We start from the raw sequence: 288358 nt of genomic DNA on the forward strand, positions 1-288358 counted from the left end.
ATTGGAAAAGGCATTTTTAAATTTTTACGTATTAGTTACTTAATGAACTAATTTCCGTTATGAAGTTAACTAAAGAATAGTTTTAATGAAGTTTCTGACTTATGGATAAATGTGCAAAACTACTTTTTTTTAACCGTCCTACATTGCTAATGAAAGAAATTGCATTAAGGTGCTCGGAAAATTAGTATCACATCCGCTTAAGCATAAGAAAACTAATATACAGCGTGCGACTAATTATTGAAATTGAAATTATGTCTCAGAAGATTAATTTTCTCTCTTGAAATGACATTTTTGCCAAAAATTGCTGTCCTATAATTATCTTTTAATTTTTGTTTGGCTCTTCCGAGTTGAAGAATTTCTTCCTAGTTAATGGAAGTGATGTAGGGAAAAAGCGCAAATTTCATTTCAGGAAAGAGAATTTTTTTTCGCATCTTCTGCGACTTGCTTTTTCCAGAAAAAAAAATGCCTGAGTACCTTTTTGTGAATTTTTATGATATTTTCATCCATTTATTGCTCTCTCTTCACCCGTTTTTTTTTTCATACATTTCATTTTGCTATCTAAAAATGTAGCAACATTTATAAAAGTCCTGAACTAGTAATAGTCCTAAACGAAAATAATCCTGAAAGTTGTAAATAAACTTCATTACGGAGCTTTTTGATAAAGCGTATATATATATATATATATATATACAGTGGTGGACAAATTTATAGACTCAAATGTTTTCTATTTTGCTTCAATTACAACATGACTCAGTTTAAATTATTTTCATTGAAGTAAAGATGAATAGTTGAAGAAATAGTTCTAAAATTAGTACATCTTATCAGTTAATTTAAAAAATTCATAAAATTAGAAAATTTGAAAATTTAATATTTTATCATTACGTGAAACCTGGACAAAAGTATAAACTCATAGGTAAAAAATCCAGGATTTCGAGAAAGTTTCGTTCGAAAATGTTAATTTAACGCCATAGAATTAATAAATGTTGCCATCAGTGATTACTAAAAGTTTTGTTTTTGGAAATTTATGAGAAACATATAAATGCACCGCTGGACAAAATTATAAACTCATTTTTTTTCTTTTTTTTCAATCATAATTTAACTCAGTTAAAAAAAATTTTGTTCGAGTAAAGATAAATAACCCTCTCAGCGTGGTAAAGCAGGGTTGGCATTTCTTAATGGAAGATAGAACGCTGAAGATTACCAATTAATACTGGAAGATCATCTCTTACCTTTTGCTCATCTGATTCCTAGGGGTAACTGGTTATTTCAGCCAGATAACGTGAGTGTACACACAGCGAAAAGTACAAAAGAATGGGTCAAGCACTGGGGTATCAAAGTTATCAAATGGCCAGCTCGTAGTCCGGATCTTAATCCGATTGAAAATCTTTGGGGGACCACGGTTCGCAAAGTTTATCATGATCGGCACCAATACCAAACCACAGAGGAATTAAAAAGGGCAACACTTTCAGCATCACTGTAAAAAAATTCCGAAACCTTCCGGAGTGTTTCCGTGTAACGTTTCGGGATTTCAATGGCTTTTATCCACTTCCTGGAAATATCAAGTATCATTGTCAAAAAGTTTCCTGAATTGCTACAAGTTGTCCAAATGCAGACTCCTCTCTGTTGTAAAAAAAATTTTTAGCTCCCAGCTTAAAGATTAACTAAGAGTACTTATAAGGTGTATCGGTTTCCGGTCGGTTACGGCTCGTCCATGCTGATTCAACTCCTAAAGGGGGCAAATAAGTATGGACTACGTAGCTTTGCAAGAATTGCAATCAAGCCAGATGCTTAATACTTGCAATTCATGCTTAGCTGTGGCCACTTTTGCAACTGTCTTGATTCGTCAAGAAGGTGCCAAGCTGTTATTTTATCACTACCTAAGATTACTCTGAAGTTCCGGAGACTGGCTTTAAATGGGAAGATTTCTGGATTTTTCAGGAAGGTTACTGAATTTTATCGGAAAAAGGTCCTGGTTTTTGCGAGATATGTTACTGGCAGAAATTGGGCACCTCAGCTGCCTATTATTTTTCAGGAACGTTTCTGAATTGTTTTACAGTGATGGAACCATATGTCACTGTAGCTGTTGGAAACTCTTGTGAAATCTACATGCCCAGCCGCATATTCGAGGTAATTCAGAAAACTGGGGGCCCAACTCGTTTTTAAAAGTTTGTAGTTTACACGAATGGCTAGATTTAACGCAGTGTTAATTTTTAAAACATTTCAAATATTGATTTTTTTTCAATTTATCCATGTTAATAGCAAAATTACATTTTCCCAAATCTATGCGTTTGTTTTACTGAAGTAATTGCAAATGTAACTTAATTAAACTCAAAAAAAATTTAAATTTTGTCAGCTTAAAATTGTGTTTATGCAGTATTGTAAGTTTGTAATTTTGTTATTCAGCATTGGTTCATTTTTGGTTATGAAATGATTACGTATTTCAATAAAATTCTACCAAACTTCAGAGTTTCTTAATTTTGAGTTGATACTTTTGTCCCGGCTTCATGTATTATAAAGATATTAAAGCTGAGATTTTTTTAATTAAATTATTTATTTTATAAAGTTTATGAGTTATACTGAATTTATGAGTATTTATTCAGTTATTTATCTTTATTGGAACAAAACGATTTTTAACTGAGTTAAATTATGATTGAAAAAATGAAAAAAAAAATGAGTTTATAATTTTGTCCAGCGATGCAGTTATAAGTTTCTCATTCATTTCCAAAAACAAAACTTTTAGCAATCACTGATGGCAACATTTATTCATTCTATGGCGTTAAATTAACATTTTGGAACGAAACTTTCTCGTAATCCTGGATTTTTTACCTCTGAGTTTTTACTTTTGTCCAGGTTTCACGTAATGATAAAATATTAAATTTGCAAATTTTCTAATTTTATGAATTTTTTAATTTAATTGATAAGGTGTACTAATTTTAGAACTTATTTCTTCAACTATTCATCATTACTTCAATGAAAATAATTTAAACTGAGTCATGTTGTAATTGAAACAAAAGAAAAAAAAATTGAGTCTATAATTTTGTCCACCACTGTATATATATATATATATATATATATATATATATATATATATAGTTCACTTATTAGCATTCCTTCCATCTGTACCGGTGGAAACTGAGAAAAGTACAAACCTTTACCTATATATTTATGGCAAAATAGAAAAACTTCTAACTGCACGGGGGTAAACAAAATGCATTTCATCATTCCTATTCTTTTTGTTTTCGTTCCCGGAATAGTGGCTCGCATTAGCTCAACTCCATTAGATAGGCTTTCAAACGGAGCTTTCGGCTGTCAGACTCTATTCATACGATAACATCCGTTAGGACTCCTCTCCATGCAAAGCAATTTTAGCTCCGAAAATGAATTTTTCTTTTGTCAGCGCTTCCCATATCTTTACGCACTCCATTTTCTGGAGATATACAAAGTATTCTTTTGTTTCAGGATCATATTATATTGTATTTATATTTGCGTGCGGTTTCCACCCGGCTTGAATGTGCCCTGAAAATATTTCATAAGAATTTATGTATATAATTTTTATGCCACATAAGTATAGACCAAGAGTAATTATCTGGTAACATTGCAATTTATTTATAATTAATTTTTAATTTACTAGTTTTAATGTATGCACAAAATTTAACTAAATTTACTGACTCAATGTTTTTTTTTTTTGTTTCATATCTAAATCACTCCAAATGACTCATGGCTCGACTTTTCCTAAGTTACAAAAACAATTTAGTTATTGAACTTGTGAAACCATCAACAGCTTTTAAAAATTGAAATTTGTGCATTTTGAGTAGAGAAGGTGAACAAAATATATATTCGCCAAGTAGGATGAGGATGTAAGCATTAAAATGAAAATCTACGCGAGGTTGGAGACCAAGAGGCAAACAGTAGTACAGTGAAATTCCGTTACAACGAATACCAATATAAAGAAATTTCCGTTTCAACGAAATACATTTTCAGTCCTGATTTAACTGACATTACATTATTTGAATTCCATTACAACGAAATTCTCGTTACAACGAACAGAATTTGCGGTCCCTTGAAGTTCGTTGTAACGGAATTTCACTGTAGTTATTTAACGTGGTTTAATACAAAAATGTGTTTGTTGATACAGGTGGTTGTTCTATGAAAAATACGTATTGTTCAAAATGGTGATGCAAGAATGGAGCCAATTTCGGAAAACAACCATGCATCAGTGACATGAACTTCGAGGCAAATGGAAATAAACTTCCAAAATGACGCTAAAAAAAGTCTTAGAACTACTCTTTCGAGAAATTGTTAAATCAAACTGTCCTACTTCTATCTTACTGCGCGGATAAGGCTATCGATGTTTCGTGGAGAGCAATATGTCCTCTAAAGAATTCATTGCATTCTTAATCGGATTCATAACATGGAAACGTGCTGTACAGGCTATATACGATGGATATATTCGACGTCAAATGAATCGTGTGTAGTCTGTGTGGAATTACAAGTCACATTAACAGCCATAAAACTAAACATGTCCATAGCAGCACTTTGGAATAGTCTGAAACTTAGAGGAAAGATGTCATTAATGTACCGCCGGCTGGTTATGCACCCTTAATCAAGCACACAGAGGTCCGTTATGCCTTTAACCATAATGACTCCCCGAACCATTATAGTGCAAGTTTCAAACTGATCTATTTTCTGATTTTTTTTCTGAAAATAAACATGGCTAACTCCGATATGTGTCAGGGTACGCCTAATATCAGATGATGAACTGGATTTATTTTATTGTGAGAAAAACATGATAGACAAGTTTACATTGGTGATGCAAGTAGCAAAGATGCATCTCGCAAATGGGATCCATTCAACCAGACTTTAGGCATATATTCAATTTAATCAGAACTTTTATACACATTTTGCCAGTTTCCAATGTGTGTTTTTTTTTTTTTTTTTTTAAATTTTTAAGTTATCATGAAGTTGATTAGCTGTGCGTCATGTTTTTTTGATTTCATTAAAATGCCAAATAACTCGAAGTTTCATTTCGCAAGAAAGAGTTTTTTGTGTCACTTCGCTTCTTATGTAAGGTTTGACATCATTTTCGAACCTGGAAATGATACTGTGTGTTATGCAGAGTTTGCACGTAAATCTGATTTCATGTTTTCTAGATTAAATCTAACTGGATGTTCTTAGTGAAATAATCTAAATGGTTCCTCAAAAACATACCACACTTTTCTGGCCCCGTCCTGACTCTCATCTTTTGTCTTTTACGTATATCAGATAATCTAATTCAGAGATTATATAAAGTTATGTATCCTTGTCAGAGATATTAACAAAAATGCAGGCTTTTTAAAAGTTACCGCTCTAGAGCCGGAGCTAAAACGTTATTGTAAACGAATATTAAAAACCGCGATACAGCTTCAGTGGATTGCAGATTTCGGCTGACGAAAACTCCAGACTGCAGGCTTTGGATGCTATGACGTATTTGCTTGTAAGTTTCCAATATTTTACAGCAGATGGTTTACATACAATCAAGCAAATTCGTGCACACTGCTGCTGCCCTTCAATTTTGTCCACGTGTATACGTATGTTTAAATACGTACACGCACACACACTGCAAACAATCTCCGAAACGTTACTGATTATTTTCGTGGAACATTGCGGGATTTCACGGGTTTTCTCCTAGTTCCCAGAAAAATCAAGTATATTTTCAAAAAGGTTTCCTCTATTGCTTCAAGTCGCACGAATGCAGACTCCTCACTGATGTGAAACATATTTTTAGCTACCAGTTTAAAGATTAATTGAGTGTATTTATTTGGTGTATTATCTTTAGATCGATTACTGCCCGTCCAGGTTGACTAAACTCCCAATAAGAGCGAATATTTCTCTGGACAGCTGCTGTTTTGCAATGCAAGAATGAGAAATGCTTGATTTTGACTTGTAATTCTGCCTTGGTGCTTTGGCCATGGTTGCATCGAAGCTTCAGGGTCTTTCTTAGTAACTCTGGAAGGATCTAATACATTGTATTAAACCTACCGAATGTCCCTCGAAGACATTAGACTGGCTTTAACCGGAGATATTTCCATATTCTACAGAAATATTCAAGGATAATTTCAGGAAGGTTACTCATATTTAGCATAAAACGTTCCTGGTTTTGCAAGGTATGTTACTAGCAGAAATTGGGCACATCTGCTGCCCGTTATTTTATATGAATGTTCCTGAATTGTCTGTGCAGTGCACAACGCAAGTGATACTATTAAACTACACGGCATAACTTTTATAAATAATATATTTTTTTTCTAATCTGTGGAAATTCACATTTCAAATTAAATGGTTTGTATTTTCTGTTACAGATTCAGTTTCAAAGTTTTTCGAACCCACATAATGGGATACAATTAATCGAACGCCAAAAGTAATTACGTTGCAGCTATTACCAAAAACGTTCTTTTTCGTGGTAGTACTTATTTATTTCACCAGGTTGCTTTTCTTACAAAACAAGGCTTTGTTTCCCATGAAAGTGAGAGTAACCACTTTGTGAAAGCGAAAGTTAATCATTTTGTTACCCAAACATTCTTTCGCTGCGTTGTTTGGTGCTTCGGGCCATTGCTCCACACTATCCCTGTTTTAGTTCTGTGTTTATTTTGACGACCGTGTCGAATGCTGATGAGCTCTTGAAGTATTTTCTTTCTTTCAACCACACGGGTTTTCCTGGTGACACAGCATTACATTACAGACTAAATAACTCTAAACGGAAGCATTCGTCCATTTCTTAGTCTTGAACGCATTTATTCTTATCGCTTGCAAGCATCTGAAATGGGGTTGTTTCCTTCAGTACAAAATACTACTTTTACTCACTGAAATTGATAGAATAAGCAAAAAATACAAATAAAATGAAGCGAGAAAAAAACTTTCATTTTCCCGACGTCATTTCATTCCATTTCAATTTTTTTTTTTAAATGTCCGGTTTTTAAAATAAGACGTGGTCTTTACGACGTCACAAATGATGAACTTTGGCGCATCTATCTATCGCGTTTCCACGTTATGATAATCAGGAAGCGAATTAAATATTGTGCTCTACGCTTGCCATCAACCATATCGTTGCCAACACATGTGAGTACAGAAAAAAATACTTTAAAATTTCGGAAACAACCAAATTGCTCCATAGAACGGTTTCTGAAGTTGATTTTGATTAGTTAGCTTATTTTCTTGCTTCTCTTTGCTTTTTAAAAATATCTAACTTATTTATATCATTGCGTATTCACTGTATTTTTTAAAACCTACAGTACCATTATAACATAATTATCTAAAACACCCGAGATTCTGTAAAAGTTTCTAGCAAACAATACAGCTTATATAATATTATAAGGTATGCAGCAACAAATAATAACAAAGAAGGAAGTATTTATAGATTTTCAGATAAATGACCGCATTGAAAATTCTAGAGAATATTTATAAAAAGAAGATTACTTAGAAATTTTATCCGAAAAAACCCTGAAAACATGTTTTCCTTTTTTTTTTTTGCTTTTGAAAACGTGCCAAATATTGTGCTTTAAATATACCATGAAAAAAGTCCCTATGCATAACCATAAGAAAAAGTTGTATCGGTTACTAGAAAATTTTATGGAATAACATTTTCCCAGAGATTTCCTAGATGTACTGTATTTTTCTGTCTTTCTTTACTGCTGTTGACAAAAAATAAACAATCCAATCCAAATGCTAAAATTTTTCTGCGGCTTGCGCATAGCGAGCCGCAGAAAAAGCTAATGATGCGCATTATGTTTTTAATGAATTTAAAAACATAATTCAATCGATAAAAAAACAGTTTTTTCTTCGATACTTCTGTATTTTTGTTACAATGTAAAGGTCATATCAATTTATTTTCATTAAACACCGAATACTAAGAACTTTTATGAATTACAGGGGAATTTACTGCTGTCAGTGAAAATAGGAATTGGGGTGATGGAAAAATTCTAGGAAATGGGATGAACTTAAATACCGATTAGAAGTGGTTAGAGTAAGATTGGCAAGCTCACACATTGAAATCTTCATGTGACGTTTGTTTTTCTTATTGGGAAAATTCAGCGATTATAAAAACATTTTTTTTATATTTTTACTTCATTTTACATAGTAAAGGAACTATTGTAACAGCGAAAAAAATTTCCCTACATTTTCGGCCTAAATATATATTTTACTCATCATCGAATGAATGTTGAGTGGTTTTTTCGACATCACCGCACGTGCGTATATGCCTAAGAAGGTATAGACGCTCGAAATATCCATTTTGACCCTCCCCAAGTGAGTTACCTTACGAGTTTTCTTGTGACGACTGCATGTGCGTATGTACGTATGTAGTTACGTATGTATGTACGTATCTCGCATAACTCAAAAACTGTTTGTCGTAGAAAGTTGAAAATTGGTATGTAGACTCCTAGTGGGGTCTAGTTGTGCACCTTTGGTTGCATTCAGATGTTCTAGAAGGATTCTTTTGCATCTTTTTTTTTGGGGGGGGGGAGTGTTAATTTCAATGCAAACTCAAGTAACGTTACAATTTGGCGAATGCTTGGCGGTATATCGCCAAGCTTTTGATCTCCTAGTTTTGTCGCCAACTTTGGACATATATCGACAAGCTAGCGACGAATTTCACAACAAAAAAAAAAAAGAATTCAGTTTCAATTTAGCGCTATTGGTGACATTGAAAGAGTTATCCATGGACTCAGTTTAAAATTGTCGATATTGGAAAACGTAATCTCTGTAAAGCACTTTTTTGCATCGGTTCAAGACAAATTAGTTAATATTTGCGATATTATTAGATTCCTTAATTTAAGAGACTCTTTCGAATCAGATATCGTTATGGTGTTGTTGTTTTTCAGAGACTGTTCATTGGAAATCTTTATTTGGCGTAAAACGAAGTCATGTGGTGCACACATCAGCTCGCTTCGCCCTTTTATATGATACCATAAGAAATTATTAAGCCTGTGATGTATTTTGGCGCAAACCGCATATTCATACGACAATCGTTGCTTTTCTATGGTTTTTAAAATGTGTCAAAGACTTTTCGGACACCCTGTATTGCTAAAAGTTTGCTCCTAAAAGTCATAAAACAATTGAAAGAAGATACATTAAACTCATACAAAATAAAATATTTTTGACGGGAATGATTACAAAGTATTTTATTCAAAAACAGGAATTCCTTTGATGATGTAGCCTTTGACTGAATAAGTAAAAAGCTAAAATTTTCTCTCGCAAAACTTTTATTACTTTTCAGATATTATTATAATTGTCGTTATAAACTTTAATTCTAAATAAGATCCACTGGTTGGAGCTCCGTTATTTTGTATTTAAGAGACAGTCAATAAGTTTTATGGCTTCAAAACTAATAATTAACTTCAAATGACGCACTCGTGACCAATAAAAGTTGGTGTTTGCTCCTGCATCAGGATTAAGAAATATTAAAATTTCTCACGTATGACGTAAAATATTAGTAATGCATCACTCGTGTGTCTGTTTTGCATTTAATATAGAATTAAAAGACGATCAGAAATTTTCCGGGCGTGCTACGTTTTTTAATTTTTTAAATCATCATCGCGGGAGTATCATGTCTTTTTTCACGTCTTTTATAGCAATATATATGTGAAGAATGAAGAACTAAATCCACAAAGTAAAATTATGTCTTATTCTTATTTTATTTTCTAATAAAGTATTACACTAGTTTTTACTTCCTTTTACAAAAAAGGAAGTATTGTATTCGCGAAAAAAATTTCACTAAAAAATCGACCTTAATTTCCATTTTTCTCACCCCCGAATGAATGTTGAGTTTTTTTTTTTTTTTTTTGACCCGACCACACGTGGATATATGCCTAGGAACGTACAGACACCAGAAATATCCATTTTGACGACCCCCGAGTTAATTACAACGAATTTTCTCGTGACGTCCGTATGTACGTATGTATGTGCGTATGTGCGTATGTGTGTAAGTGTGTATGTGTGTATGTATCTCGTATAACTCAAAAACGGATGTTCTAGAAAGTTGAAATTTGGTACGTGGACTCCTAGTGGGGTCTAGTTGTGCACCTTCAATTTTGGTTGCATTCGGACGTTCCTAAGGGGGTCTTTTGCCCTTTTTTGGGGGGAAATCATTGTTAATTTTGATGTAAACTCAAGTTGTGTTATAATTTGTCGGACACTTGCCGATATATCACCAGTCTTTTGGTCGCCATGTTTTGTCGGCAACTTGGCAACAAATTTGGAGATTTAAAAAAAAAAAAAAAAAAATTTTAATTTGGTTTCAGTTAGGCCACTTTTGGTGATATTTAGAGAGTAAACAATTGAATCACATTAAAATTGCCAATAATGGGGAAATGACATTAAATTGGAGTAAAAGGAAGTCATGTGAGGCACACATCAGCTCGTTTGGAAATGCTTTGACTTTTTAAGTCTTTTTTTTTTTTAACTCCTGGATACACTCATAAAAATTGATCATATAGTTGCAATTTTTAGTCTAGGAAAAAAAAAAGATTTTTTTTTTATAATTTGACACCAAAAAGGGTTTTTTATTAAAGTATTTGAATATGATATTATTCATTGCTCATTTATAATGAATGAAATATATAATATTTCGAACATTGTTATCTTCATAGATGGGTCCCAATGTAACGAACAGACGCAGTCCAATCATTTAGGGCTCACATTAAAATTCTGGATTTTTTTTTTTTTTTTTGAGAAGTTTTTTAGTCATTTAATAAGTTAAAAAATAAATATAAATAATAGCATAAGTGCAGCTAGCGAATGTATTGTGAGGATTATACTTGTATTGCCAAAAACGAATATGTAACGATGATACTAGAAAACTAAAAATACGATTTAGTTTTCCGTAAGAAATTATCTGGTGAAAGTATAACTGAAGATGAATAAAAAACTTTTTTTGTTTTTACGTTTCTTTCTGTTATTTTGACTTGTTGCTATCTTTATCATACAATTTAAATAAATAAATTCTAAAAATACAAATTTAGAAAATCTAACAGGTAATACTTACATTTAGTTCATTTATAGAAAACAACTGCTAAAGTTTGTGCGTAAGTTATTATTAGTTAGAATTTCTTGATTAATAGACAATATATAGCTTACGTTAATTATTTCTGGATTTTTTTTATATAAAACAAAAACGAAAATTACAAACACTTTAACATTGGGTTTAGTTGACAAATAATGATTTTCTACGTAGTTTTCACAAACTTTATTGATTGTTCTCTTACTATTCAACTAAGCTATTTATATATTTACTTAATGAAGATCTTCAACGGATATTTCATTTTTTCTTATATAGTACTGATGTTTAATTTGCTAAAAGTTATTTTTTAAAGGCCATTTAGTAGTCATTTTTTGTTAGCAATTAGTAATGTGTTATAGTTTATTCTTTTGGTTTGCGTTAGAGGCTTTACCTATTGAAGACCTGGTGCGATCCCTCAAAATATTGTCCATTATTTCACGTAGCATCGCTATTGCAATTAACAAGATAATTTTGAAGCCCAGCTTTCGCACCAAGTTTTGGAACCTGGGCTTTCTTTGATGCGAACTGCATTAGAAATTTAAGTTGCCAACAGTATTGGTATGTCAAACCAGTACTCGTGAGATCTTTTCAGGTGCGCATATCATTCGATATGGACTCTCAGTTTTCTGCACTCACTTTGAAAATACAATGACTAGAGTTAGGTTCAATTCTGAGTCTTTGGGAGCACGAGGCTAGCTCCTAACCACAAGACTAATCTGTCAGCAGACATTATTTTTGACATAAAATTTATAAATGTTCTAACAATATCAGAGCAGAAATAGTCTAAGCTGTAAATATTCTCTAATCAAATACTAATTCATGTGTTAAACTACTATAACATTAATAACATTTAATTTTATTGAAATTCAAGATTTACAACGCTTAATTTTATAGACAATTTGGAAATGTAAAATTTTTTCACAATTTTTCAAAATGTATTTCAGTGTAATTATTTTTCCCACACATTTCTTTTCCAAACAAAAATATGAGTTTGTTTAAAAAATATTTAAAAGACAAGATAGTTTTCTAATAATTAGTAATATTAAGGATATATTTATAAAGCTATATATAAAATAAATTGAAATTTGCATTAGCTATTTCCCATATTCACCGCATCTTCCACAGAAAAAAAAACTTCACTTGAGGCATAGTCTGGCATCACAATGAAAATCCACACTTCATACATTTTCAAAAATTTCAAAAGCGAACTTCAAGGGAAATTTTCTCCGAGTAAAAGAAACCGGAAAAAGGGTTCTGCCTTTCAACGCGAGTGCTTCCTGTTTAATACAGAGGTGGGGAAAAATAGAACTAGAGCCAAAGGAATCTTTCGCGAAAGAGGAATTGAAGCCGAAATGAAAAATGCAAGAATTTTAAGCCTGTTCCGTCCACAGCTTTCCAATTGTTGAATTTGTTTTCCCTTCTACCTTATTTTCCAACTCTCCCCTTGCGTCGAAAAGACCGAACCAAATTTCTTTTGCGACCGGAATATAAATGAACCAGAATGTTTTATTTATTCATTTATTTACGTTTGCTTACGGAGGGTAGTTTCTTTAAGTGGATCTGACTTACTGGCTAAAGCAGCAGAGAGTTTGCCGACTGTTGTTTAATTTGTATCTCTTTACTTGCCAATTTGGAGACTGACTTACGTAGGAAAGTGATTGATTTTTAAAACTTGTACGGAAAAAAATCCATGACTTTCTCACAATTTAACAAAGAAAAATGACATTTTACTGTTAAAAGCTTTTTTTCTTTTCCATAAATTAGCTGGAGGTGATAGGGCTAAAAGAACCAAAATTGGAAAACATATTTAACCCACGAATAATGCGTAAAATTAATATTAAATATAAAGCAATAAAGGGTAATTGATGATCAATGCGTTTCTGGGTAAATAATGATCACCTACTTTTAATTTGAAATGTTTTAATAGTATTTGAGGCAATGGACATAAACCTTTGAACATTTTACTGAACCACATTTAGAATTAAGACGAAATCTTTGAAAAGATTTCAAGTTTGAAATTGTAGGTTATTCCAAACCCTTTTGAAGTTTAATCTGCTAATATTAATAGTTGGTGGCATATGAATAGCAAGTTCTCAATTTTTCAACTTAATTCAAAAATAATGAAAGGAATGGTTTTCTGAATTGCATTATCTCTTATTCGTCATAACTTGTTTGCATCTTGATTCTCTGTTTGTGCATTTTTCTAGAGATAATTTTTAACTGTAATAAAATGTCTCATAAGTTATCGAATTCCCATCAAAAAAATAAAAGTAATTATTAAATTAAAAAAAAAAATCAAGCAGATATTAGCATTTTTTTACTCTAAATTAAACTTAAGTAAGCGTATTTTAATATCACAATTAAAATGACTTTAATGTGATCCATAAAATAACTTGAAACTAAAAGCAAAAAAAAAAAAAAAAAGTCTGCCTCCGCTGTTAATTAACCGCCATTTTAATCGAATTAAATATTACTGAACTATTGCTTAAATACATGCAACTGAAAATCATTCTTCCCTTTTAGCTGTTTCTCTTTAGCAGAAATAATTCTATTATGCTATTACGAATGGAATACATCACGAATGTACAATTGTTTCATTGTGTTTTACAAAATCAATCTACAAAGAGTAACTATGCTCAATATATTCTCATGCTTTAACTTTACAAACTGCAACTGAACACTGCGCTTGCACAATTGGCAATAGAAATTCAAAACAGACGAAGAAAGTTAAAATACAGAGTTATACATTGAGTTTTAAAAAAATTATTAAATTAAAATTTCAAAAAAAAAAAAAAAAAAAAACATCTTACAGAGAGTATGACTACATGCCTTTCCAACAAGTTTGATGCTTAAAATTAGTCTTTTATTAACTGCATTTACTTATTTATTTATTTATTTATTTATTTTTTGCATTTTTTGATCTTTTAAATATCCTTCCCGTGTACTTGAAATTTGTCATACCCATTGGTACTCAAATTAAGCATCCATTATCGAACTGTCTGGAGCCAGCAGTGCCTTGGACTATTTATCTTATCCAGAGTGACTTAAAACAATTTTCCACCTTGGCAAATGTTCTCAGAAGACAGATAGATATGGGCGTGTAACATATAACAGATGAAGAATAATGACAACTTTCCTTCAGCTAGACAAAGTGATTACGTGCAGATTAATTGGAGCTTTCAAAGAAAAACTAATAATTGCCCAACTTGTCTTCTGGTTTCGTCTCCTGCTCACAGATGGTAAGACATAAGTAGTGATTCATATTCCGCGAGAAAATAAATCTGTTCTCCGTGGGGAGCGTAGAGTTAACGATCATATTTTGGCAGTTTGATGGAAAATTGGGTGAAACTGGTTTTTATGTCTTCTGGAGTCCGTGTTTAAATGTCAACGTAAGTTCAAATATTGAGTGCGCATTTGATTTTTTTTTTATTGGAAAAAATAGGAACAGTTGAGGCTGTGAGAAGTAAATTAATACAAATGAAAAAATTAAATTATTTGCAAGTAACCAGCAAATCATTTGGGGCAAGAGATGGCACCAGTAGCTCTGGTAAATGCTGCTATACAGCGTGGCTTAAAAAAATGTCAATGAAAGCCTACCTAAGATCTGAACGCGTTCAGAACTTTAAAAAAGTCCACTTGCATCCTTTTGCTTCTCGCTGCCTCATTTTTCGTTAAATATTTTAATTGCAACACATTTTGAAGTATACTTCTTATGGAATGTTGTGCTGCTGGAGAGAACTAGAATAAAAACGACAAAAAAAAAAAGCATTTGCTTTGGTACCTGCGACATGCTTGCGCAGGATTTGTTAAAGTAACATAGCTTAACAGCAACCTCCGTGGCGCCAATTGGCCATCTCGTTTGGCCTCTAACCGAAAGGTTGGTAGTTTAGGCTCACCGGGAGAGTGATCTGTTTTTTAACCATATACGAGAAAAATAAAGCAGTCTTAGGACTAGCAGATAGAAGCTAAATTTTATCAAGAGTTAGTAAAAGGTATGTGGTATGAGTGTGTGGGATATAATAAACAATTTTAATAAATACTACTCCATTAAATAAAATTTAATTCAATTCGTTGTTTCAACTTACTTTCAAGAATACAAGCTTATGTTATTCAATAACCCTTAGCAAAAGGACAGTTTCAGTGCTTCAGTCTCTCAGTCGCGCGACTGACTTTTTTTTTCTTTTTTTTTGGGGGGGGGGGATGATTAATTACTTTGAGAATGCGGATAAACTTAAATTTTTTAGTCTTTGTTCCCCTCATTTATACTGTATTTTGAGAGGAAATTTAAAATGTATATAGTGCTATTCCGCTTGGATGTAGTTATTTAAATACTAAAGTTTTAGTTTGCTCAAATAAGACACATTGTTGCGTAAGCAATATGCGTTAGTGTGTATGCATGCATGCATTGTGCCATGCCTATGCAAGAAAGCAGTAGCGAATAATGAATTTATTCTGGAGGTAGGTGATAGGTCGTAAAAATTATTTTCAGGCATGGACTTAAATTAAATTGTAAATATGATATTTATACTGCTAATTAAACCCTTGTTTTGCTCATTTTCCACTCTCAGATTTGCCTGAGACAAAAATTCACCTTCAAGCAAAAACGCTGCCTGTGGTATGGGGATAAAGATGAAGTCACCACGGACACCTTCCAAAAGTAATTTAAAATCAGTTTCCTACGCGTAACCTAGGAAGCATAATTTTAAGAAAAAATAAGTACTGCAACAATTAGTTTTCCCGTTGAGGGAATAAACGCTATTTATAAAAATTTCACAGAATTGTTTTCTAAATAAAAAAAATATAAATACTGTAGTTAAGTAACAATAGTTAAGCTAACAATTAATTTCAATAAATCTTAAGTTTGAAAAGATGACTATAATTCTGTTCAAAACTTGTTAAGTTTTTTAAATAAACAAGTATATGTTATTCATACAAAACTGCTTATACTTCAAATTTTTATAACATCATAACTTTGAGTATTAACGATTTTGTATAACATTCATAAACTTATATGTCTAGTTTTGAGGCGGAAAATCGTCATTTGTGGGAACTTTGGCTTATTTTTTGTTTGAAAATCAACAGGAATTGAAAATCATTTTTTTTCTTAAAGTTAAGATTTGGGTTAGGGTCATTGCTTTTAAACGTAAGATTTTGTTCTTTTTTTTAGTTTTAAAGAGCAGATTTTAATGATAAAAATTGAAACCTACTGGGTCTGCAAGGTTCCATAACAGTATAACAAAATCTTTTCTCTCTCATTCAATGCAAACAATTGATATAGTAGTACATTTATGGCTTGCAAATCAGCAAAATTGCCTGCAGAATAGTTTAAAGAAAATATTTTAGAACACAATTATGAAAATATCTTTTTGGTCTAAATGCAATCCACAAAAAAATATACTTTGGACTGATGTTACTGAACTTAAAATGTAATGTTCTTACAGACTGGATTAACGCGCAAACTTCATATTGCTAGGAATTAAAATCGACCGAATCTGCGGCAAAGATTGAAAAGCTAGGCCATATCTTCAATGCATGCTTTCTCGGAAAATGAATCGTTCTGAAGATGCATAATTAATCATTCTGAACTTTTCGGTTAATTTCATTTGAAATCGGCTACATTTTATACTTTGAACGACAGCGGATACCGGTACTTTGTACAATAATTCCTCTCCCTCTGCTGCACCTTTTGCAATTAGTAACAAGTTCCCTCATGAGCATTATATTAATTTCCATCTGAACCATCTCTCTGTCTGAAGTTTTAAAGTAGTAGAAGGGATTTTGATTTATGTTCTTTCGAAGTCATTACGCCTTATCAGCGAAGTAACGACTATGGTACAAGAGATTTTCCTCAAACTCTCGCGTTTCTCAGAATAATTAATCAGCAATTGAGGCTAATCCACGGCCATCCGAAGAGTTGCCGCTCTCTACTCCTATCCCCCCTCCCTCCATCTTCCGACCAACACGCGTGGCACATTCTTCTCCATCCCCCCCCAATCTCCCTCTTCGACCATTAGCAATCTGATTCTTTAGATGTCGTTTAAGAGGCATTAGACACGTGAAGACATTAGCACAATGGGTAGGAATGCCATTTCAAACGACTGATAATTTAGTTCCGCTATGACGTCCGTTAAAGGCGACAGCCCATTTTACGCAACAAAGAATTCGATTTAAGATCCTATCAAGTCCGGTAAGGGGAGAGTGGCAAGTGTCCATCTTCTTTAGCCACTCTCCCACTTGTGTGTTCGTTGGAGTACGTTGCGCCGCACTGATGCTATTATTTTATTCTTATTTAAAAACTTACAAGTAACTAAAATTAAGAATTTTAAAATTAAAAAACAACCCGACTGGTTTGCAAATGTAGAATTAAGAGGGGTAAATATGAAGATTCTTTTAAAAGCCTTTTCTATTAAAAATCAATTACAAGTATTTTATTTGTTAACAAATAGAAATTGGCAACAGATAAACGCTTTAAATCATTGCGTTTTCTTTCGTCGTCTGCCAACAATGAATTCGGTTACCAATCGCGTGAATAAAGGCTTAACCGTATTTAAAATCTGCTTTAAAAAACGTTATAATCTTTATACATAAAGGACTAATCTCTGTCCGGATGTCCGGGGTAAACTTCAAAACTACTGGACGGATTTTAACCATTTTTTCACCATTGATAGCTACATTATCGGGGAACAACTTAGGCTATAATTTATTGCTAAAAACCTTAGTTTAAAAACGGCGTGATCGACAACTGAATGTCATGTAATTTCCACATCAAATGATTAAAGATTAAACCCATTGTTTCGAAAATTCGTTGCCTAACAACAGCAACATTAAAAGTAATCATAATATAAATTTTGAATCAAGGCTTCTCCGGAGCAAACATGAGTCTAAAGTCATTTAAACATTTGGAAACTCACTTTTTGCACACTTTGGTTAACATAGTAGAGAGCATTTTTTTTTTTTTTTTTTTTTTTTTTTTGTGTGTGTACTATTTAAGTAAATATAGCGCACAGTTTTTTTTTTTAGTGATCTTTGTTTTTGTTAGATATATTTTGGAAATTCTTAAAATTTTTATATGCTTCACTTTGCGCTTTCGTTTCTAAATGAATACTCTTTCGTTCTTTATACTTATTGCTGTTTTACTTTTATGGGTAAGGACGAAGTTTAAATTTTTAATGACGTCAAAGCGGTGTGTTTTGAGTTCTTTCAGTTAAAACAGAAAACAAAAGAAAGTAGCGATTGTTTCTCACAATTATTACTGACCCAGGCAAGGCCGGGTATTTTTGCTAGTTCGACATAATTCAATATGGAAGCTCTAAACATGTACTATCAGACGCAGAAAAAATTACTTTTTATTTTGTTTTTTTTTTTTTTTTTTTAATTTTTAAAAATGCTTTCAGTGCAAAAATTGAGCGAAACGTTTTAAAATTTTTTATATAATATATTCATTAATTGATATCATCCGAAGATGCAATGAACCTAGCTAAGAACACTCTCGATCAACTCTCTTTTCGAACTTTTTTTTTAATTGGTCCATCCGTTTAGGCGCTAGAGTGCCACACTCAGATACACAAATACACAGACACGTCAAACTTATAACCCTCTTTTTTTGTGTGTCGGCAGTTGAAAACTATACATAATGGAAAAAAATTTTCTTCATATTTGGAAGATAATATTTTGATAGCAATAGATATAAACTAAATCGTTTTTGTTTCTGCTTTTAAGAAACTTTAATGTTACACGAAAGAGGACTGTTTTTAAAAAAATCATGTTTAATGTATGAACGGAAATCGAGCGAAATCTCAGTGTTTGCTCATGAAGCAAAAACAGCACATTTATTGCTCTAAAATACTTCAAAATGAAACTCAATTGAGGTTATTTAAAAGAAAATGAAATGGTAGCACTGCTGACATGTATGTGATCCTTTCATTTTTGCCTCTATTCATAATTTTAATTTAATAAATAAAGTTTTAAAAAAAGCAATTACCAGATTGAAAACAGGCCACTTTGGTGGCATGAAAATAAATGCAGACAGTACCAGTACTTATTTAAAATGTAGAAATTTCCTGATGAACAACCTTCTCCAGGTGATATTTTCAATCGCCCAGCAATACTGGCACTTCTCCAGAACATCGAAACATACCTGTTCTAGATAGAAGGTATAGTGCAACTTTCTAAAGCATTCCCCAAAGCCCACAGACCCATTAGTCGAGGCACGTTATTTATGTTTCATTTTTAGTTCGCAAAACGTAACATTGGCATGTACGTGAATTTTGAATCCTGTGAAATCATGACCAAACAATGAACATGCTTCCAATAAACTGTGTTGCAAACAACGTTTGATTGACTAAATACAAAAAAATCTAATGTTTTGTTAAACTCTTTGGTATTTTTTTTCCTTTATTTTTTTTAAACATTAACGCCTATGGAAAAAATTCAGTATCCTTCATATAAAATAATGAAATAAAAAAAACATAACAGAAAAATATTATTTTTCTATTAAAAAGAGTTAAATAATTATAATAATAATAATAATAATATAACAAAAAACAGAGATTCTGACGTAACAATAGCGAAAGTAATCGAATAGGGTTAAATATTTCCCTTTGTTTTCAATTTTTTCAGTGTTACTATTTTTGTACTGTTCGGAAACCATTAAAAAAAACCCTTTTTTATGGAATAAATCAACTGAAATCTGATTGATTAAAGTACGAGGGCAAATCAAAAAGTATTTGCGCCTATTTTTTAAGCTATTTTTATTAAAACAAGACTGAGAATACGAAACGAACATGTACATTCCCAGCAGTGACAGTTCCTTTAACCGTACCAGCCGTATCTGCTTTTTGCTCGGAAGAGCGAAGCTGCTATCAGTCATTTAAGATGACGGTCGTTCTTCAGACGTCCACAGCTTATGAGAAGCGAAGTGTTATTCGTTTTGTATGGAGCAAGGGACAAACGCAAATAGTAATTCGCAGGGAAATGCTCCTCACACACGGGGAAAAGTGTCTCTCTTGGAGACTCACTTGAAGAGACACAAGGGGCGTTTGTCTCTTTTGCTCGATAGAAAACGAATAACACTTCGCTGCTCATAAGCTGTGGACGTCTGAAGACGGATCGTCATCTTAAATGACTGATAGCAACTCCGCTCTTCCGAGCAAAAAGCAGATACGGCTGGTACGGTTAAAGGAACTGTCACTGCTGGGAATGTTCATATTCGTTTTGTATTCCCAGCCAAATTTTGGCTTAAAAAATAGGCGCAAAGACTTTTTGATTTGCCCTCGTATATGCAACTACGTTCATCGGCTGTTTCATCCGGATCTCTGTTGATTTAAATGCGAACTTAATTCTTCCAGCTCATATAAATATCTATATAAAAAACAATTCATATAATTTTAACTAATGTAAACTATTGGAAATTATGGATTTAAAAATAAAACTACTATTTATATATTTTTTTTAATTTTCAATGCACGAAACCACTTTTTCTCCTTCCTTTTGAAACATAATTGCAAATTTCAAAATAATCCAATTTTCTTAACGAAAGCAATTTAGTCAATGTACTAATTTTTCTTTGTTCCAGAAGAAATCATTATGTAATTTATATTGACCAAACCTTACTATAATAAATTTACCAATGCAGGTTCCTTCTAAATAAAGTATGCGTCATATTTCAAAACAGGCACTCGTTAAACGTTAAACAATGTCTCGTAACTTGAAGACCGGGGAATTAATTCAATTGGTACGCAAATTGCTTACTATAGTAAAACCAATGAATTACAATATTCTTCGTAAAATGATCGTCTTATTACTTAGTAGAGTTTTAAGTTAACATTGTAAGTGCTCCAATAACAGCATAAATTCGTTTTGTGCTGAATTTAAAATAATTACGCAAGTTTTAACGAAATTGAATATTTATGAGAAATATTCTTCTATGTGAGGAAATGTTGAAAATTGGTTCATTTATTTATAATATTACTTTGCGATAACGAGTAAATGTAACATATGTATGCATTCGGAAAATAATTTATTTACTCCTTTTACTATTAAACGATTAGAAAATCTGTGACGATCGGTTTAACGTTGCCTCCTGGAATTTAAATAGATTTACTCTAGAGTAATTCCGTTTTTATTGTATTTCAATCTCTCATTCCCATTACTTATTGTTACAAATTCTGCTTCTGGATAAAAGTAATAGTAGACCCTACTAAGTAAGCTTATTTTGCATATTTCGTGGAAATTAACAAAATCTTGCACATTACCTGCGTAAAGTTTTATGTTCGTTTATAAATGGTTCAATTCTTTTTACAAAACCTTCATTAATATGAACAGCTATTTATGTATGTGTAATTGAATAATCAATTGTATTTAATACAACATCATTCCGTTCTGAGGCATTAGAAAAAAAGATAGCCGTTGTCTGTTAATTTTTTGGATTAACTCAAAAAATGTAATTGCAATAAAATATTTTAGTTTGAATTTTTCAATCGACAACGAAAACGATGTTTTCATACTAGAAAAAAATTTAAAATTTATTTTATAAAACTAAAATTATTTTGCTAGAATTTATTCTGACTAAATTCAAAGCTACTAAGTTTTTTGTATCGTGAAATGAAGAAAGGGAGCACACATGTAAATGATTTTGTTTACTTTTTTTTCTCTCTCTCTCTTTCTTTCTTTCTTTTTTTTATCTTTTTTTTATAAACATTATCACTTTCGCAGCGCAAATATATCCCCATGCTTGTCGTCTTTTCCTCGTGTCATGGAATTTTTAAAGATTTTTTAAAAAATGATTTATGTACTTTATGGTATTTAAAAGAGAAATGTCTTGCGAGTACATGGAAACAAGTCGGGGGATTAACAGGATTAATAAAAGATGGACAAACATCGTATTTCAAAAAAAAAAAAAATCATTAATACGAAACATATAGGGGAGGATGGCCCAAATCGGGTATTTCGCTTAAAGTGGATAGGTCTTCGTATGGCCCCCTATGGTGTGTAAGCGCGATGCATACGTATGTCGTGTTTACATGAACACCCCAGAGTTTTAATAAGTTCCAACGAAGCAGCAGTGAAGCGGAATGGCGCAACCAGGTTTAAAATTAAAAAGGAATGATCCATTTCTTAAAAAAAAAATGCAGTCTTGTAACTTGTGATTAGTCGAAGACCAGGTTATTTTTTTGATTGTCAATAATATTACGTTATTCTGACACCATCCACCTACAAACTACGATAGTAATTTCGTTTGTTTGTTTTTTAAATTTAGGGTTATAATTATTAAAATAAGAAACGTGCCTTCGGGCACAAAGCGGGTCAGAAAAAGCGGATATAGGATTTAATCATAAATTCATTTATAGTTTCTTGACTCGTGTGCTGATTTAGATTTTCTATTTCAATAGGATAAGTATTCTTTTAAAAAGTTATTTTTTAAGATGGCAATTAATAATTCTATTAATTTAATCTGTTATTTCTTTATGTTTTATAAACAAATGTGCTAATTTTAAATTCGATAAGTAAAACTATTTTACACACACACACATACATACATATATATATATATATATATATATATATATATATATATATATATATATATATATATATATATATATATATATATATATATATATATATATATATATCCAGACCAGAAGAAACAGGCGGCAGACAGCGAAGAAATAACTAGACACACGACACAGGCGACTGGACGACCGGTATCACGTTTTACCGTGGCCAGAAGACTGCACGGTGGTGGTCTGTTTGCACGACGCCCTATACGGTGTGTACCTCTAAAGCTTGCCCATCGGAGAAGGCGTTCTCTGTGGTGATGGGAGCACCGGAATTGGAGAGACAATGAATGGGTACGAGTACTCTTTACAGATGAGAGCAGATTCAGTCTGAGTAGCGATTCTCATCGCATACTCATCTGGAGAGAGCGGGGAAGCCGCAATCAATCCTCGAACATCATTGAAAGGGTCAGGTATGGAGGTCGCGGTGTTCTCGTTTGGGGAAGCATCATGCTTGGTAGTCGTACAGATCTTCACATCTTCGACGCAGGTTCAGTCAACGGGTCCCGTTATTGTAACGAGATTCTTCTTCCATATGTGCGTCTTTTTAGAGGCGCTATGGGTCCGCAGTTCCTTTTCATGGACGACAATGCGCCATGTCATCGCACAGTAGCTGCCGAACAGCTCTTAGAGAGTGAGGATATTGAACGTATGGATTGGCCGGCACGATCTCCGGATCTCAATCCCGTCGAGCATGTATGGGATTTTCTAGGCAGACGCTTGGCAGCTCGTACCTTATCACCAGTAACGATTCGGGCGCTTTGATTGGCGCTGCAAGACGAATGGGCAGCAATACCTCAACAACTCATTGACACCCTCATTCTCAGCATGGGCAGACGCTGTGAAACCTGCCTAGCAGTCGGGGGAGATCATATCCCCTACTAAAGATCGGATGTTTCTTGCTGGACACACATCACAGGGATGTTTCGGCCTTCAGTCGCATTGCGCTCCATGCTACTTTTTCAATAAAGCTTCTTTTTATCCCTCTGATTTCTCTTTTAGTAAGTGTTGCTTACATTACAAATGTCCTTACGTATTGGGGATCTTACGGTATTAAATGTGTTGATTTGGAAAGCTTTTGTACAAAGTTATATTGAAAAAACCGTCTCGTCCTTAATTTTTACACACCAGTGTATATTATGGCCCTTCTCACTGTCATTAAGTAGCCTATTCTGATCACTAGATAGACACGAGAAAAAATAATAAGACTGAATAGTACAATAATGTTAAGATTCCCTTTTTAATGATGAAATTGTGATTAATATTATAAAATAGCACTTTAAATAATTAACAACAGCTTTCAAAATTTTTTTTGCTTTGAGTTATATTTTGAAATTCTGAAATATTTCCGTAATCTTTTGAGACAGCCTTAAATCTGTCAAGACTCTTTTAGAATATATTCTGATTTAGAATATTTTTACGATATATAATAATGTTTGTTTTGAATTAGTGCAAAAACATTCAACATTATTATTTATGAGAAAAATGTAATCTTCAAGATTCATTACAAAAGAAGCATAGAATATTTATAACTTAAAATTTAAGTAAAAGATACACTGCTTTTGACTATGTCATGAAGTTTTTGTTCGATAATTTTTTAAAAATGTTCGTAAGTAATACGTTTTTTTCTTAGCGTTTTAGGAGAAATACCATATAAAAATTGAAATAGCTTCAATAAATTAATACGAATGTGTTATGCATGGTTCTTTAGTGCATATTATTTACAAAAATATTTTTGTCGATATTTAAAAATAAAAAGTCCACCCCCCCCCCCCCCCCACTGACACTGAATGATACTGCATGATGTTAGTGAACTTCAAGATCTGGCTCACATAACTTATAATACTATGTATACTAAAAATTATTATTTTTTTTTTCTATTTATTTTACCGATTTGTTCCTTGCAACGTTTTGCGTACAAGATTTCAAAAAAGGCAAGTACTCTATCAGTTAAATTTTAACTTGAGTGCCTTTTCATTGCGTTTGTTACATTTGTTAACTTGCTAACGTTTTCTTAACAAGCAATACTACTTTTTTAAGGTAGAGTACTTTTTAAATTTATTCTAATTGGGATTTAAATTAATTGTTACAAAAATCTTTTATTAGGTTAGTATGATCAAAATGTTTTTTCTTAACAGTTTTGCGTAAAAGTTTTCTTACACATAGATGATCTTAAAAGAAGAAGACGGTTACTCTATGTTGTATTTCGTCCTAATTAATGAATTTAATCAGCATCTTTTTTATTTTTCTTTAAAAAAAACACAAAAACAAAACTATTAAGTGCAAACATTTTAATCATCGTATTGGAGCTCTTGTGAGGGACAAGACATTTAAATACATATCACAAATATTCAGCACTATGTATGGCCTTTTTGCTCGCTTATTAACATATGCCAGATATTATTTACATCCGACAAAATATTCCCGCGTATTTGTTATCGAGCATCAATTCTAAATCCTAGACGAGGAGAACCTATTAATTACTTCCATTTTCTTATTATGTGCAGCACTCGATTAATTGAATCATATCAATGTACGGGGCCTCGGAAGAGAAATAAAAGAAGTTAGTAATAAAGTAGAGGAGGAAATTCCGATCAAGCCAATTTCTAAACATTAGCCTGTTTCAATAAACACCGGAGCACCCTTAATCGAGTCACCTAGAATAATTGAATTCGGCTAATTCTCCCAACGTAATTAAATAGCGCGCAGAATGGTCTCAAATTAGCAATCACAGACTTCTTTTCTCATTATATCAGCTGATAAGAGATATTCTTTCAATTTTGAGATGATAGATTTGGTAGTCAACTGAAAGGCATTTACGACTTAGGTATTCGAAAATTTAAAAAGGGGGTTTTGTTCGAGTCGATAATAATGCGGTGATTTGAGCTGAACACTGTTAAAAGATATAGTTCTTTTGAACTGATGCTTTTTAAAACAGTGGACCTGTACTTGTGAGATGAAGGGGTTTGTAGACAACAACGATACATTTGCATTTAACAATTTAAAACAAGTTTTTGTTGAAGTGGATAATAATGCGGCGATTTCAGTTGAACACTTTCTAGTTTTTTGTGAACTGAAACTCAACAAAACATATTGAACATGGTCTTTTGAGATGACGGTATTTGTAGAAAACAAAAAGGAATGAACGACTTATTTAGATATACACGAAAATTAAAAAAATGCAGTTTTGTTCGAGTCGATAATAATGCTGTGATTGTAATTGAACACTGTTAAAAGATATAGCTTCTTTTGGATTGAGGCTGTTTGAAACTGTGAACCTGGACTTGTGAGAGGACGGGGCTTGTAGACAGCAGAAAGAAATTTAGGATGGAAAATTTAAATCAAGATTTTTTTGGAGTTGATAATAATGCAGCGATTTGAATTAAACACTTTCTAGTTTAACTCAACAAAACATACTGAACCTGGACATTTACGATGATGTTATTTGTATGAAACAAAAAGGAATGAACGACTTTTTTAAAAAAAATTTGAGGCCAATTGTAATGCGGCGATTTGAATCGAACGGTTTTATTGAAAAATTTTATAGTTTTTCGTGCAGTAATGCTAAACAAATCTTAACTTATAGGAGTACTTGATAAATATAAGGGGTTTCTTTTTCTTTTTTCAATGTTTTGTCTAAGAATTCTGTTTCTCTTTCTACATTAAAACTTGTTTTGGATATATATTCTCAGAAGAATATAGTAGAATTTGTAAACTAAGGTCACTAAACGTTTAAACTAACGTCACTGCTCAGTCAAATGATTAATGCTTAAATATTGGTTTTCACCGCGTAAATATTAATGTTATAAGTACTGACTAAAACATGGTAATTATGTATGTCTAAATGTTTCGAAGCATAGACATCTACTTATTTTTCTAACAAATGTAAGTTATGGCCAAATAACCTAAGTAGGATTTATGTTGTGAACCAGTTATTAATGATGCCTCCTCGAAGCTGGACATCTAATTAATTTACGGTCTACTCTTAGCAACAATGAATCACATTTTGTACCATTAATTACCCAAACAAGAAAGTGATTTTCAATCGACTCCGTTTATGCAATAGTCCCTGAAAATAATGCGATACATTAATGATAGATTTTTGTTTCTCAATACCAAGAAGGTTTGCGTAATAATCAAGAAAACAGACATTCAGTTAGTTTTTTGGTGTGAATTTACAGTAAATGTAAATATTTTGTTTCTGTGGTTTTCCTTTAAAGAGCAGAGCCTCTTCATCAAATTTTCACTCATCAGAGTAAATGACCGCAATTTTCATTAACCTCCTCGACATGTGTTATAAGTTGCCCAGTAAGATTGACTGTGCTCATTTATGTTCAAAATGATCAAAATTTATCTATGAAGTTATTTTGTTAGTGATTTATGCTTACATGACTTGAAACATATTTTACGCAAAGTACTTTATGTTGTTGCAAATTATTAATTACATTTATTCTATTTCCAGTAAGCATTTAATTTTAAATAAAAAAATAAATATTTTTTCTTAAAGTTGCAATTGGTTTATTACTTTTTACCTTATATTAAATATTAAGGAAATAAGGGGGGGGGGAGTTACAAGTGAACATGGCGCGTTTTGTTAGGAAGCAAAAAACACATCTGGACACCAACAGTTCCCATATCTTCTCCTTAATATTATTATTAGTATAGGATATTATAAAAGTGTTAAAAAATGTATGAAAATTTATAATTTTCATTTTTTAAATCAGTTTGTGAATTGAATTTTAATAATAATTATTATTATATTATTATTATTATTATTATTATTATTATTATTATTATTATTAAACTTTAATGTATAATCCGTAGGTACTAATACATAGCCAAATCATTTTTTATAATAATAATAATAATAATAATAATAATTATTATTATTATTAATTAATATAAAAAAATTAAATATTTTTATAATAATAATAATAATAATAATAATTATTATTATTATTATTATAAATATTTACCTATTTTTTATATTATTACTATTATAAATATTTACTTATTTTTCATATTATTACTCTTATAAATATTTACTTATTTTTTATATTATTACTATTATAACAATTTACTTATTTTTAATATTATTACTATTATAAATATTTATTTATTATTTATATTATTACTACAATAAATATTTTTTTATTATTTATATTATTAGGATTATAAATATTTATATATTTATTATTATTGTTATTATTATTAGCAATATTATTATTATTATTGTGGAACTGAATAGTTGGTCAAAAATTTAGTGTTTTATAATACTTGCAGGAAATGAAAATACATAAAATATTTTCGTTTAGTTACAAACTGAAGTTTTAAATCATTTAAAAATCCGTTATCATAATCTGCATGAACTTGAAATGAATATAATAAGAATAATCTTTATACAATAACACACCCTTTGTACTATGTAGTCTTATAAGTATTTTCTCGTATTTCGAGTGATGAGCACATGCTAGAATACTTTGAAATTTGACACTGAGCAGATACTTTTTCCGAATGACAAAATTATTGTAGAATTTTAACTGACACAATATTACTTGTAGTTGCTATATGGGTCATTCTTCAAAAAGTGTAAATTTTCTGTCACACGCTTTTTACTGTAAAAACTTTAAGGAAAAATTCATTTAACAATGAATTTTAATGAATTTTTTTAATTTCATCAAAAATATAACTATTTAAAATTGTGTTTTAGTTGATTTTAGTAGGATAAGGAATCATGTCACACAATAAATTCTCACCTCCATTACCTAAGCCAAATAGCCATTAACACGTGGCAGTAATAACATAAGATAACATAGGATTATGAATTGCCAGTATGTCCTCAAATTTACTAAATACTGTTTCTTAACATACATTTAAAACTACTAATTAGGCCGTACTTTAATTAAAAGAGCTTAATATTAGATTTCCACTAATCACTGAAATAGCTCATTGTTTGCACAATTACCAAAACTACTACTCGAGTATTAAAATGGCCTCGATTCTAAAACATTGAAAGTTTTTCATTCTTTTATTTTTATTTCCGTGAACAATTTATTATTTTATTACTTTTTTGCATTTTTGAATGAAATAATTGGAACTTATTAAGGTTGTAGTGTAGGTAACGCTTTCATGTAAGAATTAAAAAAAAAGAAAACAAAAGGTTTCGAAATTAAAAAGCTTTTGCGTTCAAAAGTTACATTTTCTGGAGACTGACCCATATTAAAGAAGTTTTCAATGAAATCTGGTGCTTGTATTGCAGTTAATAATCGTTTCCATGTGTGCTCCGGGTTTTTTTTTGACATTAAGGGAGCACATGTGAACAATGGAAGACATTTTTTAAGTACTGTACTGTAAAAAAAATATATATATTTAAAAAAAAAATCTGATGAAAATTCCATGACACAAAGAACAGATAATTCAATCATTGGGACATTTCTGAGCTGAAACAGACAAATATTTTTTTTCAAAAATAATGGTATGAACAAATTGTTCTCATATTGAATTGAAACGATGTGATTTGGCTGTGTATTAGTACCTACGGATTATATATTAATGTTTAATGCTAAATACGCATTGAAATAATTAATTATCGAATAATTATGTAATTAACTTAAAAACATAAGCGTACTAAAGACTTTTTTTCCTTTTATTTACGATAACTGCCTTTTTAGATATTCAAGTATACTGAATAAATTTTACGCTATAAAATACATTTTTAGAATTCACAGATATTTGTAGTGTTCACGGTTTGGAAAAAATTTGGATATCAAGTTTTGTGATTTACTTCATTCATAATAATAGGTTAAATTAATTATATTTCTTTGGCAAAAAAAAATGAATCAATGATTTAGTATACATTTTCAAAGTCAATAGCATTTCCTGAGGTGGTATAAATAGAAAAAAAATATAACTAGCCATGGTTTGAAAAAAAAAACATTCAGCATCATTATACATTTCCTGTTTAAGAATGACACCTTCATAAAAAATCCATACAATTGTTGAAAATATTTTTGTTTAATTGCTTTTAAAATTTTTAACTGTAACTAAAATTTATTTATAAACCTATTGGGACTTGATATACACTTTAAAAATTTATGCTTAGATTCGATAAAACTATCATTCGTACCTGTCCATTCGTATCAATCGAAACTGTTCGAAGTAAAGGTGGTAAATTTTATTCAATCATATTTCGAAACATTCTGATATTTTGTAAATATTAATAGAGCACATTATGTTTTAGGTGAACCCTTTTCAAAGCTTGTGTACGTACTTATTCATCAGAAAACATGTTTTCTGGGCTCAATAACATTGGTTTCTGAGATATTCACATTATAATATATTTATTATATAACATTGATACATATATTTATCAATGTACACGTTGTTTAACTGTATTTGTTCTCTCTCCATTTATAATCGTCTTTACTCGTATATTTAAAAATTTATTTGTAAGTTCAATGAAACTCAATTCTTAAAAAGGAAAACTTGGAACAATGATACCAAATCTAACATCACATATGAGTCGCCTAACTTCTGGCCGTGATACAATCAATACAATTTAGAGATACGTCTCCAATTTCAACGCACGTACCAAATGTTCCTCTTATAAACTAAGATATTTTACTGATTAGTTTCGCCATTCAAATCCTCGTTAAGTGTCCGATGGGATAGACGAAATTGCTGCCTGTTCACAAGCAACATGAGACCCAGATTTGACCTATTCATTAAGGGCCCACTGCGGTTAATAAAGATGGCGACTGAACTTATCGTCTTGTCGTCCTGTGTATAATTATACGAGAGCATCGTTCGTCGTTAGATTGTAAATGCTAATTGAGCCTCCTCAACTTGAAAGGTTAGTGTTATGTTAATTGTGTTTAAATGCCAGACGCAGCTAATTAGTAGTTTATAGGATTAAACTGTTTTGCAGTTATCGCTGCAATATGATTCAGCATAAGTGTATTTTACTTTGATAATTATTTTTAAACAAATTATTATAATATTCAGAATACGTAAGTATAGGATTTGCAATTACAGATAAGTATGGACTACGAATGCTACAAATGAAATTGTTTGACTAATGGTAGTCTACACGTTCGCTGTATATGTTTGCATTTAAGTTTATTTTCATATTTTTGCTATTATTATTGGACAATGAATAGCCTGACCTTTCTTTAGCTTAAATTTAAAACTTTTGAGTCATTTTTTGCTTGGACAAAAAATAAATAAATAAATAAATAAATAAATCGCTATCCGTCTAAATTCTCACTATAATGCCTTTTTTTATTTGTTTTAAATTATATGAGTTAAGGCAACATTTCATCCCCGTACCCAATGTCATTGCATCCGCGCCCCTAAGTTTCTGTGCTCTGGCGCTAAGCGTCGTCACAAGTAATATATTTTGCTGACTGTGGTCAAGAGCACTAGCTAGTTTTGGAAGTTTCACGAGTCTAGTCGATTGTGTTGCCGTTTGGGAGAACATTTTAAAAAAAATTTTGAAAATGTTATTTATCCAAATACTATTTGTAAATGTTATTTTCCTTTATTGGAAATTGTTTAGGGTAAGCTATAAACTCTATGACCCGATAATTTTGTCGTGCTTCGTTTTCCTCACTTTGAGCAGAATTCCACCAAATTGGCACATATAATATGTTCCTATTTTTGTCCCCTATTAAGATTCTGGTGAAAATGAGGACAATAAGATGACATTGGTTATCCAATATGCATAAACGGTTTTTTGAAGACAGACACGGAGAAAGAAAGGTGCATTGCACTTAGTGTGCTTTGTTGCAAAACAAAATGTTCTCCGGGATGAAGGACAAAAAAATCATTTTTGATTCTTGATTGGAAGGTTAAAAAATCAGTCTTAAATACGTTAATAAATATTTTGTACTACAGTTTGCACTTTGTACCATCTTAAAGTAAGTTTTCATTATCACGGCGGTACTAAAATTATATAATGCTGAATTTAATAATATTTATGACCATCGTAATAATTGATATAAATTTAATAACCATCTTGTTGCAGTGATACGATTCGTCAAGCTTTCACCTTTAGCTTAGCATTTGTTTCCAGTTGCCTCCGCTTCATTATGTCCGTTCCCCCCGAAATAATGAACGAAGTTTTTGAATCAACTAAGGAGGGTTGATCATCCTCACATTCCTTGAAATAAATGGTATTGCTTATCAGCAAACCTATATTTCAGTTTTTTATTTTCAATTTTTTAACAGACGCACACGCGAAAATTCACGTATGTTAAATAAAACGTTGACAGCGTAGTTTAATTAAAATGTGTTTAAGCACTTTAGCGATAAAGTCTAATGTAGGTGTCAAATATTCGACATATATGAAGGAGGACACGAAAAAAACCGGATTTTTTTTCAAAAATATTTTTTCATCAGTTTATTTAAGAAATTTCTTCAGTTTCCTTCAAAGTATTCTCCATTAGAGGCAAACATTTTTCCCACTGTTTAAAGCTCCTCTGGAATTCCTTGAAATTTGATCATGTTTAGTGCCCTTTGCGAAACAGTTTTGACAGCCTCTATATCGTCAAAACGCTTCCATTTTAGACTAATTTTTAATTCTCGGGAACAGAAAAAAATCACGGAGGGGAGGATTAGGTCTGGCAAATACAGGGGTGAGGAACAACTGGCCACCTCTGAGAGACCAGTAGCGGTTAATAGTGAAAGCTAAGTGAACGAGAGTGCTTTCATGGTGAGGGAACCAATTTTCCGATCGCCCGCACGAGCTCCAACTCACTTCTGTTTCTTCTGAAATTTCATCAATCGTAAAATGACGATTTTTGTTGATATTTTGGCAGATTTTTTCAATGTTTTCATCATTTTGAGACGTTGAAGGGTGCCCAGAGCAATCATGATCTTCAACACTCATCTCATCACGCTTAAAGCGCCAAAAACATTCGAAAACCTTGTGTATGGCTCATAGCACGGTTCTTGAAAGCTTATTGAAATACATGGTAAGCTATTCTGTAGCCGACTTTCAAGCAGGAAGCAAATTTTCTAGATTAATCTTTGTTCTTCCATAATGAGTTCGCAAGCAGAGAGCAACAACACTTGAGAAAACTAGAAAACTAACACTTCGATCAGACGCTATCGACTACACCGACGTCACTTGCACAACTCTTTTGTGAAGGTCTCTACTTGAGCCATCTATCTGGAGAACACTTTACTATATCTAGGAACGGCAGCGCACCATTAGTTCGGTTTCTTTTGGGTCCTCCCTCACATACTGTGCACTGCCTCAAGGACTTAAAAAGTGCTTTTGTCAAAGCACACTTTGGGATTTTAAGCTAAACTAAAAGTAGAACTTTTCCCCCATCATTCATCTACGAAATCTACTAGTATCTATTTCATAAGATATTCTTCTCTACACAGAAGTTTAAAAATAACCATAGGTAATTAAACGAATAATGCCCAAACACGATTCGTACAACTAAGTATCAGTTACCACAAAAGCTTGTAGCAAAACCTAGTAACAAACAACATGAACAATTGTCTTTACTGATCGAAGTAGGAAGATTACGCACGTCACAGCAACATGTTTGCTAAGAGATAAATTCAACCAACAAAGTAAGGAAGGGGGGATTTACTGACGAACTATCTCTTCTACTGATTAGCCACAACATTCAAACTATCGTTAAAAGTCTGAATCGATTAGAAATCGGCTGAACGCGGGCTTGTAACAATGTGATAATGGATTGGTGCTTCCGTGGGACTGGCCTCAATTTCACCGTATGTCTCCTGCAGATGTGGACTTTAAATTATTAGGGGGTGGGAAAAGAGGCTCTGTGATTCGAACCGCGTTTCAGATGGGAAGCGGTGTGAGGAAAATTCGAATTAACCACTCGAGTAGGTAATGAGATTCTATTCAAAGTGGTTTGGAAACCTGCTGCTTGGTTTGGGATTGAAGTTTCTTAGATAGCCTTGCATGATGTATCATTATAATCGACTTTTATCATATCCCCCGGCAGGGTTTTCAATTTCATTGATCAATGACTTTAAATTGTGTTTTATGTGTCAAAACATTTTAGGTATTTATTTCATCGTGATATTAAGCTATTTATAAAAAAGCAACGTTTCCAGCTAAACTCAATACGTACTGATTGATTAGATGCAGTCAAGTTCACTTACTGGAAATATAGATTTAAGGAATATCTCGCTTTATGTAATAAATTATCAAAGTACCAAACCGTTGCAGCTTGATATTTTGATGCCGGATAACGGAATATTTTTTCGTGGCAATTTAACTATTCCGTTACGCATGCTCGACATAGTAATTAATAGCGAAGTGGTCATTTTCCATCAATGGGAGTGCACCTTTTTCGTTTGTCCAAAAACCATCATCAAGAAAACTTTATTTATTTATTTACCAGTATATTACAGATGCTATTAACATCAAAATTATTAGCTAAGTATTAATAGATTTGGCATTAAAACTAGTCTTGTTTTCCTTACCGTCCTCTGACCCTCTGACAGTGTTTCGAACGTAGACAAATGAAAAACTTTAAGTGCAATAAAGAATATTAAGTTTTTATATTTTATTGAATTGACAACCATTCAGTTCTTCACACTTATTTGTGTGCGTCTGTTTTCCGTAGTTAAACTAGGGGAGAGGATTTTCTTCCTCCCTTTGTTTTTTTCAGTTTGTACAATTAGTGAGGTAAGTATGCTAAAATGTCTTAGAAAGCAAATTTTGGATAAATGTGAAAAAATACAAACTATGTAACAACGATGCAATTTTATATTATAGTTGTACTTCCAAATCGTCTTATAACTGTTTTAACTACTTTTTCGTATCATTTCACAGACAATGCTTTTACCCCCCCCCCACACACACATATATATACATATATATATATATATATATATATATATATATATATATATATATATATATATATATATATATATATATATATATATATATATATATATATATCCATCTGCATTGAAGCTTTCAGAAACGAATGCATAAGAAAAAAGTATGTGTTAGCCTTTTTATCTATACCATGACATAAATTTGAATGTCAAACACTAGAAGCAGCTGTTTCCAGCCGAAAAAGAGGATCAAATCAAAAACGAAGCGGCATGCATAGCAATAGAACCTTTTTTATTTCAAGAATGGTGTACCGCCGAATACAAGTGAATAAAACACACATGAAATTTTCATTTTAGTTTGATATAGAGATCCATTTACTATTTCAAATGTGTCACAAACAGTGTACTTAAATGTGAAAATATGTTTGAAATATATGATAATATCATGAAAACGAAAATATACCCTCCTAGTCTGAAATGCTAAAGTGAATGCTCTTCACATGCTGAAGAATGTTGGGTTTATACGTTTATTTGAAAAGCAATTCTGGTTCTGAAACTTTTATCCCACGAGGAAGTCTGAAGTGTTTTTCTGAAATATTTTAAAGCTTTGCTGAAGCCTACATAAATAGGTTATTTTACTACGCAATTTGAATATCTTTAGTTCTGAGATTTTTATCACTAAAAGTTATTTAATAATTGTATTTTTTGTGTGTGTCTTTAAAATGTACTCTGGCGTACATATAAATATGTATATGTATTTATATGTATGCTTACATATTATTAACGTACTTCTGACGTAACATGAATCGAAAATCAGAATATTAAAACTAACAAATATTTTTTGTAGAAAGATTTATGAAAGTAAGTAACATAACTGCCAAATTTAGTTAAAATTTAAACAATGGGGTCGTTTCCAAAATTTTAAAAGTATTTTTTTCTGAAAGAGCATGCTTAAAAACATAGAATCTGACCATTTTAAAAATAATTTCTTTTTTTTTTTGATATTTTAAAAAAATTACTTAAATCGGTGATCTTTCATTGTTTAACGCTTCTGCTGATGACATCACAAATGATGAAATGCCATTCGGTGTTGCCATTCACGGTCCAAAGTATTTAATTCGCATCTTTAATCACGTGTGTTGGCAACGATATGGTTGATAGCAAACGTAGAGGCAATTTTTAATTCGCTGCTTGATTATCATAACGTGGAAACGCAATGAAAAATGCGCTATATTGCATCATTTGTGACGTCATAAAGACCACGTCTTGTTTTCAAAATCGGACATTTTAAAAAATTAATTAAAAAATAACTGTTGGGAAAATAAAAGTATTTTCTGGGTCCATTTTATTTTTTTTACTCATTCTATCAATTTCAGTGACTAAAAATTGTACTTTTGACTGAAGGAAACAACCCCGTTTTTTTTAAAACTTAATAAATTGCTGCGGCAAGGTTTCGTCTAAATGATATATAAGTAAAATTTCTTGTCTAACGGGGGGAGAAACAGTAAAAAAATACGATTTTTTTAACATGGAAAAAATAAACACGTACACACAAATGTTAGAAAAGAAAAAAGGCTCACTGAAAAAAAAATGCGTATATATGTTTTTATTAAATTTAATGGCATAAATGAGTGCAAAGGAACTTTCGAATCTCTTTTAAGACACTTTCTTACTCAGCGTAGTAGCTACATTTCAAGAAGTAGGGAAACACTTGAAACGAAAATTGGTGTACATTGAGACGACCATGCGTATACGGGCAGATGAGATGTTAAAACAAATTGCTAGAATGGAGTTGAAAGATTGAACGTTTTTTCTTAGTAAGTGCGACTGCTACATATCAGAGAGTTAAAAGTCAAAAGGCCACATTTTTAAATCTCGTTCTAGTCCTTAAGTCATTTTTGAGGAATTTTCAAGAACTAGAATGTTTCGAATCTTTTACGCACATTTTTTTTTTAAAACAAGTTAGAATAAGAAATAAAAATATGCAGATAGTTTTAAAAATCACGCTTTTGTTGCAAAAGGCAAAAAGTATTTTTTTTTTTTAAATATAGTATAGAGAGTGTTCACACACACACAACACCGATACGAAAACACTGATCTCCAATAAGATACAACTTATTTTTTTGATTAAGCTTGAAGTAACAGTAACGATTAACTTAAATGTATGGGAAATCGACTTCCGGTGATAACACTCCGCTATCTTAAAATAATCATAACTAGCGATTTGTTAACGGAGAGACATTGTCAAAAGGTCAATAGAAAGCACCGAATGTATATGAAATACACCGCCAGCTCAGTCAATTAAAGCCAATTACTGCAATTTCGAGCTTATTATCAGCCTGGCATAGGACTGACTGAGCTGGAGGTGGAAAACCTCTTAAGGAAGCCAAGAGTGCCAAACAAACTGGTAGCTAATACAGAATTAGCACTGACCAGACGAGTGACAGAAGCAATGGTTCGGTTCAACTCGAAGATTGAAGGCAAGACAGGTATATTTAGTAAGTTACCACCTTACACGTTAGGGCGGTATGTGGGGCGGAAACTTACATGTAGGGTGGTGACTTACTGAATATACCCGCTTTGCCTTCAATATTCAAGTTGAACCGAACCATTGTTTCCGTCACTTGTCTGGTCAGTGCTAATTCTGTATTAGCTACCAGTTTGTTTGGCACTCTTGGCTTCTTTGAGGTTTTCCACCTCCAGCTCAGTCACTCCTATGTCGGGCTGATCAGTGCTAATAAGCACGAAACTGCAGTCCTCGGCTGGAATTGACTGAGCTGACGGTGTATTTCATGTATTTCTGTCTTAGTCCCCTGGCGGTAACTTACTGAACACACCGAATGTATGTTTAAAAGTATTTTCCTTGATTTTATCCTCTTGATACAGCAAAAGTCTTTTGATATATAATTGTTATATATATATTATAACGAAGTCCTATAGCGATCAGACAGTTTTATTTCAATATTAAGCAATATATATATATATATATATATATATATATATATATATATATATATGTATATATATATATATATATATATATATATATATATATATATATATATATATATATATATATATATATATATATATATATATATATATATATATATATATATATATATATATATGTATATATATATATATATATATATATATATATATATATATATATATATATATATACAGAACTTAAGACACATTTAGATATTTAACAATATACATGTATACTAATCAAAAAATCTGTTTTTCTGTACAAGAAAAAGCTTAATAAAAATTTCTGAATTAGTTAGATCATTAGTTGTAAATAGTTTTTCTCGAATTTTCTTTTATTGTTTAGTTTATTTTGTTATTTTATCTTTTCTTCTTTTTCTAAGGAGTTTCTAAACTTTAATCATTATTTCGTAGTTAGCAGTTTTAAATTCAACAAAGAAAAAACGCAATGATACAATTAAAAAAAAAAGTTTTCTGCAATTTAACTTTTGAGTAATTAAAAGGGATTTTCTTCTGTTACGTATGAACGTCTTAGCTTCGGAGATCAGAATTCAAACTAAGCTTAATTTTAATTACAAATCATTGGACAGCTTGACGTGCTTAATTTGCATATAGGTATATTTAAGTTTCGTTTACTAAAAAAAAAGTGTTTCTAAAGCGAATAAAATAAAGATCCTTCATTTTATATAATATTTAAAATTGCTATAAACATTTATTATTTGTATTACTTACAGAAAACAAAATTCTTTCATACTATTTTTTTGTGTAACGCATAAGTGAATTTAATTGCAATTGAGCGAATTTCGCTTATCTTGAAGGAGGCATATAAAGACGAGAATTATGTTTAGAAATAAATTTTACTCTAAAAACAAGACGAAAAAAATATATGTTTCTAATTATGCAGTTTTAAAAATGCTTGAATATGCAACTAGTTAACATTTTTCATATTTCTTATTCCCAAAATGTTGTTTTCTAAGGCATAGCTTTATAAAATACAAATCGTAATTAACTGCATGTTTTTTTGCTATTTAGAGAACTATTAATGTTGCTCAGCTATTATACCAGATCAGTGACACATTGTGTTGTCATAAGGAGAAGCGAGGGGTGTGTCATAAAGTGTCCGTGGTACAATGTACATACATATATGTAGCAGAAATAAATTAGAGTAACACGAGAAAAATCTAATTATTTTAAGGGTGTCACGAATTGCTTAAGGTTTGGGAACCTTTGTACTAAAAGAAAATAAAGTTTTAAGGGCTACTTCCTGTGAGTAAAGTAGGAGTAAAGAGGAAGAAAAGGATACGTCCTGTTAAGGAATTATTTCCTTCACATTGCTTCCAAAATTAAAAATATATATGTATATCTATTAATTTGAATTTTTGGCATCTTGAATTCAAATTATGTTTTTCGCCATCACGAACGTGTGTGTGTATGAATGCGCGTGTGTGTTTGTGTAGGCGAATGTGTGTGGGTGCGTGTGTGTTTGTGTAGGCGAATGTGTGTGGGTGCGTGTGTGTGTATGTATGAATGTGTGTGCGTGTTGGGTATGCAGTGCTGTGTGTGTAGGCGTGTGTTTGTATGCGTGTGTGTGTGTTGGATATGGACGCAACCTGGAGACGGTTTTCGCAAGAGTAGCAGCATCGTGAGGCCGGTCGACCCGACGGTGGTGCTGGCAGAGGGAGCTGGTGGGAAAATAAAATCATAGGAATTCAAAAAAAGTCAAATGAGAACAATAAGCAATCGTGATTGCTCAAAAAAAAAAACTTCTTTACAGCCTGAAAAAATAAAAGTGAAACTAGATATAAGTTGCAACAAAATATATTTTCTCATGTAGATCTATTTCCATTAACTAAATTCAAAAAATGTACCATATAAAGTCGTATGCAGCCTTAATTTCATTTATATTATTCTTAAATTTTCCCCAGAACTACATGGGGAAAAAAAGTGTGACGATTTTTTTTTCTTCTTTAATGCAAACCTTTTAATACGTTAAGCACATCAAAGCTACCTCATGACGTCTTTATCCGCTAACATGATACAGCCACTTCAAAATTTGAAGCATATCACTCCCTTTTTTAGATCATGATTCGCTGCATGTAGCACATTATTTATTTAAAAAGCATTAAGTGAAAGGCACGCAACCCAAAATGCCTATGAGTTCGTTAGAAAAATACCGTGAGAACGCAACTTGTGCCATTGTCACGGCTTTAGTACATTTTTCGGCTATATCAAAATCTTCTTAACGATGGAAGTGTCGCGAACAGGCAGTGATTATATTCAGTGTATTTTTTAAGTACTTTTCGCAAAATATAAGAAGCGCGCTGTTTCTCAGCTGGGTTATGTCTTCTAGTGAAAACAAGGTAAAGAACTTAATTTATGGATTACAATTATTTAGATGTGTAACTAATATTAGTTTAAAAACAAGGATTGTTTTTTTTTTATTCATCGGTACAGAAAGAATCAGTTCGTTAATTTAGTTGCTATATATATATATATATATATATATATATATATATAAACAAACCTCTTTGACGTGATTAAAAATCGAGCTTCTTCCTTACTCATTAAACTAAAATAGCAATAAGTATAAAGAACAAAATAGTATTCAATTAGAAACGAAAGCACGACATTTAAGCATATACAAATTTGAAGAATTTCCGAAATATGAAGTTAAACTTTACATGTTTAAAAAGATTTATCTGTCAGTACTTTTTTTTTAAATCTAAAACCTTCTCTGTATGGCTATTGATGTACGAATTGTTTTAAAAAATGTAGCCTCCCGTGTTCCCCTTACACTTGCTTTAGGGGCATTCCAAGGTATTTTTGACATTTATGTAGAGTCCGTAACGTGACCTTTTTTTGCCATAACTTTTTAATTTACTGTTTGATTAGCATATTATTTTATTTTGATCTTTTCCTACCAACACACTAGCTCAAAATAAAATAATTTGCAAATCAAACAGTAAATTAAAAAGTTATGGCAAAAAAAGGTCACGTTACGAACTCTACATAATGTCAAAAATACCGTGGAATGCCCCTTTAGTTATTTTGGGAAATTTCAATTTTTGTGAGCACTTGATGTGGTTTAAAATCTTACCAAATTTGCGAGAATCATTTTGGGACACATTCGATAATACTCCCCCTCCTTACTAATTTTTATTATAGAAATATTGTTGCCAGATGCTGAGATACTTTTGGTCAAAAAAAAAATGGCCCTAAACGGTTTTATCCGAAATGTTTCAAAAATAAGAAGTAAAATTTGGCGATTGTTTGAAATCGTGCAAAAAGAAAAAATAATGGAAGTTTTTGTGCGGTTTATGGATTTGCCTAATTTAGTTGTTGAATTATTTTACACAGATTTTTTTTTTTTTTTTTAAGTATCTTTGATTGGCGATATTTTGTTTATATGGTGAAAGCTGAGAAACATTATTACGTAGTCTTTGGGCTCAAAAAACTGCGACAGTGGAAAAAACTGCCAAATGCATCAGCTACTGAAATCTTTCTGAAAAAATTCTGGCGATATTTCTGCTAATTGTTTGGATATAGTGAGCAAGTGTCGAATCAGCATAAATAATAATAATAAACCATTAACTACATTAGTTCCGTTTAAAAGTAAAATGATCAGCCAAATCCATTTATTTTTAGCCAATTAAGTGGAAAAACGTTACTTTAAGATTTGACTTGAGAAAAGCCTCAAAAAGTCAGACGAAACGCAAAAATATTCAACAATACAACAATGCTTGGGAGTTGAGATGACACACTAAATAATGACTTGGGTTGATGAAAGCCTTTGAACAGGGAACAAAAAAGCTCATAACTCGTTTTTTATACAACTTAGAAACTTCAAACAGATGCTATCTTCAGCAGAAAAATTGGCGCTTTCGATGGACATATGATGTTAATATGTGCACGTTTTTTTCCACACCCATATTGTGGCATTTATGCGAAAATTGGGACTAAAATTGGAATAAAAAGAGAACTATCAATCGGATTTTTTTCGAACTGGTCTATAAACCTTCCCAGTACCAAATTGAACAAACGGTGAAAGTTTCAGTCAAATCTGCCGGGTAGTTTCTGAGATCTTAGGGAACAAATTTACCAAACTCCATTTATATATATATACTAGCAAAAATACCCGGCGTTGCCTGGGTCAGTAATAATTATGAGAAACAATCGTTACTTGCCCTTGTTTTCTGTTTTAAGCGAAAGAATTTAAAACAAACCTTTTTTGACGTGATTAAAAATCGAGCTTCTTCCTTATTCATTAAACTAAAATAGCAATAAGTATAAAGAACGGAATAGTATTCAATTAGAAACGAAAGCACGACATTTAAGCATATACAAATTTGAAGAATTACCGAAATATGAAATTAAACTTTACATGTTTAAAAAGATTTATCTGTTAGTATTTTTTTTTAAATCTAAAACCTTCTCTGTATGGCTATTGATGTACGAACTGTTTTAAAAACTGTAGCCGCCCGTGTTCCCCTTACACTTGCTTTGTTATTTTGGGAAATTTCAATTTTTGTGGGCACTTGGTGCGGTTTAAAATCTTACCAAATTTGCGAGAATCATTTTGGGACACTTTCGATAATACTCTCCCTCCTTACTAATTTTTATTATAGAAATATTGTCGCAAGATGCTGAGATACTTTTGGTCAAAAAAAAAATAAATAAATAAATAAATAAATAAAATAAAATTAAAAAAAATGGCGCTAAACGGTTTCATCCGAAATGTTTCCAAAAATAAGTAGAAAAATTTGGCGATTGTTTGAAATCGTGCAAAAAGAAAATTTAATGGAAGTTTTTGTGCGGTTTATGGATTTGCCTAATTTAGTTGTTGAATTATTTTTACACAGTATTTGTTTTTTTTTTTTTTTTTTTTTTAAGTATCTTTGATTGGCGATATTTTGTTTACATGGTGAAAGCTGAGAAACATTATTACATAGTCTTTGGGCTCAAAAACAGCGACAGTGGAAAAAACTGCCAAATGCATCAGCAACAGAAATCTTTCTGAAAAAAATTCTGGCAATATTTCTGCTGGTTGGTTGGATATAGTGAGGAAGTGTCCAATCAGCATAAATAATAATAATAAACCATTAATTACATAAGTTCCGTTTAAAAGTAAAATGATCAGCAAAATCCATTCATTTTTAGCCAATCTTGTGGAAAAACGTTACTTTAAGATTTGACTTGAGAAAAGCCTCAAAAAGTCAGACGAAACTCAAAAATATTCAACAATACAACAATTCTTGGGAGTTGAGATGACACACTAAATAATGACTTGGGTTGATGAAAGCCTTCGAACAGGGAACAAAAAAGCTCATAACTCGTTTTTTATGCAACTTAGAAACTTCGAACAGATGCTATCTTCAGCAGAAAAATTGGCGCTTTCGATGGACATGTAATGTTAATATGTGCACGTTTTTTTCCACCCCCATATTGGGGCATTTACGCGAAAATTGGGCCTAAAATTGGAATAAAAAGGGAACTATCAATCGGATTTTTTTCGGTCTATAAACCTTCCCAGTACCAAACTGAACAAACGGTGAAAGTTTCAGTCAAATCTGCCGGGTAGTTTCTGAGATCTTAGGGAACAAATTTACCAAACTCCATTTATATATATATATATATATATATATATATATATATATATATATATATATATATATATATATATATATATATATATATATATATATATATATATATATATATATATATATATATATATATATATATATATATATATATATATATATATATATATATATATATATATACTTTTTAATGTTTTTAAGTTTTAAGGAAAAAACAAAACAGTAGCACAACAAAATAAAATTATTTTTAATTTTTGCAATTTATGAATAAAATATAAATTTATTATTTTTAAATATACATCATTTCCTATTATAGAACGAAATACAATTAAACGAAAACGGAAGTTAGAGCAATTTTTACATGCATTAAACAAATCTGATTTTAAAACTTTTGTGGAGTTTTAGTAAATATCACATTTATAACACTTTAAAATAACGTATAAAACTAGTTATAATTAAATTGATGCTAAGGGAATAAAAACACGCAAAAACACTATTAAAGAAATATTTGATTTTACTTATTTCAATAATATATCATTCATTTTTTAAAGCTTAAAACATTTTTTGTAGGATGAAAAATTTTATCCACGTAAATCTGTGCACTTTGCTTTTAGTCTTAACCGCTTTAAAATGAAGGAACAGTAGTGTAATCTCACTGAAACAATCCTTTAGACTGTCGAGTTCTTTTGATCTATCATTGTTCAAAGTTCCCTTTCCGCTTGCCATTTTCAAAATGTACATTCCTCAGTGTAATGATGACTTTGGGCTTATAAGCGGGTATTTGAACAAATGCCATTAATAACCTATGCTTTGTGAAGAGTACTGATGCAAGTCAAACATATGCTACGTATGTCAATGTAAAAAGCATTTTACATTGTGTAACCTAAGGATACGATTTTTTTTTTTTTTTTTTTGTTCAGGAATAATTATAAAACTTCAAAATCGAAATTTTGTTTTCGAAATGATCTACAACGAAGCCTTCAAAATTCACTTCACAAATTTTATGATTTCTGTAGAATGCATTTGTAATTTTAAGTACATGTAAATGAGTTATTCTCCTTTCAAAAACGATTACTTCCTTTTCCTTGTTTGCAACGTCTTTTAAGGGGTCTAAGGACCCTTAACCATCAAAATTTTAAATTTTCTGGAAAAAATACATGTTATGCATAATTTAATTCTGAACAATTTGATACCTTATTTATTACCATACGCAAAGAACTTTTCAAGTTATTGTAAAAATGCGTAAACTTTCCCCATAGAGATTTATGTTAATAGCAGCTGTTTAAGCCTCTTTTTCTCAGGTACCGGTTTCTTCGGTTTTCTCGTTTTGCGCGCATGATATCTCAGAAAGTTTCTTATATATTTCCGTAAAACTTTTTATACATGTTTGTCTGGTATATATTTATGATTTGAACCTAAATTTTAACTAAAAATGAAAGGTAATATTAAATAATATATATTTTTTTGCCCAAAATTTTGGAAATTTTTGATTATGACTTGTAAAATTTCAAAAAATAAATAAATAATTTTAAAAAAATTAAACAAATTTAGGTTCAGGTCATAAATATAAACCAGACAAACAAGTAGGAAAAGTTTTACGGAAATATATAAGAAACTTTCTGAGATATTATGCGCGCAAAACGAGAAAGCCGAAGAAACCGGCACCTGAGAAAAAGAGGCTTAAACAGCTACTGTTAACATAAATCTCTATGGGGAAAGTTTACGCATTTTTACAATAACTTGAAAAGTTTTTGGCGTATGGTAATAAATAAGGTATCAAATTGTTCAGAATTAAAATATGCATAACATATATTTTTTCCAGAAAGTCGAAAATTTTGAAGGTTAAGGATCCTTAGACCCCTTAAGCGTTTTTTATAGCACAGACTAATATTATTTGCGAAATATTATAGGTATTTATCGGTAAGTTTTACTTCTCAACTAGAAAATGACTGTGATTATGACGAAATTACTTAAAACTAGTTCTTCCGCCTGTGACACATAATATGCTTTTGAAAATAACATTGGCATGGGCCATAAGTCTGGCATGGGCTGCTGCGTAATATTTCGAACTGAGCCTCCATTGCAGACTGCAATCGTAGTAGAATCATACATTTCCGAAACTTAAATTGTATCTCTTATTTAGGGCTAGAAAGTGGGATATAAAAAAGATCGACTCCAACCGCGACTCAAATTTCTGTAATTTCAAACCATCAGCTGTGATTTGTTAACCCCTTAAATATGTCCAACACTTCAGCGTTGGTGGAGCTGCAGATTCCGAAGGAAAATTATCGACTCCGATTCCAACTCCTGAAGTTTAAAAGAATCAGACTCTGCAGCCTTGGAAGAGCTGAAGACTTAGAGGGAAAATGACCAACATCGACTCCTGGAATTCTAAAGCATATGGCTCCGGTTCCTGTACACCAGAATCATTCCGACTTTTTCGCTTCATAAGCAGTCCGACTCCGCTTCCGTAGCCTTGCATTTATCTTACATTTTTAATGCTTGCGGAAAGAATATATTAAAGTTTCTTGACATGTGCAGCAGTTTTATTTTAAATTTCTAACAAAGAAGTTAATTTAGAAATGCTTAAAAGCCTCCAATTTAACTATTTTACACAAAAATCTGGAAACACGTTTTTCTTTTTTACACTAAAGTTTAAAGTTCGGACTTGTCTTTGATACAAACTTCCTTACACCAAAATTAGTTCGAATTCGAGTCCAACACCTACTTCGCAGCCCTGCCTTTATTAAACATTTTGTGCATTATATTTTGTGCATGTGCAAAGAATATTTTTAAGTTTCTTGGAGTGTGTTGCAGTTTCATTTTAAGTTTGCAACAAAGAAGCAAATTTAGAAATGCTTGAAAGCCTCTGACTTAACTCTTGTAAATATACACCAGTCGACTTCCATTCCGACATACTTACACCAATGAAAGCCCGAATTCTACTTTAACTCAGGCAAAGCAGCCCTCATTTTATCGAGCACATTTTGTACTTGTGCAAATAATATTTTAGCGATTTTTCAAGTGTGTTGCAGTTTCATTTCAAATTCTCCCAGCAACGAAGTAAATTATGAAATGCTTGCCTCAACATGTTGATTATAACTATCTCGACGTTAAAATTTATCACCATTCCTACACCATAAATCAGGAGATATGTCAGAAGTATCCTAAAGTCAGGCTAAGCTATTAAAATATATTCACAAACGGCAATATTGATGCACGATGATAAAGCTTAATGAATACCCCTATTCTTGATCGCTCTCAATTACTAACTCGATTAATTTCTGCTAAAACTCCGAGTGTCGGAGCAACGATATGTGAAATAACCCTGTGAGATTTATTTCGAAGGATTAGCTAAGGGTAACTGCATCCAGATGAGAATAACGACGGCGCAACCAAACGCAACAATAAATATTTCCGGGGTAACCGCTAGCTGATATGGTAGAGCCAGGTTACGAGTTTACGGATCATAAAGTTAAATGTGCGGTTAAATGTGGTTTCAAGCTTTTCTTTGATGGAAAAATGATAAATCCCACGCATATTTTAGAAAAGGGTTTTATGAGGTTCTGCTTCCTGTGTTGATATGTCAGTATAAATTTCAGAAAGATTATGTCTGGGTTTGTTTACGGTGCAAAGGGAAGAGGGAATTTTAAGAAAAAAAAATAGTAACGATAATTATATAAATAATTAAAAACATGCTCTGTTCCTCCCCAATAAGGTACTACATTTGATTACTTTTGTAATGATTCCCGATACTGATAATTTTATGATTTTCAGGATGTTGTGTTATGAATTTTTAATGTTACTTTCCAAGCATTTCTTCCCACTTCAAACCAGTACCAAGTTTTAAAAATACCGGGTTCGCCGAATCCTAAATCTTGCCCCATTTCTTAAGGACTTAACCACCACTATACCATCATGATCTGTTTGCTTTCTGACTTGTTAACCATTCTTTTTTTTTTTGACGATAGTTTTATGCAGTTACCGGTAGAGGAGTGCTTAAAAAATGGGGCATGGCTTAAAATTGTGCAAACTCTGAATCTTTAAAATTCATTTAAAACTGGTTTAAGGAAGAAAGACGTGAGTAATTTGTTAGTAAACTGTGCTGGTTGATTTTTTTTTTTTAATGCTGTTTCAGCAGAACGTAAAGAGAATTGTAACCTATTAATTTATTTTTATTCTTCTAATTTTAAAAGTATCGAAAAAAATTATTACATGGTCATTTAATATATCTGAAAAACTTAAAGCATCGAATAATTGAGTTTTATCGAATTAACTTGAAGTTTTAGTCTACTTACAATTGAAAATGAGTACCCGTTCAAGAAAGAAAGCCAGAAAAAAGCTTAGTTTTTGCTAATGTGTAACCTTTTAAGCAATTTCTTTGCAAGCATATCGAAAACTCTGGTGTACCCTTACGCTGAAATTAGTGAGACGCAATGCTATGGTTACATTACCAGGCTGTTACCTTCCACAAGCAATGTGTAACTTGACACCTGTCGTATAAGTTAAATTACTCCAGAGCAGCGGAGGCAGCTAAGCTGTGGTCGAATTTATGGAGTAAGGATTTACAATTCTTTTACAGTGTACGTGACCACTTCAATGTCATTAGCTTAGGTTCTGCTGTGATGACCATTCTTACTGTCTAGCCACGGATTGCATGGAATTTTCAAACGTTCAGATAAGACGAATCTATGTGAATAAGGGGGAAAAGTAAAAATTTGATGCGCGTATTCCGCTCATTTGAATGAGACTCGGCTTCTGCAAAAGCTGACATCGGTAAAAAATAAGATTTGTCCTTTCCGACGGTAAAACGGATGTTTGTCTTTCCATACAATCCGAGGTCAGACAGTATCACTTAATCTCAAGGGCACAATTTTCTTCACTACCACCACCATTTTTTTTAGTAAACTGCTGCATCCTGTAGCGAAGTTATGAAGGTAAAATTTCTGCGTTGTTGCATAAAATTGTGAAATAGATGATATATCACTGATAAGATTTGAGTGATTCTGGAAAATCAATCTCGCTTTACCATATCTTTGTCGGTAGTTAAGTTCTTACGCTGACGTTCCTTCTTTCAAGTTTCACAAGACGAAATTCTTTGTCTATTGCTACCTGCATTACAGAAGTTAGTTGCTAAATGTCAGCATTAACAGATGTTAAAAGTCAAACAGCTGATATATCTTTTAAGATGATCTAAATGTAAAGTGATTTCGAATTAGGTGACTCAAGCGGAAATTTGTGTCAACAATTACGTTTAATGCAATTTTATAAAATTTTAGTAGTTTTATGTACCACGAGTGTACAAAAATTTTTAGGCACTATATTACATATTTGTTTTTTACATAAATTAAATGATGAATTTAATGCACATGGAAATAATCAAACTACGATGTAAATTATTGAAAACTCTAACCCATAATAAGTACCTGTTCAAGAATTATTTTCCTAATACGTTGAAATGATTTACAATAGCATGCGAAAAAACTATGCTATGTATTTTGACGCAATTATTATCTAGGCGCTCAAAAAAAAAAGGAAAAAAAAAGAAAAAAAAACACTTTTCATAATGCACGAAATTAGAAAAAATCTGTATACTAGACGAAAATTGAGAAATATCCTCTCACGATAAGCCCAGCTTCAATATTAAGCAATTTAAACTTGTACGCTAAAATAATGAGGGAATCAATGAAGTCATCAGGATAGGGACAAAAATCGATCCCAAAAAGCGCAGCACTAAAAATAAATTCGTAATTCTTGAAACCCTTTATTTTTATGATAAATAGCTTTTCCACGCACTGCGAAGCTCCGTCATCGTATCCAACCTAATTAATGTCTTTCCCGGATTGCTAATGACTTGTGATTGGCTGTTATCTCAAAAGTAACGAGTTCAGTGCTACGTCCCTTGTTCATTTTACTGGCAATTGTACAAAGACGCTATGGCGGTTTGCGAACCGTTTTCAATTGCCTCAAATGCAACAAAATCGGGATATTTATTTGCGTTGCATTTTTTCTTTCCTTATCTTGGTTTGCTAGAATGTTCTTTAAATTGCTTGAATGTGGCCAAAAATAGTGATTTTGTGTTTAATTGCGGATTTATTGCCAATCACATCGGAAATTTAAAATTTTATTTCAGTTAGAATTAAGCTTGTGTGCAGTTCTAATTCAGTTTTAAATTACGTAACAATGTAAGAATACATTTGAAATCTAGTAGCATAAGTATTTAGTGTTTGATTAGCTTGCGTGTGTACCTGGGGTTAATTTTTTTCTTTTTAATTGTTACAGAAAGAGAAAAGTTTCTAAATATAGCAATGGCTGAAATATGCTTGAAAAAATAGTTTGTTTTCTCCTTAATTGTTCATCTAAATTATATTAAATGCCGCGCAATCGCGATTAAAAAAGATCTTAATTTTTTTAAACAGTCTATAAAATTTACAACGGTATGCGCTTACATCAAAGGTATCCAAAACTATGTAAATTAGTTGCAATGAAATATGCAAAAACCAGTAATACTTTAAAAAATAAACCCCAAACAACATGAATTGAAGTAAAAAAAACATCCAAACTTGGTAAATTTACTGATAACAAACGCTAAAAGCTATGTAAATTGACCAGAAAATAATACGCAAGATTCTGCAAACTCATAAAATGAAACACAAAATCCTTCTTAAACAAACTGAATAAATCCCCAGTTCGATTGAAGAAAAGATGCATGCAGAATTTTGCAAGGAAGTGAAAAATATGGCCTTCTGTTTAAATCTACAACTTGCACACTTCATTATAAGTCATCATGAAATTTCAAATTGTTTAGCAGAATTGTGTTCAATCTCAAATAGAAGTTTATTCAAAATGGTAACAGAACATTCTAATTGACAGAAGAAAATCCAAAACTGCAATGTTTGAGACATACACTTTATTGACGACACATAGCACACATGAATACTAAAAAAACAACAAGTAATTTCCAATTTCAGTGTGTCAGTAAGGGCTTTTATGAACTACGGTAGCGCCGCTTACAGTTAAGTTTCAACTCATTGTAAGATATCGACGATAATTTTAATCTTTGCAAACATAGCATGAAAACATTTTTTTTAAAATTTATAGATCTTCGTTTCTACTTATTCTCTTTTATGTGTGCTTCTAAAGAAGCCTGAAACACGCCAAACAATTCATTAATTAGTGACATCCAGATTCCATTTCGTAAACCCCAGGAGAATATATTTCAATTAAAATGCGCATTGCAAGGACGAAAACTAAACATATTGTTAGGGTTTACCTTTCCGCTGAGATAATAACTCTAGTTTTTTATGAGACACATTTCAAACTTAATCAACGTTTATATGTCGTATTAATTTATGAAATATTGCTCTTGTTATTTTTGCTCAATATCTATCGTTAAAAAATCTATTAACGAGCTGATGTGTGCGTCACATGACTTCCTTTTACTCCAATTTAATGTCATTTTCTCATTACTGGCAGTTTTAATGTGATTCAGTAGTTTACTCTCTAAATATCACCAACAGTGGCTAAATTAAAACCAGATTTTAAAAAAAAAGTCGCCAAATTTGTCGCTAAGTTGGCGACAAAACTTGGCGACCAAAAGACTGGCGATATATCGCCAAGTGTCCGCCAAATTATAACACCACTTGAGTTTACATCGTAGTTAACAATGATTTCCCCCAAAAAAGGGGCAAAAGATCCCCTTTGGAGCATCCGAAAGCAACCAAAAAAGCAGGTGCACAACTAGACCCCACTAGGAGTCTAAGTACCAAATTTCAACATTCTAGGGCATTCCGTTCTTGAGTTATGCGACATACATACACACATACTCACATAGACACATACGCACATACGCACATACATACGTACATACAGACGTCACGAGAAAACTCGTTGTAATTAACTCGGCGATCGTCAAAATGGATATTTCGGGTGTCTGTACGTTCCTAGGCATATATCCACGTGTGGTCGGGTTGAAAAATAAACACAAGTTTCATTCGGGGGTGAGCAAAATGGAAATCAAGGTCGATTTTTGAGAGAAAATTGTTTCGCGAATACAATACTTCCTTTTTTGTAAAAGGAAGTAAAAATAGCAGGTTGTTGCATACTTGTAGCAAGCAATACCTTCTCGTCATTTTCAATCGAGGAATAAAAGTTAAAAATGTGTTTTTTTTTTTTTTTTAATTTGAAAACAAGAATCATATTCTATCAATACTTAATAAAATTACTCCTAACTGTATTTATTGTTTATGTGATTAAAGCAGAATTTCTTCTAAAAACTTGATGAGAGCAGCAATGCTTTCTATTTTAATTAGTTTTTCTTTTGCATCCTTTGGGGTGATGGGAATGGAAATGGAAGAATTAAGCTTTTTAAACATTTCTATAACTCACAAGAAGTTTCTAATAATACGTCAATAGCACTATCCGTTTTTAGGAATATTTAATATACTGGCTCATATAAAATATTTTTTGAAAAATGTCTCATAAGGTATTCCATCACATTCCAAAATTCTTAGAAAGCAGAAAAAAAACAGCAAAAAGCAACCTCACATCTGCGTCTTTTCCTTACTCTGCTTAAAGTGACTAAAAAGAGAATGCACTGCGGTGGGTTTTTTGGTGGCAAATTTTTTCATAACTCCAAAAACGAAAAGAATGATAGAAGATGCACGTTCTGACGAAAACCTGTGCTTCTTTCATAGAAATAAAATCGTTGAAAAATTTCCTACTTTTTATTCTTTGGGGTTCCTTTTTTTCCGCTTCCACATATTTTTCATACTCTTTCAGTAAAGGACGATAAATTATGTCGGCTGAAAAGTTTTCGCCAAAACTATGTCAGAGATGTTTATAAAAAATTTATATAGTTTTACATAAATGTTAAGTAAAGTCTTATTTCACAAGAGTTTCCTTACATTTATCATTTGATGATTTTTGATATAGTATGGATAATATCTTTATCTTTACTAATAATAAAGCTGAAAGTCTGTCAGGATCTCTGTCTGTCAGGATCTCTGTCTGTCCGGATCTCTGTCTGTCAGGATCTCTGTAACGCGCATAGCGCTTAGACCGTTCGGCCGATTTTCATGAAATTTGGCACAAAGTTAGTTTGTAGCATGGGGGTGTGCACCTCGAAGCGATTTTTCGAAAATTCGATGTGGTTCTTTTTCTATTCCAATTTTAAAAAACAAAATTCTCATAAGATGGCCGAGTAAATTACGAAATTATCTTCACGTGAAACCGTAACCAAGTCAATTGGCGAGAAAATTCACCATACATTATATGTAAATATACAGGCAAACCAAAACACCTTTTAATTTTCTATTACGGGCAAAGCCGTATGGGTACCACTAGTTAATAATAAAGCTCAAAGTCTCTCTGTCAGGATTTCTAGATGTCTGGATGTCTGAATCTCTGTGACGCGCATACGCCTAGACCGTTCGGCCGATTTTCATGAAATTTGGCAAGTTTGTAGCATGTGGATGTTTACCTCAAAGCGATTTTTCAAAAATTCGATTTTGTTCTTTTTCTATTCCAATTTTAAGAACATTTTCCTGAGCAAAATTATCAAAACATTGACGAGTAAATTACCAAGTTATCATAACGTGGAACCGTAACGTGGGCAAACCTAATGGCGAGAAATTCACCATACATTATTTGTAAACATACAGGCGAACCAAAAGACCTTTTAATTTTCTACTACGTCTCATTCGTTTTTCAAATCATCAAAAAAAAAAGTAATTATGTTGTTAAATGGTTCATGTAAGTCAATTTCTAAAAGAAGACAGACAACAGAAAGACTATGTATGATAAATAAATATATATACAGTCGAACTCGCTTATAAAGAATCCTGATTTAACGAAAACCCTAATTTACCGAGGAAATCAGAGATATTTGGTTATTACAATGTTGAACCTATGGGAGCATAACTCACTTTCTACGACTAAACCTCGCTTAAAGCGAGCAATACTTATGTGATTCATTAAATTTTTTTTTGACTTTCAGCTAAATTTAACCTTTTTTGAGAACATTTTCTTCAATATTTCTTAGTCATCAGAAAGTTAGTGATAAATCGTAAATCCTGAGAACAAGCAGAGACAGCACTTTTTTAATTTGTTCAGGAAGGAAACACTTAAAAATTATATGTGTGTATATACATTCCTTAAAAACAATGACACAAGAAACATACATACAGACAGTTCAAAGAAAATTAACCAACTTCTTTGGTCATGCACAAAGATTAAAAATAAGAAAAAAAGCGACTGTGATGAATTTTTATTATTTTTTAACGAACTCGTTTTTACGAGCATTTGGTTATAACGAGCAAGTATCGTAAAGCAAATTCGACTTTATATTCAAACTTAGGCTTCAAACTTATACCATTATTAACATGTGTGTGTACATTTTTTTTTCAATGTTTTTTTAATCATAACCACTGAATAAAACATTTTATGTTCTTCATACGGCTTTATCAGTACTTCAATTGTTTGTTAAGATCACCCCGTGATTTTAGTAAGAATATGGTATTTAAAAAATCAATAAAAAATATATTTTACTGCAATTGACACAAACAATAAAACATTTCTTGTCCGAGTGTTTTTTTCCTTTCACTAACTTAAGAATGTAACACTAAAAATTAAAGTTATTTATTTACTCATCTTTTTGCTAAAAACCGGCGAAACAGATTTGTCAACACCTAAAAAACGTATAAATAATGACAACACTAATATTAAGGTAATAGAATCTATACCAGTTTTTAAACTCAAAAAAAAAAAAAAAAAAAAAAAAAACAATTTTTATTTTTATTTTTTTGAAAATATTATACAAGAATTAAAAAGTACTTCATGATTTTCAAATATTATAAATGACCTAAAATGTTAGGAATACTTTAAACAGCGATCTACATTTTAGCAGTGCAAGAGACCAAGTGCACTCCGAATACTTTATTCCATATTTGAGCATTCTAAACATCTTCTGTGTTTTTAGCAAAAAGAAAGGTGTGAACACGCTAAAAAAAAAGACCCAGGAGAATAGCCTAAAAAGATTAGAGAAATTGAGTTTTGAAGTCTTTTTTGTCTTTTTAACTTGAGAATTGTTTTTTTTTTTTTTTTTTTTTTTTTTCGTTCTTAAGGGACCCGTTTAAGATTCAGAATTTTCAGCGTCTAACAATCTCGTTTCCATTCTGCTTCATGTTTTTATGCAGGCCCTCTGCTTAGTTCTTTTGAAAGTATTATTTAGCTAACCCGACTTTTAATATTATGTGCGATTTAATACACATTTTTAGAGGTGTTTATCATACAGACATGTCATTCTGGTTAATAGTTTTTAATGAATATAACGCAAAGATGTGCATGTCTAAATAATAATTTTATAACTTATGTTACATTAAAACACTCTGTTTATAAATTAATTCATTTATTTTTCAGTCAACCGATTCCACAAACATTCAAAGCACATAATTTAAAGAATTTAAATTTGTTTTTCAAGCCGTAACTTTAGCTGTTTAGATCATTAAATACCATTTTTTTTCAATACATTTTATTACAAGTTAAATGCTAATTGTATTATAGTTATTAACAGTAAATTTACAAGGAATTATGCATTTATTTAACATCACTTGGCAAATTGTTTAGAAACCTCGAATGTTTTAACATTGCTCAACGACAAAAGAGCAGAAAAAAATAGGCAAAAATGCGTAAATTATTATCTATGTATCTACCTGAATAACATCTTTTTTTTTCCTTTTACCCAAGCATTTTTTGCTTTAACTACTATTTACATTATCAAACCTCTCGAAGTGTTTAGTTCTGTAGTTACTGCTGAATTTGGTGCTCGTACATGAGTACTGATACCGCTATTTTGACGGGAAAATCTGAGCTTTTTATTTATTTATTTATTTATTTCAACATTAGTAATTTTAAAATTTTGCAGTTAAACCCACAGTAACCATGATTTTTTCATTCAGTTATTTCTTACAAAGGTAATAGCGAATTTGGAAATATCTATACCTCACACACATTGTTTCTTTAAAGGGTATAGATATAAGATAAGAAATGAAGATAATAATAAATATGAAGATAAGAAAAATCTGTCCAAATTTTCTTAAATTCAATTTCTACCCGTATTATACGTGCATTTTGCAAACGTTGGAAAATGTACTGATCTGAAATCATTAGATCAAACTTATATTGTTTTAAATAGCCAAAACTTTTGACAACATATGTCGTAACATGTTTAAAAATATCGACAGTATTTAACAACTATTAATCAAACATTGCTTTTAACTTTAGGTATAAAACATTTGTTCAAAATTTAGTTACATGTGAGGTCTAAAAATAAAATACTGAAATAAAACGTTTTAAGTAAGTTCTATAGTTACTACAACACCTCTTCTAAATGTATTACATTTTCCGTGACTAAATAAAATATCAAATTTCCGTATAATATATGTATCTTATTATTTATTGTCATAGTAAAAGACGACACAATGTAGAGCTTTTTAATAATTGCTAAAGCTAGTTAACAAATGTATCTCCATACGGTATTTTCTGCAATTTTCTGTTTTCTGCTAATCTAACCATGGAGCTAATTAACTGTAGTTTTCACTTCAGTACACAAGAAAATGAACAATTGGATTCATTTTTTTCTTCTTTTTCGAAAAAAAATATGTTTCTTCCTATTTCATTAACAGAAATCCCCCCCCCCTTTTTTTTTGTAAGAAGTAAAAATTAAAATATTTCCGAGTGTGTTTTCGTTTTCTAGCATTTAATTTTTATCTTCTTGCTTCGAACTACGGATTTAGATAGTTATGCAATTTGAACGGGCAGCAAAAGTTGAAAAATGATGTTCGCTATAATGAAAAAAAATGAATAGTATGATTTTTTTATTCTTCCTAACAAAGCATCATCCGATGCGTAAATGAAAGTTGCTTATGCAATAGAAGTGTAAAACATGGGAATTTTGAAACGAAAGTAATAAACAGAATATTTCTTTATTTTGAGTTATAGTTGCTACCTCAAATTCATTGCATAGTTCTAAGATTTCTTTGAAAATATGTTCCTCTTTTAAAAATAAGTTCATTAGTTCATCTTCTGTGTCTAATTGTTCAAATTAAAGTTCGAACTGTTGTTCGTCAATAATAATACAACTATGCTGTTAGTAAAAAATGATCGGTAATTATTTCTCACAAGGAGCAAAAATAGCACATTTCAAAAATCTGAAAAAGCGTAGTAATATAGTGGTTTAAAATAGGAGTTTACTAATCATTTTTGAAACATTAATAGAATAAAGCTAGTTTACATAACTGGTAGCTGATGGGATATAAACTATCAAACCAATAAGGGGTATTCATCATAATTTCATAAATTAAATGTACGTTTTGCAAACTTTAAGCACGAAACATTGAATTAGACACCGAAACCCAACTGTTAAAAATAACACCAAAAATCTTTCACCTGCATTATTGTATTTGAGAATAAATTTCTTACAAGAAGTATTGTGTAAAACCTTGTATTTGCCACGTTGTACTGTGTCATTAACAACAACAACAACAATTACAATACTAATAATAATAATAAATAATAGCATTTTTTTAAAAAAATAATAAATAATAATAATAATAATGATAATAAGAATAATTAATAATATCAACAGAGATGATAATAATTAATGATAATATATAGTAAAATCCACAGTAATAATGATATTTAATAATAATATATAATAATATCAGCAATAATAATAATAATAATATAAAGAAATAATAAATACTAATTAATAATACTAAATACGTAACAACAACAACAGCAATTATATTAAATATTATTAATGATAATAATTAGTAATTTTTATTATTTTTATTGTTATTATTATTATTATTATTTTGAAAGAACCTTTTTTGTCGCTAGTGAGCTCGTGCTTTCTTATATATAAAATTATGAAAAGGAAATTATGAATTTTATATATAAAATTATGAAATGTCTATTAAATCATGTTTGCTGGGAACTGTAATGATTAAATTAAAATGCAAACAATAGTTGTAACAAGAACAAGGAACTAGTTTTCAAAAGCGTTACACCCCTGAAAATGGCTTACGTAATCCATGTTTTAAACTCATGCCAACCCCAATGTCTTTAGGATAAATAAACATCAAGGCTTGTTTGCAAAACTGTTAAAACTGCCTACCTGTCTGCTGCTAAGAAGATGAAATTAATGGTGTGTCACAGCTTGCTTATAGGATCAATAGGGCTCCACATCCCAATCTCATAAATGTCTTTTAAGATAGAAATACTACCAATGAATCCTGATTTCGAAGTTGCACTAGAGAAAAATAGATGAGGAATTAAAAGAGATACATTGAACTGAAAGTGTCTTCGGCCGTAATGTTTGATTAGGTTTCTGGTAGTTGGATGTGAGGTATCTTAATATTTGTTCTTGATGGGAAGTGTACACTTCAATGGTATATCTTGTTAAGTAAGTCTTAAATACTTCTTTCACTAAATGGAAAGGTGTTTAAGTAAAAGAAAAGGGTAAACTATGTTGTGTAGATAGTTTTATTACGTTTTAACAAAATGTCTTACTTTGGTTGATTTCTTTAATACGTTGATGACTTTAATCTTGTGTATATTCGTCGTTCTCCGAATAAAAAGAATGCAGATTCGAAACCCTCTGCTTGTCTTTTGTTCATTTCATTCGCACAGCGCTCTAGCTAGTTTTACTGAAAATTTGACTGCAGCCTGGAATTCCGTCGTAAGGAGTGCTGGCAATATAGACACAAGTACTTTTTATAGTAGAAGTTCAGGAAAATATTTAGGGTAATTATTCAAAAACTAACTCATATTTTTTAATCTAACCAATTATATCTGAAAACAGTACTTACAATACTATACAATTAAAAACAAAGGTTAGACCCTTTATGCCTCCTTACAGATAAATGTCTACGTGTGCTCACAAACTTCATATGCGTGTTTACTTTCACAAAAAGGAAAAGTACAACAAACATCAAACAATCATTAACAATCATCATATGATGTCTCTGTCAATAGAAAAGCGCTAAGTATATGCGGTACAACAGTTAGCGAGTTTGTTTTTGGTACAGAAGACTCAACAAACAGTTTATAACAATGAAACATTGAAATTTTTGCCTTTGCGTGAAACTTAAAAAAAGGTTTTTTTTTCCGGAGTTAGGGAGAATTGACCGACTCCCCACACCTGGAATTTTAGAGCATTCGCCTCTGATTCCTTTACCTCAAAATCAGTCCGACTCCGACTCTGACTACGATTCTATGCTGATTTGTGGGTTCAGAGGGAAAGTGATCATCTCAATCCTTCGGATTTCAAAACCTTTAACTCCCAACTCCGAATTCTTTACTTCAAAAGCAGTCCAACACAAACTCCACATCCTAGGTTTTAACTACAGTTCGGCAAGTTACATTCAAGATAGACGTAGCGTTGTTTCTGTTTTATTATTAAAAAAAATCAAAGAATTACAGAGCAAAACTGTCAAAATCTACAATACTTTTTAAAACATTTGCTTTAAAAAACACACTTCATTAATCAATAAAACTTGACAATAACTTATCTTTACAACTTTCTATTACATTTCAACGTCATACGGCGCAATAAAGCAGCCAATAACTACTTCAGTGATTTAGATTCTCCATAAAAGCAGCCGCATACCCAGGAACTTGAAAGCAAAGAGATAAAAGAACTCACAGAAATACGCGAAAGCGTGATAAAATAAGAAAACTTGTTTTCGGCAAAAATGCTCGGTTTCATTTCATTCGCCACTTAACTACAAACCAAAACTAGCGGATATTTAGAGCTGCGAAAAGTTTGCTTGCGTGATCTACGGTTTGCATCACGCAATCGTCCATCATAAGGTTTAGATAGTGCTTGACGCACCCTTTGCTGAAAGAGCCCATAATCCAAACTACCACACATCAGACATTTTGGTTCCAAAAATTACAGTCATCAGTATTTATGTGTGAGGGATATTATTGAGTTTTTTGTTGCAGTTATTTATTAAAACTTGGAACCACAATTTCTCTATTTTCAACTTCTCTATTCATGCTTTAATAGTTTTTTTTTAAACGGAAAAATCCCTTTTAAATACAGTTAAACTCCTCTAATGCGGACGCAAACGGGACACATGTTATCGTCCACAAGACAGGAGATTAATAATGTTATTTGCCTTGTAATCGAGGAATTAAAACTTGTCCGCATAAGAGGGGGATCCGTTTGGAGGGGTTTTACTGTAATTGTGTAGTTATCCCAAAGTCAAGAAATAAAAACTATTAGCTCAATTTAGAATGATTTATTAGCCTGGCTTAAAGCTAACCCGTTGTTTAGGGTCACTTTGACCATACTTGGTCAGGTGGTTGCATCATTCGGCCTTTTTTTTTCTCCAAATCAGGTGTACTAAAAAAAACCTAAAGAGTGAAGGCTCAAATTTACCGAAAATGACTGTATTTCATAAAGAATAATCATATTGTAACATTGTTAGGTCCTAAGTTTCTAATCATACACAATTGTTGAGAAGCGCTTTTTTTGGTGGGAACCAAAATGGTAGGTTACTGTGAGAGTCAGGAATTTTCAGTTAGCACTGTGAAAGTAGTAAGAGAGTCAGCATTTCCCGCGATATCTGTACCACTTTTGTAAAAGTGGATATCACGAGATGGCACACAGTTGGCATTGCGTGTTTCCAGACCATATGAGAAAAAGTGAAGAAAGCGTATGTTAAAACACACACACAAAAAAAAAAAACGAATTGGAATGCTGTGTCTGGTAAAACACGTGTGAAAAATCAAATTAGATACGAGAATCAGCTCATTTTTTATACTCAATATAATTCTTACGGGGAAAAATAGCTCCTGAGTTTTTCTAGGACACGGAAAGAAACTGAGCGCATCAAGCACGTTTACTTACACTATTACACTCAATAACACATGAGTCTTCTCTTAATTTTTCCACTTTACTATACTTTTCTTTTATATGAAAAAAACAAGATGAAATAGTGGGATTTGGGAAAAATTTGTATTACAATTTCTGCAGAGTCATACGTTATGAAATCTTTTGACTGTTTTAAACACTTAAATATATATATATATATATATATATATATATATATATATATATATATATATATATATATATATATATATATATATATATATATATATATATATATATATATATATACATATATATTAGGGTGGTCCTTATTTTTGAAGTTGTAGATATTTTACACGACGCCCCCTCAATTTGTTTCATTATAAAAATAAATGATCCATGAAAAATTTTATGTCAATCCATGAATATTAACACGTGCCCCTAGGGCCCCCTTTTTTGAGTTTTAAAGAAAAAATTGCGGATTTTCTCATTTTTATGTAAAAATATTCCTAGGTTTCATATTTAAAGTAATTTTGAACCTCAATAGATGTTGCTACTTCCAGACCAACCATTCTCTCACTTTCATTCTGTAAAATTTTACATATTGCATAGGGTACATGTACACCAATGGCCTTGGGACAGGCATACCGCTATTCGCGCTCGTTTCAAACCAAGCGGCAGGGGAACATTTCATTCCACCAAGATGGACACAAGGGATTCTAAAGGTCATTAATGAAGAATCATTAATGACCTTTCATTAATGGCCAACTATTCATTAATGGCCTAGGCCATTAATGAATGATTTTCGACAACAACAAATTGCCTCCTCCAGGCTTTGGGGGTGTTGATTTAGAAATTTTTCTGTGTATGTAATAGGTGTATCAAATAGGGTCACTAGGTTTCCATGCTATAAATATAAGTAATGACAATTATATTTTAATTCGCTGTTCTTTAGTTATATACTTAAATGTTTATGCATTCTTATCATTTAAATTTTGAAAAATACTCGATTACCCTACCATAAAAATAAAATCTATTTTCCATATCTAAAATATAAATTTAAAAAATTCCAGATCGGAATAATGTAAAAAATCTATGCTTTAAACTGTCTTCTATTTCAGTACATAGTCCTTTATTATCATCAAATTCCTCTTGCAATTCACAAGATTTAGAAACCGAAATGGGTATCTAGACTAACCCGTTGAACTTTTTTTCTATATCTGGTCTACCACAACGCTAAAAAGCTTGACAACTATTGAGATCTGCTCGCATTTCATCAATGTTAGACAAATGCCATATTAGGGACAAAGATGCTGCTCATTTATTAACAGCCTATGTAGATGCAGTAAATTTAAATCGAAATAGCCTTATGCTCAATCGTACATCCCTTAAGAGAGCAAGAGAAAATCTTCGAGAGGTAAAATCAGATTTCATGAATTTAAATTTAGATTTTTTAGTTATTCCCTGGGATACAAAGCTACATTCAGATGTAACTGGAAAAAAACGCCGATAGGCTTACCATGATACCTTCAGGTTCCAATGTTGAACAGCTAATCAGAATTTCTGAGATATTTCTTCAGTTGTATATGATATCTTAGATGATTGCTCTTTATTGCTAACTGCTCAAGTTGTAGTGTTTATACAGCGGCTTACAACGCCGGCCGTATAAATTGTGCATGTAATTTTTTAGAGCAAAAGCTGAACGGTGATATATTGCATTTGTATTGTTATCATCATGCACTTGAAATCCTACTGCAGAGTGTCTTTAAAGAAGTTCTTGCCTTTCTTAGTTCTAGATTCGATATTCCATTATTTAAGCGCTTCAAAATTCAAAAATTACACATACCACTTAAATTCTAAAAGAAGAATTTGATGACCTATTATTGTTCATAGAAAGCGGAATTAAGAAATATTAGAGAGAATTCTCATAACGTGTAATAATATTTCTTGGTGAAGTCCTCCCTCCTACAGGGATATGTTTTCGGCAACTGGAGTTTATCCCTGACCCAGAGGGATGGCAAAAGGAATTTCTTGTTTAAAAATTTATATATTTAGGAAGCAATTTAAACTGACACTACATGAAGAGATTGCTCGTAAATGCTGTTTTACAGTTAAATGTTGTATGAAGATACAGTTTTTCGCAGTAACCCATTCTAGGCCTTTTAAATTAATATGTCTAGTGTCTAAAAAATCTGCAGCGTACAAAATGATGACAAACATGCAGCAGAAGCAGTGATTGAAAAATTCATAAATCACTTATGGTACTTAGGGGATGAACTAGTAGCTTTGTCCATATTGGATGAAGGAATTAACTTTGAAGATAGGAAAAGACTTCATCAAAAAAATGGTTGCTGAATAGGAAGACGTATCTGATGACTGTATAAAAAATTTCAAATAACAGTAGATGATTTGGAACACTTTCTTAGTAAAGAACTTCCTCTTTATAGAATCAAATACAAGTCAATAAAATTGTTTGATAAGTTACAAACCTATTTGATCCTGATTATGGCAAAATGAAGGAAGCTATTTAAAGGGAAGAGATATCGTTAAAATGCTGAAAGTTGTGAATGATACACGATTGAGATACATTGAGAAAAGCGTACGATTAGGGTAAAGTTTCTAAAGCAATACTTCATTCTTATTCAATGTAAAATCTTTAGACGATATGAAGTAATTAAAAAGATTAATTTTAGTGCTACCCTCGCTGTAAAAATATTTTGCAAACTTAGGAAAAACGATGTACGGAGTCTGAAGTAAAAACTCGAAGATTTGTGGGAAAATTATCAAAAGTTTTAAAGTTCAACGCCCTAGGGGCACGTGTTATTATTGACCGATCGAGTTCAAATTTTGCACCGATTACTTTTTATTATAGTGTCACAAAACTAGGGGGCGTCACTTGTTGAATTCCGAAAAAAAAAATTTCCCATATAAATAAGGACCACCCTAATATATATATATATATATATATATATATATATATATATATATATATATATATATATATATATATATATATATATATATATATATATATATATATATATATATATATATATATATATATATATATATATATATATATTGTTTTCTCCATAGAAAATGGTTCCATTGATTTTTACATTTAGTTGAGCGTGACAGCTTTATAGGAAACAGTAAAACAGAGGGAAAAATTGAAATTATTTTTTGAAAAAATGGTAGCGACTAGGACTTAACCAAAACTATTACTCAAACTGAATATTTTTAAATAAACTAGGTGCAACTAGTGCCACTTATTCACATTTTTTTCTCTCGTTATAATTTTCCACTATACTAAAAAAATTGAAATTTAAGAGAGAAATTGCAGTCGAGTCCCGACTTACGCGAGGGATGCGTTCCAAGACCCTTCGCTTAAGTTGAAATTTCGCTTTGTGGAAAAGGGTAAGTATAAATCTTTTATGAACATACCCATACGATTAAAGACACTTGTAAGCACCACCTCAAACTGTTAAAAACCATTTCTAAACTATACATCACTATTTCTTAAATAAAGATTTGATTTTTTATTTATTGTATTTAAAAAAAGCGTTTTATTTAACATAAAAAACTGCTACGATGCACAAAATCAATGATCAATGGGAAAGGAATACGTAAATTAACCCACTACGCTACATTGTGTAGTAAGACAAACAAATGCACTATTATTGTTGAAACTTTCTCTTTTTCTTTCTATCTTCACAAACTTTAAATGAAACAGCGCTCTTAGGTGTCATTATATTTCATCAACTTTCCCATATAGAATGAAAAAAATTAACGGGAAATGAGGAGTAGTTATTTGTATAAGCGATATTCAGACTAGTACGGTGTGGGAACTTCCCCTCTCAGTGATGCCAAAGGGATGAAAGTCCATTCATGAAAAAAAAGTGATTCCCTTCGGGAAATTTTCATGTTGTTGGTGAAGAATTCGCGTTAGGAATAAAATTCTTTACCGGGAAAAAAACCGCGTTATAGCCATTTCGCGTAAGTCGGATCGCGTTGTAGCGGGAGTCGACTGTAAAAGATTATTTGGTGAAAAATTTGCTCATTGCAGTGTCGGCAGCTATCCATGCTTAAGGGAGTAGGGGTTGTTTTGAAAACGATTGAAAAAATTCTCCAGGGGAAGTGGTGCTATTGACACTTTTTTTTTTTTCGTTAACAGGAATTACTTTATCTAAAACAGTATAGCAAGATCGAGCCCTTGTTCTGCTTGCAAGGGTCAAGGAGAGAAATTGCCCTCTTTGTGACTGAGAAATTCAGGTATTTACATATTTGTGGGAATAGTTTTTGCATTTTTCACATAAAAGGAAGTGAGTTTATTACCTTTGCTCTCCGTCCCAGAAAAAAAAATTAAAAGAGTGGCCTCGTCAAGGAGTTAAAGTTGAGGGGTTAAGCTTGAGTTTAAAGCGGTAGTCACACCAGGATCCAAAGAGAATTAGTGCTAAATAGTTGTTGGCTTCAATCGCTCTAAAGGGGTAAATGCACCAAAGGAATGAATGCAGCATAAATATGTTATTATTATTATTATTATTTCAACCATGTTTTTAACGTGCATTGACTACATAAATGTAGAGTAGATGAGATTCAACATTTTTCTGTTGTAGACTGTTTTACAGTGCTGAATGCGTTAACATTTTGCTTTAGTAGGCATAATGTTTTAGAAAACGTTGTAAAAATCTTCTCTGCATTTAATATGAAATAAAAAATTACTTACTTTAATAGATGTATTTTCCTAAAATGTGTTTCAAATTTACAATATTTTTTATCGTGGACATGCTCCCATTGTCGAAATTTTTTTGATTATTTCCTTTAATCGACTGCCGTCAACATAGAGCCAGCACAAGTCTTCCTATGAACCAATTTTTGTCTCAATCCTTGGGTTTCTTCGTGAGATATTTTAGTCATACTTAACAAGGAACGAATTTAGTTGTTTCTTCCCCCCCCCCGAAGTGATTGACGCCAAAACATTATCAGCGTCATTTCAGGTAGCGTATATGTGTGTATCATTCCCCCCTTCTTCTACATTTTGAGTTAGATTTGTCACATAGCGCGGTTTATGTTCTCTTCTATATATCAAACACAAATGAAAGTTTAAAAAGTTAAATCATTTTTCCTTTAAAATATTTGTAATATTATATACATAAAAATATATTATGTATGCATGCTTTAATAGTACTTTTATTGTGCTAGATAAAAGCAGGCTGTTAAAAATCCACTTTATGTACATTTTTTTTTAATAATATTAGTACACAAACAAAACTTATTTAATATTTGTTTTTATTTTAATAACAAACATGACATTTTTTTACATGTTTGATACCTTACAAAAGAAATACCAACGTGAGCATAACAAAAAGAACACTTACTGTCTCATAATTGCTAACGCTTAAGGCTTAACAAGCTGCACCTGTCTTTTATATGCTGCCGTTATCTTTTTATGATTTTTAAAACTTCTGTTTTTATGAGTTAGAAGCTCAAAATCATGATGGTTAAGTTACCCGTCATAATAAAAAATAGTTTTGTGGAGCATCTGGATGATTACAATAATAATGATATAGAACTTTGCGAGACGCTCTTTCAAGTACATGACAAAGCTCTTAAAAATGTTCCAGAAGTCTTTCGCCGCTATTTGATAAACAAAAAACTATTTCAAAAATACCACTTCATCTTTTTTTCAGACAATTTCACGACAAAAAAAGAGAGTTCCCTTTTTTAATCGCTACGTTTTGTCTTTTTCTACCAACTTTTAGAACGACAGAAGAAAACCTCTGACTTGTCCAATGTCCAATGCAAGTGGCTTTACCACTACTTCTTATAAAACAGATAAAAGCTCTAGAGGGAAAAAAAGAAACTAAATTTTTTTTCTCTCGCCTTATCGCTGAAAAAAAGAAGAAAGGAAGAAAAAGAAAGAAATCACAATTTCGGGCAAGCAGGAAGTTTGGATTCTTTGTTTAAAGCAATCTCTTTTTATTTTGCTTTTTATATCTAACTTGGTGACAATGTTTCCACTAATAATGTCTCGTTTCGAAAAAGCGACTCCAGCTGACTTTTATATTAAACAAACGTATCTCTAAATCTGAAGGCATTTGGAGATGTCGTTTTCCGATAAGGGTAATGAAAGCATGCTATAAAAGCGGTCCATTAAATCAAAATGTTTCACACTAAATTTAAAATGATGTTAATGGGCTCTAATGAGCTTAGAGATAATAACATTGGTTTCACACTAGGTTTCGTATTTCAGCTGTTCGCATTATCTACTTTGCATAAGATTTTTCTTTGTTTTTAGATCTATTTTTATATGTTACTAGCTGTACCCGACGCGCGTTGCTACGCCAACAAAAAAATACATCATTATACTGATTTTCATGACAATAGGTTGAACGGGGCAGAAGTTGCTACTCTGCAGTGCCACCTGGTGGCGAGTGGCTTCAATGAGCATATTATGCACCTTCTCCGTGGAAAAATACATATATATAGCAATTTTTATAATAATCGGTTCAGGTATCAAGTGAAGCCGTGACTATACTCAAATTTTGTACTCACGCAGTTTGCAAGATCAATCAATCGCTAAAAATATCAAATAGAAAAAGTTTTAAATCCCCCCGTTGCATGAAAAGCCATAAAACAATAAAGAAAGAATTTATTTGTTCAAACTCAAGAAAAATGGCAACAGCTAACTTCTTATCAATGAGATCTTTCACGCGAATTAATTTCTGCAGCCGATAATTTTATTCGTATTTATCCAATGGATTGTGACTTAAATTGGAATAAAAAAGGAACTATCGATCGGAATTTTTTTCGAACTGGTCTATAAACATTCCCAGTACCAAAAATAACAAACGGTGAAAGTTTCAGCCAAATCTGCAGGGTAGTTTTCGAGTTCATGGATAACATACAGACAAACATTCTATTTTATATATTTAGGTTAAATGTTTACTAAACTACAAAGAAAGGATAACTAACATCAGTGATCAAATCAGGATGTAAGAAGCTGCGACATCAAAACGCACTGGCTTGAATTTGTCTTTCCCCGAAGTTTGACTTTGATGTAAAATTCGTTTGGTGTAAGCAAAGCAAAAGAAAAAAATGTGCGTCACGGGACGCTCGGCAGAAGTGAAAACTTTCATACGATTAAAGTTGTTGGTATGTTGCTGATGTTGATGCACATCTGCAACGACTTCCATTTGAACAGCCTTAAAATAATGATTTGTAGATAAATATTGAACGTTTGAATACGTAAGAGAGAGAGAAAGGTGTTTGCTAGTTAGATTTTATTTTAAACTAGTGGTACCCGCACGGCTTTGCCAGTAGTTGAAAATTAAAAGGTCATTCGGTTCGCCTGTATATTTACAAATAATGGACGAATTTTTTGCCAATTGGCTATGTTCATTCGCTCTCCCATTCCACGTCATGATAACTTCGTAATTTACTCGTCCACCTTATGATAATTTTGCCCCGGAAAATGTTCTTAAAATTGAAAGAGAAAAAGAATAAAATTCAATTTTCGAAAAATCGCTTCTCGATGCACACCCCCATGCTAAACACTAACTTTGTGCCAAATTTCATGAAAATCAGCCGAACGGTCTAGGCGCTATGCGCGTCACAGACATCCTACAGACATCCAGACAGGGAGTCTTTCCGCTTTATTATTAGTAAAGAAAATTTTGAAGAAAAAAAATAGAACCGACTTCAAAATTGCTCTAAACGAAAAATAATTTTATTCTTTGATCACCATTCAGACTACTTTTAAACATAAATTTTGATGTCGGCGCAAAAAAAGATTAAATGACGCGTCGTTTCTAAATATTTCGTTTATCAGAAAAAACACTCAAACTTACGAAATATTTTAGATTTTACTCTGTGATGAACAAATTAAATGTTGATTCATTTTTTTTTCTCGGCCGTCCCCAACCCCCGCGTTGTGGAGTCTGCGGGGATGTAGTTCGTTTAAAATTTGTACACATTATCACAGTTAACTCTAAATGAAGCGAGATATCTTTAGTATAACTAATCGCAAAAATGTTTTTGTTTTGAAAATAAATTTAAAGATGCAATGATGTTTTTAATATATATATATATATATATATATATATATATATATATATATATATATATATATATATATATATATATATATATTACAATGTTATTGGTATTATATTGTATTATTAAACTCAACTTTTGTTAGAAGATTGCGTTATGATGCGACGATCATCCATCTTCTGTTAGTTTCATTATTTTTTCTACTATCACTTAACGCTTAAAGCTGACCCAAAGAGAACAACGAACAAAAAGAAACAAAATAACCTCGATGATGTGCGCTTCTGACGTATGCGCGAACGAAATGAATGCCAGACGAGAAATGCGCCGTTATGCGCGTTATGTCACAAATCGTTTTACCCTCCCATAAGAATTTACCACTTCAAAAAAGCGATCAATCGAATTCTTGTTGTACTGCCAACGAGTAATCATGTCGGCTTACGGACTCGTCCCTTAGGGAGGCCTTACTCAGAATTTGAGTAGTACATGTTTTATGGGGAGAGAGGGATTGGCGACCAATTTAACGCAACCTTGCCTTGTTGTAACTCTTGTCATTTACTTTTTAGAAATCCTCTAAAATCCCGGCATCAATTTTACATAGAAAAAATGTAATAACACACAGTATTATTCTTGCAAATTTAGTTCAAAAATCATTATAAAAAATTAATGATGGCATACTTAACATTTTTGATAACATGTAACAAAAAAGCCAGCAAGATCAATCTCGTGTACCGAATGTAAATGTTGAAAACACTCACCCTGAACTTCAATATTCTCTGCAGAGAGCTGTCTTTATTTTTGGGGGGTAGGAGGAGGTTTTTGACGGCCTACGGCTGCCTTTGATAAATCTCATCCCGACATTTGGACAAAATTTAAATATTTTAACATAAATTGACATAATTAAATGTAGTAGCTACTTAACCTAACAGTAAACTTTAACATCAGATTCATGTGTCCTAGTGATATTAAATTTACGTTTATGTTGAGTTGGAAGTCATCGACTAAAACCCTTCATCCATATTAGAAGTTTACAATTGTGTTTACTATTACGTACAGGTATAACGTTGTATAGAAAATTCTTTCATTCTGCTTTAAAGTACAGGTATAACAATATTTAGTAAACGTTGTCATTACTGCTTCAAAATACAGGTATAACAATATTTCGTAAAAGTCGCCAATACTGCCTTAAATTACAGGCATAACAATATTTAGTGAAATTCGTTATTAATGCTTCAACGAACAGGCATAAAAATATTTAGTAAAAGTCGTTATTATTGCTTCAATGTACAGGCATAACAGTATTTAATAAATTCGTTACTACTCCTTCAAAAAAACAGGTATAACAATATTTAGTAAAAGACGATATTATTGCTTAAAAGTACTTGCATAACAATATTTAGTAAAACTCGTTCTAGTTCAAAGTACAGGTACAACAATATTTAGTGATCGTGCTTCTTACTGTTTCAAAGAAGAACACCGACTTTTATGAGGCTTGTGACGTTTTTATTCAGATGTGTTTTATTGCTTGTTATTTCATGTGCGAACTACTGTAATGATATTAAAAATATTAGCAGATTGTATAAGAAATACGCAGGTGATTAAACCATATAACTATTTGGGAGGGAAAAAATGATTTTTAGCCATGTAATATTTCGGTTTCGGTTATCCGTTAATCGACTACTTGAATTTTTTTTTTTTTTTCAAAATGGAATTTTTCAGTATTGAAATTTGAAATTTTCTCCTACATTTGAACGAAGCAACTGCCTATTTGGTGATATTTTCTCTGCATGTCAAACATTATCAAGAATATTATCAAGTTATCATGATGTGGGGCGAGTTTAATTGTTGATGACGTCAAGAGCGTTACTCGATGAGTAATTCGCTATTATATGAAAATGAGGACATTTGCAAAAATATAATGCAAGGAAAATTTCATTAAAACTTTGCGATTGGAGCTTTTTCTGCGCTCCTGTCTTTTCTGTACGATTGCCCAATCCATAAAGTGCTAAGCACTACATTTTTTTTTTGCTCAAATAAATCTTGAAACGGTAATCTAAGAATTTAAAAATCCATTATATCTATTCGTCTGGTTTTTTTTAATATAGTATACAAGTAGTACCTGCACGACTTTGCCTGTAATTGAAAATTAAAAGGTCATTCGGTACGCCTGTATATTTTCAAATAATGGATGACGAATTTCTCGCCAATTGGCTATGTTCATTTGCTCTCCCATTCCACTTCATGATGATTTCGTAATTTACTCCTCCATCTTATGATAACTTTGCTCCGGAAAATGTTCTTAAAACTGAAATAGAAAAAGAATATAATCGAATTTTCGAAAAATCACTTCGAGATGCACACCCCCATGCAACAAACTAACTTTGTGCCAAATTTCATGAAAATCGGCCGAACGGTCTAGACGCTATGCGCGTCATAGACATCCTACTGACATCCAGACATCCAGACATCCAGACAGAGAGACTTTCCGCTTTATTATTAGTAAAGATAATTTTATTTCTCAAATACATTGAGCGCAAATATTTCTATTCATATGCATCACGAAAGTTTCTACGCTACCAAAATATAATCATTTATGGGAAGGTATGTAACAACTACCTTTTGAAAAGATATTGAACGGATTTAAATGTTTAATATCATATATCCTTTTATTTATTGAGTTCGTTAACATTTTTTTTCTTATCCTAGTTGAGAAAAGTAAGTAATTACATTAAATGTTGTGCAAAGCATCCAATCGTCTAAGTGCAGTGTACGCTTAGGAGGAAAAACTTTCCTTCATATCGTTATAATCTCTAAAATATTTAGAAAATATGCAAAGTATGAAACTAAAACAATTACCAGAAGAATAGAAGTTGAAACTGTAATTTAAAAGAAGCTCTTAATGAGATAAAAATTATGGTAGAACTTTCATTAGGGAGAAAATTTTAAGGAGAAAAAAAAATGTTATTTTATTTCCTTGATTTTTTTTTTTCTCTCTACTTATCTTAAACATCGGAGTATAAAATGAAACTAAGAATGTTTTCTTCAAACTTTTGCTATTTTTCTTGTTAAAGTGGAATCATTAAACAACGCTTTTAGTTATGCGAACATTTAATTTAAATTTCAAATTCTGTTTTGTATGTCTAAACTTTTCAGCTACAAGAAAGTTAAATAGATAATTTGAAACAAACATTGTGTAAAATTTTTAAGATATGCATCTACTTAAGTTTATGCATGAGTTTTCTCCTTTTTTGTATTATGTACAGGAACATATGTTACTTAACTAAGAAACGGAGTACAATTTACAGCTGTTAACCAGTAAAGTTTTGTTTTCTGTGCACTTCTAGTGCACTGTGTGTTCATGGGGGAGGGGGGGGGATTGAATGATTTGCTTGTCCCTGGTCAGTGATTTTTCTAATGTGGTAATAAATGTAATCAAAATGCTAGGACGAGAGCTATAAATGAGACAATACAATTAGAAAAATAAATAAATTTAAATTAATATTGCGTTTTATGCCTAGAAAAGATGTTTGCGTCCATATATCGTCGTTTTAGAGGAAAAACTCACTAAGTATACTTTGATTAATTTCTGGAAATGCGGAAAAAAGGCGATTTTTGTTGCAATATTTTTTTAATGGACGCAACCGTAATCCAAACAAATTTAGAAAATTATAACTTTGAAAAAAAATCAATTATACGATAAAATAAGAATTTGGGTTTTAAAAGCTTCTTTTTTTTATTTAATCTTTTTTTAAAAGCTTATTAATCATATTCTGAAGCGTATTTTTAATCAAGGTTTTCATCTTCGGGTGAGAAAGATATTTAAATATTGTTTCAATTATAATGAACTCTTAACCAAAACTATATTTTCTACAATAGGGGGAGAAAGATTTTCATTTTGCTCTATCCGTAATGCGTATTTTAATCTAATTCTTCGTAACATACCATATAAACTTTCGCAAACCAAATTAGATTTCAATTTGGCCGGTTAGACGCTGGACCACTGAAGGGTTTCGCGTACGATGTCAGCCGGTCGCAGATCCTCCGTATTCGCTAATGGTGACTGGCGTGTGTTAAATATGTCATGGTCACGCTCCAAGTTACCAATCCAATACTATATCTTTTGGGGTACTGAACCAGAAGGTTTTTATCTTCTGGTTTGGATAAAAATTACTGAAATGTTGGTAGATGGCGCTTACATCTATTGTGCGCAGTCTGAGCTAAATCAGACTTCAAACTTAGTGGTGCTCTGTAAACGGAATTTGTGAATATCTGTCTTAAAACAGGTGGCATTGCCAACGGATACCTGAGTGGTATAAGTTTTCCTCTCTGAAGCCCTAAAAAATAACTATTGATGTGTATAATGTGAATACGTAATACAGGTTTTAATAAGAACGTTTCCAACAGTGAAACTATGGAAAATACAGTGTGAAAAATCAGTAAGTTCAGTGGACACAACCATGTTCGTTTCTCAACTTATGTCATTGTTAAATTTAAGTTTGTTTATTCTATTATTGTTTGTAGTGTTTACTCATTGTTTTCTTTAAACCTAATTTGGATTTTTTCTTCTTTTACAGCCACAATCTTATACACTGCCGTAGTGAGAGGCAAAGTAGCTCTTCCATGCGATATATCCCCGCCTTCAGCTGATGACTCCGTTGTGCTGATTCTTTGGTACAAAGGGGAGGACCCTGCTCCCATCTACACCCTTGATGCACGCAGGGGGACTGTGGAACAAGCGCGACAGTCAGCAAGTACGCACTTGGAAAATAGAGCATATTTTAATATGATCAATAGACCAGCGTTTTTACAATTAGATCCAGTTCAGGAGGAAGATGCGGGTGAATATAGATGTCGGGTGGATTTTCGAAAAGCGAGGACAGTTAATACAGTTATTACTTTAAAAGTTATTGGTAAGTACCGTTTTCAGCTTAACGTTTTTTAACACTATAAGGACTGAAAATTGCCATATACCATAGAAATGCAGACGGTACCAGTGTGACAATTTCTTGATTTTTGTGTAAATTTCTCCAAATAAATTCTACTTGAGTAAGTCCACATAATCTCCTGTATCCTCTCTAATGGGGCTTAAATCAAGATGTTTTGTGTATTGCCTATAAAAGCTTTGTTGAACCTGTTATTGAATATGGAAATGAAGTTTTGATAACTGCCTTTGATACATGAAATACACCGCCATCTCAGTCAAGTTTAGCCGAGGACAGCAGTTTCGTGCTTATTAGCACTCATCAGCCCGGCATAGGAAAGTGACTGAGCTGGAGGTGGAAAACCTCTTAAGGAAGTCAAGATTGCCAAGCAAACTGGTGGCTAATACAGAATTAGCACTTACAAGACGAGTGACGGAAGCAATGGTTCGGTTCAACTCGAATATTGTGCAAGGCAGGTATATGCCTTAGCCCTGGCTATAAGGCGGTAACTTACTGAATAGAACAGCCTTTGATTCTGTTTGAGGCAAGATCGATCTTTTTCAAAACAACGTGTTACGATTAATTACTGGAGGTGCAAAATCAACCCCTATAATTGCTATGGAGGTCCAGACAGAGTTAGAACTTCTGAGTCAAAGGTGCAAGACAAACGCCATAAACCTTGTTAAAAAACTCTTGCGCAGAAAAAATAACTTTCTAACTTGTTATATACCAACAAGTGAGAGATTAAAAACACATAATTATTTCCACTCGACTGTCCATAATCTTTGCGACATATTTGTTATACCTACATCTATTCGACAGGTCTTCTCACGAGAATTGAATCATGTTATAGATCAAGCCATGTTGGAGGGCCACCTAGGCCTTATTTGGAATGAAAATAAACAAATTTGTACACAAAATGAGTTAAAAGTGCAGCTTTGGTTACTATACATAATAGATACATTCCTGAAAATTGGTTTCATGAGTATACAGATGGTTCGACTGAAGATGCAGTAACAAATTCTGGTGCTGGAGCATAAGTACTTTCAGTAATAACTGTCCGTTTGGGAAGCACTGTGACAATTTTGATAACGAGATACTGTAAGACCATCGATTTTATGGAAAGGTTAATATCCGGTTTATAGGCGAAAAGGGACTCATCTATTAGTTTGCAGGAGTGGTAGTTTGTTCGTTACAGATGTGCACTTATACCTATTTAAACGAAGTTTTGTACAAGTGACAATACGTTCACGGCAATGATTTTTTAAATCTAAACTCTATTCGATCCATCTTACTACAAAAAATAATTGATATATTTTTATAACATAATTCTGAGCTTGCCGTTTTGATTTTACATTTCCTGGTGAAATGAAAACATTTTATTTCCTTTTTGTTGTTTCCATAGGAACACTTTGTTTCCACTCATTTTCAACTTAGAGAATGCAATAAATTCATTAGGTACTAGTGACATTATAAAACGCTTATCCCATCGCTTTTTTCCCTTCTCCCCTGCATTCAGATGGAATCGTCTTAACTTGGCCAGTTGTCAAATTACATACAGTCCGTCGTCAAACAGTAGTGGCTATATCATTTGCTATTGATAATTGAAAAAACAGTCCCGAACACAATATTGTGTTTCTTATTGATTTACAAGCAGCTATTTTGTTACTGACAAATACAAATTATTAGAAATATACTCATGTTCATTCCTGTGGAATGAAACTGTTTGATCTTAAGAAAACTAGGGAAAGGCTTAGGTACTTCCTAAATTATGGTTAAATAACCATTAATGCACCGAAATATCATACAGTTTTGAGCAAATATCATAACAGGTTTGAGCAAACATTGATATTGCTTATAATTCTCAAAAAACATAAAACTCTATGAGCCGAAGCAGCTGTTGTGCCAGAACGATCTGCACATGTATCACCTAGATTAATCGGATGTTTAATTTTGCCTCCGATTGTAGCTAAGCATTCAAGAGGTTTCTAAAATATTTTATTTTCTGATCAAATTTTTCAGGATCTTTTTGAAACATCATCATCGCTTAGTAAATCAAATCTAGAGCAATATCTAGAGTGATATTCGAGTAATATCGATATGATTAAGATCCAGATGCTCTCGTGAACCTTCATAACTTGGTTTAAAATTCTAGAAGAAAGGACAAATCATTTTCCTATAAGTACAGGCGCAAAAATTTAAGTTTTAGGAGCAGCTTCAAATCTGCGCAGATCTCCATGTACCTATAAGCTAATCGACGATTAAGAGCAGCATATGAGTAGATGGATCGAGAGTTAGTTCCTCCCGTACCCCTACCCACCCAGCCAACCATTGAGATGGTTTGAAAATATTGGAAAAGCATGATCTTGTTGTTGCCTTGTGACAGCTAGGCTGGTAATTTTGGGTGCGCTGCTTCACTTTTTCAACTATATCGTAATTTGGTGTTAAGCACGACTTCCAAAGCACACATATGCTTAAGGACTTGTTTATAGGGTACACACCATTCACACCACAACAACACATTCACACAAAGAAAGAACAAGAACAGGAGAGTGGAGGTTCCTCCATGCTCAAGCTGGGATTCGAACTCAGGATTTTCTGATCCGCAGCCTTATCTGACAGCAATTTCTTTATATTATTTTTGCTTTTAAGACTCAGAAGCAAACGGTGTTATCTGATCGAATTTCCTTTTTACATTTTTCTTGGTAATATAAAGACTAAAATGATCCACACCTATGCTTTCCCTGCTTTTTAAGCTTGATGTTTTTCGCACCACTTTAATAAACTGATTGATGTCGAAAGAACAAACGCAGTGAAACTATCATTGCAAAACCCTAAAAAAAAGAAAAACTAACTATTGATTTTTTTTTCGAGTTTATAATATGTGTACAATTTAACGGAGAAAAAAAGAAAAGAATTTTTTTTTAAATGGTTACAGATAAAAGAAAGAAAGGGGAAAATAGAAAAAGTAATAAAATTGCAATAATTTCCTTAAAGCAACAACAGTCAAACCAATACACTACATTTCATAACTATCATCTTCCTATTTTAAACTTAATTTTTCTGTTTTCTTTTGAATGATGTCTGAAAAGAGGTAGCACAGTAACTTAACGAGCTTTACGTGAAGCTAATATTTTCTCGGATATTATACTAAGATCATTTTAATTTGAATTTTGAAAGAAAAATATACACGTCGACCGATAATCCATCGTATACCCTTCATAATGCAAATACGATGAACAAAAAAAAAACACATTAGTCAAACAAGAAATGTCTGACAAAAGCTAGTTGGAATAAATCAGTGGCTGAAATATTTCACTGGATTCTATAAGTTCAACGGAATTTCTTTAAAGAAAAAAAAAATTCTAGAAAGGCAACCATAATTTTTCTGCTTTTTTCCTTATTCATTTTTTCTTAGAGTTTTTTTTGCATGAATAATATGCAATTAGGTTAATTCATTGGAAAGAAAGCCTGAAGTAGATTGATGTTCCAGAATACCATTTTTCGTTCCTTTTATTTTTAAACAACTCCGTCCTTTACCCTCCTAGGAATGACAATTAATATATATATATATATATATATATATATATATATATATATATATATATATATATATATATATATATATATATATATATATATATATATATATATATATATATATATATATATATATATATATATATGTTTGTGTGTGTTTATACCAAACATTAAACAATCACTAAAAGTCAAAATACTTAAAATTACTAAATTAAATGTTTATTTACGAAATGCAACTATCAGGGTTCACAATTTGGTAAGAATATGTTGACAACATAGTGGGATTAAATCAGTTTTATCGCGTGAACTGGATAACTGGATATGTTATGCGTACTACATACAGTATACTACATACATACAGATATTAACACCTTCTGTTATTCAAAATAAGAAGTTTTATACGAGAAATTTTTTCCTCCTTTTACATAGTAAAGGAAGTAGTGTGTTCGCGAAAAAAAATTTACTAAACTATCGGCTTTAATTTCCATTTTGCTCGCCCCCGAATGAATATTGAGGTTTTTTTTTTTCCCAGCCCGGCCACAAGTGGATATATGCCTAAGAACGCATAGACACCTGAAATATCCATTTTGACGATCCCCCGAGCTCATTACGACGAATTTTCTCGTGACATCCATATGTACGTATGTATGTATGTGCGGATATGCGTAAGTGCGCAGGTGCGCCTCGCATAACCCAAGAACAGTATGTCCTAGAAAGTTGAAATTTGGTACGTAGGCTCCTTGTGGGTTCTAGTTGTGCACCTCTCCATTTGGTTGCATTTTGATGTTCCAAAAGGCGTCTTTGCACCTTTTTGGGGGATAGTTATTGTCAATTTCAATGCAAACTTAAGCTGTGTAATAGTTTAAGAAACACTTTGCAATATATCGCCAAAACTTTGGTCGCTAAGTTAAGTCACCAACTTGGTGACAAATTCGGCTGTTTTTTTTTTTTTTTTTTTGAATCTGATTTTAATTTGACCACTATTGGCGATATTTAGAGAGTTTACATTGAATCAATGTAAACTCTTCGCAACGAACTTGGGGTTAAAATATTTTAAGTGTTTCTTTGCTTACTCCAAGTCCAAGACACTATTATCATTAAACTAGCGTAAAGAAAAAGGTGTGTGACATCACCAAGTTTTTTTTTTTCAAATGAGTAAAATTTCTTTCATCGATTATCTCATTTTAAGCAGTATTCATTTTAAGCATAGTCAATTAATTTTTCATTTATTTCAATCATTATTTTTATTTTTTAATTCTTCTATTTTTCTTATTTATTTATTTTTTTCATTTTTTATTTTTTTTATTTACTTTTTTTTTTTTTGCTTGTGATTGGCAGTGTGCATTACTTATTTACAAGTAAAGAATAAAAATGCAAGGTATTTAATACTAGGACATGCTTAAGCAACAAGTTTATAATTTTATGTTGCATATAACTGTGTTTTACTTTTAACATTCTAGCACACCTTTATTTCCTTCCAACCGAAATTCCTTCTGCACGCGGTCCTCTCATTCTGTTATCGGCCCATTGAAATACATTTCTACTGTTTCACGATCTTCCAAGTGCAGTGTAATTGATCTGTTCTTTCACATTCAGTCGTTCTACTGTGTCTGAGGGCTGTTTGATGAGAGAAACTCCCCTCTTCGCACCTATTAAGTATCAGTCATTTATAGCAGTTTTCGTCATCCCGAGTAGGTTTTCCTTTTTAGTAGCTTCAGTTTCTGTTTCAACGCTTTTGGTTTTCATTATTTTTCCCTTTGCGGGAAAGTTACATTGAATAATACTTGTATTAAATATGAAGTTAACAAATATCCAAGGTTTATCATTAAAATAAGCGAAACGAGCTGATGTGGTGCATCACATGACTTCCTTTCACTCCAATAATGTCATTTCCCCATCATTGGCAATTTTAATGTGATTCAATTGTTTACTCTCTAAATATCACCAACAGTGGCCAAATTAAAATCAAATTTAAAATTAAAAAAAAATCGCCAAATTTGTCGCCAAGTGTCCGACAAATTATAACACCACTTGAGTTTACATCGAAATTATTAGTGATTCCCCCCAAAAAGGGACAAAAGACCCCCCTAGAAACATACGAATGCAATCACAATTCAAGGTGCACAAATAGGTTTTACTAGGAGTGTACGTAAAAAATTTCAACTTTCTAGGACATACCGTTTTCGAGGTATGCGAGATACATACACACATACGCACATACATACGTACATACGGACGTCACGAGAAAATTCTTTGTAATTAACTCGGGGTTCTTCAAAATGGATATTTCGGGTGTCTGTACACTGTTAAAAATTCAGGAAGATTTTCTGGTAATTGTTACTGTAAAATGGCGGACTTAACGCATCGCTGATTTTTACGGTAATTTATACCGGAGAAATAAGCAATTGGTTGCTGTGGCCTACCGAGGAAACCGTAAAATTTTACAGTAACATTCGATTTTTACGGTAATAGTTACTGGCAACATGGATGCCAGTAACAATTACCGTAAATTTTCCGGAAATTTTTTAACAGTGTAGGTTTCTAGGCATATATCCACGTGTGGTAGGGTCGAAAAAAAAACTCAACATTTATTCGGGGGTGAGAAAAATGGAAATTACGGTCGATTTTTGATTGAAAGTTTTTTCGCTAATACAATACTTCCTTTTTTGTAAAAGGAAGTAAAAAAGCGACCTTGAAATTAGCGAAAAACACTATTAATTTATATAATACAAAAGCGTTAATGTGGGTAGGACGGGAAGAAAATATTAAATATATCTTAACTAACTATCAAAGGTTATCAAAAGTGAAAATTTTCGAGCATATCCATTAGTAGTCTAATTCATTAACTTTGATCATTAGAATTCAGAACTGAACGGTGAAAACGACCATTAGCATTAAAACCATCCATCAAGTAGCTTAAATATGAGTTCCTTTGGTTTAAGATGTTCTTTGTAAAGGAAAAGTTAGCAAGGGTGAAATATTCTTCATTTATAGAACATATATATATATATATATATATATATATATATATATATATATATATATATATATATATATATATATATATATATATATATATATATATATATATATATATATATATATAACTACACTATATAAACCAAAAGCATTTGAACACTTTCTAGAATTTGCAATTTTAAGAATTTTTGGCAAAATAAGAGGCCATTTGTTATCTAACCTTTGTCGCATAAAATAAATGCTTTAGCTGAAATTTTCAATAAAAAATAATTCACCATACAGTTAGGGGATCCAAAAAAAAAAAACATAAAGAAGAAACATTAAATACTGTATAATAAGTTTTCAGCATTAGTAGCTGGGAATAAGCAGTAAATTTCAGAAGTTAGTTTACTTACTGTGTCCAATAAATTTAAAGATTTTCACGGAAATACGTATATTATGTAGAATCCATGTTAATGGAACAAGGCCTGTAACATGATGATCGCGGGGTTTTTTTTTTTTTTTTTTGAATTTAACATATGTTAAAATTCATAAAAAAATTAAAAAATACGTCCCCCCCCCCAAAAAAAAAAAAAAACTGGGCCGAGATACAGGCCGCCAAAGATGGCGGTCCGGTTATGATTTCTCACTTGGGATTTTCGTCAAAATCTTTAAAGTATATTATCTCAAGAACGGTAGAACATATTTTGTTGCGGTTTGTTTCATTTGAAAGGATATTTTTCTTGTTTCAAAACTTATGCAACATTTTGAAATATGTGCTTTAGTCTTTTTTTTTCAGTTTTTTTTTAAATAAAGTTTAAAATAATGTTTTTGATTTCTCTAAAATATGTCATTTCAAAATTTTTCATCATTTTTTAATAGTTAATTAGTACCACTGAGCACTACGTTCCCTGAAAAGGGGAGCTTCCATTTTTTTGTTTAACAGATTTTAGAGGAATTTGAAAAAATAAGGGTCTTTAAGGAAAGGCAGACCTGTAAATTAAAAAAAAGAAATCGCAACAAGTGGCCAGAAAACACTTTTAATTAAGGTATATACAGAAATTTTCATTTTGAGTCTCTACTTTATCCAGGAGGTTTATTTTTTATGAAAACTAGAACGCAGTCTCCAGCCGCTGTATTTCCCGCTGTATATTTTTGAGGAAAATCAAAAACATTATTTTTAACTTAAAAAAAAATAGTTAACAAAAATATAAAGCACATATTTCAAAATGTTGCATATGTTTTTAAACAAAAAAAAATCCTTTTTAATAAAACAAATCACAAGAAAATATCTTCTACCGTTCTTGACATAATGTACTTTAAAGATTTTGACGAAAATCCCAAGTGAGAAATCATGACAGGATCGCCATCTTTGGCGGCCTGTATCTTGGCCCAGAAATTGATCTGGGAAAAACAAAACAAAAAATGTATTTCTTAGTTTCTTATGAATTTTAACATATGTTAAATTCAAAAAAAATCCGAGACCATCATGTTACAGCAAAAATCGCATTAGAGCTTATTTGGTTATGGATATATTTTTAAGCTGTTACGACATTCAACTGGATATTTTATATAATTTGTCAAATCTACTTGGTTACGAAATTTTGAAAATCTGAAATTGTTATCTTTCACGCAGGTGCAGTGATAAATTAACTGCCTAATGCTCTTATTACATGTACATTTAAGCACTTAAATTTTAAATTTTGGCATAAAGATTACTCTGAACACTTTGAAGATTTCTGGAAGTTTGGTTAGGTTTGACAGAAAACTCGTGTAAGATCCCAAAATATGCTGACAAAGTTTATATTTTTAAAAGAAAAGCTTTTATTTCCGTAAATATAAGTGATACTTTTACGAAAATAAAAAATAAAAACCGCGCATAGTAAGTAAACTAGCTTCTCAAATTTACAGCTTATTCCCAGCTATGTACAATGAAGAATGATTAAGAATCTTTTTTGGATTTTTTTTTCAATCCATAATTGGACCTCTAAATGCATGGGTGATTTAATTTTTGTTAAAAGATATCAGTTGAAGCATATCTTTTTAATGCAAAAAAAATTTCAGAACGAATAAGTTGCTAATTCTTGATAAGTTCTTCAAAATTTTAATTTTGGAAATTGTCCCATTGATTTTGATTACATGGTGCAGTTTCCTTAAATTTGACATACGAGTATCAAAAGCACTAATAGTTCTTAAGCAGAGTCAGAATTCCTTTCCTACTAACACACAACATATTTTGTATTTCAAACTATTTTTTAACAATTTTTTTAGAGTTTTAACGTTAACTCTGAAAACACTAGGAAAACGTTTTATATTAATTAAGGGTGTTTATGTTTTTGTAATTTGTTGCTATTCTAAGAAACGATATTTAATTTTAAAATTGATAAAGTAAAAGGTAACTGAATGCTAAAACTGATCAGTTAGTAGTTTTTTGAGAATTAAAAAGTTTGTTAGCGTTTAGATGTTTTGAAAACATGGTAGTAAATAGACAAAAATGACTTAAGGACAAAAAGAGAGAAATTTCGGCTGGGGCTAGCTATTTTAAGGAAGATTTCTTTATTTTTTTACGGGAGGTGGGGAGGGATCTCCTCTGTATTTTTGGTTGCTGATCAAAAATAAAAAATAAAAGACTTAAGCGGAAACATTACGTCATGAAAATAGTAGCGCAGCCAGAAAAGCCTTTTGGGGGAATGTTTCAAACAAAAACATCTTCTTGGTCGAAAATACCTTTTTAAGGGAGTTTCGTGATTAAAACAGTCCTTTTATTTGTTTCAACTACTGCATTAGAATACGCATTTTTGATAAAACTAATGTCTCTGGGGGTGTCCCTCCCCCATTCGCTGCGCTACTCCCCGAAACCTAAACATTTCATGCCAAATCCAATCTACCTCACTATCACACAAACTATTTTTTAAATGTCTTCCAAGATTAATAATGAATTTTACTACCATTAAACTGGAAACTTTCCGTGATATAGTTTTTCCAACGAAATCCGTTGTTTATGAAATCCAGCAGGGTGTTACCACATCATAAGCAGACGCACTAGCAAACTAACAATTGCAATTTAACGAACGCACTCAACTCAAATGGTTTGCACGCTACTTACGCTCAGCTACTACCTTAAATGCTACTGGAAGAAGAGAAAATTGCTTTTATGTGGATGCTTCCGCACAAAAGCGAAAGCGTTGAACAAGAAAATGAAAACACCTTCTCGAAAAATTTTCCAAGGATGAATAAACTAAAATATGAAAAAGATACTACATGAAAAATTGTTGCTACTTTTCCAAAGGTTGCTCGCGGCAAAGAGAGAAATAAAAACAGCAGTCATTCGAAACTACTTAACGGATGGTGTGTTGAGAACTTAAAATGGATTTTTAAAGTTTTCGGTTCTTTTGCGGAGAGAGGGGTGGTGGAAGGGATGTTCTATCATCAGCATTAGCAAGTGGGCTTTGTGTAAAAGAGGATATTTTGAATTACAGTGCTGGCCAAATTATTAGACTAAGACTGTGTTAAAAGCAAATTATTTATTGATTACATAACTATAGACACATTAACGAACAGTGAAATAATTATACAATGTTTAGTATGAATTTCCTTGTTCTTGATGAGCATTTTTAGTCTTTTTGGCATACTTTTAATAAGTTTAAACCATTTCTTAACTTTTTAAAAAAGGAGGTAAAAAATTGTTTATACTTACTATTATATATAATCACATACACATACTCACTAATTACCTAAAACTAACTTTAAATATAACAGAACACACTAATAAAAAGAACTAGTGAACTGTTTAAGCTGATTGAGGTTATGTCCCTGGTAGTTAGATAAACAAAGAACATAAACAAAGCAGACAGTGCTGCCACCTGCAAACATTAAATTATGCTTAAATAACGTAATAATCAGTGCACAGTATTTACTGTACTTTAACAGTAAAATAAACAGTATTTCAGTACAAATAGTGTAAAAAAAAACAAAAAACAAAAAAAAACACCTCTTTATTCTAATAATTTGTCCAGTACTGTACTTTCCCGCATAACGGTATTATATTTGCAAAAAAATCCAAGTATACTATTGTTTAAATATTCACTAATGCCTTTTGAATGTAACTAAGTAAATTAAAAAACTTAGTGCAACTGTTAGTCTACTTATTGTGGGAAATTTCTGATTCCTAAAGAATTGCAAAATGTTGATGTATAAAATCCCGAATTATTTTGTTCAATCTAATGGTCATATTTGTTGTGACGTCTTATATGATGTTTTGAATAGTTTTGTTGAGCATTTATAATCCAAAAGTTTTAATCGAAAAATCTAAGTCTAATGTTTTTAACCTTCAAGTCAATCTTGAAAGAAAAATCCTGCAGGTCAATAAAATGTTGTATTTGTTCACAAAGCATGATGATGAAGGAAACGTCATTTTATTTAAACCCTATTAGGCACAATAGTCACAAAAAAGGGACACCTGTTAAAAACTGCTAGGAAAAAAAATCTCTTCATAAGCACAAAAGTTGCTCCAGAGGTAGTATTTTGTTTTCTCTAACACTCATGGATGGAAACATTAAAAAAAATGGATTTTTCTGATGCTTCAATTTTTTGTTATAATTTCCCCAACTTTTAAACAAAAGAAAATGGGAATTTTCGCAAAATTTAAATTTTATATTTTGCTCAAGATTTTTTTCTGCTCTTGGTTGGCGGTGTTGGCAATTGGAGACGTAACCCACAACAAAAATTAATAAATACATAATTAAAAAATTATAAAATCCATGTCTATATAATCAATCACACCCACGCATAGTTTTTTTCCCTATATTTCAGACAATTTTAGGACTCGTGTTGTAAACTTATATAGTAATATTTCGATTTTTCCATTTTAAATTATTTTATTTAAATAACTAGCCGCCTGCGGCGACCAGCTGGTTCGCCTTCTTTCGCAATTCGCCTTTCTGTGCAAGCAGCCACCTCGGCGGCTGCTTGGTGAACTTGTCAATCAGCAGTATCAATCAATCCATCTCTTTTTTTTTTTTGTGCCATTCACATTTTTACGCCAAGATTGCCGCCTTCGGCGGCTATTTACCTTTACGATCTATCTCTAAATTTTGTTATCCATCTCTATTTATTTTAACGTCCCCGCCCATTTCCTAATAAAAACAAAGATCTTTCAAAAAACAGCTTTATTTTATTTAAGTAAAGCAAAAGAAAAAAAAAATCTCAAATTCCCCGTAGTAGTGCAAAAAGTAGTGTTTGACAAACATAAAAAAATCTCGCTGTTTTTATTGAATTAAATTCGTACAACCATGAAATGTAACGTAATATAGATACAGCAAAAGGTCCAGTTTGGGGGAGGGGGAATGCAAAAAAAAAAAAAAATGCAATCCCTAAACAAAACAAAAAAAAAAAAGGAAAAAAAGCAAGCGCTGCCGGAAAAACACGTAGTCATCACGTCATAAAATGTAGAAGAAAGCTATATAGTAAAAAAAAAAGATTAACATTGCATGCGATTAAGATTCCATCGTAAATATCGAATCGAAATCCAAGTTGACGTCACAAGCATAAGAGATTGAAGAACGCTTTTTTTCGACCGATGCGTGAGGAGACATGATGTGTTCAGCATTAAAAAAATTGTAAAAAAAAACTATTGCGTATTTTTAAGAACTTTTTTCTTTTGAAGAGGGCGAAATGTTTTTACTATTACCAACTTAAATTTTAGAAATGAGGCTTTGATATTTCTCGCAGGATGATATTAGAAAAAATAAAACTCAGGAAAAACTGCAAATTAAAGGTTTTTTCAAAAATTCTTAAAAAATACAAAAATTGCTCTGTCTTCAAATTTTTTTCATTAATCATATTTAAAATTAAATTTCCTACCCTACAATACAAAAAATATTTGTGTGGTGCGATTGGTTTGGGGTCTGTGAGGTAAAAAGTACTAAAAAGTGCTAAAAATCACATAAAACATTAAATAACTTTTTTTCTAATCAAAATATCAAAAATCGAAGCCTGAGGTGCACATCTTCAGCAAACACTGCACCTGTATACTAAATTTCATCTTTCTAGGCCTTACCGTTTTCCCGGGATGCGCGCCACACACACACACACAAACATCTTATTTTATTATATGTATAGATTATTTTTCTAACGATCGCTTAAGATATTTCTGCCTTTTTCCTTTCAATGTATTTCTTTAGAATTTATATATTGTTTTGAATTTTATACCTATTACATAAACAGAAATGCTTAAAAGACATATGATCTTCTTTTGCTAAAAATAAAAGAATAATCGGTTAACTTATGAGTGCAAGGTCTTTGATACTTTATGTTTTGTCAACTTGTTACTGTTAGCATTAACTCCATAGATTTAAGCTGTTCAGTAAACTTTCGTGAGCTGAATAGAGGATTTATGTTTGAAGACATAAGAGCTGAATTTCTTATATACCTAATAAAAGTAGTCTTGAACATTCAGGCAATCTCTAATAATGTTTGGTGACGTCTATCTTAATTTTGTACGTTAATGAAAATACTTTGAAAACTCATTTATTAAAGACACAGATTATTATAAACTTAATTCTAAACAATGATTGTGGATGAAAAATTAAATCGTTTTTTTTCAGGCGTAGAACTTTTTAAAATAGGATCAATGTGTGAATAAAGTGATTAAAATTGTTATCTTTTTAAATAATATGCTGTTTTTTTTTTTTTTTTTTTTTGTCTTTTCTCTATATTATTGTCATCACAAGTTGAAATCTTTACTGGCATCGCACCAGTTAAACAACTAAAACATTCTAATCCTAAAATAAGACAACATGAAACTCAACATTTTATGTGATAATTGTTTTAACCGTTTTATAAGTTGCAGTTTCCAGGATCACATTTCAAAAATGAGTCATTGAGAAGCAAAGGGATGTAGTAAGTGGACATTTTCAAGTTTTGAATAAAAAGGCTTTAAAGATAACGTCCTAGGTAGGGCAACATTGATTTTTTTTCTAAATCATGTTATACAGCGGCACCTACTGGGCTACCAGTACTATATCTTGCCCCAAGACAGAAGTGAAGTTCCCCAACCATTTGTACTGATGATCTCCATTTTTTTTAAATTTTGTCACTTACATCCCTTTGCTTCTCACTGCCTCATATGTCAAGTTTCTTACACCCAGTGTTTAAACTTCTTAATTGAAAATACGTGTAGAGAAAATGGTATGTTTTTCAAAAGTTTATTGCTAATTAATTGTAATGTTCATCAATTAGAAGTGCGCTTCCTAAAACCATAACAAATAACAATTTATGGTTTATTTTCATATTTAAAACTTAACTTTGAAGCCTTCTATATAGTTTTACTGCCTGGAACAAATCTCTAAGTCTTAAAAGCAATCGAAGCAGCACTTTCTTGAAAATCCTTTACTAATGTCGAATCCTTGCAGCTAAAGTGCACCTTTCAAAACCAGCATTAGTCAATAAAAGAAGAAATCTTAATTACATTTCGCTCCAGTTCTCTGTAGTCCCATTGCAATTTCTTTCGTTAAGTGCTCAACATTTATAGGGACGAAACCTTTGTTCAATGCTCACATTTAACACTTCAAACTGCTAAGAGTAATCACACTTTAGTAATTAAGGTAAACTTTGTGCTCAGCTTTTGAATTAATTAAGAGAGTCTGCTTATCTAAATCGCGCGACTTGAACATTCTTAAGAACCAGCACGCCAGAAATTGCGCCAATTTCCGCTCCGCTCTGGTACTTGAGGCACTGCTTGAGCTATCGAATGCTTATTAAATATCTGCTTCTTTGGTTTTAGTTTTTGAAATTCAATTGAATTTACTCCTTAATTATTTTCTAATACTTTCTCAGTAATGCTTCACATGTTTCTAGAAGACTATTGTTTAGAAAAAAAGGTAATGTAATGCAAAATTTCATGATGTTATTGTGCTATGTCTGTATACTGTATCTGGTTTTTACCAAAATAAATGTATTCACTAATGCTTTAAATTTTTAAGAAAAAGTTCTTGATTGCTAAACCATGAGCACCTATTACTTAAAGTGAAACGATAAGAAGTATTACACAGCTATTTATATTATTTAAGTCAGCTTTCAGCAAATATTTTGGGTATTTTAACAGAATTCCAACATAATAATTATTTAAAGAAGAATTTCGTTCTGTCATAAGAAAGTTTAATTTCTTTTAAATCAGTATCTACTTTGCACGTTCTTCTTTTATTTGGTCGCTGAATTAAAACTATTATATTAATGGTGCGAAAATACAGCCTGTCGTTATGATAATAAATACTAATAATAATAATGATGATGATGACGATAATAATGATGATGATGATAATAATAATAATTATTATTATTATAATAATAATAAGAATAATAATAATAACAACAATAATATAGCTTATCATAAAGAAAAATGCACAAATTAATGAATGCATAAAAATACAATAAACAGAAGACCGATCTATGATATTATTCTGGACTGTAAAAAGAAATAAGCTAATAACAGAAAATTTATTCTGAAAAAAATATTTCGTAGTGTTAACGCAAAATATCACTAATACATCAATTACCATTTTTTGATGTGTGCATGGGAAGTCGTAACTATTATACGTAGATGTATTTAATTTCCTTGATTTACTAGGTGAAAGAATTAAAAGTTAAACAAAAAAATTAAATTTGATGGATTATATTTTAAAGTAAATTTTTATTCAATTAATTTAGTAAAAATAAACTAATTCAACACCTGTAAAACCAGGAGCCAGAAAGCATTAGATTGGGATGGCGAAAGATAATTTCATATTTTTATTTATTGATTTTTGCTTTTTTATGTGTTCGTTTTATCAATTATTAACATTGTTTGATTTAACTGCATGAAACTTAACTAACAGTTATCCAAACACAATTGAGAAAACAAAATATTTTCACTGAGTTCTGGTAAGGAGAGTTCAAGCAAAAAGATTCCGTCTGATGCAGCGTATACCTGTGAAAGTTACAAAAGATTAAGAAAAACCAATTCCGGTAGCTTATTATTACACACACACACGATTATAGTATATTAACCTGCCTATTTTAAATTAAGTTACTAATATTTTTTTGTTTATTGTTTGAAATTATTTTGAAAGATAGTTTCAGAAATGTATTTAAATCTCTAGTTCTTTACTGACGATAAGATCAATAATAGCATAGGAAAATCTTCTTATTATATCAAGTAGTAAAGAAATATTTTGTATTGTAAGATTTAAATGCAAATACTGACTTTAATAGCATGAACATCAATAGAAGTTCATGCTAACCATTTTACTTTTAGAAGCAAGTACAGTCGAGCCCGCTTATCAGAATATTGGTTAAAATCATATCCTGCTTAATATAATACATTTTCAATGTGACAAACCAATGTAATGTGTTATTTTTATCCCGGTTAATGGAATATCCGGCTATTTATAATATTTTTTGGGGGCAAAATGGCTATTCCATTAAGCGGGTTCGACTGTTTATTTTTAGCAACATTCGTCTCAAAAATGGAGCGTTATAATTAGTAGAACAGTAATAGTCCTGGCCCCACAATGTAGTCCCGTAAAAATTTTTAGGTCCAGAGAATTTCTCTTTAGAATCTTAATCTGTAGGTGTTCTAATATAAGAATATCTTGGGTAGACATGTTGAATCCTGCGCGAAATTATTTTACAGGCCCTCAAAGAAAGCGGCCATTTTGGCTCACTTGCTCATTACGTTTTTCGCAACGGGCATAGTTACTGACTTACTTTTAGTTTGAACTGCAGTTTTTGGAGTCTAGGAAGTCAATTAATGTATTACTTATGTCATAAAAGCCGCTTTGGCTGTTTACACAATTTTACGTGGAGATATCTCTGACATTTGTTGTTGAATATTCTGGTTAAAAAAGTGCACAAAAATCAATAAATAATCCAGAACGCTCATTTCAAACTCGTGTTTATCACAAACATGTTTCTTCAACAATATAATAAACGAAAAATACAAGATTAGTTACTTTTGAAAAAGGTTACGATCTGTTTTTGCATTGCATGTTATTGCACTACGACGTCTGTATCATTTGATGCCACAACCACTCTTTTTGAACCATTTTTATCCGCTCTGTCTTTGTGTGGAACAATTCGTAGATCCGCTTCTTCTAATGAGTTATTCTAATTAAGTTCTTCAATGATCCGTCTCAAATCTCCTATGAAAAGTATTGCAGAGCGCTTCTTCATTAACTGGTAAACCGCTAGCAACCGCTGAAAATGTAGCATTTTTTGAAATTTCTTCTATTTCCTTGCGTGCCAGTTACTGTAAATTTTCCTTATTTGAAACTGAGGACAAGAACTTTACTACCTGCATAGGTACTAGTGTTTATCTATCCATTGCAGCAAGGTTTACTGTGCCCTTAGTTGATTCTCTTCTGAACCTTTCAGATTATTTCACAGAATGCTGCAAACAACTATCAAACACAACATGAAGTTTTGCTGAATAGAAAATGTTTTGGCAACAGATATTTCTGCAATTGTGCAACGATAATATCTAGTTTGGTAGGTGAATCACTATCACATAATGTGTTCGTAGGTAACAAGTCATGAGCTAAAATATTTTTAATGCATTCTCCCCTCTCTTTCACTTTTTTCCTGTCTCTATACCCTTGTTAAAGTTGATCTTTTCCCCATTAGCTAAGAAGTGATATTTTGTGAAGAACTGTGTGCATTAAAGCATGGTAGGTTGACTTTCAAAAGTAAATCAGAAAATTTCTTAGGTTTTTGAAACAAATGTCTCCTGTCTAAACTGGAGATACTGTTCTGATTAGTGATTTATTATACTGAGAAGGCGAATCTTGACACTACCATTCACAAGTTGTTTAGTGAGAAAACTGTCAAGTTGCACTGTTTCAGAAATCTCATAGGAATTTATATGTTGATACATAAAATCAACTAGACTTTTGACATTTTCATCAAAATACTGGCTACGATTGCCTATAAAGATAATGATGCGAGACACTCTCACAGTGATCCATTAAATGAGAATTGGTAAGAAAACGAAACACATTGCACATCATTAAAATTTCATGATACACTAAATGTCACTCGAACAAAACACTTTTTCCTGTCTGCCCTGCAACTCCTCTGGCAGTTTTCTGTGACCGTTGAATCTGTTTGTTCTAACTTCATGTCTGGCTCCACAACATTGAACTTACCATTCTATTTTATTAACAAATTTACTTTGCATTAATTTTTCCTACAGGAAGGGACAATCATTTTCTAGCGCCCTTATCCTCTCTATGTACCATGTTACATATAGAGATAATGGATGCAGTCAAATTCACGAAAGTCAGAAAACAGTAACTCAACAGTTTGAACGTGTAATTTCCAATTTCCTACGTGATCAGCAATAACCAAATGTTTTACAAGTGATACCAGTGAACGAAAAACTTCTCAATACCTTCACAGTTCCGATTTCTCACTACATCCCCTAACAAAAACTTCAAACTCTGTTTTCAAGCTTTTAATATTTGTGCGTAGAGATTGAATCATTATTTGACTATTATTGAGCATCCTGAACCAATTTTACTCGCGTCGCAGAACTTCTCTTGTAGTCAAAAATCATCATCGTGTAATGATTTTCTCAAGATGTATTCTGCAGTCTTCACAACTTCTTGTGAGCGAATAGCAGCAACAAGTACTTTTGGAGATAAATGACTAGAGAAAACTAACAAAGGTCTTTCGGACGCACAGAAAAAAAATAATTTTGTTATAAGTTCTAACGAGAAGTAGTTTTATTTCATTAATAAAAATCAATGCATTTTAATCTAAATTGAGCATCATTTTTTTTATTTCTGAAAGAATAAATCTATGCCCAGCATTTAAAAGAGACTTTATTACCTCATTTGCCTTTTTAAGCAGTTAAAACTTTGAGGAAAGATGTTGCGCAAATTGTGTATTGGTTTCACGCTCATACTTTCGAACCTAAGAACTTATGCAGCTTGGATGCGCATATAAATTCGCAGCAGAAACATTCGTATCGCTGTTAAGATCTGCTACTCTGTCAAAAACTTCGTCTTGAAAAAAACTTGGAGCCACTACAAACATTGTTGCTCGATCAGAAGTACAGATTCCATATTTCACTCTGTCATTGCTGCAGGGCTGATGAGAGGCAATGCCAGCCTAGTTGGAAACTAGGGGCCCGGAACTTTGGGGGCCTGGTTAGGAACCGGAGTAGTAATAAATTTATAAGTTTTATCCGGTGGTGGGGGGCCCACCGACCAACCTGACCAGGAGCCTGCCTTGGCTCTCAGCGCCCTTGTATTGCCACATTTTAATCTCGATGTAATGCAGCTACATATTACACAGTTGGTATTTTGTGCAGTATATTGACTTCTTACGAAGGACGAGGTGTTGATCTTGATCTGCGATTTGGACCTCCTACAGTACTTTCTGATTTTTCTAAAACTTTATTTTCAATTTCAAAGTAACTCGTGGGTGTATTTTTTTCTACCATTTTTGTTAGTGTTTTTCCTCGCGTATATTTTTTGTAGCGCTGGCTGCTGCAATGACACACTATATTTTCTTGCAACGTTTTTCAATACCGCATCTTTGCTTATTTCAGCAGCTCCACGAACTTTTTTTTGTCCAGTTTCTATTCGTTAAACATAATTTTTCTCTTGATTTCTTTTGACGCATAATACATTTTCGTTAATAAAAGCTGTCTTTAGATGTATTTAATTGCACACCAAAACTTTCTGAACTCAGTTTAGAAATATCAGCCATTGATTAAATAGTTATTGTCACAGAAAAAACATGAAACAAAAAGTTTTTGTAACACTAGAATATTTTTACTCGAAAACAATTACTTTGATAGCAGACGATAAATGACCTTGAACAGTGGCACAGCGAAGGAGGCGGGGGGGGGGACATCACTCAGAGCCATTGGTTTTAATATGAATGCAAATTCTAATACAATAGCTAATGCATATGAAAGGGCTGTTTTGATCAAAAAAAAAAATCTTCTTAAGGTATTTTTGACCTAAAAGACCACTTCAGAGGGGATTTTTTATCAAAAAAATCCCCTGTAGAAGGCATTGCTGGCTGCGCCAGTGACCTGGAAAAATATTGATTTACACAAAAGGTTTTACATTTTTAAATCATTTAGTTTCATTAAGAGTTATTAATTTTCGTACACTTTTTAGTAAGTAGAATGTTAAACAAAGAACGTCAGAGATATCTCACGTAAAAATTGTGGAAATCGCCAGAGCGGCTTTTATGACGTAACTGTTACATTGATTGACTTTCTAAGCCCCAAAAATCTCAGTTCAAAACAAAAATTAAATTTATAGGTACGCACGTTGTGAAAAACGTAATGAGCAAGTGAACCAAAATGGCCGCTATCTTTGATGGCCTGTAAAATTATTTTGCGCAGGATTCAACATGTCTACCCAAGATATTCTCACATTAGAACACCTACAGATTAAGATTCTAAAGAGAAAATCTCTGGACCTAAAAATTTTTACGGGCATACATTGTGGGGCCTGGAATATAACAGCCACTGCGATTCAGATATTGAAATATATTTATTTAAATAGTATACTTTGTATAGAGCGAAAGACAAATAAAGTATCTTATTTCCTATTTTGTGTCGAAGGAGACATCATTTCCGAAATGTGCATATATATTCCGATAGAAAATACTTTATAAATTATAGCTATTTATTTGAAAAATTAAAAATTGAAACTTATTTTATTCGTACGAGTAAGAAATAATTTTCCATCAAAGTCTGAATAGCTAAAGGAAATGATACTTCTTGATAGAAAAATATCGAAGATAAATATTCTACAAGTATGCATTTTAAGAAGAAAATCATTGAGAAGTGTTTCTACTTAAGATCTGAGATAAGGTAAGAGAAATAGGAAACAGACGTAGTAAATTATTTATGATCCATAATAAAAAGAGGGAATTTTCATGCTCAGATATTATAGTTGTAAAATTAAGAACAAAGAGGAAAATATCCACCACCCCCTCATTTTTTTTTTTTTTTTTGTAAAAGAAAGAAAAAAGAAGGAAAAGAAGGAAAAAAGTGTAGTTGGGAAAAGTTTGTTTTGTTTTACAGCTGTTTTGTACAGCTTACAAGGGTTGCCGTAAAATCAAGCGCGTTATTACGGCTTGGCGTCAAATATGTCAAATAGCAGTAACGTCGCAGACAGAGGATTTATACTAAAACTGTCCCAAAGAAGGATAATATAGATAATACAGATAATATCTATATTATCCTTAAGATAGATATCTATATCATCCTACATGCACAGTAATACGAAAATTGATTGAAATAATTTTATATCTCGGAAAAGTTTACTTAAGTAGCGGCTGAAGCGGCAATCTTGGGATAGAATAGTGAATTGTATAAAAACCGAACTACACAAAAAGAAAAAGGTATTAAAATGAATACAAGTTTTTATCAAACAGTACAAACATAAGTTTTAGCAAATAATATGTTTAAGAAAAGTAACTATGTATTGAAGAAGAGAAAGGTACGCATAAAAGAGCTTACCTGCAGCCCTTTTATGTTAATAAAAGAAAATTTGCTAGAAATTCAGAAGAAGAAACACTTAATCAACGAGCTGATGTGTGCTTCACATGACTTCCTTTTACTCCAATTTAATGTCATTTTTCCATTATTGGCAATTTTAATGTGATTCAATTGTTTACTCTCTAAATATCACCAACAATGGCCAAACTGAAACCAAATTAAAAAAAAAAAAATCTCCACATTTGTCGCCAAGTTGGCGACAAAACTTGGCGATCAAAAGACTAGTGATATATCACCAAGTGTCCGACAAATTTTAAGACAATTTGAGTTTACATCGAAATTAACAATGATTTCCCCATAAAAAGGGGCAAAAGACACCCTTAGGAACATCCGAATGCAACCAAAACTGAAGGTGCACAACTAGACTTCACTAGGAGTCCACGTACCAAATTTCAACTTTCTAGGACATCCCATTTTTTAAGTTATGCGAGATACATACACACATACGCACATACGCACATACTCACATACATACGTATATACGGATGTCACGAGAAAATTCGTTGTAATTAACTCGGGGGTTGTCAAAATGGATATTTCTGGTGTCTGTTCGTTCCTAGGCATATATCCACGTGTGGTCGGGTCGAAAAAAAAACTCGACATTCATTCGGGGATGAGAAAAATGGAAATTAAGGCCAATTTTTGAGTGAACATTTTTTTTTTTTTGCGAATACAATACTTCCTTTTTTGTAAAAGGAAGTAAAAAAGAAAATTAATCTGTTTATACTAACTACATAAATAAAGTTTTTAAATGTACTGCATACTTGGTATCTGAGATAAATACCATAAGCACATATGTACTTCTACAAAAAACCAAAGAACATTTTGGATAAGAAGTGAAGTTCGTGTCAACGATCCAGCAGCAATAAAAAGTCATACTTTGTACAAAAAGGATCCGACAAAAATAAAAAGATGTACGAAAAGAAGAGGGAGAGGAACTTTAAAAGAAAGAGGAAAAAACTTCGAAAATTCTTGCAATTCTTTCATTGCCTCTGATGGTAAGAAAGTCGGGTTATTGATTGACTTGCTACGTAAGAAAAGAATCCCTTTTGCTCATTTCTTGATTTTTTTCATTCTCTCCATTTATTGTAGAAAAAGAGCGAGTTCGAACATTGGGAAATTTTCTTTTGTTTCATTTCACTTTCTCTTTTTCATTGGCTCCTTAACTTCACAGAATATGGAAGTGTTTTTTGAAGCATAAAGAATTGGTAATCAAAATGTCCAAAATTTAAATGGGACTAGAGTTAATTGAGCTGTGCCCTTTTTCTTTAGTACGAATAATAATGATTTTTAAAAGAAGTTTCAAAATCAACTCAAATACTTGCACCATTATGAAGTATAAAATGCAACATAATACCTTTTTACTTTCATGGAATATTTTTGTTTGATGCATTCAGATAAATACAAACACTTTTAGTTTTTCGTATTCCTCTTTTTATTTAATTTCTTCTATGTTTCTACTTGTTTTTTTTTTTTTTTTTTTTTTTTTTTTTTGAGGAATCACGATTGCTTATTGTTCTCATTTGAATGTTTTTGGCGTCCTATCATTTTAATTTCCCGTCAGCACCCTCTGCACCATTACCGTTGACCGGCTCCTCACGATGCTGCTCCTATAGCGAATGCCCTCACCAGGTTGCATCCATGTCCTACACACACGCGCATACATACACAACTACACACACACAAACACACACACACACAAACACACACACACAAACACACACACACAAACACACACACACACAAACACACACACACAAACACATACACACACATACACCTACGCACATACACAAATACATACACACACGCATACATACAGACACCTACACATACACACACAAAAACATACACACAACTACCCACACATTCATGCCTGCACACAGACACAAACACTTATGCCTACACACACAAACACATACCCCACCCCACACACACATTCATACACACAACTACCCACACACTTATGCCAGCACACAGACACAAACACACATGCCTACACACACATACACCTACCCCCCCTCACACACACATTCATACCCCCACACACAAACACACACGCCTACATACACACACTCGGGATTGCGAAAAGCATAATTTGAATTCAAGATGTCAAAATTTAAATTAATTGTTCTTTTTTTTTCATTTTGTGTATATTAGTAATAACTCAAGTCTAACAGTGATACGGTTACGCAATAGAGTGATACTATTAGGTACAAATTAGAGTAGGGTAACAAACAAGGGTCAAGTAACAGACAGTCGTAAGTTTGGATTTAAAAACCAAGAATTTTAGGCGGGTTAAACTGACGTTGCTGCAACCCATGAATGCGGTGCAACCATCTAATGTTACTAGAGTTAACTTTATGAAGCAATTGGTATTTACAAGGCAGTGGTGAAAGGTTATGAAGAGCAACCACGAAGTCAGCTGGTGTTTCATGTTCATTTGAATTTAATAAGGCTTTAGTTCTAAAAATAAAGAACTGTTGCACATTTTGATGATAAAAAGATAATTTTGTCTATTGATCAGCCTTTCCTCATCCTCTCTGTTGCTGGGTCGTATCATCAGATTTTTCGGTATGTGTTAGTTGGGGTCGGACCTTTTTTCGAAACTGAGCGAAAAAAAAGAAAAAGAATTAACTCATTCAGAGGGTCCAGAAGCAGCCAAACGTTAGATGAGAAGTATTTGCATCAGAGAGAAATGGTTTTAAAAGTCTAAATACATTAAAAGGCTCAGAAAGTTGACTTAGCCTGAGAACAATGTCTTATGCATGTCTGTTACTGATACAGTTACCCTATGTACCTGCATTCTAAAAGTCATGACATTTTTAGTCTAAATGTTTCTACTTAATTTTAAAACATTTGTCTATCTGAGAAATGTCGTCAAAAACGTATTTAAATAAGTCAATTTACCGGTTAATATACCTTTATTCTACTTGTCCATAAAGACAAGTAACAATATTTTGATTCTTTGTCTTTCTGAATATAAATATTTTGAAAGTGTTTTACAAAACAGCACTTTCAAAATGGGTGTTAATCGAAACCAAGTATTTTTAAAAGCATAAGGTTTTTTGTTTATTTTTTTTAAATAAATTTCGAAAACATTTCTTTATTATAAGTTATCATCAAAAATGTGCTTAAATAAATTAAATTTAACGTTAACACATCTTTACCCTACTTGTCGAAAAAAACAAATCACAACATTTTAGCATTTTTTGTCTTTCTAAATCTCTTTGGAAAAATATTTACAAAACAGCACTTTCGCATGAACATAATAAAAAGATTTAGCATAATTTCCATTACAAAGCATGTTAGTCCAAGCTTTACTGAAGAGGATAATAAGCGAAAATAACAAAAAAGCACTAATCCTTAAAACGCATTTTTCACGCCCAAGATGCGTAGTTCATTTGTTTTCCTTCGTTCAACTATAAAGAGATAAGGGCCTTCATAAAATAAATCGCTTTATTTTTACAAGTCTAAGATAATGAAATCTCTGAAACAAATGCTTAATACCAGCTCGGTTATGCTTAAGTAAATGCCAAAGTGACAAGTGAAATCAGATTGGGAAAATATTTATGACTTCTCTTTATGCTCGCTTCTGAAAGTGATGTATGTTGGGTGATAAAATGTTGGAAATATTCATAAAACGATGTAGTTGTTTGTTTTAGTTTCTTTTTAAACAATCCTGATTTATAGGCTATAAATTTTGGCTCCCATAGTTCACCTATGTTCGAAATTTGAACCCTCTACCCCCCAAATTATCATTTTATCTGTAAAAAAATCATATGCACAGAATATTAAATAACATTGTATTCAACACATATGAAATGAATTTTGTTTTAAAATTTTGTTTTAAAATTTTATTTATTCATTTATTTTTATTTTTTATTTTACTATTGTTTTTTTTTTTTTTTAATTTTTTACACATACTTTATGAGCAATCACGATTGCTTATTGTTCTCATTTGACTGTTTTGAATTCCTATCATTTCATGTTCCCGCCAGCATCCTCTGCCAGCACCACCGTTCGTCGACGGGCCTCACGATGCTGCTCCTCTTGCAAAACCGTCTCCAGGTTGCGTCCATATCCTACACACACACGCATACACACACATACACATACTCATGCCTGCGCACAGACGCAAACACACACACTCCTACACACACACACACATACAAATACACACACTCATGCCTGCACACGAACGCCTACACACACGCGCGCGTATACACACAGCACTGCATACACAACACGCATACACATGCATACATACACACACGCACTCACACACATGCGCCTGCACAAACACACACGCGCATTCATACACACACACGCTCGTGATTGCGAAAAACAAAATTTGAATTCAAGATGCCAAAAATTCAATTTAATATAATTTTTTTAGATTTTTATTTATTTATTTAAATTTAAAAAATAGGTTTGTAAATTTGTAACTAAAGTATTAATTTGTCTCGGTTCCAGCAAGCAAAATGTAAAACAGCAATATTGCACCTCTCAAAGCACATTTGTGGTCACAGTAATAATACTCCTATACAGACATGCATCTGTACTTCAGAGCCAGACTGACGTAAGTCACATTATTGCTACTTTGCAGGAGAGCGAAGAAACTTTCCTTTGGTGCAAACAAAGGAAAAGGCTCGCGCTCTTTTATGCTGGTAAATAGTAATAAAGACATTTCGTTCATAGAATGGGGTTTTTTCCAAAATTTTAAAAGTACTTTTTTCTGAAAGAGCATGCTTAAAAATATAGGATCTGACTATTTTTTAAATTATTTGTATAAGTTTATTATTTTTAAAAAAATACTTTATTCGGTGCACTTTCATTGTTTACGCTTCTGCCGATGACATTATAAATGATGAAATGCCATTCAGTGTTGCCATTCACAGAGCAAAATATTTAATTCGCGTCTTTACTCACGTGTACTGGCAACGATATGGTTGATGGCTAACGTGGAGTGCAATATTTAATTCGATTCTTAAATATTATAACGTGGAAACGCGATAGAAAGATGCGCCAAAGTTCATCATTTGTGACGTCATAAAGACCACGCCTTGTTTGAAAAATCAGACGTTAAAAAAAAATAAGATGACACTCTAAGCCGTTTTACTAATCTAGAACCATCTAAATTATCTGATCGCAGTCACAAACAAATTCGCGGACGATGTCACTATTGTGGGGGAAGACGACACAGCAACGGCAATCGATCATACCAAAACCAGACAGCAACAATTATTCATATTTTTCCAAGTAAATTTAGATTATTTCAAAGTTTACTTATTTTTAGTTAGATTAGTTTAGTTATTTAGTTAGATTATTTCTAAACCTCCCCACTTTCTGGGGGAATAGTAAGAGAAAATTGCATTTTGTGTTTTATTATTATTATTTTTCCGTTTGTGTGAATTAGTAGTTTTTTGTAGATCCACTTTTATAATACCCATTACAATGACAAATACTGTGCCATTTGAAAGATGTTGATATCTGTGGTTCTTAATAATAAAAAAATGTAATAGAATTTTCGTGTCTCACTGTGTCCACTCTTCCCCCACATTTCAACGGTTTCATAAACACAACTCGAAAATGGCAATTTTTAATCTACATGTTTTTTAACACATCATTTAAAGGCAGCTTATATTGACTGAACAATACATTTAAAAAGAAAACGAACAAGAGATTTCAATATAAATGAAGTAACAAGTAAAAGAACAACATTTTAATATATGCAATATAAATAAATTATTCCACCGAACACAACATTTCCAGAGCAATTTTTTAGTGATTAGATAAACCGTTAATTCTATACGGCATAAGGAAATTTTTTTCGACCAATAACATGTAGTTGCTATGAATTAATATATAATTCAAGCATCTTTGGTGTGTTTAGCTGTAATTGCATGCATTATGCAGATTGCTTGAACCCTGGTTGTGTTTTTAGGCATCAAATGAATGAATTATTTCTAATAATTCATTCAGTGGGCTTTGATTTTGCTTCTGACAGAATTGCCATCCATAAATTTAAATTATTCACAAATCCTGGCAACTATAAAATCAGTGAGTATTTCCTCCTCTTCAGGCTTGTGAGGATGTAAGATAAAATGATTAATGTTAAAGTTTATGGTTGTTGCTGTTTGCGATGGAATGGGGAAAGCAATATGTAAATTTTGCAGCTTTGGAAGTGAAAGAATCGATATTTCGTTTTTCTTTTACATTTTATTGCGAGCATATCTTGTTCCTTTTTAAATGAGAAAAATATGATATAGGTCTTTGAAGTTTAACCAAAATGTATTTCGCACATCCATTTCAATACCGCCGTAAGTGCAATTTTTAATTTTATTCCGATACAAGATACTAACATGCTGAAATCTGAAATGAAATATTGCCACAATTTATTTAGTTTGATATACAGGTGTATCAGTTTAAACTGCAATGCCTCTATTTTTGAAACAGTTAGTCCTAGATACATACTTAAAATTACAAAATGATCAAAATAAGGCACAGATTTAAGATATTAAAAGGTTGAAGCATTTTCGCTTTAGTGAAAAAATACAAAATCTAATATTTTATACCGTCTGTATATCCTCCCAGTCATATTAAGGGAAATTACAAGCATAAAAAATAAATTCGGACACAACAAAAGTGGCATTAATACGACCAATAATCACCGTGATATGAAACGCAAAGTTTTACGACTTATACAATACTTGACACTAGCGGTTTCTGGGATCATACAAAGGTTTAACTTTTTTTTTTCTCTCAAATGATAGGAGATTTTGCAGTATGGTTTTGCGTATCACGGCGTAACATTCAAAAAACACTGTTTTATTTTCTTTGGTATGATACGTTTAATAAGACATTAGAAAAGCATAATTAAAAAGAGATTGTATCGCATCTTTATGCGGTTATATAAAAAATTAAATAATAAACATTTAGAAAGACGTTATAAGATGTTGGATAAAGAAATAAATGCACGTAAATGTTTTTTTTTCTTTAAATATTGAAATTTTCTCTCCTGAACTTCAGCAACTTTCAGAAACGTTACATTTTGCTTCTACGACTATACACACATGACATAACGAAAATTTAGCCCGGAATGAAAAAATTTATAAATTATGTTTCCACATTAATCTTTCCCTTGACAAATATTTCAATGCCTTTGGATTAAAACAAAAAACAAAATAATAAATTATTGCAAAAAATAATAATAAAATTTCTTGAAACGCATCTTCGTAATTATTAACAGCGTGATTAATTTAGGACCCATATTAATCACTTTAAGTAAAACGGTTTACTTCTTTAGCCATTTTTTGTCGGGTACAAATAAAATAAAACACATTTACGTCACATAAAAAAAAGTCGTCTGTTAATTTCAAATTTTTGTCGCGGTAGGAACATGTTTCTGCAGTTAATTAAAAGAACTAATTAAAAGATCGCGCTAAAAGATAATTTGATTTAAGACTCTGCCCATGTTTCCGATCACTTTGCTTAAATAATGTGGTTTTGCTGTTTTTGCTACTGAAATCAGGGGTTATTTCTTTATTATGTTTTGCTCACTAAGAACTTTTACTTATGAAGAAAAAGGAAACAAAAAAGAAGAAATGCTCTTTTTTTTCTAGTTTTCTTTGGGTATTTTTATTTTACTTTAGTCGAAAGAATACGAAATCAAGACATTGATATAGAATATTATGCACAGTATATTTTGCACCCAAACTACTGATTTTTCTCCATTTATATTTACTTTCATGTATATGATTTCATTGCTTGTTTTATATATTTATGGTTACTGTACGAGCTTTATACACAAAGAAAAAATCTTTTGTATCTCATTTAGAGCAAGCCACTCTCAGCAGCTAAATGCTTTCAGATTCCTTTTTCATCTCTACTAATAAAAATGCAGAAAGTTTACCTGTCAGGATATAGGTCTGTTACGCGTGTAGGCCCAAGACTGTACGGTCGGTTTTCATGAAACGTAGCACAAAATTTATTTGCAGCATGAAGAGTAAACACCAACCCCCTCCCCCTCCTTTTTTTTCAAAAATTCGAAATTCTTCTTTTTCTATTCCAGTTTTAAGCTCATTTTTCAAACAAAAATGATAGTATGAGGAATAAATATTTCATGCACATTTCAAAATTTTAGATCGTTTGAATGCTTGGAATTTTCTGCATAACATGAAAATTGTTCGAAATTTATACAAGCAATAAATAGCTACGAAAATTGCTTTTAGAAAACCGGAATCAGAGCCTTACCTTAAGCAAGCCAATTGATTCTAAATGGTTGAGCTCGAGAACAGAAAGAAAAATCATACATAAATAAAATTCACTTTCGCAACTAAAATTTAAAATTTTTGTTTGTCACTATGGTTTTGTCTTTTTGCTGCTTCGTTTTATTATTGTTTTTAGTATTATTATTATTATTATTACTATTATTATTGTTATTATTATTATTATTATTATTATTATTATTATTTAAAAGTATTTTATTCCACGGTGACATAAGCCGTTATGTATTTTTAAAATGAAAAATTTGAAATATTTTCATTACAAAGTAAATGTCTTTTGTTTTCATTTCTCAATTTTAACAGTTTATTTAGTTTAGTAAAGCTTAAAAATAAAATATGCCTATTAAACACATTTTCAGTTTTTTTTTCCAAACATTTTGGAAAAGTTTATCATTTTTGCTTTCTAAGCTAAAAAAAAAAATTAAAATGATCGCAAGGCTTCTATTTAGTTCTGTAAGCAGCAAAAGTTGTACTTTTTTCTTTATCTTACTTTTATACATTTAATGAAATATAGTCGAATTAAACCTACCTTTACTTAGAAATTCTTTAATAAAGTAACTTACTAAAGCAATAGCGAATTCCTTACTTATTGCTTTATTTAAATCATTGTGCAGTATTACGTTACATTACGTTTTAATTGAGAAGAAACAGTAAATTATTGGAAGGAAAATGTTAAATACATTCAATATTAACTGCTGTAGAATTCGTTAGTTTACTTGCTTCAATATTATCAGTCAATGTTGGTAAAATAACTTTGAGCGACAAGGTATAATATTACTTATGCAGAGATTAGTTTGAATGGGATTTAGATAACTTTGGTATTTTTTCAACGTATTTTATACATTAAACGGAATTTTAGACTTATTATGCTTAAATATACGCTTTGAAAACAAGAAGGCTTTTTTTTTTTTTTTTATAGATATTAAGCCCTTTCCTTTAATAAACTTCATATCATAACTTATTCAAGTAGCCACTGAAATCTTTGTTGGACAGCATTGCAAAATTTTAATACGACACTTAATACGGCTTCTGCATAATAATAGAATATTTCTCTCAATAAGACATTGTAATTCAAATTATTAATATAATATTACACAATGCTCTCAAATTCATGAACAATGGTCTGATGAAAATAATTTGAAATTTTGACGCATAAATGAATTTTACTCAAGATTCATTGCATTGAGATACTGAATAGACTCTAAACAGTCTGTCTTTGCAAAAGAGCTTCCTTTATTGTTATGCATAATTGAAATCAACACTGGACTTATTCGCACTTAACCGATCACTCTCTATGAGGACAATAACGCATATATTCCGAACTGATTCCTATTCATAATCACGGCTACGTAAGAGTGCAAGCAAGCTTTCCAACTCCACCGAATGGTGAGCTCAAATAATAGCCATTACGCTATTCCTATCTGCTCCATTGTGCCAATGACGCAAGGCAGAGCGCTGACCAAATGTACAATTAACCCCCTTTCCCCAAACTAATCTAGACAATTAGGTGGATAGCGTGTATCGCTGATGACTATCACCGTGAAACAGAAATTTCGAATCTTTGTGAAACCTTGTTTGGTTTCCGGGATTGGATTAGGATGTATTTTCCCAAAGCTATTCTGCCTTGTTAAAATCTGCTTTCGTTGTGTCTTCGTGTGTTGCTTAGAAAAACTGTTTTGTGAAATTATTCTTTTTGGCTTATAAAAGGAATGAAGGTATATAGTATCATATTTATTTCAAGTAGTAATGATTATCTGAAGATTTCAACCATTTTAAAACTTTTTTTTTTTACATTGAAATCCCTCTGTTTTAAAAGGTTTGAAAAACTTAACATTTTAGGCAAAAAAATATTTTTTCATATGCACACACACATACACTTGTTTTGAGGTGTTGGGGCCTGTTGTTGGGGTGAACACACACGCCTGTTTGTTCACTCCCTGTTATATAAATACATATATATGCTAGGTGTTTATTCAATCTCGGCGCCAATCGAATCAAGGGCGGTTCAACATTGACATTTAATGGATTTAAAGCAGTTGTTTACAACCAATTGCTCACATTTTCATCGATCCTCTCTATTTTTCAAACTTTCAACTTATCAAAATATACTTGCTCTGAATGAAGTAATAACGTCATCAATTTCAACAAAACGTATGTTGTTTGAATTAGCATTGGATTATGCACCAAACAAAGCCGAAAAATTAACACTGTGTGACAGTTGAAACAAAAATAGCTTTGCTTGAAGCTAGTTGCAGCCAAATGAACTTGACTCCTTCCAAAAATCAGTGTTGCATTGCTGTTATGACATAAATACAGGTATTGTTTTGATTGAAAGTGACAAAAATGGAAGGGTTGCGTGAACCAGGTTCACAAGAGGGTCCTGTAAAAAAAGTGGGTGCCATACGCTGGTGAATATTGATGTATCTTTTGTACTGCAAAATCATTAATTAAGCGAGAAACTCTTACTCTCTCTTTAACAAGAGGTCATCGCTACTATCATTGCAAGACACAATCTGCAACAAGCTCGTAGTGGTCAAGTAATCAATCAAGATAAATTTTGTGGAATTTAATGTGCTTTATTTTCTTGGTTATTTTTCTAAATTCTTCTTGGTTATCTACTTCATTGGTTAATTTTCTTTATTTATTTATTCTCAGTATCAGAACAGTTTATAGATCCTAATTGTTACGCACATTTACACCATTGTTTTATTGTACTTCAAATGATTAAAGCCATAGTTTTTGTACTGTCATATAATAAAAAACTGAAATATCATATAACATATAATAAATGTTAAAGCACTTATCGATAAGTTTTAAAGCTCTTGAATCATTAAAAAGTTATCTTTAAAAAGTAGCAAATATAAACATTTTTAGTTCTTCCATGCTTCTTCCGCATTTGATTGATACTCGAGTTTTTGGCTGGAATCAACAACTGATGCTTCCTATCACAGAGTTTAAAACTAATTGTAACTTCGTTATGCAATTATAACAATTTGAGAAGTATGTCAAATAAACATAAATTAATGCTGTAAGATTTTGAATTTTTATCAGTTGAAGAGTATTAAATTCTCATTTCAAAATACATATTGCAAAGAAATATTAATATAATGCTTTTGCATCGCGGAAATGCTCTTATACTTAATCTCCATGAGATTTCAAAGTTTTGCGTTATAATGAATAACGTACATCCACTTTTGTTTGTGCAACGCTAATGATTATTCTGTTCCGTATAAATTGGTTAATTAAGCAACAAAGCGGTAACCGTAATTCAAATATCTGAATAATACTGAACAAAGACTTAATCGTCAAAATCATCGGTTGTATTTTATAAGTTCTCATAAGTTCTTTAAAGGAAACATCAACTTCTACGTCCTTCACTTTTTTATCTCACAGTCAAATTATTATAGTAATTGTCCAAACTCGTCATTCTTTTCAAAAATAAACGATTATAATTTCGATGTGTTCGAAAGAAAATTTGAGGTTTTACTCATTAAACAATCTAAAATTATCTTCAAAGAATTCTGCTCCGCTCAATAAACTTTAAGAAGAGCTCTACTTAAAGAAGTTTAAGACAATTTTCCTTTTTTTCAGGCACTCATAACAGAAATCATAATTATCGTGTACATAATGAGCTACATTAAAGAATCCCGGGGACTAAATTAAGATAACCTTCTTTTTGATCACTAAGGAAAATATTTTCTGTGAATTCTTTGATATTTAAATCTTTTTCTCTATTTGAACATTTAAAGCCCATAAGTAAAAGAAAATGAAGCTTTAACTTAATTGCTGCACTCAATGGTTCCACATTTTGGTTGATAGTTAACTTTCGCAAGTCAACAAGCGACAAGGAATGAAATTTATAGCAAATAAAATTTAAACTAACTCAACAAAAAATGATTCTTTAAATTATGTATCAAAAATTGACATGAAATTCAACTTCAATTTTTTATGCTTTTGAAGATACAAAACTGTTCAAAAGAAAATAAGGTGAACTTATAAAAATATCACTTTATATGCTTATCGCACTTTATATTGCATTATATATGCACTTTATATTAATGCACTTTATACTATATTTATGCTTCATATGCTCTTTATATTATATTTTATATTATTAATGAGTATGCTAAGCCCCAACTTATTGCAAAACAAGAAATTACTTTGTTTACTCAGTTATTTGTTGTAAAAATCTCAACTTTAAAGGTTTTAAAGTGTTTCAATCACTATAATTTCACTGATATTGGAAAAAGCCAACTGAAGGAGATATATGTAACCACATTATTATTGGTCAATATCTTAAAAAGTTTTCTAATAAGTTAGAAATTTTCTGAAGTTAGTCCATTTCTTTTATGAATCTATAATAACTTTCATTTGATGGATTACTGTATATTATATGTCTTCAATGGTGAAAGCTACATTTCTGACTCAAGTTTAAATAATTAATTGCTGAGCTAACTCTGCATTGAATAGCTCAGCATTAATACATTATTAGTGTTTGTAGAAATCTGGTTGCTTAAACTTATAATTGTTTTTCGGTCCGACAGCAAATTTAATGCTTTAAATAAAAAGTAAAAAATTCGTGTGAGACTTACGGCGCTTCAAAGGGATCGAAGTAATGAAGGCATTTAATTCTGCTTTACTGTTTTTTTTTTTTTTTTTTTTAAGTAATTTATAAGAGCATCTATAATGCTATGCTTGAAGCAAATTATGACTTACACAGAACAAAGAGTACATTTAAAGGATAATTTTAACAAACTGATAAATGAATGTTACCGTTAATTTTTCAAAATATCGAATCATTTATAAACTGATGACCGGATGTTACCGTTAATTCTTAAAAATATTTAAAAACTGATGAATGAATATTAGGGGAAGCTGCTGTACCCACAGACAAAATTTACTTTTCAATTTTTGCTGGTTTCTGGGAAAGAACAATCGATCGGTAAAATTTTCTGGCAGAATCTACAACTTATCATCGAAATTGGCAATTTTCGTCAGGTGAAAATCTCAAAGCTTTTAACTTAAAAAACAATTTCTGAAAAACCATCTTTTTTTTTCGTGTGTAAAACACCCCGTTCACCCCACAGATAGGTGCCTTTGTACCCATAGACATATAAAACAATAATATATAAATAGATCTGAGGAATTCAATTATACTCAATATTTTCATAAGCCATTCTATATTGAAATGCTTCAAACATCCACAGAAAATAACATTAAAAAAATATCCAACAGAAATTAAACTTTAAAATTTATTTGAAGGTTTTTTTCCCTGTTTTTAATTTTCTTTAATTTTTAACATCAGTGAACTCTTTAAAAAAATTATAACTCTTAAGAGAGTTTTTGATGTTATGAGTAATTAATATGTTTTTAAACAAAAAAAAACTAGATTCATGATATTATGGCTCTCTATGTACCTACATAATAACTTTAATTGATATACAAATTGAAACCTTTAAAAAAATTAGCCCATTGAAAAAAAAAAAAAACCTCAGTTTAGATTAAACCAGAGGCAGTAATTGGGACTGAAAAGTGGAGGGGGGGAGATTTTTTTTTAATTGAAAAAAAAACGACAACTAAAAGCCATAGGATTTTTAACAGCAGCAAAAGAATGAAAAAAAAAAGAGAGAGAGAGAGAGTACAAAATTTTACTGGGGCATGTTTTGATAGCAGATGTGTGGTAATTGGTGTAAATCTAGTAACTTAACTCATGTTTTTATTAAGATTTTGATACATTTTGTACACAATAACTTTCCCCGAAAAAACACTTTAGACATGAATTAGATTTACATTATTTATTCCAAAATATTTTGAGCAGTCTTAAACACTTGGTAATAATTTCATTATACAAGTACGGCTTGTTGTTAAGAAAAACAATTGATTTACTAATATCTAAACAATGAATGAATAAACTAAAAGTTACTGCTTGTGGTAAATAATTTTTCGTAAACAGATATACAAAGTAAAGCAAGTAATTATGTTCTGCAAATGTTGACATTTCTGTTTTTTTTTATTTTTTTTTTCGATTTTCTAGTCCTAAATTTGAAAATAAAATAAATAAATGAACCAAAAAAAAGTGCCCCCCCCCCAATCGCCGCCACTGAATTAAACCAAAAAAAACATAGACAAGTCGACTTCAAATGAAAGCAGGTGGGATTAATGATCTTTAGATCCTACAACAGGTGAGGGTTACTTCAACACTATATCTTCAAGCCCTACTTCAAATTCATCATCATTGTTGAAACCAAATTTCATACGTTGATGTGAAGGAATCATTTTGAAGTACTTCTTATCGTAAGAAGACTCAGAAGTGACCCAAGGAGACTAAAAATTGCAGTCCGTGGGTGCACATGGTTATGTGTCCTTTGGTACAAAGGTACGCTATTTTGGTTTTGAAAACCAGTCACATCGACAAGACCACAGTTTCACAAAATAAAAAATCAGAAACAACACCTTCAAAATATAGGGAAACATGATAGCTACAGCAAAATGAATTATACAATCCACGACGGACGAGGAAAAAAGAAATTGCTCATGTTTTTTTTTTTTTTAGTTAGATCCTACTAAAACCGAAAAAAATGTGATAGAATCTTAAATGTTCGTTTGATGGCGTTGAAACTTCATGGGGTACTGGCAAAGGCTGTGACACACACGTTGAACCCCAATTGGGATCACTCTCGACGCTACCCGGAATTTACCGACCAACGTCCGTAGGTACAACCGTCCGTGGGTACAGCATCTTCCCCTACCGTTAATTCTTCAAAATATCGAATAATTTAAAACTAATAAATAAATGTTACCTTTAATTCTTCAAACTATTAAATAATTTAAAAACCGATAATTCGGTGGTTTAGATGAAACAAACGTGAAACCTTACCCGTTTGTAGAGAAGCCCTGAAAAATCACTTCTTAGTTTCAAAAGTGAACTTTTAAAGTCGTGACCAGAAATAATCTAAAAACCGATGATTCGAAGGTTTAGATGAAGCAAACGTGAAACCTTACCCGTTTGTAGAGAAGCCCTGAAAATTCGCTTCTTAAGTTCAAAAGTGAACTTTTAAAGTCGTGACCAGAACGCTCACACATAATTCTACATCACTAAAACACATATTTTCGTATAAAAAGAAATATCTTTTAACAGTTTTATGCATAAATAACTGCGGAAGAAAAATAGTGTGACTCTCAAAATTTCAAAGTATGAAATAGCGTTTTCCTCCATTAACAGTTCTTTTCAACTATTTGTGTCGCCTATACTATTTTGAGTAAATTTTGAAGAAGACTCATTATTGTACATGGAAATGAATCTTTTTGACTTTTCGGAACCTTTATGAGACAATTGTTCTTGGAAAATGTTTTCTGGTTAGTGGCCCTTTCATTCTAGAATCATCATTAAAACTATCATTTTTTTAATTCTGTGTAGGTAACTAATAGCAGCATTTTTTTTTTTTTTTGGTCACGTGTCCTCAGATTTTATTTTGCACATCTCCTAAGATTTTCCAGACTACAAAATCTGTAAATCTCTTTTTTGGATAGCTTAGTATGTGTCCTTTTTATTTTCATTTATAGCCTTCGCTGCATTTAATGGTAAAAAATATTGGATTTACAAAACAACAAAATGAAGTTATGAAACATACAGACAAATTATTAATGATTGTTTGAATGTTCAACACTAAGTTATCAACCTTTATAAATAGTACAAGTTATGAGGAATTAAAGCCCGCACTCAAAAAAAAAAAAAAATCTAATAATTCCAAAAGGATACTTTTGAGAGATTCTAAGATGGATTTAGGGGTTAATTAGTTTAATACGTCAGTCCAAGACCTTCTATGTGACAAATATAAGGACAGCAAGCATTTTAATTCTAAACAAAATGTTGCACGAATGGTAAAATAAACGTTCCATAGTGCTGAATAAAACCACAAAGATTTTTTTCTAAAACATCCGAAAAACGAGCGCTTAATAAGTTAATCATTTTTGCTGTTAAAAAATCTACATAAAAATGTTTCATTAATAAGAAATAACTTATTTTAAATTGGAAGCGAAATGAAATTATAAACACCAACCACTTTATTAATAAAAATGTTTGTTTTAAGAACTTGAAATCTGACTCACGTATAACTTTTTAGGGACAAATAAGTAATTGCATTAAAATTTACCGAATTTAAAATCTGAACACGATAAAAAAAAAAAAATATTTTCTATGAGTTCATAAGACGCTGTTTTAGAATCGGTATTTTTTTTTTTTTTTTTTTGATGTTTTCTCTTAGAACAATTACATTTCTTACAGCCAGACGACCGTATTTCCCGAAATTTATGATAAAAGTATGTGGCATAAATCCTCACTATAACTTCTGGAATACTTTATCCCAATAATTCAGTTTAATATTAAGCACATCACATTCAAAAGGGCTATTTAGTGTACAGTAAAATAAGCAAAGGTTTTAAAGTCATAAACACAATGCTCGTAAAATATGACCGACGCTTGGAGAATTTACCGCGACTCATAAACTTTTGCCTTTTGTTCCAGTACCTCCTGGAGAGCCCATCATACTGGATGAAGAAAGCGTGCAGTTGAAAGGTTTAATAGGCCCATACAATGAAGGCGATTCCTTGGTGTTCATTTGTGAAGCCATTGGGGGTAAGTCTTTTAAAGTTTTATTTTTATCGCCTTTTTATGTGTTTGGATAATTAAAGTCTCTTTGTATTTAAGATTGAAAACTTCTTACTTGAATACCAATGGTAACAGGCTATACTATATTTAAAATTTTACTTGTTTTAGGTGCTTACAAATAAATTATAACAAAGAGAGGAAAAATTAATCTAATTTAATTTTATCTTAAACTTTTTTTTTGAGCAAATGAATTTATGTAATGCAGTCTAAAACATCTACAAATTTAAAAACTAAACAAGTCAATGGATTTTTATTAATAAATTTTTGATGCGATGTTTGTTTTTAAAAGATATTTCATCCCAATTTTTTACTTGCTTAAATGCCATATCGAAATTGACAAATTGCAAAACATTTTTAAAATAATAAAGGATGCTTCCACCAAGATTTTTTTTTTTTCAGTACATGAACGTATAGGGTTGAAATTTTAACCCTGACTCCAGTGGAATAACCCTAAACTGCAGTAAATATCGATAATTATTGACCACTTTTTCGTTTTTTCTTTCTCCTAAAATTACAGTTTTACCAGTAAAACAGTTAAGTTACCGGATCCTGTTTTGCCTTGTTAAGAAAAAGCACGTCAAACTTTGCCAGAAAATATTATAAAATTATCATACTATGGCGCGAGGTTCATTGTTGTTGACATCCGGAGCGTTGCTTGATCTTTTGCTATTATATATATGGGGATTTACTGTGCAGTCGTATGCGTTCATCGAAAACAATAGCATTAAAAAAAATGTGTTTTATAAAATACTTTGACGCATTTAAATGTTAACGAGATTATGGCACAGTATAGCTTATAAAGGTTCTTGCACTATTAAACCAAATACAAACATTAAACTAGATTATAAGGCCTGTAACACAAATTAAATTTTAAAACTAATTTCATTTTTTATTTTGCTTTTGCATGATACAGAAAAGTTCCCCGTTTCAAGACATCTTCAGTATTCTGGGTAACAGCAAACTAAATGGCTCTTACATCCAGGACCTTCCAGCTGTCAATTAACTTTGGAAAATTTTTCCCGCAACAAACTTCCCTCTCTCTTAATTATTTTTTCTCTTTTAAATCTCATTTCCCGCGGACTATTTTACGGAAGCAACGGAGCATATGATTGAAGCGTTACAAAAGTCCCCTTTTTATAAAATGGTCATGGTCTTGTGGCCTGCCAAATCTCTCCTTGCTACAAGAGGGGAAAAATGGCTGCCTCAGATATCGCGAGAGTAAAAGAAAAGTTAAGATCAAATACTGGTTATTTATGGATTAATTACTTTTCCTTACCGTTTTTTATTTTCCTAATTGCATTTTCTTTCAAAAGTTTTTAAATCAAGAAAGAAGAGAAAAATTTTATGCACTTTTAGAAAATTTTCGGGAAAAAAAAATGGTGAAAACTTTTCTGATGTAGCGTTAAATTAGATGTGTGGTTTGTAAAATGGAATATGAGGATGGAGTTATTTTACCTACGCATTAAGGATCGATGGCTTTTTTTTTTCTTTCTGAAAAGTAGGAGGAAGAGTAAAAGCATTTGATTTTTTTTTTCTTCTCGAAATCCGAAATATCTTGGACAACACTAGCAAGAGAACTGAAATGCAATTGCATCTCCAGAAAAAAAAAACATTCTAGATCAACGCAGTGATAATTTTTTTCACCTATATATAGATTAAAGGGATAAGCTTAAAACCTAACTGAAAGACTCTTTAAGTACTAAATCCTGGCATTCATATTCAGAAATATACTGCCATGTGCAAGTAAACGGTAGTATCTAAATAAATGAGTTTTCGAGATAGTTGAAAAAAAAAACGCGTTTTGGATTTAATACAACAAATAGGAAAATTTTGGAGTCATACTCCGCGGTCCATAGTCTCCGCGGAGACCAAATAAGCAAGCTTTTACAAAAAAAAAAAAAAAAAAGTTAATGTAAATTAGATGACAAAAATGAGAAAAAAAAATAAATAAAATTTGCTGTTACTGCCCTTTATTTACCCACTACAGTATAGTAGTAATTCCCTCTTCCGATAAAAAAAAATGTATCCCCTCATATTAATACAGCAGCATGAGCGAAGATATTTAAATCTGAGGGGAGTGGAGCCTAAAGAAAAGTCTTAAAAGTTCATGTTATATGACACCACCAATTTCTCGTTTATTTTATTTGCAACTGATGTGGCACTGACTTTGTTGGAAGAGGTTTTTTAAAAGTAATGTGGGCAAATGGGAAAATGTGCTGTAAAATTTCAGATTTTTACATGCAGATTACTTTTTATACCATAAAAACCTTCTGAGATGATTTGTGATAAATTGCTTGTATGATGGGTCGGGAATATGTTTAAGTAGTTTAAAAAAGGGATAAGTCGTTTTCTGGTAAATGGTGTGTGAAATTTTAGCTGAAGTGGTTTGACAAAGTGAATCATTGTACCGCTTTGCCCAACAAAGTAACAAATATATATCACTGATTACACGTTGTGAGTTATTTATGATTGGTATACTTTTGAGAACATAACCTCATGTCGATGTACTAGGTCATATACACCAGTAAACAGTTAAATGTGCTCATAATAAAGGTAATTTCAATGTTCATGTCATTAAAAATACAGCAAAATTTACATTTTGTTGTACACTTTTTCTGAAACTCTTTTGATTACAATTATTCTGACAATACCATACATCGATCTGCGATTTGTTTTGCCCGTATAAAGTACCCATTCCGTCTACTATAGGGAACAAAATGGGGCACTTCTGCAGCAAAACACGAGAAATATTCCTCTCTTCATTTATACAGATTCTGTGCCGTATAATTTGGTAGTTTATATTTGTAAATTATGTATTCGTAGTTAATATAGGACGCATTATTATACGTATTATTACACGTGCGGTATTTCCAAAACGTGGAGTAATATCAGATTTCGGAAGAAAAAAATGTAAAATGTACCACGTAGGGGAATGTAGGGCAAAATGAAATAGTTAAGAGAATTTACCTTTTTCAAACTGAGTGAATTGAAATTTGTGTTGAAAATTACCGAATATAAAAAGAAATAATGTTTTTTTATAAGGAAACTTACATTGCGGCATTATTATTATTTTTTCCCCGTAAATTTGTACTTTTAAAGGAAAGAGGATTTTTTCCCTTTCTTTTTTTCAAAGAAATAGCAAAATATAATTCAAAGGAAATATATTTCTTTATTTAATTACCAAAAATATTTTTCATCGAATGAATGAATATATAAACGATTAAATAAATGAATTAGTACATAAGAAAAATAACTAATCGGTAAAATAGTGAATCAAAGCCAATATATATTAAAATGAACTTTAAAAAAATAAGTGAATTAATGAGTAAAGGAATTAGAGATGTGTCGTTCATAAATGAACGGGTCAAAAAGAATGAACCTTTAAACTAAACGAATCCGTTCGTTCACTTAAAAAATTAACGACCGTTCTTTTGAACGGTGAGCAGTTTGGAACATTGTATTGATGCACTTTTGATAAAATCGCTTCAAAAAAATGCATTCATCTTCAAATTTTTAACTCTCAATCAATCTCAAATTTTCTTTTTCTTAGTGCAGTACAATATATTCATTTCGAACCTTTTTACTTTCTACTTTTGATTTATTATTTTTCTCAATTTCCATTTAAAAAAGTATTACGTTTTTTTTGTTTTTGTTTCTCTCTCTGTTTCATCAGTACTGTGGAATAATTTTGAAGCTCTCTAATACTTAGGTGAGTCTTTTTGTAAATAAAGTTATCCGGTACTCTCGCTGAGCTACCGATGTATTTGTTGTTACGTTTTTCGTTATATCTAGTCTATTGGTAATATGAAATGTATATATACATATTCAGTGCTGTAACTGAAAAAAAATTAATAACTTAATTTTTTGGCACGTTGAATTGGAACAGGCAATTTTGGGAATGGAAAACATGTCTTACCATTCGGCAACTGAGAAATATCTTACAAATAAACTATAATTGCATTATGCATCGGAACCCGAAGAAAGTTTTTTTATTAATTTTTCATAGGTATATTTTCTTACTTTTAAATTATTTCAGTTATTTTTTCCTCAAAAAATACTACTGATCTAATGAAACATTTCGAATGTATGTGAGTATGTCTTGCAGAGAGATTATCTGCAAATTTTTTCAAATGAATGAAGTCGTTCAAATAAACGAGTCAAATGAACGGATAAAAAGAATGAACGATCCTTTGATGAACGGATCCTTTAAAAGAACGATACTACCCACCTCTAAAAGGACTGTAAATTAACTAAAAAATTAATGACTATGCAACTGATTTAGTAAATGAATGAATGGTTTAGCGAAATGATTTTTTTTTTTACTTTACCTTATTTACACTACCCCGCGTGTATTGGACAGATTGCATTAAATATTAAAAATTTAACAAAATACAGTAGATCTTAATAATTAATTAAAATTTTAATTTCAAAAACCTTACCATTTCATAATAACACTTATTAATTTTGATAATTAGTGAAGCGGCGAAGAACTGAAGTATGTGCATCAAATAACACCCCTTGATCTTTAAAACTAACTATTTTTTGCCTGGGTACAACTACATGTTTATGAAATTAAATAATATTTTGTTAGATAGGTGGGGCTGCAATTGGGAAAATATTTAACATTTCACATTGAGCTCGCTATTTCACTTGCCCAACAATCCCCTATCGCAAAAAAAAGAGCTCCTTATTTTTTTTATTAGACTGCATTTTTTCCTTTGCTCTGTTAGACGCAGTGCGATATAAAATATTACCCACCCAAACAAGTTATTTTAGCTTTAACCGCAATTTGATCCACAGAAAATACAAACATTTCATAAATACAGTCATAAATTAATGTCTGTTATTTCCAGACATAAAAAATGAAATGGCATAAAGTATTAAGAAACGTATTTGTAAAATAAAACTCATACATTTTTTATAATAAAGGTTGGCTTTCATATAAAACAAATCTGTGAGAAAGAGCGGACATGCTTTTCTTCATTTTTCTCCTTTACATAAGAAAGCTCTGCGCTAGTGCTTCAGTTAAAAGGCGTTTTTCTTTTTCTTTCAGCAAAATAAAAAAAAAAAAAAAAAAACAGGAGTGCAGAATATTTCTAGTTTCTCAAAATGATGTGTGTTTAACAAAACAGGAAACAGAAAAAAATGCTAAGATGCTGCAGTTCCATAGATCATACCCTCTGGCAAGCGGACAAAGAATTATAATGGTTTGTTTCCTTTAGAAGTCTTCTCGAAAAATAAATACACTTATATAGTCTTCCCCGAAAAAGTCTAAGTAAAGAACGTCAGCAACACAACTAGAGTTGAATTTAATGGATTTAAGCCAAATAAAGAATTGGCTTTTTATTTCGTTATTGAATTGGCGTGACACTGTCATACGGAATGTATTTTTTCACGATGTCATTGTGCTTACATTGACATTATGCAGAAAAATGCAAAGAATGTTAGCTTTAAAATAGATTAAGTGAAAATACTACTTCCTATTTTTTTCTCCGTTAGTTTTTTTTTTTTTTAAATTTTATGCCACGTGATTTAGTAGGGAAAATTTGAGCATTGGACACTTATTAATGATGCAGTACTTAGTTCCATTGACTTGTTGGAAATATGGCTGGAACAATTTATTTTTACTTCCTTTCACAAAAAAGGAAGTATGGTATTCGCGAAAAACATTTCTCTCAAAATTTGGCCTTAATTTCTATTTTGCTAACCCCCGAATTAATGTTGAGTTGTTTTTTTTTTTTCAATCCGACCACACGCGGATAAGTGCCTAAGAACCTATAAACACTCGAAATATCCATTTTGACATTCCCCGAGTTAATTACAACAATTTCTCTCGTGATGTGCGTATGTACGTTTGTAAGTCGCATAGCTCAAGAGCGGTATGTCCTAGAAAGTTGAAAGTTGGTAAGTAGACTCCTAATGGAGTCTAGTTGTGCACCTCCCCTTTTGATTACAATCGGGTGTTTTTTAAACGGTCTTTTGCCCTTTTTGTGGGGAAATCGTTGTTAATTTCAATGTAAACTCAAGTGGTCTTACAATTTGGCAGACACTTGGCGATTTATTATCAATCCTTTGGTCGCCAAGTTTTGTCGCCATCATGGCGACGAATTTGGCGATTTTTGTTTTTAAAATCTGGTTTCAATTTGGCCACTGGTGGTGATATTTAGAGAAAAACTATTGAATCACATTAAAGATGCCAGTAATGGGAAAATGACATTAAATATGGAGTAAAAGGAAACCATGTGATGCACACAGCAGCTTGTTTTTAAATGTGTTTAATGAACCACTAAAGCATAATACTAGTTCAATATATTCATAAGTAACATATGCATTATAATTTTATGATTGGTATGGCGAAACTGAGATACTTAAATCACTACACACGTATAGTCTTTCATGAAAACTTAAAACACGACGTATCTTAATTTTTCCAGTTGCCTGGTTTGTTATTTATTTGAGGAACTTAAGATAAGGTTTAATTTTGCTTCCCTTATCTTATTTACCAAAGCTTTTTATTTTCAAAACAAGTTCAGAACTTTAGTGTCAGTCAGGCAGCACGTTTGTTTATTAAAAGTTGATATTTCACAAATAGCCTAGTTAAATTCAAACTCTATCAAGAGGCATGGGCTCGTGAGCTATACAGTTAAAATAATTATGTTTAATCTTAGGGAAAAAATACATGCATAGTACAAGAAACAAATATGTATATTAATTTAGTCAAAATCAACATGTCAACCAGTTGCAAATAATGTTTGTTGCTCTGGATTACACAGTAAAAAAAAATCCGAACCATTACTAATTATTTCCTGGTAACGTTACGGGATTTGAAAGGTTTACACCAGTTGCCAATGAAAATCAAGTTCATTTGCGAGAAAAATTTCCTGAATTGCAACAAGTTCTATGACTGGCGATTTTACAATGCGGTGAAAAACACGTTTAGCTACCAGTGTAAAAGTAATTTAGGCTTCTTTATTAGGTGTTTTTTCTTCGGCTTAGTTAAGATCCCTCCGGTTTGATTGACGATTGACACCAATCAAGGGACAGCATGAACCTCTGAAGTAATTGCATGCAAATCCGTCTCAGTATATGCCATATTTGTTTTAAAAGTTTTCCTGGGAAATCAGGAAGGTGGCACGGAATTACTAAATGTTTACATAAGTTTTCTCTGATGGTTCCTGAGTAAGTTCCTAAACATGGCTCGCTTTGATCGGAAAGGTTTCTGAATTCTTCAGAAGGATTCCAGGGCAATTTCAAGAAGTTTACTACTTTTTAACTGTATAATTTCCTGTTTGTGCCAGATATGTTATTTCCCGATGTTAGGCACTTTAGCTGCCCATTATTCTCCAGAAACTTTCGGATTTTTTTTACAGTGTATGTCAACGTTACAGCAGTATAGAACTCCCTATTATCTTCGTTTAATGTAGTTGGCGTAAGAAACAGTTATTCCGCATCATTTAATTTACAAATAAATTATCAAAGCTCATGAATATAAATATGACTGAAATGTTTAGAAATCTATTTCATTATTTAAAAACAAAATGCAGAGTTTTAATCATAGTTATTTCGAATACGGTAACAGAATTTAGTGTTATAAATTACTTATTTAGTTTTTTCTTTTTTCTTTTTTTCCCTCTCTAAAAGTTTGCAATTGGCTCGAAAAATTTATTTTATTCAACGGGATTCTGCTTCCTGCTGCTATTTCAAGAAATGGAACTATTTGTATGATAACACGTGCAAATTTACGTACCACAAGCAAATTTACAGACTAAATAAATAGAGAAAAATGTTTCATTCCACCGATAAAATTGAAAAAGTAATATTAAAATTTAGAAATAATTTTCTTTAAAGTCCTAATTTTAACTACAAATCTTACATGTAATTATACACAGAAGCGAATTAACTATTAACGCTTGAAAAATTACTTAATTGACTCATTAAGATGTTGCAATCAACGTAGTTTTATAGGTGTTAGTTTTATAAAACTCAATCTCAATAGTTCTTCATATTACTGTTTTAATACATTTAGGATAAACTTCTCTAGTGCCTTACCCCTTTCCCCAGCTGTGACAAAAATATTCAGAATTCAATTCTGTTGCGTGTAAAACTTTTAAAATAAAGTGTTTTTCATTTTTTACACAGCTAAATTGAAATTGCTTTGTCATGTTTTCTTAAAAAATGTAGTCTGCCAAAACGTTATGTTCTCGCTAAAACGGGACTATTTGGGAAAGCACTTTTCTATTAATTTATACACCATAAGAACTGATGACAAAAAACCTGTTTTTAATTCTTTGAATCCCCTTTTATTCACTAAAAATATTCTAGAGTTGAATATTTTTTACAATAAAAAAATTATACTTTTATATTGCGAATAAAAATTTTTAAAAAATCATTTACTTGCATGTTGTGCTCCAAAATTTGCTTCATAAAAAATATTCGCAGATTAATTAACTTAAAATTTGTGGCACATTTTACTATTTTTTGCTATTTGTTCGTAATTTTTCCAGTTGCCCGGTTTATTATTTATTTGAGGAACTTAAGATAAGGTTTAATTTCACTTCCCTTACCTTATTTACCAAAGCTTTTTATCTTCAAAAGAAGTTCAGAACTTTAGTGTCTGTCAGGCAGCACGTTTGTGTTATTTAAAAAGTTGTTATTTCACAAATTGCCTAGTTAAATTCAAACTCTATCAAGAGGCATGGGCTCGTGAGCTATACAGTTAAAATAATTATGTTTAATCTTAGGGAAAAAATACATGCATAGTGCAAGGAACAAATACGTATATTAATTTAGTCAAAGTCAACATGTCAACCTGTTGCAAATAATGTTTGTTGCTCTGGATTACACAGTAAAAAAAAATCCGAATCATCACTAATTATTTCCTGGTAACGTTACGGGATTTGAAAGGTTTACACCAGTTTCCAATGAAAATCAAGTTTATTTGCAAGAAAGATTTCCTGAATTGCAACAAGTTCCGTGACTTGCGACTTCACATTGCGGTGAAAAACACGTTTAGCTACCAGAGTAAAAGTAATTTAGGCTTCTTTATTAGGTGTTTCTTCTTCAGCTTAGTTAAGAGCCCTCCGGTTTGATTGACGATTGACACCAATCAAGGGACAGCGTGAAGCTCTGAAGTAATTGCATGCAAATCCGTCTTAGTATCTACCATATTTGTTTTAAAAGTTTTCCTGGGAAATCAGGAAGGTGGCACGCAATTACTTAATGCTTACATAAGTTTTCTCTGACGGTTCCTGAGTAAGTTCTTAAACATGGCTCGCTTTGATCGGAAAGGTTTCTGAATTCTTCAGAAGGATTCCAGGGCAATTTCAAGAAGTTTACTACTTTTTAACTGTATAATTTCCTGTTTGTGCCAGATATGTTATTTCCCGATGTTAGGCACTTTAGCTGCCCATTATTCTCCAGAAACTTTCGGATTTTTTTTACAGTGTATGTCAACGTTACAGCAGTATAGAACTCCCTATTATCTTCGGTTAATGTAGTTGGCGTAAGAAACAGTTACTCCGCATCATTTAATTTACAAATAAATTATCAAAGCTCATGAATATAAATATGACTGAAATATTTAGAAATCTATTTCATTATTTAAAAACAAAATGCGGAGTTTTAATCATAGTTATTTCGAATACGGTAACAGAATTTAGTGTTATAAATTACTTATTCAGTTTTTTCTTTTTTCTTTTTTTCCCTCTCCAAAAGTTTGCAATTGGCTCGAAAAATTTATTTTATTCAACGGGATTCTGCTTCCTGCTGCTATTTCAAGAAATGGAACTATTTGTATGATAACACGTGCAAATTTACGTACCACAAGCAAATTTACAGACTAAATAAATAGAAAAAAATGTTTCATTCCACCGATAAAATTGAAACAGTAATATTAAAATTTAGAAATTAATTTTCTTTAAAGTCCTAATTTTAACTACAAATCTTACATGTAATTATACACAGAAGCGAATTAACTATTAACGCTTGAAAAATTACTTAATTGACACATTAAGATGTTGCAATCAACGTAGTTTTATAGGTGTTAGTTTTATAAAACTCAATCTCAATAGTTCTTCACAATACTGTTTTAATACATTTAGGATAAACTTCTCTAGTGCCTTACCCCTTTCCCCAGCTGTGACAAAAATATTCAGAATTCAATTCTGTTGCGTGTAAAACTTTTAAAATAAAGTGTTTTTCATTTTTTACACAGCTGAATTGAAATTGCTTTGTCATGTTTTCTTAAAAAATGTAGTCTGCCAAAACGTTATGTTCTCGCTAAAACGGGACTATTTGGGAAAGCACTTTTCTATTAATTTATACACCATAAAAACTGATGACAAAAAACCTGTTTTTGATTCTTTGAATCCCCTTTTATTCACTAAAAATATTCTAGAGTTGAATATTTTTTACAATAAAAAAATTATACTTTTATATTGCGAATAAAAATTTTTAAAAAATCATTTGCTTGCATGTAGTGCTCCAAAATTTGCTTCATAAAAAATATTCGCAGATTAATTAACTTAAAATTTGTGGCACATTTTACTATTTTTTGCTCTTTGTTCGTAAAATTTACCGCAATTTACCATTTTGATATCAATTGCAAAAAATATATATAACATCACAGAATTATACAACAGATTTGACCGATCTTCGAAGCTAAAAGAAATGAATGGGGTTTTTTTCCGATTTATCTGCACGTGTACATAGAGTAATTGAACAACTTTTACTTGTTATATTATACATAGAAAATACTCCTGTTATTGTTATTGGTGGGGAATTAGGAAAGGTCGAGGAAAATACTCCTTGAAAATTTTATATGTTTTGGTTTTGCTCCTTCCTTAAGAATATATCTAATGCATTATTTCAGCCTAGGAAAGTGTCATCAACAGAATTATACAACTTATTTGATCGATCTTCAATGCTAAAAGAAATAAATGTTTTTTTTTTCAATAGATCTATTTGCACGTGTACATAGAGTAATTGAACAACTTTTTCTTGTTACATTATTCATAGAAAATACTCCTGTTATTGTTGTTGGTGGGAGATTAGGAAAGATCAAGGAAAATATTCCTTGCAAATTTTATGTGATTCGGTGTTGCTCCTTCCTTATGTATATGTCTAATGCAATATTTCAGCCAAGGAAAGTGTCATCAACAGAATTATACAACAGATTTGATACATCTTCAATGCTAAATGAAATGAATATTTTTTTTTCCCAATAGATCTGCATGTGTACACTGTACATGGAGTAATTGAGCAACTTTTACTTGTTATATTATTCATAGAAAATACTCCTTTTATTATTGTTGGTGGGGGATTAGGGAAGATCTAGGAAAATATTCCTTAAAAATGTTATATGTTTGGGTTTTGCTCCTTCCTTAAGTATATATCTAATGCATTATTTCAGCCTAGGAAAGTGTCATCAACAAACAAATGATGCATTTTTAAGAGTGAATATAAATAATGATTGGTCAATGGGCGAGTCCACTGCAATAACCGACAATAATTCATTTCACATAAAAGATCGCAAATCTTCCCTTAATCATCCGTGACGCAGCTTTTTGGAACATATCCAGTCTGAATCTTGGATATTAATGATGCGTGGGAAAATGTCGTTGCTTCGCGCCTCCAGGAGATTGGGGGGGGGGGGCAAGCAAGATTCTTTAAGCCAATAATGTTTGCTGATAAATGGACGTTACACACTTAAGAAATAAGCGTCATTTTCTACAATAGTGTTGCATAACGCAATAATTCTTTACAGAAAAAGAAAATGTTGAATCATTGAAGAAATTTAGTCATCGATTGCGCAGACAAATTATAATTGTGGGATAGAAAGAAAAGGACCCTTAACCTTCAAAATGTTCGATTTTCTGGAAAAAATATATGTTATGGCTAATTTCATTCTGAAGAATTTGATACCTTATTTATTACCATACGCAAAAAACTTTTCAAGTTATCGAAAAAATGCGTATACTTTCCCCGTAGAGATTTATGTTAACAGCAGCTGTTTAAGCTTCTTTTTCTTGGGTTGCGTTTTCTCAGTTTTCTCGTTTTGCGCTCATGATATATATATCTCAGAAAGTTTCTTATATATTTCTGTAAAACTTTTTGTGCATGCTTGTCTGGTTTAGTTTTATGATCTGAAGCTAAATTTGTTTACTTTTTTAAAATTATTTAATTTATTTTTGAAATTTTATAAGTTATCATCAAAATTTTCCAAAATTTTGGGGGGAAATATTTTTTAATTTTAATATTAAATTTTATTTTTAGTTAAAATTTAGGTTCAGATCATAAAAATAAACCAGACAAACAGCCATGAAAAGTTTTGCGGAAATACATTAAAAACTTTCTAAGATATCATGCGCGCAAAACGAGAAACCGGCACTTGAGAAAAAGAGGCTTAAACTGATTCTGTTAACATAAATCTCTATGGGGAAAGTTTACGCATTTTCACGATAACTTGAAAAGTTTTTTACGTATGGTAATAAATAAGGTATCAAATTGTTCAGAATTAAATTATGCATAACATATATTTTTTCCAGAAAATTGAAAATTTTGAAGGTTAAGGGTCCTTAACCCCTTAAAAAGTGAAAACCGGGATCTTTACCTATCCCAGCCTAAACACTATTTCAACGCGTGGTTTTGTAACACTTTGAAACTTGTATCTTGATTTGACTACAAATATGCGCCTAATTTGATCATGGCTAAGATTTAATTTATATTGCAGATGTATAAGCATTATGTCTTTTTTTTTTTTTTTTCAATTTTTGCGAATGTGGGAGCTTTAAAAAAATATATCAAGTTTGAAATTGATTTTGAAGTGAAATATCAAGTTTTAAATGAAGATATTAAAGTAGAGCTTGAAAGAAAAAATCAGCGTGCTCTATAAAAAATATGCGAGCAAATTATACAGTATGGTTAAATACTAAATATTAATTTATTGCATGATTCTATAACACTTTTTACAGTATGATTATATATGGAATTTTTGTACAAATTTCAAACATTTCTCATTTGTCTAATATTTCATTTTTTGCAACAAAATTGGAAATGTATCTCTAAATCAATACTTGAACGCGCATATTCGCTCATACGAACATCTTCAAACTCAGTCAAAATTATTTTACAAAAATCACAAATATTATAATATTTAAACTGTGTTTTTGATACTGGGAGGGGGTAAAAATAACACAAAATATAGCTTAAATTAAGCTTCGAAATTCCATGCCAAATAAAAAGTAATTCCAAGCATTTTTTTTTATTGTACATGGTGATTATAAGTGATATCCCAGTTTCAAAACGCTCTAATTTAAAAACTAATGGTCACAATTACTTAATATTTTCCAAATAAAAAGCTTGAGACCAAGAAAAATTGTTTCGTGAAGGGAAAAAAAATAGTACCAAAATGTGCCGATAGAGAACACTGTCAGCAAAATTGAAAGAGGGAGGGAGTCAGCTAAAGGTATTCGTTGTTCACCAAAAAATATACAATTGATTCTAAACATTTAAAGCCCCCAGCGGAATTAATATGTCTTACAAGATGAGAAAAAAAAATTAATAAAATATTTTTTTTTCTTTGAATCACAGGATCTTCAGAGATCATACTGTAAATGACTTTACTCAAATTAGCTAGGCAAATAAACTGGATCTTTTAAACTGATTTTTGCTATTTTATACAATAATATTAAGCAGTTACTTATATCCCGAGTTTATGTAAAGTGCGACAGTTAAAACTAGTGTGTTTATCGTTTTTTTTTTTTTTTTTCAATATTTTTTATCCGTCGCAAAATTTCAGTGCAGCAACATATTTATTTAAAAAGCCTGTCTATGCTAATCCAAAAGCCTAATGTCATGACCTGAAATAGTTTAAGGAAGATCTACCAAACGTAATGCCTGTATCTCAGAGTCAGAAGATTGTAAGTCACATCATGGCAATTTTACAGGATAGAAGAAAAACTTTTTTCTGGCGCATGCAAAGGATGGGATGCGCACTCTTTTAACCCTGGTAAAAATTTAAAAGATTTTTTTTTTTTAAGAATTACGTTCAAGTGGCTAAATACGAAATAGGCTTCTACATAATTGAATAACTAATAAACTGAAAATCGCAATGTTTGGACTTACGTCAGTCTGGCTCTGAGGTACAGATATTACGTACGCAATTTTCTGAAAAATATATATATTTATAACACTTCAAACAGATTAATGCTTGAAAAATATAGTATAGACGTAAAACTATTCATCAGCGTATATCCCTAGCCTTACCGTAAAACAATTACGAAACGTTATTGGTTATTTCGGTGGAACGTTTCGGGATTTCAGAGGTTTTCACCAATTTCCCCGTGAAAACAAGTATCTTAACAAAAAAATATCCTGAATCACTACAAGTTGTACGTATGCAGACTTTTCACAGTTGTGCAAAATATTTTTAGCAATCAGTTTAAAGATTGAATGAGCGTGTTTGTTAAGTGTATCGGCCTGAGTTCGACTACGGCCCGTCCAGATTGACTAATCTCCCAGTGAGAGCGAAAAATCAATGGATAGTTACAACTTTTCAACACTAAAAACGATTCAGAAACGTTCCTGGAAAATAATGGCAGCTGATGTGCCCAATTTCTTCCAGTAACATATCTTGGAAAAACCAGGAACGCTTTCCGCTAAAAGTCAATAATCTTTCTGAAATTAACATTGAAACTTTATGAAGACGTTCGAAATCTGCCCTGTTAAAGCCAGTCATGTCTCTAGAACCTTCTAGAAAAATTAAGTAGGTTTAGTGTAATTGATTAGAACCTTCCTAATTTACCAAGAAGGCTCCATAAAAATCAGAGCGACCGCGGCTAATGCTATGCAAGAAGGAACCAAGCCTATCTCTTGCCTGCAATTCCTGCCTTGCAAAGCTGTAGCTATCCATTGACATTTTCGCTCGCACTGGGAGCTTAGTCAATCTGGACAAGCCGGAAGAAATCTTAGGCCGATACACTAATTAAACACGCTCATTCCATCTTTAAACTGGTTGCTAAAAATATTTTCCACAACAGTGAAAAGTCTGCACGCGTGCAACTTGTAGCGATTCAGGAACCTTTTTTGTGATGGTACTTTTTTTACGGGGAAATAGGTGAAAACGTGTGAAATCCAGAGACGTTCCACGGAAATAATCAGTAACGTTTCGGAATTTTTTTACAGTGAAAGCAAGAATTGCAGGCAAGAGATATGCTTTGTTCCGTCTTACATAGCTTTAGCCGCGGTTGCTCTAATTCTTCTGGAGCTTTCTTGGTAAATCAAAAAATTTCCAATAAATTACATTAAAGCTACTTAATTTTTCTAGAAGGTTCTCGAGACATGACTGGCTTTAACAGGGGGGGGGTCGCAATTCCTCAGAAAATTTCAAGGTTAATTTTAGAAAAGTTACTGACTTTTAGCAGAAAACATTCGTGGTTCTTCCAAGATATGCTACTGGCAGAAATTGGGCACATCAGCTGCTTATTATTTTCGAGAAGCGTTTCTGAATCGTGTTTACAGTGCTCTGTAGTGCTAAAATTCTTGAACTTTTTTTCTCATTATTAACAAAATAAATTTAAGGAAAAAAATAGGGTTATTTATGAAGAAGAGAACGTTCTGGATGAAAAAAAGATATATTCTGAGAATTACATCGTATTGATAAATATTCCCAATAAGATTTGTGCCGAGTTTTTCTACTCCGGTTTTTCTTTGTAACAAGCCGTTATATTATCAACAGGATACAACAATTCATAATTGAAATGCAAATTAAGAATTTAAGTGAAATATCTCCATGTTACAATAAAAATGCAGAAATATATAGACTCCACGCAATGTAAACACTTCCCATTTTAGCTAGGGCCTGAAATATCCTCTCTGAAGGTTTGCATTCATTTGAAAAAAAAAGAGAGATAATCAAGATGATTATCAGAATGTGTGCCGAGTTTTCAACCTCGATTTTTCTCTGAATCAGTTCATGAAATTAAGGGCAGAGCACGAACATTCATAAATATAGTCTAACTTATAAATTTAAATAAAATATCTTAATCGAGTATCTTCTCACAGTTTGCATTATCTCAAAAATCATAGGAAGCGGAGCGAAGTAAATTCTTGCGTGGTTTACATCCCAGATGCTAAAACAAGAGATATTTATACTGTAATGGTGTATGCGTGGAGATTTTAAAATGGGAAGGATCCCTGGTTATTTCTGGAACCACGTTTAGAGATCCCGATCCACACCTGTGATCGCATAGTGGCTGATAATTACATTGATCGTAAATAGATTGGAAAGAACATTCCATTTTCGAGATACCGAAATATTTAAAACAAGCCGTTAGATTGCAGTATAAGAAAAATACTTAAATTATACAAAGAAATAACACTTTAGTCAAATATATTCTTCGATTTATTTTAATTTTCTTTTCTAACACTTTACATCAATTGTTCATACTAAACTATTTCGATTTCACTGGTAGCAGTGAATATAAAAAGAACATAGACTATCATAGATACTGATTATCATCATGAAAAACATATGAACGAATAGCTACACGTTAATATAACATGTTGGCCAATATTAAAAATATTACTCATGACTTTGATGCGGGGCCCGTCGGAACATTTAATGCATTGTAGATTAAATTTATAGTAGGGGTGACGCAAAGCTCGTTGGGGCTGCAGGAGATTCATTACCGCGTCCACAATAGAAGTAGTTGCGTTGGATATTCGATATTGTCTCGTATTTTACTCTAGTGGCATCAGAAAGTTGACTGCTGTTGCTATCCAGGTTAAGGAAACATGGAATCTTCAACGACTAGCTGTCGAGAGGAGCATTCGTACTTTTTTTTTAATCTTCAAAAATAAATATCATCTTGTTATTAGGATCTTCTTGGAAAAATGTCGGATAGAATTTCAAAAAAGCACATCTTAGCGGCGGTTTTTATTTCTCGGGACGCAATGCCAACTCCGTGCCCGGGTTCTCTTACCAGCTTACTATATCTCTTACCTTATACACTGCTTTTTGGGACGTAGCGCAAAGCAAACTCCTCACCCGTGTTTGCACACACAGCTTGCTGGTCGTTAACCACATAAATCTGTTAGCACTTGGATTCAAGTGCTCAGTTTTTGAGTCATACGCAGCAAGGAACAAATTCTTAATAAATAATGTTTCAAAATGATGATCTCGTTGTCGGCATTGAAAAAAGCAGTTCCAAAATTTAAGTTGGTGAAAGATTATATTGAAGAATAATAAGGAAAAGGAAAACTAATCCCTGAATTTAAATCTCTTGAAACCGGTTATGATATCCATGCGCAGTCGACACTTCCCGAAAGGGCGGTACATACTAGGCAGTTAAAACACAGTTAACAATTTTTACCGTGTAAGAAAAACTTTCAAGGCGTACCTTGCTATTAACCAATGTGACAAAAAAATAACCAAGATTTCCGGTACGGAAATTCTGAAAGTGTGATAGATCACGATGAAAATTACTGAGAAGTTACAAATCATGATAAAAAATATACAATTGCGGCAGATTGAGTAAGCACACTGTAACACATCCGTTCTGAGCATTCCGTGATGAAACATTATCATCAAGCAGTTTTTAATAACTAGGAAATATTTATTACAGAATAGTGGTGTAAAAACTACCTGATCTCATTTTGCTGTTATTTTTGCTTCTGCATGGTTCACTGTAGGTTATGAGAAAAACGTGCAGATGTGTGCATCACATGACTTCCTTTTACTCCAATTTAATGCTATTTCCCCATTACTGGCAATTTTAATGTGATTCAATAGTTTACTCTCTAAATATCACCAACAGTGGCCAAATTAAAACAGATTTTTAAAAAACAATCGCCAAATGTTTCGCCAAGTTGGCGACAAAACTTGGCGACCAAAAGACTGGCGATATATCGCCAAGTGTCCACCAAAATATAACACCACTTCAGTTTACATTGAAATTAACAATGATTTCCCCCCAAAAAGGGGCAAAAGACCCCTTTAGAAACACCCGAATGTAACCAAAAGGGGAGGTGCACAACTAGACCCCACTAGAGTCTACGTACCAAATTTCAACTTTCTTGGACTGACCGTTCTTGTGTTATGCGACATACATACCCACATCCGCATATACGCACATACATACATACGTACATACAGACGTCACGAGAAAATTCGTTGTAATTAACTCGAGAATCATCATTATGGATATTTCGTGTGTCTATACGTTCTTAGGCACTTATTCACGTGTGGTTGAGTTGAAAAAAAAAAACAACTCTATATTCATTTGGGGGTGAGTAAAATGGAAATTAAGGTCGATTTTTGAGTGAAAATTTTTTCGCGAATACAATACTTCCTTTTTTGTAAAGGGAAGTAAAAAGTGTTTATTGTTCTTGTTCGGAAATACAGTGTAACTTATAAATTCAAATAAAATATTTAATCATTAAACATGTAAAAATACCTTGAACCAACACAATTCAAACATTTCCCATTTTAGCGAGAGTCCGAAGTATCTTCTCACACAGTTTGCATTAACTGGAAAATAATAGGAAACGAAGCGAAATAATTTCTAGCGGGATTTACGTCCCAGATGCTAAAACAGGAGATATTCATCAGTTCTGAGCATCCCGTGATGAAAAGGAGGGCCCTAAATAATCATCATATTAATTATGGATAACATCCACCCCGTTGGGGGAAGCTTTAGTTGAGTTTCATGGGTAATATTAATTGAATTTTAGAAGGATTTTGCGCGGGATTAATTTCTGAGGCCACGCATATTTGTAGGACTTCTCTCAGAAATATATATAGAAGAGTCATTAAAGCTAACAAACACCCGGATGAGACATGGTAAAATTTTAGCGGAGGAGTTTGGCGGACATTTTGAGTTTTAAATTATTCCTTCGCTTTCATGTTATGCACAAGAAATACTTTCGTTTAAAAGTTCCGTATAACAAATGGGAGAACTTTCAAACATTTATTCAGAACTGTTGCAGATGTTTCTCGATTAAAATTTTATTAGTTTTGAACTTGATCCATCAAGAAGCAATCGGTAAAGCTAAATAATTTATAATTGTTCTGAAAATTCGTAGATAGTTGATATTACAGCCTTTCTAAAGTGTCATTCGTTATTAAGTATTTTTATGTATTTTTCAAAATGCCGAATTATCTAGTACGTTTAGAAATCTTTGACGTCCATGCATATATTCATAATTTTCGACACTGAAGTGATTAAAGTGTGCAATGCTTTAAAATTCATAACCAATATTATTTTAAAAAATTAAAATGTGTTTCCAACTCACACCCAAACATTTTTTTTTTTCAAAACAGGAAAGGTGATTTTTTTTTTTTAATTTACTTCAAACTTCAGTAATGAGCATTAAAAATGTGTGTACTTGTGTGATCATGGCATTTATTACAAAAAATTATGTTATTTTTAGTGAAATGAAATTTAAAAATTAAAAATAATACTTAAGTGACACCATAAGGTGGGACAACTTAGCTCTAAACTTGACACAAAAAATTTATATTGTAAATTTTATGTTTGGTGATATTTGAGATATTTCTGAGGTGTCTACTAAAACTTCGAGTTACTGTCCAGATTTCGATTAATCATATCTGCAAAATTACCTTCTTTATTACTTCTAACATGCTGAAAACCTCAGGATACTTCACTCTCTACAAAACTTCTTTAAAGAAGGAATTTGATTAAATATTATGTAATTATTTTTTGGAACCCCTAAAACATATGCGTTCTTTGATAATTCTAAGAGTTTGAGTTAATTGAGCAAACTAGGCTTAACTGTTCATCAGCAAACTGTTCATCTTAATAATCAATCGCAAAGATATAAGTTGTATTTCAACCGTACAAACAGTCAACAAATACTTATCACAGCAACACGCATATTGGAACTGAAATATAATTTATTTATTTATTTATTTTGATTAAGCACACATTCGTTTATACACATTCGGGGAAAAATGAATTGCAAAGTTTAATTATGCTTTACATTTTAAATGCATAAATGTGTTTTCTGAATAAACTGAATAAATATAGGTAGTGCCAATACTGATTCTAAACAACTGTCAAGTTATTAAATGTATTGGTTTCGCAGAAGTGAAAGGAAAAAAAATAAACGTATTGCGTATTGTTAATTTAAAAATGGTATTTTTTAAAGGTTTTTTTAAAATTTATTTATAAAATCTTAACAAATATTTCCCAGTAAACTTTTAAACTTCAGAGGCGAATTTTTGCTTATACGCTGAGAAAAAAAAAATGATTTGAAAAATGATTTCTTTTCTCTAAGTAAAAAAGGGGGGTTTTTAGAAACTTTGTATACCTTCTTTTGACATGATTAATACGCTTTTACTTCTATCTGGACTTCTTAGCAGTGTAACAGTATGAAGTTGAAATAAGATTTAATCAAAAAGAGATATTTTTTTAGGATTTTTTCATCCTGCCTTTCTTTATCAGATGCGCCGCAAAGAAAGGGGGAATTAAATAATAGAACTCCTCAAAATGAAAGGTAACAAGGAACAAAAATAAAATAAAGAGAAAATAGGGAAGAAAAAATATATTAGGAAAGATATCTAGAGTTTGTGCACTCCAATGCACCTTTAGAACTAAGCTAATATTTGCCAAACTCCGCTTCGCTAAGTTTAAGCGGACTAATATGAAAGGAAGGCAGAGGCAGACTTTTAAAACAATTTTCATTTCACGGAGAACTCAATTTCTTACTTCTGTTTGCTCCAAATTAGTTTTTTGACTTGCTTTCGGACTAAGAGGTGAAAGTATTTCCGTTGGAAATTATTTTGAGCAAAATCGACCTGGTTGGGATTTTTCAAATCTGTATATGACGAACCTTTTTACAAAATGGGGAAAAGATTACTTAACAAATGTAGAATAAATCTAAACAAATATTTACCTATTTTGCTCTTTTAACGATTTTATGCGAATGTAAATGAATTCGCTGAGCTTATAGCGCTTTTTTACTAGCTCATTTTATTTGCTGATTGATTAGAAGAAAATGCTATGCGTTTGGCAGTTAATTATTGGCAAATATAAGCTTGAATTTTTTAACTTGGTGATTTTATGTTAATGTTTGTTATTGGCACGCCAGCCAGATCAAATATTATAAAAGTATACAAAAAACTACTTATTTTGTGTTTAAAGTGTATTCACTAAAGTTTGTGACTGATAATTATTTTTAGTAAAATAAAAAAAAGGAGAAAATTTTTATTTTCATTAAAAGCACCTAGTAAAAGTTTAAAAAATATAGAACATTTTTTGAGCCCTGAGTTCATATATATATGTAATGCAAATAACTCTTTAAAGGGTACAGAAAGTCTACTTTTTTCTCATCACCAACTTAAATTATGACTTTACACTCAAATAAATGCATTTTAGCACTGATATGCATATTATTATTCTATTTAATCATTTATCCATTTTTTTTTTAATTTTAATAAGATAAGAACACCAACTAAAAATTTATTGGTGAACTTTTGAAAAATTACAATTACAAAAAAAAAAAAAAAAACAATTTTTTTATTAAATCGTGGACAATGTAGTAATCAATAGACACGTTTTACCCTTAAATGTTTTCATTTAGTACATATAAATAATAAATGTACCTACTATTTACGAAATAAAAATTGTCATTTCAAATATTATTTTATGATATGTTAATTATATAGGCCCTCATTGCGTAATCATTATGTAGCGATACTATACACTCAAACCTTTTCTGTGCGGTGGATAGTGACCGCATAAAAAAATCGTTCGTTTTAAACTTAACTTCGTCCGTTTTATAAATAATTTCGTCAATTGAGTCCCAATGTGATTGAAAATTTCATATACCGCACAATAAAAGTTCGCACAAAAACAATCGCACAAAAAAAAGACCGAACAATAACAGGTTTGAGTGTACTCATGATGTAGTGGACTTTAAAACTAATTGCACATTTGAGGTAGTTAGAAGCAAAGGGATGTAAGTGGACATTTTCAAGTTTTGTAGTTTTGTGTAAAACAAGTATAGAGATAAGGTCCTATGTGGGTTTCATTGATTTTTTTTTCTAAATCATGCTGTACAACAGCACTTACCAGGGGCTATTAGTACCTTATCCTGCCCCAAGACAGAGGAGAGGTTCACCTACCATTTGTACTAGTTATCTCCAAATTTTTGATTTTGCCAATGGATTCGTTTCCAAAATTTTAAAAGTATTTTTTTCTGAAAGAGCATGTTTAAAAACATAGGATCTGACCATTTTTGAAATAATTTTTTTAAGTTTAATATTTTTAAAAAAATACTTAAATCGACGCGCTTTTATTCTTTAAGTTTCTGCCGATGACATCACAAATGATAAAATGCCATTTCGTGTTGCCATTCACGGAGCAAAATATTTAAATCGCATCATTACTCACGTGTATTGGCAACGATAGGGTTAATAGAAAGCGTAGAGTGCAGTTTTAATTCGCTTCTTTATTATCATAACGTGGAAATGCGGTGGAAAGATGCGCCAAAGAGCATCATTTTTGGCGCCATCAAGACCACGCCTTGTTTGAAAAATCGGACATTTTAAAAAATTAATTAAAAAATAACTGTTGGGAAAATAAAAGTATTTTCTGGGTCCATGTTATTTTTTTCGCTTATTCTATCAATTTCACTGACTAAAAGTATTACTTTTGACTGAAAGAAACAACCCCATTGTTTCCCTTTGCTTCCCACTAACGCATTTGTAGGCATTAAACATTATACTGTTTCGTTGGCCAATCATACATTTAAAAACTAGAACTGCTTTACAAACGTTTGTTTAGAATCAAAAACTAGGGATTTTTGGTGCTGAAAATTACTTCTAATAAAAGTAGAAGAAAGGCGCTAAAACTTAAATAGGTACAGAAAGATCTACTGCTGTGGGAAGGTAAAGCGCAGTAATTGCTTTTTTTTTTTTTTCATCTTTCATTTCTTTTGCATTTTTGTCATCCATTGTACTTGAGTTCTATTGTACAAATTTACCTATTTGGTTTCCGTTGAAAATAAAGCACGGAAAAAAATGTCAAATTCCAACATTTCCCTATTGTTAGTATAGAATTTTTTCAAATATTTTAAAAGTTCCTTTCTGCAGACGCAGCGCTTTACTTTCTAACGGAAGAATATACCAGTGTTTTTCGAAAATAAGTAGATCCACCATGTCGGGGAGGGCATGATTTTTTTCTATTATTTATTGCAGATAGAGTTAACTCGGCAGAAACCAATCTCAGTTCGTACTGTCGAGCAGAAACTGTTTAAAATAAATAAACAAATAAATGATTAAACTAGAACTTGTCAGAAAATGTATCTCTTTCATAAAAATTAAACGTGTACCTTCCTGCTCATTTACTCCAAAATTCATTTTGCACCACGAATTAATTCAGTTCTCGGTTAACAATAAAAATAAATAAATAAATAATTTTAAAAAAAAGAAAAAACTCTTACATAAATATATTCCGTCAAAGTTTTAACAATTCTTTAGCAATCCAGTTCAATTTATATTCCGTTCGGCGGAAATATTTTTGTAGCAGCTATTGAGATTTTAAGGCTCTCAATCCCTTGGGATATATCTTGATAAAAAGCGTGTCAATCCAAGTGTAAAATGTGTTACCACGGTGTACTCGAGTAATGAAAATAAAACTAGCGAAAAGAAAAGAGTTACAGATAGGGAATATAAAACGGCGATAACATTTTTTCCCCTCTAGTTTATAAGTACATAAAATTCAGTACATTCCATCTCATGCTGTGCCCACCAAATGATGCTCATATGTGTTTTTCATTTCACGTACGGATGATCTTCAGGGGAAAATGAAAAGAACTTGGTTACAAGCAACAGTAAAGACTGAGATTAATCTTGTTGCATAAAATGGCTCTAAAAGCTGGGTAAGTACGAAATGAGATAAGTGGTGCAAATTGGGAGCCAGCAGCAAAATAAATACCGACTTTCTTTCAAATTAGCAAATGCATGCTCGGAGTTATGTGCTATGTATTTTAATTGTTTTGATTTAGTTCAAAATTTGTGTTCTGTGCTAGTGATGATATATTGGATTTTTTTATTTGTTTTGTTCAGTACGCTCTTTGCACTCATAAGTAAACATTTGATATATGGAAAAGAGTTCAAAAAATTTAAATTATTAATATTTGTACATGAAATACACCGCCAGCTCAGTCAATTCCAGCCAAGGACTGCAGTTTCGTGCTTATTAGCACTCATCAGCCCAGCATAGATTGACTGAGCTGGAGGTGGAAAACCTCTTAAGGAAGCCAAGAGAGCCAAACAACTGGTAGCTAATACAGAATTTGCTCTGACCAGACGAGTGACCGAAGCAATGGTTCGGTTCAACTCGAAGATTGAAGGCAAGGCAGGTATATTCAGTAAGTTACTGCCCTTTAGCTAGGGCTAAGGCAGAAATACATGAAATACACCGAAAGCTCAGTCAATTCCAGCCGAGGACTGCAGTTTCGTGCTCATTAGCACTCATCAGCCCGGCATAGGAGTGACTGAGCTAGAGGTGGAAAACCTCTTAAGGAAGCCAAGACAGCCAAACAAACTGGTAGCTAATACTTATTACACTGCAAAAAATAATTGTTGTTTTTAAAGTAATATACTGTATTTTCCTACAGTTTAATACTGCTTTGCTAAATAACAGAGAAAAACTGTAAAACTGTTTTAAATTGCGCAAAACGATGCGCAAAAGGTGTTTCCTTTCATACGGGAAGATAAACGAATGAATTCGAGGTATCGACAGCCATGTTAGTAATTTTTCGGGGGTGTGCTGAGACAGGACCGATCAGCTGTAATTCAAGTTAAAGGTAAGTAATAGTTATATTATTCATTCCCTTTTCCTCAAAATGTAGTTTTCTTTATCATCGATAATGTATGTAAAATAATAGTGTGTATTTTGAAATCATAATTCGTATTCCAATATTCGTTGATGATGACTTTTCAGTTTCTTTTAGTTGCTAAGTTGTAGCGATTGCTTTATAGCAAAAGTCCGAGTAGTTGTTGTGATCCTGAATATTTTACTGCACGTATGATAGTTTTTAAACATTTTCTGAAATTCAAATTTGATTTAAAAATAAATCAATTCCTTTCTTGATCGTATTTAAAGTTATTAGAACATTAGACTTAGTTTACGATTATATTTTGTAATATATAGGATGTGAGTAATTAAAATTTAAATTCTTATGTTTTCTAGTAAATTTTTAGCGTATCGCGATTGACTTCTTTCTTCCCTTTTTCTTTTTCTTTCTTATGTTCAGTTTTAAATTATTTAACAGTTTGCATTTAAATATTTTAGTGATAAACTTTACGCTATAGCGTAAGTAACTTTTGTATCCTGTACATAATTCGATGAATAAAATGTAAATAAATAAAATAACAACGTAACCGAGAGACATGCAAACAGTATCAAGTTTACTGATATTTTTTGTTGAAGAATTTGCCCCTCTGGAAATACAATACTCTGATGTCTGAACGACTCAAAATTCTCTGAAATCTCAAGCTAGCTTTCATACTTATCGAACAAAACTAAAATAACAATAATTAAAAAAATCATCAATGAAGCACTCAAAAAAAAAAAAAAAAAACTAATAAAAATAAGCATTTTTATATACAAACACGAAACCCTTGTGTTTTAAAAGTTTTATATTTGCGTCAGTAGGAAATTAAAGTTTTACTTCGGGAAAAATGCACTAGTACCATTGAAACATTGAACCTAAAAATAATTTTAGAAACTATATTCAAAGGCACTCGATGGGAGGTCACAGGAAGTCTCGATGACCTCCCCAAAATTGCCATATTGGGAAAATTTTGTCTGGCGGTTCGGCAAATTTGAGGACAATTGTAATGTTGCAATTTTTAAATTCTCGAATGTCCAAAATTTATTAGATATTGTACTTAATTGTGCGTACTTAATGTGTGCATGCACCAGTATTTTATTAATCGGCAAGTATGTAAGCTCGACGACCGTTCGACAAATTGAGATTATACGTCTTCCAATATATTTAAGTTCAGGCCGTGCATGGCTATATTTTATAATTTTCAGCTTTTCACTTCTGATCTGGCAGTGTTCCGTTCTCGTCAAAATTACCGTTTTTTAATTTAAAGTAGAAAATTTACATTATTATGCATTGTTTGTCATAGTTTGACATCATCTACTTTTCTGAATGAGCATGAAGGACATGCTCATTCAGAAAAGTAGTTTCTCGAACTACAGTAGAATTTGAAACTCTTGTAACCTTGAACTCGTCAGTTTGCTTACATTTTAACTTTAAGAATCCTTTGAGTCTTAAAGTTTGGCGTCAACGTGTTTATGCTGAAGAAAAAAACTATATTATAAATACTGAAAAGTGTGATTCTGTACTTCACTGTCTTTCACTGCATATAAAAAGTAAAAATATGTCAGAGTGTTATCCGTGTAAAATGGAAAAATCGAGGAATTTCGTTTAAACCTCTAACGGAGATTCAAGCCAAAGCCGGGTAAGATCTTTTGCATTTAAATGCGATGGGTTCCTTAGCAGTTGAGTTCTTTAGGGGGAGGGGGATTATTTTCACAATAATAAACAATTTTTCAAAAAAGTGAGGTTTTCGAATATTTTGTCAGGTTTCAAAAAAATAACATAGATTTGCGGGAAAGATCCGATTACGGAAAGGAAATTCTGAACTCCCGGTTTGAAATTTACCTTAGCGATCAAAGTATAAGAATCGAAAAAACCAACAAATCCTCCAGTTAACAAAATAGCATCATAGAACCCTATAACTCAACATTAATGAATGGAATTAGGACACTTTTAAATAAATCGGGTTTGCCTAAGCAGTTTTGAGCCGAAACAGCTAGTTGCTTCCACTACTTACGGACTAGAGCGGTTTTAAAAAGAAAAACCAAAACCTATTTTGAGCTATTTGAGGGAAGAAAGCCATCTATTAAACACTCCCGTGTTTTTTGGCTGTATTTCGTATATTGGAATTCCAAAACAGAAAATAAACAAATTGGATATGAAAGCTAAACAGGTAGTCATGGTAGGATATGCGTTTCATACGAAAGGTTATAGAATTTGGGATCCTGAAAATAGCGAAATGACAGAAACTCTGAATGTTTAATTCGATGAAAAAAAATTCTGGGCGGGGGAAAAAATAGGAACGGGAAACAGAGATATACAGTTTTATTTCACTTCTGAGTAAATCTGAAGTAGATGATGAATATCCTGAAAATCATAAAATAGCATGGTATGAGAATTAAATGGGTTAAAAAAATACCAAGGCAAAGTATATATTGACACGACGGTTCTAAAGTCTGAATCGCGAAGTCGAGGTTTATTGTTCTGAAAATAACATGGAATATGACCCAAAATATTTTGATTTCACTTGTGATGATAATTCAAGAAAAGTATCAGATTCTGATGAAGATAGGAGGGATAATTCAAGTAAGCTAGAAGCTAACATTTCCGAAGATATAATTCCAAGTTTGAGAACGCCAGAAAGTGAAGATTGGCAAAACGCAACAGAACAGATGAGAAGAACGAAATAATGCGCTTCAAGGCCAGACTGGTAATTTTAGGTAACTACCAGCTATGGGGGGGGGGATACTTTTCTCAAGTGTTCTCTCCAGTAATTTCTTTTCCTTTGGTTGAGGCTTTCTTTTCAATTTTTGTGTATAAGCTACATTGGGTCCATTTCCAAGCAGATGTTTGCAATGCGTATCTATTTGCGGATTTAAAGGGGGAGATTTGTGAGACAACCGAAGGGTTTGACGATCCCTGAAATCTAAATTTTGTCTGTAAATTGAATAAATCATTGTTATTCTGATACAGATTATGCCTCAAATCACGACGACCGGATTCCAATGCCGGGGGGGGGGGGCGTTTGTAGTATTTTTGGATAGGGTACGAATAATATGATGTACATTCAATCAAAAATGCGTAGCACTGTCAACGATGGAAGCGGAGTATATTTCAATTAGTGAACAATCTAAGGAAGTTATGTGGATCAAAAAACTTTTAAATGAATTAATTGGCCACGAAAAGAGTTCATAATTTTAGATTGATTAATAGTACTCTGCACTGTAACAATCTAGTTGCGATCGATTTTTGTAGTTGCGAAGATTAATGTGGGGTACCATTTCCTAAGGAATTCGATTGACAAAAATGAATTTGAAATAAAATTTGTTGAGAAACTAAAAATAATTTAGCTGATTGTTTCACAAAACCTTTCTGCATGGAAAATTTACGTAAAGCTTGAATTGCAATGACATATTTTTGTACAGTTTTTTTTTCTGAAATGTTTCAATTATTCCATTATGTTTAAGCTATATTTTGTGCACACAATCGGATAGCCTATAACGTATTCTTTATTCATTTCTTGTAGTATTTCATTTTTTGCGTGTGCTGGCTTGCCAAGAAGGGGGGTATTTGCTAGCGAATATTTTGTTCCTGTCACTCCAGCGCACGGAAAAAAAACAATTGTAGTTGATTTCATTTTGAATTTATGCCCGGTGATATGGTTGCGGTTAGGTATTTCGGAAAAATTTAAACTATAAATTTCATTCTAACCGCCTCAATTTACTTCATTTAAATTTATTCACTAATGCAATATCATTTCTTTTAATTTAGTGTGTGCAAAAAGTAAGGAACTACGTAACTTGTGACCAGAACTGAATGGCAGTCTTTATCAAGGCAGTTCGCATTTGTGTTCCGCTTGGAATTTCAAAGAAGCCTCTAGTCTGAACGATGTTGCGATGATTCACTTTGTGACCTGAATGCCGGCAACGGAAGTTTATAAGTATCTCTTTTCATTTATATTTTTGTGTTTACGGATATAATTTGTAATCACAAATGCTTTTGAGTTTTAGAGCGTTCTTAGCCACTGAAGCCTATCCTGCATTCTGCGTGCCGTATTGGGCCCCTGAAGCTGATTTTCGTGGCCCGTTGTCAGGTTCTATGTTACAATCAAGAACTATGTATTGGAACAAGATAAACTAAATTTTATTTTGTTTTGATTGAAATGTGATCGGTCATACAATTCATTTAGGTCTGAATTTTTTTAATTTGTAATTTAATATTAGATTTTACGGGTAGTTGAATATTATCACTTCAAGAATCACCGGAATATAGAAATTTCTGTTGCTAGAGCTAAATTAGACGTACATTTCTTTCATTATTTTTAAAAAAATTTAGTAATCTTGAAACACTGATTCTTTGTTTTTACATGTTATTAAAATCGAAGGAACCAAAACAGCATGCTAAAAGTACGATGTATTACAGCGTATGAAACTTTCTTCGCATATTCAGACTTGTGTGACACTTATCAAACAAAATTATAGATTATTTTTATTGTAATGTAAATAAAAAGCAGTTATTTTGTAAATGTGAGCATGTTTAAATCTACAGTTAAAAGTGGTTCGGTCTTCTGGGAAAGCATTTTCAAGAAGGGTAGCATTGTTTACAACAAAGACGGCGGGCCAAATGTGGACTTACAATTTCTCAATAATTAGAGCTGGCTCTACCAGATTTACTCTTTTTTGACATGTTTGACGATTTATTATTTTGTTAAAAACTTTCAACTTTTCTGACCGATTTTCATTTTTTACTGAATTGACTTTAACTAATCCATCTTGATTTTTGGAATATAGAATTGTTTCTTCTAGATTTCAGGTAAACTCTGAAAAGCTTAAAGATAAATTGTCTAAATCCTCTCAAAAGAAGTGCTCTTAAAAAAAAGTCGCTGGTGGCTTAAATGGGGACATCGATAGCTGTTCAAAACGGGGTTCGGGGCGGGAGGCGTCCCCATTTTGAAACACATAGAATATAAATGAAACATTTTAAATTATGCTTAAATATTAAGAGATATATAAGATAGAACGTTCTTACGGTATTATTTTATTTCAACTCAAATGACTCTTTTATTTGATTCCTTAGTACTTAAGAAAAAAGCTCCAAAAAATTAAATTTTAATAATATTGTAACACAATTATGGAATAAAATGCAGGAAAAAAAATATTTTAAAACTTTAATTTTCAATTTTATTTCACATTAAGTACAGACAGAGTTCTAAATAATTATTTTACGTCACACTTTGTTTCATATTCAGATTTCAATAATGGGCAGCTGTCAAAGAAAAAGAAGATGAAGCTGGTATCAGTTGAACATAGCTCGAGCTGTTAACAAGTGATGGAAAGGAATATGGTTACCAAAAAAAAAAAAAAAAAAAGAAAGAAAGAAAGAAAAACTATGTATATACGGTTTTCAGTGCTACTATAGCAACTCGGGGGGGGGGGGGATTAAAAGAGGCTACAGTATTCATTGTTTTAAATGAATACTTAAATATTTCCCAATTGGTTGTCCTAAACGTCGACCTTGCACCATTTTCTGAAAAATAATACTCTACCTCATCCTAATTATTGTTTTAAAGTAAACATATTGCAACCCGACAATCTGGAGCCTATTATAAGAAGACACTAGTTTCAAGTTTTATCATCCTTAAAACATTTTTATTTTTTTCTTTAGGCAAAGATGTTAGCTTTCCCATTTTGGACAACTTTCCGTTGCTTTTTTTTTTTTTGGAATTCTTGACTTATAAAAGGAGTTATTCTCCCGATCACTTCAGTTAGGTGATCGAAATAAATAAATATTATTCTTAATCAACATTCTCATATGTAATTACAAAATCCTTCAAAAATACCGAAAATTACAAGTATTTTTATTTTAAATTGTATTTCAGAAACCTGTGTAAGTGCATTTCTTTACATGGAAGAGAAAATATAAGATATTATTTTCCTTCTTTTTTGAGTTCTTATGTAAAGTATCCAGATTAGGTCTACTTTAATTAGACATTAATAACCACCATTACGCTTGCAAATTGCTGCCAAAAATTTTTTTTTCCTTAAAACAACATATTTAGCGCTCAACTGATTCCTGAAATAAACGGTTCAATTACAATTTAGGTATATGTTGAGCGGTTTCAAAATAAAAGCAACTCCCAAGGCAATTTCAGATCATTCAGAGTCATAATTTTAATCATTTTAGAAGTATTGATAGAAGTATACCTACGTAATTTGATTTTTCCATGTATGTTTTTTGGTGTCTACAAGTTTTATGAGATTCTAACAATTTTTATTTTGACAGATACTTTCATAATATAAGTTCTAATGATGGCAACTAAGTCGGCAAAGATGTCACAAAGAAGAATCAAGTTCGTGATGTAAAAATGTTGATCTTGAAAAAATTAGCTTTCGATTTTAAATGATTTTTTTTCAATTCAACTGTAAAAATGACTAATGTATATTTATAGGTAATGTATACGAAATAAAATAATTTGGCAATTTTTAATGGTGTGAATGTTTCGTTTTTTCTCTTGAAAACAGTATAACAGAATATAAAGTTACATAATTTTTGGAGTAGTAAAACAAAGTTTTAACTTTTAATACAAGTACTCATAAACGTAACAGATTTTGTTATACCGAGTGAAAAATTGTTTCTGTTTAGTAGCTTTGGAAATTTGAACCGTCACATATTTATTGTTTTCATGTATTTAAACTTTAAATGGTTAATAGGATAAATTATTATCTAATCTATAATAATCAGTTTACAATAATAACCATTCTGTTCATTCTGAATACTGCTCATATGGTGTGAAATAAATTTTGTCGGTAGTAATTCTCAAATAAAGTATAGGTCCAAGTGCAACTTATAACATTAAAAAAAAGGAAAATCATGAAAATAATCTGTTTTACCCGAAAAGAAAATAAATCCACATAATTGCATGTATAAAGTTAAAATAAACTTTAAGGTATAAATGGATTGCATGCTGCAAAACATTTCCCATATTATGCTGCACATTTTAGCAACGCAATAATGCTGGAAGTGAAAAAAGTACTTTTAGTGAAGATACGATGTAGTATTTTCAGTTATATATAAAAAAAACCTCATTTTTACTACCTTCATTTATCAAAAAGTTTTGTTTTATGAAAAGGCAATAACTGTTCTTAAAATAAAGCTTCAGAACATGTTTTGCAATTTCCTTCTATTTGAAAATTTTTAAGTTTGCAGTAGAGCTAAAAGTTTTTGTAGAAACGAAAATGCGCCACTTTTTCTTCTTTAACAGGTGTTTATAAAATATAGAGATTGGGGGGGGGGGGGGCATTGATTTATTTTGTGTACAATGAAATTAATATCATAAAACATAGATTTAGCAGCAGTTAACTATTTTTATGTAAAAGATTTTATATTTACTTACTTGTCGCTTTTCATTGCCTAAAACATTATTTTATTAAGTACATACAGAATCAAATGCTTCACTTTTCTATATTGTTCTTCAGCTGTAAAAGCAGTGATTTCGACTATGAAAAGAGACAACGATAGGGTGAAAAACCCTTTTGCATAAAAATTGATAACTTTATTTTATGGTTTACTGTTGTTAATTTTACTGTACAAATCATTTATAAAACCGTATACTACTGCTGCTTTTATGGCGCAATTCAGTTGATTCCGCAGCATAATACTGCTAACTTTACATTTTGATACTGTTAATTTTGCAGGGCAATTCCGTTACAAAACATTATATTACTGTTAATTTTACATATTATCTCTGTTAAATTTACAGGTCAAGTCATTCCTAAAACAGTATATTACTGCTAATTTTACAGTTTGACACTGTACGTTTTACAGGGCAGTTCTATTGAAAAGCAGTATATTACTGCTAATTTTACAGTTAATCATTGTTAATTTCACAGGGTAACTCCATTAAAAGACAGTATATTACTGCTAATTTTACAGTTTATCGCTGTAAATTTCACAGTAAAAGTCTGTTATAAAACAGTATATTACTGCAAATTTTACAGTTTAGAATTGTAATTTTTGCAGTTTTTCTTTGGAATGTGAGCTGCCAGTATTTTACTGTAAAAACAACAGCTTTTTTTTGCAGTGTAGTTGCCAGTATATATTAGCTACCAGCCTACCCTTATATTAGCTACCAGCTTGTTTGGCTCTCTTGGCTTCCTTAAGAGGTGTTCCACCTCCAGCTCAGTCACTCCTGTGCCGAGCTGATGAGTGCTAATGAGCACGAAACTGCAGTCCTCGGCTGGAATTGACTGAGCTGGCGGTGTATTTCATGGCTAAAGGGCGGTAACTTACTGAATATATTAATATTTTTGTTACACAATTTTTACGTACAAACTGGAACATTGCTCTTCACCACTTTGTAGTAATAGATGAGTACATTTTCAAATATCAAATTTAATGAAAACTTAATAATGATATTAATTATAATAATAATAACGAAGATGACTATAAATGGTTAAATAAATGTTATGGGCAAAGAAGGCTCATGTACAGATAAAATTTATAAAAAACTATAAACGAAACTCGTCATACTTTGTACTTAAACATCAAAAAACACGAATTGCTTTCAGAAAAACTGAAAAAAAATGATGGATTGTTTTTTAATTACTGAAATCGCCAAGTTGGCGAAAAAGGGATACTTTAAATTTGATTTTTTCAATTGGCGTTGTAAGCAACTTTTTGCAACCCCAATGATGTTAAAATTGACAGTGTTTGGAAAAGGAATGTCTGAAGCACTTCTTTGCATCGGTTTCAGGCAAATTAGGGGAAAATTGTTTAAAGTGTTTTTAAAGCACTATTGTTTTCCATCTTTATTCTTTACACATGTTCTATTACATTTTTATGCAGTTTTAGATCACAGACGCAAATAAATACATCACTTTTCTTTACATATAAAAGTACAATGATCTGCGTTTACCATACTCTTTATAATTATAACTAGCTGCGTTGCCCGACTTTGCGTGGTCTACCTTGAGGATAAAAATTGCGTCAAGTGACATATATTCAACAATCAGGCATAAATGAAAGAAAAAAAAGCACAATGCAAAATTTCCCTTCCAAACAATGACGACATATATTAAAATACTTTTTAAGAAATTAAAATGCAAAAGATGGATTATAAAATCGTAACCATGTAAGCACGAAATAAATTCAGTTTAAGAAGTTAAATGCAAAATAAGGAAAGAAACAATGGATTCAAAAGCGTAACCGTGGAAACGCGAAAATAAAATGGTTAACAACTTGAATGCAGATTCAATTTTTTGACCCTTATTTAAATAGGCTTGTAACTTTTTTTCCTTTGGAGATAGAAGCTTAGTTTTTCGACCATAGAACGAGATAGATCAGGAGTAAAAAATGTCGCTCCCTCCAATGGTGTCAAAAAAAACTATGGGACAATTCCTTCACTTTTTATTGATGTTTTAAATAGGTAAGTAGTGCCTAAACTTCAGCTAAGCCTAAACAGATTCGAGCTAAAAAAGCGAAAAACTTCCGCCATAAGTAGGTTAGAGCATTGACACAAATTACGTAGAACGCAGAAAATTCTACTGTTCCCAACGATATATAATATTAATATGCGCAAGTAATTGCTCACCTTCCATATTCAGGAATTTATGTAAAAATTTAGCCTAAATTAGTATAAAAAAGAACTATTCATCGATTTTTTTTTCGAACTGGTCTGCAAACCTTTTCAGAGTTTAAAAGAACAAACTGTGAAAATTTCAGTGAAATCGGCAGGGTAGTTCTCGAGTTTTGCGAGTTCAAACACACAGACGCTTTTGGAGACTTTATTTTATACTATGTAGAGATGAAATGGTCTCAAAAACTAGTCCCTCAAGAAGTATTGCTTATGACGGTCGTACACGCGTACACCCACCCATTCTTTTAAATTAAATAAAATGCCGATTATTTAATAGCCGTAAAGGTATTCGCTCTTCCACTCCTCAGACCCGGGGTCAATTCTCGGTCACAGATGAGTCAGCCTTTCAGTCCTTCAGTGAGTCGGTAAAATGAGTACGAAGTGTGCTTAGGAACTATAACCCTGGGGTATCTGGATTTGGTTGATCAAAAAAAAATTGCTTGGCATTCCAGAACCCTTGTAAACTGTGCGCAATAAACTCCGGCCCCCATGGGCCATTTGCGCCACTGAGCTTAGTTTTTTAAAGGAAGTAGGTGGGGGTCCACATTGGATTTTTTTGTTTTACGTGAACAGAAGTTCTTCGGAACTAATTAATCCGGCTTGGTAAATACTTCATTTCTTTTTTTTTCTCTTTCATTTATTTTATAATTATTATTTTTTAATTAATGTTTTATTTATTTACGCTGAATGTATAAAAATGTTTTTAAAATTTATGAACTTATTTCTTTAGAAATACACCAGAAAGTAATTCGATTTTATTAAACGTTCTGAGCATAAATATACAGCAAAATTATTATTATTCAGGATTCTCTAGGTACTCTGAAATGCTGTTGTAAGATAACTCATTTCTCTTCGGCAAAGAATGTTCGGAAAGAGAATAAATCACATTCGGTATTGAACGTTCCACCTTGCTACTTCCTTTCCAAATTCAGGAAGAAAATAAATATATCTTAACCGCTAAATTCCCGTCGAAAACCATTCAGACCATAACTCACAAATTCAAGCGATTTAATGCTGAAAGGTCTTTAATAATATTTCATGGTGAATAAATTATTTGTTTGCATATTTAGATCAATTTCGTTTCAAATTTTCTGCCGAAAAATTATCTTCCTCGATGTGCCTTGTCCGATAAGGCAGAGCAATTCACAGAAATCCATTTGGGCAGAAACGACTTCCAACGGAGAAATTTCATTAAATGTAAACAGCGAGTTGCAAAAGCAAATGATGATGATGAACACGGCGTTCATTGATGAGTAGCATTCACAGCTTTGAATATTTTCCTATAAATGCTTTCTGGGAGAAAACTGCGATGTCTTCACACAATGAAATTGGAAATGAAACTAATGGGAAATGAAAATGACAAAAGGGAAACCATTCTTTCATTTGGATAAGTGATAAAAGTATTAATGTGTAAATATATTGGCTTGCCAACCACATATTTTATTGAAAGTTTTATTTTGAACGTAAGAGATGTTTTAGAAAGTAATTTCGTACTTTAGGTTTCTGGTTTGATAACATTCCAATTTACGAGTAAAAAAGATTCTCATAGTAATCGTATCAACAGTGTTTCTAAAACAATAACGTAAATTTCTCTATCTCTCTTGATTTTTTTGGAGCACATTTTGAAGGATTCTGTCCTTTTTCTAGAGATGTAGGCGACGGTGACTCAAAGCGGGTAGCCCTTCATATGCCCCCCTCCCCATGTTGTGTAAGCACCGATGCATACGTATGCCGTGTTTACATGAACACCCCCGAGTTTTAATCAGTCCCAGCGAAGCAGCAGTGAAGCAACATGGCGCAACCATGCTTAAAATTTAAAAAATGATACATTTCTTTAAAAAAAATTTTTTTAAAGTTTTGTTACTGGTGATTAGTCGAAGACCAGCTTATTTTTTTTTTGATTGTTAATAATATTACGCTGTTCTGACCCTATCCACCTATAAACTACGATAGTCCTTTCGTTAGTTTCTTTTTCAAATTTAAGGTTGTAATTATTGTATCGATAAAAACGTGATTTCGGGCAAAGCGGGCATAGGATTTAATCATATATTTATTTCTAATTTCTTGACTCGTGAGCTGATTTTCTATTTCAATAGGATAAGTATAGCTTTAAAAAGTTATTTTTAGGATGGCAATTAATTGGCCTATTACTTTAATCAGTTATTTCTTTATGTTTTACAAACAAATGTGTTGACTTTAAATTGGATAAGCGCAACTAATTTATATATATTTTTTATAATGGCAGGTAGATAGTCAACTATTTTAATCATTTATAACTTCATATTTGATTGAAAAATGTACCAAATCACAATAAGTTAAACTTACCCGGTTTGGGCTCACTGGTTGGGCAAAAAGGGTTTTTTAAATGTTTGTAAAGTTTGATAATAAATAAATATTGGGTTTTAAATCATACAATAACAACATAATTGATTATCAGTTATTATCAACGTAGTGCACATTTCCTTGTTAAAAGTTGAGTTTTCACACGCTTGAAAAAAGTTCTGGCCCTGCATTTTAGTTAATAGCAAACAAGTAAAAAATAAAAATAGATTTAGTAACTGATAGCAATTTTAAAATTTTAAGATAATCAAAAAGTGTCAACATTTCGAATAAAGACCTTTCCCCATTCTTTTTGGTGGTTTCATTGCTCAATGTAATTTATCAATCAATTACTATTTATAATTCAACTTTAATACGAACTTAAACTAGTTTATTTTCTTTAAGTTATGTTATAACTATTTGTTGCAATTCTTCAAAAAGTGACCTTTTTTTCACTTTAGTAGATGTTTGGAAAGAACGCAGCCACTTGAAAACAAAATTTGAAAATAAAATTAATACTTGTAAAAACTATTTAAGAGCATTTTCGGCCCATTGCATTTTTTCTTTCCTTAAAAGCTTAATCCTTTCTGTAAGCACTGGGGTTGTTTCCTTCAGTCAAAAGTAGTACTTTTAGTCACTGAAATTGATAGAATAAGAAAAAAAAATAACATGGACCCAGAAAATTCTTTCATTTTCCCAAGTTATTTTTTATTATTTTTTTTAAACTGTTCGATTTTTCAAACAAGGCGTGATCTGGATGACGTCACAAATGATGCTCTTTGGCGTATCTTTGTACCGCGTTTCCACTTTATGATAACCAAGATGCGAATTAAATATTTTGCTCTGTGAATGGCAACACAGAATGGCATTTCATCATTTGTGATGTCATCGGCAAGAAATGTAAACAATGAAAGCGCAACGATATAAGTAAATTTTAAAAAAAATTAAACTTAAACAATTTAACTATTTAAACTAACTAACTATCTAACTATTTAAAAATAGTTAGATCCTATGTTTTTAAGCATATTCTTTCAGAAAAAAATACTTTTAAAATTTTGGAAACGACCCCATTATATTTAATAAAATTCCCTTTTCCCATGAAAAGAAGACAAAAACACTAAAAAATTATAATAATAACAAATAGAATACAGCGAACATTTTAAACAGTAACCTGAATCCCATCGAAAACTCCGAAAAAAAGAAACTCATTTTGAAAATTCTATATAGTGTTAAGTTAACAAAAGAGTTTTGCTCCGCAAAATATTTCTGCAAAAACCTTTTTCCCTTATTAAACTTCTGCGAGCCTTATTTAATATATCCAATGCATTTTTATTGAAATACTTTTCAACCGGATTCTGTATTTTGCAAACTAAGTATGAGTTCAAATGCAGTTGTACTGTTCTACTTAAGTTGCATTGTGATTTTTCTCTTATATGTATTAAATGATATTCTAAATTTCATCTTTAATCGACATGGTGAAATAAAATTACCGAAACTTTACATTTTGATTAAACTCACATGTTCAGAATGAAAGCTGAAACAACGAACCTTTGCACGAAGTAGAAAACTTGTGACTAATAAAGCCGTAAATAGGTTTTCAACGCTCTTTAAAAATTGAAAATACAGCATCATGCTTTCTTGTTCGGCTTGGGCACGGTTAGAACAAAATTATTTATACTATTCGAAATTCCTAATTTAAATCCAAAATTATTTGACATAGTTTTGAAGACTTTACCTTTATCTTAAATTATTAAATAATACTTACAACATGAACCGCAGTTTGGAAATCTTTGTTAATATCACACTGCATGATATTTAGAAATTTGAATTTTGTTTTAGACACAAAAAATGCTTACCAAATACCAAGCCATCAAGTACAATGTGAAAGAAAAGAACTGAGAATATAACAATGAATGTCATTCGTATCCATCAACTATCACGCTTGCTATGGTTGCTGATTTGGGGGGGGGAGGTTGCTAATAACGTCTATATAGTTCTAGATGATCTAAGAACTATGTTAAATGTCTAGTTATTTAGCTTGACATAGACCTGCAGGGACCATTAGGATGGTTCAAAAATACATGTAAAAAAAGTTCCTCTTAGATAGCAGAACACGCCTCAATATTTTTAGACCTGCGGAAAGTAATATATTGGAAGAATTTTAGCTTCCTATTTCAACTGAAAGAGGGTGCTCAACCCCCTCCACCTAACTTCATAAGTATGGGGAGGGGGGGGGTTGAAAATACATTGAAGTGAAAAAACAATGCTACATATTATAATATACACGAGTAACATGCATATACATTGCAATAAAATAATTATTTGCAAAAAAAAAAAAAAATAACAGCGGGGGAAATTAAAAGTTTCTAAATTTGTGACATTTTCTATGATACGGTTAATGTTAAATTAAGGGTTCATTGAGCACCCTCTTAAAATTTGAGTAAGAAACTAAAACTTTTACAGCACAATACTATTAGTAAGTTTTAAAAAATAGGGTGTGTCCTGTGGACTCTAACTGAAAAAAGTTGTTTTGAACCATCCTAAAGAGCATATCACATAGAAAGCTTGTATGTTGCAATAACCACTCATAGGACAAATTTCGGTTGAAACTGCTTTGCAATGTCTCAATGTGTCTTGCAGCAACACTGCTATGGATTGGCAAAATATTACCAGCAGGAATCTCGCTCTCGATCACTTCAATCGTCAGCCCCACGAGCTTGTTACTTCCGCCTTTATCTACTTATTGGTATTTGGAGACGTGCTTTGCGTTTAACATTTGGTAATTATTAACCAAATAATAGTTTTGTGGCTTTACACTGTAAAAAAATTCCGAAACGTTCCTGAGTGTTTCCGTGTAACGTTTCGGGATTTCAATTGTTTTTATCCACCTCTTGGAAATATCAAGTATCATTGTCAAAAAGTTTCCTGAATGGCTACAAGTTGCTCAAATGCAGACTTCTCTCAGTTGTAAAAAATATTTTTTAATCCCAGGTTAAAGATTAATTAAGAATATTTATAAGGTGTATCGGCTTCCGTTCGATTACGGCTCGTCCATGCTGATTAAACTCCCAAAGGGAGCAAATAAGTATGGACTACGTAGCTTTGCTAGAATTGCAATCAAGCGAGATGCTTAATACTTGCGATTCTGGCTTAGCTTTGGCCATTTTTGCAATACTGCTTTTGCAACTGTCTTGATTCATCAGGGAGGTGCCAAGCTGTTATATTATCACTACCTAATATTACTCTGAAGTTCCGGAGACACGACTGGCTTTAAATGGGAAGATTTCAGGATTTTTCAGGAAGGTTACTGAATTTTATCGGGAAACGTTCCTGGTTTTTGCGAGATATGTTACTGGCAGAAATTGGGCACATCAGCTGCCTATTATTTTCCAGGAACGTTTCTGAATCGTTTTTACAGTGTATAGGTGTCATTCTATAAGAGTCTCGATAACCTAAGAGTAGAGAATTTATTGGAATAGATTTTACAATACATATGTATGACAGTGAAAAATCTAGAGAACCAAGAACGAGTGCAACGGTATTCACAAAATTTTCTGAATCTAAACGGTACTTTTTCAAACTGCGATTACACGCACGCTCCGAAAAATATAGCCGGACAGGCAATGACAAACGCTTATAGATTTTTAAAAATGTGTGCCATCCAAATAAAATAGTAAATTTCGTAACATAGTTCTGAAATTACTCTGAACTAAGTTTAACAAAAGAGCTAAACGGCTAAATTAAAAAAAAATAATTAAAAGCATTGTTTTGTAATACCTTACTTGACTTGATATAACTTCAGTTGGGGCATGTAAATGATTTAGGAATTTTCCCTGATAATTTCATTTATACATTGAATGAGAAGTAAAATATGTCTCTCTGAACCTTCCTAAATATGCATCTAATAATTGCTCAAAAAGAAAAAGAACTGCATGTAAATTTAGTATGATTAACTTTTTAAAATCAGTCAATAACAGAATTTGCATTCTTTACTTTTCAAGTCAGATGTTAAATATTTTTATTATACGTTAAACTTTACGAGAAAACGTCCGTCTTAATTTTTTTAGCTTAGCCATAAATTATGAAACGTGATAAAAAAGAACGATATGGAACAACGTTTCATTCTTCCCCAACCATAATTACAAGATAACTTTAAAAAATTATTCATAAAAATTCCTGCTGTAAATTTCACTCGACTGCTCTTTTAAATAATGAATAAACGAAACTAAAGTCTTTTCAATCTTCTATTCATATTGGTGGTTTAAGAACAATTCGTTATATGTTTAAATTGGAAAAGAAAAGCCCACCAGGATTCCTTTCCTAATCTACTGAATTTGCAACATGCAAAGGGCCCCTAAAATCCACCTCAAATCGATTGGTTTCAGATACTTCGTGTCAAGCAATTTATCATGTGGGATCTAAGACTGCTTTTTGCCTGTAACATCGCAACTCCTTATTTCCTCATTGGATATATCTCTCTTTTTTTCCTTTGATTTTGTTCGTTCTCTCAATGAACTTCCATGATGAAACTTCGCCTGGTAGGAAGGGAGATTTTAAAGCCTTTTGGTAAACTCATTTTGCATGGGCTCTAATCAGGAATTTTATTACGGAGAATATCATTAATACACCTATAAGAGCAAAAGTTGGGAAGGTTTTTTTTTCCAGCTTTTCTCCTTTATCTCGATGGAAATTTAATGCTTTAAATTATTAATGCTTGCTTTTGTATTAAACTGTAGATCATTTGTTGGCTCAGAAGAGAGTTTGAAATTAAACTTTTAATACCCGGAGATTTAATATATCAACGCAACTCATAAATGTTTTAATTATTTTCTAAGAGTATTCTCATGAGGATGCTAAAAAGATTTAATCGCGTACATGTGGTGCTACTTTTTCAGTATTTGATAAGAATAAGCTCCGGATATAATTTTTTATTGCGATAAAATAATAATTAATTTTGCTTTTTTTTGTGTTTTTCATGCCATTTCAATACCAGTAATTTTAATTGGAACTATTGCAGCACATATTAGTTTGATTGTATAGAATTTTAATATCACTAAGCGAATCATGTACAGTAGAACCTCGTCTATCTAAAACCTAATTTTTTGTTATTATATAAGAAAATTGCCCGTCAAGATATGATGGATGGAATTGCTTCTACATTTGAACGAAGCAACTGCCTGTTTGGTAGTATTTTGATAATTGAGATTTTAACCCTAACTTCAGTGGATTAGCCCTAATCTCTAGTAGATAGTGTTCATTGTTAACCACTTTTTCGTTTATTCGCTCTCTTAAAATGAGTCTTACAAATAAAGCAGTTAAATTACCGGATCCAGTTCAACCCTGTCAAACTAAAACGTTTCCTTGCATGGCAAAAATTAATTAAAAATTAAATTATCATGCTGTGGCACAAGTTTCATTGTTAAGGGTGTCAGGAGCGTTACTCGATCAGTTAATTGGCTATTATATATATATATATATATATATATATATATATATATATATATATATATATATATATATATATATATATATATAAAGGGTCTCCCAAAATTAACGCAAGATTTGAATTTGTCGCCATTTTTGCAATAAATTGTGGGCATCTTGAAAAAAAGACAATTTGGCAGCTAAGGGTCTAGGGTTATTACAAATGGAGCGTTTTCGATTCTATAATGCGTTTTCATTATCGAACAATTATTTGAAAAATAATGAAAGTTTGGGCGGGTCAAGCAGTTTACTGTTATTGGCGCTCGATATCGCAATTAGGTAATGCGCAGGTGGTTGTGGGATTGCTGACATAGACGTTTGACTTCAAATAACCCCATAGGGAGAAGTCTAATGATGTAAAATCACACGATCTAGGGTACAATTCATATCACCGAAACGAGAGCGTACACGAACAGGAAATTCCTCATGAAGTGATTGAATTGTTTCGCTGGCTGTATAACTGTATAATAGCATAACACTCCATTTTTACTAACCCTAAACTCCCAGCTGTCAAACTGTTCTTTTTCCGTGGCTACCAACAATTCACTGCAAAAATTGTGACAAATTCAAATCTTGCGTTAATTTTGGGACACGTTTTATATATATATATATATATATATATATATATATATATATATATATATATTAGGGTTTTAAGACATTTTAAGACACCGCAAGCAGCAACTCCTGCTGCAAACACTAAGTTATCCCTGTATTTTTGTCTTTCCTGTTCCTGTTTTCTCTTCACACACGTTATGAATTAGAGCTAAATACATCTCCAAGGTCAACGGAGACTCTTGCATATATGGTTTCTGTCTATTTGGATGATAGTCAAATTCACCTTCTACATCTCCTTTTTTTCTGTCTTTAGCATAATACCGTTTAATAAATTAATTAAGTTTAATAAATGGTATTGTACTTCCATTGCATTTTATAAATTTGAGTTGAAAGTTGTTTATAATTCATGTAATACATAATTAAAATATCATATTTAGTAATTTTTTGTACACGTGCTTATGTTAACACCCAGATTTCAGGTTTCAATGCATCTTAACGGCCATTTTTAAATTATTTCTTAATCCGAAACCCCTTTCAATCTTATTTCTTTTTAATCCGACGTTTTATATTAACCGAATAGGGTCTGGTCCCGACCACTTCAAATCTATGTTCTACTGCACATGTATGTTTTATGAATAATGTTTTTTTTTTAGTCTTTTAAATCGCCAATCATGAGATTTATTCAAACTTCACAATAGTTACTTATATATTTTTTCTGTTTTAGATAGTTTTCAAATGATTAACAATCTGAATAGTATAATTTAAAATTTGAGACGGAGAGAAGTTTAAAATAATATGCAGTTAAACGTACGATTGAATTTCTTCGGAAAATAAAAATCTTCCATACAGCTTCTTCGAACTTTAGTCCGAAACTTTTTCTCCTAAATAATCCTTTTAATCATGTCTTACAATTGATTATGACCCTTAAACACCACTAAGCACCTATGATGTAAACTAACTTGAGCGAGTTTGGCATTAAAGAGGCATATTTACATTCAGATTAGTATTCTTTCTGTAAATATTGTTGATTGTAAATATCTCTCGGGCTTTTTCTCCTCAAGTTTTTGAGACATGTGTCTTGTGCTGCCGCAGTGCAATATAGTAAAAATCTGAATTTTACCATTAATATATGGCATTTAAAAAAATCAAATTATTCGATTTTATTAATGGAAACACTCAAATATATCTAAGGTGACAAGCTTCGGAAATTAGTTGTTTGATTTCGAACTAAGAGAAGTAGGATTTTCGAAATATTTTCCAATACAGCAGACATATAAGTCAATAAAACCTTTTCCGTGAGATCCCATCAAAAACCTCTTCGAGATATATCATACTATCGCGCAAGAAATCCATTTCGCATTCAAATATTTTTATCAGTTTCTCAATCTTCCTTGCAGAACACATGTATTTTTCTGAATATTATATGTATATGTATGTACACGTACATTTTTTTTGCGGAAGAGAGAGTTGTACCCTAAGGCTTGGCAAAATGCCTTCTACCCCAACGTCTGCATTCCAGATTACCTTAGTTGAATATAAAAGGTTAAAAAAAAATGCTGGAGCATATAGAAACATATAAGGAGAAAAGCAAAAGTGGAGTATCTCTTCCAAGACCATGAGAGTTCATTTCATGGTAGAAAGGATCTGCCTCGTTCATGCCAAATAGAAAGGAAAGAAGACATACAGAAGCAAAAGTAAAATAATCTTGTAATTCCTCTAGTCCTAGAAAATCTAGAGGACTTTCCAGGTCTCCGTTCTGGCTTTAAAGAATTTCCTAGGCTGGAAATCAAAGAAAAAATAATTATGACAAAGAAAAGAAATATTTGCTAGATTTGGGCTTAAGGAACCTGAAGGTCTGATGTAGCGTGGCAAGCCTTTTGGTTCGATTGGTGTCGTAGCTCTATTGGTTTGATGTTGTAGGGAATGATACAATGCGGTGTTCTAATTTAAACTTTGTCTCATGGCTATATGCGTACCATGTCTTTTTAGAGAAAAAAATATTCATAAAATTAAAAGAGTAACAAAAAAGCTACGAACATACAAAATGAATTAATACCTTCATTCAATAAAGTAACAGAAGGGAATACAACGTAAAAAGAATACAACTTTTTAAAATGCAAATTAGCATAATGATTGCAGTCAAGTGTTTTGGAGTTTCAAATAACCCATTTTTGAAAGCTAAAACATGTGAGCTTTTCGACGTAAAATCAACTGATAAAAACATTTTACAAGAAGCTAAACTTGGATGACTTTACATCCTCACTTTTTAGCCTACTTTCCCAGTAAAAGTCAGAGAAAGACGAAAACAGTATAAAAGAAGGCATAGTGCATCTTGAAAATATTACAAAAAACAAAAAAAAATGTCAAAAAAATAATTTAATAAATATCCAAAAATTAAAAATTGGAAAGTAGGGTATTGAGATGGGGAAAAATGTCTGTCGGTCTGTCTGTCAGTCAGTCCCCCCCCCCTAATAACTTTTGAGTGAATAGTCCGATTCGAACAAATTTTTTTTTGTTCGAAAGATCTCGGCGAGGACAACTCATTCCTATATCTCATTTTTTGATTTGAACTATTTTTTGTTCAACTTTGAACAGTTCAAAACCGAGAATTTCGGGGCACCTGACTCCGACTCCTGTATCCGACAATTAGTCGGACTCCGACTCCCCGACTTCGGCTCTAGCTTCGTATCTTTGGCAAAAATTTATACAGGGAGGACAAATGACTGACTCCGATTCTTGGATATTCGACTCCGACTCCTTTATCTCAAAATGAGATTGACAACGACTCCACAGCTATGGTTTTAACTGTGAAATAATTATTGATGATATGACTTGTTTTTATTTTCACGCTAAAGTTTAAGTATTCAGTTTTCGGCGGATAAACTTGAAGTCATTGATGTTTCTACATAAATATACGCATAGACGATTTTTTTTTCTTTAAGTTAACATTTTATTGCTTTTATTTATTTTGATAAGTTCATTAATTCATGTAAAAATTATTTTTGGCAACACGGGAAAAAGAAACTTTTTTTTTTTTTTTGTTATATGATGTATTTATTCGTTAAAATTGTTAAAGAATTTTTCTTTAATGGAAAAAAAGTGTATTAGCTGCTTTGTTTAATAGGTGCTGCTATTTTATTTGTTCTTTTATTTATTTATTTTTTTTACGCATCTATTCTTTTAGATGAGTGAGGAATATTTTATTCCTAGAAATCAGCTTAAAATATTAAAAGAATATGTTTGAAATAATTTGCGATTTTAGCTATTTTTGAGAATATTGATCAGGTACTAGAAAGTAGTATGGGTATACAGGAAAGTAAACTTGTTTAGTTCTAGACAGAACTTCTTGTTTACACAGGAAAACAGGTTTCTTGAAACTATGAAACACGTGATTGTAACCATTTTGATAATCTGTGCTTTTTCAAAGTTGTGTTTCTTACTGTTATTAAACCATGAAATATTTTTGAAATATATATATAAATACGTAATTAAATTCTTCTTCCAATCAATACTAAGTATACTTCGCTATATAAGTCGCCTGAAACTGATAATGGCGACTTCGCGGAAAAGTCGCCAATATCAGTTTACTTCGCTAATCGTCTTTGTTAAAAATACTTCATTTATGTGAAATCACCAAGACTTCATTTGCTTCAATATATTTTACAAAGCTGCATGTGTTATTCAAACCCTTCTTTAAACCATTTTTAGCTTTATCTCTAATTTGAGTTAAGTCAGCCTTCTACGAAGTCATGGAGCAGATGCGAAGAAGGGGGGGGGGAGGAAATGGAAAAAAATAAGAAAGTTTAGTATTTTCACATGTTTCAAGGCAGCAGCACAATCCGGAAAAAGATACGCATCTAATTTTCGTAATCGTTTCATGTCTTTTACTACTCCGCAATAAATGCCGTACGGACATTAAACGACAAAGCATAATCCACTCAACTCGAATCAAACGATGAATATGTTTTTGCATTAACATGTAACAATTCCCCTCCTTCTGCAAACACGTATGCTTAACTTGCGTTAAATGAAGAAGTTTAAGCCAGTAAAACGCACTGTGTTCTCTCATTTGCATCGTAATGAAATAAGCAGAAAATTTTTTAGTCAAAAGAATTACATAAAAGAACGCTCCTCTACACCATACTTGGACGCCGTAATTGTGTTTTTCCACCCTTCCTTCTGGTGCGCTCCGAAACGAGCTGTTCCCTGATTAAATGAAGAATAAAAAAGCACATCAGAGCTTTTGTTATGCATGTTTTCAGTTAACTTTTGATTCATTTTTAAGATATTTTTTTTTCATTGCTTGTTTTGTAATTCAAATGTTTTATAATCTTGCTTTCTGGAACATTTTAGAGAAATTATTTTTGGCAATTCGTTTTTTGGATGAGAACGGTAAGATAAAGACTCGGGTTCACTTCAAATAATGAAACGTTCCTTTAACTTTATGTCAGCAATTTCCGTAAATGCATTCAATGAGGAACGGATGGTTTAAAACGTGACTTGCATATATTGCTTAGATTACTTAAGCCGAGGAATGGAATTTGTTAAGAATAAACTACTTCGGGACGGAACGCTGAATAACTCAAACAAAATTGCTTTAATTTATCCTTCATTCTTGAATATGAAATCTCAGTATGTAAAAAAGATTAACAAAAATAATCTTTGGAAAAATTTAATAAATGTTGCATTTTCTGAGTACATTTTGTTTAAGGCATTAAAATACGTGACGCGCACCATTGAGAATATTTTTCCGAACTGAAGAAGAAATAAATTCAGATTTTCGCATTAAAATTATTAAATTTTACTTTACGAAAAAACGTTTATTGGAAATGCTCTAAAACTAGAAAGACAAACCAATTTTCAATAATGATTGATATTTTTCAACTGTAAGTGCGTGTTTAGCATTTATTTCTCGTTTGAAGTACACATCAATATAAATACAAAACTTTTAACGGTTATTGGTTAAAAACTTCAAGAATGCAGTAATAATCTTACAAATTTATTTTTCTTTATGCCTTAAACGGCAATCAAATGGATTTAGAAGAAACGAACGTTAAACAGATGTTGTCTTTTGTTTTATAAAATAAAATTTAAGATACATTTTTCGAGATTTCCTTTGCGCCCTAAGCGTTGTGTAAGTGTAATGACACTTGAATCTCCATTTGCAAACGGTATCTTATCATTTTGAAGTAAACAGTTAATTACTTTAATTTATTTAACAAAAGATGTTGCAACTTCTTTATCTTTACTAATTATAAAACTAAAAGTCTCTCTGTCTGGATGTCTGGATCTCTGTGACGCGCATAGCGCCTAGACCATTCGGCCGATTTTCATGAAATTTGGCACAAAGTTAGTTTGTAGCATGGGGGTGTGCACATCAAAGCAATTTTTCGAAAATTCAATGTGGTTCTTTTTCTATTCCAATTTTAAGAACAAAATTATCATAAGATGAACGAGTAAATTACGAAATTATCATGACGTGGAACCGTAGCATGGGCACAAGCGGCGAGATACGAAATTTTCATAACGTGGAACCGTAACATGGCTACAAGCCAATTGGCGAGAAAATTCACCATACATTATTTTTAAATATACAGGCGAACCAAAAGACCTTTTAATTTTTCTATTACGTGCAAAAACGTGCGGGTACCACTAGTTGAGAATAAAATCCAAAATATACCTTTGTATTATCGCTTGATGATCTTATTTATATTTCGTCAGCACATATTTCGTTTATATTTGGGCCAACATCCAAGAGTTTTCATTTCTTTAGTAACATGGCAAATTTTTTTACAACAAGCTATTATCAAATATTTTTATGCATTTAGTTTGTAAATTCCTCTCATTTCTAAAGACTTCACAAAAGAGAAACAATAACAAAGAGTAAATACGTATTCTAAAATTAATATTGGGCCGATAATGGAGTGCTAATTAAGTTTTTGCCGTGACGTAGATGAGCCAAATGCGGTCCTTTGTCCCAAGGTTGGGCAGCTCCCAAAAGTGGAATTAGTGTCATTTTAAAGTGCAAAACGTCACTGCTGCTGCTTTGTGAAGAAAGCTGCAGTGACTGACACTTGAAGTGTTTAAAGACTGACTTTTGACTTGATGTGTTTAAATACTGACTTTCAACACATCAAGTTGATCAACTGCTATGGTTTTTTTTAATAATAAGCTTTTCATTTATTTTAAACTAGTGGTACCCGCACGGCTTTTCCCGTAATAGAAAAATTAAAAGGTCTTTTGGTTCGCCTGTATATTTACAAATAATATATGGTGATTTTTCTTGCCAATTGGCTTGTACCCATGTTACGGTTCCACGTTATGATAATTTCGTATCTCGCCAATTGACTTGTGCCCATGCTACGGTTCCCCGTTATGATAATTTCATAATTCACTCGTCAAACTTATGATAGTTTTGTTCTTAAAATTGGAATAGAAAAGGAACCACATCGAATTTTCGAAAAATCGCTTCGAGGTGCACACTTCCCTGCTACAAACTGACTTTGAACCAACTTTCATGAAAATCGGCCGAACGGTCTAGGCGCTATACGCGTCACAGAGATCTAGACATCCAGACATCCTCCGGGCACATCCAGACATCCAGACAGAGCTCAACTTTATTATTAGTAAAGATAAAGATAAAGAAGTTTTATTTTTTAGATCTTGTCGCCTTTGTTATTTCTTCAGCGTTAGCATTTAAGTTCATTCGAAATTTATTTTGATAAAAAAATCAACTTTCATAGTTAGTGCAAAATATCTATTCCATTGAAAACAACTCGGCAGAATGTCATTCATGTATCAAGAAATATGAGGGTCGTTCTCAAAAGGGGGAGACGGGAAAGCTCCAATAAGCATGGAGCTAATAAACATAAAAAGGATAGTTGAAATCTAAATTAATTTCGAAATAAATTGTTTGTTTTTAACAAATGTAAAAATTTCCATTGAGTTTAGCTCACATTATGTAAGTATTTTGTTTTGTTATGGATGCATAGAAAGTTTTGTTATGTTAAAAAAGCGCAGTATTTTGCTTAAACACGAAAAAGCAGTAAACTTCACTTCAAAAAGGGTTTCAATAGTTGCTCAAGAATCATTATTCTTTGATGAGCTGAAATATAATAAATAAATATAAATTTCTTTTATATATATATATATATATATATATATATATATATATATATATATATATATATATATATATATATATATATATATATATATATATATATATATATATATATATATATATATATATATATATATATATATATATATATATATATATATATATATATATTTAGTTCCCGGACCATGTAAAGCTTTTGAAAGAATAAGTTTTAATGGGAGTTTCATAATAGGTTTCTGCATCAGAATCAATATTCGTTGGTTGCCCCCTCGTCCGTCAAATTTGCTAATTCCAAGAAAGATCTTTTTCTGCTTCGGACAATATGAATAGAATATTTAGAAGACAATCCAATATTACCAAACTCGAATTAACAAAAACAAATTTTCGGCTGTTGAAATAATTCGTTAATTTGTGGTTTATTATTCGATAAATAGGAATTTTTGCCTTCATTTTAGTCGGGGAAAAAGGAAAATTCGCTAAACCACGAAATTCGTTAAATACAGGTTCGTTAAATTAGGGGCCGACTGTATATACACTCAGGAACACTGAAAATAGCGCCCCAAGAAAGAAGAAAGGTACAATCTCGAAATTTTTCATATAAGAAAAGTGACATGTGATATGCAAATGATCCAAGTTTGGTGTGTCAATGCGCATGACCATTTACCCTACAGTATGGGTGCAATCGGGAAAAAGGTGCTTTATAAATCAGTGCATAAAGAGGGTTTTATAAATGTTACGATTACATCCCGATTATTGGAGAGCCTTAATGAGTGAAGGATGACAGGTCAATTATATAGAAATCTTGCGGCACTGAATCTGCAGACCAAGCGCCCTTTTTGCGTACTCCCTTTTCCACCAAAGCATAGGCAACTCCGTCTATAATGGTGTGGAGCCAGAGCGATGTAAGATGTCACTGACTGGCAAAAGGTGGTGATCAGTGATGAATCCCGGTTCGTTTTGGGATCAGATGATAACCGCGAGCGGATGTGGAGGTGCCATGGAGAAAGGTTCCCTTTAACCCATTTTATCGCTCTACACACTGCCCGAACAGCTACCATAATGGTCTGGGGAGCCACAGCCTATGATAGCCCATTCACTCTAGCTGTGGTACGTAGAACCAAAACGGGTCAGCGTTATTTTAATGACATTCTGAAACCACATGTAGGACCGTTCCTAAACGGTCTAAAATTTTTCAGCAAGATAATGCCCGCCCACATACAAAAAGACTTGCTTTAAACTTCTTACTTCCTTTTGAGACTCTTCCATGGCCCGCTGCTCCCCCGACTTGTCCCGCATAAATCATGTATGTGATCAGCTGAAACGCCAGACGTCACCATGCATCTCTGTGCAAAATTTAGAAGTGCCTGCTCAAAATTTGGGGGTCCAACTGCCTCAGGATAACATCAGACGCTTAATTAGCTCAATGCCGGTTCATTTTACGGCATGTATTACAGCAAAAGGGAGTCCAACGCGCTATTGAAGTAGCACTGTATTTACCTCATTTCATAGCCTCTATTTGTTAAATTGCCTGGATTTTAGGATCAAGTGTCACTCTCACCAGCATAATTATGCATATTAAATTTAAATTCATTATCCAATGTTTTCTTATTGGGGCACTACTTTTAATGTTCCTAAGTATATATATATATATATATATATATATATATATATATATATATAATAAAAGTGAAAAATATTGAAAAGACCACACCAAAAGCCCAAAGATGCGCAACGCAGCAAAACTAAAAAGCCAAGTAAATATAAAATTAAGTAAACAGAATTACAAATATTAAACAAATTATATATAATTAATGATGATAAAAAGGAAAATTGCAAACAGCTATTAAACAGGAAAAGATAAAGTATGAATCCAGAGCTCATCAGCCGTGGTGGATTCATTAATTATGGTCAAAAGACCAAAAATTTAACTATGAACTAAAAGAGAATGTTTAAGTTCCAGTACATGCAATATAGAGTAACATTGGGCAAACGCACCACATGCTAAACTAAAAGCAATAAACTACAGTTCAAACTTAAAACTAAAAGCAGGGGGTTTCGCCTCGACTAATTAGGAAAACAAGTTCCAATAATTAGCCATCCACGGGACAGTACATGCCTATAACAAAATTATCTTACCTTGAAATCCATGTAAACAGAGCCATATCCATTGTTCAACCTGATAAAATCCTTTCCAGTTGTCAACGTAAAAATAAAATAAAAATAAAATCATATCCAGAAGAAAAATCCATAGACATATCGGTCGCCTGTTTCTCACGTGTAAAAATTCATCCACCCCGGTGATTCATAAAAAAGGGTTTGTCACGGTTGTATCATACATTTACACAGTTAAACAGTTTCAAAAGAAGCGAAATGCTCATCGAAGGCTATACTAAAGCAAATGTTTTCAACTAGATTTTTAGGGAAGTTATTATTAAAAAGTAAGTTTTTGAGTACTGAAATTTCTTGATTAAATGCAGAAATGGTATTGCAAATTCTTTTTATTCTGATAGCTTGCGAAACAATGATGCCAATAAAAACCTTTTTACTTCAACGGTGACGTAGAGAAAAATCTTATTTACTGATTAGCTAGCAAACCTGTCCCTTTCTCTGTTCTGCGCCAATCATTTCAAAGTATCGCTGTGAAAACAAAGAGAATTTCTCTTCCTTTCATCGAGTTACATTGTTTGAGAATGTCGGCACGTTGTGTCTATATTCTCTTTTGGTTAGGAAGCTTTGCCACAAAATATACGCGCCGGTGGACTCCATTGCCACCAGATTTCTCATGAAAATTTCAACAACGTCCTTTTTCTTCCTTTCTCTAAACCCTGGATGAATGGAAGACGGAATGTATGTAGCAAGTAATATTCTCCATATCTCTCATGTTGGAAAGTAGGAGGGAAGTTTTTATTTTTTTTTTATTTTTTGCATACCAACAGCTCGTCTTTTTGTTCTATTTTTGTAGCAAAACGAGGAGAATTCAAGATGTCGTGGTTTGCAAAAGTTCAGTCAGAAAAAGAATATCCCTTTGCTAGTTTCTGCATATGTTTTAAACATGACTAGTATGGCACAGAAAATTTATATTCAAAATTTCGTATTTGGAATTTTGGTTACATATATGAAAACGATGAAGAAGTCCATATTGTTTTTATTTTTATTGCTGTTTTTAAAGGGTTACTGCTACGAATGCTCGGTATATATATATATATATATATATATATATATATATATATATATATATATATATATATATATATATATATATATATATATATATATATATATATATATATATATATATATATATATATATATATATATATATATTCGTAATACTGTGTCTGTAATTTATAGTTTGGACAAATGCGACGGCTGCCCAAAACAAATCATTATTTGTCTTTTATTTTTTAAGTAAACATATTTTTTAAAATCTCAAATTTTTGTTACATTTGTCTTGAAACGCATGATGTGTTTTAAATATCACGTCACTATTACAATATTGGGACATGATAAAAAAAATACTGATGTGATGAAGATATGAAAATACTCCCCTAATTTTCAGAAAACGCAGAAACAAATAAGCATCCATCAATATATTTGCAAAAATTGAATTGTTATTCATGAAATGAACAAAAGATTAAGTTCTTACTGAAAATTAGTCATTTTAACAAATAAAGATACATAAGCTGTATGCTAATAATAGATTTCAAGTTTTTATTTTATTGGATTTTTTTTATGGAAAGATGTAATTACCAAAATTTATCTGTCGCTATCTAGGGTGTAATAGTCATTCATAAAACACGAAATCAACAATACCCTTATACAAAAAAGAGAGAGAGGAAAAAAAACTTTTTTACTTAACCTAAAAACCTTTTTTTTTACCTAAAAATCCACAAAATTTCGGAGATCAGCTAGCGTTTTTTATTAATACTATTTTCAGTTTGTTTGGGTATCTACTACGTTTACGAAAAAGCCGTGAAATATATTTTTGTAACTTCTTCATACATTTCCAATTTATATGTTCCAGTATTATTTAAAAGAAATGTTATACATCAGTAGATTTTACTATTTTATAAAGGATTAAACTGCTGTTTTACTTCTTCCGCCGATATGAAAACGTTTCTTTTTCATATATTAAATTGCATTCAACACAAAACGCGACATGTACATCGACCGCCTCTTGAACATTTTCTTTCTGGTGCACTTGAATGTTAAAATGAACTTCGGAAAGTCCTGAAAAGCGTTTGACACACGTCAGTGTAAGGTGTTCCTGAATAGAATTTAAATTCGGAAAAGAGTTGTTTTAAATCATTTCAGCTTCCTCCCCCACTAGCCTTTGCTGTGCATAAACGGCTGACTCTCAAATATTTCCTTAGGTTAAACAAATCTCTAAGTTTCTGACGCAGTTACTAAGTGAATAAATGCATCGGAATTCAAAGCTCAGACCAGGTCCTAAAGCATTTAGAAACACAAATTGATTTGACAGACATTTTGTTTCCCAAAAATTGTTGGGCTACAGAAACCTGGTAGTTTTAGCTCGAATATTCGTAGCAGACATGAATCATTATCGAAAATATTACAAGCTGATGTAATTCGAATTTAATGTCCTAAATATTACTTCATTTTTAACTAGTGGTACCCGCACGGCTTTGCCCGTAATAGAAAAATTAAAAGGTCTTTTGGTCGCCTGTATATTTACAAATAATGTATGGTGAATTTTCTCGCCAACTGGCTTGTACCCATGTTACGGTTCCACGTTATGATAATTTCGTATCTCGCCAATTGGCTTGTGCCCATGTTACGATTCCACGTTATGATAATTTCGTGATTTACTCGTCCATCTTATGATATTTTTGTTCTTAAAATTGGAATAGAATAAGAACCGCATCGAATTTTCGAAAAATCGTTTCAAGGTGCACACTGCCATGCTACAAACTAACTTTGTGCCAAATTTCATGAAAATCGACCGAACGGTCTAGGCACTATGCGCATCACAGAGATCCAGACATCCCGACATCCTCCGGACAGAGAGACTTTCAGCTTTATTATTAGTAAAGACTACTAAGAATAAAGTTAGTTATCAAATTTTAGACATATAGTTTAAGGTAATAGTGAATTATATTGTCTGTTGTTGTGTCCCACAGGTGTGAGAAAGAGGGTGCCATTGAAGGAGGGTTTTTTTTTAAGATAACACTTAATACACGTTTTTCTCAACAAACTAGACAACACAAGAAATATTTACATTATAAGAGAAAGGAAATACCACCCATGGCACCAGTAGGAATCGAGCCCACGACCTCTGGCATACAAAACACGTTTTTCCACATTTTGACCACGGGGGCACCAGTGAGCAAACATAATAAAGAATAAGTTGTTACTAGCAGAATTTTAGGAGTTGTAAATTTGCTGTTTTGTTATGGTTTTGATTTATTTCGGTTTCTTTATACACTGAAATTTAACTACCAAATTAAGGCAGTAAAGTTTATTTCTCTTCAATCTCCCTTGCTTAGGATTTTCAACAATTGTGATTGCGCATTGGAAATACTACTTTTCAAAAATTAATTTTCAACAAACGGTTTAAATAGTATTTATTTAGACAGATAAACTATAAATATATAAATTAAAATTATGAGAAGAAATTCAAATTTTGGTGATAGACGTGAGATGATGTATCAGTTTTATAGATATAGATTTGAAATTAGTTAAATTGAAGGTACAAAATCCTTGTTTTCCACTAGCGACTGAAATGTGCCTAAATCGTTCAAAATCAAAATTATGTCTATATAACGCAAAAGGTAAGTTATTAAATTTAAAGTATTGAGCATAATTACAAAAAAATATATAAGTCAAAATAATGTAAAACCAGTGCTTAATTCGCATAATGGCACACGTTAGTAGATCTACCCTTTTTTTTTATTTTAAAATTGTATACGGAGCTCAGGCAATGTGCGAAAAAGAGTAAAATGTGGGTACTGTATGCCTACGTCGCTTTTTTAGCAGAAAATAAAAAATCATGGTCAAAATAATTACTAACAATATCAGTTTGTTAAGGGAACAATGTAAGTAGATGGTCTGATTTTTTCAAAATAAATTCCAATAATAATCAAAAACAAAGACAAAAACAACTAGAAAATCAAAAAACATAAAACTATTCGTAATTTAATTGGTGTAATCTTAATTAGAGTTTTTAACAAATCCAAAGGTATAATTCTTATTCCAAAATTATTAATATAACTAAACTTGGATGTATGGTATAGTTGTAATATACACCGCAAAACTTATTATTAATTAAAAACATAATCCATTTTTTTCTCTACAACAGTTAGGCAAAAAAAAAAAAAAAACTAAAAATGAAAAAGTATTTTCAATCGAAATGTTTTGGATAAATTTGAAACTAGCCGTATTCGTACGGCTTTGCCCGTAGTAGAAAAAAATATCTAAAAATGAGCCCTCGGTAAAATAGGATTAAAATTGGAATACTAAAAGAACAAAATCGAATTTTCGAGAAATCACTTTGAGGTGCTGACTTCTATGCTACGAAATAATTTTGTGCTAAATTTCATGAAAATCTAGACGCTATAAGCGTACCAGACATCCAGAGATCCTGACAAACAGACTTTCAGCTTAATTATTAGTAAAAATTCGGGCTAGAGGTGAAACGTACCATCGTTTAGACATTACAAAAAAATATCTCCTCCTTTTAATTTTTACAACCGTATAGAATTGATTGAAAAAACGAGAAATAAAACTGCAATAACTATTAAAAAAAACCAAAATGCAGACAATTTCTAAAATTTTCAGCAAAAGTGAAATGCAGAATGATGATTATTACGCTTTTTTTTTTTTTTTTTTGTATTTATTGATGTATAATTATAATTAGACATAATTATGAATGAATAACTCAGTATTCGTTCATCAGAAACTTGCTTGTAAAATTTCGAACAGCGTGATTGAGATCCAAAATGGCGCTTCATTGTAGGCATTTATGGAAAGCAAAACAGAACCATTTTGGAATATCAGAGAAAGGAAGTCACTAACAGGAAACATGGCCTCAGGTAATGAAATCTGGAAAAATATGGCGAATGAAAACTGTAGCAGAGTAACTGTTTTACTTTTATTATTTAAGTCTTCGGGTTCCCTCAGATTAAGGAAAATGGCGATTTGTGGAGACACAACTATAGATCGAGCGATTTTTGTAAAATTGCAAAACAAAGTAACTTTAAGTTTTCAAATGCTTTTGCAAGTGTAGTTGTAATTGTGAACGAAATAATTAAATGCGAATTCAAAATCTATTCCACTTATTTTCAATTCAGTAGCTAATTTTGTACAAAATCGTAAATGATTTGTAATGGCGGCTTCAGGTTAATTGTTTCACTTCTTTTTAAGTTTAATAATTAGTACTAGCACAAGCCAAACGATTCTGAGCGTATATATTTGTATGTTTGCTGGCGTGGGCAGGTAAAGGACAATAAGCGCCATCTTTTCAATTTTTTACATTTTTGTTATTTATTGTACGTTACCTGCGTTGTACAAGCTTGTTGGTTTCCGCTGAACAAAACGACTAATGGGGTCGTTTCTAAAACTTTAAAAGTATTTTTTTTTCTGAAAGAGCATGCTTAAAAACATAGGATCTGACCATTTTTTAAATAATTTATTTAAGTTTAATATTTTTAAAAAAATACTTAAATCGTTGCGCTTTCTTTGTTTACACTTCCGTCGTGTGACATCACAAAGGATGAAATGAAATTCTGTGTTGCCACTCACGGAGCTAAATATTTAATTCGCATCTTTACTCACGAGTATTGGCAACGATATGGTTGATAGCAAACGTAGAGTGCAATTTTAATTCGCTGCTTGATTATCATAACGTGAAAACGTAGTAGGAAGATGCGGCAAAGTGCATCATTTGTGACGTCACAAAGACCACGCCTTGTTTGAAAAATCAGTCATTTAAAAAAATTAATTTAAAAAAACTGTTGGAAAAATGAAAGTATTTCTGGGCCCATGTTATTATTATTATTATTATTTTTTTTTTTTTTTTGCTCATTCTATCCATTTCTAAGACTAAAAGTAGTACTTTTGACTGAAGGAAACCACCCCATTGCGACGTTACCTGATAGTTAGTATTGAATCTAACCCATGTTTTGTCAGATATTTCGAAAACTCATTTAAGCAGATACTTCCGTTTACCTGCCCACGGTAGTAATAATTTCGGTTAGTTAATCTGTGGTCAAATGAAAAGATACCAAACGTCACAACATTATAACCGTTAACATATTTGCGTATGCCGCTAATCGCAACCTAAGTGTTAGATGTATACTTCCGATTGCAAAAATGTTCAAAATCAGATGCAGAGTTAAGATATTGAACGTTTGAAGCAAAAATAAGAATGATTAAACATATACAAAATTTAACTTTTTATATGAGCCCTAGGTCCCCTAACTAATATTTAGAGAAATGATCTCCATTGAAAACTATTCCTGATACAAAAAACTTGACATTTGTGCGACCAAAACTCAAGGAGATATTCCATTTCAAAGTTTTAAGGGACCATACAGAAGATAAGCTTGGAACTTATCGCCCTTTCAGAAAAATGACAGGTCGTCAAAGTAAGAAAAACAAGGTATTTATATTTTTCATTGCTACTCAAAAATCAATTCATATGTTATGTCGTGATACGCAAAATACACACAAAGCTTCGAACAATTTGAAAAACCACACTCTATACACACATATCATTTTAAACACTTGTTAACCGCTATGTCCCCCCTCCCCAAAAGGTGTTATTGACGGCGAGTGAAAAGTGGTCTAAGTCACAAAACGCTGTGTTTCATATCTCGGTGAATATTAGTCGTACTAATTTCTATTCTTTTGTGTTGGAATTATTTTTCAATGGAGATTATTTCCCTCAACATAAGTTAGGGGACCTGGGGTCCGTATAAAAATTTAAATTTTGTGTTTTTTGATTTATTTTTATTTGTACTTCAAACTTTGAGTATGTTAACTCTGCATCTGATTTTGAACATTTTTGCAATTGAAATTATACATCTAGGACTATCGTTTGCGAAAATAAAGGTCTTGCAGGTTAAAACGGAACACCCTATGTATGTATGTACATTAGGGTAATTAAAAAATACACATAAAAAAAAGTTTCTCCCAGATAACGGGACACTCCTGAATATTTTTAGACTTGTGGATTGTATTATACTGGAAGAATTTTTGCTTCATATTTCAACTGAGCGAGGATGCTCAAGCCCCTCCCAAACTTCATACGTATGAGGAGGGGGGTTAAAAAAGTACATTAAACTGAAAAAAACAATGCTACATTATATGATATACACAAGTAATATGCATATACATCGCATTAAAATGGTTATTTACAAAAAAAAACAGTTAGGGAAATTAAATAATTCTAAACTTCTATACTATGGCTAATGTTAAATTAAGGGATCATTGAGCACCCTCTTAAAATTTGAGTAAGAAGCCAAAACTTTCACAGCATAATACTATTAGTAAGTCTAAAAGAAATAGGGGATGTCCAGAGATTGAAAAAAAATTTTTGGAGCACCCTAATGTACATATGTATGTATGTATGTATGTATGTATGTATGTATGTATGTATGTATGTATGAATGCATGCATGCATGCATGCATGCATGTATGTATGTATGTATGTATGTATGTATGTATGTATGTATGTATGTATGTTTGTATATATGTATGTATAAGTATGTGTGAGAGAGAGAGAGAGAGAGAGAGAGAGAGAGAAAGAAAGAGAGAGAGAGAGAGCGTGCTCATATGCATCATCAAACTCTTTGTTCCCCACATGTAATCGATGGTCTCTTGCTTCTCAACTATTCGTCCTTACTTTTTTATGAGCTTTTAAATTTTTTTCTCAGAGTATTTTAACAAAAAAATAAAAAAACGTACTTCGATGGACTGCGAAAGAAAATAAAAATGCAGTTTGAAGATGCAACGTAAAGCATGCACTTTTCTTCTTCGAATTTGCGTTATCATTGTTTGACGTTTCCCTCAACTTCCTTGTATATTTATCTATCCGGATTTATGAAGAATGTGTATCGATTTCAGTTTCTTCATATCGATTTCAAAATAATGCTGCATTTTAAACGAGCTTGGTTATGCCGAGAAAGCATTTCAAGAATGTTTCTCAATGTATTTTGAATCTAGGTGGTTTGGATTTTTGACAGTTGTTTTAACCAACATTTATGATCAATCACTCATTTGTTTCATAAATTTTAATGCAAAAGGATTTTATTTCGTTAGTGAAATAGTTTCAAAAATATGATTTAGTCAAAAAAAACTAAAAAATGTTTCATTTGACTCGTCTGCAAGTTCAATGCACCATCGATGCGGTCAAAAATGAAACTAAGGCAAGTTAATGTTTAAAAAATCAAATTTTAAGAATCCTAAATTCCAAGAGAATCCTAAATTTCAAACTAAAAGCCTGAGAAAAATATTAAACATGTACTGGCCAAATAAAATATCGAGTTCAGACCTGTACAAACGTACAAATTGCAAGCCGATAACCACACTGAAGGCACAGATGTTCATGGATAGGACATGTTCTCAGAATGCAGGCAATAGACCCTACAAGAACTGCTCCCACGTGGATCCCTGGTGTCAAGAGGAAGCGTGGGCGTCCAAAACTAACCTGGCGTCAGATGGTCATACAAGAAAGTAATAACTTTGGTTGCCCAAGCTGTTTGAGTGCCAGGGAGGCGGCATTAAACCGGTCGGGATGGAATGTCACGTTAGCGGCCTCATGTGCCACTAGGCGTTAAGAGAATCAAGTCAAGTCAAGTCAAATTCCAAGAGAACAAATGGTACAATTTCATTACAGATTTTAAAATTGCCATTCTTTAAATCAGACTTTTTTTCTGCAATGTTTTACTAAGTATAATAGGTGCTTAATAATGTTTATCAACAAGTAGTAAAGAAGTATAATTACTTTCCGTCCATCCCTTCATCTACAATCTACAATGAAAAGGAGATATGTTAAATGGGGGAGAGTATCATGGGTATACAGTAAAACCTGTAAAGTTGCTCACCCTAGTAAATTGATCACCTGTCTAAGTTGACCGCTTTTCTATGGCACAAAATTATCCGAGGATCATTTATCGCTCACTCTCTCAACAACGTCATATCCCAAAAAACGTTATTTTTCAGGAGTGCTATTTTAAAAATTAAAAGTAAGATATCATGTGGTAAAACTATATTTTAAGCCACTGATTGAACGTTTTCTTACGCATAAGATATTTTTCAAATGAATCTGGTGTTTCTTCTCTGTTTCATAAAGAGGAAGTGTAAAAGGTGCATGTTTTAAAAAGTTGCGTTTTATTTATAACGTTCTAGCGGCAAATTTCAGTGATACTATTTGAAGTATCTCAAAACATGTCATTATTGTTACTAATTGTTCTTCTTATAATGCCGATAATGCCGACATAAATGCAAATAGTATGTACCTGATCAAAAAATAAGAATGAAAAATGCTCTTTTATTGTATGCAATACAGTTTTCGGAATAAATAGTATCATATGTTACTAAACGACACGAATGTTTCATGTCTAATGGATCAAGCACAACCCAATCTGTGACATTCTTGAAAATAAAATATTTCCAAATACTTGAAAATGTAAATACGACACTTTTGCTGTCTAACGGCGAAATATTAAGTTATATAAACGCAGGTCTAGCAGAGATATGCTATTCATGGCAGTTCAAAAAAATGCATAACTCAAAATTGGTACTTTTTGAGATATGACGTTTTTGAAATTAGTGAGCGACATATTAACCTCCATACTGGCCGTGCTAACCAGAAAAGTCGCGTTTTTTCTTTTTTTTTTTTTAAATCAAAATTGAGTTACGTCACCAAATGGTTCTTTATCACATATATGACTTAAATACAATGCTTTATTGTCGTTTGTCAATAGGAAATATGTTTAAAAAATGCTGAAAAAATTGCATCTGAATCAAATACATAGAGGCTCAAAACTTTATAAACGGCAATATCTCATTTTCATCTTGGCTGCAGATACAACGTTTGCGCTTTGCATGGCAGCATAAGTATCCAATAAACTCCACTTGTCTATGTTGAGCACCAAAGTACTGCACGTCAGGTATTCAACTTGCACAGGTTTCGTTGTTGTTTTTTTTCTTAATATTTTTGGCCTACTTACAAGGTAAACGTCGTCTATCGGCTTACAGCCAACTGTCGATATCCTCATATATATAATAGCCAATAATCGATTAACGCTCCTGATTTCATCAACAATGAAACTCGCGCCACGGCATGATAATTTGATAATATGTTTTGGCAATGTTTAACATGCTATGAAAGACTTTATTGGGACAAGGCTGAACTGCATCCAGTAACTTAACTGTTTTACTGGTAAAACTGTCATTTCAGGAGGATGAAGAAACGAAAAATTGGTCAACAAGAACGCTATCTACTGGATTTTAGAGTTAATTCACTCTAGTTAGGGTTAAAATTTCAACTATCAAAATATCACCAAACAGGCAACTGCTTCGCTCAAATGTAGAAGTAATTTTCACTCGTCATATCTTGACGAGCGATTTTCTAGTTTCTACTAAATACTACTTTAAACTAACCTACTTTCCTTTTGGGATGATGTAGGTTCAAAATTCTATGTGTGATTATCCACTTTTTTCTTCATTTAGTGGAAATAGTAGAAGGAAAAGAATTCGCGTTTTACTTCTCAGGTTTTTAAAGTGCCTTCAAAGAGTTGGTTCTTTGGTGAATGTGTACGGGGCATAGTTCATTAAATAAGAAAATATTTATTTAAACAAAAAAAAAAACTTTATTAGCTTTTTACTTAAGTAGTGACATAAAATACTTGATTCGAAAAGTAATTAAGAGATTTATTTTCAATAAAAACTATCGTCAATATTCAAAAGACCGAAACTAAGAATTATAGTTATTTCAGGCATATTTAAAATCCAGAGAGTAATTAAATGCAAATCAAAATATCTACTTTAGTAGATTGCATTATGTTGAAATTACATTATTTCTAGTGAAAAAACTTTCACTTATACAAGTCACTTGCCTCACTTGTATAAATAAAAGGAATATAAAAGCTTTTAAAGATCAAGACAATGAATCACCTAATTTTCCACAAAAAGGTAACTTGTTGGTAATTGGTGAAAAAATTACGAAAAAAAAACTTCACATCAGTACTATTTTCAGTAAATATCAGTTCAATGCGATAAATTCATTGTACATTATTAATCATATGTGCAATGAATGATGGTTAAATATGTGTTCCAATTACATTACAATAATAGAATGGAACTCATATCCGTAAAACTTTCATTTGTATATGAATCTAAACGAAAATAGAACAATTTAAGCAATTTATTTATTTATTTATCTATTGTAAGTTTATTTATCCACTCTTTAATCTTAACTTATGCTTCTGGAATACAATGCTGTTATGAATAAAATTTATGTATGTACTTCTTATAAGAGCTTTCTGAACTTTATTACTAATTGCAAAACTTTAAATAAGCTACTGATTTGTATTTTTAAGGGAGTAATAAAAATCATTCAGTTATGTGATGAAACGTTGAATTCAGCAATATCACAAAGCATCAAAATATTTGTACCTTTTGCATTACTTTAAAGATTTTTCTTTTCTAATTCTAGGGAAGCCTAGACCAACCGTCACCTGGTGGAGAGAATATTCACTTTTAGATGACACGTATTCTTTTATACCCGGGGAACAGCTCGTAAGAAATGAACTAAAAATTCCAGAGTTGAAACGGCATGATTTATTGGCTATATTAACTTGTCAAGCGTCAAACAACAATATAACAGTACCAGCCTCTACTTCCATAACTCTTGATTTGAATCGTAAGTATTTCAAATATCTATCCCCAGTTAATAAAACTATAGAGTTTGTGGGCTTTTTTTTTTTTTTTTTCAATTTTATAAAATAAAGCTATAATTTTCAAAAATGGCTCAGCTAGATTTTTTTAAAGGCGTTTGCGCGAGTTTTAATCAGCTTGAAAAAATGATGAATGTAAAAAAAGATATTAAGAGAAATATTTTCCATCGTCAGTTTTTTTCCCTCAGTTTAAATGGAATTATAATGAAGATAGGGTAAATGACTAGTTATAGGCATGGTTAAGGATTTTTTTTTACTTGGATTATTGTTGATCTGCGATGTTTGCAGTTCCAGTTCATGGAAAAATAAATTCTCATGGTGCTAGAACTTACAAATGGCATTTTTATAGCTGTAAAATTTTCATTAAAATTTTAATTATAATTTATGTAGTTTTTTTTTTTTTTTTTTGACAGAAATTAGAATATATTAAATTAAGGTAACTTTCGTTTAGTTATGGTCATACTAAAAACTAGTAATGGGTCTAAGCTAGCTGATTTCACTTATTTGAAAATGCACAATTTTCTTACAATAATAGAACCAACTTTCAACTTACCGATTTAAGCAACGATGAAAGTAAAAAGAGGATTACTGACAAATTCGTCAATTGAAAGGTTCGTCTGAACAATACAAACGAAGAAAAATAAATTAATTAATTCAAAAAATTATTCTACTATTTCATTTCTTTATCGTCTTCCAAATTTAGCTTATGTATCACCAATTCTTCGTAATAATTTTAAATAAGAATCAGTATGTACCCATAACTGAAATATTTCTTTTCACTTCACTAGTTATGGGTACATCAGCTTGAAAGGATCTTAAATATCCTAATTAATAGAAAAAATATTTCTACGTAAAAGAAAAAAAAATTAAGAAATGAGTACATACCGAAAAAACTGCGATCCGATAAGAAACAGCAATGTCAAGTTCTTAAGAACTTAGCCCCTCAAAACTTAAACGCAAAGAAAATTGCATTTTGCTTCTCTATTGAGCATTTTCCAAACATAAATAAAATTTATATACTTAACAAAAACGTGGTGGGGGGAGGGAAGTCTTGAAAGATGCTGTTTTGAGAACAGAGATGTTTCGAGAACAGAGAAAAAATGCTGTTTTGAGATATCGTTCTTGAAATTACAAACTTGGTCCTGAAAATAAAATGCAAACTTGCCTATAACTACTTGGGTGCCCATAACTAGTCATTTACCTTATTTGTAATAAATAAAACGCGAGGTGAGAGCCAAATTTAAAAATTTGTAAAAAACTGGTACAAATGGTACAAGAAACCCTTGTTTATTTTAGGGCACGAGATAGCACTAGCAAATTTAATAAAAGACTAGTGATATGGTGTCTGATCCTACTGGTAGGTGCAGCTACAATTAAGAAAATAGCAATATTTTGCAAAAAATTTTAGTAAAAACCTACCTTGGGTTTGACCTAACAGAGCAGCTTTTCTCTAAACTTAATTCCGCTTTAATATTCCCTTCACAGCACTTTGCCATTGCCTCATTAGTCACCTTTAAAAAATGAAATGTACATATTTTTTTATTGGTAGCATTTTTTTTTTTTTTTTTGTAAAAGTAGAACCTGAAAATATAATTGTTTCTTTTATTACGGTTTTTAAACAGTTTTTTTTTTAAATTTAACTATCAATAATAACTCTAAAATTTCTATAAATACTTGAAAAACAAACAAGGAAATAAAAGTTAATATTATCATAAAAATAGACACATAAAATATTAAAAGATAAGTGGGTTTAGTGGGAACATTTTTTTACTCAGTATGTGAGAAGTATATCGTTTTATCTTTCCCAACTGTGTACTTAAAAATATTCAAATTTATTTTACTTGTTTATATTACAGTAAAACCTGTGGATGTGCGAATCGATCCTACAAGGCAACCACTCAGTGCAGGTCAAGAGTACGAATTCACCTGCATTGCTGCTGGTTCAAGACCGCCTGCTATTATAACGTGGTGGAAAGGCAATAAGCAAATGAAGAATCCCGATGACAAGTCCACACAAGTTGGAGATGTTACAACCAGTATTTTTAGCTTCACCCCAAATGTTCAGGACAACAACATCATTTTCTCATGCCGCGCTCACAATCCTGTTATTCCTGGAAGTGCTGCAACAGATGGTTGGACCCTAGAAATACACTGTAAGTTTACTTTTTATATTATCAAAACAATGGAAACACTTGGGGAAAAAAAATTGGGAATCGCTACGCTGCCGTAAATGTTCTTTTTATAAAGGTGCCCTTCTAATTTTAATTGCTCATACTGGTGACTCTATATGGTGATTGAGTTCTGTGGTCACTTTTGCTGCTGTTTGCTTTTTAGACATTACAATCCACTTCAATACCCGTCGGTTTATTTCACTAAGCTTCTCTTTCCGCTCACTATTTTGCTTTGCCGAGCTTGTCTTACCACGCTGCATGTGTGCTGTCATGACTTTAGATACTGTACCTCTAGAAACACCGCAAAGATGATGTTTCTGTTTTTCAGTTACACTTGCTTCAGCTAGACGCGCTCCAACAATTCGGCCTCTTTAAAAATTTGAAAGGCCCCACATTTCACATGCTTGAAAAAAATCCAAGACTTCCAGAACTTCCGTTTAACCACCAAACAGTACCAGAATATGTACATTGCTTTTTATAAAATTAAAAAAAAAAAAAAACAGGTATGTAATTTTATTCTTTATTACTTACAAAGCGCATTCAAAAATGTCACTTTTATTCTCAGGTGTTTCCATTATTTTGATAACTACCTGTATATATTTTACTTAGACTACAAGTAGATACACAGCTCAGTTTCATTGCACATTCAAGTTTACATTTCTCAGTGAATGATTGTCGTATTATGCCTGTTTGAGTAGATCTTAAACTGTTTTTTTTTTTCTTGAATCAGTGCAGTAGACATTTGCATTTGATTAATCATGATAACATTAAAATAAAATTGTTAAATAATGCTTCATGGTTCATAGAATTGCGTATCATAAATATTTTTTAGCTATTTTTTTTTTTTTAAGTTTTTATCCTTACACCTGGAAGCAAAATGTCTTTCAGCAATCTGCGACGCAAGTCGAAACCCCCAAAAATAGTTTGCAAAACCGAAATTAGGTTAATCTATATGAGCACCGATAAATGCTTAAAAATAAGATACTGAGCTTAAAGAAATACATGCAGATTCCACCTGTGGGCTGTATCCCAGAAAATACTGCACAAATCTAAGTCGCCGAAATTTAATATTAATATTTCTAAAAAATGTCAGGGATTTTTTTTTCCCCAATTAATAAATATTACGCAGACTTGCTTAACAATCTGCGACTTACATCTCAGCGTCATGCTGTTTCAGCCACCGGATATTATTTGAATTAATTACTCAATTTCTAAACTATTTTAGACTAGAGAAGATGTAGATCAGAACTCATTGCAAATCATGCATTATAGTATCACACAAACTAAATATTTGAAAACATTTAATGGAAAAAGTAAAACAAATTGAAATACATGAAACCTTTGATGTATAATTTATTATTTAAACAAATTGACTGAAACATTAATTTCGTTTCAGATGTCCCGCATGTGTCCTTACAGCTAGGAAGTACCTTCAAAAAGGGAGAAATCCAAGAAGGAAACGACGTGTACTTTGAATGCAGTATTAATTCCAACCCTTGGGTCACAGAAGTCAGCTGGTTCTTCAAAGGTCACGAACTTCGAACAAATACTTCCGCAGGAATCGTAATTAGCAATCAATCCCTAGTGCTCCAAAAAGTCCAGAGAACGAATCGAGGATTATATTACTGTATGGCGACGAATTCGGAAGGAACAGGAAGAAGTAATGAAGTATTTCTTAGAATAAGATGTAAGTTTGACTACTACTTCTACTCTTTTAAAAATCGCATTTGCTGTAATCGAGTTGCTCTTCCCTTTAAGAAATTCCGTAATAAAAAGAATCCTATACAACCAAAAATAAAGCAATTTTTACTTTTTATATTAAAAAAGGACTTTGAATTGCATGCAATAGAAATCATGTTCTTCGCCAACATGGGCGAGAAATAAACCAAATTCACACTTCAATCACAATAAACTAGCTGTTCTGTAACATGTTTTTAGTTGTTGCCATTATAAAAAGCAATACAAAATGCGGATGATAAATAAAAAAGAAATTAAGATGAATTTTATGCATTGCATACGATAATAAAGTAAAATTAAATTCAAAGCATAACAGATGATAAAATATCAAAAAGCCGTAACCACGAGCTAATTGCAACTAATGAAAATTACAACGTAAGATACACATTTACTGACATTTTTGAAGTATAAATACCAATAGGGTAGCTTTCCTTTGGTGGGATTTTATAGTAAAGAATAAATATAGACATTTGACGAATATTTGTTCATTATGTTCTCATCAAGGTAATTTTTCCTTACACAATCTGTATACAAAATATCGTGATTGTTCTTAAATTGAATTTCCTTCTAAAGAGATTAGAAAATTATAAGAATTTACAATTAAAAAAAATTGCTATCTTTGGGGTTCGAAAGATTAACTATACATTCTTATTAACCATTCTGTGGTATTTGTACGGCAAAGTAGTTTGAATTGATAGCTATGACTATGAGTATAATTAGCCCTGGTAATAATTAAAATGATATACATTCTAATAACTTAATGAGTATTTTTATCTTCTGTTTTATAATGAAACGGTAAAGTGAATGTTAATAAGTTAAACAGATAGTATTATTATATAGAAGCTATTTCACGTATAAGTCACGTTGTTTTCTTGAAAGAAGAAAAACCGAGATACAATTAATGGTGACTCATTTTGAAAAAAAAATATCTATATAAATAAATAAGTTTAAAAAAAAACAATACATATAATAAGTAAACATTAAGATAACAACCTGTTAGTTAAATTGATATGGTTTTTAAAAAATAATGAACGTTATTTAGTTCTTATTTTACGTTAAATGTGATATAAATTAGTTTCAAAGTATTGAGAAAATCCAGTGCAACTCAATCACAAATGCTTCCATTGAACCTTATCGAGCATCAGAATATGCCAAATTGTTGCAGAGTTTAAAATCCTGATTTTTCTAAAATACAAAAACATTTGTTATATCTTAAGAAATTAAACATGCAAATTGTTTAACTCATGCATGGAAAGATAAAATTTGTGATATTTTAGAGATTTCGTAATACGCGAAATTGTATTACTGTAAAAAAAAAACCTTCTTCTTTATTCTTTATAAACTTCTAAAGCTGCGAAGATGTGAATTTAAAGTATTAGTGTCGTCGAAACCCATATCATAAATAATAAGCTCTTTAAAACAAACTTTTAAAACCCAAATTCTTAATGTATCATGTAATAAATCTTTTTGGAGTGCATATTTGCAACTGCTTTTTTTCTAATAAAATAATGTGTATTTTATGGCCACCTTTAAATCGTTTTATTCCTTTTATCCAAATCAGAGTATGCCGTTCGTTAAAGCGGGAGAGGGGAATTATAACGTGGCTCATTTTGAAAGATTTTAGCAAAACTGGTCGCAACAAAGCGCTTATTTGCTCCTAAAATATTTCTTAAATAAATAGTAGAGAAATTTTAAATCTGGAGTTTAATTTTTAAGCCAAGCAATCCATTAAATAACACAAGAAGTTACAATAAAGTGAAAAAATAAATAAATTCCAACTTGTGAAAAAACTAAGACATAAAATATATCACATTTAGATGTGTCAAAGTGTATGTAACTGTTTGATCTACTTAAGCCTTGATGTATTTTATCGTTATTTTTTAATAAGTTACGTTTATTTAATTTTCCTGACGACGACAACTGTTGCTGCATCATTAAAATTCCTTTTTAGAGACTACTTTTTAAAAAATTGGCAACAGCAATTTCAGAAAGACGACTATTCATTAGCCCTATGAGCTGAGAGTAACTAAATCAGAATTTGGGGCAAAACTTGAACTAAACTTCACTTATTTTTACTTATGTACAAGGTTCTGTTTGGGTTAATAAAGCACTGAAAAATTCGGCTGAGCTTTTAGCACCCTACAAAACACGTACTACACGTATTTCTCAAGCATTACAACTATTACAGAAGAAATAAGTTCGCAACTCCTTTTAAATTAAAAACTAATTAATATAAATTGATGCACATTAGTGGTGAAAATTAAGTGAAAAAAAAACGAAACAAATGAACGAAAAACTAAAAAATACTAATAATTCACTTTTAAGCAAAAATTTTTTATCTATTATTTAATCACATAAAAGCTAATGAAAGAACCAAATGGGTAATATGTTCATGAAAAGGAATAACATATTAAATCAAATTAAACTGCAAACATCAAGTGTTGCGATGCAAACGATTAGATTCCAGATCTTACTATTTGAAAAACTTTTTCTTAAATTCATTTTTGACTAAGAAAAGATGCATTAAAATAAATACAATAAGTGAATTAAAGGGGAAATACACATAAAAGCAACAATTTAACAGCAAATACTGATGAATCAATTCGATTAATACATCGTCCAGAGAAACATTATTTACTTAATGTTTTACATTCTTACTGTTTGATTGCTAAACGTAAATCTTTTAATTTTTTGCCAATTCTCGCCATCTAGCTTGTAACTTTGTGCATTTGCATCACGAAAATAAAGATATGCTTATGTAAATCACTTTCTCGTCGCTTGATTAAAAACCGTGAAATTACGGAATAAAGGACAATTTGAAAAGATTTTCTTGCCAGGTTAAATAAGAGATTTACATACGTCCATTTACATTTCCAAACGAATTATATCCTTTTTATTCTAGAAAAGATGTTAAGTGTATTTCGTTTGTTCAGGGGCTGTTGAGCTAGATGTAAGTAATTTAAAATTTGCGATCGACACTATCACACAATCTTTTCTTTAAAGTAACGTTATCAAGATTTAAAATACTGCAGGGCAATTGGGGTAACTGACTAAAGTTTTTGAAGCGAAACAATACGTATTTTGTAATATTCAACTCCTTTCTCGTAGAATATTGTATTTTTATGCGGAATTCAATGACATAGTTAAATTTTCAAAATACATTTTGGACGATTGTAAAAAAAAAAAAAAAGTTGTTTAAAACATCCATTTTAAGATGTCATGCAGTTACCCAAGGAATTACCCATCAATAATTTCATTGGACACATCAAAATTTATTGGTTTTATGTGATATGTTATTGCACAGCTAGTCACAGCATATTACGTTTCTAGGTAAAATTAAATAAATTATTTTTGTTAATATGTCGTTTTTTTACTTCAAATTTAGCGACATCAAAATTAAATTCAGTAATACACACAAAAGAATTGCATAACTTGGAATTTAAAAACAAATTTCTTTTGCAGCGCAAATCTAGTATTTCAAAAACACCATATTATACACACAACCAATGATTAACTCAAGAATGTTAGAGTAAAACAATAAAAGTGTAAATTACATTGAACTCATTTTTGATTTCCTTAGCAGTTTTTAAGAGCCTTTGCCAAGTTAAGTATCATTTTAAAAATTAAATTTAAATGTTCGACATGAACATGGACTACTTAAAAAAATGCAACTTTTAAGTTATTTTATTTCTTATTTACACATCTAACAGAAGCTCTATTTTTGGATTTGCTTCTTTTTAAACCAAAAATATCTGTTCAATTATTCCTTCTTGTAGGTTTGTTGTTATGATCATTTTACTCCACCATGGGGGAGATTAAGTAAGCAAAGTTGTTAGTAAAGTAACTTTCAAAATCAATAAGATAAATTGGAAAACAGACAACACACATATTATGGAGCTTTTATGTTTAATTATTGAACTTGGATGAATACAAGCAATTCGTAATTCACTCTACTATTGAATATTGACTGTATCATTAAGTAGTTGGAAAAATTTTGCTTTAAACTTCATCTTCATCGAAATGTTATGGAAAAACATTTGTCTTTCAGCAGATATTTAATGAGATATTAAAAAACAAACAAGTGTTTTTCTGTTGGCAAATTTCAACAGACAAAATTTTTTACCAACTTCCTATTGTTCCTTACCCTCACTCAATAAAAAGCAGATGGTTCGTCTGACACAATTGTTATTGCGTTTCTAGATTGAATTATTTTTCGATCGTTTTCTGGTTGTAGAAAAAGTTGCATGCAAGACTTGCCCAACAATATGTTTTTTAATTCAGCAGCTGGGGGGAATAGGAGGGGCTACATCTAGTCAAATAGCCCATAAACATCAAAAGTCCTTCAAAGCAGTTCGAGATTGACGTTGCAGGATTTAGATGGTTGAGACGGGTAGACAAATTTTTAAAACGCCTCTTTCGGAATCATTTCCTTTAAATTTCCATTCATGTTTTCTTGATTAGTAAAACGAATTTAATGTGTAACAACTGTCACGCATGATTTAAATGTCATCTGTTTCTCTAAAAAAGAAAATCTAAAAAGATAAGCATTGCTTTGGAATAGAGAAATAACCTAACACTATAGTCATTTTATCGTACTTCACTAAAACTCTTCTAAAATAATAATAATAATAATAATAATAATAATAATAATAATAATAATAATAATAATAATAATAATAATAATAATAATAATACAACTTATCTAGATAAATGAATGTGTTCCTAATGAATAAGAGAAGTTTGTCTATATGAGACAGTGAGAAGTAAAATGATGTAAGTGGACATTTTCAAGTTTTGAGTAAAACGCATTTAAATATGCGGTCCTAAGAAGGCTTTCATTGAATTTTTTTTCTAAATCATTCTATACAGCAGCATCTACCAGGGCTACTAGTACAATCTCTTGCCCCAAAACAGAGGAGAGGTTCGCGTACAATTTGTACTGGTTACCCCCATTTTTTTAATTTTGTCACTTGCATCCTTTTACTTATCACTGCCTCATATGTGCATTGAAATGAGTTGGAATTCTTAATGAGAAAAGTGAACAGTAAACTTTACAGTTTTATAGGCGCAGTCAAATTGAAAATTTAAAGTGTTATCACTTTATATTATACGGATGGTGAAAATAAAAAGGTAGTTTAAAAATATTTTACTGCGTAAAAAACCTTTAAAATAATCAGCGTACTAGTAACTATAAAACAATACGTTTAGCAATTGCATTTTGTTTCTTGTAGACGGCTCATTTCACCCCACCCGACCCTAGAAAACTCGAGAGTTTCTACATTCAATAAGTCCATCAAATCCACTATTTTCATCTACAAAATAGTAACTCATTAGAAGTAATAAAACTCATTATATTGAGGCAAACGTTGATCAATTTTTAAATATTTAAAGTTTGCTTCCATCGTTCATGTCGTTTTAAAGAATTATATGCAATATAAAACATTCCGAACATTTCGTTGGAGATTAATTTATCAAACGTCCTGATACGAATACCATAAACCAATTCTTCTCATACATTACTTCGAGAAATATTATTCGATGAATAGTATAAACACCGAACACATGATAAATAATTGGGATAAAGAAATATATTTTATCACACGGGGCTCGTACAGCCATTTCGCCATAAATTTCGCAGCTCCCGACTGCAGAAAATAAATGCTAGTGCTCTGGTGATATCTATTACAAAGAGAGAAATTTATTACTATTGCATTAGTAAATTCATTGTTCTTCCTGTCTTTATCCACAGAATTAGTATTTCATTTCCTTTGTTTCGCTCTTGCAGCTTAGAAATATTGCAATTTCCGGAGAATGTAAATTGTTGTTTCTATTTGTTAAGAGCAAATAATCAACACGCACGGAAAAGCAATGGCTTATATCGTAGCTTTCTTTCAATTCATAAATCATCAAGGTTTTTTTTTTTTTTTTTAAATGATGCAGTTCTTTATAATCCGTGAAGTTTATATGTAGAAAATACATTACCTTTGATATGCTTGCTGCAAATACTAACAAAATATAGCATTTTTTGTTTCTGAGAGCTAGTTTTCGTTTTCAGTAATAAAATAAGATTTCTTACTTGAAAATGCAGTATATTCCTGTAAGTTTTACTCGTTATTTATATTGTGAACAGATAAATAACAGATAAATGTTATTATATGTAAGAAAAAAATAAGAAACTATAAAGAGAAAGAAACTCAGCTGTGTTGAGGCATGGATTTTTCTTATATCTATAAAATTGAATATATATATATATATATATATATATATATATATATATATATATATATATATATATATATATATATATATATAGTAGCACAAAAATTCTTTAGGAATCTTTATGTCTAGAGGAATATATTTTTCATATAAGTCTTCATGTCTTTATCATTAAAGTGAAAGGATAAAATTAATATATTTTCAATATATTTTTCCTTTATTTCTTGTTTAGTCTAATCACTAGCTTCCATTATACCTTAAGCAATATTTATAAAAAAAATAGTTGATTTTTTTTTTTTTTTTGAGTATGCCAGAAATCGTTCGAAAATCCCATTACCACATTGCAAAACAATCTCAGAGTTAAAAAATAGTTATTTCAAAGAAATATTAGTTATAAAAATGACATCTTCTAAGTATTTCTAATTGTTGTTGCACATTAATAATGAATAATAATGTTACAAATATGGCTTACTTCTAAACGACTCTATGAGACTGACGATTTTTTAGAGTTCTACTGAATTTTTAATGGCTAAAACAAATATTCAAATAATGATAAAAATTATTTGTGTAAGGATATTCTTAAAACTTAATTATAGTATTTGGTTTTAGTTAAAGAATGGGGATAACAATTTAACATGATGAAACATTGTACCACACAAAACGTAAACATCACTAACTTCCTAGCTCGCTTCACTTAAATCTTTCAGCTGTTATGATTTAGTCAGAAATGTAGTTGATTTGGTTAGTTGTACTTTATTGAACATTTTTCTTGTATTTGGATAGGGGTAGGTGGCACAAAGCGGGTAAAATTTCGAAGAACGCTCGAAAATTGTAGTTTTTGGATTTTCATCGCAACAATTTCAGTTTCATTTAATAGCAGTGTTCTTGAACTTCAAAACAAAAAGTGATTTTTGTATTTTTTCAGATCCAATATTTATTTATTACTACCAGGGAATCCAAATATTACAAAGAAAAGAATATTTAAGTTGTACTCATCCAATTTAAAGTCAGCACAATTTGTTTATAAAACATAAAGAAATAACTGATTAAATTATTAGCCTAGTTAATTGCCATCCTTAAAAAATAACTTTTTTTAAGTTATACGTATCCTATTAAAATAAAAAATTCAGCACACGTGTCAAGAAATTATAAATAAATATATGATTGAATCCTATACCCACTTTGCCCGAAGGCACGTTTTTTATTTCAGTAATTATAACCTTAAATTTAAAAAAGAAACAAACGAGATGACTATCATAGTTTGTAGGTGGATGGTGTCAAAATAACGTAATATTATTGAAAATCAAGAACATAAGCTGGTTTTTGACTAATCACAAGTTATAAAACTTAATTTTTTTTAGAAATGTATCATTTTTTTTTTAATTTTAAGCATGTTTGCGCCATGCCGCTTCACTGCTGCTTCGCTGCGACTGATTAAAACGCGGGGGTGTTCATGTAAACATGACGTACGTATGCATCGCCTATTACACACAATGGGGGGGGGGGGCATACGAGGGCCTATCCGCTTTCGGCCACCCTCCCCTACATGTCTTCAATTTAGAACATAGAAATTCAAATACAACTTAATTCATCTCTATTTTTTATTTGCAGACGCTCCAGAGTGTAAAGTGAACCAGAAAAAGATCTATGGTGTTGGTCGATTTGAATCTGTGCAGGTTGCATGTGATTTGGACGCGGATCCTGATAACATCACATTCCGCTGGAGATTCAACAGTTCTGGTAAAAGTTTAGACATAGGCAATTTTCAAACATTAGGAACCAGAAGTATAGCCACGTATTTGCCACACTCAGATGATGATTACGGATCTGTCATTTGCTGGGGAAGCAATGAAGTAGGAAGGCAAAGGGAACCTTGCGTGTTCACGGTGATACCAGCAGGTAAATTCAAATTTAAAATTGAGCTATGTATGTTCAGTATGTAATTTACCTTATCTATAAGGTAATGTAAAATTGCAGAGAGACATACGAGCTGCTTTAGTTGAAATAAGCGGTACCCGCACGGCTTTGTCTGTAGGGTCATTCCATAGTGACTAACGTAACATTCGCAGCTGATTTTCAAACTCTTTTTACTTACACCGGGAGTAAAAATAAATGTGTTTTGGTTTAATATGCAGATCTAAAATTTACAAGGTGACTATTTTTTATTTCTACCAAGAATTTGAATCAAAATAAACGCTAGTAGGTGTTTTTTCACCAAAAAAGGCATCGTGACTAACGTAACATTTTTGCAACCCTGAGAAACAATGCTTATGTTACGAGCGAATTTTTTCTGTAACTTACGCAGACATTTAAAGTTGGCCGATATATTTGTAAGAGGTAATCAATCTATTTTTGAAATCGTACTATAGATTTGTTACAGACGAATCTTTTTTGGCCCTAAATGGTACTTTTCCGAAAAACTGTGTGTGACTAACGTAACGTGACTAGCGTAACCATCGAATAACAAGCAATGAATGCATATAAAAAACTTTTTATAATTAGTTTCTTGCTCTTATATTACTTTTACACTTTTTAGGAACCTTTTTCGTGTTGTATTATGGTTTTTTCTTTACTTTTTTTCTATATTAGTGTAAGAAATTGAATGGAAGGATTTAGTTCAATTAACTCAATTTGAATGTGCGAAAAAAAAAAAACTGCTTTTACAAACTGAATAACATCATTCTTGGTCTAATTAAATCCTAAATATCTCTCTTTTAAAAAATTAACTTTTTGCAAGTTGGTAGTTTCACTGAATTCTAGTATTCTGCTGATATACTAGTTATCGTTATAAGAAACTCCGTAGTACTTTTCAATGGCATATTATTTTTTAAGGTTTACTGATTCATAGAACGAATAGTATTGTGCATCCTTTTGAATTAAAATGTAATATTGAAAAAAAAAAATATTCGAACGCTTTATCAGAATGCATTTTAATTCCAGATATCACTGCAAATGTTTGAATTTCGAAATGATCATTCTTGTATTTTCTGAAATATATGACAGCAGCGCTTACTGTCACTTTATCATGTAACATCTTCAAATGTTTTCCAAAGAACAGCCGTTACTTCATTTTAATAATAGGTGGAGATGTATTTTCTAAAAAATAGAGACGTTCTTTTTTGTTAAAACTGTATTTCTATTATCTTAATTCTTAAGCTTGGATTCTTGTGTTGAATGCACATTCATAAGAGTACTCATTTTGCTTTACTCACTTTTTTTCTTTTTTAATAATTCTTTAAATTGGAAGTATCTTCATAAAGACCTTTAAAAAAGTATTTTTCTAAGTAAACAGAAGGTCTACAATGTAATATTACTGGTATTTTTCACCCTTTATTTTTTTAATCAATATTGAATGCCTACATATTCAAAATTGTTCATGAAAATTTACATTAAATTAAATAAATTTTAAATATTAGCAGTCATTTTTAAAATGTTACGTTAGTCACATGCAAACCGTTACGTTAGTCACAGCTCAAATGTTACGTTAGTCACACTAATTTATTTTACATCTACTAATACTAAGATTAATATTTTGCACTTTTTAAGTAGATATGACACAGATGTAAGAAAATAAAAAGTGCTGTTTGGTTCAATCGTCTGGTTTAGTTTTTAAGCAGAAAAAAGTACATTTTCGTGACTAACGTAACGTAAATATTTTCAGTGAAATAACCAAACTAATTAGAAGACTTATCTTATAATGCATGCAAAAAGAACAGTCAATTTTATTGGGCCAACATCTATTCATTTAGCATAAACATAGTTCTTTTAAAAATTTGCAAAAATTTTTGCATTACACAAGAAAACGTAGACGCGTGTTTTTTGCACATCCTAAGACTTTTCTACAACCTCGCACGTTTTGAGTCAAAAGAAAAACACCGAATGAATTTTTTGCAAACTGTTATTGGATTTATGTACTAGAAAGTATGCTGAATGAAATGATAGGTCACAATTAAGGCTTTGTGGGAAAAAAATTTCTGAGGTTGAGGTTGACATTTCTATGGAATGACCCTGGTAGTAAAAAATTAAAAGGTCGTTTGGTTTGACTATATATTTACAAATAATGGATGATGCATTTCTCGCCAATATGCTATGTGAATTTGCTCATCCATGTAATGGCAATTTACTCGTCCATGTTAAGGTAATTCGTTCGTTAAAATGGACTTAAAACTGGAATAGAAGTTAGCAAAATCGAATTTCAGAAAAATCGAGGTGCTTACCCCTATGCTACGAAGTACTTTTGTGCAAAATTTACGTTCGGATAAATCTGCAACGGTCTACTTCTGACGTCACAAGAATGGGTGGAGCTACCTAACATTCTGACGTCACATCGTTTCTTTTGCTAGTTGATTTTCGCGTTTGATAATTTTTTCTTTTCGCTTTCGATCTTGTTTTTTTATTTATTTATTTCTCTTTTTTATCTTGATTTCCTTTTTGTTATTGTTATAAAAAGAAAGGGAGTTTATTTTTTAAGTCAATAACTGTACTACTTCATATTTAATTAAAATATTATTTGTTTTTTAGATATAAATTTGGCGTTCTAAAAGATATGATAATTTTATTCGAAAAATGGGAGGGGGTAGAAGTATCAAGATTAGTTTTTCAGGTTAGTTACCAAAATATGTTTTATTTTAGCTATTTATGGGAAACATTTTGTGGGGAAAAATAGGTTTTAAGTTCTGTAAAATAAAACGGTATACGAAAAAAGAATGGAAAAAAAGTACGATTTTTTTGTTAAGAAATAGTTTAATTCCTTTGAGCCGAAAAATAACGTTTATTAGCACAAATAAATAGATGGTTGAATACACGTGTTTCGGGGTTTCCAGGAACCCCTTTTTCAATTCAAAGTTGTGAACTTATAGTGTAAAGACATCCGTTAAAAATCTGTTTATTTATACTATAAAACATTGGTTATTTCTTATTAATATTGCTATTAAAGTTTAAAATAGGGAGTGGCGATTGACAAAACAAGTTTATCAAGTTACTCAACCATTATATTTTTTATTTTTGCTATCAAATAAAATTTAATAGCTAAATGGGATAATTTAATAGTTAAGTTCATGGGGAACAATAGGTTTTAAGAGTCCGTGAAGTAAAACGGCTGACAAAAAAACAATGAAAATGGAAAAGCAGGATGGGGGGGGGGGCAATATTGTTATACAAAATCCAAATTATTTTTAATGAGGAATAAGAGGAAACAGAGGTATGGATTAAAACGAAAAATATACATTACACTGAAGTTTAGTGCATTTGTGCTCAGGCATCCTAACTCCTTCAAATGACTGCTTTTGACAAACTTTCGTTTTTTTTGCATTATTTTATGGAATAAACTATGATGACTTGAATAATAGTCCCTTGCTCGTTTCGCTACGCCGCAGACCCGGGTTCTATGCCAAGGTTGGGCACGGTCAACTCGGCCTTTCATTTCTTCACTGGGTCGATAAAACGAGTACCAAGCGTGCTTGGAATCTTAAAAACTAGGGGGTCCGCGTTCAGCTGACCCGAACATCTGGTTTTAGCACCCCAGTGCCAAATGTTAGTCCATAAGTTTTGTTGATTTTTATTTCAAGGATATAAAGCTAGCAATACGTTTTTTAAATGAATAAACTTGTAAATAATATAGGATCGAATTAAAAAATTTTAAAATTTCGGGGGAGGGGGATTGAAATGAAATGGAAGTGTAACTTTTTTTCTCTAGCAAATACTTGGTAATAGGTTAATAGTAGATGAAAGTAGCAGAAATAGCAATACCTCCGTAGTCAACATGTTAAATAGCACTAGCCAACACTCAGGGTCACCTGACAAGAACGTCCATATAGGGGGCAAGTGGGGGCTCAAGCCCCCCCCCCTAGTTATAAGAACCTCCTTGCTTTTAGTACTTTTTTCTTTGCAAAAATATAAAAACATTTCTTCTCTAGCCATCAATGAATAATTTATTAAAAATGTCACACTTCAATGAGTCTAATCTGCACTGAAATCGGTTTCTACGGGGAAAATATCCTGCTAAACCATGAAGAAAATATCTGAGCCCCCACTCTAAAAATTATGCATATGGGCGTCCATCTCCCCGTACCTACCGCTTACACATGGTTTCATTGGTCAGATGGGACCCTGACCCAGTTAAGTTTCTTGATCCAGACCAGGAGCCGGGCAATCCCTGATCCAGCACCCTCGGAGATATCGATTTGGAATGGAAACTTGGAGGTGTTCGTGATCACGACTGATTAAACGGGACGTGAACCTGTCACCATTAGCGTACGCGGAGGATGCGGGTTCGATGCACGACCAGCTGCATCGAACCCGCGACCCTGCAGTTGCGAATCCAACGCCCTACATGCAGAGGTCGCTGTATCATTTACCTGGGCACCCTACTCAATGGGCTTCTTTTTCCTATACTAATGGATTTTACCGCAACGATGTAATTTGAATTCTTGACGTCAAAATTCAAATAAATGCATGTGGCGAGATACTGGATGTTATATGTGTGGATGTTACTGGATGTTACATCCAGCCTGTTGCGTGCTGGATACTGTTTTCACTTAAAAAGGATGTGTGAAGTCGAAAAGGTCGTTAATAAATAATTCGATTTCGAGGTGCATAGACGCTACCATCCAAGGGAAGGAACATGCTCGCGGAGGCCCGAGGACCAGAGGACATGGGTGCCACCAATGAAGAAGATGGACACGCTCATGGAGGCTCGTGCAATAGAGAAGTTTGCATCATAAACATAGAAAAATGAAATCAAAGGAAATCAACTATTGTCAAGCAAAAACAATAAACAACCCCGATTGCGAAAACATATTTACTATATAAACGTTTTTATTTTACATTTTTTTTAAATTCAGCAATTGCGAATTGCTTATTGTTCTCACTTGACCGTTTTGAGCGTCCGTCCGTCCTTTGATTTTATTTTTGCCACCACCGGTGGATTTTTGGAGGGACTCCACCTTAACCACCCCCTCCCCATACTGCTATTCCAGCTGGCACCGTCTCCAAGTTGCATCCATATCCTACACACACGCGCGCACATGCCTGCACATACACACACCGCCTGCATACACACTCACACACCTACATATACACGCCTGCACACAACTACATGCCTGCAGATAGACTTACTCGCACACGCCTAAATACACACACACAAACTCGTGATTGCGAAAGACATAGTCAAAATTAAAATTAATTTTTATTTATTTATTTATTAATTGATTTTCCAATTTTTAAAAAAAATATGAATAATTATTTATTCATTTAATTTGTCTTAAAGTGACTTCTAAGACGTATTTCTATTTAATTATTCAGTTCAAAAGTTACATTTTTCTGATTACAGTATTTCTGCAGTTTTGTATTTGCCCTTTGTTTAAAAGGCAGTTATTTTTACTTTCTTTCTTATTTAGTATTAATAATCATTAAAAACATGCTTAAAAATATTTTAAAAGAATTAAAAAGTTTTTGTTTTTAAATTATTGCAACTTTATTTTTTAAAGCCGACGGGGGGGGGGGGCACCTTCTTGCCAATTCAGGTAAACATAAGCGATGGAATAATACTAATCGTGATGTATTTTGCAGTTCTTTAAGATATTTTGTAATTTTCCAATATGTTTAATCCAATTTAGTTTTTATAAGTCAAGGATAAAGAATGCCCCTAAAAATAATGTAAACACCTAAATATAAAACAAAAACCTAATGATTTATGTTTAAATTTCGTAAAATAACTAGTAAAAAAGTTAATATAAAAATAATGTCTTTTAAAAATTGATTTTTGATTTTTTTTTTTTTTTCAAAAGCCGTGAGGTAAAAGAAATCCTCCTTGCACCCCCCTCCTTGCCGGCACCCATGTGCACATCTCTTATTTTCTGTGGAAATAATATCTGTCACATCATTAAAAATACAAAAGTATAAGAAAAGGAAGGAAAAGAATGAGTTAAAAAAAAAAAAAAAAAATAGCGAGAATAAAACAACGTAAATCCCTTATTTCAGACCGGCTGAAGAAAACGTAGCTCCACCCATTCCAATGACATCAGAAGCAACGTAACTGTGACGTCAGTGGTAGACCGTTGCAGATTTATCCGAACGTCAAAATTTCATGAATATCGGCAGAACGGTTTAGGCGCTATGCGCGTAACAGACAGAGATCCAGAGATCTAGACATACATACTTTCTGCTTTATTATCTTTTCTTTATCTTTACTAATAATAAAACTGAATGTCCTCTGTCCGGATCTCTGTGACGCGCATAGCGCCTGACCGTTAGGCCGATTTTCATGAAATTTGGCACAGAGTTAGTTTGTACCATGGGGGTGTGCACCTCGAAGCGATTTTTTGAAAATTCGATGTGGTTCTGTCCATCCGGATCTCTGTCTGTCAGGATGTCTGTGACGCGCATAGCGCCTAGACCGTTCGGCCGATTTTCATGAAATTAGGCACAAAGTTTGTTTGTAGCATGGGATGTGCACCTCGAAGCAATTTTTCAAAAATTCGATTATGTTCTTTTTCTATTTCAATTTTAAGAACATTTTCCGAAGCAAAATTATCATAAGATGGACAAGTAAATTACGAAATTATCATGACGTGGAATGTGAGAGCGAATGAACATAGCCAATTGGCGAGAAATTCGTCATCCATTATTTATAAATATACAGGCGAACCGAATGACCTTTTAATTTTCAACTACAGGCTAAGCCGTGCGGGTACCACTAGTTAGTAAATAAAGATAAATAAAGCAACTCAAAGTTTGATGAGGGCGGGAAAAAAATCCTGAATGAATTTCGGTGAACAGTTGCAGATTTTCTAAGATCAAACTGGTGTTACAACTGCGACGGGGCTCAACGACGTAGTGTCAACGATAAGGAACTATAAATGCACTTAAAACATTTTTACGTACTTCAGTTCATCTATAATCAGTACTATTGCATCGTTTATTAGTTCGCCAATCCATCCGGGTTGCAATTCCGTCTCTTAGCTTGAAAAAAGAAATGAAATCCAAAGGATAGTAATTTGAAATGAATAATTTTTCATAACCACAATTTCAAATTTCTGTAACAAAGTTTTTTTTTTTTTGTTACTTTTGGCAAAGCTTGTTCTCTACATATAAAAAAGTATATGTTTCTCAAAAACTCTTATTAAATATGCTGAGGCTGGCCCGTTGTTAAATCCATCATTTTCTGTGAAATTCGTTTTATAATCTTCAGATTTTTTTTTCTTTTTATGTGTGACACATGGCACATATAAGAGCAAAAAGACGAAAAAATTGTTCACAAATGATTTGCACTTCAGCAGAAAACGCAATTAATACATTCGTTAGAAAATGCAACAATTATTATTATTTTTTTAATCTTAAAAAATTACTGTAATATATGATGCTATATAGGGACAATGGGGTCGTTTCCAAAATTTTAAAAGTATTTTTTTCTGAAGGTGCTGCTTAAAAACATAGGATCTGACCTTTTTTTAAATACTTTATTTAAGTTTAATATTTTTAAAATATTACTTAAATCGGTGCGCTTTCATTGTTTACCTTTCTGTCGTGTGACATCATAAGTGATGAAATGATTTTCAGTGTTGTCATTTACTGAGCAAAATATTTAATTCGCATCTTTAATCACGTGTATTGGCAACGATACGGTTGATAGCAAGCGTAGAGCCCAATATTTAACTCGCTTCTTGATTATCATAACATGGAAACGTGGTAGAAAGATGCGCCGCATTTCATCATTTGTAACGTCATAAAGACCACTCCTTGTTTTCAAAATCGGACATTTTAAAAAATTAATTAAGAAATAACTGTTGGGAAAATGAAAGTATTTTCTGGATCCATGTTATTTTTTTTACTCATTCCATCAATTTCAGTGACTAAAAGTAGTACTTTTGAGGGAAGGAAAGAACCCCATTATCGTCAATTAACAGCTAGAAGTAAAGTTTCAGTAATGCTTTTACATATCACTAGCTGTACCCGACGCGCGTTGCTACGCCAACAAAAAAATACATCATTATACTGATTTTCATGACAATCGGTTGAACGGGGCAGAAGTTGCTACTCTGCAGTGCCACCTGGTGGCGAGTGGCTTCAATGAGCATATTATGCACCTTCTCCGTGGAAAAATACATATATATATATATAGCAGTTTTCATAATAATCGGTCCAGGTATCAAGTGAAGCCGTGACTATACTCAAATTTTGCACTCACGCAGTTTGCAAGATCAATCAATAGCTAAAAATATCAAATAGAAAAAGTTTTAAATCCCCCCGTTGCATGAAAAGCCATAAAACAATAAAGAAAGAATTTATTTGTCCAAACTCAAGAAAAATGGCCACAGCTAACTTCTTATCAATGAGATCTTTCACGCGAATTAATTTCTGCAGCCGATAATTTTATTCGTATTTATCCAATGGATTGTGACTTAAATTGGATTAAAAAAGGAACTATCTATCTTTTTTTTTTCGAATTGGTCTATAAACATTTCCAGTACCAAAAATAACAAACGGTGAAAGTTTCAGCCAAATCTGGCGGGTAGTTTTTGAGTTCATGGATGACATACAGACAAACATTCATTTTTATATATATATATAGATGAATTAGAAGCATATAGAGTAACAACGATGTCCTACATAGTTTATACAAAATCAACAACAAAGCAACAAAAACCTTGCTTTTCCTACAAAAAAAAAAAAAAAGGAAGCAGCTAAAGTTCTTGTCAAAATACTAGCCTTTTATTTAAATACTAGTGGTACCCGTACGGCTTTGCCCGTAATAGAAAAATTAAAAGGTCTTTTGGTTCACCTGTATATTTACAAATAATCTGTGATGAATCTTCTAGCCAATTGGCTTGTACCAATGATGCGGTTCCACGTTATGATAATTTCGTGTCTCGCCAATTGGCTTGTGCCCATGTTACGGTTCCACGTTAAGATAATTTCCTAATTTACTCGTGCATCTTATGACAATTTTGTTCTTAAAATTGGAATATAAAAAGAACTACATCAAATTTTCGAAAAATTTCTTCGAGGGACACATCCCACCCCCGAGGTGCACACAAACTAACTTTGTGTCAAATTTCATAAAAATCGGCCGAACGGTCAAGGCGCTATGCGCGTCACAGAGATCTGACAGACAGAGAGAGATCCGGACAGAGAGACTTTCAGCCTTATTATTAGTAAAGATGATGAATTAGAAGCATATAGAGTAACAACGATGTCCTACATAGTTTATACAAAATCAACAACAATGCAACAAAGACCTTGTTTTTTCTAGAAAAAAAAGGAAGAAATTTGAGACATGTTCTTGTCAAAATACTGGCTTTTTATTTAAATACAAAAAATATATTTTTCGTGAGAATTTAGATAATATATCTCCATTACCTTGTCTAGACCCTCTTTCTGTACGAATTACGCCAGTTCATCAACTTTCATGTACCATTTGCTCAATACATTGAGTAATTTATGGGGGGAAATCTAAATTGAATAATCTATTATCCCTCGAGGTTTGAGTTTTTGAAATAAATAGAGCTATTTATTGCATAAAAACTAGGAAGCCCTTAAATCGTTTCTAAAGGCATTTTCCCCCTTTCCTTTTATGAAATTCTTAACCTATTTCAAGAAAAAAGACGAACGGAATTTACATGCTTTCATTCTTCTAGGCCCCCCAGAGCCCTTACAAAACTGCACGGTTGTAAATTATACGGAGGACTCGTTACAAGTGGAGTGTGTCGAAGGTTACAACGGGGGCTTGGTGCAGATCTTTCAACTGGAAGTTTATGATGACTCCGGCCGGAAACTTCATGGTAACTTCACATCCATTCAACCGCAGTTCTATGTCTCTGGGTTACCAAGTGGAAAAATGCTTCGCTTGGTGGTTTTTGCCAAGAATGCCAAAGGAAAAAGTGCGCCTATTGTGCTCACTGCTAATACGTTGCAAAAACCGGAGAAATTGACGGGTAAAGATACTTTTTAATTGAATAATTTAAAATTATTTGAATGTTTAATGCAAGATTATTACTTAAATTGTAAAAGAATTTCTTTTTTTTTAATAGAATAATTCAAAATTCTTTGAAAATTTAGTGTTAGATTATTACTTAATTTGTAAAACATTTTATTCATTTTTTATATGATAATTCAAGTTATTTGAATGTTTCGTGAGAGACTAATGATTAAAGTATGTAACTATTTTTTTAAATAATTCAAAATTGTTTAAATGTTTACAGTAAGATAAATTATAAAACATTTTTAATAGAACAATTTAAATGTTAAGTGTTGTGAAACAATTTATTTTCTTTTTTACAGTAAGTCCAAATTCTTTGAATGATTAGTGTAAGATTATAACTTAAATTTTTAAACAAATTCTGTGTCAACCAGAAAATGTTACTGATTTTTATTTCTCTTTAGACAAAATATCATAAATTCTCACAAAAGAGATTAAATTGTGTTTTCGTATTAAAAATGTCTTACCTAAGTTGAAACTTAAAGTATTGAAAGAGTTTTGCTTTGTTAATGCAATTGCAATTTTTCATACATTTTTAGTTTGCTACATAAAAATGCACAAAAAGTATCAATGGTCATAAATAGTCACATATTTGCAATTAAAACAGCCTGAAAAAAAATTATTCAAGTGGTAGCTAAATCATCATCTTTATAATGATGATTAAAGAAATGAAAATTCAAATTTTAACGATTTAATTTTGTAAATTAATTTAAACTCATAAGCAATTATATCTTTGTTTCGAAGAAAAGCCAAGAAACCACAAAAATAAAAATCCTTTTAAAGAAATTAAAAAAAAAAAAAAACTAATAAAGAAAAAAAAACGTGATAATATCTTGTTTCGACTCCAAGAATATATGAAATAAATGCAAATGTTTTCTGTATTAATGAAACATTTCAATTCGAAAATAGCTAAAAAAAATTATAAACTTGTTTTTTCATGACAAAACAAAACAAAACGTTATGTGCGCAATAGTTTGACTCCTAGAGATGAAAACAAAATACTGTACAGTCAATTTACAAAATCAATTTAAGATACTCTAAGCACATTCATTAACTGGATCGATTCAAAATAACAATACATTCTCATCTTCAAAAAGAATCTTTCATTTTTCCTAAAACAAACAATTTGAATTTCGTCAATTTATTAACATTTTGATTTTCCAGGGATGGAAGGTATGATTATCATCCGACCTGTGCTGGGTTTGCTAATTGGAGTTGTTGTTGCTTTGGTGATTGTTGCTGTTGTTGTCATTATTTATTTGAGAATGAAACGCCATCGAAAAGACAAAGGTAAGACAAAAAGAGCAAAGAACATTTGTTTCTAACCTTTCTAACATTCTATTATGTTCCATAAAAATCAGAATTTATCTTGGTCTGAAAATTAATTCGATTCAAGTAAACAATGACAGCTTTTATTTCTATTTTTGTGATTCAACTCCCATTTCGTGGGAGATAATTAATTTGCCAATTTGAACTGCATCCTGTTCCAGGTTCTCAAAACAAAGCTTTTTTGCATTGGGAAAATAACTAGAGAATTCTTCTCTTTTTCTATTGTTAAAAGGTTACGAAATGTACAACTCACCATTATTATTATTCTCATCATCATCATCATTATTATTATTATTATTATTATTATTATTATTATTATTATTATTATTGTCATTATTATTATTGTTATTGTTATTATTATTATTATTATTATTATTATTATTATTATTATTATTATTATTATTATTATTATTATTATTATTATTATTATTATTGTGATTATTATTGTCATTATTATTATTATTATCCTTATTATTATTGTCATTATTATTATTATAATTATTATTATTATTATCATTATTATTATTGTCATTATTATTATTATAATTATTATTATTATTATTATATTTATTATTGTACGTAAAATTTATTATTATTACTAGCCGCCTGCGGCGACCAGCTGGTCCGCCTTTTTACGCGATTCGCCTTTTTGCGCCAGGGTTGCCACCTTCGGCGGCTGCTTAGACAATTTAGCGACGGTATTAATCAATGTTTTTCTTTATATTTCAATATTATCATTCGCCTTTTTACGCCAATGTTGGCTTCTTCGGCGGCTGCTTAAAAAATTTTGTCGATGATATTAATCAATCTTTTTCTTTATACATCAATATTATCATTCGCCTTTTTACGCCAAGGTTGCCACCATCGGCGGCTGCTTAAATAAATTTTGTGTTGAACAAAGTATTTTCTAGATCTATCTCCAGTTATATGTCCTTTGGAATATTTCTAAAGGGGGGGGGGAGGCACAAAGGACATACTCTTCATGCAAATTTTGTCGGAAAATAACAAAAAGCACTTCAACTTTTATGTGAAAGCATTGTTTTTTTAAAGTCATGGTATGTGTTTGTGTGTGTGGGGGCTATTGATCCCCCGTTGAAGTTCCTCTATTTCTTACTGTCTATCTACTGTATCCACCACTATATTTGTCCACCCTTCTTTCTCTTTATCTATCTATCTATACGATCCATGCATATCTATCTCTGATAGTAATTAACAATCCTTTTCTATGTAAAAAAACATTTTTTGCCCACTTAATATCATCTCTCTATCTACAAAACCTAACCACCAATCCCTACAAAAACCATCAGAAAACTGCGGGCTTTAATTATTTACTTAAAACTGCACGCAAAAAAAAGGCCATGTGTTCTCCGTAGTGTGCAAAAAGCAGCGCTTGCAAAAGAGTAAAAAGAAAAAAAGACACCGCTTTTATTGAATTAAAATGCGCACAAATATTTGACCAGAAATAAATATAGCAAAACGTCCAGAAAAAAAAAGTTGGAAAAATAAAGGTATGAAATCTCTGAAAGTTAAAGGGAAAAAAAAAAGTGAAGAGAAAGCAAACGATTTCAGTTAGGTCACGTGATGAGGAAGTGCGGAACTCAGCCGGCAATGCTTACAGGTCGCGTCACGTTCTGCATTTAAAAAATTGTAAAAAAAAAAAAAAAAAACTTTTGCGTATTTTTAAAAACTTTTTTCCTCTGAAGGGGGCGGAATGTTTTTACTATTACCAACTAAAATTTTGAAATCGAGAGCTCAATACTTTTTGCAGGATGGGTTTCGAAAAAAACTAAACCCAGAAAAAAATGCAAAATAAAGGTTTTTTAAAAAATTTATAAAAATACAAAAATTGCAATATCTTAAAAATTTTTTCAATCATCATATTTAAAACTAAATTTCCTACATTATAGTACAAAAAAAATTTGTGTGGTGCGATTGGTTCGGGGTCTGCGAGGTAAAAAGTACTAAAAAGTGCAAAAAAAACGCATAATACATTAAATAACTTTTTTCTAATAAAAATATCAAAAATCGAAGCCCGAGGTGCACTTTTTTAGCAGAAACTGCACCAGTATACCAAATTTCATCTTTCTAGGCCTTACCGTTTTCCTGGGATGCGCGCCACAAACACACACACACACACACACTTAAACATCTTATTTTATTATATGTATAGATTATTGTCATTATTATTATTATTACTGTTGTTGTTGTTGTGGTTGTTGTTGATGTTACTATTATTATTGTCTATATTATTTCTACTATTATTATTATTATATTACTATTATTATTTATTATTATTATTATTATTACTTCTGTAATTACTAGCTACATGCGAAGAATTGGCGTTAGACAGAAAGAATCCAAAAACACCTCTTTTTAAATTATCTTGATATATATAATAGCAAATTCACTGATCGAGTAACGCTCCTGACGTCACCAACAATGAAACTCGTGCCCCGGCATGATAATACTTTTTGGTAAGGTTTGATTTACAGGAAAATGCTATATTTTGACAAGGCTGAACTAGATTCTGTAACTTAACTGTTTTACTGGTAAGGCTCACTTTAGGAGAATGGAGAAGAGAAAACGTGGTCAACAATGAACGCTATCTACTAGAGTTTAGGGTTAATCTACTTTATTTAGGGCTACAATTTCAGCTATCTCCACAATTAGGCAATTGCTTCGTTCAAATGTAGAAGCAATTTTCACCCGCCATACTGGCGATTTAACAGTAAAAATGTGACTGCTAATTTCATTTTTGTTGATAGCACTTTGAAAAGATGTCTTACTCTTGAAGTCTGATGAACTATGCGAATAAAGTTATGGTGTACCCGCAAGGACCTAACAAAAATACGCCTTTAAGAAGTAAATGCATATGATGTTGCGTTCAGCTATCTTAGGCTTAGGATTGTTTTTCTAATTATAATGCAACGACAAATCTGTGGTTAAGAATCCTGCCCTAATGAGTTACGGTTACATATTTCAGAAAATTTGGTTAAAATTAGTCGTTAAAAATCTACAATTTTAGGTCCATGTGTAAATCGATTCCATGGACGTGTTTTTAGCAGGACACTCGTATTAACTGAGGGACTCATCTTCCATCTTGGTATGATATTCCTTAAATAAAGCAACATAATAAATTCAAATCAAGGGCTCTATTTTGTGAAATATTTTTAAAAAGTTAAACTGTGATAAAATTAACGTCATGTTTTCCGATTTTAACAACTACATTATCCTGCATTGAGTTTAGATTATGTATTTATAGAAATTTGGGTCAGAATTTTTCTGAAAAAAAAAATAAGTTATCAAACGACATTTTTTAAGCCATGGGGATTCGAACTCTCGACTATCGCGTTATAAGAAGGACGCACTAAGCGATTGAGCTAATAAATTTCCATGCGCTGTGCATTAAAGCAATACTTGATTTTAAATTAAAAAAAAATTCTAGATTATGTCGGTTGCATAAAAAAAATCCTCCAAAATGTGAGTTGTCTGTTTCATTTTCGCCGAAAGTGGGGAAAGCATCTTTAGAATTATGCTTAACTAATGAAGTTAGATACAGTAAAATTTTATTATTTCATACTTCGCAAACAAACAGATCCGTTAAAATGCAAATATGCCAATATTTAATTTCAAGAGAGAACCGATTTTTTTTCAATTATTCCTTGAATCAGTCAAGGAATTGCAAACTAATAAATACCTTCATCCTCAAGAGATGTACAATATAAACGTGTAATATTTAGCGGCATTTTTTTATGAACAACAGATACTTCTGGGAACAGTCGAGACACAAAACTGTGTATCGCTCAAGTACTGTCAAACACTTTTTTCCAGCAATATCTATTTGATGCATTGGTTGAAAACAATACCTCTATAAAAATAAGTTTTAGGAACTAGACTTAAAAATCTTGTGTGACGTAATTTTACGATGGTTTTTATTTTGCTCAGTTGCCTAAAAGAATAAAATAAATTAAAGCAAAATAAAATAAAGTTAAATTAGTTTAAAATATAATAAAAATAATATTAATACAATGTTAATAATAATAAGAAGAAGAATTGTAATAGCAGTAAGTATACGTATATATATATATATCATTTCTCATGCGTGTTTATTTTGTGACTACGCCATAACTTCATCGATACATGAAATTTGAAAGGGACTAATTTTATTATTTGTGTGTTTGTGTGTGTGCTTGTTATAAAATCCTGACTTCTTGTGAACATAACTAGTATTTCTTGCAGCTGATAAACAATAAATAAAAATGTAATACTTACTCGGTTTGGGGGAAAAATTAATCGTACTAAGGGATTTTCTACTAAAAAAGTGGTTAAAAAGGTTATCTGTGCAGCAAGTAAGCTGAGTTACTTCTCTTAAAATATGAATCATTTTTTTATACAATGTAATCTATCAGAACTGCTTTATCCTTTTGTTCTTCAATTTTTATTTTCCTATTGAAATATCATGCAGGACAGTAGCTTTTCGTTAAAGGTGATTAAATTCATAATTTAATGTTTCTACAATTAATGCTTTCTTTTATTTAATGCACCATTTTCTTTTGTTGCAGTAACGAAAAGAACGCCAGAAGTTGCTGATAAGTAAGATATTTTCAAATATTTTCAACCATTCTCTGTATTTTTAAAATTAGTTTCAGATAACTGATATACTATCGATCTGGAAGTGTTATAAAAAGAGCAATGCCATACAGTTAAGCGGTCTAAAGCACTCGAATGTTAAAACTGACCAATAGTAATTGACCTGAACTAAATAGTTTTATGTACTTTTATAAAGACATGAAAAATAATGCAACGGAAATTTAAGAGGAAATATTCTTACCAACTTTTAATTATGTATCATAGAAAAATATTTCGGTAAATAGCCTTCTCGCGATTTGGATGTAATGTACAGTGACAGCTACTTATTTGAGTTATGTTTGTTTCAAACAGTTTTGATTCAATAAAGCGTTTGATTCAATAAAGCAAATATGTGCAATTTCGATAGGTTTTTTTTAATATAGATGTACAATTTAAAAGAACTTTATTTATTTTTTAATCAAACAAGATAAATTATTATTAGAAGTATGCCGTTTACTCAAATTATTTATTCCTTGATTATTTAGGGAACATTTTAATAAAACTGTATGAAAAAAGCAATTATTAAATACAAACTTTAACTTATCTGATTTCAAAAATGTATCTGCTGCTGATTACTTAAAATAGTCATTTTTTGTTTTAGATACTCAATTTTTAAAATCATAAAACTACCAACAATCCTCTCACCTCGTTATTCTACCATTAACGCTCGTCTTACTGGTTTTGTTTGATTTTTTTCAAGAAAACAATCATTAAAAATGTGAAATATCCTGCCTTCCATACTTTTTACTCTTTGCATCTCAAAAAAAAAATATTATTTTTCTAACCCAATGGAAAGAAAAAAAAAACGAGAGCACTGATGAACACGTGTTTGTGAGAAATGATTATTCACATACGCTTGGTTCATTTAAAGCGACATGTTAGATTCAATAATCCGGCACTTGTAATGCTGAAGCTGGATTTCTCTCTGTTGCATTTGATTCGATAAAGCTACTGATTCAATTAACCACTGAATCAGTTACACGACACTTAGTGTACATCAAATTTAATTTGTATTGCAAGATGTACATTTTATCAACATTTTTTTAGTTGTTAAAATAAAGAAATGTAAATAAAAGACTTTTCAACAGAAACAATTACGTATTTTTCTCTTAAAAAATACTCATAAATAACTTACAGCAGCATAAACAGCATAGCAAACAGCTAATTGTGTCTCCTTCTTCCAACTAAATAAAATGTTTCAAGATATCTTTAAACTTTTCAGGTGCCAAACTCCACTGAAAAAAGATACAGATGACATAGGAGACAGTGAAGAAAAGGGGCCAGACATCATTCCAGCAAACATGAACAACAAGCAGCATTTCATTGTAAATGGTATAACATATATCGTATACATTTTTTGCTTAGCATTATTTTGTCTTTGAATTTCATAAAATTAAACGTGAATAAGGATGATACTAATTGAAATACATTTCATAAATATGTTTTTAATAAAATTAGAAACTGAACTTCCCCAGTTACTTTATTTTTTGTCAAGCATGAAACAAATCTAGGTTTAGGATATGTAGTTTTCTTAAGCCTCCTTCACAAGAGGCATCTTAGTTGAATCAACTTTCAAACGGGTAGTTATTAGGAAGTGTAACCACGTAGAAAAGTGAGTGAATCTTTATTTATGAATCTTGTTATGTAAATTTTCAATCAAACTGCGGTGAAACAGTTCAGTAAATGAAACTTACATTTGGGACATACTTCTCATAAAACACCATCAGTTTATCTAAATTTTCAACTTCACATAATAATCTAAAAAAGAATTTGCCGAGGAAAAGAAGATTAAGAAAAAAAGAAATTAATTTGAATTTTGTCATCTTGAATTCAAATTATGTTTTTCACAATCACGAGTGTGTGTGTGTGTGTGTATGTAAGCGTGTGTGTTTGGGTGGGGGGGGGGTATGTGAGTTTGTGAGTGTAGGTATGTGTGTTTGTGTCTGTGTGCAGGCATGAGTGTTGGTAGTTGTGTGTATGAGTGTTTGTGTGCGTGGGGGCGGGTGTGTGTAGGCATATGTGTTTGTGTCTATGTGGGTAGTTGTGTATATGTGTGTGTATGTGTTTGTGTGTGTATATGTCGGCGTCTGTATGTATGCGTGTGGGTGTGTGTGTGTGTGTGTATATGTTTGTGTGTGTATGTGTTTGTGTGTGTACATGTTTGTGTGTGTATGTGTTTGTGTGTGTATATGTTTGTGTGTGTATGTGTTTGTGTGCGTGCGTGTGCGCGTGCGTGTGCGTGCGTGTGTGTGTGTGTGTGTAGTTGTGTATGCATGCGCGTGTGTGTAGGATATGGACGCAACCTGAAGACGATTTTGCTATTGGAGCAGCATCGTGAGGAGCCGGTCGACGGTGATGCTGCAGAGAGTGCTGGCGGGAAAATAAAATGATAGCACATGAAAACAGTCAAATAAAAGCAATAAGCAATCGTGATTGCTCAAAAACCATAAAGTACCAGTAAGAAGTCAATATTACCTGAAAATGTATTTTGACATTACAAACAACCAAAAATTACAATTTTATCCTTATTTTCTATAAAAGATAATTTTTTTATGAATAGCTACTTTCTTTCAAGTAGGAAATTATAATTTTATCTTTAAAGGCGAATCATAACATACGCATAAGTTTTAAAAATATTTCTGTATCACTAGGGCGCATAAACATAAACTGACCCTACTACACGTAATATTTGTTCTTTGCAAACTTTAAGGAAGAGATTTGTGAGAACTAAACAAGAGAATAAATGCTCAAAAAACAGAAAAGTATAACAAAAGTCACAAAAATATTTCAGTTTTACATTTTCAAATTGTAATTACTGCTACATGTTTCGGTGGCAATGAAAGAGAATTAATTATATTTTTTTATAAAAGTCAATTCTTTGTTCTTTGGCAAGCATGAAACAAATCTAGGTTCAGGATAGGTAGTTTTCTTAAGCCTCCTTCACACGAGGCATCTTAGTTGAATCAACTTTTAAACGGGTAGTTATTAGGAAGTAGGTAGGTAGAAAAGGGAATGAATCATTTTGGTGTGCCCGGCATACCAGGCACGTCTGTCGCTACCAACCCCATCCCGATGAGTAAAATGAACTTTTTAGTTGATTACACTCGTCGAGACGTTGCCATGCATTTGCTTTAAACACGGGTAAACTAGCTGAGAGTCAACCCGGTTCAGTTTTATTAGCGCTGTGGAGCTGCTGCTAGAATAAATTAGACTTATTTGGTGAGTAATTGGTTCAACCAAGTTGCCTCATGCAAAGACAACATAAAACATCTGTCAACTAGTTGACAGGCAACTTTTTCGGAAAATTTATTCCACTAACTGCCTCGTATTTAGGAATGGGGCTCTAATTTATTTTGATTCTATTGCTTTTGAGCTCAAGTTTATTCCATGAAATTCTGTTTGTGTGCTGAACCTGAATGCATTCCAATTCTTAATGAATACTAACGAAATTCCTTATCAGCTTCACCTATAATTTTGAAAAACTAAATACTATTGGAAGTTGCGCAATAAATTTCTGTTGATTTAATTAACTTTGGAGTTTAGCTTAAGGTTTATTAAAAGCATCTAAAGAATCAAGCGAAAATTGCTCTCTATTTTTATGATAATACCTGAAATTTCCACATTGAAGATGACATTGCTAACATCCATGAATTCCAAATAAAAAATCTTTCTGAATTTTTAATGTGGTGGGTTTTTTTTTATTTTTTTAATGTGTGTTATGAGTTTTGACTTCAGCATTTTACTTAACAAGCTATGTATTAAAAGGTACTTTTGTTTTCCTTCTCACTAAACTCTTAACTAAATGTTTTTCCGCCATTTCTATACGTTAGAATTTATCACTTAAATTATTTAAAAAATACTTCCCAGATATTTTTCATCCATTCTTTACCCTAGTGACTTGCCTATTCATTGACATAAGTGAGCAGGCTAAGACAAAAGGGATATTTTTTAATTTTTTTAATAGTTGTTCATTACAGGCGAATTTGACTCAAGTTATTATCGCTAAGTGTTTAAGGGAAAAGGGGGCTAGTGTAGACAAATTTTGCGTTTTGGGGAAAAAAAATACTAAATACTATTTTTAAAGCATCTGATAATTTTTAAAATAATTTGCATTTTTGCAGTTATTTTAATTGGTATATTAAAACATTTGGCAGAACAGTTATTTAATATATTTTTAAAAGTTTGTTTTTGTCCACACTATCCCCATATCATGGGGCTAGTGAACATGCTAGAATCCTATGTAAGCAATATAGGATTATAAATATTAATAGGATTATAAATATTTATTTAGGATTATAAATATTAAATCCACTCCATTAAAGAGTGGATTTAAAAACATAAATAAATAAATTTTAACCTAAATAGCAGATTCCTAAGCCAATATTAGCCTCAACAAAGCATATTTTTATTAATAATAAAAGCTTCAAACATTAATTTGTAGCAATATAAAAATGTAGTGTAAAAAGAAAGAAAAAGTCTATAAGACAAATTAACATGTTTGAAAGCTATTCACTTTTATTTAAATGAAATAAAGGCTATTTTAATGTAGAAGAGAATTTTTTTCTACTTTACACTATCGTTAAAGAAATCGACATTAAATGTTATGTTAGATACAGAGTGGAACATGCTACTATGCTACTAGCAACATCTTGCAACAGTAGTTTCCTAAAATTTCATTACACGATATTTTGGGGCATATCTTTTCCATTGAGGAAAAAAATAATTTTCTATGCTTCAAAGAACTATTTTGTTCACTTTTTTTTACCTTTAGAAATGTATAATGAAATCAGTTAATTTGTAAACGGCTTTCACTCATCCAACATAATGCAAAATGCTATTTTTTTCATAAGCTTGACCAATACGATGCCATTAAGGCTTATGTCATTGGTAATTTGAATTGAAAAAATGGTAAAATGTGTGAAAATGATATAATTTCTTGTATTTTGATTTATCACCTTTCAATAAACAAACTTATTTAGTTTAAAAAAAGGGGGGAAGGGACTTAAAAATGTGCAAAAAACACACAGAATCCTTTCAAAATGTCATAATTTTATCATTTTCAATAAATCATTTTATGAAGCAAATTGTAGAGGATCAAGTAACCAAATTTTTATATGATAATGAATAAATAAAATCTTTTGTAAAAGAACTCATCACTTTACAAGAATATATCTTGTTATGTAAATGAAACCCAAAATACGAAAAAACGGGACAAACAATTTATTTGTAATTGTATGCATACTTATCAAAATTAATCAAATTAGGTAAATAACATGAAATATGTTATATTTAGCTCCATATTTTTTTTTTTACTCAAAGCTGCAAGGGATTAGTGTGTCTACACAGAAGCCTCATCACCATGTGTCCTTAGTAGCCCCATCACCGTGCGTTCACTCTAACTCCATGGAGATTTTTTTTTTTCTTTTATGCCCTTTAGTTATTAATTAAAACTATATACAGCAGAACCAAATATCAAAATATGTATTTAATACACTTATTTATAATATATAATCTACTTTTACTTGTAATAATAAATTAAAATAGTCTAATCTAATAATTAAAAGAAAATATAAAATTTACTTTTCCACTATGAAAACCTTCTTTTGTAATTTGCTACTGAACTATCGAATGTGTTGTCTTGAAAGTACACATAAAAGTGCATGTTTGTGTTGTCATTATGCATAAATTAACAGAGAAATTTTGGAAAAAAAAAACAGAATTGTTCCAGATGTCCACACCAACCCCTTGCCCACACTAGCTCTCTTCTCCCCTAATAAATTCCTTCTTAAAATTGAAAGAGGAAAAAATCTGTTCAACAAAAAAAATATCCTTATTACTTCTACCCCAAATTGTTAAATATCAAATTGTGTTTAGGGACAACATACTGAAAATTCGGAACACATTTTAGCACACGTTCTGGCATATGGAACAGTTTTTCTGATTCAATTGTTCCAGACATAGTCCCCATATCTACCAGGAATCGGAACGTAATGTAGAACTTGCTTGAGTAGAATTTTCTTCACCGCAATAGCATAAGTTTTTGTTAACTTTTGTAGCATTTTTAAGTTTTTTAATCTACAAAAACTAATTTCTCAGTGAAAGGCAGTAAAAACACATATGAGATTTTTTCATCAGTTTCAATTAAAATTTTCTAAAAAATACAAAGTGCACTGTACGCCCATTGAGATGTTTTTATTTCATACTTATAAACAATAAAAGTTTGTTTTACAGAAGATCCAAAGGAACAATCGACACCATCAAAGTCTTCAGGAGCAGTATGCCATTGGGGTTCTCCACCCAGGAATCCATGCATAGAGAGTAGCATGCAAGTACCGCCATGTGCCACATTCAGGCGGGTAAGTTTCTTTCTTTTTTAATTTGATACATTAGGTTACTCTTTATACACCGCAGAGTATCACATAAGGACAGAACACTGTAAAAACGATTCAGAATCGTCCCTGGAAAATAATGGGCAGCTGATGTGCCCAATTTCTGCCAGTCACACATCTTGAAAAATCCTGGAACGTTTTTCGCTAAAAATCAGTAACTTTCTTGATATTTTCCTGGAAATGAAAAATTCAGAAATCTTCCCGTGTAACACCAATTGTGTTTCTGGAAACTTTAAGTACATTTCAGAAGGTATAATATAATAGCTTGGCGTTTTCCTGATTCATCAAGGAAGTTCCAAGAGCATTATTGCAAACATGGCCAAAGCTAACCCAGAATTGCTGGTAAGTAACGAGAATTTTATTCGCTTGCAATTCTTGCAAAGCAACGTAGTCCATACTTATTCGCTCTCTTTGGGAGCTTACTTAGCATGGACGGGACATAATTGAACTGAAGCCGATACATTTTGTAAATACACTCAGTTAATCTTTAAACTGGGAGCTAAAAATATTTTTCACAACAGGGAAAAGTCTGCATTCATACAACTTGTAGCAATTCAGAAAACGTTTTCAGAATGATACTTATTGTTTTTTCCAGAATGTGGATAAAAACCATTAAAATCCCGAAACGTAACACGTGAATACCCAGTAACGTTTCGGAGTTTTTTTAGTGAAGGTAAAAAGCACATTAGCATAAAAAATACCAAATGAAATAAACACTAGAGACAAACAATTAAAAAAAACACACAATCAAAGTCAAACAATAGATTGAATAAAACGTTTTAAAATATTAAAAGTCTGAACGAGCAGAGTCTAGAGCAGATGGAATAAGAGGTCCGGACGGCCACATCGAAACATAAGGCGTTCTGGATTCCCCTGATCTTGCCCACAATCACACACGTTAATAATATTCAGATTGAGTCTGTGCAAGTAATCTTTAAAATTTCCACGACTAGTAAAGAATTGAAAAAAAGAATAAAAAAACACATTTAAAGTCAAACCGTAGAATAAATAAAACATTTTAAAATATTAAAAGTCTCAACGAGTAGAATCTAGAGCAGATGGAATAAGAGGTCAGGACGGTCACATAGAAACATAAGGTGTTCTGGATTCCCCTGATCTTGCCCACAATCACACACGTTAATAATATTCAGATTGAGTCTGTGCAAGTAATCTTTAAAATTTCCACGACTAGTAAAGAATTGAAAAAAAGAATAAAAAAACACATTTAAAGTCAAACCGTAGAATAAATAAAACATTTTAAAATATTAAAAGTCTCAACGAGTAGAATCTAGAGCAGATGGAATAAGAGGTCAGGACGGTCACATCGAAACATAAGGTGTTCTGGATTCCCCTTATCTTGCCCACAATCACACACGTTAATAATATTAAGATTGAGACTATTTAAGTAATCGTTAAAATTTCCACGACCAGTAAAGAATTGAGAAACAAGGGAAAAAAAACAGTTTTGAGGTGTTGCAGCTCCAGTCTAAAGAACATAATGGGAAGGAAGTGTTTGGTTCAGTTTCCATTTTTCAAAGAAGGATACTTTGAATTCCAATCCTTAATAGCTTCACTGAAGTAGATCAATTTTCAGAATGAAATTTGTATTTGCTACAGGTAGATTTTGCTTTTGCATTTAGTACGATTCGTTGAAACATCTTAATTCATTCAATGTTTGAAACTTGAAATGCAGCAGGCGTTTAAAAGTATTTTATGAAAAAGAAAAATATATATTTAACATATTTAGCACGTGATTACACATGTTAAAATAATATTTTCCTCGAAATTTTTTTCCCTGAATTCTAAAAGAGAAACAATTGTAGTATTAACTTTTAGTATTAATTTTGAAATTATTACTAATTTTTCAAAAAGAATATGCTGATTACGCATTGATTGCGGCCAAAAGTTTGATTATTTAAAAAGTGATGATTCAAAATATTCTAAGTACTGCCAAATAATTAGTTAATACAATACAATTTCTTTATTTTCAGCAATTTTTATAGCAGCTGCATGTTAAAAAAATAAATAAACTTCTAAAACTGGTTAACATCCAGAAATACATTTTTATTTTATAAAACGAAAAAAAAATAATTAAAAGCTGAAAAGAAAATTGTCGTCAGTTCAGTTCAACTATTTTGGTAAGCCTCATCACATTAGATTAAAATTGTCGCCTGATACAATCAAGCAGACTAACAATCAAAGTTACCCTGCCGTTCAAGAAAGTGTTTAGCCACGTCCGAAATGGGGATCAGAAATAAATTATTTTAATAAAAGTTATAAATCTTCTATATAGCAATATAAAATGTTCAAATGCTAAAACTCTTATATTTTGCTATGTGACACATTTCCCCCATTTATAATTTTACATAGAATAATGGATGTAGGAAGAGCCATTTGAAAAAAAAAATTATAAAATAAAATAAATCGTTTCTACACTTCATAATTTTGAGCAAATATTGTATTATTTATGAAAACGTATTGTGAACACATTATTTATATGAAGTAAAAAATGTCATAATAAAAAAATCAATATTAGTAAAAAACATAATGAAACTATTTAATTGTCTTTAAGCCTGGAACTCATTTAATGCTCAACTTTCCAACCGTTAAAAAATTTCTGTATTCCCGCAGGTCGGTATTACTGTTAACAATGCTAATATTTTTTAAGTTAAATTATTAGCATTGTTAACAGTAGTAATACATTTAAACAGTAACTTCAGAACTGTTAAATTCAATTTAAACAGTATTTCATAAGAGTATAATATTTTACATTGTTATGTATAAAATATTATACTGTTATGACAGTATAATATTTTTAAACAATAAATTCAGAACTATTTATTATACTATTCTATTTTTAAACAGTAACTTCAGAACTATTGAATGACGCGATAAGGAGCTTCTTATGGTTATGTATAATAGCCAATGATCGAGAAACGCACCTGACGTCACCTATAATGAAACTTGCATCACGGCAAGATAATTTGATCATTTGTTTTGGTAATGCTTAACATGCAGTGAAAGGTTTTGTTGTGACAAGCTGAACTGGATCCGGTAACTTAACTGTTTTACTGGTAAGACTGTGTCACTTCAGGGGAATGAAGAAACGAAAACGTGGTCAACAATGAACGCTATCTACTGGAGTTCAGGGTTCATCCGCTGATATTTGGTTAAAAATGCCAACTATTAAAATATCACCAAACAGGTAATTGCTTCGTTCTAATGTAGAAGCAATTTTCATAATCATACCCTGACGAGCAATTTTTTAGTAGCAACAATAGTTACTATTGAATGACACAATTAAGAGCTTTTTCGGTCTTATTTATTTAGTTATATTAATTTTTCTTTTAAATCAAATGCACGAAATATTTAAAGTGGAGCTACGTTAACCGCGATGGCTCGAAGTTACTCTGAGTACTTCATTGAATATCAAAAGAACTTAATTAATAAGTTCCAAATAGGTATTATAAAAAATAAACAAAAACTTTCCTTTAAAACCTGAGGATTACAATCTTGCTGTTTGCTTTTGGATCCAATTTCTTTTTCTTTTTTCACCGCTTAATACACGTGAATTGGGTAATTTTCATCCCTGAAACGCAAAGCCTGTTCCTCAACATCTGTTATTTTATCCACGATGAATTCTCCGAAATTTAGAAATTTTGTATTGACCATGCAGTAATCTCTTAAACAAACGGCTTTTGTGATTTGGAAAAAAAAAAGTGCGTTTGAGCATTTCTTCAAGAGCTATTTCGAAAGATTTTTTTTTCATCGAAGTATTGGAAACAGTTTTGGCTCGGAATTCTATCCTAAAATGTTGGAAATATTCTAAAATTCATGAAATTCAATTTAAATGGATTTCAAAGACCAAAAAATAATCCTCTACCGGCAGTAAGTAGCTTGCTGAAAAAAATACTATTAAAACTAAACAATAATATATATATATATATATATATATATATATATATATATATATATATATATATATATATATATATTATTATATATATATATAATTAATAATTACAAATATTAAACAAATTATATAAAAATAATGATGATAAAAAGGAAAATTGGAAAAAGGTATTAAATACAAAACGATAAACTATGAATCCAGAGCTACTCAGCCGTGGAGGATTCATTAATTACGGTCAAAAGACCAAAAATTTAACTGTGAACTAAAAGAGAATGTTTAAGCCCCAGTATATGCAATATAGAGTAACATTGGGCAAATGCACCACTTGCTAAACTATAAACAATAAACAAGAGCTCAAACCTAAAACTCCATCCACGGGACAGTACCCTGGCTAATTATCGGAACTTGTTTTCCTAATTAGTCGAGGCGAAACCCCCTGCTTTTAGTTTTAGGTTTGAGCTCTAGTTTATTGTTTTTAGTTTAGCATGTGGTGCGTTTGCCCAATGTTACTCTATATTGCATGTACTGGAGCTTAAACATTCTCTTGTAGTTCATAGTTAAATTTTTGGTCTTTTGACCATAATTAATGAATCCTCCACGGCTGATGAGCTCTGGATTCATATTTTATCTTTTCCTATTTAATAGCTATTTGCAATTTTCCTTTTTATCATCATTATTTTTATATAATTTGTTTAATATTTAAAATTTTGTTTGCTTATTTGATATTTACTTGGCTTTTTAGTTTTGTTGCGTTGCGCATCTATGGGCTTTTGGTGTGGTCTTTTCAATATTTTTCACTTGTATTATATATATATATATATATATATATATATATATATATATATATATATATATATATATATATATATATATATATATATATATATATATATATATATATATACACGTATATCGAGAAAAGAGAAATCCTGGTTTGATGACCTAAATATTTTGCACCTAAAAGAGAAGTAAAAAGTTCTTAGAAATTTATTGTTGAATAAACACTGAATGGACACAGCAGTTGCAGATTGCAACTTTCGTGTCTGCTAACCAAGCTTTTTCATCGTTGTTTTTATCATGATACTGTATATTTAAAAAATATTTATGTTCTTATATAATGTAGCTCACACACGTTGCATATGATTTAAAACTCTTGAACTTCTAAATGAAAATTATAAGCAAATTTAAATGAAACTTTGGCCTCTTTTCGATGCATGGATACGATTAGGGACTGCAATACCAGACCGAAAATCGATATTCGGTATCTTTAAAACGTGATGCTGAGATACCGGTATTAATACCGGTATTTGAAATTTCTTAAAAAATGCATGAAAGCATACTGTTTCGTTTAAGAAAGTGGTATTAAAGTAATGCTTAAAGGAAATAGTATTTTTTTAAAAAAATTTGTTTACAGCTATAAAAATACTAAATAATAGAAAATTGTTGAATTAAAGAAACACTTAGAAATTATACAGATTATTTATTACCCAACGCAAAATAAGTAATACTACAGGAAATCATGAAAAATTTAAAATATCAAATAATGTTACAAATTTTGACTTTTTTGAAAATTTTACGACTTTACGTTTTAAAACAACAATAAAATAAGGTCAGTAAATGAGAAATATTTTGCGTTAAAGGGTGAAGACAAAGGTCGCAGCTCAGATGTTAGAGCCTTGAATGTACATTAATTGTTCATTAATCTCAATTCAATGTAAAATTTATTCAATGTCCTTTTCTTTAATATAAAATTCATTCAGTGACAGTTTTATTCAATATAAATTACCAAGATTTTTGCTTTCAAAAGTGATAAATTTATTTTTAAAAGAATTATATGGTTTTTGTAACATATGGAATTTGTTTTCTTTTATAGCAAGAAGACGTAACTTACGCTGAACTAGCCTTGCCCCTCGACCAACAAACTGCGGCTACAATGACAGTTCGGAGAAAAGATCCACCAACAGAATACGCAAAACTGGACTTACAGCGTCATATCCATTCCCAAAAATGCGGGGAAGAGGATGAAGAAATCAGTTGCACATCTTGCGACACTCCTCTAATGAAAAACAAGCGCGAAAGTGCTGTTTGAAGTCAAAACTAATCGCCCAAACGATGTTATTTCTTGGTATGATAAAAAGGTCCAGTTTTGACCTTGTGAAACAAAAGTGCCGAATTTAGAAGTTTTTGGCGACATTTCATGGAGCGCTGTCAACCTAATATTAAGAGCTTCAAAAGGCTTATTCAGTATTGTTGCCTGATAAATATATTCCAGCATTCCCAGGCTCAGACGTCAGATGAAACGAAAGATACTTTGATCTCTCTTTTACGCTGATGAGCTTTTGTAAGAGGCGTAAGGTAAAAGAGCTTTTTGATCATCATATTTGATGCATATCTCTGTGAGTTTTACAGTGCAAGAATAATTCTTTTATTCGCCATTTTCATCGGAAAATACACTTTCGTAATCTTTTTCCCCCCAAGGTATTGGATGAAATTTTAAGCATTAGTTTTTACTTACTTAAATCCATCGATATTTTTTACCACAAAAAGATACAGCTTATAATTAAGAGTCATATTAGTATAATTTCATGAAGAGTCAAACAGAAAGTGGAGAAATGCCTTGTAGAATGCATATTTTGCACCATAGTCTACCATAAAGGAGATAAAAATGTGTTCATTTATGTAGCCCAAAGTACCAACAGGATAAAAGTCGATGGTTGATGAGTTCTAGTGTCTACAGTTTGTTACTATGAAACAAGATGTATTTTATTAGACTCAAATTTATTGGTGTTGCACAAGATACTCAAAGTTACCTTTGTGGACAAATAGGTTCAACAAGGATGATGACATTCCCGGTGCATACCATCCTTGTTCATTTTCCTCCATTACGTGAGCAACTCTCTGTGTTGACTTACAACTGTCAGTTTTGTAATATGAAGCATATGACTCATTCCGCCAATACGGAGAAATATTTTGTGTTAATTTCATTTCATCTTTTCACGCACTTGAATTTCTGCGCACTACAGTTTTCCACGCGACATTAGTCGTTGTGGGATGATTTCTTATTTGTATTGCCTAATTTTTCACTTGTAATAAATTTTTTGTATAAAATACGTGTAAATTAATGCAAACCCTGTGATTCTAGCGTTGTCGAATTGAAGTGTACGAATTCAGCAACTAAATCAAGAGTATTTTATTGGAAAATTGATAAGTTTTCAGCAAAGTATCAGAATGCATTACGTACATGTTGATGGAGTATCTGTTAGGAAGCTTTTGAAAAAGAATGATGTAAATATCTTTTTCTTTCTTTTCTTAATTTTACATTCCAACACGATGAGTATGACAATCCGAAAGAAAGAGTATAAAAGAACATTTTTATGTAATAAATGCCACAAGAATGTTTTAGAAATTTTTCAAAGGTGACCTTGAAGAAAGTAACTAACTTCTTTCCAATTTTGGGATTGACTATTGTATGACAAAGGCTCAAACAACTATGTTCTCAAGCATAATGTTGATGTCCTGTTGTAAATCCAACACTTTTTTAAAATAAATAGAAAAATAAAAAATAAATATTTCGTTTTGTATTACGTTTTAATCATATGATTTCTCTTCAGATAACTTTGTATCCTCTATTCTTCTTATTCCCCAAAAAACTCTTAACGGCATAGTGTCAACGACAACAACCAAATGCTTTATGTGCTGTCAATCGCAAGCTTTAAAATCAAAAAGGTAACCAATAAAACAATCAACACTTCAAATACGAAAGTTTCTAAGCAGAAGATTGTATAAAGACAGTCAGTTACTGTCCAACCACAGATTGTATGGAATTGGCAAATGTCCAGTTAAGACGAGCCTATCTGAATGTGAGGGAAAAGTAAAAATTTGATGCGTGTGTTCCGCTCATTTGAATGAGATTTTGCTTAGTTTAGAGGCTGACATACATCTGCAAAATCTGACATTCCTAAAAACTAATAGATGCGTCCATTTCCGCCTGTAAACCGGATGTTTGCCTTTTCATACAATCCGTGGTCAGACAGTACTTATATGAGCGATTTGTTATTTTAAGCATTTTCTTTTTCTATTATTTTTTTAGAGCAAAGCCGGATTTATGTTTAAAGTCTTAAATGTAATAACAATTTTAATTATATATAAAGAAAAGGCGAGTAAATTTGCTTACCTAATTTTTCCGTCACATGGTTTTGACATAAATGTAAAAAATCTTGTTTCTAACGAATTTAACTTTTAACGGACATGCCGTCTTGCAATATGCGTACTGCGTCAAAAACAAACATAAAAATAAAAATAAAACATAAGAAATATATATATATTTTTTTTTGAACTCTTACACAGCGTCGCGTCACTTGTGCCGCTCCTGATCTACAAACAGAATTAAACAATACATGATGCATTATTTACTACATACAAACAAAACTAAGCTCGATGATTTTTGTGAAGAGAACTTCATAACGTTTGAACATTCATTAAAATACAATGATACATCTTGGGATCCTCACCTTATTGAAAATTAAATTTGTTATTTTTTTTAATGCATGTTTGGACTAGTTTCTCTGAATGTCATTTATTGCATTCCCATTATCAATGGCGGCTAAAAGTACAGCTGTTTTATCATTTCTTTTTTTTCCTCGAAAAGGAAAATTGCGTATGCATATACATGGAGTGTATGAGCTATACGGACTCTATCCTTAGTTTTTACTTCAAAATCATTCATTGGTTGCGATATTTAGAGTACAAAAACCATTTCAGAAGAAGATGTTAAACAGTTTCGGTGAGAAAATTATGCCATTAACTCAAAATAACGGCCCAATATAATAACTCAATATAATATCGATTTAAATTACGCGATACACTGGTTAATGAACATATGATTGCTATCGATGAACAATTACAAGAAATGCAATAGGTGCGGCTACACTCAAGCACCTACCGTATGTTTGGTTCGTACGCATACAAAAAAAAAAAAAAAAAGAACTACAAAAAAATTTGTTATTTCCAAAATGCTAATAATTTTGAACCAGTTATAATTATTTATTTCCAAACTGACGTACGGAAAAAATTAAGCAGGATACTTTGAAATTGCTCTTGACGCAATTTAATTTTGCTCAATTAAATCAACTGTAACAGAACTGTAATAATTATTTGCTGAACAATAATTCAATTAAAGAGGTTTTCTACTATAAAACCTTGAGTAAATTAGTTGCTATCTACTAAACCAATCGTCTCAAAAGTAGGAGAATGAGGGGCACACAGAAATAATTAAAATAAGTTACAATTTTTCAAAATGAAAAAATTGAAATTCGATTTGAATATTACACAACCTTAAGAAAATATGATATATTTTCCGAGCGAAATTGTCTTGAAACGCTATTTTTAATTCTTGGCAACTCATTTATACCTCAAACTAAAAATGGAAAATTACCACGAGGCAAAGTAAAAATTATATTATTATTCGAAAATTATTTTCTTCGTTTTTAGATTTTTTTTTTTTTTTTTTGAAAAAAAAAAAGGGAAAAAAATGCGTGAATACAAAATTAAATACAATAATAAAGGAAATACTTAATGAATGAAGAAAAAATAAATTAATTTATTCATAACTGAACAAATAGGGTGGAAAACATTGTGAATGATGAATAAATACGTGAATGAATAAATAATCTAAGGTTTAAGAAATTATTTATAAAGAAATGAAATAAGCTATTCTACTTTGCTTATCATCACTCCAAATCGTAATAACATTAATATTCTCATTTTATGTTTGAATAATGCATTTAATACGTTACACAATATTACAATATCAAATTTTGAAAATGCCTTGTGTTGTTAAATTTACCTTGTCCTTCAGAGATAAATTTTCTTTTGACTCAACAACATATTTAATAACGTAAATAAAATACTGATATAATGGTGCGCAATCTGAGTAAAATATTTCATCCTTTTTACATAGCCCCGCTCTTTTATTTCACCACATACTCCCTTACTAATGATACTTTTTTATATAGATCAAAATTTCTTCACACAAATTATTGTTTTTTTTTTGTTGTTGTTTGTTTGTTTTTTTTTGTTTTTTTTTTTTTTTTTTTTGTTTTTGTTTTTGTGTGTGTGTGTGTGAAGAAAAATGTGTTAGTAAAAAAATTAAAAGCAAAAATTGAAATACGTCCTGTTCTAACTCTTACAGGTACAGTTAATTAAAACAGTTTAATTGCACTTATTAATCGTATGATAGCATTTGGAGCGATAGTCACTTTTGAGTGCAATGTTTGTTTAACGGATTATCGTCAATTAACGAAAAATAAAACAATTAGATTTTGGCAGTGAAAGGAGTTTTTGTCCGTTTCATTTTCGCATCCTCACATTATATTCCTCGTGGAAAACCAAATAGCGCAGCTCTGTAATTAGCTCCAATAAACCTTTAAAAGTCTTTCTCAAATTCCTTTTTTGTGTGTACGTGTGTGTACACTGTCTAATTATTTTATGTTAAAAGGACTTTTTCACTAAACCCCAATTTACTTTTACTGAAAACGAAAAAATAAAGATATAATTTTAATTTCTCCCTTTTGCGTTTTTCTGTTTGAAAGTTTTTTTTTTTTTTCTTGAGTTGAAAGAAACAATGAGAGGGTATAATGGTGAAGAAAAAAAAATAAAAGTACGTGCATGTTTTCTGTCGCTTTTTTTTTTTTAAGTGCTGTACAAGCGCATTTACTTCTTTCGTTCTTTTTCAATGTTACGTCCTGTAGACATCTACCTGGAAAGAAACGTCAGCGATTCGATTGCAGGACTTTTTTGGTCCAACGGTCAATTCATTTATAAAGATTTTAAAATAAACTATTTTCTAGTATGATAAATAAATCCCTTTGTGCTGAACAGTAAAGTAAGACAAAAAACGTTAGAAAAAGCACAAATTTGCCAATTACAACAGTCACGTGTTTCGGCTTTACAGGGAACGCCTTTTTCAATGCAAAAAATAATGAGCTTATGGATGAAAAGACATCCGACAAAAGCCAAGAGCAGACAAGCATGCAGCTTAAAAGATAAAAACAGCCAACACCAATTAGCCAAACACCAATGACAAAGTTATAAACCAATCAGGAACCAATAGGAATGCAAACAAAGGCCAAGAGCTATCTCTTAGGTACGAAACCCAGAAAGAAAGAATTCATTTGGACGAAGGATGTCTTTTCATCCATAAGCTCATTATTTTTTGCATTGAAAAAGGCGTTCCCTGTAACGCCAAAACACGTGTCTGTTGTAATTGGCAAATTTGTGCTTTTTCTAACTTTTTTGTCTTACTTTATTTTCTAGTATCTCTTTCATCTCATTTCTTCGTTGGTCTTTCCTGGAATGTCCTTAGAGCCTTGATTCAAGTAGTCCCTTTGACTTTGTCAAACGTCTTAATATGATTAGTATTTTGTTCGTTCATGTTCGTTTTTAAGTATGTGGACAAGAATAAGTTGAGGGGAGGCTCGGCAACTGTAGAACGGAAAGGGAATATTTGATAACTTTTAGATCTGCCAAGTGACCTTCGCACAATTTTTACACCTGAAGGTAATCTTTTAAACAATATACTTTTCAGAATGTTTCATGCCTGTACTTAACATACAGTATGACTTCATGATATAACTTATACATTTTCGTCTATGGCCGTTGTTGATATTTTGGTGATTGGCGGTTTTGATTTCGGCCAAGTCACTGGGAACCACCTTCGCACTTTTCACTCCTGAAGATAATCATTCGAACAGTAATTTTTAATATCTGTGTCATTTTCAATGTCTGTGCCATTCAAGGAACACTTAACATACACCTCAACCACATTTTATGATATTGGTTACACCTTTTTGTCTGTGGTGGTTGTTGATGGCCTTCCGAAGCGGGGTTCATCACAGACCTCTTCAAGACCTTCAAAAACCGCTTGAGGTCTTTAAAACCCCTTGTACTTACGGATTATTTATCATTTCGTAAGATAATCATTACCCAATGCTATTTTAGGTAAATTTATTTGGAATTATGCACAGGAAAATTCTTACTTTAGGCATGCCGAATTACAGATGATTGAGGCATTATTTTACTTAATCATCCAAGGCTTGCTCGAGTGATAAAATGACGTTTCACATAAATGCCCGAAATTATTCTCAAGATGGTGGTAAATCTTGCTTGTAGTAATATACTGACTCGCGAAATATCTGTTTTGAAGTATTTACCTGTATTCAGTAAGTCGCCGCCCTATAGCCAGGGCTAAGGCAGAATTACATGAAATACACCACCAGCTCAGTCAATTCCAGCCGAGGACTGCAGTTTCGTTCTTATTAGTGCTAATAACCACGAAACTGCAGTCCTCAGCTGGAATTGACTGAGCTGGTGGTGTTTTTTATGTATTTACGTGCATTTTAAGCGTCGGATCAGTGCACTTTAATCACTGAAATTACTTTCCAGATAGACTATGTATTTTTCTATATAATGCGTTTAGCTTGAATGTAGTGCGTTTTCCAACAACTGATACCCATAAACCTGAGTGCTGAATGTCTTGTGTATTCTTTTAAAAAACGCAATTTTAAATGATTAATTACACAAGAATCTTGAAAATTTTCCCAAAATACGTATCGTATGCCTTTTACATACAAAACAATGACTACAAAATATGCGCTTTCTTAATCGGCACTCGCGTACGAGTTTCTCAATTTTCTCCAAAATACAATGCCGATTAAACTGTAACATTAATGTCAATCCCCGTGCCCTTTCCTATCAAAGCTTTTCCGTTAATAAAACTCAGTAAAGGCTCCGTTTTGTTTTCTGGGAATCGATAAGTCGCTTGCAGATTGAAGGGCGGTGTTTAAAAGTTTTAGCGATTTGTTGCACCGGTGGGATAGATTGCAGCTGTAAAATGGATAGCCGCAAAAGCAGCTATTGACTGAAAAGAATCCTCATCGATCTTTGGACACAAAAGCGAGAAAAAAATTTATAAAAGCATTGTAGCCAATAAATGGAGAGAAAATAAAGAAACTGTACTCGGGATGATGAATATAGTAAGAGCTGTATGTCGCCTTGTATGTAGTCGTGTTTAGCGCCTTGTACCTATTTTTCGCCAAAAGATCAATGCTTCAGCAACGTGCTTTCATTTATCTTGCTGAACATTTTTCAACAATATGAAGTTTTTATGTGCTTTTTATGAACCTAAGAATATTAATAAATGATGTTAAAAGCTGTCTTAAATTGAATTCACAGCGTAATTTATAGTATAGAAGTTTTTTTCCCTAATAATCGTTAGAGGTTTATTTGATATTTCAGTGAAGCAATGCAGCTTTTTTTTTTTTTTTTTAATTTCTTTTTCCTTTTATTTTTCCTCCTTTTTCCCCCCCCCCCCCCTTTTTGTTCTTTTGCATTGAAATGCTGCTACATAAAAATAAGAGTAATCACACTGCAGCAACATTTTTTCGACGGAGGAAAAATTATTCCGTTGCAAAGCAGCTAAACTATTTTTTGTATCAATAAGCAGTTTTTGAGAATTATATTTTACCACCATCTTCCTTCAGTTCTCCTTCCTAGAGTGATGTTTGAGTTTTCCAGCATTTGCGCATTTAGTTATGCAGCACGGAGCGATTCTCCTTTAAAAATTGTTTTCGGCATTTCCAAAATGTTCAATGATTCTCATAAAACTAGAAGCGTGGTACAATATAGCTGATAGACCGATTAATTGCAGTTGCTACAAAAATGAGTTTTAAAGATGTGTAAAGAAACGCATTTTTGAGTTTGCACAAACACTAACAAATTCGGAACCTCCATAACCGAGCAGTGGAAGCATTTGCTTTGTATTTCGGAGGATATGGGTGCAATTCCCACCGTTTCCCTGGGTGTTATTTTCTCTCTTTCTTGTGATGTAATTTTGATGACCTGTGTTTAAAGAAATTTACTATATGATATTAGAAGTCCACCGTTCTTGTAAGTGCAACCTTGGGAGTTCTCAAAGCTGTGAGACACGACAACAAACAACAAATCAGCAAAGTATTGAAATTTCAAGTCAGAGGAACCCAGTTAGCCTATTTGCGCAGTAAAACTTAAGTAAGATAGATGACAAAAATGCAATTAGTTATGCACTTTAATAGCAGTGACACAAAATAATCTATCCGTTAATTTGTAAAATATCAAAAAATTCCCGTTATTTTTATTTTTCCTCTAAAAGTACTCAAATTTTGCTTTGCCGTGATTTTTAGACTTCAATTTTTTCGACCCCTGATGACCTCGGGTTTTGAATTTTGGTTTACGTTCTCAATGGCCCTCCGAGAGTATCTATACAAGAAAAAGCATCACAGACCTCCAGGAGTAGAGTTACGGGTGGTAAAACAGGGGGAGGGGTTCAAATGGCACAATGACACACTCTTGGTGAATAATGAATGTGTGTGTGCGAAGTTTCAACACGATTTTTTTTTTTTCGTCTGGGCTGTAGCATTGTCAAGGAACACGAAAATCGGAAAATAGCGATTGCCAAACTTTTATTTCTCCTTCTTCTGATGGTCCCGCTAATGGAATTTTGGTACTATGTCATCAGGGACCTCTCGATATCGAGTATCAGGGACTATTGGATATCGAGTATACAAAAAATAACGCCCATGTGCCTTCATGGGGCAACGGTACGGAGGGGTGAAAAATCCAACGCGTTGTAAGCTGTCCTTTGAAAACATCTTTTTTTTTTCTTCTTTTTTTTTTTCGTTTTTTTTTTTTTTTTTTGGCGGCGAGCGTTCGGTTTTTTTGGAAAGCCAGGACGCTTTCGCTTCCCTAGTTTAATTTAAAATTGTCTACGTTGGTTTTATAGTACAGTAGACTTTCGATAATCCGCGGAATAGGGTGGCAAGCTAGCCGCGGATAAGCGAAATAGCGGATAACCTGCAGACTAGGTAAAAGTAATGCTAGCATATGCAAAAGCTTAAAATATCAATAACATTCGCATTGTTGCTAGGTTTCACCAAAAATGCTTACCGCGTAGGCAGTTTTCAAGACTGATCCGGTCGTTTACGCACCTTTTTGTAGATATAAAAATCAATAAGTAAAGCAGATATAAAAATCATTATATAATGTGGATCTATAGCGGTGAGTGGTGTAGATCCAAAAAAGTTTCAACTAGTCAGGTTTCGGTCAACTCGAAAAGTTTGATGTCTTTGGAAGGAAAGGGAAGACAGAAATAGGAATGTCGAAAAATAGATTTTGCACTTGTTAGTTTGAAATGCGTGAGTCGCTTTTTTTAAGTGTGCAAGGCCGCGGATAATTTGCCCCGCGGATAAACCAATCACGGATAATCGGGAGTTTACCGTAATAATTACTATAGCAGGAAAAATCAAAAATTCTCACAGTTATTTAGTTAGTGATTGCAAAAACAATTCACCATGTTTCTAAGTTTGAATACACCGTAATGTGTTACATCACGTTTCCCGTTTAACTCCTTTTTTTTAGGGTTTTCGAATCTTTACTTGTTATTGGTCGCTGTGTGACCTGGGAGAACTTTAAAAAATAAGACGCAAAAAAGCGTTCCATTTGCTACTCCCGAAGCGCATGCTCGGAGCTTTATTCATATAAAATCGTTTATCAAATCGTTTGCCTTCGTGGTGCAATCAGCTAGAGAGTTCGGCTGTTAGTCAAAAGGTCTGTTGTTTTTTGGACACCCAAGAGAATTTGTCTTAGTTTAGGTATTTCTTTAATTTTTAAATACTTCTAGGAGTCGGAATTACTTCAAAATTTATATATATATATACTCGTATAGATACTGTAATCAACGTATACTTTAACCCTGTACAAAAATATTTTACGATTATACTTTTGTTTAAAATTTCAATTTTCGTAGTTTGGATAAAAATTACTCTTTACCTAAATTTGGAGAGGTGTGGCAGTTATGGAATTTCCGTTATCCCTTTCTCTTACTTCGAGGTGCTTTATTGTACACTAGTGGTGCCCGCACGGCTTTGCCCGTAATAGAAAATTAAAAGGAAGTTTGGTTCGCCTGTATATTTACAAATAATGTATTGTGAATTTTCTCGCCAGTTAACTTGTGCACCATGTTACAGTTCCATGTTATGATAATTTCGTAATTTACTCGTCCATCTTATGATAATTTTGTTCTTAAAATTGGAATAGAAAACGAACCACATCGAATTTTTGAACAATCGCTTCGAGGTGCACACACCCCACGCTATAAACTAACTCTGTGCCGAATTTCATGAAAATTAGCCGAACGGTCTAGGCGCTATGTGTGTCAAAGAGATCCTGACCGAAAGACTTTCAGCTTTATTATAAGTAAAGACTAACATATTTTTAATTATGAGTAGGAGGTTTCAAAAACATTTTTTTTTTTCATTTCAGCAGAAATGGATGAAAAAATGGCAGTTTCAGGACTGATCGATAAAAGTTGTGTTTTTATTAAATACCACTAGCGCTAAATGTTTTCTTAATGTTGAATTCCTAAACTTAACTGTATTAACCGAAACTTAAGTCGATTTGTTGTTTCAATTAAGTTAAAAATTATAAGCTTATGTTATTCAATAAAAGTATAGCTTCTGCCCAACAGTCCCGCGACTGTATTTTTCGTTTTGAAAAATAAATCCATTTTATATTGTTTATAGGAGAAGCTAATAATAAGGCATGAAAACTTAGCGCATAAGAAACTATGAAAATTGTTTTTGAATAAACGATTTTAAAGTTTGAGGGGATTAGTTTATCCGCAAACATGATTGATAACAACCATAAGTACAATGATTGATGCTGCTTTACAGAATTATAAACATGATATAAAACTTATTTATGTGGTTGAATTTTTAACGTACGTGACTTCTAGGAAAATATTTTTAGTTTAGGTAAAAATGAAAAAGAAGAAGAGAAAGAACGTTATAAAAATGTAGTAAACTATTTCCCATCAGAAAGCTTTTTTTTTTTTTTTTTGTAGAGTCTATAAAATAGTGCTTGAACGTAGTTGTAAGAACCTGATTACTTCGAATCTAGTGGAAAGTATTACCAGAAAAGTTAAAATTTTTGTTTTCGCTTTCAAATAAATGTTAAGGAGTTTCGTAGTTGCTGATCTCCTTTTTTCTCGACAAAAACGTCTTAAACTTTGAACTAAAATTTCAGAATGAGTTCCTGATATGGATTATAAAATTATTGTAATTTAACTATGGTAATAAATTAATAAACTCATCTTTACAGAAAATAAAGAGAAATTGCTCAAAAATTTCTTTTAACAGTATAGTATGAGGCAGTGAGAAGCAAAGGGATGTGTAAGTGAGCATATGTGTGTATGTATGTATGTATCTCTGTCCAAGTTCCTTCTCCCGAATGACAGTGAACTGGTCATCGAACCAGGTATCGATAGATTTGTAATCTTTCTGTCTTCATGTAAGGCTATTTAACATAATCTCTTGATAATAATTAGCGAAGATATCAATTAAAAACTACATAAATTATGACACTTAGATTTCGACATAAAATCCCTATTTTTCGAAGGCTTTTCTCAATTCAAATTATTATTCATTGCTTCATCTCAACTTTCCTTAACAATGCTATTATTAAAATTTGTAGCGTGAAAAAAAAACATTGAGACGCAAGATCTGTTGCCCTTTTTGCTCTCGAATATGAACAAATAAAATTCTGGCTTTTGTTTTAAAGGCTTTTCCTGTAATTCGGGGATTTAAAATGTTTACTTTATGATTATTTCTGCCGCAAAATTTTACTGTTTTTTTTTTTTTTTTTTTTTTTTTTTTTTGTTCAAGCCTGATTGTTGAACACGCGTCACTTGACAAACTTTTATTTTTGAGGTAGACCGTGCAAAGCCGGGCGACGCAGCTAGTAAAATTATAAATCCAGTTTATCACACTGATACTTAAATTTAACTTTTAAATCAACCATTTCAAAGTAAGCATTTTATAACTGTGCATCATATACACCGTACTTCGGTAGATTTTACTCTCCTTTCACTCTGCAAAAGACTCCGCTTTCTTTTATTTTCCAAAGTGGGAAAAGCACATGGCAGAAGAAACGAGATAATGCTTCTTTCATCACCTGTCATGCTTTTGTCCAGAACAGAAGGATTAAGAAGATTACAAACTTTTCCTCTCTCTTCATTTTCTCTCTCTCTCTCTCTCTCTTTTTAATGACGTGATAACGCTAAGAGATTTAACATTTTACTTTTCATTTTTTGAACGCATTGAAAAAGAAAGCTTGTGATGAGGATACTGCGTTAAATAATTATCCAGTGATTACAAAAGAAGTGTCAAGAGTGTTTACACTGTTGTAAAGCAGTGATTGACATAAGCAGTCACTAAATCAAAATGCTGCTGAATGTAATTAACTGACCACCTGGACATACATGTATGCATCTTTGCTGATATCGATTAAATGTGAATATGAGCAGAAATTCTTCTCTAACTTCATAAGGAGTATTAAAACAGAAACAAAACTTTTATCGAGAGTTTCAAAACTCGGAACTACAATACTTGTCACATTTTTTAGTTAGTCCTCGTAATTACTCTTACAAAATCTTTTCACATTTAGCACATGCATATAATGAGATAGCTTTTTTCCCTTGTTAACAAGTGACTAAAATACAATAGAAATCAAAATAAAACATTATAACCGGGAATTTTGATATTTATGTCTTCTGTCCAAAGCTTTTGAGTTTCTTCGACAAATGGGGCTTTTTGCGTTACAACCATGAAAAAATCCTGCGTTTTACCTGTAACAAGTCCATAAAACATAGATTTCGGTCTTTACTTAAGTATAAGGATTTTTTTTTTTTTTTTTTTTTTTTTTTGTTCAATTTTGTATAAATAGTCAGCCTCACTTTCATAAGTTAATCTGCATACTATGTGGTTGTGTAAAGCTATTGTAAATGGTTCAGAAAGTTTTTCAATAGCCATTTTTACGTATGGTGTAGTGAAAAATTAAGTGAAATAGCGGGGAAAAGTAAAATGGTATTGTCACAGTTCGAAGCGCCACCTATCTAGCAATAGTTTGGGTAATTTCTTAAACATAGAGTTGATTCCACTCAAAAATAAACGTTGTAATTACAACGTATTTTGTGTGTCTAAGGTATTTCGTGTCACCCTATATATTACAAATATACAATTTATTCTGAAGAAGAGAGAAATATATCAGGTATCCTGCTTACATTGCACTATTTGTTATTTATCTTATTTTTTCATTTATTTTTTAATACATTTACAGAAAATCCACATAACTTATGAACGAAAAAAGGGCTTTTAATAATTTTTACATAACTCGTAGAAGTTTTGAGATAAAACTGACCCCTTAAATGGTAAGCAATTTCAAAAACTCTAACTTTGTAACAAACTTAATTTTGACAAGCATTTTTTTCTCATTACATTATTTAACTGATATTATCAGAATACTTGACTAAATATATATAAAGTATACTTCATTTATTATATGTACCTAGATAAATTATCAGTCATCCTTGTGAAAATCAATGCAACAACAGTTTAAATCAAATAGTTAATTAAACGTACCTTTTCCTGCTAGCAACCATTTCTATACGACATAATAAAAAACCATATTTCAAAACATCCATTCGTTTGAATGGGCAACGTCAAAGACAGGCATTACACATCTTCTTTACAAAAGGTAGCATCAGTCACAAGAGAAATAGATGAAAGGAAAGCATTCTTATTTTGCTTTTAATATACCGAAATGGAAAATGTCCTTTGATATGCAATTATTTGAGCAACAAATTATTTGAAAAATTCCATTCCTGTAAATTAAGCGTTACTATCACACCGAACAGGATCGGTTTTTTAAGTGTGATTAAATTTTAAAATATTTATTTGCTTATTCTCCATTATACAAATTCTTTTTGAGATATAATGTCCTTTGAGTAAGCAAAATTCCTTTTGTCAACAGCGCATCATGTTTGTCTTGTTATATCTTACAACTGTTCATATTTATTTCTTTGTATCTCTTCTTTCATCTCAATATTCAAAATTAGCATTCGTTCTTCTATGTGCTGTTTCAGTGCAATAAAACTTTTGTATTGTTTTAAATCTCTTTGTTGATGTAAATAACCTGATATATACACCTGAATTTATTTAGCCACTAACTTCTTTTTCAACTATCGTTTTTTTTTTTTTTTTTTTTTTTTTTTTTTTTTTTTTTTTTTTTTTTTTTTTTTTGCGTGTACTTATTAAAATAATTGCGGTAAAGAGGTAAAAATGTTTCAGGAAATACTTTTATGTATGTTCTGAAATAACGGATTTTACAATGGGGTCGTTTCGAAAATTTTAAAAGTATTTTTTTTCTGAAAGAGCGTACTTAAAAACATAGAATCTGACCATTTTTTAAGATATTTCTTTAAGTTTAATATTAAAAAAAAATACTTAAGTCGGTACTCTTTCATCGTTTAACGCTTCTTGCCGATGACATCACAAATGATGAAATGCCATTCAGTGTTGCTATTCATGGTCCAATATATTTAGTTCGCATCTTTACTCACGTGTATTGGCAAAGATAGGTTTGATAGCAAGCGTAGAGCGCAATTGTAATTCGCTTCTTGATTATCATAACGTGGAAACGTGGTACAAAATGCGCCAAAGAAAAATTTGTAACGTCATCAAGATCACGCCTTGTTTGAAGAATCGGACATTTAAAAAAAATTAATTAAAAAATAACTGCTGGGAAAACGAAAGTATTTTCTGAGTCCATGATATTTGTTTTTTTTTTTTTTTTTTTTTTGCTCATTCCATCAGTTTCAGTGACAAAAAGCAATACTTTTGACTAAAGGAAAGAACTCCATTTCTCCACATTGTACTACAACTAACTCTGAGTCGATGAGGAAAAAAAAGAAATTTTCTTTCATTATCTTTACTAATACCTTGTTATACTATCTTGTATATTTGTAAGACCTTTTAATTATTTAATCTTTTTTGCCATTCACATTTTTATATGTATTATTTAAAATAGAGGACACTCAATAGCCTACTCGTAAAACTAAAAATAAACAAAGAAAATTACAAATATAACTTTAAAACACGCAAATAAAACCCTGAATTGCAAATTAAAACAAGTTAGATTATATTTTTTTACACATTGTTTACTTACATTTCCTATCATAAACAGTCCTTATTTCCTTCTAATATATATGTTTTTTTTTTCGCCTTACTAGATAATGTATTAATTGTATCATTTTAAGAAATAAACATCTACTCGTCATGATATCAGAGCATCAGTTTTTTCAGCCTAATACTACCATTACAGTGATGTAGAAACAAAACATTTCTCCAAAACTAAGCTGATTATGTATTCTTCTTGCTGGTTGAGCCCGAATAAAAATATGCGTGGGATTAAAAGATAGTCCTCTTTTTCACTTTTCTTCAGAGAATAATTTTTGGGATTAACGTCATGTGGTTACTAGGTTCGACAAGTTTCTTTTTGCTTTTGATCTGCATTTTCAAGATAAAATAGCAAAGAGAATGTAAACTGACACTCAGCTGACATTATACCTAGTTGCCAAGAAAAATTAATTATTTGGCTCGTGATATCAGCGGAGTTTTCTGTCTTTCGGGGTGTTTGGAATTTTTGATGCGTTGTGGGAAATTAATCCTTGTACTCTACATTTTGCTTGCACAAGCTGGAAAAGATGCATTAGCTAAGGGTTTACGTAAACAACTGTCATCTAAACTTTCACTAGTGATCTCTGAATTTAAATGTTATGTTATATTTTTATATCTTTGCCAAGTCAAACCTTCTTGAAAATGATGATATTTGCTTTTATAGGGCTACTAAAACTATATGCGTTTGATTTTCCTTGTTTATTAACATCTTAGAAACATAAATTATTTCATATGCGATATTTAGGATGCTTTTTGCACTTGGAATAGGATTTTTCACTTATTTTTCAACAAACAAAATAATTTAATTAACATACATAGAGTAGTAAAACATCTGCGGCACTTTGAACAGGATCCTTAAAAAAAAGGGCACGCAAAGAAACGCTGCGAAAGTTCTACAAAGTTATGGAAATACCTGTTTTGCTATACGGGTCAGGGACCTGGACCATAAAAAAAACAAGACTTAAACAAAATCCAAGTATCAGAAATGAGATGCCTCCGATCAATAAAGGGATGCACAATTGCTGACAAATACGCAATGAAGATATTAGAAAAGAATTATGGATATTTAGCTTATGTAATACAATGAAGGAATACCGCACCAAGTGGAAAAGTCATGTACAGTGCATGCCTAGTACAAGGCTCCCCAAGGCTGCCCTCAGTTATGCTCCTAAAGGCAGAAGGAACTGGGGCAGACCTCCCCCCCCCCCCAAAAAAAGGCGGACAGATCAGAGAGACTGGAACAGGCATATTGCCTAATCCTTGGAGCTAATACTTATGATTATAATGATACGTAAAACAAAATATGTGCAAAAAGATAAGAAAAAAAGTCTTGAACATTTAACTCAGCCTGTGCTTACTGATAGAGCGTATAATAAATGATTCCAAATTTAGAATACATTTAATGTGCATTAATCATAAATAGTTTTAAAACAAAAAGGCAAAATTATTTCCTAAAAAATACTTTTCTTGATTTTAGAAGCCTATGTTACGATATAGCGAAGTCCCTAATTAAGGCTTCTAAAATAAAAGAAGAAGAAATTGAATTTATGTTGCAGAAAATTATCAGTAAAATGAAGACAGTATAAATTCAACTTCAAACTTGAAACTTTCAGCACTAATTCTGGTAGTAAGTAAAAAAAAATTTTTTTTCCATCAATAAGTATTTTTGCTTAGTTTTGTACTCTTGAGAATGCATACTTTTTGTTCTTCTATGACGAATCAAAATTCATTATTTAAATAGTAGGCTTGTTTACAATATTTATCAAAGCGTTATAATATTTGACTATTTTTTTCTTGGAAGCTTAATGTTGTAGAGTGGTTCATTAACAATTAAACATACTCTCACTTAACTATGATTGATGTTTTACAGCAATATGAGGCACAATAAAATCAAATGTCCCTGTCTTTTCAACGAAACTATTTTCAGGTATCGTGCTTCCAACTCAAGGCAGTTTAAAATATTTCCTCCAAATCAGATAATACATACTGTTGATAAGAACACTTCCTCTGTGTTTTACAACTAATACAATGAATATTCGGATAATAGTGATATTTTTTAATGGTGGATAAAAAAATAGTATGAAAATTGTACTTAATACTAGTTACTCGTACGTATTTATTGAATTTTAATTCCATCGCATTGAAGCTGAGACGGCTACACTGCAAAAAATAATTGTTGTTTTTACAGTAATATACTGTTTTTCCCCACAGTTTAATACTGCTGTGCTAAATAACAGAGAAAAACTGTAAAAATGATTTAGATTGCGCAAAACGATGCGCAAAAGGTTTTTCTTTTCATACGGAAGAGAAAATGAATTCAAGGTATTGAGACAGCCATGTTAGTTATTTTTCAGGAGTGCTGAGGCAGGACTGCTCAGATGTAATCCACGTTAAAGGTAAGTGTTAGTTATATTACTCATTCCCTTTTCCTCAAAATGTAGTTTTCTTTATCATCGAGAATGTATGTAAAATAAGTTTTCCTTTTGAAATCGCAATTTGTATCCCAATATTCGTTGATGTTGACTTTGTAATTTATTTTAGTTCCTAAGTTGTACCGATTGCTTTATAGCGAAAATCCGAGTAGTTGTTGTAATTCTGAACATTTTACTGCACGTATGATAAATTTTAAACATTTTCTGAACCTCAAATTTGTTTTTAAAAGAAATCAATTCCTTTCTTGATCGTATTTAAAGTTATTAGAATATTAGACTTTGTTTACGACTATATTTTGTGTTATATAGGATGTCAGTACTTAAAATTTAAATTCCTATGTAAAAAATAACAGCGTGACTGAGAGACATGCAAACAGTATCACGTTTACTGATATTTTTTGTTGAAGAATTTGCCACTCTGAAAATATAACAGTCTGATGTCTGAACGATTCAAAGTTTTCTGAAATCTGGAGTCAGCTTTCATACTTATCGATCAAAACTAAAATAATAGTAATTAAAAAAATAATCAATGAAACACTCCAAAAAAAAACCCTAATAAAAATAAGCATTTTCAGATACAATCATAAAACCTTTGTGTTTTAAAAGTTTTATATTTCCGTCAGCAGGAAATTCAAGTTTTACTTCAGGAAAAATGCACTAATACCATTGGAACTTAAGTGAACTAAGTGAATATAAAAATAATTTTAGAAACTATATTCAAAGACTCGATGGGAGGTCAAGGGAAGTCTCTATGACCTCCTCAAAATTTCCACATTGGGAAAATTTTGTCTGGCGATTCGGCAAATTTGGGGACATAATTGTAATGTTGCAATTTTTGAATTCTCGAATGTCCAAATTCCATTAGATATTGCACTTATTGTTGTGCATACTTAATGTGTGCATGCACCAGTATTTTATTAATCGGCAAATATGTAAGTTCCAATTGACAAATTGAGATTATACGCCTTCCCAACATAGTTAAGTTCAGGCCGTGCCTGGCTATATTTTAAAATTTTCAGCTCTTCATTTCTTATCTGGTAGTGTTTCGTTCTCGTCAAAATTAGTTTTTTAATTTAAAGTAGAATATTTACTTTATTATGCATTGTTTGTCATATTTTATTCGCCTTAAAGGACATGCTCATTTAGAAAAGTAGATGCTAGTGAACTACAGTAGAATTTGAAACTCTGGTAACCTTGAACTCGTCAGTTTCCTTACATTTTAACTTTTAGAACCCTTGGGTTTTAAAGATTGACATCAACGTGTTTATGATAACGACAAAAACTACATTATAAATACTGAAAAGTGGCCGAGCGGTCTGAGTGACTGCTTGACATTGACACACTTGAGGCGGTGGGTTCGACTCCCTTCCTCGTTCCGGTTGTACTTTCCCTTCTTTGTGATGTAAATTATTTCATGTGTTGTTTATATGTGTAATAAAATATATCATGCGTAAGGGAGGCAAGCACTCAGATTGTAGTCCTAATCAAAATAAACCTCTGCAATTAAGCACCGAAAGAAAGGAAAAGAAAGAAATACTGAAAAATGTGATTCTGTACTTTACTGTCTTTCACTGCATATAAAAAGTAAAAGTATGTCAGATTGTTATCCGTGTAAAGTGGAAAAATCGGAGAATTTCGTTTGAACTTGTAACGGAGGTTCAAGCCAAAGCCGGGTAAGATCTTTTGCATTTAAATGCGATGGGTTCCTTAGCAGTTGAGTGCTTTAAGGCTGGAGGGATTACTTTCGCAATAATAGACGATTTTTCAAGAAAGTCTCCGGTTTGTTTCTTAAAGAAGAAAAGTGAGGTTTAAGAACACTTTGTCAGGTTTCAAAAGAGAACAGAGAGATTTGCGGGAAAGATCCGATAACGGAAAGGAATTTCTGAACTCCCGCTTTGAAATTTACCTTAGCGACCAAAGCATAAGAATTGAAAAGAACCAACAAATCCTTCAGTTAACAAAGTAGCATCATAGAACACTATAACTCAACATTAATAAATGGAATTAGGACACTTTTAAAGGAATCGGGTTTGCCTCAGCAGTTTTGAGCCGAAGCAGCTATATGCTACCACTACTTACGGACTAGAGCGGTTTTAAAAGGAAAAACCAAAACCTTTTTGAGCTATTTGGGGGAAGAAAGCCATCTATTAAACACTCCCGTGTTTTTTGGCTGTATTTCGTATATTGGACTTCCAAAACAGAAAATCAACAAATTGGATATGAGAGCTAAACAGGGAGTCATGGTAGGATATGCGTTTTATACGACAGGTTATAGAATTTGGGATCCCGAAAATTGCGAAATGACAAAAACGCTGAATGTTTAAGTCGATGAAAATAAATTCTGGGGGCGTAAAAAATTAACGGGAAACAGAGGGACACAGTTTTATTTCACTACTGAGTAAATCTTAAGTAGGAGAAGATTATCCTGAGAATAATAAAATCGAGCATGTTGAGAATTAATAGGGTTAAATAAATACCAAGGCAAAGTAGACAATTCAGGGATATGTATTATTCTATTGACACGACAACGGTTCTAAAGTCTGAATCACGAAGCCGAGGTTTATTGTTCTGAAAATAACATTAAATATGACCCAATATATTTTGATTACACTTGTGATGATAATTCAACAAAAGGATCGGATTCCGATGAAGATAGGGGGGATAATTCAAGTAAGCTAAGCTAGCATTTCTGAAGATGTAATTCCTTCGAGTTTGAAACAAAGTTTGAGAACGCCAGAAAGTGAAGTTTGGCAAAACGCAATGGCTCAAGAAATTCAGGTGATCTGAGAAAGAAACGTTTACGAATTGGTTCCACTGACTGAAAATTTTAGAAAGAAAAAGGAGATAGATGAGGGTTTTGATTTAAAAACAGATGAGCAGAATGAAAAAATGCGCTTTAAGGCAAGACTGGTAATTTTAGGTAACAACCAGGTATGGGGGGGGGATACTTTTCGCAAGTGTTCTTTCCAGTAATTTCCTTTGATTAAGGCTTTCTTTTCAATTTTTGTGTATAAGCTACATTGGGTCCATTTCCAAGTAGATGATTGCAATGCGTATTTATATGGGGATTTAAAAAGGGGAGATTTGTGAGACAACCTGAAGGGTTTGTCTATCCCTAAAATCGAAATTTTGTCTGTAAATTGAATAAATTATTGTCATTCTGATTCAGATTACACCTCGAATCACGACGACCAGATTTCAATGGCGGGGGAGGGGGGGGGCTTGTGTTTTTGGATAAGATACGAATAGTATGGTGTAAATTCAAACAAAAATGCGTAGCACTGTCAACGATGGAAGCGGAGTATATTTCATTTAGTGGACAATCTAAGGAAGTTATGCGGATCAAAAGAATTTTATATGAATTAATTGGCTACGAAAAGAAATAAGAATTTTAGATTGATAGATAGTACTTAGTACTGTGACAATCTAGTAGCGATCGATTTTTCTAGCTCTGCAATAGAAAATTGCAGAACTAAGCAGATTGATGTGGGGTACCATTTCCTAAGGAATTTGATTGATGAAAATGAATTTGGGATAAAATTTGTCGAAACTAAAAATAATTTAGCTGATTGTTTTACAAAACTTTTCTCTAGGGAAACTTTATGTAAAAATTGAATTGCAATGAAATATTCTTCAAAGTATTTTTTTTTTTTTTTTTTGAAATGTTTCAATTATTCCATTATGTTTAAGTTATAATTTGTGCACACAAACGGATGGCTTGTAATATATTTTTTATTTATGTCTTAAAGTATTTCCTTTTTTCCGTGTGCTGGCGTACCAAGAAGGGGGGAATATGCTAGCGAATATTTTGTTCCTGTCCCTCTACGGAGGAAAAAAAATTGTAGTTGATTTAATTTTGAATTTGTGTCCGGTGATATGGTTGCGTTAGGTATTTCGGAAAAATTTAAACTATAAATTTCATTCTAGCCGCCTGAATTCACTTCATTTAAATTTATTCACTAATGCAATATTATTTCTTTGAGTTTAGTGGTATGCAAATGTAAAGAACTACGTAACTTGTGACCAGAATTGAATGGAATAATGGGTTCGTGGCAGTTCGCAGTTGTGTTCCGCTTGGGATTTCAAAGAAGCATCTTGTCTAAACGACGTTGCGATGGTTCACTTAGTGACATGAATGCCGGCAACGGAAGTTTATAAGTATCTCTTTTCATTTATATTTTTGTGTTTCTATTTTTGTGTAGGATGTAATTTGTAATCACGAATACTTTTGAGTTTTAGAGCGTTCTTAGGCACTGAACCCTCTCTTACGGCCTGCGTGCCATATTGGTTCCCTGAAGCTGATTTTTGTGGCCCGTTGTCAGGTTCTATGTATCGTTACAATCAAGAACTTACAATCAAGAACTATGTATTGGAACAATATAAACTAAATTTTATTTCGTTTTGATTGAAATGTGATCGGTCATACAATTCGTTATTACTCATATTAAGTCTTGAGTTTTTTAAATTTGTAATTCAATATTAATTTTTGCGGGTAGTTGAATATTAACACTTCCAGAATCACCGGAATATAGAAATTTCTGTTGCTAGAGCTAAATTAGGCATACTACATATCTTTCAGTATTATTATTATTATTTTAATTTTCCAGTAAATTTTAGAACATTGATTCTTTGTTTTTACATGTTATTAAAATCGAAGGAACGAAACAGAATGCTGAGTACTTTATTATTTATTGTACGTATTTTTGTAAAAATTAAAGGAACAAAATTTAAAGCCAACTTCATAATGAGAACAACGTTAAAGTTTAAAGTACGATGTATTAAAGCGTATGAAACTTTCTTCGCATATTCAGACTTGACTTATCAAACAAAATTATAGATTACTTTTATTGTAATGTAAATAAAAAGCAGTTATTTTGCAAATGTGAGCATGTTTAAAACTACAGTAAAAGTGGTGCGGTCTTCGGCAAGCGTTTTCAAGAAGCGTAGCATTAAAGTAAGACAAAACAACGTAGAAGAAGCACAAATTTGTAAATTACAGCAGACACGTGTTTCGGCGTTACAGGGAACGCCTTTTTCAATGCAAAAAGTAATGAGCTTATGGATGAAACTTTGGATGAAAGTTTCTAAGGGAGGTTCTAAAGGAGCTATGGATGAAAAAACCGACAAAAGCCTTTTGTCGGATGTCTTTTCATCCATAAGCTCATTACTTTTTGCATTGAAAAAGGCGTTCCCTGTAACGCCGAAACACGTGTCTGCTGTAATTTACAAATTTGTGCTTCTTCTACGTTGTTTTGTCTTACTTTACTGTTCAGCACAAAGGTATTTATTTATCTTAAGCGTAGCATTGTTTACAACAAGGACGGCGGGCCAAATATGGACTTACAATTAATGATTAGAACTGGCACTACCAGATTTAATCCACTTTTTGACATGTTTGACGGTTTATTCTTTTGTTAAAAACTTTCAACTTTTCTGACCGATTTCCATTTTCTACTGAACTGACTTTAACTAAGCCATCTTGATTTTGGAAATAAAGAATTTTCTTCCAAATTTCAGGTAAATTCTGAAAAACTTAAAGATAATTTGTGTAAAACCTTTCAAAAGAAGTGCCACTTAAAAAAAAAAAAAAAAAAAAAATCGCTGTTAGCTTAAATGGGGAGATCGATGGCTGTTCAAAACGAAGGGGGGGGGCTTCCCATTTTGAAAGACATAGAATATAAATGAAACATCTTAAATTATGCTTAAATATTAAGACATATATAAGATAGAATGTTCTTACGGTATTATTTTATTTCAACTCAAATGACTCTTTTATGTGATTCCTTAGTACTTAAGAAAAAAAACTCCAAAAAATGAAATTTTACCAATGTAATAACACAATTGTGGAATAAAATATATGAAAAAAAAATATTAAAAAAAAAATTAAAGTAAAATATTTCACATTAAGTACAGACAGAGTTCTAAATATTTCTAATAATGGGGAGCTGTCAAAGAAAAAGAAAATGAAGCTGGTATCCATTGAACATAGCTCGAGCTATTTAACAAGTGTTGGAAAGGAATATCGGTTACCAAAAAAAAAAAAAAAAAACACCTCGGGAGGGGGGCGGGGTAGAAGAGGCTAGATGCGGTATTCATTGTTTTAAATGAATACCTCAATATTTCCGAATTGGTTGTCCTAAACGTCGACATTGCTCCATTTTCTAAAAAAATATCTCTACCTCATCCTAATTATTGTTTTGAAATAATATATTGCAATACGATAATCTGAAGCTTATTCTAAGAAGAAACTAGTTTCAAGTTTTATTATCTTTAAAACTTTTTTTTTTCTTTAGGCCAAGATGCTAGCTTTCCCATATTGGACAACTTTCCGCTGTTTTTTTTTTCTCTTAACTTATAGAAGGAGTTATTCTCCCGATCACTTCAGTTATCTGATCGAAACAAATAAACATTATTCTTAATCAACAGTCTTATATAAATTACAAAATCCTTCAAAAATACCGAAAATTACAAGGATTTTTTAAAAATATTATTTCAGGAACCAGTATGAGTGCATTTCTTTACATGAAAGATAATATGTAAGATATTATTTTCTTTCTTTTTTATTTTTTGAGTTCTTATGTAAAGTATCCAGATTAGGTCTACTTTAATTAAACATTAATAACCACCTCTGCATATGCGTAGTTTGCAAATTTGCTGCCAAACAATCAACGGTTTAATCACAATTTAGGTATATGTTGAGCGGTTTCAAAATAAAAGAAATTTCCAAGGCAATTTCAGATCATTCAGAGTCATAATTTTAATCATTTTAGGTCGTATTTTTATACCTACATAATTTGATTTTTCCATGTATGTTTTTTGGTGTCCACAAGTTTTATGAGATTCTAACAATTTTTATTTTGACAGATGCTTTCATAATATAAATTCTAATGATGGTGCCTAAGTCGGCAAAGATGTCACAAAGAAGAATCAAGTTCGTGATGTAAAAATGTCGTGATAAAAAATGTCATGTAAAAATGTTCGTGATGCCTTGAAAAAATTAGCTGACGATTTTAAATGAATTTCTGTAATTTCACTGTAAAAACGAGTAATCTATATTTATAGGTAATGTATACGAAATAAAATAATTTGGCAATTTTTAATGGTGTGAATGTTTCGTTTTTTCTCATGAAAACAGTATAACATAATATAAAGTTATATAATTTTTGGAGTAGTAAAACTAATTTTTAACTTTCAATACTAGTACTCATGAACCTGACAGATTTTATTATACCGAGTAAAAAACTGTTTCTGTTTAATAGCTCTGGAATCTTGAACTGTTACATATTTATTGTTTTCATTTATGTAAACTTTAAAAGATCAATAGGAAAAAGTATTATCTAATCTATAATAATCAGTATACAATAAAAACCATTCTGTGCAGTCTAAATGCTGAATACTGCACATATAGTGTGAAATACAATTAGTTTGTCAGTAGTATTTCTCAAATAAAGTAGGTCCAAGTGCAACTTATAATATTAAAAAAAGAACAACACTGTGAAAATAATCTATTTTACCAGAAAAGGAAAATAAATGCAGAGAAGTGCATGCATAAAGTTAAAATAAACTTAAAGTTATAATGGATTGCATACTGCAAAGCATTTCCCACGTTATGCTGCACATTTTAGCAACTCAATAATGCTGGAAGTGAAAAAAAGTACTTTTAATGAAAATACGATGTAGTATTTTCAGTTATATATAAAAACCTTCTCATTTTTACTACCTTCATTGATCAAAAAAATTTGTTTTTTGAAAAGGCTATAACTGTTCTTAAAATAAAGCTTCAGACCATATTTTGCAATTTCCTTCTATTTGTAAATTTTTAAGTTTGCAATAGTTTTCTATAGAAATGAAAATGCGCCACTTTTTCTTCTTTAACAGGTGTTTATAAAATATAGAGATAGGGCATTGATTTATTTTGTGTACAATGAAATTAATATGAATAAAACATTTGGCAGCAGTTAACTATTTATATGTAAAAGGCTTTTATATTTCTTTACTTGTCGCTTTTCATAGCCTAAAACACTATTTTTTTGTTGAAAAACTTTAGAAAAGGATCAGATTTCGTATGTAGGCTGATTTCTACAACGTACTTACAGAATCAATTGCTTTACTTTTCTATATTGGTCTTCAGCTGTAAAAGCAGTGATTTCGGCAATGAAAAAGAGAAAACGATAGGGTGAAAAAATCCTTTTGCATAAAAATTGATTACTATTTAATTTATGGTTTACTGCTGTTAATTTTACTGTACAAATCATTTATAAAACCGTATACTACTGCTGCTTTTATGGCGCAATTCAGTTGATTCCGCAGCATAATACTGCTAACTTTACAGTTTGATACTGTTAATTTTGCAGGGCAATTCCGTTACAAAACAGTATATTACTGTTAATTTTACATATCATCTCTGTTAAATTTACAGGTCGAGTCATTCCTAAAACAGTATATTACTGCTAATTTTACAGTTTGATACTGTAAGTTTTACAGGGCAGTTCTATTAAAAAGCAGTATATTACTGCTAATTTTACAGTTTGATACTGTAAGTTTTACAGGGCAGTTCTATTGAAAAGCAGTATATTACTGCTAATTTTACAGTTAATCATTGTTAATTTCATAGGGCAACTCCATTAAAAGACAGTATATTACTACTAATTTTACAGTTTATCGCTGTAAATTTCACAATAAAAGTCTGTTATAAAACAGTATATTACTGCAAATTTTACAGTTTAGAATTGTAATTTTTTCAGTTTTTCTTTGGAATGTGAGCTGCCAGTATTTTACTGTAAAAACAACAGCTTTTTTTTGCAGTGTAACAAACTACTAGTTAAAGTAAATTTAGCTCACCACCACCCAGGATGGTTCCTTAATTCTGCCTTAGTCCTTACTCAAGAGCGGTTACTTACTGCCCAAGCATTACTCTGCCGTGTGTAGGTAAACAGCAGTATCTACAGAAATGAGCTTACGCGTTATTTGAAGAAACATGTTTTGGATTCCATGCGAACTACAGGGAAATGTTGGAATTAGACGTTTTTTCCATGCGTGTTTTCAGCGGAAACCAAATAAGCACGTTTGTACAATGAAGCTAACGTACAATAGATGATAAAAATGCAAATCAATGGAAAATTGACCATTACAATATTATTATTATTTGTAAAGAATGTTTCCCTTGATTCAGTTAGAAACTTATAGCCAAAGACAGTGGCTTAAAAGATTAGGCATTTAAGAATAAATTTTTAAAATACAATATGGTAGTGCTGCCACTATCTTTTTCCACCATCAAAAAACAAAGTTTCTTTTATGCGAAATTGTATTTACTACCAATATACGCGTAAACAATAACAAGAACTATCATATTCAATGACACCATAAAGTAGTTAACTTACATTATCTATTAAAAAAAATTTAAAAAATGAAGTAAATCTGTGAAAATAATAAGATACACTGAAAAAGCAAAAATAGATAGCGTGTAACCACCCCTGGTAGCCCCCTGGTGTACCATCCGAAATTCCGAGAAGGTTGGTGCAATCAGCCCCACCAATCGGTGACCGACATATGTCACCAAAGGAGGATATATGCAGTGTGAATTAAGTGACAGATGACCCATCGCTATAAATTCCGCCATAAGTGTAACAATTTATCAACTAGTTGTATGCCGTTTCAAATTATCTGAAGTTGGTATCTGTACATTACCAAGTACCACTACACTATAAACAACCATTTAAATGCTATCTCACTGTACTATATTTGGAATGCATAATTGACCTTTCTTTGACAATAAATATATATATATATATATATATATATTGGTTTTTCAGATTTTAATTATATATATGTTGTATAAATTAAAATTCTAAACTTTATATTTACAAAAAGAAAAAATAAATAAAAAAATTCACTTACTCTCAATACATAAGAAGAACTCTTCTAAGATAAATCGTAGAGAAGTGAAAAGCCAAGAATATTCAATCGCTGAGCATTATCGTTATGTTTATTAGATGTTTATCTATTCGGAAGAAATGCACTATGACAATGTATTTTTACTGTAAGAACGAAATTATTTTCTTGTAAAGAAAATACCATATCATGCAAATATGATTTTCCTAGATGTAGAACAAAGTTCTAAGACTATAGGAAATGGTGAATTTAGACTAAACTTTCATAAATAGCATTTTTTTCTCATCCCTCTTCCGTTGACATTGCCAATATATTCAAGATACAAATCATTTTCTGAATAGCTTAGAAAAACTTTTACTGCCCATGCAATACAAGGGATGAAATTTCGAAATAATTTTATTATTTTTCAAATTATTTTTAAAAAATAATATTCGCATTGATAAATTTCAGCAAAAATGTTCAAATTCTTTGAGTAAAATGTATAAGAACAATAATCACAAATTATCATCTTCGAATTAAAAAAAAAGACTTTTTAAGTAATGCGTTACATGGGAAAGTTACTGCTATTTCTTCGATCTTGTAATATTAGCAATTTTTATTTCATTTTACTTTTTTATCTATTGTACAGCAGAAAATGTATTAAGGCTATTCTTATAATGGACATAATAAGAAATTCTGAAAGCTGCAGCCCAAAGAGTGCCACAAATATGTTACAATGTATCAGCTCATCTAAGGTTATGTCCTAGCATTCAAAGTGTGAAATTAGAAATCTAAACACGAATGTTAATAGAGCAAACCATCTATTCTAACTAATCCGATCATGTAACTGACTTCTTTAAAAGGCGAAAGGATTTTAAAAAATCGTTCCAACGTTAAAACGTTGGGTCACAAAAAATATGCAGAAGAATTGAAGGAAATATATCCGAAAAATATATCCGAAAAAGTTACCGAATAAATTCGAAATGATAAATTAAAACAACTGCTGAAGTGCAAAAAGCATATGTTTTGGAATATAAGGTTTTTGAGGAATAAAGTTATTATGTTATTAGTTTTTTGTGGCATATTGGATGTTCCATTAAGCAGACTCGGCTGTATAAAAAATTTCCATGGGTTCAAAATAAAAAAAGGGCTGTAGAAAATATCAAACTCCCCAATTTAGCTTCTAATAGGAAAATGCAATAAATGAAAGAAATTTTACAGTTTGTCAAAGAGTTTTGCTTCATGAAAACTGACCAGTATCTTTAATAAATGAAACGTAGCAGTAAAAAGGAAAATCAAAACCTTCAAAAATACTAGATACAAGAAACATCTTAAATGCTACAGTGCACTACTACGTGACTTAGATAAGATGTAAACTATCTAATTCTCAAGTTTTACGTTTTGATTAACAAAAACGTCAAAGAATATTTACCTAAGAGTCACCATAAAATGTTATGCAACATATTGTTGAATTAAAAAAAATTCTAACTTTAATAATAAAATTTTTCATTACATTATCTCCTCCAAGGGTATTTGATATTTACGCATCGATTATACATTAATATCGTAATCGTTTCCGAACTGGGCTTCAGTCACCCTTCGGGAGTTAAAAATTGCTCCAGGTAGTTATCCTTCCTTCTACTTTCTTCGCAAGCTAGCAAAACTTTCTTGGAAGAAGATAAAATAGTTAATGCCTTCATTTTCCTTTTACGACTATAGTCTGAAAGAAAATTAAGCTGTTATTTCAACAGGTATAATTTTATGTAAATACTTATTTCACATTGAGCAAGATATAAAATTATTTTCATGAAACTTTTACAAAGCCCATAACAATAGAAAAATGTGGAGTTGGGTTATTAATGGTGCTAAATATTCCAAGATATATTTTAAGGTTTTCGCGGAAAGCCGTAGGTACCAAGCACAGCTCGATCTCACAAGCAGAACCCTAGCTTTTGTTCCCAGTACCGTCCAACAGAACCATTTGCCATGATAATACCATTTTGCCATGAAAAATATTCAAATAAGCGGGATATTCCATTGACCGGGATCAAAATAACCCATTAGATAAGTTTGCCACATTGAAAATGTACTATATATATATATATATATATATATATATATATATATATATATATATATATATATATATATATATATATACAGGGTGTCCCAAAAGGTCGTTTACAAACTTAACATGCTTGTCTGTCATATCATGATGAACAAGATTTACATAGGAACATGTGTTCCCAAACGCAATGCTGGCGCACTACATGCACACAAAGTCAGACACTAACAGATGCACAACATGTCGCATATCTATTACAAAAAGACAGTTTTGCACAACATTTTAATTTTTAAGGAAAGCTTAAAGTAGTTGATAAAATTTCCGTCCTGTCAGCTCTCATAATCACGTTACAACGACAACGCAGCGATCGGTGAAATCTTGTTCGAATGGATCGTTATTACAACGGTCGGTACTTTGTCGTTGCGACGCGTGTATGACAGCTAAAGGCAGCAAATTTCAACAACAGCTATAAGCCTTCTTTGAAAACTAAAATGTTGCGTAACATCGTCTTTGTGCAATAAATATGCGACATGTTGTGCATCCTTTAGTGTCTGACTTTGTGTGTATGTAGTGTGCCAGCATTGTATTTTCGAACTTATGTTACTATGTAAATCTTGTTCATCATGATATGACAGATCAGCATGTTAAGTTTGTAAAACGACCCCTTGGGGAGCGGACTGGCTGACTTTGGCCTAGTCGGCAAAAGGACACTTTGGCTCACCTATGTAAATTAAAAATTTCCAATTAAACAGTGCCGGATCTCGATTCGTCCGAGGTCGAGCAAAGACATTAAACTACCGCTGGTTCCTATTTTCCTTTACGTTTCTAAATCAAGTTTTAAAGTTCTAAAAAAAAAAACTGAAACGTAAAATAAAGCTGACACTAAAAATTTTTTTACGTGCCTTGAAAGAAGGCTACTAATGGTTACAAGTCTTAAAGGCACATCTTTAGGCTTCTGACAACATATGTAGAAAAGACACGAGTAAAGGCAGGAATCAGGTAAATTTCCTCGGAAATGTTTCGAAAGTGGGCGATCAATATCGGCTTAGGGAGAAAATAATTTTAAAAATGGGTTCTAGTTCCCCTCCAAGCGATATTTTCAAAATTGATGCCAAAAATCGCAATATCGGTAACGTTAGAGGAGAAGGAAAGGAAGGGGTTCTCCCACGATTTTATTTTCTTTCTCTTTTGTTTTCAAAATTGAAGGGGATCCGGCGACTCATATTCGGAATTTTTCGACATTGACGTTTTAAAAACGTAATCTTATAACATGTTTAGAAACATTAAAAGGAAAGGTGATAGGCTTCCTTAGTGTTTCCCCTAAGATTTTTTAGGAAGGCACTGTGACCTTCCGCTTTTAAGCTAACCTTTGATCTTTAACTTAATCAAAACCCTCCTTGTCCCAAAAGTATCAACAAAACTTCACAAAAACAAAAGCTTTTTCAAGCATACATCTTTGAAACGTCACTCCCTCATTTCAATTACTTATCCAAAAGAATGATTAGAATATATCATGTTTGAATGTTTTTAGCATTATTTTTAAAAACTGAACTTTTATCTGAAAGCGCACTGACCCTTTTTTTTGGTCTAGGGCATTTTTTCTGACACTGAAATCAATTTTAGGCTATAGTGCAGATAAAAGAGTTACAAAGCTCTCTCACGGAAATTTTTATAAGTGAAATATAAAGCTATCCTTATTGACTTTAAAAAAGAAGGGCAAAGCATATCAATTTCCAATAGAAACTTGATTATCTTTCCCATATTATTTACTACAAAGCAGAGGCCTGATCTTACATTTGTTTCCCGTTATTGCACCAATCGGATCATCCACATTGCCAACACGCAAAAATGAATTTAAAAGAGAAAAAAAAGAAAGAAAAATGTGGACTTACCTTGTTCTTGCATCAAAGCCCTCAATTGTAAGAGTCAGGAGACTCTTCTCCGAAGTTTTCCGAGTTTGACGTTATGAAAACGGGACTTGAGGCTTCGTTTCGAAACGATAGGAGAAATAAATGGTGCGAGGTTCGGGCTTCTTGAATCTTTAATCATGAAATCGTTCTTGAATTTAAGTCAATTTCAAATCTTTTACTGTATTAGAGGATTTAGGGGTGCTTTTTTGAGATTGAAAGCCTTATTTTTGGCTGTCTTTGAGGATGTAGAAGTGTCAGGATATTATCAGACCTCATTTGCCATTAAGATTTAAAAATGCAATTTTTGGCTGCATAGTGAAACGTTACGAATGGGTGTACGTTAAAGTACTCAGTCTTAAGTTAAGTACGTGTACTCTCAATAGGAAACTTTTCAAAATTGAAGAACTAAATACGAACTTCTACGCTATGTTTTTGGTGACGTAAGGGGGAGGGTTCTGAGGTTTTCTTAGGAATTTTTTCGACACTGTGGTTTCAAAAGTTGTAGGGGAAGTAGTGAGAGATTTAAGAGCTCTCCCTTCTAGGTCGGAATTTTGTCCTATTTCAGATTCAGTTTATCGGAGACTTGCTTTCCCGTATGCGATTTTGAGATGAAAGTACTCGTAGCGATAATTTACAATTAATAGACCAAGGAAATATCTTGCCAACTTACAGCATTTAGTTGAATGTCTCAACCAGCTGAGTACACAGTGAATGTTACAGTTGTCTTTTTCAAATTGGGCCAGCAATCCAGGATATTGTCCCCTCATATTTATTGCCCCCAATTCGGAATGGACAGTCAACAATTTTCGAGGCTGCGCTACAGAGAGCAAATTTTCGATTTCTCTCAAAAGCTGTTCCTTTATACCAAGTGCTTTTGTTGTCTTCTCGGCTATTAGCCTTTTAAATAGCCTTAAATTTATTTCCCCTGGAATGGATGCATAAAAATAGCTGGTCTACGACTGAAATATCATGCACAGCAGTGGTGCCCAACCTACGGCTTGCGGACCACATGGGGCCCGCAAAGCTGATCTGTGTGGGCCGTTGTTGTGTTCAATGTTATGAAACTCAAAATATATTTTGAAGCATTTCAAACCTAGTGATAATCTTCATTTGCTCTTATGAATGATAGTTGCAAAATTGGAAGCCAAGCAGTCTAAATTGGTTTCTAAAAAATAGATTCAAAGTTCTTATCAATAAAATAAGCATGCAGTAATAATGGAAGCAAGTTTTATTTTGTAATTGTCTTTCAGTTTCCTTGTTTTCCCACTCTATTCAGAAACACAAGTTTTATATTTGTTCTGGCCCGTGATATCCCTCTTATTATGTGGTATAGCCCGAGATAAAAATAAAAAAGGTTGGACACCACTCATGTATAGCATCAATCTCAGTTCTATAGAACTTTTCCCGTTTTTTTACACACTTGAATTTGATAGACAAGAGCTTAAGTATTTTTTTTAGGAAAGTTTGTTTGACAAAAAAAAAGGTCAACTATTTAAGTTGCCCCCCCCCCCCTAAGCAGTTGGCCCAGTCGGGGATCCCCGACTAGCCGACCTGGCCAGTTCGCCCCTGTATATATATATATATATATATATATATATATATATATTATATATATATATATATATATATATATATATATATATATATATATATATATATATATATATATATATATATATATATATATATGCATATTTCTTATTAATGTATTTTTCCGTCCATGTTAAAAAGGGAACAATGTGAGAGAACACTCGGTGGTAAAAACTTTTCTACATCTAAAACCTAAAAGTTTTAATTAAATTTTGTCTCGCATTTTTTTCGCCTTAAAGGGAAAATGGATATTTACGTATCGATTATGCATTACTATATCGCTTTGGAGCTAAGCTTGCTTTCCCATTGGGAGGTAATGTTTTCATCAGGCTCTTGTTTTTTTCTCCTCTTTACCTGAAATTACCTTTGAAAATTAATTCTACTTGAGAATTTAAAAAAAATATTTTTTTCTTCTCTTAATTAAAGTTAATTACGTAGTGATAGCACCCTTTCCATTATTAACCTGAAATAAATGACAATGTTAATTGGAGCTGATGCATATAAATATATTTAGTATTTATTACAATTAAAAACTACTTTGAGTAAAGCAATATAACTCATCTAGTATAATGGTGGCTAATTTTTTGTTAATTATTCACTACTATTTGAGTCACGTGAAGAAGTATCCGTTGCTATTTAAAAACAGTAAATACATTACGATTTTTTAAATTTTTTTATGCATTATACGTTGTTTTTAAACTATCTCAAATTATTTTTCAGACTTTTTGAACCTCATTTAATTGATAGATTAAATAAAAACACTTTTTCTTTTGTTGTAATTATTGAGTTTGCATTTTTGTGAGTGAATTTGTTACTCTCTTGCATGCGATGCTTGTTTTTCTTGAGTAATAGAATCTCCTGGGTGGACCCTTAGGGAGTCCTGTGCTTTTTTTAAAACAACAAACATGTAAGGTTTAATTTCATCTATATATCCATATATATCCATTTCTTTCTTTTTCGGCATGCGTCAGAGAGATATTTCACAAGAAAGGAAAACTAGTGCGATTTGGAATCTTTGTTTAACATTTGGTGACAAAATGTTTATAATTTGCCAGCCCTTCTGGTGTCTTTTGGCGCTTACTTAATTTGTCAATTTTGAAAGTTAACGTCTTCTGCATTGCAAAATAGTTTCTCCGAAGTCCCGAAAGAAGTATTTGCAATAAACATGTCTTATGTGCGTGCGTTTTTGCAACATTAATGTTGTTTTCATTTACACATTTTTTATGCCTTTTCCTTTCTCACACATCTGAACGAGATAGTTTTGCCATTTGACATGTTTCGTTGGTATCCTGCTTACAACAGCTGTTAACAGAAAGAACACTTCAAACCGAGGACTGTTTAGCGACGTTGCGCTAAGTTAAATTTCCATTTCTTTTTTGGAGTTTTCAGTCAATATAGTTGATTTTTTTTTTATTAATTTTCTTCCTTCTTTGAGTCTTTATTAGAACTGTTCTCTTTTTTGAGTTTTCGACTAATATTCTATTATTTTAGGATTTTCTTTGCCACTTTATGATGACAAATATTCCGTTTGACACAGTAAGCTTAATAATCCTTCCTTATTGACATTTTTTTGTAAATATAAAGTCGCCAACACTTCCTTTAAAAAATTTTTTGATTGAATGCGGTTTTGTGGAAAACTAAGTGCAACTATCCCCACATGGTGAGTTTTGGGTCATTTTGCTCTTTCAAAACGATGAAAAATCTGCATAGAGAAAATAGTGACAAATAAGTATATTCGGTTTTCCAGAGTCAATTCGAACTTTTTTAAAACATAGGTTATGGGGGAACACGGGGCAAAGTAAAATGGTGAAATATTTGCTTTCAGCTCCACCTATCTGGTATCGTTTTAACTATGTAGTACCATATGTAGTCTATACCAGTCACAAACAAAATACCGCGGAATATTAAAGCGTTTGGTAATATAGGAAATTTTTAAAAATTGATACTCATATTGTAATATTTTGTTGTAAGTCAGAAATTATTTTTGTTACTATAAAAAGATAAAGTTCTTGTTATCAACATTTTTTGTATTAATTGAGACATCGTAATATTCAATGCAGTATTAATTTAGTAAATATTATGCTTATTTGTATTTTAAATAAATGTTTCGATTAGTCAAGTACATATGAGGCAAAGTGGATGTGGCAAACTGAAATAGTTCGTTTCATGTATTTTCTCAATCAGTTCATATAAATTATTTACCTTTTTATTTATTAATTAATTCATTTAGGGGAAGGTTGCTGATAATGAACCGGTACCATGACAAGACCACGAAAATATTTCCCGCACCAGAGTTTGTGCAGACGCGTAATCAGTTTTAGCACCTTCCTTTGTCTGAGAACTGTCTACGGCAGAAACGTCAAGTAGCCAAAATTATTTAATCATATTTTTAATCGGTCAGAAAAGATTTCTGCCATTATCTTACTAATCGTTGAGATTTTCCTTTAGTTATAACATGCTTTGTATATCACTGATTATCTAAACGTGAACATTGACTTAAAAGAGCGCTTTTTCAAGTACAATTCCCCATACTTCATATTTCATCATGATTCGTCATAGCAGTAACACCTATAATAGTATTCAAAATGACGCAGTTGCTATCATTGGACCACTAGATGTTTCCATGAATGAACCACCTCACAAAGTGTTTCATTAATGGAAAATCCCAAAAATTGCTGTGACTTCAGTTCAATTATCTTTAAAAATTGCTCAGTTGTTTTAAAATAAATATGACAATGAAAAAAAAAATCTCAGTAATTCAAGAAAACTCTCATACTTTATTATAATTTCAAGGCAACTTTTTCATAAAATTGATTAAAAATTTAAAACATAATAATACATTTTCAAATACTTTTGCTGTTCCAAACAAAATGCAAAAATTAGTAAAATATACCAGTGGACAAGTGAGAGCATGTAACGTGCTACAGTAGCTTACAAAATGGTGACTTGGACCTTAACGAAGTTTGCCGATAATATAGAGTCCTGACAGCAACTTTAAACTGTCGCGTTTAAGATAAAAACTGGTTTGTTGTTACTTTAGTCACTTATTAAAAATTTAGGAGAAAAGCCCTCTGCAATAGGAATGTAATTAGTGAATCATATTTTTAAACTAGAGAAGAAGTTTTTGGAATTACTTCTGAAAAAATAGGGGAGTTGGCCTTTCAAGAGGCTGAGAAAAACTACATGTCCCACAGATTTGATTAAGACAAAAAGTCTGTAGGTACTATAGTCTCTGGTAGTTTGAGACTTAAGTTTCTGGTTTCAGTAATAAAATGGTCAAAAATGTTCTCTGACATTTTAGAGAGCAAGTACAATTTTGCGTCAAACGAAAATTTTCAAAGTCGGTTTAAAAAAATTCTCAACAGTTCAAAAGAGGTTGAAAAGATATTAGCTAAGAATATTGTTGCACATGTTGGGAAAATATCAAGTGGTGAACGAGGTTTCATGACAACAGCTGTGTGTGTGTGTGTGTGTGTGTGCGTGTTTTTTTTTTTATTCCTCTTATCAAAATATAAAACATTTTAGAAAGTAAATCTATTTTTCTATAACTTATTGTTATTTATAGTGTTTATTGATCACCTGTTATAAGTATTTGTAAGTTACGCATTGATCTTTTAATTTCAGAATGTGGTCCATCGATGGAAACTCGATTGTCCATCCATAGCAACCGGTAGCCATGAATGGACCATATGCTGAAATATTTATTTTTAATATTCATTCTTTATTGTGTATGTTTATCATGAAAGTGAGCATTATTATTAAAAGAGAAATAAACTGAGAAATTGTTCTTATAATTAACGTGAAATTTGAGTTGGATTTCCTTTCTTAAAAAATCGAAAACTGTTATGTGGTTCATTGACGGCAACCTTCCCCTACATTCCTCCATTCAGTAATTCATTTGTTTATTTATTCACACATATGTTTTCTTGCTCATTCATTCTTTTACTCGTTCATTTAATTTTCTTCGTAGAGTAATTGATTTGTTCATTTAATTATTCATTTATTAATTCATTATATTTTCATTTAGTCATTAAACCTTTTATTTACTGATTATTTTGATCAAAAACATGTTTTATACTCAAATGGAAAATATTTCATTAGAAAAGTATTTTATTTTTAACTTTGTCCCATAGAAAAAAAGGGAAAAATTTTCATTTTTTTTAAAGACTCAAATTTATTACAAAAAATAAAATATACTGTTTCAACGCATGTTTTATTATAAAATAGAGTTATTTCTTTATGTACTGTAATTGTCAAAACAAATTTCCGATTTGTTCATTTTGAAAAAAACTTAGTCATCTAAACCATTTCAATTTGCCCCACATTCTCACACTTCTTTTAGACAATTTAAACTATAAATATAGCAGAAAAACGTAATCATGTTCGTTTTGAATGATTTTACTAACAGAAAAAACTACTAAAAGGCTCTACTTTTAGAATTTTTCATGAACTTTAAGCCCAATGCGCGAATGCTCATAATTTTTTGTACCCATTCTTTTATTACAATAGGAAAAATCCCGAAAATGAAATGCGAAACACCCTACTGAATAGCTGTTAATTATCATAACAACCTAACAACAAACATAATTATAGTTCTATTTTAAATCTCTAAATTACTAAAAAATGAACCTAATTGGCAATTAATCTCATTTTTGTAACATTAGCATTTGAAATTCAAATCAATTCATTAGTGAAAGTCACATCCTTCTCGAGCTTTAAGAAGTGTTTGTAAACCTCTTGCTTTAATTAGCTCTAAAAAAAGCTCCCAAAAACATTTTAGAAAAAGTCACATGTCAAGACTTGGCTTGATGCACTAGAAGTGGAAGAGAAAGCTAAAGAAATCATTAACTCCCAATGGATGCTTTAAGTCCAGTTTGAAAGCGATAATGATAGTAATGCGTAATCGATAGGTAAATATCCGCTTTCACTCTCGGGAACAAAGGAGGACAAAATTTAATTAAAGTCTTTAACTTTTTAGCGACTTTGACGGATTTTTGCCTGGCTAATTCCTTTAAAAGGGATTTTTTTCAAAGTGAATGACGGCGAAAAGAGACCGTGTCTTTTTTAATGAAATTAATACGTGCATCAAAAAAAGGCAAACATTTAAAACGCTTATGATGACGTTTCGCGCGTTACCTGAAGTTTTAAATTCATTGCAACTTACTGTAGTTTGAATAAAATTAGTTGCATTATGTAGGTTCTTTCAAAAAGAATGGTGGAACTTCAAATGTATAGATTTCAAATAGTAAAAACGGTAAAAACGACTTTTTTCAACATGCTTAAGGACCTTTAACCTTCAAAATTTTTGACTTTCTGGAAAAAATATATGTTACGCATAATTTAATTCTGAACAATTTGATATCTTATTTATTACCATACTCAAAACATTTTTCAAGTTATCGTACAAATGCGTAATCTTTCCCCATATAGATTTATGTCAATAGTAGCTGTTTAAGCCTCTTTTTCTCAGGTGCCGGTTTCTCGTTTTGCATGCATAATATCTCAGATAGTTTCTTATATATTTCCGTTAAATTTTTAATGCATGTTTGTCTGTTTTTTTTATGATCTGAACCTAAGCTTCTTATTTATTTTCTAATTATTTACTTATTTTTTTGAAGTTTTATAAGTTAATATCATAATTTTCCTAAATTTTGGGCAAAATAATTTTATCTTTAAAATATTAACTTTCATTTTTAGTTAAAATATAGGTTCAGAATATAAAAAAAACCAGACAAACATGCATGAAAAGTTTTAAGGAAATATATAAGAAACTTTCTAAGATATCATGCGCGCAAAACAAGAAACCAGCACCTGAGAAAAAGGGGGTTAAACAGCTGCAGTTAACATAAATTTGTAAGGGGAAAGTTTACGCATTTTTACGATAACTTGAAAAGTTTTTGCGAATGGTAATAAATAAGGTATTAAATTGTTCAGAATTAAATTATGCATAAGATATATTTTTTTTCCAGAAAGTCGAAAATTTTAAAGGTTAAAGGTCCTTAGACCCTTTAAGCCATTCTAAAGATGTATGCACATATGTATGTAGGGGAAGACCGCCTATATTGTACCCCCTAAGAACAAGAGGCCTGTGTCGCTAAATGTAAAGCAAAAGAAAAATTAAAAAATAGGGCATCTGAAGCCAAATTTAATAAGAGACCAGCATAGGTACTTTCATTTTCTGTAAATATGACGATACTTTTTTACAAAAATTATTTTTCACAAAGTAGCAAAAGTCCAATTTAGGAATATCTGCGCCTATATTGAACCATGCGCTAGTAACCACAGTAAATGATATAATAATTTGCATTTTAATCGTTCAGTTACTTTACAGGATTTTGTATTTCTTTTGCTTTAGGCTAACTTGGCGAAGTGTTGATCAACCCGCTGTTGGCAATCCATACACAAAATCATGCTGCCAAATATTGCAATTCCATTTGTTTTGTGCAATTTTTCTCTCGTTCTTTTATGATTTAATCTGTTGTGTGTCCTTTTTATGTGGCGATGACTTTAGAACGATTACCGAAGTAGATTTCTTATTTCTGCCATCCTCTTTTTATGCAAAGGTAATATGTGTGCCACTTTTATAAAATCATCAATAGAACCGACAATTATAGCTTGATGGGAACTAACCACTGATTAGTCGGATCTTTTATTAATTTTTACTTATGTAACTAACGTGATAAATAAAAAGTCTTACTTAATTTCATATTCTTAAATTGAACCACTGGTCCGATATAGGAATATTTTTTCGGTCCAATAAAGGAAAAGACGCCATTTTTCATTCTTTTACTTATACCTTGTCAACAAGTTTAAAAATTGTGTATAAAAATACATTGTTGTAATCCCCATTAAACACTGTTTATAATACTATATACTACTAAAATTTTTTCACTTCAAAAGTTTTAGTATTGTCCTACTAGATACCTACAAGTTCTCAAAATAAGATCGAATACGTTTTTAACATAAATCACATCGTAACTCAAGCTATGCAGATCAAAATGTTGCAAAATTTTATCCTCAAAGGTTTCAGACACAAATCTTTATTTCCACCGGTATAGTGTTGCACAGATCTCTACGCTAGATTTCAAGTCCCCGGTTCAATTTAAGCAGTTGTCCCCCCTACCTAATATTACGTGCATACATGATACACCAAGAAACAAGAGCATTATAATGTTCCGATGCATTATTAGTGTTCGATATAGTGTCATATTCATATTTCTCAAAGCATACTTCACGCTCTTTGTGTCTGCGTGGCTTTTTTTACGAGAATTTTTGATCAATATAAAAATTTTCTAAAGCAATTTTCAAAATGTTCATCCATTCTTGTTTGAAGGCTTAGATGTTTCAAAAATTATTCTATTTTCAGTAGTTTTCAGAGCTTGTTGACGTATTTTACTAGCATTTTCCTCTTAAGCAAAATAATACGTACATTTTCTTTTTTAATTTCTGAGATGATTTTAAAGTTTCAACTTTCTATGAATAAATTTGGCGATGAAGAAATTGCTTTTTTCTTGTTATCAGATATAAATTAGATTTTCTTTTACGCACGAAATCCAGTTATTTGTTTATTTACTTGATAAAATGCAAAATTAAAATGTGTAATTTTCGATTAAAAAACATGTTTTCGAACAATAAATTTATGTACCAAAAAAGTCAAAACGTTTCAGATGTGATCACATGAAAAATTAAAATATAAAGAAAGAAAAGTTATTTATCATATAATTAAGGCAAAGGATTTTTTAACTTTATTGGAACAGTATAAAAAACAAAACATAAAAAAAAAATGTCAACTAATGATGTTTTCCAGAAATGATACCATTTATTGGGCATAAAGGCTTCTTACATAAACAAGAGCTAACGTCCATGAATGTTAGGTAAGTACGATAGCTATCTTTTTAATATGTGCAGTCCCCAGATTAATGCTTGGTTGCGAATTAAAAAATAATAATAATAAAACGAGTAAATTTCCTATTAAATAATTTTAGTGTTTAGTCAGTTAACGATTTTAGTTTCATATTGTAAACAAACAATTTCTATGAAATATTCAAAAGCGCCACTTCGCAACCAAACAAGGTTAAATATATCAGTGAAGTCATTCTCAGCTGGTGTCTTGGTCACACCTGTCACCATTAATAAACATCAGGAGCAAAACCCATTAAAACGCAATAAATGACGGCCGCATCCAGTCAAGTGTAAAGTTGTAAAGTTTCTCGGAAATGAAAACCTCCTCCAAACTTGATGAAAGATTCTGGTTGTAGGGCACTTGCTTCCAAAACATATGCTCGAAATTCATTTACCACAACTATTTTAGTTTTCAAACTAATGATAGTGGTAATTAACACTAATAACTAATTTCGTAATATACTTATACGAGGGCTGTTCAATAAGTATTAAGACAAAATTTATAAAAAATACAGAACAACTTTAATCGTAATAATTTACATGGTTTTTTTTTTTTTTCAAAGAATAACTTCTGCGGGATTAAATGCATTTATTCCAACGTTCTGTCCACTTCTTAAAAACTTGTGAACGTTAAGTTTTTGAGAGCTTATTCAAAACCGCCTCCGCAGAAATAAAGACATGCTTTGTTACTTTCAAAATTTTTGCCTCTTAATGGTTTCTTAAGTTAAGGAAACAACCAGAAATCACTGATGTAAAATAACTCTGTGATTCCCCTTGATGATAGTAGCAGCATTGTTAATCATTGTCTCTGTGAAGGTTGTTCCTCACGTTCAATATCTTCCACATTTTGCCTGCTTTCCTTAAAAACTTTATGCCAGCAAAAAGCACTGACTCTAAACATTGATTCATCGTTGAAAACTTCACGTATCATATCAAAGATCTCCGATGCTGATTTTTGCAGGTGAAAACAAACTTTAATCGTATAACTTTGTTCCAACGACGCTTCCGTTTTGACAACTGACTGCGTCTTGTTGGTGCCCGCTAACAGGTTTCGATCCAATCACGTGATACTCAGGAACATGAGTCTGTACGCGACAACAATCGATAGCTTTGGTTAATACAGACAACAGACATTTTTCATGCCACAGAAGTTAACATTCCGATGAGTGGTTTCGTGGCAGTAAATTTAGTCTTATTTCTCGTAGGCGCGATCCAACATGCTTCAACTCAGTCACGTGATACTCAGGAACATGAGTCTGTACGCGACAACAATCGATAGCTTTGGTTAATACAGACAACAGACATTTTTCATGCCACAGAAGTTAACATTCCGAAGAGTGGTTTCGCGACAGTAAATTTAGTCTTATTACTTATTCAACAGCCTACGTATATTAAGAGATAGTTTATTTTTATGTAGTATATACCTAACATATTTGCAAAAAAAAAATACAATTACAGTTGAGCCTGTTTTTTGGAATATTAGTTAAAAGAAGAATAGAATGAAAGCAGTTTTCAACGAACCAAACCGTGTTGTATTATTTCTTTAATTGAATGTTAAATTAGCTTCAAGAGCTAATATTGATATCTCAAAAGTAAAAGATGTAGGTGAGATCGGGGTAAGATGACAAGCCGCGCAAGATGACGAGTGTCTTATTTTTTCCATTTTCCATTAGGTAACAGCATCAACTGCATACTAATGGCTCTCCCATCGGCCGTTCATTCAGCAATAGTATTGAGACACTGACATCGCAATATTTGTATAAGTTCTGAAGCTCTGATTGTTTATGGCTGCCACGTCATAACTTTCATGCATAAGTAAATAAGCTCTGCTTCAGAAATAGATACAATAAATCGTGTTTCTTTAGTATTTATGAGAAAATTAGTTTAAATACTACCTATAACCATAAATAAATGTCAATTAACCGCCTTCCTTGATGACAATGAAGATGAATCACTTCAAACAGGCAGTCCGGGGCACGATGACGGATCAAAACACGGGGCAAGATACACGAGCTTGTCGTCTTGCTCCATGCCAAAGTGTATACAATTCAGGCCGAACAATCAAGTTGAATCAACTTGAAAGGATGATATTTTAAGCTGTCCTGCTTGTAAAGAGGAATATTGTGACCCTCCAACAGAAGAATGGGTCCAGTGCTCTAAATGCCAAGAGTGGTGGCAGGATGAATATTCCAATTACGGAAATGCCATTTTTATTTTTACATTACGTTAGCTGCACGCCTCAACATTACGCCTATTTTTTTTTTACATTACGCCTAATTTTGAAACTTTGTAAGATGTAAACACGCAGTTGTCATTTGTTAAACTGCGTAACATATTCAAAAGATAAAACATGTTCAACATTTTCAGTGTTTTCATCTTGCCCCAAGGTCAAACGACGATTTGTTAAGGTTATGAAAAAAAAATATCCTTCATTTTTTTTTTCATTTGAAGAATTAAATGGCAATATATTTAATGCTACTAAGAATTACTCTAACAACTAATGTAAAGTTAACTTTAATATCCTTAAAAATAAATTATTAAGCAATAAAAACTGTCAACATAGTCATCTTTCCCCGGTCTCCCCTACGCATACAACATTTACCCATCACCGTTTTGCTTTGTTTCTTTTTTTAAAAAATCTTAAAATGTGTACTTTGAAAAACTTGTAAATGAAACGTTTCTTTTTAAAGAAATATTACCGGAGTTTTTGACTTATATATTTGAACATTCATTTATGTATACTTGAAAGCTCAGTAAAAGTTCTACCAACTCAAATTGCTACCCATTCACAAAAACAAGAGTAAATTATTATTTTGTGGAAATGCAGTTCCAGTCGTTAGTGCTCAAGTCTTCAGAAATTTGTGCTCAAGAGTCTTACAGATTCATGAGCATGTTTTAATGCTTCGGTTAAGATCGTAGATTTTAATTAATTCGCATACCGTGCTCAAAATGACTTTCCTTTTAATTTTTGCCCCATTATTATATCATTTTATAAAAACCTTGACCCATTGTGACGTAACCAGATATTTTTGCATTATTTGTACCGGAACTTGGAAATGAAACTTCCTGAATAGGTCTACAAAACAGCGAAATTTTACTGAAAATGTAGATTTCTTCCATGAGTTTTTAAAGCCTTTTTTGAAGAATATTCCTGTTCTACTTCTTAGTTCGCAAAGAAAGTTTTCTCCAAATTATGTGTCACAAAATTGAAGAAGACTTTTATTCCTTCAGTTATTTCAGAACTTTTGCAAAATAATATAGAAAAAATCGAGGAAGGATCTTCAATGATTTATCAAGATACACTAGCAAACATTTTTCAAACAACATTTGAAGCAATTGTTGAGTAAGAGCTCTCAGGTTTCATGAAAAACATTTTACATTACGTTTACTACATTAAAGGCTAATGAAAGCACTTAAATTGGTATTTCTTAATTTTTAATCTTTTAATTAGTTGTTGCAGGACTTCAAAATCAAAAATAGGCTGATATCTATATTTGTATATTAAGAACGACATAATTTAATAATTCACAGTTAGCAAAATATTAAAATAGGTATGAAAGAACTGTACTTGTTTTTCAGTTTTTATCGCAATAATAACTTTTTTAAATCTATTTTTAAGATAATGTTGCAAACAATTTCAATTTAATGAAGTAAAGATAATAAACATTATTTTGAAACTCTGTGAAGTTAAATTACAAGGTGTTGAATCATTTGTCGTGGTTTGTTTTGTGGTTTAGAAATTAGTGGCTTACAAAGATAATTAGTTTTTCACACGCTTTATCATAAAGACGTGAAAATAACTTTTCTGCAGAAGAAAATGCTTATCTCCTATGCCTAAAAATATTAGAATAGTAATAAAGAACATTATCGTTCTAAAAGCTTCATTAACTGAAAGTTGCAATTTTTGGCAGGCATTCAAACCTCCTAATAAATCATACATGCAATCCTTACTAATAACCTACCTAGCTAAATAACATGCGTAATTTACAGAATTTTGATAATTTATCGGTTCATTACGGAGCTTTTACTTTTACTCTGATATTATGCATACAATGTTTTATTTTTATATGAGTTACAACAGATAAGTGGGGAACTGTTCAACCCATTAAGCTAAATGTCTATAAATTGGAGTCAATTAGGAATTTTTTGCTGTAAACTTTTTCTGGCTGCAATTTTTATTTTATAAGGGTATATTTTGTAAAAAACAGTTCAGTAATATTTTTTCATGGAATGATAAATAGTTTAAGTGTTATTTTTATTACATTTTTTTATTTTAAGGATTTATAATAGTTTTATATGATGATATTAAGTTTACGCAATAAATCTTGAAAGATTGCATTGATACATGACATATGTAATTCCATTATAATTTAGCGATTAATGATATATCTACCAAACTCTACTTGTCGTATTTGCGTGCTTAAAAATAAGGAATCAGATAATAACTACGTGCATATTTTTTAAATCTTTTAATTATAATTAAATTTTGTGAAAGCATTTATTTCTGATATATATATATATATATATATATATATATATATATATATATATATATATATATATATATATATATATATATATATATATATATATATATATATATATATATATATTGGTTGTGTTTATGAAATTCTTATTAGATATTGCCGTGAATCTTGATGACATCATGTGCAATTTGTTTTCAAATGTCTACGGCACAAAATGACAGTTTTATTCGGCATAGCATTATTTGTATAATTAATTTAAGGTGTCTTTTCAGATTTTTTTTTACTCGTTTAATATCTATTCTTTTTATCAAAAATATCTATTTAACGCATCCAACTTCACTTGCAAGGTGCTTCAGGTGCTACATTTATATATAACTAGCGGTACTTTGCCTGACTTTGCCCGTAGTAGAAAATTAAAAGGTCCTTTGGTTTGCCTGTATATTTATAAAAAAAATGGATGATAATTTCCCGCAAATATGGCTAGGTTAATTTGCTCGTCCATGTTATGGTAATTTACTCGTCCACGTTATGGTAATTTACTCGTCCAAGTTATGGTAATTTGTTCGTCCACGTTATGGTTATTTACTAGTCCACGTTATGGTAATTTACTCCTCCACGTTATGGTAATTTACTCATCCACGCTATGGTAATTTGCTCGTCCACGTTATGGTAATTTACTCGTCCACGTTATGGTAATTTACTCGCCCACGTTATGGTAATTTACTCGATCATGTTATGGTAATTCTCTCGGTAAAATGGGCTTAAAATTGTAATAGAAACAGAACAAAATTTCATTTTCGAAAAATCGCTTCGACGTTCTCATCCCTATGCTACGAACTAATTGTGTGTCAAATGTCATTAAAATAGGCCCAACGGTCTGGACGCTATGCGCGTAACAGGCAGAGATACAATGTTCCTGACATACAGACTTTCAGCTTAAAATTAGTAAAGATTATTTTTGTTTGCAATGAAACTGCATGTGAAGCCTTTAGCCTTTGAAAGACCTAGTACTATAAACTCGATAGATCATTCCTTTTTTCATGTGCTACCATTAGGGCTCAGATATTTTGGCACCAAGAATTTTTTTTGCCCAGTTTACCATTAGATGGAGGACACTTGGACTCTCCCAATGCAAAAACACATTAAAAATTTAATTTGTTAAGCCACGTAGGCACTAATAGAGTCTATCTTCAACATGATGCTTAATTATGCGGCATGGGGTTTGACAATTTTGTGGCTCTCAAAAATCCTCCGACTTGCCATCTAGACAGCTGTTTTAGAACTAAGGATCAAAGGACTACGGAGCGAACAACAACTGACCAGTTCGAGCATTTTTACTGTTATTGTTAAAGGCAGGAATTTAATTCTCATACAAGTCTTACTTGCTGTTTTTCTATTTTATTTAATGTTAAATTTCCACTTTTACGTCCTTGAAGTAGAATATTATTTAAATGAAACTTTTGAAAGGAGAAACATAGTATTACTCAGTATAAATATGTTTTTTTTTTTTTTCTTTTGCAGAATAATACTTTCAGGGAATTTGTCAGAGGAAATAAAAGTAACATAGTTGGGTATGAAATAAATCCCTACTGCTTTTAAAAAAGAAAGCACGTGTATTTCTCCAATTTATCTTTTTTCACTTCCTTTTGCCTTTTTTTTTACATAATTATTCAGTAAATTTCGAAAATTTGTTCTGAAAAAAAAAGTAAACGCAAAATGTGCGTCTTTACCTAAATCCAAAAAAAAAAAATGCGATCATTATAAGCACTTATAAACTCGCGCAATTTGTGGTCCAAACTAACGTAAATGAAAATATTTCAATCTGAAAGAAATAATGAGAATTCTTCAATACATCTAACGATAATGGTTAATTTTCATTTAAAAAAAAACACATTTTTAAATTTAAAAAAAGAATACACAACAAAAGATCAGTCTTTTGTCAGTTTGATTTTCAATGCATAATTAAATCTGGCATTTTGTGTTATTTAGTATCAAAAAAGATCGAAATAAAGAGTAAGCTACTTACCGCTTTTTACCAAAGATTTTCAACTTAAGTCTCTAAAAAAATATTGCAGAATAAAACATTAAAGCTTCTAGAATGTTATTAAATTGCTACTGCTTTTAAGGGAAAAGAAAATGCATGGAGATATATTTAAGTAAATTTTCCATTTGCACTGCTTACGATTTCTTGTTAGACTAACACATCGTTATTTTTGATAAATTTGCAGGCAAGTGTAAATTAGTTAAAAACGAAAATTTAATTTTAACTATCTGGTTTCCCGACATTAATTAATCAAATGTTCTAAATACACTGTTAAAAAAATTTCCTGAAAATAACGGATAAAGTACCTGCAGCAAAGTTGCCGTAAATATTACGTTTCCGTTAAATTATTTTCCGTGACTTAACAGAAGTTCCATTCCTCATTTCTCCGTTTAGTTCTGTTCATCCATTTATAAATTTTCCGTGATTTAACGAAAATTCCATTTCTCTTCTTTCCGTTGATCTATTTTTCCGTTTTTAAATTTTCCGTTCATCTCTTTTTCCGTTTTTAAATTTTCTGTGTCTTTACAGAACTTTCGGTTCTTGATTTTTCGTTGCGCTTTTTTTTTCGTTTTTCATTTTCACATATTTTACTGAAATTTCATTCTCGTTTTTTTATTCTTTCTTTAAAATGATATATGTATAATAGAAAAATAGATAACCATTCAAAAACTATTATTTTTTAATTTGTATTTATTACTAAAATATATTTTAAGTGAAAATTTTGCTTGATAACTTACCTACCATACACCTTCAGATGAATCAAATTAATCAAATAGTATCAGCAGAAAAATTGATGGATTTGAATATGACACCAATTGTCCCTGCTGATACTGTTCGATATTCTTTTCGTCGTACATTGTCTGGGGTGGCATGGAAAAGCATATATGAAAAATAGAATATTTTTATTTGAAGAATGAGTCAAATAAAATACCACTAAAAACCGGTTGACTTTATCATAGAATAATATACCTGATTGGAGAGTGTACAAATTTACTGTGTTTAAAAGCAGAATCATTGACATACACGTGAAGAATTTTTGGCTCAGATGATGTATACCCCCCCCCCCCGGTGATTTCCGCATTTTTCACTCATTGGAATAGCAACATAGATTTTTAGTGCATAATCATTATACTTAGGCTAAACATATCAATCAGTTCGTTTTACCCGAAATGTTTTTACAAGAAACTTGCAATAATCTCAAATAAGTTGTTGGATGAGATCCTAATAAAATAAATTAAGTAATTTATATTTATTATTATAAATGAAATCCCGAAAGGAGTAATGACTGTTTCCAGATTTCTGAGTAGTCAAGAAAACTTATTCTTGTCAAAATTTTAATCGTATTTTCAAAGATTAACAATCTACTATGCCTTTTCGCAAGAAATAAAACAGCAAGAAATACTTTTATTTAGAGATTTTAAATGTTTACTTTCAATCAGTCAAAAAAAAAAAAAAAAAAAAAACTGAGTGATTTTTTCTGTCTTGCTCGCAACCACGATAATCTCCGGTTGATACGAAATGTTGGCATTTAATGTTTTAATGACTTTCAAAAGAATACAATGCGTTAGAGAAAAAACAATAACTTTATAATAGTTCTTTAAATTCTAAATCAGCTACCATTGGAATTCTATCAAATGCATATTAACAAGAAAAATACATTTGTATATTAACATATACAAAGATATTCAACAATACTTACATGTGACCAGCGGTGCTAAATTTAAGTATCTCCATTGCATCTGGATTCAAATAATCCAACAAATAGCCTTTATTTTAAATGGATAACACGAGATCCTAAAACTATTCTCACCGCTAGAACACACAATATTTCTAACGAATAGAATTGTTCGAAGTATTGAGCAAAATAATACACCCTCAATAATATTCTGATACTGACTCAGTAAAATCCACAATAAATCACCGGGGGGATCAAAACACATCTGCCTGTCTGAAAATGGCGCGATCATTTTTTCCAAATCTACAAAGTCTAAAGAAGTAAAAACAATTTCGACATACGAGTATATTACTCTCCAGACATGAAATAGCAAGCTATCTATTTTGTCTACAACATCTGTGATGTTATTCTAAATAAGCTTTTAATTAACAACATGTAACAGTGCGATTTAATAAGCATAATCAAAAAGTGACCTTTATCATAACTTGAAGGCTAATTACAATACTAACAAAGTAGAACACAGCGGCAACCCTAAAAATGGAAAAATTCTGTTTTCGTTATTTTCTTTCGTGATATTTCCGTTTTTGTAAGGAAAAAATACGTTTTGAAGCTATTACCGAAATATTCTGTTGTAATCAGTCAGAAAACTACCTGAACTTTCAGGGGTTTTTTAACAGTGTAGGGAAAAATAAATATTTAAAATAACATTTTTGTTGCATTTGAATCAAATAAGATTTCTTACACACTAAAACGTGTGTTGTAATAGAACCTTTTTGATTCAATTATACAAACTGCTTGAAGCGTGCATAGAAACTCTTTGCAGATCATTTCTTAATGTTATCGAACAAAAAAAATCGTTTATTGCATTGCAATCAACAAATGTTTGAGTTTTTGATGCATTAAATTATTTATTCATGCGTGTTTCGTTAAAACTTTAAAAATATCAACCAAAACAGAACACGATGAAAGAATCGAAGCGTTTCACTATATTGTTGCTTTGGTTACTCGATGCTTGAACTTTCACGAGCTCATTTATGAGTGGGTTGTAAGAGGATCATTAGATTGGTACAACGCCAATAATTGATATTGGAAACGAAAACCGGCTTTCTTAATGACTGGTAACAATGACATTAAATTATTTATTAATGTGTGTTTCGTTAAAACTCTAAAAATACCAACCAAAACAGAACACGATGAAATTATCGAAGTGTTTAACTATAGTGTGGCTTTGGTTGCTCGATGCTTGAACTTGGACGAGCTCATTTATGAGTGGGTTGTAAGAATATCATTAGATTGGTACAACGCCAATAATTGTTATTGGAAACGAAAACCGGCTTTCTTGATGACTGGTAACAATGACGAACAAAATAAAAACCAATCCCAAAAATCAGAAATAGGTATTATTTAGCTCTGAACCATTTCAACGAAGAGTTCCAACCGCCTAAGACAATTTCATTAAGCAAAGGTAATAATACATTACTGCTTAAGTAAAGTAAGTAAAGTAATAGTTCAATTTTTGGTTGCTAACAAACTGAGGAAGGGAGAGAAATGCCAAAATCATTGAAACCAACTTTAATGTGGCATGTACAAAGATTGATTTCCAAATTTTATTGGAAGGTTTTTTTTTTTTTTTTTAAAGCTTTTGCACGACATATAACTTAAGCATGTTTCTTAGACACAAAAAAATATATGCAACAATAATCACAGTGAAAAAAAAGCAAAAATAAATTATGCTCCAAAATTACGCAACGTGAATACTTTCACTGATACAACTTCTTTATTATTAATAGAAAATTTAACTAAAGTCATTACCCGTAACTAAATAATAAATTTCAAAAGCATCCAATTTTGTTATAATATTTATGTACTCGAACCTCTGAAAAGATTAAGGTCGATTTTTTTTTTACCGTGTAAAAGGAGAAAATTTGGTTTTAGAATGAAATACTTTTTTTTTACATCTTTATTTTTGAAAGTAAGGATGTAAAAAAAAAAGAGAGAATTATATAAGACGTTATTGCTAAAAAAAAAAGGCATTTTGTTTTAATTACGAGAAATTTAATCATCTTGAGCTAAAGAATGATTCCTTTAGACTGAAAATATTTTCAAAAGACACACATTTACAATTTTTAAGAAACGCTACATTTTATTTTTAATATATTGAATATAGAGTGGAACGCTTTTCTCTTTTGATTTAATCAAAAAGTGTTAAGAAAGTCAAATATTTACTATTTTGCTGTCTTTTTATACTAACGGAGACGTTATTTACTTTTCCCAACTTAGTTTGACGGCTTAGCTTAAATATTAACTAAAACAAAACTCAGTTAATGGTTGGTTTATAAGTGAAATAGTCAGTAAACATATCTTTTTTTCTACTGAATATACACAGTAAATTTTTATGTTTTTTCTCCATTTCTTTTTCATTATTTAAATTGCATAATTTCAAAAAAAAATTGTATTTAATATGTTTCACTATAATTTTAGCTATATATTTAAAACAATCCCCATTAGCAAACTTCAAATTGAAATATTTACTGTAGCTTGCCTAAAACGAATGTAAAGCAGTTTTTTAATCCAGGAATAACGCTTAAATGTGGTTTAAACTGACTGGAGTACATAATAACAAAAAGAAACCCAGTTCTGTAATCTGATTGAAATTGGGTGCACGAAACTTACCGTTTGAGAATTGTCTCACATTTCTCCTGAATTCACTGTGTCATGTGTCTACTTGATGCCAACTTTACCGAAATAAAATATACATATTTAATTGAGTCTGGCGCATTCCACCTGTTCTCAAATGGTACACCGAAACATCCCTTGATGCTCTGCCAAAAGTCAAATGTGGCCGTAGCAGTCAGACTGCTCCATCTAGACTAACACGTAGTACTGACTACCGTTAAGTGTCTAACTTTTGATTGTTGCAGAAAAATCCACCCTACTAGTAAAATAATGCTGCGACCATCCAGCTTCACCAGAACACATTCTGGGTTTCGTCAGACTTTCTATGGAGGATTTAACCTTCGATTCAAGTACTGAAATTGACTCTTCAATGGTCAAAAACCTGCTGTAACTGATCTAACAAGTCAAATCTCTTCTAACGGAAAAGAAACCCAACAACTGAAAGACTGAGACGAGCGCTGTGCTAGTATCTAACAAATCACATTTACCAAAAAAGGAACAGAGCGTTAATATCAGCAGCAATTCAGTTATCACGTGCAATAGGTGTGTCCACGATGACAGTGAGACAAAATTTCAGTTCATTCAATATGGCAGCAAAAGACTAGATTAGACGTCTTCACTAAAGACACGCTTCTGCCGCGTGCGTGTTCAAAGGATCTGGGATGGGGCATGTAAATCTATTGGGTCGTATTAGGCAAGTACACGAAAAATGCTGTTTAGTGCGATGAGACTTCACTCCAGTTCACAAGTGACGACAATTTTTTATGGGGCACGAATTTCCCAAGAGCCCAAGCAGTAACCTTCGTATGTTACAAGTTAGGGCGCGGATTCATATTGGCGTAAGTACTTCTTATATGGTGCTATGTTTTATAGATCCTTTGTTGAATCGGAACCAGTCATTGGATATCAATGGTAAAGCTCAGCTACACGTATGTCTCACATTTGCCACCCTTTTCTTCATGCAAGGCAAAAGAAGGTGCATATTTCAGTTCGAACATTGATCCATGCCAAAATCGTCTGTGATTGCTTTAAAAAACATTTTTAGGAATTCTATTTCATAGATTGACTACTTGTATCGCCACATCTAGTGTATACAAAAACTGGTTAATCGGGTATATTTCAATGGCGTAAATATTGGTAATAAGCTATGCAACGCTTAGAAGACTACTCGGTAGTCATTGCGTATTCTCATATAAGTAGCGAATTAGTTTTTAATTCCTACATGAAACTCGGTACCCATGTATTAAGCAATCACACTTTAGTTGTAATGTTTAAAAGGTGTATGAAAATTTTCCGGATAGTATCCGACTCGCTGTCACTTGCGTTATTGAAATATACCATCATCTGCTATATTTCAATCCTGAATTGCTCGAAAACAAGAACTTGTGAAATATTAGATTCGCACTATCGGGTTCAGTGCCTTCGATGCATAAAAAGAATCATGTCTCAATAATTTTTCCGGAAAAACAAGTTTATTCCATCCTCTTACTAACAAATCCGTCTGAAAATTAAAATGCTTAAAAGAAAAAACACTTGAATGTGGAATTCTCTCAAAGATATTGTTACCAAAATTTGTTACTATGTCTCGGAGGCCCTGGAGCTTGTTCTTATCGAGGTTCACCTGCACACCATTTTTTGTTCAAATCCTTGAAATATTTTTCAAGATTTCGTAGCAGGCAGAATGAAAAATTCTATTGTACCACCTCCGGTTAAGCGTTTCGTGCGCAAATAAAGCAGCGTCAATGCAAATATTAAAATAAAACCCATTTAAAATTTAAATATCATGAATATTTTTAAATTTTGACCTGTAAAGCAAACACGAAACCGGCAAAAAGTTTAATTTTAAACAAAAAATAAAATGTTTTACAAAATTTTCTAACATTCTTTCCCATTAAGGTATAGATAAATTATAATGAACTATCACTTTTTGCTTAAAAATCATTAACAAGTTCTTAATTGCAAAATATGCAACTAGGCAACGCTAATGTTAATATTTCGAACAAATTATAGGTCACGTGGAATGAAAAAGTTGTGCTTCATTTAATCACGTTATCTCCATTACACGCTCTAAGCTCGCCAATTACCTGGTGAAAATAATTAGTGATAATAATTACAAAAAAATTAAATTCGAATGCCCACAGCTGATATGAAAAATGCAAGCAATTAATTTTGCATAGGAAATTGGATTGAATCAAGATGTGTTTTAAATGTTGCTTTTTCTGCATTTAAGTACGAAAACAGTGTAGTAAAATATTAATACAAAAAACATATATGAATATTGGTACAGATGGCTACTTAGGCGCGTTAATTATGTTTCAGTTCTTGAAATGAAAACAAATTTATCAGTTTACCCCATAGCTGAATAGAAAAAATAATACATAAAATAGTTAATTATATATTTTTTTATTATTTCTTAGGAGTTTTGACTTGTGCTTAGCAATGATTAGAACTCAAAACATAAATCTGAAATTAGAATTCAGGAAAATATCGCAAATTAGTTTTGGAAAAGGCATACAGTCACTGAAGGTAAATTTGAATTTCTCTAATTTAAACTGTCCAAGTTCTATTTTGATGGTTTTATTGTATTTGGTTGCACAAACCAAAAGTAAAACCATTGAAGTTATGAGCCCATCAAGCTTTTTTTCTTCCTATTTCTTTGTTTTTATTTTAAACTTTTTTAAAATAAAATGTGGTAATATTTTGAAGCGGCACAGAGTTAACTGAAGGGTTATCCTACGTGACTATATACAACTGTTTCAATTTATACGTTACTTAAACATTTAATTGTACTTTTAAATCACCGAGTCAAACCGTTTCTTATTGCAAAGCAAGCATGAAGTATATTTGTCTCAGATCTTTATTAACCAATAGCTGCTAAAGAATGCTTCGTATCCATGAATTAGAAGAAATTATTTTTAATGTATTTGCTTTTTCCCTTCTTCTTTCTTCGTTTTATTTTAAATTTTTTAAAGTCAAATATGCTTAAACTTTGAAGCGACACAAATTTTACAGAAGGGTTATATACAACTATTTATACATTACTTAAACATTTAATTGTACTTTTAAATCGCTGAATCAAAATGTTTCTAATTTCAAAGCAAGCATGCAGTATATTTGTCTCATATCTTTAGTTAACAGTGCAGCTAACGATTGCTTTGTACATACGAATTAGACGAAAATATTTTTTAATATATTTTCCACCCTTTGAGAATATGAACTCAAATTTCTTCAAACAGCCAAAAGCTAGATTTCTTAAGTTAGTAAAAATTGCACGAGTATTTTAACTCAATACAATGATGCTTAGATGTACGATTTATGCTTCCTGTAAAGAATAGTTTTATCTGAATTGCTTATTTGCCTTCAAAAGAAAAAAAACAGAAAAAAAAAATCCTTGAACACCAAACATATATATATATATATATATATATATATGTGTGTGTGTGTGTGTGTGTGTGTGTGTGTGTGTGTGTGTGTGCGTGTGTGTAAAAGAACTTGAACAAAAAAAGTTCAGGCAAACCTACAAACCTAACCTGGCAGCGTCGCGTCGTAAATTAGTATTTGCATAGCCTTCACAATAATGTCAGGTTAGGTTTGCCCCAACTATGAATATCATTATCATTTCTAATCAAAACACACCGGAAGTAACTAGGATTCGTAACCGTTAGTACACCAAACCTCCGCAAAACCAAAAGTTTTTTTTTTTAAGTTGGTAAAAAATGTACAAGTATTTTTAACCAAAAAAAAGACACGAAAAGGTGTGTGTTACCATTGTTTAAAGACTGGTTTTGCCAGAATTGATTATTTGCGTAATAAAGAAAAAAAATGAAAATACGAGAAAAAAAAGTACTTGAATACGAAACATACTTTGAACAATAGAAAACATAAAGAACAGAATATTATGTTTAAAATTTCTAATAAATATAAACCGGAAGTATTCGCTTGATCCTTAATATCTCAACACATACTTTAAACAAAAATAGTAATAACAATTAAATGTCCTGAACAGAAAAGAAAAAAAAACCACTTGAACAAAAGATATTATGACCAACTAAATGTGTTTATTATTGCCAATCAATATAAACTGGAACTAGTAAGGATTCGTCAAAACCTTAATGTCACAAAACATGCTTTGAACAATAATAATAATAAAACGCCTTGAACGGAGGAAAAAACTTGAACAAAAGAAGGCATAATCAACTAAATAAGTTTATTATTTCTATTTTATATAAACCGGAAATAAAGCGGGGAAAAAAACTTGAACTAAATATGTTTACTATTTCTAATCAATATGAACCGGAACTAGTAAGGATTCGTAAAACCGTTTACATCATTAAGTTTTTCATTTGCTCAGCGATACTTTTTGATTTGGAAGAAAAGCGATTGTCTCTTACCTGGGGGAATGCTTTCAAGCAGCATTAGCTAATGGACTACAAGGTTAATCCATAAACATTTCTCGTTAATGGAAGAAAACGTAGGCATTGTCTGGATGTGAGAGAGCTCAACAGAGCCATCAGACCTCTCTCGTGAGGATCATTTGGCGAGATCAGAATAGCTGGGAGGAAGTTGTTCAACAAGCATTTTACTAATCAGTTGGTTGGTAGGGCTGAACTTATTTTATGTCATGCTGTTAAGAACTCAGCATCTAATTATCTGCTTCATTTTTACTTCCTTTTAAAAAAAGGAAGTATGGTATTCGCGAAAAAAAAATTTCACTCAAAATTCGGCCTTAATTTCCATTTTGCTCACCCCCGAATCAATGTTGAGTTTTTATTTCAACCCGACCACACGCGGATAAGTGCCTAAGAAAGTATAAACACTCGAAATATCCATTTTAACATTCCTCGAGTTAATTACAACGACTTTTCCGTATGTATGTATGTGCGTATGTATGTCGCATAACTCAAGAAGGATATGTCCTAGAAAGTTAAAATTTGTTACGTAGACTCCTAGTGGGCTCTAGTTTTGCACCTTCTCTTTTGGTTGCTTTCGGGTGTTTCTAAAGGGGTCTTTTGCCCCTTTTGTGGGGGAAATCATGCTTAATTTCGATGTATACTCAAATGGTGTTATAATTTGGTGGACACTTGGCGATATATCGCCTTGTCTTACAGTAAGTTTTGTCTTCAACTTGTAACAGATTAAGTTTTGTCTTCAATTGTAACAGAATAAGTTTTGTCTTCAACTTGGCGACAAATTTGGCGATATTTTTTTTAAAATTTGATTTCAATTTGGCCACTGGTGTTGATATTTAGAGAGTAAACAATTGAATCACATTAAAATTGCCAATAACGGGAAAAGGACGTTAAAATTGGAGAAAAAGGAAGTCATGTGATGCACACATCAGCTCGTTTTGAAATAATAACTGATAACAGATAAAGAAAAATTAATGGACAGAAAACAGTTATTGTTGACAAAATTTCAAATTAAATCAACAAAAAAATACGTTCTAATATTGCGATGTGTTCGTAACGACAGTACAATAGGTTCTTTTGGAAAATGTAATACTGTAAAATCACTTATTTTAGAGAAGCTTTAATTTTCGTCGTAATAGTGAACATTTAAGTGTCGTGAGATATTAAAACTTTATATAATCAACTTTCATACTGTTGTTACAAAATTTGCGAAATTTTCAGCTCGCTAAAAAAACGATGTCTTTAATTTCGAAAAAATTTACGATTTGCGAAAATAAGTTCATCTCCAGTAATTGCTGTACAAAAAATACAAAAAAAAAATGTGAAATTAATTTTTATAGTTTATAACAAATCATCACACAACTACTGTTAATCTTACCTACCATAATATGGGTTACTTCCTCCAGGCTCTGAGGTACAGAAATAGTAAAGCTTTTTTTTCATATATTTAGTAACTGTTTTGGGATTTTCTTGGTAAACGGTTCGATTTTTTTTTCCAGTTAAGGCCCAATGCTACGAGGTGGATGTTTAACCATAAACCCAGCCTAAATAAAACTATGATATTTAAAAAATATTTTTCCCTGGATTTGATCAGAGTTTTAAAGCCAAAGAACATAGTTTTAAGTGTTTTTAAAAATCATGCATTTAAGGGTTAAAGTTTCTCCAGCCTACATTCTATTTTACCGTCTTTGCATTCTTTTCAATAAAAGATCATTATTTACCGCACAGGTAAGTGGATGTGTACTGCCGGCATAAATTTGACCAGAATGAAACCTACAGTACATTAAGATCCAGCAGCAGAAACGTAAATTCAACAAAAGCTAATCACGGTTGTGATTAGAGGATGGAGTGGAATACCTTGAATTATCCACCCATAGAGCATGTGTCGAAAGAAGTGCTGATTTGCCAGTATCTAAGAAACAATAGTTTACTTCCACGTGGAGAAAAAAAGCTGAAATGGAAATTAGGCGTTACAAAATGACAAAGTACTAATTTCTTACGTTGTTGATGACTATCAGCGAAACAGAACTTTTAAAATAAAATGGAAAAAAATAGAAAGGAATAAAACATATATTTCAAGAAAAAATTCATTTTTTTAATGTAGCAAAAATACTTATTAATTATTTAAAACCTAGCATTAAACAACTCAACCGTTAAAAAATATTTTATTTCCATTTGAGCAAGATTTTAACTGAAGATTTTAATTCAAATTGAGTTATTTGATACAAAAAAAAGTTTTTCGCTTAATAATGAAGACTTACTCCTAAATCAGAAAAAAAGTCTTCCGCAAAGTTTTTTATTCCTGCAAAAAACATACAATAACATATGTAACTGCACTTTCAGTTCATTATATGTATTTAATGATAGCAAAAAACGTGATCACTTATCCTATTAATCAAAGTAGTTTTACATTTTTTGCTTCTTAAATGAAATATGTTTTTAACGATTACTAGTTTCTAGTTTTAAGTCTTTCTCGTTGTTTAAGTGTTTTTTTCTTCATTTAATAATGTTAAATGAAAAAATAATAGCAAAGCAATTCATACTTCATTAAGTTGCATTAGTTTCATATAACTTAGAATCAATAAATGGCTTATTCTCTGAAGAAGATATTCCTGTATTAGATGGTTACCCATAGGGCATAATTAATTAACTTAGTGAATACCAATAACGAAAAAAATAACCTAATGCGGAAATTAGAATTTTTTATGGCATAGTGAACGTTTTTATTTCAGTTTATCTCTAAGAAAACACCATTGTTAAGAGCACGTATATGATTTTATTTCTGTTTTAAGGTGTTTCAAGGCTTCATTACTTATTGATTACATCGCTAAAATAAAAAAATTAAAAAACAAGAAAAAAGAACTTTTTTTTCTTTCCAAATGCATGGTCATGAAAACATTAGTGTATTTAGTTTTATATTATAAGCAGTAAAACCTGCAAAGTCGACCACCTTTCTATGTTCATCACTTGTCTAAGTTGGCCGCTTCTGTCAGGTACAGAGATAGGCTAATAATATGTATAAACATCTGTAAGTTGACTACCTAAGTTGACAGCTTCTGTCAGGTACATAAACAGTCTAATGATGTGTATAAACCTCTATAAATTGACCACATGCCTAAGATGAGAACTTCTGTCAGATACAAAATTGGTCCACTAATGTGTTTAAACCTCTATAAGTTAACCACCTGTCACATTGAAAAAAGAATGTGTAACCTTACTCCATAAAATCGGTGGCAGCTTAGCTGCCTCCGCTGCTCTCGAGTAACTCAACTGATATAACTGGTGTAAAGTTAGACATCGCTTGTGAAAGGTTACACCATGGTAATGTACAGGTACACTGCAAAAAAAAGCTGTTGTTTTTACAGTAAAATACTGGCAGCTCGCATTCCAAAGAAAAACTGCAAAAATTACAATTCTAAACTGTAAAATTTGCAGTAATATACTGTTTTATAACAGACTTTAACTGTGAAATTTACAGCGATAAACTGTAAAATTAGCAGTAATATACTGCTTTTTAATAGAACTGCCCTGTAAAACTTACAGTATCAAACTGTAAAATTAGCAGTAATATACTGCTTTTTAATAAAACTGCCCTGTAAAACTTACAGTATCAAACTGTAAAATCAGCAGTAATATACTGTTTTAGGAATGACTTGACCTGTTAATTTAACAGAGATATATGTAAAATTAACAGTTATATACTGTTTTGTAACGGAATTGCCCTGCAAAATTAACAGTATCAAACTGTAAAGTTAGCAGTATTATGCTGCGGAATCAACTGAATTGTGCCATAAAAGCAGCAGTAGTATACGGTTTTATAAATGATTTGTACAGTAAAATTAACAGCAGTAAACCATAAACTGAAGTTATCAATTTTTATGCAAAAGGGTTTTTTTCACCCTATCGTTTCTTTTCATAGCCGAAATCACTGCTTTTACAGCTGAAGAACAATATCGAAAAGTAAAGCAATTGAGTCAGTATGTACGTTGTATAAATCAGCCTACATACGAAATCTGTTCCTTTTCTTAAGTTTTTCAACAACAAAAATAATGTTTTAGGCTATGAAAAGCGACAAATAAAGAAATATAAAACACTTTTACATAAAAATAGTTAACTGCTGCTAAATATATGTTTTATTGATAATTTCCTTGTATACAAAATAAATCAATGCCCCATCTCAATATTTTATAAACACATGTTAAAGAAGAAAAAGTAGTGTATTTTCATTTCTACAAAAAACTTTTAGCTCTATTGCAGACTTAAAAATTTACAAATTGAAGGAAATTGCAAAATATGGTCTGAAGCTTTTTTTTAAGAACAGTTATAGCTTTTTCATAATACAAAACTTTGTGATCCATGGAGGTAGTAAAAATGAGAAAGTTTTTTTATATATAACTGAAAATACTACATCGTATCTTCACTAAAAGTACTTTTTTCACTTCCAGCATTATTGTAATGCTAAAATGTGCAGCATAACGTGAGAAATGTTTTGCAATATGCAATCCATTAAACCTTTAAGTTTATTTTAACTTGATGCATGCAATTATATGCATTTATTTTTCTTTTATGGTAAAACAGAATATTTTCATGGTTTTCTTCTTTTTTTAATGTTATAAGTTGCATTTGGATCTACTTTATTTGAGAAATATTAGTGACAAACTAATTTTATTTCACACCATATGTGCAGTATACAGCATTTAGACTGCACAGAATGGTTTTTATTCTAAACTGATTATTATAGATTAGATAATACTTTATCCTATTAACGTTTTAAAATTTACATAGATGAAAACTATAAATATGTGACGGTTTAAAATTCCAGAGCTACTAAACAGAAACAATTTTTCACTCGGTATAATAAAATCTGCAGGTTTATGAGTACTAGTATTAAAGTTAAAAATTAGTTTTACTACTATAAAAATTATATAACTTTATATTATGTTATACTGTTTTCATGAGAAAAAATGAAACATTCACACCATTAAAAATTGCCAAATTATTTTATTTCGTATACATCACCTATAAATATCGATTAGTAGTTTTTACAGTGAAATTGCAGAAATTCATTTAAAACCGAATGCTAATTTTTTCAAGGCCAGTATTTTTACATTACAAACTTGATTCTTCTTTGTGACATCTTTGCCGACTTAGGTGCCATCATTAGGCCTTATATCATGAAAGCATCTGTCAAAATAAAAATTGTTAGAATCTCATAAAACTTGTGGACACCAAAAAACATTCATGGAAAAATCAAATTACGTAGGTATAAAAATACGCCCTAAAATGATTAAAGTTATGACTCTGAATGATCTGAAATTAAGATTGCCTTGGAAGTTGCTTGTATTTTGAAACCGCTTAACATATACGTAAATTGTAATTAAATCGTTTATTTCAGGAACCATTTAAGCGCTAAATATTTTGTTTTAAGGAGAAAAAAAACTGCTGTAGAGCAATTTGGAAACTACGCAATTGAAACGGTGGTTTATTAGTGTCTAATTAAAATAGACCTAATCTGAATACTTTACATAAGAACTCAAAAAAGAAAAAAGAAAGAACATAATCTTACATTTTATCTTCCATGTCAAGAAATGCACTTATACTGGTTTCTGAAATACAATTTAAAAAAAAATCCTAACTTTCGGTAGTTTTGAAGGATTTTGTAATACATAGGAGACCGTTGATTAAGAGTAATATTTATTTTTTTCGATCGGATAACTGAAGTGATTGGTGATCGGGAGAATATATATCTTAAGGATAATAAAACTTGAAACTAGTTTCTTCTTATAATAGGCTCCAGATTATTGGATTGCAATATTTTTACTTCAAAGCAATAATTAGGATGCGGTAGAGAATTATTTTTTTATAAAATGGAGCAAGGTCGACGTTTAGGACAACCAATTGGGAAATATTGAGGTATTCATTTAAAATAATGAATACTGCATCTAGCCTCTTTTAGCCCCCCCCCCCCCCCTCCCCGAGTTGCTTTAGTAGCTTTTTCTTTAACTCATATTCCCTTCCAACACTTGTTAACAGCTCGAGCTATGTTCAACTGATACCAGCTTCATATTATTTTTCTTCAACAGCTGCCCATTATTAGAAATCTGAATATGAAACAATGTGTGATGTAAAATAATTTAGATTTCTGTACTTAATGTGAAATATTTTACTTGTAATTTTTTTAAATATTTTTTCCATATATTTTATTCCACAATTGTGTTATTATATTGTTTAAATTTTATTTTTTGGAGCTTTTTTTCTAAGTACTAAGGAACTGCATAAAAAAATCATTTGAGTTGAAATAAAATTATACCGTAAGAGCATTCTATCTTATATCTGTCTTAATATTTAAGCATAATTTAAGATGTTTCATTTATATTTTATGTCTTTTAAAATGTGGACGCCCCCCCCCCCCGTTTTGAACAGCTATCGATATCCCCATTTAATTCGCCAGCGGTTTTTTTTTTTTTTTTAAGTGCTACTTCTTTTGATAGGATTTAGACAATTTATCTTTAAGTTTTTCAGAATTTACCTGAAACTCGGAAGAAACAATTCTATATTCCCAAAATCAAGATGACTTAGTTAAAGTCAATTCAGTAAAAAGTGAAAATCGATCAGAAAAGTCGAAAGTTTTTAACAAAAGAATAAATCGACAAACATGTCAAGAAATAGATTAAATCTGATACTGCCAGTTCTAATCATTAAGAAATTGTAAGTCCACATTTGTAAACAATGCTACCCTTCTTGGAAATGCTTGCCAGAAGACCGCACCTCTTTTAACTGTAAATTTAAATATGCTCACATTTGCAAAATAACTGCTTTTTATTTACATTACAATAAAAATAATCTATAATTTTGTTTGATAAGTGTCACAAGTCTGAATATACGAAGAAAGTTTCATACGCTGTAATACATCGTACTTTAAACTCTAATCTTTATTGTTGCTCTCATTATAAAGTTGACTTTAAACTTTGTTCCTTTAAATTTTTACAAACATACGTACAATAAATAATAAAGCACTTAACATTCTGATTTGGTTCCTTCAATTTTACTAACATGTAAAAACAAAGAATCAGTGCTACAAAATTTACTGGAAAATAAAAATAAAAAAATAAATAAATAATGATATAAATTACGTTTAATTTAGCACTAACAGAAATTTCTATATTCCGGTGATTCTTGAAATGATATTATTCAACTACCCATAAAAACCAATATTGAATTACAAGTTTAAAAAACCCAGACGTAAATAAATTGTATGATCCATCACATTTAAATCAAAACAAAATTTAGTTTATCTTGTTCCAATACATAGTTCTCGATTGTAACATAAAACCTGACAACGGGCACACAAAAATCAGCTTCATGGGCCCAATATGGCACACAGACCGTAGGATAGGCTTTAGTGGCTAAGAACGCTCTAAAGCTCAAAAGCATTTGTGATTACAAATTACATCCTAAAACATAAAAATATAAATGAAAAAGGTACTTATAAACTTCTATTACCGGCGTTCATGTCACTAAGTGAATCATCGCAACATCGTTCAGACTAGAGGCTTCTTTGAAATTCCAAGCGGAACACAACCACGAATTGCCATCTTGATAAAATGAGACCACCCATTCAATTCTGGTCACAAGTTACGTAGTTCTTTTCATTTGCATACCACTAAACTCATAGAAATAATATTGCATTAGTGAATACATTTAGATGAAGGAAATTCAGGCGGCTGGAATGAAATACTTTAAGACATGAATAAAAAAATTAGAAATATATTACAGGTCATCCGTTTGTGTGCACAAATTATAACTTAAACATAATGGAATAATAGAAACATTTCAAAAAAAGAAAAAAAAACCCTAGAAAAATATGTCATTGCAATTCAAGCTTTATGTAAATTTTCCCTAGAGAAAGGTTTTGTAAAACAATCAGCTACATTATTTTTAGTTTCATCAAATTGTATTCCAAATTCATTTTTATCAATCAAATTCCTTAGGAAATAGTACCCCACATCAATCTGCTTTGTTCTGCAATTTTCTATTGCAGAACTAGAAAAATCCATTGCAACTAAATTGATTAATAGTACTCTGTACTGTGACAATCTAAAATTCTGAACTCTTTTCGTAGTCAATTGATTTAAAATTCCTTTAACCCACATCCTTATATTATTCACTAATTGAAATATACTCCGCTTCCATCGTTGACAGTTTTACGCATTTTTGTTTGAATGTACCACCATATTATTCGTACCCTATCCAAAAACACTACAAGCACCCCCCCCCCCCATTGAAATCCGGTCGTCGTGATTCGAGGCGTAATCTGTATCAGAATGACAATGATTTATTCAATTTACAGACAAAATTTAGATTTCAGGGACGGACAAACCTTTCACGTTGTCTCACAAATCTCCTCTTTTACATCCGCATATAGATACGCATTGCAAACATCTACATGGAAATGAACTCAATGTAGCTTATACACAAAAGTTGAAAAGAAAGCTTCAATCAAAGGACAGGAAATTACTGGAGAGAACACTTTCGAAAAGTACCCCCCCCCCCCACCTGGTGGGTATTTAAAATTACCAGTCTGGTCTTGAAGCGCATTATTTCATTCTGCTCATTTGTTTTTAAATAAAAAAAAACATCTGTACCCTTTTTTTTCTTTCTAACACTTTTATTCAGTGGAACCAATACGTAAACGTTTCTTTCTCATATCACCTGAATTTCTTGAGCCATTCCGTTTGCCAATTTTAAATCTCGGAAATGTTAGCTTCTAGCATACTTGAATTATCCCCTCTATCTTCATAAAAATTCTATACTTTTCTTGAATTATCATCACAAGTGAAATTAAAATATTTTGTGTCATATTCAATGTTATTTTCAGAACAATAAACTTTGGCTTCACGATTCGGACTTTAGAACCGTCGTTTCAATAGAATAATATTTATCCCTGTATTCTTTATTTTGCCTTGGACTTGCTTTAACCCGTTTAATTCTCAACATGCTATTTTATGATTTTCAGGATATTCTTCTTCTACTTCAGATTTACTCAGTAGTGAAATAAAACTGTGTCCCTCTGTTTCTCGTTCCTGGGGGGGGGGGGGGGGGGGGGGGGGTTCGTCCAGAATTTATTTTCATCGAATTTAACAATCAGCGTTTCTGTCACTTCGCGATTTTTGAGATCCCAAATTCTGTAACCTTTCGTATGAAACGCATATCCTACCATGACTCCTTGTTGAGTTCTCATATCCAATTTGTTTATTTTCTGTTTTGGAAGTCCAATATACGAAATGCATCCAAAAAAAACCCCGGGAGTGTTTAATAGATGGCTTTCTTACCCCAAATAGCTCAAAATAGGTTTTGTTTAATAGATGGCTTTCTTCCCCCAAAAAGCTCAAAAAAGGTTTGGTTTTTCCTTTTAAAGCCGCTCTAGTCCGTAAGCAGTGGAAGTACATAGCTGCTTCGGCTCAAAACTGCCGAGGCAAACCCGATTCATTTCAAAGTTTCCATTCAATTAATGTTGACTTATAGTGTTCTATGACGCTACTTTGTTAACTAGAGGATTTGTTGTTTTTTTCGATTCGTATGCTTTGGTCGCTAAGGTAAATTTCAAACCGGGAGTTCAGAAATTCCTTTCCGTTATCGGAGCTTTGCCACAAATCTCTTATCTTTTGAAACCTGACAAAATGTTCTTAAACCTCACTTTTCTTCTTAAAGAAATAAACTGGAGAGTTTCTTAAAAAATCGTCTATTATTGCGAAAATAATCCCTCCCCCCCCCCCCCTTAAAGAACTCAACTGCTAAGAACCCATCGTATTCAAATGCAAAAGATCTTACCGGGCGTTGGCTTGAATCTCCGTTACAGGTTTAAACGAAGTTCTCCGATTTTTTCATTTTACACGGATAACAATCTGACATATTTTTACTTTTGATAAGCAGTGAAAGACAGTTAAGTACAGAATCACACTTTTCATTATTTATAATATACTTTTTGTCTTCATCCTGAACATGCTGATGCCAAAATTTAAGACTCAAAGTGTTCTAAAAGTTAAAATGTAAGGAAACTGATGAGTTTCAAGGTTATAAGAGTTTCAAATTCTACTGTAGTTCTCGAGCATCTACTTTTCTAAATGAGCATGTCCTTCAAAGCGAATAAAATATGACAAACAATGCATAATAATGTAAATATTCTACTTTAAATTTAAAAGCTGTAATTTTGACGAGAACGAAACACTGCCAGATCAGAAATGAAAATCTGAAAATTTTTAAATATAGCCAGGCACGGCCTGAACTTAAATATGTTGGGAAGGCGTATAATCTCAATTTGCCAAATGGAACTTAAATATTTGCCGATTAATAAAATACTGGTAAATGCACATATTAAGTACGCACAATTAAGTACAATATCTAATGAAATTTGCACATTCGAGAATTTAAAAATTGCAACATTACAATTATGTCCCCAAATTTGCCGAATAGCCAGACAAAATTTTCCCAGTATGGCATTTTTGGGGAGGTCATAGAGACTTCCCGTGACCTCCAATCGAGTGCCTTTGAATATAGTTTCTAAAATAATTTTTACGTTCCCAAGTTTCAATGGTACTAGTGCAATTTTCCTGAAGTAAAACTTTAATTTCCTGCTGACGCAAATATAAAACTTTTAAAACACAAGGGTTTCGTGTTTGTATTTTAAGATGCTTATTTTTTGAGTGTTTTTTTTTTTTTTTTTTTTGAGTTCTTTATTGATGATTTTTTCAATTATTATTATTTTACTTTCGACAGTTAAGTATGAAAGCTGGCTCCAGATTTCAGAGAATTTTGAGTCGTTCAGACATCAGAGTATTGTATTTCCACAGTGTCAAATTCTTCAACAAAAAATATCAGTAAATTGTATACTGTTTGCATGTCTCTCTGTCACGTTGTTATTTTATTTATTTTCATTTTATTCATCGAATTATGTATAATAGCTACTGATGCTATAGCGTAAAGTTTTTCAATAAAATGGTTAAATGCAAAATGTTAAAGAATTTAAAACTGAATATAAGAAAGAAAAAAAAAAGAAGAAAGAAGACAATCGCGATATGTTAAAAATTCACTAGAGAAAATAAAAATTTAAATTTTAAGTACTGACATAGTATATAATACAAAATATAATCGTACACAAAGTTTAATATTCTAATAACTTTAAATACGATCAAGAAGGGAATTGATTTATTTTTAAATAAAATTTGAGTTTCAGAAAATGTTTAAAAACTATCACACGTGCAATAAAATATTCAGAATCACAACAACTACTCGGATTTTTGCTAGAAAGCAATCGCTACAACTTAGCAACTATAAGAAATTGCAAAGTCAGCATCAACGAATATTGGGATACGAATTGCGATTTCAAAATAAACTGTTATTTTACATACATTCTCGATGATAAAGAAAACTATATTTTGAGGAAAAAGGAATGAATAATATAATTAGCACTTACCTTTAACTTGGATTACTGTTCAGCAGTCCTGCCTCAGCACACCCGAATCATCAAAAAACATGGCTGCCAATATCTTGAATTCATTAGTTTCTGTTCCCGTATGAAAGAAACACCTTTTGCGCATCGTTTTGCGCAATCTAAAATATTTTTACAGTTTTTCTCTGTTATTTAGCAAAACAGTATTAAACTGTAGGAAAAAGCAGTATATTACTGTAAAAACAACAATTATTTTTTGCAGTGTAGTTACCAAATAATGGAAGCACTCTGTGACAAGTATGTTGGGAATGACTACTCTGCTGCAAATGTTCGGTAAATAAAGGTGTCTTCTGACTGCAATCACTCATACTGGTAAATCCAGATGGTGATTGAGTTCTGTGGTCACCTTTGCTGCTGTTGTTCGCTTTTTATACATTAAAATCCGCTTCAATACCCGTTGGTTTATCTCACTCAACTTCTCTTTCCGTCCTCTATTTTACTTTGCCGAGCTTGTCGTACCGAGTTGTATGTATGCTGCCATGACTTCAAATACTGTACCTCAAGAAACACCAAAAAACTGAGATATTTCAGGTGCACTTGCTCCAGTTAGACGCGCTCCAACAATTTGGCCTCTTTTAAAGTTTGAGAGGTCCGACATTTCACGTGCTTGAAAAAAATCCAACACTTCCAGAACTTCAATTAAGTCACCCTGTACAACCAGAATGTCTGCATTGCTATTTATAAAAAAACAGTTACCTAATTCTGTTTTTCATTACTTACGAACCATATTCAAAAATGTCACTTTTATTCATAGGTGTTTCCATTATTTTGATAACTACCTGTACATATAGCGTAACGTCTCACTCATTTCTGCCTAAGGTAACACCAGAATTTTCTGTATGCTTACAAAAATTAAGCTTTCATCTGATTTTCTTAAACGATTTATTAAGTTCATGCATTTTAAAAACAAATGTACACCAATTATTTACTTATTTATTTTTAAATAAAAACAAGACATTTTTATTGCACTAATTGCACTAAGAGAGGAAATGACCTGAGTGGGGTCAGAACCCAGGTCTCAGGCTGGTCGCACAGCAAGTTCTTTTACTTCTCTGCCACTAAGGACGGTTTTCATTTCCCAGTAAGCGTTTAGGTGCTCTGAGTCTATTCTGATCTTTACGCATGCGCTTTGAATTCTATTGAAACCAGTGCTAGGTTCCTCCAACAATTTGAATTTTTAAAACAATGATGCTACTCACTTCAGAATTCTGTGTAACGTTACACCTCTTAATGCTGGTAACGTTACTCATTTTTTTTTTTTTTTTTTTTAGTGTAAGTTGACCATTAAAGTACTGCACCGAAGTTGTTAACTTACACAATTTTCACCGTAGTAATAATTTCAATGCGAAGATGTTCCTGCTTTGAGCAGTTTAACTCAGTTCCGTTTTCTAAATGAAGATTCCATACATTTAATGGAAAAGTAACTTGATCAGTTTTATTTTCAAGATAATATCCTTTTAAATTTTATTGAGCTACTTATTATTTAAATGATACTGATTTACCTATATATGTCACCGTAAAAGGTGGAAATTAGAAACTTTAGAGCATCACCGGTGATTCATCGGAAATACATCGTATTTCGCCGTTATCTTTGGTATGCGCATTACTGTGTGGTGTGCGTCAGAGAGCCTCAATGCTCGAGGAATAAGGGGCCCATGACGTATTCCTAACGATACGTTACATGGCGCAATCATTATGTGGCGTACGGATCACCATGACGTGGATGACGATTGTCCAGGTCGGGATTTGTACCACGGACCTTTGTGATGCAAACCCAGTGCTTTAACCACTAAACCAAAAGGACCTCAAGGTTCGGGGTCAAAGTTAGGTTATGTGCTCTCTGACGTACGCCACAACTGAACGCGTTACAGAAGTTACCTGCAAATATATAAACGAACCAAATGGCTTTTTAATTTTCTACAACGGACAAGGCCGTGCAGGTACCGCTGGTAGGGAAATAAATGCACATAAATTATAAATATTGAACGTAATTTAAGTCTATTGAAAAGAAATTCAAGCCGAAGATAGAAATGACAATGTCATATTTGTGTTCGATTTTTGCAGCACATTAAAGCCATTAAAAAGCTGCACATGAATTTTATCCGAAGCTTGACGAATAATTAGAACGCCCCCTATTTCTTCATTTTTAATTGCTTTCATATTCTAAAACGAGGCTTACCTAGATTTTCGAACACTTTTATTGTGTCGTGTTTCCTCCAAGACAGGAAGACGTTTTGTTTGCAAAAAGGATATATTTTGGTTGACAACAGATGCATGAGTATTCTCTTAGTATTAAATTAAAGAGTCTGGTACAAAATGGGTTGGTTTTTTGGATTCCATAACAATAAATTCATTGCCCTGCATGAAATTAATACAATATAATTTAGAATCTGTTTGCAGCCTTAATGAAAACTGTAAATTGCCAAGAAAAAAACCTGCATAGTTTTGCTTTGCATCAGATTAATAATTACTGACAGTTCTTTAATAGACCAGCACAGGCCAGTTTAGTCCAGGCCAGCACAGTCCAGTACTCAGTTTAGATGAAACTTCACACAAATAATACATACACATACATATCTACGCTTCTTTTACTTCTTTGTCCTTACGTAGTATATACTTAACAGTGAACTTTGCGAAACTTGCGGAAAGATTTAAATTAGTCATACTGTTGGCAATTTTTCAATTTTCATCATGTGTTTTGACGCTAAATACTACTTATTAATGATTTATGGCTTTGTAGAGGATTTTCAAATTAAACGATTTCCTTCCAAAATTTCCCAAAACTCTGAAACTATTAACAATCGAAAAACATACTCAAACGTAGAAAATACACTTTGAAATTTTTTTTAAATATATCTGTTTTCTTTTTTATGGATTCCAAAAACTTACAACAGGACATGCTTGGACCATAAAATGTAAAATAATCTGCATACTAAATAAAGCAAACCATTAAATAGAGTGCGTTACCGTTGCAACGCCATTCATTTCTCGAGGAATAGTTTTCTTATTTTAAAAGTACTGATGTCATTGTTCAAATGGGAATTTTCAGAAACTGTCTTGCTTACTCTGATTTCAACGGAATTTTTACTCGAGTTATTTCGACATTGAGTTTCTTCTGTTGAGGATTTTAAATGATTGGTGTTCTCACTAAAGGGACTTTTCTGGAATCGTATTCAAATTAGTATTTATAACGACTATTGATATCAGAGATCTGTTGACATTAAGATCTGTTGACATTATTTGAACCATTGTCTGTTTATTCTAATCCTATGCGTATTCCTGATTTAGATTGCTCGGTTTTTTTCTGTAATTATTTATTTTCTGCCTGTGTAAGGCCATTAAACGAAATGAGTTGACTAAAACTGCGTCGGCGCTAGCAAAGCACACGGTAAAAGGTAGTTTATAATATTTATTAATAATATAATTTCGATTTTACGCTTTTTGACTTGTATTCAGCTTTGGTTACAACGTACTGTAACGGATTCGGTGCGACTTCCACTTTCTTGAAATGAAGACACAGTTCTTGATAAAAACACAGGAGATTTATTTACACTATATACAGGAAAGATCTTCAACAACTGCTAAATTATTCATCAGCAATTAAGCAATTATCACACAACACCGTAAACTCACCGTTTACACACGTATTTACTTCCAAATACGAAAATAACACAGCGAAATGCCTCGCTATAAACAGAGCAAAAATGCACTCAGTTCGAAAATCTCAATCGAAACTAACTGTTTATCCTTCGCTAACGGCTTAAATACACCGAAAAGAATTTTCTCAAATATTCCACACGCTTCTCGAAATGCGTTGACCGTTATCAAATTTTATCAATAAACAAAACGGGAATAGGGGTCGTATATTTTAGCCATATGAAAAAGGGGTTGTATATTCATTACGGGAAACTATTTACAGGTTACGTTCCTACAATAATTACTATTTACAGAATTTGTAACATTGCCCCCTTCCTAAGGACTGCACGTCCCGGGCAGTACAATCCCCAGAAAGGGTGCCAAACTTCTATCACAAGTTTACAAATATACACATTAATTAATAACTAACAGATACAGAAAACACAATAATAACAAGAAATATTACTAAACATTAAAAGCAAAAATTATCTACAACTTTTATGTTATCAACCATGGTTGTTTACGTAATACTCATGAACTATGGCCATAGTATGGGGCTAACCGATCATAATGTACAACCCTAGGTTTTGCATTAGGTGATTTTTGGATCCTCACTACGACGTCATTCAGTCGGTTAACGACTTTGTAGGGTCCATCCCAATGCGACTGCAATTTGGGTGAAAGACCTTTCCGTCGGATGGGATTCCATAACCAAACCTTGTCGCCTTCGTTGAATTCATGTCCAGTAGACCTTGTGTCGTATCGGGTCTTCATCTTCTCCGCCGCGATGTTGATTCGCTCTCGTGCGAAGTTATGAACGTCTTCCAACCGGGCCTGGAGATCCTGGATGTACTCCTCAGGCGATGAAGGCGCATCCGGAGGACGACCGAAGACGAGATCACAAGGTAGCCGAAGCTCTCGTCCGAAGAGCATCTGAGATGGGGCAAATCCGGTAGTCTCGTGGACAGCACTTCGGTAGGCCAGCAGGAACAAAGGTAGCTTCTTGTCCCAATCCTGTTGATTTCTGGATACCATAAGCGAGAGATTGTTCAGGATTGTGCGGTTAAATCTCTCCACCATGCCGTCCGATTGTGGGTGTAGTGGTGTTGTCCTAGTTTTCTCAATTCCGAAAATTTGACATAGGTCCTTAAACACAGCAGAGATGAAATTCCTCCCTTGATCGGAATGAATCTGCAAAGGTGTTCCATATCTCGAGATCCAGTGTTGGACCAGAGTCTCTGCTACGGTGGTAGCCTCTTGATCTGGAATGGGATATGCTTCCGGCCATTTGGTGAAGTAGTCGATGGAAACAAGAATGTATTTGTTCCCATCAGCAGTTCTTGGTAGAGGACCCAGGATGTCAATCCCAATTCGTTCGAAAGGAGCTCCAACGTTGTACAGATGTAGCTTCCCTCTGCTTCTCTTCTTCGGTCCTTTACGAGCAGCACAGGCGTCACAAGAATGGCACCACTTCTCCACGTCATCCTTCGCCTTGCTCCAGAAGAAGCGCTCCCGAACTTTATTGAGGGTTTTCAAGACACCAAAATGTCCTCCAGTCGCACTACTATGTATTTCTTTCAGAACATCTGAAATCCTTGATCGGGGAAGTAGTAACTGCCACCTAGATGTTTTGCCGTCGTCAGATTCCCATTTCCGGTACAGTACGCCGTTCCGTAAATGGAGCGAGTTCCATAAAGCCCAGTATCTTTTTGTTGCAGGACTGAAGATGGAAACGTGCTGCCAGCTAGGGCGCCGACTGTCACTTTCCATGAACTCCAAAATTGGTTTTATGTCGGGGTCTTCAAGCTGATCATTTCGAACTTGGTCGTCACTCCATGGATCAGGTTCTGATGATATTGGAGTCACTGTCACCTGATAGGCGGTAGGGCTAGTCGTT

General features: G+C 31.6%; 1 protein-coding gene across 1 annotated transcript; it reads left to right on the plus strand.

Moving 5' to 3' along the window:
* Positions 1-71969: 71969 nt before the first annotated feature.
* Positions 71970-216677, plus strand: LOC129222517 (hemicentin-1-like). Its single transcript, XM_054857028.1, has 13 exons — positions 71970-72198; positions 72525-72860; positions 110746-110856; positions 174550-174756; positions 176647-176943; positions 178358-178648; positions 186526-186813; positions 196551-196847; positions 198056-198181; positions 202783-202813; positions 204072-204181; positions 209081-209205; positions 215025-216677. The coding sequence occupies exons 1-13, from the start codon at positions 71970-71972 to the stop codon at positions 215238-215240; spliced, it is 2664 nt and encodes an 887-aa protein (XP_054713003.1). The 3' UTR covers positions 215241-216677.
* Positions 216678-288358: the final 71681 nt, after the last annotated feature.

The sequence above is a fragment of the Uloborus diversus genome, chromosome 5 (genome assembly GCF_026930045.1).
Source record: "Uloborus diversus isolate 005 chromosome 5, Udiv.v.3.1, whole genome shotgun sequence".
In the NCBI taxonomy this organism is placed as follows: Eukaryota; Metazoa; Arthropoda; class Arachnida; order Araneae; family Uloboridae; genus Uloborus; species Uloborus diversus.

Bases quoted from the DNA above. Each gene is read 5' to 3' on its own strand.
- LOC129222517 (XM_054857028.1), top strand. From the start codon at position 71,970: ATGTCAGCCGGTCGCAGATCCTCCGTATTCGCTAATGGTGACTGGCGT. The intron at 72,199-72,524 runs GTAAACGGAATT...CTTCTTTTACAG, and splicing joins TTCAAACTTAGTGGTGCTCT to CCACAATCTTATACACTGCC. The intron at 198,182-202,782 runs GTAAGACAAAAA...CTTTTGTTGCAG, and splicing joins ACGCCATCGAAAAGACAAAG to TAACGAAAAGAACGCCAGAA.